This window comes from Harpia harpyja, chromosome 14, assembly GCF_026419915.1.
Source record: "Harpia harpyja isolate bHarHar1 chromosome 14, bHarHar1 primary haplotype, whole genome shotgun sequence".
NCBI classification, from domain to species: domain Eukaryota; kingdom Metazoa; phylum Chordata; class Aves; order Accipitriformes; family Accipitridae; genus Harpia; species Harpia harpyja.
This window is the reverse complement of record NC_068953.1, coordinates 707,588-952,676: the sequence shown is the minus strand read 5'-3', so window position 1 is coordinate 952,676 and position 245,089 is coordinate 707,588. Positions and strand designations below refer to the sequence as shown.

Below are 245,089 nucleotides of genomic sequence, written 5' to 3'. Positions count from 1 at the left end.
GGTTTCTCACAGATAGTAGGAGGTGTCTTTTAAACGTGGGCTTGCAGGTTCCTGGCCAAAGCCTGAGCATCGCTGCTGCTGTCGTGAGCCGGGTCAGCAGCTTCCTTCTCTAGTCTGTAGGTGTGTGAGACTCTTGGCAATTAGTAGCTGTTTGCAGGTTTACAGTTAGCTCAGCTCCTGAACATCTTAACAAATGGTTTGTATTGTGTTGCTGGTTTTTAAGGAAACAGTGTTCCTCCAAGTGTGTGCTTTCTGAGCTTCCTTTCCCTACGCCCACCGCCGCTCCATGCACCTAAAATATTGTCTCTGCTGGCAGTAACTGTGGTTTGTTTGAGGCACCATTTCCCGGAAACCACATAGCCAGATATTTCTTAGTTTAATAGTTTGATCATGTTTATCACAACTCCAGCAGCTTCCTGTGCAGTGAAAGGTGTGATAAGTAGTTACTGGTTTAAAAGATACACCCTCCCCTTGCTTTGTGCCAATTGGCTGGGAAAGATCTAGCGTTTAGGATATGAATTACTTATTCATACCGCTCTCTTTCCGTATTAAGTGCATCAAACCTAAATGCCTGTTACTGAGCAAATTAATGTGAAGTCCACTATGACTTCCAGTGGTTATCAAAGTGATCCAGGACGAGACAGAGCATCACCATGCTCCATTAGGAAGACTGGTGTGCGCTACGTTTAATGTATTTCCCAGGAATGCGTTAACCTCTGCTTGGTTTGGATTTATTCCAGACAAACATTTGCTGATTTAAAAGGAGAATTTGTGTTCATATTTTAGCTCTTCTGAAAGGGTCTGATGCATCCATCTATACATGGCTGTGCTGCGAGGAGGGACTGCAAATCAGTGCTGTAAAGCTGCCTTCAGGCTGTCCCCTCCCCAGCCGTGGTGGTACCCGTGTCTGCACCAGTACTGGGTTGGAATCCAGCCGCCGGCGCTCCGGCGCCAGCAATTGCCATGGTCCTGTGCGGTTTCAGCAGGCGTTGGTGCGGTCCCCACTCCATGGGAGGTGACGGAAACACCGTCCCCAGGCGATGGCCGTGGGGCAGCAGGCAGGGTGGGCCCTGGGGCTTGGTAGAAGAGGTTGCATCTCTGGGGTGAGGATGCTGTTACGGAGAAGGATGTTAAATAAACACATGACACGCAGCTGATGTCTTTTAATCAGAATAAGAAACAGCCTCGCAGGGACTGGAAGACTTTGAGGTCCAGACTGGGAATGGGAGAGGAGCTCCTCCCTGGAAAAGGGCAGAAAGTGCAAGGGGCCATATGCGGTGGGAAGCAGAGGATTTTCCAGGCAGTCGGAGCACTCAGTGCTCTTGCTCATACGTGTGTGGGGGCAGCTCCTCCAGGCAGCCATTGCATGCATTTTGTGGGTTTTTTCCTTTATTTTTCCCATTCTCTATCATTACGCTGTGCAATGTTGGGAGCTGGCTGTGTGACTGCTGAATGTGGTGGCCTCAGCATCTCTCTCCCCCGCTGGAGAAGCCAGCAACAAGGTAAGGCATTCATGGTCACGTTGGGGGGAAAAAAAAAGCCCGCTGTTCAGGCTGCATTTTTCCAGGCCTGTCCCCTTGAGCGTGGCGGGGGCTGTACAGCTCGGCCATGCACGTGTTGGCTGCTATAAACCTTTTTAACTAAAACTGTATTCAGTGGGACTGATCCAGCAGCAGAGGCCTGCCACGGAGGTTTTTTTGCTGGATTTTTGGAGGGGCTGGTGTCCCTCTCTCTGTGAGAGCAGCTGCAGGAGGACAAGGCCAGGGCGCAGCCCCCGCTGCCGAACCGGGGCAGCTGGGCGAGGGGGATGCGATGGGGCTTGCCCCAGTTCTGCCCCATCCCTGAGCCCCTTCGCCTCCCCCATCCTGCCGGGCTGTCTCTGGTTTGAACAGTCGAAAATGCCTGGCGGTAGGAAATCCTCAGTCTCCTCTGCAGATAAGATCATTTGGATTCAGCCCAGACTCATGCAAGATCTGTGTCGGGAGGAGACGACCGCAAGGACACTGCTCTGTTTACGTTTTCCCCAGAAGAGGAAAAAGGCTGCACAGTGCTGGGCACAGCCCGGACCATCTCCAGGCGCTTCCAGAGCCTTGGCGAGCGGCTCCGGAGAGTCCCCTGTGCGCGGGAAAGCTCCTGCCTTCACCCTGAGCTGGGGAAAATCCTGTTAAAGGTAAAACGAAGCAACTCACGTGTTAACGAGGCGGCTGCCACCAGCGATGTCTGACATAAACACAGCTCTGCAGCATAGCCCGGCCTTGGGCAGCATCAGTGTGACAAGGAGGAACAGTCGTGTGAGCAAGGTGTTGGATGGAGGAGATGGGGGCTCAGCTCCTGGGCCCCCCTCACTGCACTCCCAGCGAGGGACCCCCTGATTGCTGCGGGGAGTGACAGGGGAGGGGGACGGGGCTGGATGATGTGGGAGAAGGGCCGTGGTGGCTGCGGCTGGGTGCTGTGCAGCCTGCTCAGGCTGGGGGGGACAGGAAGGAGAGAGGGTCCTGGTGATGTAGCTGCTCGTAGGAGCCATCCCTGGGTCTGTGCCAGCACGTGGAGTCTCATGGACAGCGAAGGGGTGTTACTGTGTGATGGACCTTTGGGTGCAAATGGGAGAGAAACGAGGGTCTCTGCAACGATGAAAGTTTGGGGCAGGCACTGGCAGGGGCTGAGGGCACCTCAGGGTGGGACCTGCCTGTGCCTCCCGTTGCAGGGCGAGATCCGAGGCTCACCGGGGAGCAATTTGCCAGCACCTACTGAAGTCATTTCTCAGAGGGAGCCATCAGTTCAGCTGACACCTTGATGTAGTTTAAAGCAAACTGCAAACATGAAGATTTATTTTTATCGAACGAGCAGGCATATAAAACATGCTGTGCAATGCAGCGCAGCCTGGCAGGAAGCACCCTGAATCCCAGGAGTCGTGACTTCGGCACGCTGGGCCATGCGCCATCCCTGGCTGACCCTGCTGATAGCAGGCCCGTGGGGTTTAAGGGTGGGGAGAGAAGGAAACTTAATCACCAACTGCCAAACCTTCCAGGATCTCTGCCAAACACCAGGACCCTTCTGCAAGGGACGGCACTGGCACCAGTTGGGACAATAGATCCCGACCCTGCCAAGGCTGAGGTAGAGCTCCACCGATGTTACAGGGTCTCTGTACCGGGGAGGTACTGGGAGGGGGTATGGCCACACTCCTGTTTTCCAGGAGGTTTATGTGTTGCCATGACCCAAGTGCAGGTGCAGGTCCTGTGGTATAGGTGTGCTTCAGTCAGAAGTGCTTAACTGGAGGTGAGAGAGGGAATAACCTAAACCTTTAGGATGTATAGCTATTGTGCTGCAGCAGCCAGGGCAAAGAAGTCCTACAGATAGAGAAAATAAATTAACAAGACTTAGATGATATTATAGAATGCATTAAGAGGCAGCCTGAACGGAGAGTTTGAGCTGATGGAAGCTTTAACAAACGTATTTAATGTTGGATATAAAGACTGTGCTGAGCAAAAAATTCTTGTGCCAATGTAAAGCCACATCTCCTGGTCTCCTGGGAAGCCACTGGATGCTCCACCTTCATCTGCAGCAGGGATGAGCCTGGGATGTACAACACAAGGAACGGTGGTGTTTGGTAACAGCCGTGAAATGAGCCGCAGCCCAGATGTTCCAGAGGGAGCAACCTGCCCCTGGCTGGGGCTTTGCCCCGAGAAGGGCCCTGGGTCACTTGGGTTTGCCCCTTTCCCCACTCACCCATGCCCAGCATGGGGACTGTCTTGCTTTTCTTTATGAAGAACAAGAATACGAAAAGCAGAATGACTCAAACTTCAAAAGTTACTTCTCTAAAGATGGAAAATTGCAGCCCACGAGCTGCTCTGAGAGCTGTGAGCAGCAGAGGCCCCGCTGGAAATTCGGACTCAACATTTCCCTCCTGCCCGGGCCCGGCGGTGGCCGGGGGGGACACGGAGGTGGGGGGCGAGCACCAGCTCGGGGCTGGCCAGGGGGCACCGGGCTGGTCCAGCCCCGGCCGGGGTGATGCTCTGCCGTGCCCTGTCACACCGCCTGGGCATCGGCGCGCCAGCCCCGAGGCAGGATCTGTCCCCGGCCGCTTTAGAGAGTAAGAAAGCGGCGGTGGGTCTTGGGGGGCGAAGGGCCGGGGGGGGCAGCGAGCGGAGCTGCTCTCAGCGGGGAGGGAAGGCGAGCCTGCGGGCTAAAATGGCCACGCTCGGCTGCAGGCGTGGGCTCTGCCATGCGGCAAGGGTTAACCCCCCCAAAAGGCATGCTGGGAAAGGGGAAGGCAAAACTGCACCGGGAGAACTTGTGCGGTGGGGGCGGGCAGCGGCGGGCAGCGGCGGGCAGCGCTCCCCCGGCTGGCCCCGGTGCTGGGGGAGAGCAGCGAGGAAATCTCGAAAATGCCCTTTGTGCGAGCCTGGACATCGTGATTTCAGAAGGTGGGGGGTTGGGGTTGGTTCCCCCTTCCCCCCCCCCGGCACTGAATTTCTGGGTCTCTGCCCTGGCACCTCTCCGTTCTCCCCCTTCCCGAGGGGGGGGATGCCCGTTCCCACCGCTGATGCCGTAGAGGGGAATGCACTCCACAAGTCACTGTTCGTGGAGCTGTTCAGAGCTCACAGTCACAGGGACTTGAGGAAAGAAATAATTTCTATTTTGGCTAAAAAAAAAAAAAAAAAAAGGAACGTCAGGTTCTTTTCAATACCAAATACAAGCCTTGGAGAGGGAGGGATTGTTCGGTATCGGGGAGCCACGGAAGCATCTCAAAGCACAAAACAAATGGTAATTTTCACATATGCTCGTAAACGTTAATTTTCACATATGTTAGTAATTCCACATGGCTTGAAAAATCAAGGATGAAACGTTGTCCCTGAATGTACCCGTCCATTTGCAGTGCGGTGCAAGCCAGGCTGTCATTTGAACATCAGGAATGTATTTTACAGCCGCTGCCCTCTGCGTGCGTTGAGTCCAGCAGTGACACTATCCTTCCTCCGCCTGCGTCCTTCTGGCACATGAAGTCACCAGCAACAGATAAAACAGGGAGATTCATTGTGGGTCATGCAGAGAAGACGATGTGGTGGTCAGACACCAGAGGTGCCTTGACTCGCCCCGGCTGGCTGGTGGAATGATGTCTTATCTCGAGTTTAAGGGCTCAACCTGACCCTGAGCCATTTTTAACCCGAGGTGGGAAGAGCCCTCCCTGGGTGTTCCTCTCTGCTTTGAAAAATTCTTCACTCGCCCCACGGTATCTGCTTTCCTGGTGTTTTTCATTTTTGTAGCTCTGCAACCCGAAACAGACCCACTTTTCCAGCGTTTGATGCTCCGCTTCTTGAAGATGCTTTAACTCTCAGGACTCAGAAATAACTCCTAGCAAACGCAGTGCAGAGAGACCCAACAAGAAGACATCTAATCTAATGTATCACATTTCCATAGTTTGTGCTGCAAGCAGCAATTTGTGGTTCAGCAGCGACGGCTGACTAGAGACGAGCATTATCACAGGAATTCCTTCCATCTCTCGCCTGAGTATGTGACAAATAAGTCTTGGCCGTGGCATTGTCTTTTCTGGTTTCGGAATAACAGGCTTAACTCTTTTTTTCTTTCCCCGGAAAAGCAATTTTACCTTTGCCTTGTGCACCTCCACTGCCCGCAACTGAGCGTTTGCTGCGTGGTGCACCATCCCATGTGCTTGGAGAGCAGAACGCCGGGGTGGGAGGTGGCACAGAGGGGCCGTAAATACCGGCACCCTCGAGGACGTGGGCTGGTGAGCGCGGTCAGCCGAGGTGCTCAGCACCGCTCAGTGCGAGCTGGACGGGGAATCTCCACGGGAGGGGCTGGGACTGCGTCCTGCCCGATGCTGAATCACAAAAGGGGATGCGATAACCGGAGGGCTGTTGCAGAGAACCGGCCCGGCATCCCTTCGGTGCGGGGCTCAGCCATCCTTCGGGGGCCACGGGACGTTCCCCCGCCGGTGAGGCGTGGGCTCCCAAAGTGCTCCCCCCTGCCCTGCTCCTAGAGAGGGACCACAGGCGGGAGGTGCCAAGGGCTGAACCTGCTCGGTGGGCCGGGAGGGTGGGGGTCCCGGTCGGGAGCTGCTCCCCCGCCAGCACCGGTGCGGGGTTTGCGGTCAGGGATTGCTCCGTACCCGCATCCATCCCTCTTCGGGGAGCAGCCTGCCCGGAAGAATTCGAACGCAAAGCTCCGGGGCAAGGGCCATCGCTTACAGCCGCTCTCTCGGCCCCGCCGGACCACCGGGCACCGGCTCCAGCCGTTCCCTCCGCGGGGCTGGGTCCCACGGGGGCGGCCGGAGACAGGGACAGCACCGTCACCGAGGAGGGTTCCCCGGGTTCGCAGGGGAAGTTGAAGGCAGAGCCGGCTGGCGGTACTGCCTCGGTGTGTGGCACTGGTGAGCCCGCTTTCGCGTCTAACAGTCTTCGGTAGCTCAAAAGAGATACTGAAATATTGGAGAGGAGTCGGGAAAGAGGCAGAGGGATGCCGTGGGGGCGTGGGGAGCCCGGGAAGCCGGGGGCGGTGGGGCTGCGTGGCGTCTCAAAGGGAAGGTTAAGGACATTTTGATCAGCTCGTAAACCTCTACACAGGGAAGAAATGCAGGGACTCAGCTGAGCTTTCATCCAGCAAATGAAGACACAACAGGATCCAGCGGCTGAAGTCCGCACCAGCAGTAGCTGGAGCTGGAATGCGGTGCCATTTTCACCGCGTCAGAAAAAAAAAGCCAGGTGGGAGGGCAAAAATCGGGGCTGCTTGGCATCGCTCTGGGCTCTGCTGCCATTCAGCCCCAGGCTGCTACGGCAGGATTAAAAAATGCAAGGGGTGTAATCCACAGCCTGTGGGACAGGGACGGGCAGTGGGTGATTATACTGGCTCCCCTCCAGTCTTAAAACGCCCCCCCCCCCCCGCACTCCGATATTTTACACACCCCTGTGATCCGCCTTGCCCTGCTGGGTTTGTATCTTTATCACCTGTGACTTTTATAAGATTAATTCCTTCTCTCCAGGGCACTCGAGCGTTTCACTGGCAGCCGTGCCCGCACACCACCGCACACCGACACCTCGGGGTACCGGCCGGCGGGGCAGCCCGAGCCGAGCAGGGTGCGGGGCAGGGGGCTGCGGCGTGGGGGTCCCCCTTCCCGGGTGATCCCACACGCGGCCGCAGTGTTGCGTGTCCCCGCGGTGCGTGTCCAAGTGTCAGATGCCAGCCGTGGGGAAGGGGAGCGGAGGTGGGACCCCCCCACCCCCGCCTGGGGTCCCGCGTGGGACACGCGGCGCTGTTTGCAGCGGGACCACGGGGAGGCGAGAGCGGGGACGGGGCGAAGCTCCGGCTCGGACGACGGCGAGGGTGGGGGGGCCCCGGGGGGCGGCCGGGAGGTAACGTGGGGAGGGGGGAGTTTCCCCCAGGAGAAGCTGGAGCGGAGCAGTGCGGAGCCCGGGGACCCGCCCCGAATCGGTGCAGCACCGGGGGCTTCGCAGCGGTCCCGGCGTCGGGGGGAGCCGCAGCCAGAAGCCGGGGAGTTGAGAGGACGAGGGTGACTGCCGGCGTGGCCCGCGGGCCTCCAGCGCCGGGGGCAGGATGAGGCCCCCCCCGCCTCGGCAAACAGTGGGCGAGGGGGAGGTCCCGGGGACACCGGGAGGAAACGTCCGGCCGTCCCGGCAGGAGCGGGAGGAAAACGAAACGGGGGCGAGAAAGCGGGAGAGAGCCGAAGCCCGGCGCGGTTGGGGCGGGGGGCGGTCCGGTGGGGCACGGGATGCCCGGCCCGGTTCGGCCCGGTTCAGCCCGGCGCGGTGCTCACACCTGCATTGCCGCAGCGGCGGAGCGCTGCCGGGGCGGCGGGCTCGGCTCTCGGCGCGGCGCTGCATTGCAGCACTGCAGGAGCCCCCTCCTTCCCCGCTCCCTTCTCCTCCCTCCGCCGCCGCTCGGCTCCGGAGGCCCAACGCGGGGAGCCGACCGGCCCCGCCGCGCTTCGCTCCCGTTCGCACGGGGCAGCCGCCGCCTCCGCGCTCGGGTCTCCCGCGTCGTGCCACAGGCGAGTCCCCCCAGCCTGGGAATGCAGCCGTGGGGCGAGGGACACGCACCCACTCGCTGTGTCCCCCGGTTGGTCTCTGTCGCCGGCGTTCATCAGTTCCCGCGCGGGCGGAGGGGACCGGCCCGCCCCGTCGGGGTATCCGCCGTCCTGCCCGCCCGTCCCCGCGGCCACCGGCACAGCCCCGCGGCTCGTCCCGGCCGCCTCCCTCCCCCGCGCCGCCCTCCCCGCCGGGCTGACCGGGCTGTCCGCCCCGACGGGCCGCCCGACCGCCCGTGGGCCACGCACTGCCCGGCACCGTCCCCACGGGCTTCCCGCGAGGGCGTTGGGGCTCGTCCCGCGGGGAGCCGGCACCGCCACCGGGACCGGGCAGGGCTGAAGGACACTGTACCGGGCGACCCCGGCCCCGGGGCGGACCCTTCCCGACGGGACGGTGTCCCCCCCCCCTCCCGGCCGTCGGGGCACTTGCGGTACCCGTGGGGCGGGCGGAGGGAGGCGACCGGCCCCGCGTCGCCGGCCCGTCGGGAAGGGAGGCTGGTGACCGCGCTCCGGGCTCTCGCCTGGGGACAGCGGCCCGGAGACCGGTGCCGGCCCCGCGTGACTGGGTCCTGCGTGGACCCAGCCGGCCACGACCCGCGGCTGCTGCGTGCGGGGGGGCGCGAAGGGGAGCGGGGCGATGCCCGTGGGAAGGAGCCGGCGGCGGCCGGGGGTCCCGGGACCTGCCCCGCTCCCAGGTGCGGCGCCGCGGGGGCGGAGAGGAGCGGGGCCCCGGGCCGCGGGGACCGCCCGCCCCGGCACAACGGGGGCCCGTTCCCAAGGCTCCCGCTCTGTCTCTGCTTTGGGAAAACGCCAGCACGGTAACAAAATGGCGGGGAAAGGGTGGGATTGTCACGGCGAGCCCTGCAAGCGCAGCCCGGCCGGCCCCCGGCACCGCCCGGCCAGGCTCAGGGCGTCCGTGCCGGCGGCAGGCAGCGGGGCGGGGGACCCCCCCGGGCTGTGCCGCCGCCCGGCCCCGCCGCCCGGCAGAGCTCCGGTGGAGACGCAGCTGCAGAAAATGGCTGCTCGGCGGAGCCCGCTGAATCCTGCCATGGGGGGGGGGGGGGGGAACGGGGGGACGGCAAGGAAGCGGCGCAGCCCTCCCCGCCGACCGCGGCCCCCCCGGGGGAGCGCGGGGGCAGGCGGCGCGGGGGGCGGCCGGAGGCTCCGCGGGGCGGCGGGACCGGAGAGGAGCCGGCGGCGCGGCGGGACCCCGGCGGCCGGCGCGGAGCCTCCCCGGCGGGGCCTCACCTGCGGCGCGGCGTGTGGGGGGGGGAAACCGGGCAGCCCGCCCCGATCGCGCCCGGCCCCCCGCGGCGCCGGGACGGCACGTGCCGGCAGCCCCCGCCCGGTGCCCGCCAAGGCGGAGGGCAGGGGCGGCTCCGAGCCCGGGGGCGGCGCGGCGGAGGGGCGGGCCGGTCACCCCCCCTCCCACCGGAGCCCCCCCCGCCGGAGGTGCCCGGAGCCCCGCAGCCGCTCCCGCAGCGCCCGCTTAAAAATAAAATAAGAATAAAATAAGAATAAAATAAAAAATAAAATAAAAAATAAAAATAAAATAAATAAAACCCGGGCGGGGGGACACGGCGTTGCGCGGCCGCGGCTCAGCCACGGCACCGGCTCCGCGGCGAAGCCGCAACGAAAACTCGACCCCGCGGCCCCGCGACGTGTCGCCGCCCCCCGCCCGCCACGGCGGCGGCCCCCCGGCGCCTGCCCGCGGCACCGGAGCGGGCACGCGTGGGTGCGCGGCTGGCGGTTGCGCTGCCTCTCCCTCGCGCAGCCGGAGGTTCGCTCCCCGCCGGTGCTCGTCGGTGCTGGCGGCGGGGCGAGGGGGCGTGCGGCAAGGCGCAGCGAAGCCCCCCCCCCCCCCCCGGTCTGTGTGCCCCGTATCGGGGTCACCCGTGTCCGCGCATCGCCGCGGCTCCCCGCTCCCCCAGCTCACACGTGGTCCCGTGTCGCCGCTTGGCGGAGCGGAGCGGAGCACGGGGACCACCCCGTCCCGCCGTCTGTCCTGGCCCGCGGCCCCGCCGGGACCACCCCGTCCCGCCGCCGCCTCCCCTTTCCCGCCGGCCGCTCCGCCGCGGGTGGGACGGACCGGGGTCTCCTCCGTGACCCGCGTTAAGGGGACAGGGCAGTGAGCGGCGGTCCCGCCGCACTTCGGGATCGCCGTGCGCTCCCGCGGTGCCGTCGGTGCCCACGGAAGACGGCGCTACTGCCTCTCCTCTCGCACCGTGCGGTGGGGCGGCCCGGCCGGGACCCCCGGGGAGGGAAGGGGCACCGGGAGTGGGGTGTCCCGGTGGGGGGGGGGGGTTGCACGCTGTGAGGGGGGACACTGGTGGCGTCCCGTCGGGGGTCACCCGTGGGAGCGGGGGGGTGTCAGCTCTGTCCCCTCCACCCCGGGGGGGTCCCGGCCCCGGGAGGTGGGCGGGGGTGCGGGGGGGGGCGCGCGGGGCCGTTCCACTCGTGAGAGCCGGTTGCTGCGATACCGACGGGCCAATGAGCGTTCACCAGCTCACCCCGGGCTCTGGCACCGCTTCCTTATATGGTGCGCGCCGTCCGCGGGGCGCCGCGCTCATCGCCATATAAGGGCATGAACCTAAATACAGCATCTACCTTGGGCGGGGTGGGCGGGGCCGGGGCGGTGGGACGGGGCGGGCGGGGGCCGGGGCCGGGGCCCGGGCCGGGCCCCGCCGCAGATACCGTGTGTCGTGTCCGTGTGTGTGTGTGTCCCCCACCCCCGCCACCAGCCCAGGAGAAGCCGCCGGCCGTCATTAGGTGGAATGCAAATGAGCCGCGTTTCACCTCTAATTGCTTTTGTTAAAAGCGGAGCGGCGGGGCCGCGGGCGGGCGGGGCCGGGCAGGGCCGGTAGCAGGGCAGGGGTAGGGACAGGGTCCGGGCGGATCCAGGCGCACCCCGGTGTCATCTGTCACCTCCCGGCTGAGATCTCCCCCCCCCGCCCCCCCCGCCGGCTCCGGCACCCCGCTCCATCCCGCCCCGTCGGTGGTGGTCTCTGCCCACTCGTGGTTCTTCCGTGGCCGCTGCCGCCGGAACCGCGAGGGAGCAGATTTGTCCTTCCGCCGTCCTTGCGGACCGACATGGGCAGCAGCGCGGGCGGGACGGAGCCGCGCCGGTTAGACGGGGGGGGGCGGGGGGGGGCGCGCGGAATATCCCGAAAGGTTCAGGTTTCCTCGCCCGAGGCAGCGCTCGGGTCGGTTCCTTCTTTCTCCCCCCTCTGCAAACAACTCGTATTTATATTCCTACAAATAATCAGCAAATTCAGAAACCCCGGAAACAAAAGGTCTTTTGTGCAGAGTGCTCACAGCCTGGAGCGGGGCGATAAAGCGGTGCCCCCCCCCCCCCCGCCTCGCCCCCGGGAGCGGCACTTTCCTCGCACGGGGGTTTCGCTATGACCCGCGGAGCTGCTCGGCTGCAGGGGGGGGGGACAGCCCCGGGGCCGGGGGCGACGAGCGGCTCTCGCTGCGTGTCGGCAGGCCGGGGAAAACGGGGAGTGGGCGCTCAGGGCTGCCCGTGGGCGCTGCCTGCAGTGGGACGCGGGTGGGGAGTGCCGCCGCTCAGCCTCGCCGGAGCAGGGGGTGTGCTCGCGGACACGCCGCCCTACGCCCCCCCCCGGGCCCTGCTGGGGAGGGTGCACCAGTGGCTGCGGGGACACGCGTGGGGCGGCTCCCACGGGCAAGGCCGACGCGGGAGACTCTCCGACGGTTCGCGGGTGGGTGTGTGTGGTCAGGGAGGGAGGACGGCGGCCGCTCTCCCCCGGGGGGACCGCGGAGGGGAGACACACCACACACACACCCACCACCCCCCACCCTGCACCGCCCCGGGACCTGGCACAGCTCCCGGGGGCCTCCTGCGGGAGCTTCGCCCTGCCGAAGTCCGCGGTGCGGGGGGGGGTCCCCGGGGCGGAGGGGGCGGCAGTGCACCCCCCCCGGGGGCGGCGGGAGCGCAGCCGGCTCCGCGGCGGTCTCAGCCGCCATTTCCAGGAGGACGGTGCCACCTATGGAAAGCACCTGGAATTAATCGGGCCGGCGGGGGCCGCGCCGGGAAGCGTCGTCTCTCCGTGCGGCACCGTGGGGACGAGCCCGGGCCGCGCCCGCCGCCGCCCCTGCCGCTCCCCGTGCCCGCCCCTGGGGACCGAACCGGGGCCGCACCGGAGGGCGGCAGACGGGGTTCGACCGCTCCGGTCGGCGGGGGCCGCTGCTGTCCTTCAGCACTGCCCCCCCCCCCGGGCCCGGCTGCCCCCGGGGGGGATCCCCCGGCGCGGAGGTTCCGCGGAGCGTGTCCCGCAGGGGACCGAGCGCTGTCGCGGTGGCTCCATCCCGAGCCCTGGAGGAGTGAGAGCAGCGCCGGGCACCCAGACCTGGGCGGGGGGGTGGCTCGACCGGAGGAAGACGGCGGGGGGAAGGCTCCGGGGCGGGCGGAGGGCGGCGGCGGGGGCGCACTACGGCAGGGGGGGAAGCGCGGACCGCTCCGCACCCGCGCAGAGCGGTGCCCGGCGGCCGTCCCGAGGGGAGACGCCTGCCCTGGGGGACCCCCCCGGTCCTGCCTGTCCCAGCTGCCCCCCCCGGCACCCCCTGCCCGCACCCTCTCCTCGCTGCCCCCTCCCCGCTGCTGCTGTGTCCGGCAGCGCCGAGCTCCCCTCCACGGCCCCGCCAGCCCCGCCGGTCCCAGGGGAAGAGGCAGCAGCCGTGCCCGGTGCCCTCCCGGGGTCCGCCGGGCCTAAGCCGTGCCCACCGGGGCACGCTGCCTCCCCCCGCCAGCCCTGGGCGCCGGCGCCTCCGGAGGCGCTGGGGAAGCCCTGCCCGGGCCTGAATTCGATGTCAAACACATCGACACGAAAACTTCCTCGCGCGGGAATTCCTGAGCTGCCGGGAGTGGGAAGGAGCGGCCCCCGCGGGGACACCGCTGCCCGGGCACCCCCTGAGAGCTGCCCTCCCGGCACCGGGTACCCCCGCGCTCCGGACAGCGGCCGCCCCCGCGGCCCCGCCGGCAGCAGCCCCGGCGGCACCGGGGGGATGTCGGGGGTCGGGGGCGCACGGCAGCGCGGTGTCCCGAGGGAAAGAGGTGGGAAAAGCGGGCGGCCCGGTCCCGCCGGCACCGACCCCACGCGTGACCGCAGCTCCGGGTATGGCCCCGTCTCCGGGCCCGCCCTCGGTCCCCGGGGGGTGGGGGCCGGTCCTGCCCCGGCCGCCCCCTCCCGCGTGGGGTGCAGGTACCGCAGCCCGGGGCCGGTCGCTGCCTCCCTGCTTCGCCCGAGCTGCTCGGAAACGAAAAGGCAGCGTGCCGGCGGCCGGGCCTGCCCCCCAGCCCCGGGAAGGGCCGGGGGCCGCCGGGGGCCGCCGGGGGCCGGCGGTGCCGCGGGGTCCCCGGGTCCGCGCCCGCTCCGCCGGGACAGCCCGGCACCGGCCCGGGGGGCCGTGAATTTACCCCGAGGCTCGTCCCGGCTCCGTTCAGCCACAGGTGGAGGGAATCGTTTTCCCGCCCGGCTGGGGAATGGGACCGGGCCGGGAGAAACCCGGAGCCGAACCGGGCGGCAGGGCGGATCGGGAACCCGGGGCCGGGCGCCCTGACGGTGCGGGGGGGGTGTCCACGCACGCAGGGAGCTCGCGTGGAATGGGGCTCCGGGGCGCGCTCTGCCCTGCCCGGCGGTACCCACGGCCCGGCCGGGCTGCGGGATGCCTCTCCCGGGAGACAAGGTCCGGTCCGGCCCGGCCGTAGGGTCGGTTCGGGGACTAGCAGGCGCTGGGGCTCCGCCGGGGGGACGACTTGCTCTGCCCCCGCTTCCCCCCGCGGTCTCAGCGTTGGGGCCATGCTCGGGTCGCCCAGGAGAAGGGGACACGGTGGTAGGGCGGGGGGGGCGACCGTGGCGTGACCGGGTCTCCGACCGGCACCGGCACCTTCGGCCGCCCGGGGAACCGGGCCATACCGGGAGCTGGGCTGGATCCGAGCCGCCCCGGGCACGGGTGTCCGTGGGGCGGAGCGGCTTGTGAAGCACGGTCACCAGAGCGTACGGGAAGCCGCGGGGAAGAGCCCGGCTGTGGTGCGGGGATCGATCGTGCCGGCGGTTGGGTTGGAGCCAGCTCCCTCCCGCCCTGCCGCCGCCCCCGGCTCAGCCGCGCTCGGACACGCGTGCTCGCCCCGCCGCCCCCACGCGCGGCCGCGGGAGAGGCAGTAGCCCCCCGGTTTCGTTGCAAAGCTCGCAGCCGTGGAAGCCCCCGCACAGCGAGAAACGAGGGGGGAGCCGGGCGCTCTGCCCCGCGGCGGCCCGCTGAGCCCCGAGGAGCTCATCGCACAAGTACGGGCGGGGGGAACGGAGATCCGGCGGCCGAGGGGCGGATTTGGGGTCAAATGAGCGGAAACGGGGTTTGCCGCAGCGGCACACGCCCTCGCCGGGCCGGAGCCCTCCCCGAGTCCGCGCCGAGCCCCGGGACACCGGGGCAGGGCCGGGGCCGGGGGGGGGCCGGCGGGGGCGGAGGGGGCCCGGGGGCGAGCGGCCCCCCCTGCCCGAGAGCCCGTGGGGCGCCCAGGCAGCTTCTGCCGTTGACCACGGGAGCGTGGAGGGCGGCCCGTGCCCGGGCTCCGCTCCTGCTCCCGGTGGCCCGGCCGGGCGGGAGGGGCCCCCGCAGCGCCGCCGGCCCCGGGCGAGGGGGTCCTCGGGCCCCCTCCGGTAGCGGGAGGAACCGCCCGGCAGAGCCGGGGACTGTCCCGCCCGCCGCTGTCTTGTCCCGCAGCGCCGCCGGGACGGCTCCGTCCCGCTTCTCCTTCGGGGCCAGAACCCCCACGAGCGGCCGCAGTCCCGGCCCGGGCTCGCCCACGGGCCGGGGGCTCCGGCCGGACCCCCACGCAGCGGCGGTCGCTCCCCGCTGCTTTCCCCGCGCCGTTCTCGTTTGCGTCTCGCCTTCTGCCGGCCCCCCCCGCATCGCAACCGGGGACCCGGCCACGGCCCCGCGCGGGTCCCGCGTGGGTCCCGGCGGGGGATGGAGCTGTTCCCTCCGCTGATGCCCGCGCAGGAGGCAGTTAGAGCAGCGGCCTCCCCCCTCTCTGCCCCCACGCGTGGCTGTGAGGCTCCGCGGAGCCCCGCGCGGGCGACGGGGCGGAGGCGGCGGCTGAGCCGGGAGCTCCGCGGCCCCTCAGGGCTCCCGTGCGGTGTCGGTGCGGGGAGGCTCGGCTCCGGGACCGTGCTTCCCACCTGCACCGGGACACCGGCAGCGAAGGTGCGGGGCAAACACCCGTTTTTCCCGGGCTGCAGCACCCCACACGGCCACGGGGATGGGGCCCCCGCCTCGGCCCCGCTGCGCCGCGGCGGACGCTGCCCCGGGACCCCCGAGCAGCGGACGAGGCGGCGGCACGGGCACCTTCGGGCCCGGGAGGACGATCCGTCCCCCCCCCTTCCCCTCCTCCGCCCCGCGCCCCCCCCCGAGCCCCCCCGGGCGGACCTTGCGCCCGCTGTCCCCGGGTCTCTCTTCTGCGTGGCACCTTCCCCGGGAGGGTCCGCTGCGTCCACGCCAATTCACGAGCCGCCCCGCGACCTGCCTTAATTAACAACGATTAATTCGACATTAACGAAAAACTCCCCGGGACGCCGCTCGCCGGGGGCCGGGAGGGCGCGGGGGGGGACCCTCCCCCCGCCCGGCTCCTCCGCACGGGGCCGCGCACGCCGCGCAAAATCCGCGGGGCGCGGTGGGTCCCGCGGCCGCGGGGTTGGAGGCGTGGGGCTGGGAGCCCACGGGAGCCGCGGGGTGGAAATCTCCCGCCTCCTCCCGTGAGCTCCTCCCGCTTTCACCTCGGCCAGCGGCGGCGGGGGGGGAGGGCTCTGCCCGCGGAGACTCGACCCACGCGAGTCCCCCCTGGGGCCGGGGAGGGCCCCACCCATGTCTCCCCCCCCCCCCCCCGCTGCAGGGGGAACCGGTGACCCCCGTTGGAGGTCCCTGCCCGCCCGGGTGGCGGGACCGGGCAGGGCTCCGCGGCGGCAGGCAGGAGCCCCGGGAGGAAAACGATCCCCGGGACGGGGACAACGCCGGTGCCCTCCGGTCCCCGCCGCCCGTCCCGGCGTACCCCGGGGGCCAGTGACTCCCCCCGGGCGGCGTCCCGGGCCGGGGGAAGGCAAGTGCTCCGTAGGGGGAAGATGGTCCCCCGCAGCCGCGCTGGCCTCCCTGTCCCCGCCAAGTGTGACCCGGCACCCCCCCCGGCGGCAAACGGCAGCCAGACCAGAGCCCCGGGGCGAGGCAGCCTTGGTCTCGTTTTCCGGAGAGCAGGCGCAGCCGGATCCTCGGGGCCACGCCCACCGTGGGGTCTCCCACGCGTGAGCGCGGCGGGCCGCCGAGGCCCGCTCCCCCACGGCTTCGAGCTCCTTAGCGGAGGAGAGCCGGCGGCGGGGGGGGTGTGTGTGGGGGGGAGGTGTGGGGGCAGGTCCACGAGAGGCGTCCCCTGGCCTCGTCCCGCGTGGACCGGGCTGCAGAAGCCCACTCAGCACCGGGCCGCGGTGCTGCGGGTCCCACTCGCGGGGCAGCCCCGGGCGGCACCGCTCCCCCCGGGCGCGGGAACCGCTTCGCTCCGCGGGACGGGGCTGAAGCGCTGCCCGGTCCCTCCGGAGCCGCCCCGCGACGGCCCCGCGGGGAGGTGGGGGGGCGGCGGTTTGGGACCCGTCCCCCGCGGCTCGCCGTCCCCACGCGCGTGTCTCGGTCTCCCGTGGCCGCCTCGGGGACGAAGTCGCGGCGGGGAGAAGGCGACGGGAGACAGGGCGGGACGCGGTGCGGCGGGGCGACAGGCAGAGCCGGGAGAGGGGGGCCCGGGGGGGGGGGCGGGGCCCGATACCGGCTGGCAGCTCCGCAGTCCCACCCGCGCTCCCGCGCCGCTTTGCTGACCGGTAACGCGGGAGGGACGGGACACGGACGACGACGACACCAAATCCCGCGTGGGGCCGCCCCGCTGTCCCCGGGGCCACCCCTCCGCCCCCCCGGGGGCTGCCGGTGCCGGGATACCGGAGCCCTTCGAGCCCCGGTATGCTGCTAACTGCCCGCGCCGCCGGGAAGGGTTCGCACTCCCGCAGAGGCAGCGGTGCCGAACGGCCCGCGGGGACCGCGCGTCTCCGCGGACGCTTCCACGCCACGGCGGGCTCTCCCGCTCCCGGGTACGGCGGTTTGGTCCGTTCAGCGCTCCCGCCTCTGACACCCTTCCCTTTGTCCGAGCACCGGGCCGCCGGGCCGGGCCGCAGAGCACCGGGGAACGGCCCGCGGCGCTCCCCCCCCCCCCCCCCGGTCCGCCCCGTCCAGGTACTAGCGGGGGGGGCCGGCCCGACCCGTCCCCGGGGCTGGGGGGAGGCGGCGGCGGCGGCTCCCGGGCCGCCTTTGTGCTCCGCTCCGCTCCACCCGCCCCCCCTGCCAACCTCCGCCGCCCCCCCCCCGCCCCCGGCGCCGGGGCCGTCCCCCCCTCCCCCCTTCCCCGCTCCCTCCCCTGCCGCGGAGCGGGGCGTGGCGTGCGGTGGAGGGCGTGACGGGGCGTGGCATCCCGCCCTCTCCCTCCCCTCCCCGCTCGCCCCCGCCGCCGGCCCCCGCCCCGCGCTCATCGGGACGCGGCGCACGTCGTGGGGCGGGGCGGCGGCGCGGGCCAATGCGGCGCGGGCGGAATATTCCACCCGGCTCCGCCAGCAACAAGTGCGGGGGGGGGGCCGGGAGGAGGAGAAGGGAGGGGGGGGGGGCGGCGGCGGCGGCGGCGGGGAAGGGAGGGAGGGGGCCGCGGCGCTGACGTCAGCGGGCGGAGTATTATGGTCTGGGCTGCGCTGGCGGCTGCCTGTGTGCTGCGAGCGGCCGCGTAAACATGGAGCTCTCGGCCGTCGGGGAGCGCGTCTTCGCGGCCGAGGCCCTGCTCAAGCGCCGCATCCGCAAAGTAGGTGCCTCCCCCCTCCTCCTCCTCCCTGCGCGAACCCCCCCCACAGCCCCGCGCCACCCCTCTCCTCCTCCTCCTCATCTCCCCACCGCCACCCACCCCCCCCCACCCCCCCCCCCCACCTCCCTTCCCCGCCCCGGGCCCCGCCGCTGCGGCGGCCCCGCCGGCCCCGGCCCGGTTGCGGCTGGGGAGCCCGGTGGGGGGGGGGGGGGGTGGCTCTTTCTTCCCCGTCGCATGCCCGGGAGCTCCCCGCCGGCGGGGCGGGCGTGCTCCGCCGCTGCCTGCCCGCCTGCCTGCCGGGCTGCGTACCCCCCGGGTTTTTGTTGGTTTTTTTTTTTTTTTAATAATTTTTTTGTTGTTGTTGTTGCATCCCCCTGCCCCCCCCCCCGCAACCCCCCGCGTGTTTTCGACACGCGCGTTTGTTGCACGCGTGGAATTGCGGGCGTATCTTTGTTGCGGGCGTTTATCGCGGTTTCCCTCCATGCATATTTATTTTTCTCTTTGCATCTGCAGGGGCGCATGGAATATCTCGTAAAATGGAAGGGCTGGTCTCAGAAGTAAGTCGGCCGTTTGTCCGTAGGGGTTCTGCAGCCGGGGAGCCGTGGGGAGATGGCTGGCTGCAGCCCTGCTCCCCCATTGTAGTAGAAAGGAAACTTGGGTCCCTTCCTTTAGGCCCCATATTTTTTTTATTTTATTTATTTATTTTCTGTTTCTGGCTCCTCATGCTGTTCCTTCTCTCTGTGCCCCCCCCCCCTTCCCCCCCCCCCCTCCCCAGGTACAGCACTTGGGAACCTGAGGAAAACATCTGGATGCCCGGCTGCTCGCAGCCTTTGAGGAAAGGTACAAGGCCTTTGCTAGCCGTAGCCCTTGTGCTTGTAAATATGTTGCTGTCTTGTAGCTATGCTGAATTGAAGCTTTGGTTTTTTTAACACCTCTAGGGAGCGAGAAATGGAGCTATACGGGCCCAAAAAGCGAGGGCCCCAAGCCCAAAACCTTCCTGTTAAAGGTAAGGAGGCTGGAGCCCCGCGCGAGCCGGTGCCGGCCAGGGCTGCACACTGCGGCGGGGAGCGGGGGTCTCTCTCCGGCCCCCGTGGAGGATGCTCCTTGCAAAGGCGGCCTCCTGTCTTGTAAGTTGTAATTACGCAGCCGGACGGCAGGATAATAAAGTCACTGGTTGATTTATCTTCTTTGCAGGCCCAGGCAAAAGCAAAAGCCAAAACCTATGAATTCCGCAGTGACTCTTCCAGGGGGATCCGGGTGCCGTATCCCGGCAGGTCCCCCCAGGAGCTGGGCTCCACGTCCCGGGCTAGGGAAGGACTGAGAAACATAGCCTTGGCTCCCCAGGGCAGCTCCAGCACCGGCACCCCCAAGGGAGACAGCATCCGGGACCGCGTGATCCGCGTGGAGGAGAAACCCGGGGAGACCCCCAAAAAGAGGGGCCCGAAGCCCAGGAAGGAGCTTTACAAGGACCTGGCGGAGACTCTGGATGCCTCCAAGAGGAAACTGGGGGACCCGGGGGACAAGGTGGGGGACTACCTGAAGGCCAGGAAGATGGAGGAGGCGGCGGGGGCAGCCAAGTTCAGCTCGGGACACAGCGTCATCCAGCTGGCCAGGCGGCAGGACCCCGACCTCCCCGGCGCCCTGCCCGGCCCCAACCGAGCCGAGGTGGGTGCCAAGCTGGGAGCCGCCGAGAGCTACCCTCCCCGGCTGGCCAAGCACCGGGCAGACTTTCTGGACCCCAAGGGGCAGGGGGGGCTGGACCCCGGCGGGCCCAAGCTCCTGCACGGCGCGGTGAGCCCGGGTGCCGTGGGCAGCCTGTACCGCGACGGCATGGGGGGCCAGGCGGGGCGGCCCTCCCTCATCGCCAGGATCCCCGTCTCCAGGATCCTGGGGGACCCCGAGGAGGAGTCCTGGAGCCCCTCTCTCAACAACCTGGAGAAGGTGGTGGTAACTGATGTGACCTCTAACTTTTTGACCGTCACCATCAAGGAGAGCAGCACGGACCAAGGATTCTTTAAAGAGAAGCGATGAGTTTGTCGGAGGTGGTGCTGGGGTTTTCTTCGGTCAGATCCAGACAAAAGCTTGGTTAGAGCTTGGTGGGCCTCTTTTTTTTTTTTTTTTTCCTTTTTTCCTTTCTTTTTTTTTTTTTTTTCCCCCTTTATTTTTTTGTCCTGGAGAGGATTTAGAAACTGTCCTAAATTCATTAGCTCATTCTTTTTTTGTTTGGTTGGGTTTTTTTTCCCCTCCATGTCTTACATTTCGTTGGAAAGATTATCTCTAGAGTTATATTTTCTATTAGATGTAAATATGTTATTTAAGAAAAAATGCTTATATATATATCTATATATATATATTTCAACTCTGAGTTGTTTTATTTAAATGGAGACAACAGTGACTGCTCAGTTGCTCTTAGAAAGGACAATAAAACTGAGAACTAACGGAGTTCACGCATCTGTTGCAGGAGCTGGTGTACATAACAAACGATGTTCATAGCTAATTATGTTCTGGGTTTTTTTAACTATTATTTTTCATATGATGCTATGGATGGTGGAGGGGGAAGTGTTAACTCCCTTGGAGGGCAAAGTGCCCTGATTTCTTGATTGTGATATAAGGTGTTGCTTGTACAATCAAGTGTGCTGTATCCAGAACTGTTGCCCTTGACAGTTGAAGTAAGCACTTGAATTTACAGTATTGTTGGGGAGGGGGTGTTTCCAGTCTAACAAAAAAAATAATGTTGCTACAAAGTCGGGGCGGGGAAAAGCAGAAATCCATAAAAAGGCTAAAACTGTTCTAGCGGAGTATTAACTTGAATTACCTTTTCTTGTGGAGGAAGAGGAGGGTTGTGTGTGTAAGGTTCCTGAGAGGGGTGATACTGAAATGCACTTTAATAGAGTTGTCGTAGCAGTTGTGGGAGATGGGACTGAGCTGAGAATCTGTTTTCATTTTGTCTGGTTGCTTGATTCTGTTCCCCCACCCACTAAAAAAAAAAAAAAAAAAAAAAGGCAAAAAAAAAAAAACCCAACAAAAAACCCCTCTGTTTACATTCCTGAAATGCCAGAGAGGTTTGGGAGGGTAGCATGTCACTGCCCATATTTAGATGCTTTATACTGCTATAGAAAGTGGATTATTATTATTTCCCCCCCCCCCCCCAAACACAGTTCACTTCAGACTGTTGGAAGACTCCAGATAAAGTGTTTTGTAATATCCACATCTCTGACAAATCCCAGAGCCACCTTTATGCATTCAGAGACAATAAATATTTCCCTTTTCTTATGCTAGTTAAACAATAGCCAAGAGGCGAAATATTCCCGTGTGCGAGCAGCCCTGCTGACTCGGGTGGCTTTTTGTGGTTTATTTGCCTGTGTTATTTCTCCTGGCTCAGGAGGACCCTGCCGTTTTTCTCCCTGGGCTGGGGCAGGGCACAGCCGTGGGGTTTCATGGCTCTGAGTGAAGTGCAGCAGTTTCCCTGCTGGGTTGAGTAGTGGCCAAGGGGGAGGTGGGGGGGGGGGCTGCAGCCCCTGGCTCTGCTTGCTCCTTCTCCCACAGCTGGGTTGCAGCCTGACCCAGGTGGGGAATGGGACTTTCACCTGTGTTGTGATTTCGGTTGAGGTGGAGCAGGTGTCCCCATCCTGACGCGTTGGTCTGAGCATCTCTCTGGGTTGGAAAGCACAAATCCGTCCGGCAGCACCCGAGGGCTGGGGCTGGGCCAGGTCACCCTCGTTCCTCCTTGCTGCCTGCCCCAGCTGAGCTCCTGAAGGCTCCCGGATTGGAGGGGTGTACAGGGGGTGATGGCACAGGGGGTCTGACGGGGAGGGGAAAGGGGCTGGGGAAAGGTGCAGCCCTGCGCTGTTGGGCCCATCAGTGGTTCCACCTTGCTCGGTACCCTTCCCCATCCGTTTCTGGGACCTCTGTCAGATGGCTTAGCAGGAGGGTGCTGTATTGACTGTAGAAAGGGACCCATGTCTGTGAGTTCTGGTTTAATATTTTTTGGGGTGTTGTTTCTTTTTTTTAGTTTTTCTTCTTTTTTTTAAGGCATATTTTGTAAAATTGAGATTTTTAACTTGGTTTGTACGAAGAACCAATGTGCTGGTTTCAGTGCTGGTGCCAGGGGCAGCCGACACGGGACAAGTGTGGTGTTGGAGGGGCAATGATGGGATTGAGCTGCCCGTCCTCCCGCTGCTGCCGTGCCAAGCCTGGGGGATGTCTCCCTTTGCGAAAGAGCCCGGAGCCAGGCTCCTGCCCCGCCAGGATGCGGTTGGGATTTGGTCTGCTTCGCTCCAGCCCTGCCTATGTGTGTGCGTCCCGACGCACACATATATGGAGCAAAACATACATGTGGGTGTATATGTGCGTATGTATATAGCGACGTATATACTGAGTGTGTGTGCGTGGGGGGTGTGTGTGTGTGTGAATTATTTAAATCTAAGACTTGTACAAAAACGATTTGGCTAAATCTCAGTCTCAGAAGTGAAGCTTAACTACGTGTCTTCTGCCAGCCGTGAATGTCCATATGAGACCTGCTTTTTATGTGAGTTTAAATATATACTTTGTAAATAGAAACGTGTCTGTCTTCCCTTTGTGGCCCTGGGGCGAAGCAGGGGGGCGTGGGGCCGGGGGGGCTGCCCGGGAGCACCGTGGGGTGGGCGGTGGGGCCCCGACGGGGCGGCCGGCCCCGCATCCCCCCTCCGCACAGGCGGGCCGGGAGCCGTGGCGGGGACTCGACGGGGCGGGGGGGGGGGGTGGGGGGTGGTGGGGAAGTCCGGGCCGCCCCCGGGCACAGGTGCCGCCGGGCCGGGCCGCCCCCCGAGGTGGGGGGGTCCCGCGGTGCCCGGACGGGGCGTCGGCGGGCGCCGTGTGCGGCTCCCTTCCGAGGAAGAGCCCCGGGGCCGCCGCTCCGCCGCCGGGGAAGTCGCCCGGGTACCGGGCCGGGGCACGGCGCTGTCCCGGGCCCCGGCGCTCCGCCCTTCCGACGGGGCGGGCAGCGCGGCGGGGGTGCGGGTCGGGGCGCGGGGAGCGGCGGCCGCCCCTGCCCGGCGAGCCCGGCCTTTGTATTCAAATCTGCCCCGGCCGCGCAGGCGGAGGGGAGCGGGGGGGGGGGGCGGTGGTGGTTTTGGTGGGTTTTTTTGGGGGGTTTTGGTTTTTTTTTTTTTAAGCTGTGTCCTCATTAACCTCCTTTTTCTGCTCCGCCGGGTGAAAGGCGCGGACCCCGCACTATGGGAGCTGTCAGCGGCTGGGCGCGGAAAATGAGTGTCAAGGAGGAGCGGGAGAAAGGGCCGCACAATGGCGCCTTTCTCCCCCGGCCCAGCGGGGGGGCCCTTTCACACGGGCCGCGGCGGGGCCCCCGGCGGGGCGGGCGCGGAGGGAGGGGGTGGGGATGGGGACGGAGCGGAGGCGGGGGGGGACCGGCTGGCAGAGCCCCCGGACGCGGCCCGCAGGAGCCGGCCGCCGCTCCCCCCCCCCCCGCCCCGGGGCTCAGCTCCCTCCCGACGGCAGCCCCGACGGCGGAGCCCCGGGCGGGTCCCGGTGCCGCAGGTGGGGGGAGGCCGGGCGGGTTCCCGGCGCTGAGCGGAGGCACCTGAGACCCCCCCAAGGCCCCCAGCCCCGGGCAGGCGCAGCTCCAGCCGCAGACCGAGCCCGGCGGACCGCGCGTTGCCGCCCGGTAGGAGCTGGGGCCCCGGGGCGGGGAGGGGGCCGCGTCCCCGGGGCCGGGGGGGGAGGTGGATGGGTCCCCGGCTGCGGTTCCCCTCAGCCTCGCCCATCCCGGGGGCCCCGCAGCAGCCCGGGCCGGCAGCCCCCGGGCAGGGGTGGGAATACGGTGCTCCCGGGGGGCGGGGGGGGGGGGGGGGAAATGCGGTTTTGCAAGACAGCGGCAGCCCCGGGGGGCGGGCGGTACCCGGGGAGGGTGGGGGGGTGGCCCTCCCGGAGCAATGACCACACCAGGCTGAAAAGTTTAAAAAAATATTTATTGATATGCTAAAAAGGAGCAGTGGAAAAGTTATACAAAAAAACCCCGCCCGACGTAACCATCTCCTAGTGTTTTCCTGCAAATAAATTAAAAGCAGCCTAGAGGTCGTGGGTCTACACTAGCGTTAGTGTCCAGAAGCACTAGAAAACACACCGCACAAAAGGCAAGCGAGGTGCCGGGAGGGCGACCAGAGGCCCCGGGGGGAGCGGTGACCGTGGCCCCGCAGCCCCACGTCGCTCGGCAGGCTGGGCGCCTGTCCTGCTCGACAAAGCCCTTACGCTTTCCCAGGGTAATAACATCTCTAACTTTTGTTCTCTGAAAATAAAAGCAAACAAACAGCTGTAGTTTAAAGCAATTATAAGTGTCATACAGGAATGATTTGGCTCTCTCTTTAATTAAAACATACAAATCAGACCAGTGACTGGCACAAGTTACAAGAACAATTGTTTGTTTTCACCCATCCCTCAATCTCTTTCAGTAAAAACCTCCTCTCCGGCTCTGGAGCCCTTCACACCCAGCTCATAAACTCAACGCAAACCAAACCCCCTAAACTATCCCCATCCCTCCACCAGCTCCAGTTTTTTTGGTACAAAATATATATATAAAAATAGACTAAGTTTCTAGGGAAGATGGCTGAATTGGCCACCTCTTCCAGTCCAATGGAAAACAACAAGTATGCTTAACCAGATTATGCCTGGAGAAAATATCCATTCAATATACAAATACTGCAGGACTTTCCACATCGGAAACCCCTTAGAAAATGACAAGTGACAAACCTTTAATTGGCTGTTTGACACCCAGCTGAACACTCCAACCCATAGCAGCAAACTTAAAAAAAAAAAAAAAAAAGGGAAAAAAAAAAAGGTAGACCTTGAATACTAATGGTACCGACTGGTAAACAGGGTCTGCACTGGCTTTCAACCCCTGTCCACAAAAGATTACAGTAAATCACTCACATAATGTGCCTTTCAGAGGCAAACTCCAACAGGAACCCTTCGCTCAGACACCCCAGCGCTGCTGGGAGAGCCGAGATCCTGAAACACGAAGTCAGGAAGGGGCTGGGGAAGGAACGCAGGAGGAGATGAAGGTCAGAAAAATTTCTGGATTATCATTTTCACCATCCTTAGACCTTTGGAATTGAACCAGCTGGTGAGCAAAAGGCACAATAGCAAGTGGTAACAGCAGAGTCCTGCCGCTACCGGGAGGGGACACGCCTGGGAAGGGTGGGTGATGGAGGAAAGCCGCTCGCCGTCGGGATACGTGTTCCCCTGGGTACAAGCCTGGGCCCAGTGACCCTTCGCCTGGCCGGGAGGCAGGAGCAAGCCCCTGCACAGAGAAATGCATGTGAGCTTCGATGGGGGCTCTGGGGGGAGCATCTGTCTTGGAGCCGGCGTGCAGCGAGCACAGCACCCACTGTCGCAGCTCGTCTCCTGCACCCTCTGTGGATGCTCGGTGCCCGACCCCTTCTTGGAGCATCCTCAGATGCTTTTTCCCCGCTCGGGGACACCAGCTGCCACATTCTACTGCTCTAGGCAAGAGCATCCCTGCTGGGCCGGCTTCCCCTCGGCGGGAATCCCTCGTCTGCCTTGAGCACTGTGGCAGGGCTCTGTGCGACGGCTGGGTGTCCCGCTGGGGACGAGGGCACCTCTCCCCATTGGTGTCACAGCTGTCCCCAGGACTCTGTGACCACCCTGCTTTGCATAGGCACAAACCTGTCATGGGACCGGTGTCGCAGACAAGGCTGAGATAAGGACGGTCCGAAAGGCACATTGTCGTTCAGTTTGGATTTGCAAAGGCCAAGTAGCAAACATTTGGTGTGTGAGGAAGAGCGTTACCCCTGCGCTCCCAGATTCCTTGATTCTTCTCCCAAAACGCTTGTATCCCCAGCACAAAAGCACACCCAGCAGAGACCGTGCCCGGAGCATTCGTTTCTGCTGACACAGGCTAACGTTTCCTTGGACTGTTCAAAGCAACGGTAGCTCGTTTGGCAAAGTTAAAGTCTAGAAGGTAAACAGCACAGACTGTGACATTTTGGCATCGTGGAGCTCGACGGAAACTCTGTCCTTGGGAACATCCTCCACGGACAAGGCTCCCTCCTCCTCCCTCGGCCCTTTGCCTGGCAGATCAACACGCAGCACATTGCTGGGCCGGGCGGCCAGCAGTAGAGCAGGGCTGCACCAGTCCTCTGCAAACCACCTGCCCCAGGTTGCCCAACGCCGTGGCCAGGTGACATTCAAGGCTGCCTGGCTGCACTGGGGCTAGAGCTGGAGCTGGCCGAGAAGCCTGCACAGGTCCTGCTGCAAGGCAACTCTACGCCTCTATTCGCCCCGGCTCGCCGGCACATTGTCGGCTCACGCAGGACGCCACGCTCAGCTCTGTAACACCACAAACTCAAAGCCACGACCAACAGGACGGCTGGTGATTAAATACAAAAGCTAAAGGAGAGCATCTCTGGAGCACAGGAGCCTGCCCTGGCAGAGGCTGCAGCCGCCGTGCGGGGAACAACCATCCATCCCTTGAACAACCGGGCAGGACGTGCAGCCAGCGCTGGCTTTTCCTTTCACCTGAGAATTGCACTGCTGCCAGCCAGCGGCAGCAAACGCGACCACTGTGAGCTGATGCGTCGGCGGGGAGTCAGAAGTACCTGTACCTCCAGTTTGGTCCATTTATCTCCGCACTCCTGTGTGTGATGACACAGCGAGTGTCCCTGCCTGTGGCAAAGTAAGATGCCTGTCCTGGTGCCAGGTCAGTCACCCAGCAAGCGGTGACCCCCGAAGCGGTGCCTGTTCACGCACGCACCGAGCAGCCACCCCGGAGATGCTGGCGGGACAGCCCTTCGGAGGCACCTCCTAACCATGCACCGAGACCGGGCAGACTGCAGGCTTCTTATCTCCTCTGAGAAAGGAGTTGAGCATTAACAGAACTAAAATGACCTCAAATGCTACTAAACTCTGCCTGAACTACTGCTGCTAATTTTGGTTTGTAAGAGTAATCTACAGTAGGGAAAAAGACCTCCGTAAAAAAGCCATTACTGGTTGCAATTACAAGCCAAAATGAACACCCTGGCTGCTGGCACAGGATGGCAAGATGAAGGCGAATGGCTGCCGCAAGCCCTCTGGCTCCTTGGGGAACAGTGGCCCGAGGAACCCGCTGGCACTGCCCAGCCCTACCCCTTCTCCTTCTCCTCTCCTTCCCTTTCGCACCGCTCCAGATCACTCATGCAGGTGTCCTCGACCACCTTCTGAGCCCTCCGGCTGGAGAAAAACGTGGATGATCAGTGTGAGTCAAACCCAGTGAGCATCCAAGGCTGGGTCCGGCTGGCGTCCCAGCAGGGAGAGCTCACTCACGCCAGCTCTGTTTTTAACTGAACTGCAGCACCGACCTCGCAGACACCTGGCAGTCCGAGTACCAACCTACCTGCCGCTGGAAGGGTTCGCATGTTCTGCAAGTCTTAAAAAATATTCCCAGCTCGGTCCCTACGAGTGCCTGGAAACTGCTGAATGGGAGGGGGAGACGCTGGCGATGCTGGGATGAGGCAGAGGAGCGGTGCTGGGGCTCCCTGTGCTGCACAACAATCTGGGCTTTGCTTTCCTCTGAAAATCAAGTCACTGCGAAGAAGCCAGTGGCTCTCGCTGGCTCCCAAGGCAGGACCCTCCCCGGGCAGCAAGGAGGTACCCACTGCCAGCCGCCCCTTGCTCTGAAAGAGGCACCTTTGACGCCCGTCTCATCAGTGGCATCCAGGATTCAGTCTTCCCTAGACTGGGTTTATTCCCCTCCCTCAAAAAAAAAAAATAGGAATTTTCCTTAATAAAATATGTAAACAATATTTCCCTATCAGCTGGAAACCCCAACAGAAACGTCGTGGGCTTCACCATCATTGGAAGTGACCTCGCCCAGGGGGGTGGCTGGGCTGAATGTACCCTGAAAAACCCCCGTATACAGCCACCCCCCAGCAGCCCCCGAGGGCTGGGAGCAGCGGCTGTCTCATTTGGATTGACTTGCGACTCCCCACGACTCACAGACAGATTAATGGAGAGCCCAGAGGAAAGAAAAGGATCTCCTTTTCCTCTCCCGAGTATAAGCCTGGCCCATCGCAGCTCCACACCCTCTCCCTGCTGCCGGAGAGCTGCAGACCTTGTCATCTGCTGTTTCAAGCTGTAAAGCAAAGAAACCCGCGTACAGTGAAGCCTGGCTCAAAACTTGCCAGCCTGTCAGCCCCGGCAGCACCAGTGCCCCTGCTCCCGGAGAATGGCATCAGCCACCTCCGCTCAGGGCACTGCTCCGGGAGAGGATGGAGAGAAGCCAGGAGGGATCCATCGACCCGCTGGCAGTTCTGAGCAGGTTTCACCGCGTCTTTCTCAAGCCTCTCTAGACACGAGTCCCAGCAGGTCTCACGCGTTCACTTGAAGAAAGAAAAACCTGACGGAAGAGCTGGGCAAAGCTGAGGGAGAGGCTGAAGGACCCTCTCCCTCCTCTCATGCTCCCGGGCTCAGTATTGCCGTAGGTTGAAAAACCCGACGCTGGTGGGGGACTCCTTGACTGTCACTGTGATCAGGTTAGCGGTGACGTCGGTGACAAAGACGTGCTCAATCAGGCTGCGGGTGGGTTTCCAGTCCTGGCTGGTCTGGATGGAGACAGACATGTTCTGACCCACGCCTGGGAAGGAAGCCGAATCCCGGTCCGAATCTGAGCTGGTCTCTTCGCCTGTGCTCATTTCGGAAAGGGCGGCCGGCTTGCGGTTCTCCGCAGCCGCGTGCCCCTCCTGCGTGCCGGCTGTGCCGCTTTTGGCCAAGTCCCTGTCGCCTGCCCGGTGTGCCTGCTTCTCGCTCTTGCCGCCGTCCCCCCCCGAGAGCACACCGGCGCTGGCAGCATTCAACCCGGCACCCGCCGTGCCGCCCTTCGCACCTCCGGCACCCGCGCTCCCCCGCCGTGCCGGAGCCTTTGGACAGGGTGCTGCAAAGGTGGCGAGGGAGGCTGCTCCCGCCGGCCACGCTTGGCCCATTTTTGACACTCTGCAGGTTTAGAGCTTGGAGGTTCAGCTCCTGACTGGAGGTCGGCTGGCTGCTGGCCCCGGACGAGCTCGCAGGCGTCTTGCTGCCGTTGTGCAGCATTTGGCCTCCCGCAGCAAACCCTGATTTCTGGTCCCCTCCAGTGCCGCTGCTAGGAGCCTTAGCAGTCTTGGGTCCTTGCATGCTCAGCCCAAGCTCCCCAGATCCTTTCTGGCTCCTCATTTTTAAGTCCAGCCCTAAGCCGCTCTTACTGGATGCCTGGGACTTCAGTGCCAGCCTGCCCAGGGGCGAGGTCTCTGCCGAGTTCTGGCTTTGGGACATCCTGTTCATGTAGTGCACGATGGAGCTCTGCCAGCTGATGGCCCGGTTTGGGCTCGCCGAGCCGCTCTTCATCATGTTGGGCAGGTTTTCTGCAGACGAACCCCCCGAGCTGAGCCCAGCCAAGGCACCCGGCGGGTCCTTCAGCACGGCCATGCCCGAGCCCTGTGAGCCGTGCTGGGGCTGCAGCTTCCCCATCAGCTTGCCGCTGCCGCCCACCTCCTTCCGGGACGTTTTCAGCACCTTTGTCAGGTTCACGGTCCTTCGAGCTGCTTTCTGCTCTGGGGGAAGAGGTTTCCGCCCACGCTTCTTCCTGGAAGTGTCTTTCATTTCGGGCTTTGCCACCAGGATCTGAGCTTTCTTCTGCGGTACCGGGTGAGTCTCTCTGCTGCGGGGACCTCTCTTTGCTTCCAGGTCGCTTTCATCCTCTTCATCCGAGGAGGAAGAAGAGGAGGATGTGGAGGAAGAGGAGCTACTTGACTTAGTTTTTGCAGGCATCTCTGGTTCCTGCGAAGTAATGGAGAGACAGGGAAAGTTCACACAAGCTACGAAAGAACCATTACGGGCATTGCAAATCCTTCGGTGTTGCCTGGCCAGGTGCCTCAGACACACACAGGCTCTTTCCCGGCGTTAGCTGATCTGCTCGTCCTCTGCCATGAAACGAGTTAGGGAGCATACAGTACAAAACCGACCAGGCTTAAATACCAGGCGGGACCCTGGTGCCAGAGAACTCTTCTGCCTCCTTCTACACCATCGCCAGAGCAGCGATGAAGAGACGTCCTCCTCGCAGGCATCCTCATCCACCCACCCGTCACTGCAATCTTCAGAGCCCCAAGCCCAGGGTCTGCAGGCATCGCCATGTCCTCACCACCCTCCAGAGGCTGAGCATCCACCGCACCCTGCGCTGTGGACAGACACTCGCTGGTGCCTTCCAAGGCCAGAGCCCCTCCAGCGCCGTCACGGCTGTGGATTTCTACCACCACCAGCACTCACCACGTGTTTCCTGGGCCTGCCCCTGGGCCGCTTGCCCCTCTTGCGATTCTGCACTTCTTTTTCGTGTTCCCTGAAAAAACAACGATTAAGGACAATGTTTGCAGGGAAGAAAAAAAAATCCAAAATCACTCTGGTTTCTCCTTTTCTTCTGTCATTAAAAAAAAAATTCCTTGCTTGGGATGCCGTAGGCTCAGCTCTCATCCCAGTGCCTGAGCAGCGGCTGGGAGGTGTCCTTAACCCCTACCAACATGGGACGATCTTACAGGCTCCAAGTACATAATTTACTTGAACCCATACTGTTACGGGCACAGCACAGTCACGTGCGGTCAAAGAGCCCCAAGAACTGTTCGGAAGCCCGGGGACTTGTGCAGTTCAACCTCTCCCACAGGACACCCGGTCCGTTTACCCTGCGGGACCAGCACAGGTCGCTGGAAGACTTGGGCCATGAATGCGATGCAATGCAAGAAAAAGAACTACAAAGTGAGGAAAGGGTTATAAGAGTTGTGGCCTTGTTCTAAGGACAGCTATCTGGACATCAGGGTACCCAGCTGGCTCAGCAGCAGGCATCTGCCCTGATTTACTGGAGGAAAGGTGAAAGGAAAGAGAAACTCTCTTGCATACAGCATGGGATTGAACTGCACGGATGGCTGAAATATATTTACCAAAATGCTCACAGAGCCAAAATCCTTTGCCATGCAGGACCTTCCCACCGGTTACCCCAGCAGCCAGCGATGGGCCACATGGTGTTACCCATCCTGAATCAGTGGCTCTTCCAATTCATGGTAAAATTTGCAGTTTTTCTGGTACAACGGGATCAGGCAAACAGAAGCATCTGCCCCGTCTCTGCTAAGCCTTGCCTTAGTTACACACTTGCAGAGCTGAGCTTCCCCTCTGCTCACAGTGAGCAGCAGTACAGCCTCCCTGCGGAGGAAAAGCAAATGCATTCCCTGGAAACTCGGCAAGTTCTCTCCTTTCGCTGGGCTCGTTTCACCTCTCCTGCACCGCCTGGTCTGGATGCGGTGGCCCAGGCTGGCAGACACGCAAAGCCCAAGGTGTTCATACGGGGAATGTTTTCTGGTCACTATACTCTTTCGTAGCTCTCCGTTTAAAAAGGACAGTGTTAAGCTGCAATACATATAGCTAATTAAACACCGTGCTGTCTGCACTAACCACCAGATTCCATTCTTGAAAAAATGGATCCAGAAACGAGTTATAATTAAATCCTATCATAAACTTTAATGATTTTTATTAATATGGAGCCAAAAGATTTGGCAGCGCTGTGCTTACCGTAGCCAGCTGGCTACTTTTTTACCTCCGTGTGTGATTCCTAGTGTGCAATAGCTGCAGAACAATTACCGCTCCCAGTTCGGCTCTGGGCAGTAGCCCCGGCCCTGACAGAGGACACCATTTTCTCCCACCCGTTACTTCTTCGCCCTCTCGTAGCTGTGCCCTCCAGAAGTACATTTTGGTGCCTTCCAAGCCCACCGCTTCTGCAGTCCCAGGTGCCGTCTCCCCACCGGGGCCTGCGGTCGCCCCCCAAGCACAGCCGAGGCCCCGACCGCTGGACGGGGATCGAGAGCCAAAGGTCTCTGCTGGGTGCTGCCGCGCTCCCATTGTACAGCCGGCGCAAAACCAGATTGTGCGCAGGGCCATAAATTCTTCGTGTTTACCCAGCCCGGGGAGAGACGTCCTAGGTGGACCTGAACTGTGATTTCAGGAGATGAACAAAAGGGCTGTGCCACAAAAGGCACGGCGAGCTTCAGTCTGTTGTTTCCACAACTTCCACCGCACGCGCAGCCAATTAGAAGTTAATTGACTTTATCGTTCGCTTAGAAATATTTATAGTTTGCTCACTTCTTTTGGAAAGCCAGGAGGAGTCTTGGATCAAGGATGTTCTCCTCGGGCTCCCAGCTGTTGTGCCTGCAACAGAGGACACGGACTGGGCGAGAGCGGGGGGCCGGCGCTCCCCGCCGCCCCCGTTTACCGGCCCAGCACGGGGGAGTTCATCCAAGGACAAACGGGCCCTTCGTGCCCCCCGGCCCGAGCGCCGGGCCCCGCGGGCACCGGGGCATCCCCGCACCGGGGGCCGGTACGGCCCCGTCCCGGCGGGGCGGGCAGGGGAGAAGGGGCCGGGGGAGGCAGATCGGGGAGGGGGCGGCCACGCCGCCGCGGGGCGAGGCGAGCCCCGAGCATCCCGGGGGGGGGGGGGGGAGCTCCGGTTTCAGCGGGCGGGCGGGCGGGGGGGGGCGCGGGGCCGGTGCCTGCCCGCCGGGGAGGGGGGGTGCTCCGGGGGCGACCGGTCCGGTCCGGGGAAGGTGGGGGGTGAGGGGGTGGGGGGGGAGCGGAGCCCCACGCGGCGGCGGGGAGGGCCGGGCCGCGGCCGCGCTTATTTGTAAACAAAAGGAGCGGCGCGACCCGAACAAAAGCGGCCGGGCGGGCGGCACCCCCGCGGCCGCGCACCGCACCGCGCACCGCTCCGCGCAGCCCCGCTCACTTGGAGGACCAGCCTCGCCACTTGACCAGGTACTCCAGCTTGCCCTGCGGAGAGAGACGGAGAGAGGCGCGTTAGCGGAGGGGGGGGGGGGGGGCGGCCGGGGAGGGGGGTGCTGGTGGTGGTGGTGGCGGTGGTGGCGATGATGGGGGGGGCCGGCGGGTCCCACCTTGCGGAGCCGCTTGCTGAGGATGCACTCGGCGGCGAAGACCTGCTCTCCCACGCTGCTCAGCTCCTCCATGGCCCCGGCCCCGCACGCACGCACACGCACACACAAGGGGAGCCCCCGGGCGCGCCCCCGACGACGGCGGCCGCGCGCGCGCGCCCCCCGCTTCCCCCCCCCCATCCCCGCGCGCCCCCCGGCACAATACGGCGCGCGCGCCCCCGGCGGGGGGCGGGGGGCCGGGGGGGGGGGGGGGGAGAAAGCTGGCGAGAGGAGGTCGGGGGGGGGGGGCTCCCCAAATTCCCCGCCGGCCAATGGGGAGCGGAGGGCGTGGCGTGGCGGCGGGGGGGGTGGGGGGGAGGCATTGTCTGCGCGCGACCCCTCCTCTTCCTGCCCGCGCTTTGGGGGGGGGGGGGGGCGGGCGGCCGCTGCCCGGCCGGAGCGGGGACAATGGGGACGGGCCCGGCCCGGTGCTTTGTTCCCCTGGGCGAGGGGCCGGCCCGGGCAGCGCGGGGGGGCTCCCCCGGAGCCCCCTGCCCGGCCAGCCGAGGTCCCCTCCCGGGGACAAAGCGGCGGCGGGGGGCTCAGCCCGGTCCCGGGGGCTGGTCCCGGCCGGCCCCCGCCGGTGCCGAGCAGGAGGTGGCGGCACGGTTTTGGTTCTGAAACAGTTGGTTATCGCGGAATAAAGCGTATTTCCCGGGTGGGTGGCGGTCGCGGTATTAACCACCTCGCGGCGTGGGCTCCCAGGCTGGCTGCCAGGTACGGCCCGGCCCACGGTCCCTTCCCCGCGGTCCCGACCGCGCCGCGGTGCCGCACACGCCATCGGGGCAGTGCGAGGCGGCGTGAGGAGCTGCTACACCGCGGTTGTGCGCTGTGGGCGTGGAGCAATGAAATATGGTGCTTTACAGGCATGGAAGAAGATGAGTCAGCACCTCAGGGAGTTTACAACCGCGGGCCCGGAGCCTGCGATTAACTGTGCAGGAGCCAGAGGGAAAGGAATTTCCGTAGCCCCAGCGCCTGGGTGCCCGCCGTGCGCAGGGAGCGAGTGGGAGACCCGGCCGGGCGATGGGGTGTCCCCCGCGCGGGGCAGTGCCGTCTCTGGTAAGCGATGCTGGATTTAGAAAAAGCTTTTTCAGCTCCAGGTTGGCGCGTTGGGCTGTCCCCGCTGCAGGAGATAGCGTCGCTGCTGGGGAGCCCCTGCATGATGGAAGGGGTGAATCGCCGCTTCGTTAGCGGTCTGTAGGATGCGCCTGGGTCAGTACGGGGTGATTGTCCTAGGTCGAGCGCTATCACCTTTTATTGTTTTCTCTTTACAATTCCTGTGGTTGCTTGCTGACCGGGAGAACTGTTAGAAGCATTTTTTTTAACCAAAGGTGACACAGAAATGCAACCCGGCACTGCGCTTTTTCTTTCTTTAGAGTTAATTTGCCTTTCGTCAGCTCTGCTCTTTGTGTGCAGCACGTCTTAAATTTTAGTAAAAAAACGTGTGCGACTTTCCATCCCCGCGCGCATGAGCCATGTGCACGCACAATACGGCATTCACGGTGGTGTGCGTGCAGCTCAAGTGACCGGCCGTGCCGAGTGCCAGGGGTGAGGAACGCGTGGGGCTCGCCCGGCCGCCGGGATCTGCCTTGCCGGCGCTGAGAGTCGAACACCGCCGGGAAACGAGCCCCGATTTGGGTAATGCCGGCTGGGCTCTTCTCCCAGCCAACCCTTGGTGCTGGTGTTCCTGAGCTCCCCGTGAGGATGCAGGAATAGAATAGCTTGTTCTCTTCCTTCCCGGAGCGAAGAAGAAAAGGCTGGTGTGAGCGGAGGTGCTCTGTTCGCTGCTCGCTGAGGCCAGGGATAGGAAGCGGGAGCAGCGCTTGGCGTTCGGGTCTCTTTGGGGACGGCGTGTGTGCAGCGTTTGGGAGGCTGGTGCCTGGCGCGGGGCTGCACCAGCAGCTTTGTCCCTGACCCTTCGTGGCCAGCCCCGGGCAGCTCATTTCCAGCAATACCCCACGTTTCTTTAATGCTGCGCAGCCCCAGCGCCTCCCGCGTTCCTGCTCACGCCTCTGTGTCGACAGGGAGTTGGGCCCCCTTTGCCTGTCGGGGGGGGAAAAGGGCTGCACTGCTCTGTGGACTGGAAATCTCCTTTATATCCCCGGGGGTTTACTGGGAACCGGTCCTGGTCAGCACCTGGGCTGCGGTGGGCTCCGTGCTTTCTGCCAGTTCTCCCCAGTTTGGAGCTGCAGGTTATTTTGCGTAGCTTAAAAGCTGCGTGCGATGGCTGGGGGCAGAGCGGGTGTTTCCTTGGAGCACAAAGCGCACCAAGGCCTGGCTGTCGTCCGTTCTGGGGCAGCAGCTTTCTCTGGTTGATCACAGGTTTCCCATTAGTTGATGGCTTTAATGGAGCCATGTGATTAAATGAAAAATTTCTCTTCTTCTCAGTAAAGAAAAGGGAAGAGAACAAATCACTCTGAGCATTAAAAAAGCCTGAACTCGTGGCTTTGAAGATTTGCAAAAACAGGAAGCGAATAAAAAAATCCTACATTTGTTTATATGTTAAAATCTTGTGAGTTTTTATGTTGCAATTCAGATCTTTTGCTCTTGGGCTCAGCAACAGCAAAATGATCTTGCTGAAATCACAGCTGCCTACCCCTTCCCAGTGCCAGGGGTGCTGGCCCAGCATTGCCCGGCTTTCTCTTTGGCATTTCAGGATGTTTTAGTGATGAAAAAAAAATTGTCTGCGAGTGCCTTTTGCCCCTGCCCGTCTGCCTTCTGCTTATGCCTCCAGCTCCCATGGGAAGGGCAGGGATGGCGTCTGCACGATGGGACTGAGGGCAGGGAGGGCTGGGGCTGCGAAGGGGAAACCCGGGGGGAGTTACGGGTCCTGGCGCGATGGGATGTCTCCTTTCTGCTGAGTCGGCCAGAGGGGACCGTCCCAGCGATGGCGCTTCCCTGGGCATCGCAGCCCCGAGCCGCCGCAGAGGCTGCACCGGCTCTGGCTGGGGCAGAGCTCCCCGGGGAGGTGCGGGAGGAGATGCTCACCCGCTGCTGCCGAAGCTGCAGCTCCACCTGCGAGTGCCTTTGGGCTGAATTCAGTGTTGTCCATCCCTGACAGAGACTTCACCTTCCCGGAGAAACTTGGGAACACACAGTAAATAGCTTGGCTGCCACATTCCCCAGCTCCAGCCGAGCTAAGTGACAGCAGAGCCAATAAACTCAGCAGTTGCTGAGAAAACCTTTGGCATCTTAAAAATGAGACTCAGACTCCTGAACTCATCTGGTGCAACATAATTTTGTAGCTCTTCCCGAGTATGCCAGACATCCCAGGAATGCCGTGTATCCTGCGTTATGTTGGTAGTGGGGGGCTGTCACGCTGGGGTGGAGGTTTGCTGTCAGAGGAAGGTGTTCACCCAAAGACCAGAGCTTCCTGATGAAATGGATGGTGCCTCTGGCAGGTCAGGGGGTTTGGACCAGGCATATGACCAGGGCTGCAGGAGCAAGCGTGGCGGGGCTGGGCATCAGCCAGGGGCGAGACCCTGTCCTGTCGGGCTTTGTACCAGTGGTGAGGGGTGCAGCTGCTCCCCGGGGGGCTTGCAGAGCAAAGAGCCCTGGCTGGGGAGGTGCACGGTGGGGGTCAGGACCATGGCTGTTGCCACAGGATGCTTGGTCCCTGTCTTTGTGCCTGCACCCACCAGGAAGAAGGAACATTGCCAGGGTGCCCCACGCTTCCCTCCAGCGCTGCGGGCTCGGGGCTTTCCTGGGTCAGGGTTAGTAGTAACGGGGTTTTCTGAGGGGCTGCTAAGTGTGCGCAATATTCCTGACTTCAAAGGATGAAGCTGGGGCCAGCCTGGGGAGCGGCTGGGCCACGGTAGCCATGTTTGTTGTGGGCAAATGGTGGTTGTTTTCCCAAGGCATCAGCCAATTGAAGCACAGAGATCTGCATATCATTTGGGCACCGCAGCCGACTGCAGCCGGGTATGGAACTGTGCAGCTTGCAGGATGGGATGACCAGAGAGCACCTCGTGTCCGGGCCCCGCAGCTGTGTGTGGGAATTGTAGGGGCACATGCCACCCCCAGACTGGGCATTTCAAGAGGCAGCAGTTTTCCTGCAAACTGTGTGTATACCATAAATAAATACGTGTATGTATATGTTTGTTGTTATGTTACCGTCTTGGAGCAGTTGGGACCCCTGGGTAGCAAGCATCTTTCTAGTGCAGGAAAAAGAAAGGGAAGCAAATGGTGTGGAAATGCATAGCAAATTGGGATGCAATACACAGCAGGGCTCTCCCTGCTGTGTGACCCCCAGCCCCGGGGAGGGGGGCGGTGGGGAATGAATTACTTGGGGATGGGAGGGCGGGCGGAGATGCAGCACTCGGCAGAGCAGGGATCTCGGATGAGCCCAGCCATGCATCAGACAGCGACTGCATCCACCAGCACAAACCAGTGCTGGGTTTGCTGGCAAGGCCAGGCAGGGCTTTGTCTGTCGGGTAAATGTTTGGTGGAAATGTCGCGTGGTGAAAGCGTACGAGGTGTGAGCTGCAACGGGAAGGGCCGGGAAAGACTCAAAGAAGGACGCGCAAAATTTGACAGTGTCTTCTGGATGCCAGGGTTTGCCTGGGGAGAGGCTGGGCTGGAGACTGTTCCTGGGCTGGGGAGCGGGGGGTCAGCAGCCGGTTTAGGCTGTCACAGCTCTGCGTGTCTGTGGGGTTAAACCTTCTCACACCCACGGGGGAAGGATCTGCCTCACCCGTCCAGCCTGGCACTTCGAAGCATCCATCATTCCGGGGCTGTATTGTCAGAGGGGAGGAAAGGACTGGAAGATTTAACTGTGTGATCCAAATCTCCAGAGCATCAATTGGAGCAACCCCGCGTGTTCTGGGGCAGCCAGAGCTGCAATGGGTGCTGTGTGCTGGGGACCCCCAGCGGCTGCCAGAGGGGGGGTCCCAGGCTTGTGCTGCGGAGAGCTTCAGCTTTGTGTTATTACCGAGCAGCCCCGGAGAGGGGATTCCTCCCCGTGGAAGCCACCGAAGCCTTTCAGGCCGAGACTTGGCGGCGGTTTATCGCCCCGGGGCAGCGGCCGGTAACCCCGGGCACCGCGAGTTCCACGGGCAAGGAGATGCTCCTGGCCGGGGTTTTATCTTGAGCTCCCCCCCCCCCCCGCGGTGCCGGGCTCTGCCGGGGGTAGGGGGGGGCAGAGGGGGGGTCGCGGGGCGGTGAGCGCGGCTCGGGAGCCACCGCCCGCCGGCTGCCGGTACTGCACCGGGACACGGCCCGCCGGAGCGGCGGGGGCTGGAGCGGGAGCAAAGGCCGGCCCCGGCGGATTTTGTCAGACGTGTGTGTGTGTGGGGGGGAACCCAGCGGAGCAGGAGCTGGGAGAGGGCGGGGGGGGGGGCACAGGGAGAGGGTCTGGCGGGGAGGATGGAGAAGCAGGGCCGGGAGGGTGGTCCTCCCAATTCCTGCGCTGCTCAGGGACACACAAAGTTCGGAGGATGCTCTGTGCTGTAAATATGGTGGGACTAAAGAAGTACCTTGTTCTGTGCTCGCTTTTTTCTCCCCCCCCCCCCCCCCCCGACTCCCAGTGAAAATAGCTTCCCCAGGGTACATCTAATGGCAAACTGTGTGATTTCAGGGGTGATGGAAACCTTCCCAGCAGGGACATGGCAGGGTTCAGTCCTCAGCCAGACCAGTATCTACCTCGCGGGAGACTTTTCTGACAGAGCCCTGTCTGACTGAAGCACTGCCTGTTGAATCAAGAGCTAAATTCCCATTCAAAGCTGAGGCAAAAATCAGCCGTTAGGTAAGGATTCCCATCAGGAGGTTGGTCACTATAAACTCCATGTTGCCTGCGTGGGTCTGGGAACTAGACTGGGACCAGCCCTACGAGCATCGTGCTCTGTACCTGCCGCAGCTGACTGCCGGGCACCCTGAGGACGCCCGGCACAGCGGCATGCGGAGCCTGGCAGTGTTGGGTTATGAGCTCTGTGGGCTCTGACTGCCAGCATCTCTGGGATACCAGCTTCACAACCGAGCTGGTTGCCTCCATCTGTAAAATGGGCACAGTTGTGCCGACCTGTGCCGAAAGTCCCAAGATCTCTGGCAGAATTACTGGGAAAGTTGCTATGCGCTATATTATTAATATTATTTTAAATAATATTTGCAGCGCTGGCCCGTGCGGCTCCCCTTTCAGAGCCTCTCCGTTGTTTGCTGTGGGGCTGTTTGTGCTGCATGCTGCCGGCCTGACCCCCCCCGCCCCCAGCATGGTTTCAAGCCAAACATTTTCTTCCTGTTTTTCCGAGTGGGGCCTGCGTCTCTTGTTTCATCTCGTTGGGTGAAGCCGATGCAGGGAAGGCAGCGAGCAAGTCTCTATGGCAACAGATGTTTATCGAGCCCCTGAGATGAGGCACAGGGTTGGGGAGAGGCACTTCAGCATCTGGGATGGGGTCTGGGGCAGCTGCCACGCTAACGCCACGCTGGAAGGGCCGGGACCAGGGCTGCGGGATGGGGGGGTGTCCTGCTCCCTGTCCCCTAAGCCCCAGCATGACTGAGGGACTCTGGGCTGCTCCCTGCAGAAAGTTTGGCTTCGTACGAGGGCCCTTTGCATGCAGGATGCACCAGCCCTGCTGTGGAGCAGGTACCAGATGGGTGGCACAAGCCAGCACGGGCTCTGCGTGGCCCTGGGCTCGGGAACCGCAGGGCTGGGTGTTTGCTTGGAGCTGGGGGGGGCCTGCTGCATTCTCTGTCTCTCCAAAATACATCAAGGATTAATGCCCCCTCCCAGAGCTCCCATGAGCTGAATCAGGGCTGCAGATGCGTTAAGTCTCATGGGTGCTGCTATGGAATAGTGCAGCCGGGGCCCGTCCTGTCCACGGGTTTTGAGCTCAGGCGTGTGTAGGTGGTATTTCCCATTTTTGTCCACAGCCATAAGGGACAGAACGACAAGCAGAATGGTGCTGAGGGCACCCAGGACTCTCGGGGCAGAGGCTGGCAACACTGATTGACTTTGGGATCCCTCCAAGGCTCTCGGGCCAGGTGGTTGCCCTTGCCGGAGCAGAGCTGGTTCTCCCAACACCGCTGTCGCAGCCAGCCCAGCCCTGCGGCCAGCAGAAACAAGCTGGGCCTCACTGTCTCCTCAGTGCATCCAGGCTGTCCACTCTGTGCTGGAGCCCAGCACCATTTACAGGAGGCTCCCGGTGCACTCAGAACAAATACTTTTAATTGCTTTAGATGCTCAACACGTATTAGCTGTCCCTGGGTCAAACCGAGTTGGAGTTGTCCTGCCTCGAGCAGACGAGGAAGCTGGGGTAACGGAGACATGGGGTGACCTTGTCAAGGTCAGACTGTACATCAGTGCCAGCTTCCACAGTGGTACATCCCGGTGTGCACCCCAAAGCTTGGGAGAGGCACCTCCCCCCCTGGGGACTCAGTCATTCTGGAGGAGCATGGATCAGTAATTTGGGGAGGTTTTGGGAACTCTCTACAAGTCTCTGAGACCAGGACTGGTTTTCTTCATGAGCCATGTCCTTCCCCACCTCGCCACACATTTCTGGTAGAGCTGCCTGGAACTCGGAGGCTGCCAAGACAGGAAAGCACAGCACTGCTGTTACTTATTTCACATATATGCAGTCTGTGCATATCGGCTGGGTGTGTGCTGTGCTGGAAGTGCCAGGAAATTAGATTGAGAATTACTTGCCCTGATGGGTCTCCAGGCACATGTGCACAGTGAAGGCAAGCAGCAAACTTATGTCCTTATTTCCCTTGCAGCCACACACAGGCACAAGCAATGAAGCATTCACCCCTCCTTCGTGACACTTACACAACTGCCCTCCTGCCCAGACCCAGTCGCACACAGAGGCCGGAGGGCAGGGGGACAGTTAGGCAGCAGCAGGCAGGAGGCCAGAGGGATGTCCAGCCCTTCTTTCTAGCCCAGCAGATGCCCCGGGTGATGTCAATGCTGACCCGGGTAGTAAAAACCCAGAGTCCCTCTGCTTGAGATGCAAAGGGTCTGCTGTGCCCTGCGGAGAGCGGCTGGTGGGCACCGCGCAGCATGGGCTTTCACAGACGGACAAACCCCAGAGAGACCGAGAGCAGACGGGGCATGTGCCTGCCTGGACAAGGGCACTTCCAGGGGGTTTTCTGGATGTCCCTGGAGTCAGTTACCTCTGATGGGGGGGTTAGTATATTCCTCCCCAGCATCCCAGAACAAGAGCAATTCCCAGCATCACCGGCAGCTTCTTGGCAGGAGGGAGAGGAGCACTTGAACCTGCGATGCCCAGAGGAGGAATTTAGCATTAGCCGGGTGCCCGGTCCTGCCCAGGTGAGCAGCAGCCCTGGCCCCCCCTCCCGCCAGGCTGCGAGTTGGGGGAGCCTGTGCCAGGAATTGGGCACCCACAGCCACCCGCTCTGCTCCCCCCCCGGGGATGAAGCTTTGCTGGCCTCAGCACTGTGCATCTCCTGCTGCTGAGCGCTAAGGGCTGTGGGGAGCTTTGCTTTGCTCTCGGGGGACATTTACACCCCGTTAAAGCGAACCCTGCCCGGTTGCCGAGCCCGCGGACCGGAGCGGGGGGGACGGGACACGACACGACGACCCGCAAGCTGCGCGCTGCGTGGGGGGGGGGGGGGAGCACGGCGGACACCAGCAGGCGGCCACGGGGCCGGGGACCGATGCCCGGTCCCCGCCGGTGCTCCGGAGCCGCCGGACGGTGGCGGGAGCGGGAGGGGCGGCAGCCGCCAGGTGTCGCTGTTCCCGCGGGAATCCCGGCGGAGCGCGGCCGGGACCGGCGGGCGGCGGAGGGGGGGGGGGTCCCGGTACCGGGGGGGGGGTCCCGGTACCGGGGGGGGGGTGTTCCCCGGGACTCACGCAGCATGGGCTTCACGGCGTCCAGGGAGCCGTCGTGGGGCTCGGGGGTGATGCCCAGCAGCTCGCAGAGGAGGGCGTAGACGTTGACGCTTTCGAAGGGCTCGACCACCTGCCCCTGCTTGAAGGCCGGTCCCACGGCGCGGAAGATGGTTTTCATGTTCATGGCCTCGTTGTCGAAACCGTGCTCGCCTTTGTTGAACTGGACCTTGTATCTCTGAAAGGGAGAGAGGGGATGTGGGTGCCCAAACCCTCCAGCCCCCTGCCCCCAGCGCGGTCTCCGGGATACTGGATGCCTCCACCTCTGCGGCCCGTGGCTCTCGCGTGCCATGTTCCGCAGCCACAGGGTTTAACAGTCTGGTTTCTTTGGGTTTTTGAAGTTGATCTAACGATGTTAAACTTTGCAGAAGCTGGAGGGTGCTGCCTAGACAAAGCTGTCAAGCAATTACATCTTGCAGGTTCCCTCCCTAATTGTCAGCGCATCCAAATTTCATTGCACTGAGGAGCTTTGCAATGGGAAGCTGCCTGCTGGCCTTGACTTTGGGCCTTCCCTTAATGCCAGGCTAGGAGGCGATCCTGCAACTGATACTCTGTCTTCATGCAAGTTGTGCTCCAAGACTCCTGGACCCTTTTTTTGTCTGAACAGTGGAGAAGGTCTTTACACAAAGAGCTGGAATTTCCATCTCTTTGTAGGGAGACCAATCAACATGAAGGCGTAAAGCCGGGTAGGTACTGGGGTGCTATGAGAAGGGCAGGAGGAGAGAGGCAGATTCCCAAAAGACAGTAAGGTATGTCTGTGCGTATATCTTACCCCATGGATCACGTATCCTGGATCACTGTACAACAGGAGCGGGGTGATCCGGGAATGGTTGGCGTAGTGGAATCTCCTCGGGAAGTCTGCTTTCTTGTACACATGTAAGTTTGGGTGGGCGTTTTTCAGGACTGAATACACATGCTCTAATTTTCCTTCTTTTGGCAGCAATAGTCCATTTGGTCCATAATCTAAGAGTTCAAACTGGATGTCTTTGAACGTGAAGTTCTTTACTCTCTGGATGTGAATCTCATTGGTCTTTATGACGGTCTCCATGCCGTGGTCAGATGTGATGATGAGGTTGAGGTTTGATTCCAGGCCACTTTCCTTGATACGCTGCCTCAAGTAACCGATGGTTCTGTCCACCTGCTTGATCATGTTTTTCCTCTGTGTGGATTCAGGGCCGTACTTGTGTCCTGCTGAGTCCGGCTCACCGAAGTAGAGGGCGATGAAGTCGAGGTTGTTCACCGTGAACCATTCCATGGCGGTGTCAATGTTCTCTCTCCAGTTGGTTTCGTTGCTGTAGTTGAACAAGAGGGGTTCCACCAACTTCATATTCACTTCTTCCCCTTGATATTTTGCTCTTCCTCCAGGGAAATAGATAGAGCCTGTCTTTAAACCCTGTTAGTGGAGACATTGCATAAACTCACCTGAACTTCCTCTACAGCATCTTTCCATCTGTCAATGCAACCACCTACTAATGCGGTTAGTTCATTCAGCCCCCTAATGTCTACCTCTGCCTCTAATGAGGTTTTCTTGCTCATTGCCAATTAAAAGTGATTAATTGAAAGCACTGCCCTTCCCAGAATTCCTGCATGTTGGTTTTCTCACCGTGTTAGTAGCACTAGTTATAACTTTGGAAACAGTGACCTATTTGTACTTTGCATGGACCCTCTGGCTCTTGACCATCAAGACATTAAGGTGTGTTTTACTCCAATCATATAAGCACTCACCCTGAAGTCAGTGGAGCCAATCTGGCAGGTTAAGACAGGCAAAGGTACGTGTCTTGGGCCAGGTCTCAGGTCCTGTCTCAAAGCCAGATTCAAAGCTTACTGGGACCTAGGGAAGCCTTGCTGCAGTCCCCAGTGAAGAGGGGACCAGCCCCTGATGCTGCTGCCCAAAACGTCCTGGGGGAGGCTGTGGAAATGAGGAATGTGCCTTGGAGCGTATGAAGCCCCTGGGCTCGTGATGCTCCCTAAGGAACCGGCTGAGGTTTCTTTAAACAGGAAAAGGATAACCTGTTTTATTAATGTCTTAATAAAGCTGAAATGCATCTATTATTTTTTGCTATTTTTAATAGAATGATCATAATTATTCCTGCCAGTGTCTGGGGATTTCATTTTTTTGCTAATTAGCCTGTCGTTTGCAGTGAGGATGTTAGCTCATGGCCACTAGAGATCGTGGCTTGCCTGTAGCTTTTACAACATGATTGCAGGCAGGATCCGTCTGTGCAGGGTCTGTGCGTGCGAGGAGGCTGCTGCACTTGCCTGTCTCTGAGCAGTGATCCAGATGGGCAGGCTGCCGTTGTCCCACCAGCTGTCCACGTCTTGCGTGCTGTGGTAGGGCAGCTTCTGACCCGTGCTGGTGTTGAACCACATGTTGTGGATCACCCCGTGGTTCTCCAGGTATCTCCCTGTCAGGAGAGACGGAGGAGGAGGGGGTGAGCCGGGCTGTGGCTGAGGGGGTCTTGCCCCTGCGCTGGGCAATGGGCCATCGCTGGGTCAGCGAGGAACTTCTGCCTTTCGTACCCCATCCCAGCTTTCCCTTTGCCTCTGCTTTGCCTCCCTCCTCCCTCTGCCTTGTACAAAGTGGGGTTCCCAGGGCAGGGAATGAGATGCTGGGGGGATGCCTGCTCCTCACACGGGTGGGTTGATCCCAAGTGGGTCTCACCCGGCCCCCAACCGGGGCACCCCTGGAGGTGCTGGTGCTGCCTGCAATTGCTCCTGCCCTTCTCGGCGCGGGGGGTGTGTGTTTCACCGTTAACCTGCATTTAACTAATTGCTTTGGTGTTTCGCTTTCTCTGTTGTTCACAACCCATGAGGTCAGCATGCAGCAGAAATTCCTGTTAGAAATGAGACGAGCACTTTGTACTATTACATTTCAAGCTATTTTTATTATTCTGGTCCTGAAGACTGCACAGTTACTTCTGCACGATATCCCTGTCCTCCCTTGTATTGACAATGCCTCTCTGCCTTTTCTCATCAGCAGATTTCATTAGCATGTTCCACTCTTTTATGCCAAGGTTATTAATTAAAATCTTAAATAAGATTGGCTCCAAAATCAATTCTTCAGGAATGCCCCCGTTGCCCTCCCTCCAGCGTGACAATCTCCTCTCAGCATCACCTGCTGTCCTCTTCCCTGTAGCCCCTTACTTCCCCACATTAGAGATTTTGTACTAATCCTCATCTTTTCCATCTTAACTAACGATTTCCCATGTGGCACTGTATCAAATACATTACTGAAGTCCTGAAAGATTAAATTTAGTGCATCTCCCTCGTCTAAAAAATCATTTATCTAATCAAAGGAAGCTGTCAGGTTGGTCTGGTGCTATTTACCTTTGATAAATACAGGTTCAGTTCTATCCCTTTCTGCAGCTATTGCCTGTCTCTCACTGACTGGGGAATCTGGATTAGGAGAATATTGTATGGAATATTATTTTGTGTTTGTGCCTTTGTAATTATATTTGTGTGTTTGCGATGTTGTAGCTTGTGTTGTACTCCAATATGTACACAGATTAGAGGCTATCAATATTTGGCACCTATATAATATATATAATGCAGGTAGGCTAATAAAAACAAAGGGAAGACACTGTAGTGAGAGACTAATTTGTGCCAGAGCTTAGCGCTAGTGACTAAAGTAAATGAAGACTTAGGCTGCATGAACTATAATTTAATCTTTGTTTTGTGACTCTAGTAGGTAAAGAAGTATAACTAAACTTTAACTACAGGCTATCCTGTAACAAAAGAGAAGGAAATGTCTCAAGACACAGACAAAAAGGGTGCCTGGAGGCTGCGAGAGTGAACCAGGAGAAGAGAAGACCCCAGACACCGTGAACAGGACTGGAGGAGCAGAAATGCCATCAGGAAATCAGGGAACCTGTAGAGACTATAAATCCAGTAACAACCGACAGGCATCCAGCTTGAGCTGCAGATCACATGCGTTAGGAATAAATATATACAAAAGAGTTGAGCTGATCTGTTATTAAAGCAGAACTTAGGGATGAGCCCTGTTGGGGGGCCTCCGTGTAATTCCTACCATGGTCTAGGTGGCGGCTGCATAATTCCTACGACATCTGGTGCTATTTACCTTTGATAAATACAGGTTCAGTTCTAGCACTTTCTGCAACTATTGCCTTGTCTCTATTCTAAAGCTTTGCATGCTGCTGAGGCTGAACGGCTGCTTGACTTAGTGTCCTTCACTGATGCATAAGCTTTAAATTTGCCTTTCCCCAGTCTGCACCCTGTGCTGCTCTGCCTGGCTTGGGGCTGGGGGGGACTCACCGGTCAGCAGCGTGAAGTGGCACGGGCTGGTGATGGTGATAAAGGCAGGAGTCATGTACCGCGCCTTCACCCCCTCCGCAGCCATAGCGTCGAGGTTGGGGGTGTCCACGTCCTGGTCGTAGTTCCACCGAAAGCCATCAAAGGACACCAGGAGGACTTTGTTGTTGTTGGATACCTGCTGCACGGGGATACATCTTGCTGAAGAGAGGGCAGCAAATAGGAACCCCAGTGAAGTGAACATCTTCATGCCCTGGAACTGGAATAGCCCAGACATCCAGAGAGCTCACTTTAATACATGCGGGATGGGACTAAGTTCAGTTCTTATCTAATCTTGCAGTTGCTGATCAGATGCATGGCTTCATCCGGCACGTTGTATCAGAATGAGCCTCTCTGGTTTTTGTCTAGCTGAAGTAGATTAGCTTAGATTTCCTTCTGGGTCAAACACCAAATCTGCCTCCTCCATCAGTGGTATTGGATGCTCTTCTAGTACTCATGGAATGGGAAGAATTGCTCCTGTGGCGGGACGCTGCCTTCTGCAGGCAGCCTGTGTGAACCCTGCCACCCCAGCACCCTGTGCCCCAGCTGCCATCCTTCACCCTGTGCTGGCTCCCTGCAGCCTGTTGTGGTGTCCTTTCCACACTCCTGGCTTTTGGTGCCCTGCTCTTTGGTCAGCAGTTCGGCTTCAAAAGGCAACTCCCCCCAACCCCAGGGCCACTCAACCACCTCGAGCGCGGTGCTCAGAGGCTCAGAAAGGAGCCTGGATTTACCCTAGGTCCTTGAGTGTGGCTTTGTGGAGCTACATACTGGGGAAGGAGGCTCTTTCCTGGATCCTGCCCATACCAGCAACCTCCAGAGATGCTCCCGAGTGTGAGCCCGGCTCTGAAGCCCCTGTGTCCCAGCCCCCAGCCCAGCTCCTGCGGCTCGGGCTCTGCTGCTCACCGTGGATGACCCTCATCCGCTCGTGCATTGCTGAGCTTCGCCATATCAGCATCCCATTTTATCAATATCTGCTGGTTTTATGACTTCTCTGGGGTTTAATCATTGCTGACGACTCATTTCTCGGCAAAACTGAGTGTAAGGCTTTTGTAGACTTATGTAACAGAGGTTGACTTGGTTCCTCAGTGTCTGAACTCTCAACCTTTGCGTCTTTGCTGATCTCCTTCTGCTCGGGTTCCAGATTTATTCCTTGTTGCTTTGCTTCCTAATTGCCCAGCCATCCCCGCCCTCACCAAGCAGAGCCGTCTCTACTGCTTTCCCCAGCACTGTCTGGGCTCATTCCTTGGCATTTCTCCCCAAAGGGTAAGCTGGGCAGATGAGTCTCACGCGCATGCCATGGTTTGTCGCGCATGCGACCGTCTCTTTGTAGACCCGAGCATCCCCGAGTATTCCCGTCTGGACCAATTCCTCAGGGTGCATCAATGTCTCAGCTGCCTCTTCCCCTGTGCTTGTGTTTCCCAGGTCTGACATGGGATAATCGTGCAAGGACACTGTGAGAGGTTCGAGCGATCCCACCAGGGACCTCATGGCTGACACAAGCCAGGAGCACAGCCTTGGGTGCTTCGTTTGCAGACAGTGGAAATGAACCCAAGCTGCACTGGGATGGAGCCAGCCCTGAGCCCACCCCTCCTCCTGCTAACAGAGGGCATGGGGTGGGTGTTGGTCTACAGCAGCCCAAGGGGAAATCCTTTTGCTGGGAGCCAGGGCTGTGGGGCTCTGCAGGGCTCTGCTGGGCTCTGCTGGGTGCTGTGAAGCCAGAGGGTGCTGGTATGACCGGCACGTTTGTGCACCCTGGGTTTGGCCAGGCTGGAGCAGAGTGGTCATTCTGCTGGGGTCGTGCCTGTCCGTTCCAGTAGCTGCCGTGTGTCTGGACAGCGGAGAGCACCAGGAGAGAAGCTGCTTGCCGGGCAACCCACTCTGCCAGTCCTGGCACTGCAGTTCACTCAAGGAACTGTTTTGTTATCAGTGTTAGCTGCCCTCGTTCTGATACCATCCTTTCAGCGAGGACAGGGGGGCCTGGCAGGCACTGAGGGTTTAAAGGGCTCATATGATAAAGATGTTATTGCTTATCAAGCTCAGGGACAGTCCTAAATATTCAGCGTGTTGTTCTGAGGTGAGTCAATAAGTCTCCAAGCCATTGCTAACAGCACAGGGAAGGTCCCGATAAGTTATCATGTTGATCAGCTCTGCTGGGAGGGAAGAGGCTAGAGAGAAGGAAGCACTGCTCTAATCTCAGAGGAATATTTAATAACAGGAGTGTCTCAAGGCACGTTTTGGTATTTGGTATCTGAGGAGCATGAGATACAGATAAAGAACATCACCTTTGGCCATGCTGCCTGAGGACACTGTCCATCTCCAGTTAAAAAGGCTGATGCAATTGATCTTGCACTAAGAGCACCCTGGGTGCTTATCCTACGAGCAGATGTGCCTGAGGGGCTGTGGCTGCTCTGGGGCCACTGTGTCCCTGCTCAGCACCCTCCGGATTATGGGCCCCTTGGTGACAGCACTGATCCTGCATCCTTGGAAGCACTTACGGGACCATGCAATGAGCTATGCTCTGAGGGTGCGAGTTGTCAGTCCCAACACCTGGCTGGGGAAGATGGTCCCTGCAAAGGCATGCTGGGGCCGAGACTGTCCTTCCCACACTTGTGTACCAATTAACTCAGTGAAGACAGATGAAAGGGCTAGAAGATAGAAATCATGAGCACAGAGAAGTCATCCGCCAGTGGAACTGCCCTGTTTGTCTGAAATGCGCTGCTCGGGGGCCCAGCCTGTTTCCAGCCTTTGGAAAAAGTGACATGCTGAGCTCCCCTTGGGCGAAACTGCAGCTTCCCTGCAGCGTGTGAACGCATACAGGCAGGCAGTGCTGGGCAGCTGCTGGGGGTCTGTGCCGGGGGGAGCAGTTTGGTCAGGCAGGCAGGGGCCAGGTGTTTTTTCCTTCTTTAGTTTGTATTTTTAAAGGGAAAATCAAATTGCAAATTTCTCAGGGTGCCACTTGAATTTCAGTCAGGAATGTCACATTTCATCCCCCATGAGTGGTCACTCAGCTCCGCAGGGCACGTGTCTGCAGGGATCCGTTACTGGCATGGCCTGAGCTGCTCCCTGGTGATGGGACTGACGAGCTGGGAGATGCCTGGGCAGGGCTCCACAGGTGAGACTGGTTGACTGGAGGGAGGGGGATTGAGGGATGCTTTATAAAAGCTCTCCACGCCCCTAAGAGCCCTTTTGGTACAGCTCTGCCTGAGCACAGAGGGAGGAAGCGCTGGGAAGCAGAAGGACAGCAGGGACCTGGGTCTGACCCACCTCAGGAGAGGTAGGATGCATGCGGGGTCTCTGGGTGGGTGGGCAGCTGCTTCCCCAGGAGAAAGGCTGAGCTGCAGCCTTCTGTGCTCCCTAGGGAGAGCCCCCTCCCAGGTGCTTGTCGAGGTGTTGGAGGGCAGGATCGCTGCAGGCTGGAAATGGTGCATTTGGACGTAACATAGAGGATGAGTTGATGGAAAGCAAGTAGGTGTTTTTCTTTTGCTCACCTCCCTGTCCTGCCCAGAGTAGCTCTGCTCTGTAGATCAGTTGTGCTGTCCCAATGGTTAAGGCATCGTGTATGCAGCCTGTTGGAAAGAGGGCGAAGGAAGGGAAAAGGGGAGAGAGGAGGTGGCCAGGAGGGTGAGGAAAGAATTGAACAAAGCAGCTGGGGATGCCCTGGTTTGCTCTTTACACCAAGCCTATGTCCTTCATCAGTTTGGTGCAGCTGAGATGCAGGGTAAATGTCTGCAATGCTGCTCTTGGCTCCCAGCACATGATTGCCTGAGTACCAAGGGCCTAGATAAGCTCATTAGCATCATTGAAAAAAGCTAGTGCCAGGACCTTGTGGTTGAAGTTGTAATGCTGCCCTGGTGAGCAGAACCAGGAGGAGCTCTGCAGCCGAGTGGCTCTGGAGTGCCTGTGAGGGGAGATATGTGGGGCTACTGAGTGTTGGATGGAGCTGCAGAGTCTGTGGAAGCTGCTGGGGACTGGATGCACCTGGGATGGTTGGGTGGAATTGATGGGTGTAGAGCAGACCCTGTTCTGCTCCCTGTAGGGTGCAGCTGAGTGGCTGAGGGCAGCTCTCGGAGAGAAGGCTGTTCCCAGGCAGAGCAGACACCTGATTTTACCCACACCCACTGCCAACCAGGGAGAGTCAACGCTGCCTGTGGGTGTTCAAGCTGCTTTATGCCAGGCATGGCCAAGGAACCGGGGTGCGGGTGAAGCAAGTGCTGATAACGGCCTCAAAGTCAGGAGCGACAGTGCGCTGCATGAAATCAAAAGCCAGGAGCAGCCCTGGACTTGGCCTGAGCCCTGAGGCAGATGGAGAGAGGAAGGTGCTCCAGCCAAGCAGCTCACAAAGGCTGGAAAAAGAGGCGAAGAGGTTGGAAAAGAGGCGAAGAGGTTGCTGCAGGGGAGCTCCTCGGGCAGGGCCCGGATGCTGTACCGGGAGGCAGCAGTTGGGTGAAACTGCTCCCTTGGTGCCGCAGCTGCGGTCTGCGGTGTCACCTGGACCCACTTGCCAGCGGGCTCCAAGAGCCCGGGCGGTGCCTGCGGGGATCCCCCGAACCTCCCCTTTCCCCGGGGCTGTGCCCCCACAGCCCGGCCAAGGACCCCCCCCCCTTCAGCCGCAGGGCCGAGGTGCTCGCTGTTCCAGCCTGCCGTGCGGGCAGGGCCGGGCCCGCTGCGGGCACGGAGAGTTGCTTTTTTTTTTTTTTTTTTTTTTTGGGGGGGGGGGCGGCTGTTCCCAGGGCACAGGGACCCCCGTGCCCCCCCCCCCCGCAGCAGCGCGGCCGGGCCCGGCCGCCAGGTGGCGCTGTTCAGCCGCCGGCGGGGGGCGCGGGGGTCCGGGCGGGGCCCGCGGGGGGGGGCTCCCCGGGAGGCTGCGGGGCAGCAGCGGAGGGTCCTGCGCTAGTCCCGGGGCGGGGGGGGGGCACTGACTGGGTTGGTGTGTCGTCCCCCCCTCCTCGGGAGCGCCCGAGGTGTGCCCCCTCCCCGTCGGGGTCGTTGGCCGGAGCGCCCGAGGTGTGCCCCCTCCCCGTCGGGGTCGTTGCCCGGTTTTCTCTTGTCCGCCGGGACGGGCGATGTGCCCCCCCCCCCCAACCCCGTCGGAAGGTGTGGGAGGGAGGGAGGCGTGAGGAGGGGGCTGAACTGGTCAGATCTACCCACGGTCAGCGCTCGACACGGCACTGGGACCGCCCCCCAGCCCCCGGGTCATGGGGCAGCTGTCCCCGCTGGGGTGCGGGGTCTGGGAAGGGGGACAGTGACAGGAATGTGTCTTGCACAGCCCACGGTGACAGGATCCAGTGATGTGTAGGGATGGAGCATGTGTCCTGGGCTCCAGGAGGGCCAGGAGCAGCCTCCAGGGATCAGGGTTATGATTTCAGCTCCGGTGGGAGAAGGGAGCCCACCCCCTGGGAAGAGACCCCAGGGGACAGCCGCTTTACTCCTCTTCACAGGCATGTACAGCAACTCTGCCTTAAGCACAGCCCAAGGCTGCAATACTCTTGAGACATCACTAGCTATGTGCCTGGTCCCCAAAGACTCCCCTGCACGGAGATCGGTGCTCCTTCTCTCTGCTGGCTTGGGTCTGATCAGGCTCTGGCCATCTGGTTTCAGCAAGTGTGGGAAGGGGAGTAGCAGGGGTCAGGATTGAGGGCGACAGCCTTGGAAACACGAAGAGAGCACGGAGCTGGAGTTCAGCGCCGGGGCTGGGCTGGCTCGAGGAGCTGGGTGTTTGGTGGAGCCCAGGGCGGGAGCGTGGCAGGGTCCCAGCACCAGGGCTGAGTCAGCTGCAGCGCTGTCAGTGAGACCCGGAGCTTGTGCCCACTCGCTGCTTGGGGCTGTCTGCCTTCCCCAGCGCTAAATTTGCTCATGGGCTGAAAATCAAGACTCTCTCCTGAGGAAGCCCTGTGTGTGGTGACTCAGCCGAGCGCCGGCACCACCCGGACGGGCTCCAAGCGCGCTGGGTCGGGGGGGCACTAGGGCATCTCTCAAGGTTGGGGCCTGGACAAGTCCTGACTCAGCAGCGGCTCTGTTTACCTGGGCTGGTGCAACACCTTCTTGGGAGGGTGACCTCTTTGCCATCTAGTTTGCACTTCTTCCATGTGGTGGCCCTTGGGGAGCAATCCAGCACAGTGCTCAAGGTGAGGAGAGAGGCAAAGGGACAAGAGCAGTGAGGAAAACTGCTCTGCAGCCAGCCCTTCTCTGAGGAGGCAGCTGTCAGCCAGGCAGCGTGGGTATGAGTGAGGCTTTTGCATGTCTCTTCTGCTCCAGGTGGTCTCCCCAGAATGCCCATAGCCCCCCTGCACCCTCCTGGGCTGCGCCCCACAGCAAGGACCAACACCTGAAGTTCACTGCAGCCTTTGGTCCACAGGAGAAAGGCCCATGGCTAAAACCCTGGCTCTTGCTCTCCACAGCCAAGTGATGTCCCCGGATGATGATGAGGGGCTCAAGTCCCCTTTTTTCCCTCCCAGCAGCAGTCCCATTCCCTCTCACACCCTTATCGCTGTTGCTGAATACTCATGTCTGTTCCAGAGTCCATGGTGCTTCTCAGGGCTCAGCACTAGGCTTTTCAGCAGGCCATAGCCTGGTCTCCTCTTTCTGCTCCCTGTTGGGGGTCCGAGCCCCAAGGAGCAGGGTCAGCCCTGTCTTGTGGCTGCAGCCTGGCTCTGCTCTCCACCTGGGACCCTTCTGCTGCTGCTTGGTTAAACCCAGCATCGACCGCTCCATCAGAGCCTGGGGCTCTTTCTCAGCTTTCTTAGCTAATGGCTGTGTCTGCCTCCCATTGATCCTCAGCTGCAGAGCTCATTGATTAAGTACATTTCTTATTACACTTAATGGTATTTTACTCCTTTCTGTGCTTACCTTGTGCCAGATGCTCACCCTGTGCTTCTTCCTGCCAGGAGGAGAATTCCTCTGGTCAGAGAAATGTCCCTCCTCTGTGCTGGCCCTGCTCTCCTCCCCTCAGTCACCACTCCAGCCCTCTCCTTCTGCCTGCCTGGTCTTCCTTCTGCTTTCCCTACCTGCCTTGTCCTTCTGGGTCAGGGCAATTCCTCTGTCTTCCAGTTCTTTACCCCTTGGTCCCTGCTCCCATGCCTTCCTGGCAGGTCTGATCATCTCCCAAGCAAAGCAACGAGGTTGCTCCCAAGCAGCTGTGGTTCCCAATGCTTCAAGAGGGCTGTGAGCCTCCTGGGACAACCTGTCCTGTACCCTGCCTCTGCACGGCTCCTCCTGCATCTTGCTAATGCCTCCACTGAGCTGCCAGGGATCTTGCACTAAGCTCCTTTCCAACCTGGTGGTGCCTCCCTCCCTGCTACTCACTGCAGCATCCCTCCAGCTTGCCAGAGCCCACCACATGCAGGGCTGCCCTGCCTTGCTGGCGTGGTCATATTGCCTTTCTGGGGTATCTCGGCTGTCTAGGGTGCGGCTCTTACAAGGAATCTTCTGGATGTGTCTTACGGACTGCATAGAGCCTCTTGAGAGCAAGAGGGCTCCTGCCTGATGCAGGCTTGGTCAGAAGGATGCAGGTTTCACGATTACTCCCTGGAGCGGGTACCAAGGGAAGGGGAGGAAATGGGTCAGCATGTCGGCTGGTATCATCCACTTGGGGCATAACCATCTCCCTGTAAGATTCACTCTAACTTTTCTGCAGTGAAACAGTGTTGTTAACCCAACAACTGGAATAGCCCTGCCCTGCTGTGCTGTCCCTGCCAGCAGCCACCCAGCCAGGGTGAGAGGCACCAGCCAGGGCACTGTGTTCTCCTTTGCCTTCCCCCCACAAACACCTTCACACTCGGCACGCACTGTATGTTGCCTCTCTCTGTGCCTCACCTCCTTTCAACTCTCTTGCATGCATCATTCAAAAGCCATAACATTATTGGGCATAAAATATTTACTTAACTGAGCTTTTTGCAAATATTCCCCTCCATTATTTTTCCTCCTTTTGGGAGCAGACACTGCTTCTCCTGTGCTCTCAAATGGCTTCTCTTAAATAATACAAGAAGAACATATGAACACCCAGTAGCCTTTTTCTTTCTCTTGAAATACCCATAAATATAACAGTGTCACCAATCCATTACAGCTACACCAGGACCATGGCTCAGGAACACCCAGTAGCACAGGCCCAGCCTGCGTAATCACCTTGCTGCTGGAAGAGGGACAGACAGGGAAGGTGCTCAGGGAGGGAGCATAAATACATGAGAAGAACTGACATGATGCAGAGTATTAATATTAATTAAGAAATGTTCCTTTCAGGAGGGACATCTGAAGCTTAGCAGAGGGAGTGCAGGACTGAACGCTCCCAGTCTGGTCCCAGCTAGGATGCTGGCCCAACTGCTCGGAACAAAATTCCCTACAGCAAGGAAATGGCTGGTTCCTGGGAGGCCAGCCTGAGGCACGGGGGTGCTGAGGGACGCTTCCCACTGCAGACAGCAGGCTGGGCAGTCCTCAACAGCTCTTAAAGAACAGGATAAAGAATTTTAGGAGCCTGGGGATGCCAGAAGGGGTAGATGTTTTTCAGAAGTAGATGTGTGTGTTGGATGGTGAGCATGTTCCACCCCATGTGTGAAGGCAGCCGGCTGCACATCCGCAGCTTTCCCTGCCGTGGGCTGGCGCTTGGGTAACGGGGGGGTCTCCCCACGGAGGTGCCACGAGAGGACCCGTCTCGGGGGTCGGGCTGGGCCCAGTTTGGGGCTCCAGCTCCCCGGTGTGGGGTGTGCCATACCCGGCATGGGGTGCCCTGGGGGGCTGTGGGTGCCTGACTCCCTGGGCGTGGGGCCTGCCGGGCTTCACCGTGGGGGTCCGGCTCCTGGTCGTGGGGTGTGCCGTGCCCACACTGGGGGGGGTCTGCTTCCCGGCTGTGGGATGGGCGGGGCGTGGGTGCGGCGTGGGGCTCGCCCCGCCCGCCCGTGGGTCCGGCGGCGGCCGGCGCTGTCCGCGGTGCTGACGGCGGAGTCCGGGGCGGCCGCGCTTTCCCGGCGAGATCCCCCCCGCGCCCCCCACCCACCCACGTGTGCTCGCATGGCACCTGCGGGTGCCGCCTATTGATTCTCCCGGTTCTAAAAATATGTGCCCAGAGGCGCAATCCTCCCTTACCCGCCCCCCACCCAAGGAGAGGAGGTCGCTGGGGGGGCAGGGGGAGCAGTCTCCCCCCTCCGCCAGCCCAGGGCAGCCGTCCCTGTCGGAAAGTCTCGACTGATCTCTGCAGCTCTGGCCAAGTGTTCATGGGATGCCTGGGCTTTTTCTTCTCTCTGATAAGGTGTAAAATCACCTCAGAGGGAGGAAAAACTGCAAATGGCAGGAAAAAGCCACCCAGAGAACACCACTGCAGTAAGGAGGAAAAAAAAAAAAAAAAAAATCAAAGGACCTTGTTCCCTCATACGTGCATCGTCATTGTCCTCGTGTGATCTGAGCCTCCGGGATGTCACTGCCTATACAGAAACAAGTAGTTAAATGTGTTGGGAAGAGGACATGGGGATGTACCTGAAGTTGGCCCCCCCACCCAGGAGAGCTGGGCTAGGGAGCTGTGAATTTAATATCCTATCTGCCTGCACCGATCTCTTTGCTGGCCTTTATCAGTAATAGTTGGGATAGTTTAAATCTAAAGCTGATCGGGCAGGGTTGTGGAAGAATTTTACAGTGTGAGTGGCTGGGTGGCAAAATGGCAGATGAATGTTGCCGAGTCCAAGTAATACAGATGAGAACACATCCTTAACCACAAAACCATGAAGCTGGCCTTTAATTTAATATTTCCTACTCAGGAAAAGAGACCTTGCAGTCACTGAGGGTAGTTCTATGAAAATGTCATCTCAGAGCCCAGTGTCAGTCAAATAAGGCAAATTCCTTGTTAGTAGTTATTAGGAAAGAGACTGAAAACAAACCAGGCAGCAGCATTATGCCAAGGTATAATACGCTGTGTCGCAGTGCAAATGCTGTGTGCGCTTTTGGTTGCCAATCACAAAAAGGAGGTAGTTGAACTAGAAAAGGTAAAGAAAAGGATGACAAGGCTGATCAAAGGCACAGAACGGCTTCTGTGTGAGAAGAAACTAATAAATTAGGACTCTCTTGGTTAGAACAGAGACAATAGAGGTGATCTATGGTAGAGTTCTACAAATTCAGGAGCAGTATAAAGGTGAGTAATAGGAAATGGATATTCACTATTTCTCATAAATAGGTGGCACCAAATGAAACAATCAGGCAACAGGTTTAAAACGTAAATGAAGAAAAGGTTTTTCTTTTTTTCATGCAGTGCTTAATTACGCTGTAGAACTCGGCACTGCAGGGCGGTTCAGGGACCCACAGCCCCTGGGTCAGAAAGCAATTAGACAAGTTCACAGAAGATGGATGCATTAGCAGCGATTAAGCGTGGTGATACAGATGCAAGGCCTGGCACAAGGAGTGCTCTGCTGTTGGCAGCCAGGTCGGCTGGGGAGAGGCGGCTGCCTGGCAGGTGGCTGCAGCTCGTGGCGTGCCGGTACCTGCAGGCAGGTCTGTGAGCCGGTTCAGTGCTCTGCTCTGCTCCCCCACCCAGCCGGGACCCCCTTCCCCTGCATCCAGCCTGGCCTCCCCATCCTCTCCCAGAGTGGAAGGGTTGGACGCGTGGGCTGAGTATGGCCCCACGGGCAGTGCGGGGGAGCTGGGGAGCAGAGACGGAGCCTGAAGCGGCTCTGACCTGCGGTGTGTAGCCAGGGCCAGGCTATGGGCAGCTCAGTGCACGTGGCTGTTGCTGCTCTATCATTCCCTCTCCTGCAGTGAAACCGTCCCTGGCCCTGCCCAGAGCTTAGCTGGCCATGGTGTCAGCTAGCCCCAGCTTGGGAAGTGCCTTTGTGTCACCAAGGACTCTTTAAGTGTTTCCCTGTAACAGCCAAACGAACAGACCTTTCCCTGTAATGCCGGCAAATCCCTGTTCCTGAGGAGCTGTTAATTGATTTCCCTTTTCATCATTCCTCTCCTGCCTGTGGCTGTGCTGACACCCGCCTGCCCGCGCTCTCCCTGCCTGTGCTCCCAGTCAGTGGCTGCGACAGGCAGATCCTGAAATTATTGATAAACACTCATTGGGGCTGGAGCCTGGGAAATTGCCAGCAACCCCGGTGGATTTCTCTCTTGCCAGCATCATTTTTCTTGATGACAGCATGTTCCGAAGTTTGTCGGGGAGGGGGCAGGGCCTCCTGGTAACTTTTTTGGGGGGTTATGCATTGGTTGTTTTAAAAGATCTCTGCATAAAAGGAGAGAGGAGAGGCTCGGGAGCTAGTGCCTGCAGTTATCTCCACCAAAGGGCAGTGGGCTGGGTTGGATTCTGCTCTGAGCTTTGCCCAGACCTGCGTCCACCCTCGCAGGTCAGCCCTGCTCTGCCGTCCCACTCAGTGCCTCTCCAGGCTCAGGACTTCTTGATCCCAACGTGACGGATCCCTGTTTCTTCCTCCCAATCCTCCACTCCCACAGGCTATTACCCCATGTCACAGCATGCGCATGGGCAAGGATGCCGGGCCATGGTCTGAGCAGGGACAGGAGCCAGCGTGGGCACAGCAGCTGGAGCAGGACATTCCTCTTCCGAGCCAGGACAGTCCTCGTCACCGAGGAGCCCGGCTGTTGGAAAGGCTGGCTCTGGCTGGCAGCCTGCCCTCCCCGGAGGGCAAAAATCAACTCAAGCATCTCCCATGGCCAGTCACTACCAGGCCAGTGTAATTTGGCCTGGGCACTGCTCTGTGCCCAGCTTACGCAGCACATACAAATGTGTGCGGTGCGTCGGGTCTCTAGCTGTTGCTCTTTCTGGAGCTCGGAGCATTTTTCTCTCTGCTAGGTCTGCTAATTAGTGGGAGGTTGTGGATCAGGAACAGAGGGAAATGTCCTTCTGTGGTTCTGGCACTAGAAATAATTGAGCCATTTTTCACCTATGGCCAATCTAATTCTGTCCACATCTTGATTTTTCTCTTAATAGCTTGGGGTACTGTTGGCAGCCATGGGATTCACAGCCATGTCCAAAGCTTTTCAGTAATCGCCTGGATTTCGTGCTCTCTTGCTAACTGGTTGCTGGTTTCTTCTTAGTTTTTGCTTAAGCTCCTCCGGGGATGGGAAAGGAGCTCATTTTAGCCAAGCTGCGTTTGCCTCTGCACCAATATTCCTCAGTCCCTCTCCTAGGGCAGCGGTGCAGGATGGCGCACGCGGTGCGGCTCCTCTGCAGCCAGCAGCTGCGCATCCCCGGAGCCGTCACTCAGGTCTGGTTCCCGTCCCTTTCCTGCCCTGCCCAGACTGCAGGCAGCGTTCCTGCCTCTGTTTGTGTGGGCAGGGGCTTCTGTCACCCCAGACTCCCCCGGACCCTTCCCTCGGCGCACAGAGCACGTCCCACAGTGGAAGATGATGGGCAGCGGCTCCTTGGGCTACCACGGAGCGGGAAGCAGCCCCGGTCTCCTCTCCCTGGGGTCAGTCCCGCTGCTTCCCCGGCCAGGCAGCCCCCTGTGCGGGCAGGGGCTGCGAGAAGTGGGGCTCCTGCCCGCTGGCTCGGGGTGCAGGGTGAGCAGAGACCTGTGCACAGGGCATCGCCGCCGGCTCGGGGCAGCTTCACAGCAGCAGCTGATCTTGGTCGGTGCCCAATGAGCATGTTCCTGCACACCCCGGCGCTCCCAAACCAGCAAACACCCCATTACAGTTGTCATGGAAATTAGTAAGTGTGTCTGCTTGGGTTTCCTCAGCACAGGGCTCCATGTTCCCAGTGGTTCGTACATCAGATTGCCTCTCGCTGTGCCGATGCGGGAGTAGCTCTCATGAGGTGGCCGGGGCTCTGTGGGCAGCCACCGCTCTCCCCACCACGCTGGTGCTGGGGCCGGTGCCGTGATTTGACATGTCAGCCGCCGGCTAGCTTGGGAAAGTGAAGATGTTCACGGCGAACTGAAAGGTGCGATTTATCAATGTTGGTCCCCAGAGGCTCAGGGCCTGTCAGGCACCAAAAAATCCCATACATCACGGGGAGGGGTGCTTCTGCCTCTTTTTTTGGGGTGGGGTTTTTTGTTTTTTTTAATATTTTATTTTTCTGTGAGTGCCGGCGCACTGTGAGGCAAACGGTGGGGCAGGAGAGGGGCAGCAGTGTGAGAGCCGGCCCTGGGCATGGGAAGCCTTGGGCTGATGAGCTGTGGGCATTGATGGATGCAACTCACCTTTTCATGCATTATAGAAATCTTGCCCCTTCGCCCACGCATTTGATGCTGGGGAGGCTGTGGCGTGCGCGTGAGGAGGTCTCCAGCCTCTGCACAAATGAAGGGGCTCAGATGTCTTCCCCAGCTTCAACCTGTCCTCCACGTTTGTCCCTCTGTCTGTCTGTACACGTGTGCATGCGCCTGTGTGCAGATTTGATTGTTTTCTTCTTTATAACATTTTCCAATGTTTATGGGCCATGGGATTGGAAGTGAAGCATCTACTTAATTGCTGTCAGGCAAGGAAACGGGTTATAAAGTTGCCAAGGGAAAAAATAGATCACTCTGGGGTAAATGCAGGGGAGCAGGGCTGATGCAAAAAGGAGGTGCAGAAAGCCTGGGGAGGGGAAGAGATGGAGGGGGGAGAAAGAACAGGCAAGGATTGGCATGCAGCAAAGGGAGCTGGCTCGGGAAGGGACGTGGGGGTCTCCCTGCCTCTGGGCTGAAATAGCACCTTCTGCGCCAGGGACCTTTGCTGGTGCTGAGGGGTGAGATGCTTCCCAGAAGGGAAGGGTCTGTGCTGGGAACACCCCGGGGCTGGGGCAGCTCGTCCCCACAGCGCTTTCTTTTGCCTTAAACACCACGGTTCTACTAATGTGGTGTTTCCAGATGTGTCCTGACACTGCTGAGCATGCGAGTGCCTGCGCTGGGGCGGCAGGAGCGAGGATGGTTGAGTGCGAGGCTGTGCAGGGGTGTGCTGGGGCACGAGTCGACCTGTCTGCCCTCCCTTGGGGGCTCTGCCCGCGTCCCCCAGGATGGTGGCATTCACCTCCCTTGTGCCGTGAGTGGGGCTGCTGGAGCACTCTGCAGAGGAAAACTGGGAGAAGGGAGCCCTCCCCATCCTCCCGATCGCCAGAGCCTCATGGCTGCTGCTGCTCCAGTTCCAAGCTCTTAGCTTGCAACTCTCTTCATCTGCATCCCTTTCTTGTTTCCTTCATTATCTCCCCCAGTCTAACCCTCCACCATGTCATCTTCATTGCACGGCTCCTCCCTCTCCCCATTTGCCACATTACTGCAGCAAGGACTCACTTTCCCATCTTTTAGTCTCAGTGCCATACATAAAAGCGCTCTGATGGCCATGGCGTGATAGCAAAGACAGAACTTAATTTCACAGCATTTTCATATAATACTCCATAAAACTGAACAAATTTGCTGGAGTCCAAATCCATCTCATTATGCAGAGTCATTGAAAGGGAGGCTTTTACATTCTGGGACTCGGTGCTCAACTAGGGGATGGTACAGAAGAAGAGAAAAATAATTAATTAGGTGCTGCTCTGGATCTTTGATCCTGCATTGCAAGGCACATTAAATAAAATGCCTGCCTCATGAATAAACCCAGCACGGAGCCCTATTTTTCTGACCCTACTCAGAAGCTTTTCAGTGAGGCTGAGGTGTATGTGGGGAGGTCCCTGGCCTGAGTCTGTGCCCCAGGAGCAGGGTAGGGAGGAGGAGATGGCGCAGGGCAGGACATCTCCCCGGGGTGGGAGCAGTAGGCTGCAGTGACAACCCCACTGGCATGGTTACAAAAAGCAAAGTGTGGCTGCAATGCCCTGGCAGGGTACCGGGGATCGGGATGGGATGAAGGAGCACGCAGCTTCCCTGGAGCTCTGCTGTGGTGCCTGCTATCCCCCATTGCTCCCAGGGACCCTGCCTGGCACATCCAGGGTCTTAGCCCTGCCCTGGTGGGAGAGGCTGCGAGGCAAGGAGCCGTGCCTGCAGCAGTCTGGGGATGGTGCGACGTGTCAGGGTCCCTACAGCAACCCCCATCCTCCTCCCCCCATCCCTTGCATTTAAGTCTATCCTTTGTACACAGCTGCAGTCCGTCTCTCAATGTTTGTAAGTGAGCTTGAGATTCGTGTATTTTTTGAGTAATGCAATTTGTGAGATGTAAGGACCGAGGATTCAGCCAGGCGGGCGAGCGGGCTTGGGGTGCACCGGGCGAAGGGGTCCCGGGGCAGGGGCTGCGCTCTGAGCCCTTGGCTGAGTTGTGAACGGGCCCTTGCGTGCACTCACCGTGCTTTGCCTGGCAGCAAGCGCTCTCTGCCCTGCCTGTCACTTGGCCAGAACAGATGATTAGACCAGGCAGCGCTAACCCAGGCAGGGGAGTGGGAAGCCTCAAGGAAGCCTTAAAGTTTGGCTTTATTCACTGGCATCCCCCAATGTCCTGGTATGGGAACAAGTCCTGGCCAGGGCTCCTGTGCCCTGATCGACAGGCAGTGCTGCTGCCCCGTGGCAGGGTGGTGCGGTGCCCTCGGGGGCAGCCGCGGTGCCAGGCAGGTGGATTAAAAATGCACCAGCAAAGCAATCCTGCAGAGGAGAGAGCTCGCTTCACCTCGCGCTGTTAATTAATCTCTGAGCCAATGAGGATGCTCTCATCTGGTCTTTACTTAATCCATAACCCAGAAATCCTCAAATTATGTCATTTGTTCAATACAGATGAAATTAATTACTCTGGGAAATAGGCAACAAGTTGCATTTCTGATGCCCCTTATCGCATAATCAAATCTACAAAGTGCTTTCCATGCAGCCGCAGTGGCAGCGGTGGGATTGCCTGCAGCAGGCATGAAATACTGAGCAGCATCCGCTATAAATCTGGCACGGCGCTGACTCTTGCAGGAAGCCGATGGCCGAGCGAGGCTGGGGAGTCTCCGCAGGAGTGCTGGCGGTGCAGCAGCCCAGGTAGTGAGGGCAGGGCGGCCGCCGCAAGCACCTCTGCTCTTCCCACCGAGCAGAGCTGCCGAGGACCCTCCACCAAGGGCTTAAGCACCCACCTTGGCCCCACCGCTCCCTCCTGCGCCTGCCACCCACCTCCCTTTTATTTATTACCTCTTATTGGGGTCATAGATACAGCTGGCAGGGCTTCCTGGGGGATCCAGAGAGATGGGTCCCCCCTGCAGCTCCCCCCCCCCCGAGCCTGACCCCTTCCCCCGGGGCTCTGCGCCTGCAGGATGCATCCCTCTGCCTGGTGACTTTGAGGAGGCGAGGGGAAGGTCCTCATCAGGATGGATCAGAAGAGCTGGATACAGAAGAATAGCGATTTACTCTTTATTGGAGTTATCGCGGGGAGGGAGAGCTGGGATGTGAAATGCAAAGGCTATGGCTGCGGCAGCGCTGCGGGAGCGCGGCAGGGGTGGGAGCGTGGTGCTGGCCCCACGGGTGCTGGCTCCATGGGTGCCGGCTGTGCAGCCTGGGGGCCTCTGCTCTGCCTGGGGGGGCCGGTGGGGCACGGTACGGGGGGGTGGGCAGGTCAGGCATTGCCTTTCTGCCAGGAGAGCGGGTGTTATCACACAGATCAGCAAGGGCTGTATCCCCATGCCCAGCCCGGTGTGCTGCCTTCCCCGCCGCGGGGTCTCGCCTGCGCAGCACCGAGGCAGGGGCTGGCTTTGCCCTTGCCGGTTCCCTGCTTCTGCTGCTGCTCCTGCCCTTCACTCTGGGCTCAGATGGTGCCTTTTTAATCACCTGCTTGACAAACCTGGACAGACCATGAAGCGCTCCGGCGAGCTGTCATCTGTTTGCCCTCTTGCCCGTTGCCCACCTGCATTCCCACGGTGGCACCGGCAGAGAAAGGCTCCGGTGCTGTGAATGCCCCGATGGGGAGCAGCCCTGGCACGGCTGGAACCTGTGCCTGTGCCAGCCGTCACCCGTGCCCCTGACACCTCCAAATTCCCCTCCTGAGAGAGGGCTGCAGCCTGGAAATAAGCCCTTCCTTCCCTGCTTGTCCTGAGCATTTCTCCCCTGTGCTGGGAAAACCCTCAGAGGGTTTTGCTGGAGCCTGTTGTGAGGGAGCCTTTGTGCTCCAGCACAGCTAGAGATCTTGTAGAGAGCACTAAAGATGATTCCCAAAGGCATAAGAGCAAAATTTGCAGCCCAAGCGTGCTCCCTCCTCCCACCGCTCAGCTGCAGAACGCTGCTCTGGCATGTGAACTGCCGATCGGCTCCGAGTGTCAGCAGAGCGCGTCCCCAGAAACACTTTAATTCCAGCCTCTGGCCAGGAATGGGCTCTTGCGGCAGGACGAGCCTCTGGGCTGGGCTGCCCGCACAGAGGGATGCCTCATCCCCTTTTTCTGGCCAGCTGGGGGGCTGTGGGGAGGTGGCTGGGGACCCCTGACCCCTTCCTGAGGGCTGGTTTTGGTGGGTCGGTTTTCTGGAGGGAAAGCTTTACTGTAAGAGGTTAAGGAAGGTACCAGGTTACACACGACTAACATGTTAAGAGCTGTTGTAACAAAAAAATCTATACTAGTTGTTTGCTAAAATGGCAGTAATGAATTGAAAAATATTACAAGGTGATCAAGGCATCTATTCCAAGGCTTGTTAGGGCCCTTAGCCCGGCTCTTCAGCTCGCCTGGGTCACCAGACACAGTAAAATCTATTCGGAGAAGATAGAAATGTAATTTCTCTCTGCCCTATCAATTTAAATAAATTATCTATTAGATTAGCTGCACTTAAAACAAAACAAGAAATCAATCCCACCAGCCCCGGCTGCTATTAAACTATGTTTTGCACCACTAAACCTATAATTGCCAAAGGTCCCCACGAAAGGAGAGCAGCCCGGCTGCGGGTGCTGCTGGTGGGCTCGGGCTGTGCTCCCCGGGCAGGAGGAAGGGTGCGGGGGGCAGCGGCCAGGGGAGATGGACCAACTCCCTGACTGCCTGCCCTGAGCTCTTCTGCCCCTGCCACAGCAGCGGAGCCTGAGATAATCCACGGGCGAGCTCCCTTGGGTGCCTGGGCTCACATGGGCAGCCCGGTCCCAGCCTGGAAGAGGTGCTGAGGTCGGGGCTGGCTGCTGGGGTCTCCCCTGCACATCCCTGAGGGTTGCCACCTTGGAAGTGCCTAAAGCCCCCGGGCAGGCGGTGGGTTTGATGTGTGATCCCACTGCGCCCTCCACCCCCGGTTTGCTTCTCCAAGTGGGTGAACAGGGCTGCAGCCCTGCCCAGAGAGTGCTGAGCCAGGGTGCAGGCAGCCCATCGGGCAGAGTGGGATGGAGGCAGGCATCCCTGCAGGGAGCTGGGGAGGGCAGGAGTCCCCGGGTGGGAGGGCAGGTTTCTGAAACAGCATTTCAGACATGGCTGTTGCCTTTTTTTTTTCTTTCTTTCCTGCTGAAATTGCCGCCTTGTGCAAACCTGCTCGAGCTCCTCAGATAAATTAGCATCTAGAGGATTTTTTTTCCTCTACGTTTTGTGCAGTTGCATAAGAGGGAAGAACAGAGGAGCCCAAGTAGCAGATTGCTTTGTAGAGAAGCATGAAACAGCCGCAGACAGAGGTGCTGTCTCCCTGCTGCTAACAGATCTCATGCATTCGGCTGGGTGAAGCTCACGCGTGTGATCCGGGCGTATCCAGGATCGTCTAGGTGAGCGTGGGCAGGACAGGGAGACCAGGGATGTGTGCAGGCGGCGGGGGCTCTTCCCGGCATGGCTGGTCATCTCCCAGCTGCAGCTGGTGTTCCCAGGTCTCCCAGTTTGCAGGGTGGCCAGGCCCAGCAGGAGCAGCCCCCCTGCAGGCAGCCCAGCCCCGTCCCTCTCTCCAGGAGAAGGCAGCTGCCAGGCCCTTGCCCGCTGCTGCTGGTCTTTGCCTCTTTTCCACCTCTCCTAGGGGATTGAGAAGCCCCTTTGCAAAGACACCCAAGGATGCTCTCGGGATACGCCTGTGCAGGAGCCAGGGAAGCTGCGGGGGCTTCCCAGCGCGTGCCGTTCCTGGCGAGAGGAGGAGGAGGAGGAGGGTATCGGTATCCACTCAGCTGCCTCTCTCCCTGCCCTAACCCCATTGATTTGCACCGATCAGAGTCTGATGAGATGTGTGAAGCAATCAATATACCTGCAGCTCTGCAAGTGGATGCAGGGAAGCAGGAGATGAGGGTACGGTGTTTAACCCTTCCCATCCCACGCTGCAGATCCCACCCCTCCCCTGGGGCTCAGGAGTTCCTGCTCAGGTCCCACTGGCCAGGCTGGGCTGTGTGTCCCATCACTGCCCGGGGACAGGCAGGTGCCTCCTGAATCTTGCTTGTCCCTCTGACCACACACATCCCGGGACGTCCCCTGCCAAGTGCACCACCAGCTTGCCCGGCCTCTGCTGCTGAGTTACCTCCCTTGGGGATTTTATTGCACCTGGGCAGCGGGACTGATGCTGTTGGGCTCTTTGGGCAGCACTGCGGTGCAATGGCCTCCCCACCCTTCTCCAGCCTTCCCCAAGATGAGTCTGGCTCAGCGCAGGCTCTGCTCTGACCCGCGTGCCATTTGCAGCCTCCTTACATACACCTGCATTATTGTTTCACCTTCCCATAAAACTCCAGAGAGGAACCGGGAAGAGCGGGGGGAGGAAGGAAACAAAAGGCAGAAAAAAAATAAAGATTCAAAAAGGCTCAAACTTGCAGAAGGGTGAAGAAACTTGGGGTAGGAGGAGAGAGGGAGAGGGGCTGCTTGTGGGGCTGCAGGGCTGCTGGGCACCCTTGGGGATGCTTGGCAAGAGGAGCTGGGAGCTCTCACCCATGGGGAGGGAACCGGGGGGGCAGAGAGCTTAGGAGCGGCTGCACCGGGGGAACACTTGGCTGTAAGTGCTTTCATAACCCTCAGCCAGAAGTGATTTTTCTGAGGCATAAGTAATGTAGGTAAATAGGATTATCTCACAAAAGGGAACGGCGAAATAATAAACATCCTCATAACAGCAACGCCCCGGTAAATGACTGGAGCTGAGGAGGTGCCGGGGCAGGCAGCCCTCCCCGCAGCCAGCACTGGGAGCGGAGCTGCATCCGTGTGAGAGCACGCCGAGGAGTCATCACCCGGAGAGCCTGTTCAGGACGACAGGGTTAAACACCCGAGCGGCCCTCGGCAAGTGGAGAAGCTGTTTTTTGGGACCTGGCCTGACTCTACGGCTCCTTGTAAGTGCAAACCCGCGGCCGCGAAGGGCTCAGTATCACAAGGCTGGTTTTTGGGGTGACGTGAACTTGATGTTCTGCGTGGAGTGCTTGGTGGTGTGTGTGCTCAGCAGCCTGGAGGCATGACTGCGACTTGTGCAGAGGTACCGGGGCTATTGGGGAAGACCGAGCTCGGGTGCCAAATGCGTGGAGCTCGGTGCCACAAAGCAGTACGTGCCCGGCTGGGCGAGGGTTTTGCACCAGGATGTGACCCCACGCAGGCAGAAGGGAGCAGGTCTCCAGCCTGGATCCCTTGAGAGGAGGTTGGGAACCGGTCCGGGTGTGCTGTGCCGTGCCAGCTGCCACCGAGGGCTCTGCCCTCGCCTGCCGGGGTGTTTTCTTCCTCCATCCCAGAGCCTGGGGTCTGTCCTGGCTCCCCGTAAGCAAGATGTGATGGAGCCCTGCTCATCGTGGGGCGGGCTCAGCTGCATTCGGAGGGGAGAGCAGAGCGGTGGAGACCCCTCCACCAGGCAGGAGATAAGGAACCGGGTCTCTGGGAAAAACCGAGAGTGAAGCTGTGTCCGAGAGGGGTGAGGCTGTCGCAGGCAGGGGGAAGCGCTGCCTGCATTCTCCCTGCACGGTCTGCGGTGTTCCCGTGAGGATGCTGCAGGACCGAAGGCACAAAAGTCCCCCCTGACTTCACTACGGTGACAGAGACCGAGTCTCCTCTAGCAGGGAGAGGCTCTTTAGCTGCATTAACAGGCTGAGATCTGATGGGAAAGATGAAAGAAATCAGTCTCCTCCACATCATTCACCTGAGACTCTATCAGACTTGCCACAATTAGGAAAATTCACATCGAAGGCTTCCTTTGTAAAGGACCAAAATATGAGAAAGCGTTTGGCCCAGAGGGAAGGAATTTAAGCTGCTTCTCATCTTTCATCATTTGCCTTCTCCCACTCCTATCTTGGCAGCCCCGGTATTTTGCTTTGTCTCCTTCAGGTGACTAATCATTAGACTAATTAGTTGCTAATCAATGTTTAATTAAAACTTAGCTGTTAATTACTGGAGGTGCTACTGTAGGTTAGATACGAAATGTTATGAAAACATTTTTAAGGGCAGTTTATAGTGAAGCTGGCCTCTCTCCCTTGTCTCTGGTGTGTCCCTTGGTCAGGGTCCCCTCCTCTGGGAGGTTGCCCTCCCAGCTGAGGAACTGGGACGGGCCCTGCGGGTGTAACGCATCCGTAGGGCACCTCCGCACCCTGCAGTGCCCACTGCCTGCGCTCTGGAGTCGGCTCCATCACCTGGGACGGGACCATGGTGCGGGCAGCTCAGGAGCATCCCTGACGCTTTCCCATGGAGCAGCCAGGGACGGAGGTGGGTGACGCGGGGGACATCCCTGCCAGTTCCCTGCGGGAATGGGAAGCAGTCAAAGCAAGATTCCGGTGCCCTGCCCAGGGCTGTGAGCCCCTCGCGTGTTGGGCCCCAGCTTTGGGAGCTGTATGAGTGTTTGGGACGCTGATGAACATCCAGCCAAAAGCCAAGTGCAGTGGTGTAGCTACCGTTCCTGTATCTCCCTGCTCAGCCTCTGTCTCTTCCCTTAAACCTCTCTGAAAGCTGAGGCCAGGCAGCAGGGCCTGCCTCCGGAGACGGAGGCTTCGTTATGCACCTTTCACTGCGTGCAAGAGCCCGGAGGTTTTTCATGCACAATCCATTGAAAAGAGCCCGTTAAATATTCCATCAGCAATGGCTATGTAGGTCACCCAGGTGTGCTGCTGCCTCCAGGTAGCAGCTCATTTCAGCCCTTGGTGGGGAGCCTGTGTCTGCTCATTAATTCTGCGGCTGCTTCTCCCTCCCAGCGTCCTTCTGGAGCAGGGGCTGGCGTGCCCGGCCAGGAGCGGGGACTGGCCCCGCGGCGTGGGGGCTTTGTGCAAACCTGGAGGGGTCTGTGCGGGGCTGGGGGTACCACGTCTTGTTCAAGGGCCCTGAACCCCTTACGGCTCCATAGGGTGGGCACCTGGGAGAGGGGGGCCAGGGGAGCACCCCCAGGCCGGGGCAGGGGACCCCCATGCAGAAGAACTGTTGCTCCATCTCAGGGCGGCACAGGAGCCGTCCCTCCTTGGGGGCTGCGCTGACCCGGTGGGGTACAGGCGCTTTGCAAGTGCTGTACATATGCTAATGACACGATTTACATTCTCCCTGCTCTTTACATTCCTTATTTCACTTTACTTGTCATTTTACGGCTCATTTTAATTTCTTGCGAGCAGACCCATAGGATAATAAGGTCTAGTGCTGCAGAGGGTCCCGAGGCAGACACTCTGTCTCCATCCAGACAGAGACGCTGGGAGCACCGCTAATGTGCCTGTGTCTGGGTCAAGCGGTGGCATGTTCCCGTCACCTGGGGAAGAGCAGGGGGTTTCTCTGCAGAAGCAGAGAAGTTGGGCGGCTCAACAGGAGCTGATGCGCTGGGGCCTGTGGGAAAGCCAACCCCCAGACTCTGAGCTCAGTGGTTTTGCTTGTCCCTCCTCTGAAAACGGGCACCTCTTCAAGGGGCTGGCTGAGCCCAGCTGGGTCCCTGTCACCCAGACGGTGTTTGCTGCAGAGATGGGTGCTGCGAGCCGAGGGGCGGCTCCAAGCTCTGAGCGAGGCACTGGAGAGTCTCAGCTGCTGCCAGGGTGATGTCCGCATCCCGGGCTGTCCCTGGGTGATGCCTGTGCCTCGGGCCGGGACTTGTGTCCCTCCCCACGTTGACTTACTCTGCCCGAGTGCGGGCTGGGGTGCTGCAGGGCTGGGGAAGGCGAGGGTATGGGTGTGTTCTTTGTTTGCTTGCTTGATACCACTGCATGTGGGTTTTTTTCGGAAAAAAAAATTATCTTTTTTTCTCCCTGCTAGTTAGAGAAAGATGCTGACAACAGACCAGGGTTTTGGTGATTTGGGTGGTGACAATGCAAGGAAAGGTAGCTATGTTTAGAAATAATTGCTTTGTCTTTTGCAGAGGTATTAGTGCTTCCATGCTGGCAGTTACAGGAATTAGCTGAAGGTATTGGTGACATAAATACAGAAGGAAAATTATTGCTACTTATTATCACCTTCATGTGTGTGAGAGAGAAAGAGACATTATCAGGGCAGAAAGAAGAGAAGGAAACAGGGAGCCAGAGGGGCAGGAGCTCTGGGGTCTCCAGTACGAGGCTGGCACATCCTCGGGGTCTGCTCTGGAGGCCAGAGACCTTGCGGCTGTGGGGCCGGGGGGCTTTGCTGGTGCAGCTCCACGCCAGCCCCGGCAGCTCCTGCTCCACTGCAAAGAGGTGCTGGCTCTGCCGAGGGTCCGAGCCCACCTCTGGGGCAGAGTCACCGGCGGGACCCACAGCACCAGGGCTGCTGAACGGCACCTTTCCTGCAGCTGGGCTTGGGCCCAAGGGAGGGTGGGTTATGGGCTTGGCTGGATGGGAACTGGGGCAGATGGGGTCCCCCAGCCCAAAGTGAGGCTCGGGGGGCTGGAGGGGTCCCCCCCACGGCTGGCTCTGGGGAGGCAAAATGGGCCATGCCACCCCGGCAGAGACCCGGCCCCTGTCCGTCGGCTGGAGGGGACAGGCAGCCGGTGTTTGGGGACCCATGCGGGAAGCAATCGCTGGATTTGTCTTAACAGTAGCAAGCGGAGTCTGACATTTTCCTTCTAGAAAATCATTAAGCAGCCAAGGAAGGAGTCGGGTTGTAGGGACAAGAACAGAGCGGTTCCAGATGAGCGGCTGCAGGCAGCGTGGTTGAGCTGCAGCAGGGAAACTCGCTGTGCCGAGGGCATCGTTCCTGCGGTGTCCCAGCCACCACCCTGCAGGGGTGGGAAGGTGGCCTGATGGCATCCCAGCTCCCGGCTGGCACACCGCTGCTGCAGGGACACAGCCCGGAGAGGGAGCGGAGGTGGCTGGAGCCCTTGGGACCAGGAGGGTCTTTGCAACCAGGAGAAGCTGAAGAGCTGCAAGAATGGAGCATGTGAAAACGAGACAGTGGGATCCTCCTGCAGCACAAAAGATGCTTGATGCGGAGAGGCTGATCCGGGTAAGCAGCACCAGAGGGATGCGCAGCCAAGGCGAAGGTTCCCTGTGGCAAAGTCCTCCTGGATCCTGGTGCGCCCTGCCCAGGCTTCTCTTTGAACAGAGGAGCGAACTGGGCGGATTTAAGAAGTCGCAACATTTTGGCTGTTAAAATGGGACTAGATGACAGCGTGTAAGGCCATAAGCTGAGGGCCCTACGTGGATGCGGGTGCTCACTGGAGGAGCGGCAGCCCCGTGTCCCGGCACCCACCCAGCGCGGCAGCAGCTGCGGATGGGAGCTGGAAGATCCTCCTGCAGAAGAGCCAGCAGAGCCCCTCAGGAGGATGGTCTCCTCTGGATCATGGAGCTGCTGCTCCATCAGGAGCACCCGAGGATGCGGCTGCGACTCTGGCGACGCTCTGCTCTCCCGCTGTTTGTTTCTTTCGGGCTCCGGCAGCGTGGTTCTTCACAAGTGCTGTGTCCTGCCTGTCCCTCAGTGGTGGGGCTGGCTGCAAAAAGTCAAATGTTGGGAAGGAACAGACCTCTGATGAAACAAGGCCATTCATGCTTTCAGATATTAAATTCCATGCAGAATATTAAATAATTTCCTCTTCAATGATCCCAGTAAATTTAATTAGCTCTTGTTCCCCCGATAGAGTTGTCTCTGCGATCCTGAAGCGCTGCGTTTGGAGCGAAGGGGAACTCGGCTCCTGTTTGAAGCGCTGCCTCCCTGCAGTGTGCATGCTGCAATTGCCCTTGGTTGCCGCTGCATTTCTGTTCCTTCTGCCACCTCCCCGCTCCGTGCTGGGGCTCCTTCGGAGCAGGATCCAGCTGCAGAGGTGAGGAGGAGGAGGACGGGACAGGGAAGCCCCTTCCTCTCCGGTCCAGCTCCCGGCGGCTTGGCTCTGGGGTGCTGTTTGAGGCAGGTTTTGTAGATGGTGCGGTACAGCTTTGCTCAGAAGATGGTGTGAGCTTCTCTGCCTGGAGGGTGAAGGTCTGGGGAAGGGAAGGAACCTGCTCTGGGCAAGCTGGTAGTGGGGAAAATCAGTGGGGTTTGGGTGATTTGACTAGGGCCTTTTCTGTGGCCACTTGAGAGCCAGGTCCCAAGGGGGGAGGCACGGAAATCACACAAGTGCTTGACTTTCTGTAGAAATGTTTGCTGCTGATGATTTTGTTGGGGTTGGTTGGGGTTTTTTTTGGTGTTTGGTTTGGTTTTTTAACTTTTAGAACCTCAGAGCAAAAAAAAAAAAAAAATCCCTTCCTGATGGAAGCGGCTAGTAGCGGGTTATAAATGTGTCCCTGGCATGGTTCATTAGCTGCCATGACATATTGAGAGCTATGATCGGTATGATACCAGCAAATCAATCCAGAATTTAATCTGAAAAAGAACATGGGGAGGTTGGATCATGCAGCACATTACCAAATATTTCTTCTCAGCCAAAACAGAGCAGCTCTCCTCTCCCGGTGCTCCTCCTGCCTGGTTGCTGCGCAAAATGCAAAATAAATAAATAAACAAGTACCTGATTTACCGATGATTAATTTGCATAATTAGTGCTGTGTCAGATCACTTCACCGAGGTGCAAGGCACACTTTGCTGTAGATGTTTGCATGGACATCTTTCCAGGGTTACTCAAGCTCACCTTATTTCATGTTTAACAGTCTCGTAAGGACGTAGCATTGGTGTTGATGGGATTTCACGGAGTCGAAAGGGGAGGCGAGAGCCCGGGGGCTGCAGGACGAAACCCCTGCCAGCCTTTGCGTGCCCTGTCCTGCTGTTGGAGCAAATGTCCTTCCCTGAAAATATGTGTTGCAGTGGGTGTCTGTGGTCCTGGAGCCAGGAATGAGCTCAGACCTATCTCTGCCCGCAGGCACAGACCTGCAGGCTCTGGCCAACATCGGCTCCTCGGAGAGCGGCAGCGACGTGACGGCTGAATCCCGGCCATTTCATATCCACTTGCTGTTCACCATGGCTCTGCTCTTAGGGATGCTTTGGCAAGGTGCTTGGGGTGGGCAGCTGCGGATAAGCCTTTTGCCTCCAGCTGGGGGCAAAGGCAGCGATGGGGCCTGACCCGCAGTGCCTGGGAGGGGGGAGGCGGGCGTCCGAGCGCCTCGGCAGCACCCGCTGCGGTGTGTCCCTTGCTTTTTACAAGACTTGCCTTTTTGCATGGTGTTGTCTGACACTGAGCACTGCTAATGCTGCAGAGTCGATTGCTTGGCACTGGGGAAATCCCAGCAGCGAGGCCAGCGGCACTTCTCTCCTCGGCCTCCTGCTCCCGAGCAGGGACTCGGGGTCCGAGCACAGAGATGGCTTCAGGCTCTTTACTTTCCCTCTCCTGGAACAGGGGAAGCGGCTGCAAAACACCCAACAGGTGAAGTATTACATCAAAGATGTAAATACATTTAATGTTTTAAAACACGCTGCGCTGTGGGCAGCCCTGGTTGCATGCCCTCGCTCCTTCTCCCCCCCGTAATGGATATCAGATTGTTCTACTGATCTTGGCAATGTTTTAGTAATTGACTGATGCAATGCAATGTTCACTGATTTAATAAGTTTGTTAGTATAACAGAGGTTCAGGATTTTGCTGTTAATGTGCAGTGACAATTACATTTTAGATTTGCTCATTATGTTGCATAACTTAGCTATGAAATCTATCGTAAATTATATTTAAAAAAGCATTATTTCAGAGCACATTAGCATGGCTCTCCCTTCTCCTCTCTCCAGTGCTGGAGAGTGTTTTGCAGGCTGAGCGTGTTCATGACCAGACGTGCATTCAGCTCCTTGCCGGGTATTGCACGTTCCGCTTTGGCTTTTTTGGGTCAGGGCATGTGACACTTGCCAAAAAAAAATCTGGGTCCTGCCATGTCATCCCACCGCCTCCATCGCAGCCAAGGACGGTGCAGGTACCCGGTGTTCTGGCAGCTCTCTGGGGAAAGCTCCAGCTGGCACCATGCCCCCCAGCCTGCCGGCGGGCAGAGGGCTCCGCGCTGCTGCCCCACCTGCACAGGTAGGATGGGCACCGGTGCCGGCGGGTGCCGGTGAACCCCCTGGCAGGGCCAGGCTTGAGCTGCCGGTGCTGCGTCAGAGCTGAACATGTTGCAAACATCCCCTTTTCAGGCAGAGTCATAGGGAGGGGCTGGATGTCGTTTGGGCACCTCGAAGTCGAGGGTCCCCGAGAGCTCGAGGCGTTGCGGAAGACTTGGAGGGGCTGCCGCCTCCTTGTCTCGCGTCTCTTCCCGATACCGAATGGCATCTGTTGCTTCGCAGAGGTGATTTCTGCAGATCCGGGACTGGCCGCTTGGCACTGTCCTTGCTGGGGCTCCGCAGAGGGAATAACGGGGGCAAGATGCTCAGCCCCGGGGACTGAGAGGAGCCCCACGTGCTGGGGTTTTGCTGTGCCTCCTGCTTACAGCATCTGCGTTCAGGAAAAACCCAAGACAGAGCCACAACAGGTCTTGTCATCTCTTTACCCCAGCCATGGTTATGAGAAGGAAAACCTTGTCATCGTTAAGGATAAAAACAAAAAAGCAGCAGTAATTTAACAACTCTGCCTCCAAATGAAGGCCCTAAATGGCAAATAGACTGTGAAATAAGCTAAGAAAAAAAGAAAAATATTTTTTCCAGATTAATACCTATTCCCTCTGGTTCACATAACAGCCTTGCCAAAAGGCAGGGGCTTTGTTGACTTGTGCTTTTTCTAACTGCTTCCCTTCCCTCCACTGTCGCTCTCGTGCATTCTCTGCCATTATCCCCCCGTCTCCTCCTCCTCCTCCTCCTCCTCTCTCGCGGCTGGGTTCAGATGCTCGCCCTCCTGGAGACCCACAGGCAGATTCCCCCGGTGGGTTCCTCTCTCGGTGTTTCCCTGCCCGGGAGCCCCGGTGTGGATGCGAGCCCAGGCTGGGCACGCTGCTCGGCTCAGGCCTTTTCCCGGTGGGCAGCACGGGGTTGCCTAGCAATCCCGAGCATCTCCTCCGCGCCGCTTAGCGCACGCACACCTCCCGGTTTGCAAGGCTGCACCTCCGGAGCGGGTACCAGTTTGCATTTCTAGGAACAGATGTCAACAGGGACCCGGCTCGGAGGCTTGAAATGCAGAGAAAATTTTGCAGAGCTGCGCTCTCCCGTGTTCCCGGTTCCTCGTTCTCCAAATCTGCTGCCTAAAGCATCTTCAGCCTCAATGAACCGTGAGAAAACAGCACAGCGGGGCATAGCAAGGAGCCATCCTGGCTGAGCGCTGCCTTTGTCTGGCAGGTCGTGAGAACAAGGGCTGCTGCCGCTCTGACAGGGCAGCGAGGCTCGGGTTCGGGTGCTTACGGCATCCTGGAGGGCTAAAAATATACACGTTCATCATACAAAATGGATGTTGAGATGTATGAGGTGCACTTGGTGCATTTTATCGTCCTCATTCATGTTATGGCTCTATATAACCCTGATGATTTTCTCTAGAGTGTTCCTCAAAGCCCTTGGGAGGAAGGTAAAACTGTGCTAGGAGGGGAAGGGGGGGAGTGGTGCCTGTTTTCAGGGGGCTGCGCGTGGACTCTGCAGGATACTGATAATGTCTCATGGATGGACCCTGTGCTGGGTTCATAGGGAGTAAATGATGGCTTAAAGAGACTGCAGGTATTCCAGATATTTCTCAGGAAATATAACTTATGGGGGTGCACCACAGTCTTAACTATTGGGACCCACAAATAAATTGTTTGAGCTGGAAAAAGGTGCTGAGCCCCATCCAGTAACTCCAGCAGGTCTGCAAGGAGCACTTTGGTGCTGCTGCGCTGTGCCACGTCCCCTGGGCTTGGCAGGGGGTTGGGTACAAGGGACCTGCGCTGCCAGGGCAGCCACCGCTCATGGCTGTTTCGGAGAGATGGCATCTCCGGCTAGCGAGCCAGAGGAGAAAGGGCAGAAGAACAGGACCTCTGACAGCCTGTGGTTTGCAAAATCTGATAATGCAGGTCTGCACCGTGTTCAGCCGGCTTCCCCTGGGGAAGGGGTAAACAGCAGGAGGATGGGAGAGAGCTGGGAATGCCAGAGGTCTGCTCTTGCATAACGCTCAAGGAAGGACTCCTGCTTCCAGCCGCTGTGGGAAGGGCCAGATCGCTGCCCAGAAGTCCTTAAATTACATGTAAAGAGAAGGAAGGGTAAGGGGCTGAGACGCACGGAGCTTTAGTGAATCCGGGGTATGCTGCAAACCTACATCCCATGGGTTTCCTGCACTGCCTTGGGTTTTCCCAGTGTTTGCGATGAGGAACGGAAACCTCCTTCCTCGCTGCGGTCCTGCTGAAGCGGACCCGGGCATCCCACCCAGCCCTCGGGCATCCCACGCAGCGACGGAATCAGGCGCAGAGCGTCCGGGGGGGGTTCTGCTCCTCGCCCGCCTGCGCGTCCTGCACCGGCTGGACGCACGGGAAAATGGGGAGAAGGCCCTTGGGGCAGCTCCCTGCCCGCTCGCAGGCAGCAGCAAGCGCAGCCTCGCCGCGGGAATAAACTCCCCGTCCGTCACACGTTCGTTTTTGGGGGAGAAACGGGGAGGAAAAAAAAAAAAAGATCGCTCTTTTTCTGGACCAGAGGTGGGAGCATGTGCCGAGCGCCCGCCGAGCATGCTGCCGGCCTGGGAGACGCCTCGCCGGGGTGGGGGGGGGGGGTGGTCGCGGGTCCCGAGCGCAGCGGCGGGGGGGGGGGGGTTGTGGGATCCGGCCTCGGGCACACCGTGCCCCCCCCCCCCCCAACCGGGTCTGCCCTCCGGGCCCCGCCAGCCCGGCGGGGGGCGGGGGGCGGGGGGCGGCAGCCGCGGGGCGGGGCGGGGGCGGCCGCACGTGCCCCCCCCCCACGCCCCCCCCCCCCCCCCCCCCGCGGCGCTCGGCGGCGGCCGGGGGCGGGCGCGCTCGTTCGCTCGCTCGCGCGCTCGGCGGCTCCGGGGGCGGCGGCGGCGGCGCGGGCGCAGCCGCGTGCGAGGCTGCCCGGCGAGGCGAGCCCAGCCCCGCTGCCGCGCCGCCTCCTGCCGCCGGGCTGCCCCCGGTCGTCCGGTGCTCGGGAGATGCCGTTCGGCGGGCGGGGACCCGCGGCTGCCCTCCGCCTCCTCCTCCTCCTCCGCCGCCGCCGCGGCGGGGACCTCTGAGCGCGTGAGTTACCGGGGGTGGGGGGGGTGGGAAGCGGCGGTGGCGGGGGGTACCGCGGCACCCTACGCCCGGCGGCAGCGGGGAGGCTGCGGGAGGGGTCGGCTCGCCCCTATGGCCGCCACGGGAACTCGGCGGGGGGGGGGGAGCGGCGAAGTTCCGCCGGGGCGGCCCTGGGAGGGGAGCGGGGGGCTCCACCGGGAACCCCACCGGGAGCCCCGGGGCGGCGGCGCCGCCGGAGCGCATCCCGGGGGAAGGCTCGGGGCTCCGGGCGGAGCGGGGCGCGGGGGGGGGACCCTCGGCGGCAGCGCCCTCCCCAGCGCCGCGCTGCTGCCCCGCGGGGCTCCGGGACGAAGTTCGGGTGCGGCGGACGGTGCCGGCTTGGGAGCCTTGAGCTCGGGTCCGGTAACCGAGCCTGCCCGTTCACAGCGTCTCTTCGAGCTGGAGTCGGCAGCGTTTGATTTGCCGGCAAAAGGATGCTGGCCCAACTTCTCGTTAAGTTTGCGTTAGAGGTTCTTAACGGATGTCTTAATTAGGTGCTGTTGTTAACAGGAATATTATGCTAATTAAAATCACACCCTCCAGGTGAAGGTAAATTGTAAGAAAAAGTTGGGGGAGCTGGAGTCTGGATTAATGGCGTGAAGGAGGAGGAGGAGAGGCTCCCACTCGGGCTGGCCTGCCTCGGGGAGCAGGCAAAGCCGTGGGGGCTGAGCTCGGCCCCGCGGTGAACAGGCAGAGCCAGGTGAGCGAGGCAGCTTTCCCTGGGTTTTTCCTCTCCTGGATTCCTGCCTGGCTCCAGGAATTTCATCCCAAGACGAGCTCGCCGGGCCAGCGTGTTAAGGGCTTGCTGCGTGGGGAGGGATGGATGGAGAAGGCCTTTCGGAGTCACCTGCTTTATTTGTGTTGCGTGTGTAAGTGCACAGCGCCGTTATCCAGCCGCCCATATGCCGGCGGTCCCCCGCCGGTGTGCGTGCCAGGAGGCTGCACCGCGCGCAGCATCGCATCCCAACGCTGCAAGGCAGATGTCTGAAGTAAACAAACGTGGCGCGGGGGTCGGGGAGCGGCCGTGCCGCCGAGGCGCTGGGCAGGCCTCGCGTGGGGACGGGCAGCGGGGTACGGGCAGCAGGGCGCGGGCAGCTGGCTGGCAGGAGCCGGGGGGCACGGACCCATCCCTCTGGCTGGAGCAGCCTGGATAAGCGCTGGGGAGGCTTCGTTAGTGCCTGCGTGTGCGCAGGCGGAGGGATGGGGGGGAGAGAGCAGGGAAGCAGGGATTTCTCGGCTTCTCACTCCAGTAAGCATGACATTAACAACACCGACTATTTTCGGTTGCCTTTCATGAAGGTTTGGAACTCGCTTGCTGCCTCCGCGGAAGGCTGGCCTCGGGCAGGGTGGCTCCTGCCGCCTGGGTTTCTGTCCTGGGGGGCACAGCCCAGGGTGGCCGCAGGTTGCTGTGCGCTGCGGCAGGCTGCGAGGTTGGAGAATACCTTGCTTTTCCCCCTGCTAATTCTGCCCGGCATTTTCTGGGATGTCTGGGGCTCGTGGTTTGTCTCGCAGCGCTTCGAGGGTGTATTCTGCTGCCCTGGTGTTATTTGCATTCCAGCGGTACCCAAAGGCTGCAGCCAGGCTGGAGTCCTTGCTGTGCTGGGTGCTGTGCAAACATAGATGAAGGCACTCTGTTCCCCAAAGAGCTTCCTGGTTTCAGGCTAAAATGGTTGAGGCGTGATAAAGCCTCACAAAGCAAGAAATTAAGGCTGTTTTTCTGGATAATAGATGGAGAAGGAGCCTGGATTTGATAATTTTTGTGGAGGGATGATTGCAGCGGGTTGGGGCTGGCAGGGCTGCCCAGATCTGGCCAGTTGTTAGGACTTGTTCTTGGCTCTGGGGAGCTGTGGTGAGGCTCTGCTTGTTATTTCACAGAAAATACAGGAGGTATTTTCCCCCCCCCCCCCTCTCCTTTGAAGTGGTCTGTGGGATTGTTCAGCACCACAGAAAGCCTTGGCACAAGGGCACACAAACGCTCTGCTGCAGCATTAGGTAAACCTTTGCCACATAGGGTTAAGGCGGTTGCTTTTGGGGCACGGCTGTGGATCCTCTCACTAGGGACATAAATTTCGTGTGACAAGCTGAGGGGGTGGTTTTGGAGCATGGAAGATAAGAGGTCGGGAGCCCACAGGCCAGCTGGCAGGTGAACTACTGTGGCTGTGAGCCCAAGCCCAGGTATCCTAAGGGGCGCAGAGGGACCAGGATGGGACTGGGAAACCCCCCAGCCCGGCGGTCGCGGCTCTCGCTCCTTCCTGGCAGTTGAGGAACCGCGTGGGGACAGACGTCGCAGAACTGGAGGCGCTGAAAGAGCCGTCACCGACAGACGTCTCCCCCGGGAGCTTGCTCGGCGTGAGGCAGCGCTGTCGGGAGCGCGAGGCTGGCGTCCCTCGTGGGCACCCCTGTGCTTGGGCGCAGGGCTGCTGCGGCACCCGTCCCTTGCCTTCCTGCTGCCCCTGAACGAGAGGGACCTGGGCAGGCTGGGAGGTTTTAGGATGTTTTAGGGTGCTGACCCTTGCTCCATGTGATGCTGCCTTTGGAAGACCGGCTCCTCCAGCTTTCCCTTCCCAAACCTGGCCAGTCGTGCGTACTCCGTATGTTCCCCACTTACACAGTCCCTTTATGACAAGTGCTGGGGTTTTTCTCTCCTTCCTTTTCAAAATAAAGGGCCTCTTTCCTAGTTGTGCTTACTGCTCCATCTCCCATCACTAGAACATGTCGTCCTTAATTACCCGCGTTCACATCCCAGGCGGTGGGATGGCCGGGCAGCCTGCGCGCTGCGTTGGCCGGCGGTGGAGCCCCTCTCTCCGTGCTGCTGCTGGTTGCTGGTGCTTTCTCTCCCTGTCCAGCGCAGCAGGTTTCTTCTTTCCCACCCTGGGTAGGACGGTTTAGCTCGTTTGCCGCGATGCCTGAGAGGGATCCCCGGGTCTCCCCGGCCGGTGGGGAGTGCAGGAGTGGGGCTGGAGCACACGCCGGCTGGTTTGGGCGCTCGGGGTGGGGATGCAAGTGTCCCCATCCCACTCACGTCTCAAGCAGCTCGTCCAGCACAGGCCTTATTTGGTCATTCTGTGTGTAAGTAAAGGTTTTTAAGTGTGTGCATTTACTAAATTAGTTTGTCGTCACAATTTTTTCAAATGGATCAGCTGACAGTAGATAACATGCCTCTGAAGGTTATTGAGATAATAAAAGGCATGAGGGAAGTTCCTTAATTTATTTGAGTTCTCTTTTAATTTACAGTCTTATGGGGTGAGAGTACACTGAATAATTAGTTCTTATGACTGATTTGCTCTTTTCAAACAACCGTGGAAGAGGAAGGGGAGCCGGTGGTGAGGTTTGAGGCTGAGCTCAGTGGAGAGAGGTTGAGCTGGAGGTAGTGCAGCCGTGGATCTGCATGGCCGAAGTCGTGCGGTGCTGGGAGCCTGGAGCTCCTCGGGCATCACCGCGGAGCAGCCTGCAGAGGTGCCCGGTGTGGGTCGGTTGGCAACATCTCTCCTTTTTGCACATCTGGAATAAGAAAGTACAAGAGACTGAGGTGCTTTCCTGAGGTTGCGGAGTGAATCAGTGTCTCAGCTGGGTTTGAAAGGTGACCTGCAGAGCGGCTTGCTTTCAAATGGGTCTGAACGCCTTTTGCTCATCGGCGATGAATACAATGAAGTGGAAGGAGACATATTTTCAAGCGTGTAAGCTGACAGGCCTCCCACGTATCCGCTCAGAGCCCACGGCGACCCTCCTCTGCCCTCCCCAGCCCCTGTCCTGCCCCGGCTGTTGCCGGCAGTCTGCTCCAGCCATCCCGGGGGGATTCGCTGCCCCCAGGACCCTCGGGGAGCGCCCGGCCAGCAAGCTGGGCAGCAGCCTGAGCCGAGAGCTCCGGTGCTTTCTCCCACCAGGATGCTCCTTCCCTCGCAGGGCTGGGATGCTCAGGGCTGCCGACAGCAGCTGCTTTTTTCCTCTGTAACCTTTCGCAGTACAGGCAGGGGCTGTTGTCGGTGCTGTTCCAGGGCTTTCTGCTGGAATCGTTTGAGGTATTTCGGGATGTGCGTTCCTGCAAATTAATTGACAGGCTGAGTTACAAGAAGAGGAAGCAAAATTTTCTTCTCTGTTTTTTCATTAGTTATTGAGATTGATTTTTTTTTTTTTAAACTTTGTTTTTAATAAACCCATCTAAAGCCTGCTCTCTCCTTTGCTCAGCTCGCACTCAGATGCTCCAGGCATCATTGTGTCTTCCAGACTAGGCAAGATTGAATTTCTAATGGGTAGAAATGAGCACACGAGTGCGGGATCCCTTTTCATGTTTCATTATCCAGTGTGTATGTGTGTCCGTCCACCCCCCTCCCTCCCCCTCGCTGCCTGGTGCGGGTTGTCCTGCCAGCGGCTCGTGTCCGTCCCAGGCTTTGCTGGGCATCTGTGATCCCGTTCCCTTGTTGGCATCTCCCGACGTCCCCTCTCAGCCCCAGGCCGTGGACATGCCTTGGCAGCACAGCGGGATCTGTGCAATTTTTAAACTCCTCTGCGTGTCACCCCCACCCCAAGCTCCCCGCCGCGTCCCGGTACCACCGGCTCCCCTGGCCAAAGCTCCCTTTCAGGCTGTGTTTTCCCTCTGTGGCTCTTGCCGTGTTCCTCAGGCCACCGCGGCAGCAGAGCTGTTATTCTATTTACAGCCGCGGTACACAGCCGTGCTGCTGGCTGTGAGGTGAGATAGCTGGTACGCGTGGGACCCCGACCTGGGGAGCCTGGGGGGAACTGGCCAGCCCACCGGCTCTGCAGCCCTGCACGGTGCTGCGTGATGCTGTTGAGTTTTTTTTCTCCCTTAGTTATTTTTTGGCTTTACTGCCTAGAAACTGAAGCTGTTTCTGCTCGCGTGAGCTTCCCGAGCGAAGAGCGGCTCCGGTGCTCAGTCCCTCGTTGCTTGGGGAGGGGGACAGGGGGCTGCGAGGACGGATCCTGCTGTGGCAGGGAGGGGGTCCGGAGGGTTTTGTTGCTGGGAGAAGGGGTTTCTCCCCAGCGTTTTGCTGTTGCTTTTCCCAAGCATCGAAGGAACCACGTGCTCATGTGGGCCCTGCCAGGCTGCCTGTGCCGCTGCTGCGGGGACTCTTTTCTGCCTGGGAAAATAAAAAAAAGGCTTTTTTGCGATCTCGGCTGGCGCTGCCGCGGGGGGAGATGAGATGCTGCCCACAGCCCCCCAGGGCCTGGGGGGGGATGGCGGCTGCCGAGCTCCAGCCGGTTCTCTCCTCTGGTTGTGCCGCGATGCCTGGCATGCCGCAGCGCCCGGCTTGTGGATGCCCAGCGTGCCCTCCCGGTTGCACGGCTCTGCCCAGGCAGGAGACGGGTGAAAATGGGATTTAAATATACAGGAGGACCTGGACACACTGGGGTTTGAGTAGAACCCGTGATGCTCGCTTTGGGCAGTCTGATTGATTTAGGATTTCTTGAAACTGGGAGTCCAGGCAATGGCCTGGGTTCTGTAATCGACTAAAATCATCTCAAGGAGTTGGTGAGCAGGGTGTGTGCGTGGCCCATGCTTAGAGAAAACAGGATTATTGAACCAGGGGAAGTCACTGCAACTAGAATTTATGGAAGTGATAAAACAACTTTTGACAACAGGCTCACCTCCTCTGCAGCCGGGAGAGAATATTTTCCTCTTGTTGGATCGATAAACAATTAATTCGAAAGCAGGGAGCCAGAGAAAAAGGGAGAGTTTTCCAGATTCCTAAACTCTTAATCAAGCTCTGGGTAAAACACAGATGTGAGAATCTGAGACCTGCTGATAAAATCTTGACCTTGATAACTGGTTCCTCAATTCCTGGACCGCAGATGATACTTCCTTTGCTGAATAAATCCACTTTTAAATATAGAACTTGTTCCTAGACATTTATGCTTCCAGTGTGTTTAATGTAGCTTTACTAATAATCTGCTTCAAAATGCTGACTTTCCCCCCACATATTAATTGAATTCTAATTTCCATTCAGAATCAGCTTAAATTAAATGAGTTTAAAAACATAGTAAATAATACATATAATTCACTTAGTCTTAACATAAGCTGTGAAAATAAAGAATCCAAATAACTATTTAAACCTGCACGCGGTGCATCCTTCTTATTAGCAGAAGACCCGGCATCCTTTTGTTCAATGTGACGTCTTTGCGAATTGGCCAGTGAGAAAGAAAAATTAATTTTAAGCCGGTAACCGGAGTCCAGATGGAAACGTGGTAACGTGCGATCAGTTAACAGTGCTGCGCTGGGGGATTTGCCTCCTGGCCGGCAGCGCTGGCTGGTTTCGGTCCCTGTGAGAAGATTTGGCCGGGTGCTGCCTGTCTGCGGGGCAGGAGCTGGGGCAGGCAGCAGCACTGGTCCTCGCTGCAGGCAGCCTGGGGCGGCTGGGCTGGCATCTCCCCGCTCCGCATCCCTGGGGTGGATGGAGGGAGCCCAGGGCAGGGCGAGCCCCGGAGCCGCTGGAGCGCTCTTCCCGCTCCCCATCCCACCCGTGCCCTGTTTCTCCACGGTGCCCCACGGCGAGGGTCTGTCTGCCAGGGCCCCGCTGCCTGTCCCGCGAGGCTGCAGGCAGGGGACGAGGCGGGGAGCGGTGGCTCCGAGGCAGTGACGGTCAGAGTAAACCCGTCCCCTTCGGTGGATGCTCGAGCAGGGCGCCTCGGCAGGCGCCACGTGCTCGCCAGAAACGGAGCGATGCCAACTGATGGAGCCGCTGCGCCGTCCGGGTCCTCGCTGGGTGGGTTTGGGTTTGCATCCCTGGCTGGGCTTGGGGAGCTTTCGGTGCTGTTTTCTTAGGGGCTCGAACTGCGTGGTGGCGGGAGGGGAGGTGGGTGAGGATGGCACCGGTGTCCCGTGTCTATGGGTTTGGGAGGCCCTGGGTCGCCGGGAGCACTGACAAAGCTTTGGGCTCTGGCAGACCCTCCATCAGCCACTTTTGCTGCTGCTGTCACTGATGGAAACTGTGGGTTTTAATGAAACTTCCCCAAGCAGCATTCGGGTCCGTAACACCTGATGGGCACGGCGCTGTTGGGTTGTGGATATGATTGAGCATTGTCTGTTTGCAGCTGGGAAGGTCTCTTCACTCTCCAGGAGTTACTGGGGTTGTCCGAGAGTCCGTTTTGTAGGAAGAAAGGATTAGAAATCTGACACAACTTGTGGTTTGGTTTCTGGGCAATGAAGGAATTTCTGCCGTAGCGCTGTAGCAGGCATCGAGCTGGCACAAGCTGCTGGCTGAACTGGGGACAAACACTGCTTTTGGCCGCTTTCTGGGCCCTGGCAAGGTGGCCCCCATGGCTGGGGTGTCACAGCCCAGTGCTCGAGCCCCTCTCCGGTGGGCGCGGGGTAGGGGCTGCGGCGCTGCCTGCGCGGGGGCTCTGTGCGCAGCTACGGCTGTTCAGCACGTACAAATGGTGGATGCTGCTGGAGAACATCACTCTGCGCCGAGGGGCTCTGCAGGCAGCGCAGGTAATCTGCACGGCAGCGCATCGCTGCTGCAGTTGCCCAGAGCCGTGTTACAGCCAGGGCTGGGTGCACGGGCAGTGCCGCGGCGGGAGGACGTGCCGGCAGCGCCGGTGAGGCTCTCCCCGTGCCCCCTGCACGAGAGCAGGGCTCGGGGTGCAGCCGCGGGAGCCCCCAGAGCTGCGAGCAGGCAGGCATTGCACGGGAGGGCTCTCGCAGGCAGATCCGCCTGGGAAGGTGCTTCATGGAATATGCAGATCCTGGTATGGAGAAGGGCCTAAATAATTATACGCATAGCCGGATTTTTTTAAATAAAGCTATCTACAGTATATTGCAGAAGTAATTAGGAATCCTGAGCTGGCTGTATCTCGATCTTTATAGCAACATAGCTGATAAAGCATGATTCAGGGACCTCGTTATCTTTTTTTAAAGAAGTTTTTATTTAACTTCCGTGAAGTTGCCATGGTTACTCCTGTGCATGGCTTCCCTGCCTCTCTTGCCTTAAGTGCAGCTGCTAGTGTTGAGAATTAAAACATCTACATTTGGAGCAGCCCTGGCCTCCCCCCGCCGTAATCCTGGCTGTGCTCTTGCGGGGGGAGAGGCTGCGGTTCAGGAGCCTCGTCCCTTGCCGACCCTGGAAAAGGCATTTTCAGCTCCTGTGCTTGAGCTATTTGCCTTGGTAAAGCCCTGCCTTTCCTGTGCTAAACAAATAACACAAACAACCCAGCTCAAGCACAGGAGCTGAAAATGCCTTTTCCAGGGTCGGCAAGGGACGAGGCTACCTGAACCAGCTGCCTCTGCAGCGATGCACCTCGTGTGGCCGTCGCTCTCCGTACGCTGTTGCACGCTAAACGGCGTCAACGGCCCCATCCGGATCGCTGACCTCCAAAACCCAGGGCTGGGGCTCTGGCTCCTTGTCCGGGACAGAGGAAACCTCACTGCTGGTGGAGCTGCTCCCTCCTGCTGCAGTGCCTCTGCTGAGCGGAGCTGCAGACCCCTGCCCTCGTACCAGTGCTGGGAGCTTGGTTTTGGAGTCTCCTCCTGCGCTGGGATCGGCTGCTGGGGGCACGGTGTGGAGGACACCGGTGGCTTTGTGCAGGTGTGGCTGTGGGCATCCCAGATCAGGGCTGCTGGGATGGCCCAGGGCGGCTGTGCCGCGGTGGCCTGGCCAGCGCAGGTGGCCTCCAGCTTCTCCTTTGCTTTCTCGGCATCCCTCGTGGCCCTGGCAGCCCCACGAGCGGGTGTCGTGGGACGCGGCAGTGCCCGTAGCCCGTCGTGTGCAGGAGCACCCTTGCAGCCATCCCCGACAGCAGACTGGGGACTAGGGACATGCTGGTCGGGCACTTCTCTTGCAGGGGACCTGCTGCTGTGGGCCCCCCCATCACTGCGCAGCCCCCAGATGCCGTCGGTGACAGAGATTAACTGGCTCGCCAGCATGAGGGGTTCCTGCGATGTGCATCGGCACAGCCTGGGGTGTTCTCTGCTGCATGATACAAGGCTCTCACGGGGCATGGGGGGGCTCTGGGGCTGCCTGTCCAGCCCCGAGCAGGATGGGGAAGGTGGTGGGAGGCACTGGGAGTGGAGTCTGGTGCTTGGGAGTCCTGGGTTGCTCTGTATTTCGGCTAATAGGACCTTGTTGTCCAGGAGCTGATGGGGGCAGGGGGTTTAATGAGCCACAAACGAGCCCAGTCCTGATGCTGTGCCAGGAGGCCACAGATGCAGGTGCAGGGAGCCAAGGTGGGTTATGAGATCAGCCCATTTCCATGGCGATGGCCATGACATAAGACACTGACAGGAGATGTTTTGTAATAACATGTCCTAAGCCAGGCAAACCCAAGAAGTTGGGGAGCTGAGGAGGCAGCAGCCGCCCCCAGCCAGCCCAGGGGCCAGGCGCTGGGAGGGATGCTGGAGGGTAGGGAGCCTCCAGAAGGGAAAATCCATATTCGAGCAGTTGTTTGATGGGAAGGAGAAGCCGTGCCGCCTTCTCCTGCCAGCGAAGGGCTTTGATTTCTGCTGGCAGGGGCATTTGGGTCTCGCGGGTGCTTGGCGCTGCCGCTCCGATCCGCTGCGCCGCTTCCCGTCCCCGCGGTGCCGGCCAGGTAATGAGGAGCCCTGCGCCGGGCTGGTGATAACGGCCATCTGTCCAGGGCAGGGCTGAACTCTGTCCTCATTATGTCTGTCAAAGTTTTGTCAAGCTTCCCCTCCTGCTCCTCTCGGCATTTTTAAGCAGCGGAGGGTGGGAGGGTGCGTGGGAGGTGAAGCCGCACCAGAAATAATTCTGCGCGTTCGGGGGTGCGAGCGGCGCTGCGGGAAGGCACCTCTCCCCGGCAGCCCCGCTGCTGGCCCGCCGGCTGTTTGCCTGGTTCAAAAAGTCCCCCGGATGAAGTGAGCAGCTTTTATTTGTTTGTCTCTCCTTTCTTCCCCCCCCCCCCCCCTTTCTTCATTTCTCTTTTCCCTTCTTCATTTTCCTTCCCGATGAAAGATTTTCTTGCAGTGTCAAGGCAATGTGACCTGGTTCCGTAATAAAGAGGAGGCTTATTAGAATTAAAGCCCAACAGTGTTAAAAAAGCAATCTTTGCAAGATTGAGGCCATGAGGGAATTGTAAATTCTCAGCAAAGACCTCATTTAAAGACTGGGATGAAAACACATGCGCGCGCACGCACGCACCGAAGCCTTGCACCGCGAGGGGACGTCTGGTTTTGAGGAGAATTTGGGGGAGGACGAAGGAGTAGAGCGGTGCTCGAGTCCTCTTGGATTTGCCCGGGATCCTCCTGTTGGCACATTCGTGGCTCCGCTCGCTCCTTGGCCGGGGCGGCTCCGTGAATATCCCTTGGGTTTGGGTTTGTTTTCCTTGTTCCTCCGGGGACACCCTCCCCGCGGCCCCCCGCATCCCTGCTCATCTCTTCCCGGCGCTGCCGCCCACCCACCGCGGTGGTGGGAGCGATGGCAGCCAGCGCCGAGCGTGCAGCCGGTGAGTCAGGCTGCCCGGGCTCCCCCGGCGACTCTCCGGCTCCGTGCAAGCCCCAAGGGGTGCGGGGCTCCTCTGGCTGCTCCCCGCAGAAGTTTCCCTCGGGGTGTGATGGGTGCTGGGTCGGTGCCAGAGCCGGCGGGGAGAGGTGGGATGGGGTGTCCCTCCCTGGGGCGAAGCGTGCCGGCTCTGCGGACCCCTTGCCCCGGTGCTTGTGTGCTGGGGGTGCTCCCCACCCACGCAAACAGGGCTTGCAACGCTCTGCAGGGCAGACCAGTGCCTGTGGTGCAGGTGTGGCTTTGGCCTCATCCTGCACGGAATATGTTTCCCTCCTGCCTGCCTCTTCGGGAGCGCGCATGGGACTTCTCATCCGTGCCCGGGGAGAAGGGCTGTGGTGGGGAGCAGGTGAAGGGACCCTGCCGCCCTCCGGCAGCTCCCCTCTCTCCCTCCTCCCGGTTTTTGATCCGGGGCTGTGGCTGCAGCGGGGGCTGCTGCTGCGTTCCCGCGGCCGGCTGCGGGGAGCGAGTGCGGAGCCAGCGGAGGAGCTGTCAGAAAGGCCCCAGAGCTCCCGCTGTCCGCAGAGCAGCAGTCCCTGCCATTCCCCACGGTGGTCTGTTGTCATGATTTGCTGTTATCTGTCTAATTAGAAAGTAAGCTCTCCTGGCAGGGAGCTCGGCTGCTTCTCTGGCTCTAAGTGCCGCGCACACCTGTGGTGCAGTAGAAATGAGGATATCTTAAGCAGCAAAAGGGAGGGCTGATGTGCGAGTGTTCGTCAGCTCGCCTGCCTGAGCTCGGGGCTGTGGGAGCCCATGCTGCCCGGCTGGCATGAGGATGAGCTGCCCAACGCTGGCCGGCCGAGGGGAGGGGGCTGCCGGCAGCTGGGGATGCCCGGGCTCCTGCTCAGCGATGCCCGAGGTCAGCGAGGGGCTCTCAGTAACGAGGATGCTTAGAGCCAGTGGAGCCAGGTGGCCCGAGCCTGGCGCTGCCAGGGAAAGAGCTGCCACCTCCCACGGGTTTGTGTCCCGGTGCCTGTGGCCAAGGCTCCCCACCGCCTCGCCTGCCGGGTCACCGGCGAGCCCCGCTGCTCAGGTAGCCGAGGAGCCGGCTGCTCCGGAGGGACAAACGCGCGTGTGCCAGCAGATCCTGCCAACGGACGGGACATCAGAGAGTGTTTTCTCCCAGGTCTCGCTCGAGTGCGGGGGGGAAATACAGGGCAGTTAAGTTCGGTGGCTGTGCTGTGTTCCCGTGATATATGGTGCACAGTTCAGCTGTAGCCTTTGTTGTCACTTCTGCTCCTGGATATTTATAGCTAGCCAGAGCTGCGCCCAGCCCAGCGTCTGCCTTGCAGCGCTGCTGCCTCTGCGTGTCGGTGCCTCCGCACCCCGGCCCGGGGAGGGGAGCGGGGGCTGCCACCCCGGGGGGGGGGGGGGCTTTGGGCTCCTGCTCACAGGCGGCACCGGGGAGATGTTCTCGGTCAGGGTGGGAGCTGGGCGCCAGTGGAGCTGGGTCGTATCAGTGGGGAGCGTGGGGGAGCCCCCCCCCAGGGTGCTGTGTCGCTGCTCTGCTGCTACCTGAGCAGACAAACAGGGTTTGGAGCCCGAGGTGCGCGTGGATGCAGCAGTGCTGCGCTCCAGACCCACGCTGGCATCCTGTGTGGCTGTATGCTGCTGCGTGGCTGGTGCAGCTGGGCGGTTTGTCCTGCTCCAGGAGGAGCAGGGTAGCTGGGCACTGAGTTTTGAGGTCTCCGGCATGGCTGTTAGACATGAAAGCTCCTTGTGGATACTGCTTGGTTTGGTGCGTAAGTGGACAGCTGTGGCCATAACTGGGATCTCTGCAGAGTGTGTGCTGTTGCAAGGGCTTTGCTCTTCCCTGCAGCAATCTGCTCTGATGGGTGGTTAGTGAGAAAACTCTTGCTGCAGCCTTGGAAGCCTGTAGAGATGCTTGCTTGCTCCATGCCGGGGGAGCTGCAAGAGTTAGGGGGATGCTTCAGACCCTGACCCGGGTCAGAACTTGAGGACTGCTGTTTCCTTCTGCTTTAGCCCTTGTGCAAAGTGGTGATGGTCTCGTGTGTGTGTGGAGGTGCGTTTGTCCTGAGACGTGAATTAGAATTTGGGGTGTATGGTGGGGTTTGGGCAGATGCGCTTTGGGGGCATCCTGGTCCTCTCCCATTTGGCATGCTGGTCCTCTCCCATTCTCTGGATGTGCTGCAAAGACCCTAAGGAGCAGCCCTGGGGGTTGCAGAGGGGTTTCTTCCCAAAGGGGTCAGAGCAGACCCCTGCCCTGCTGCCTGGGGCCCCGTAGGAAGGCAAGGCTGGCGCTGCCATCTCTCCCTAACGCGCCATTAATTTAATGTCTCATCTAGGAGCCTTTCACTTGAGGATAAATGGCCTTTCTGTCCAGAGCCTGCGTGAGTTACTCTGACGTTTTGCTACTGAGTAGACGTGGGTAGGGGAGAGTTGGGTATTGGATTGGGTGATAGGCAAGAGAAGCAATCTCTGGGAGGCCATCAATTTGGATTAAGCTTTGTGGACTGGGATGTAGGGTAATCACCATCCTTCATTTCGGAGAGGTAAGAAACAAGTCAGCTTCTTTATGGATCATTATAGCTGTAGCAGGAATTGCTTCCACCCTAGCCATGGGCACGCATCCCCGCTGGGCTGGAGGTGGTGAAAGAGGGTGTAAAGCCGAAGGAGCGAGCCAGCTGCGGCAGAGCATGCCGGGGAAGATGCGGCTTTGGAGGTGCGAGCCGGACTTCGGCCTCGCTGCAGAGCTGGGTGCTGCCACCGCTTTCCCGATGGGTGTTGGAGTTGCTCTTTGACCAGAGCTCGCCATCCGTCCCCCAGCGCGGCACCGCGGCAGGATGGGGGGGGAACCTGCCATGGCGGGGGGGGACGACGACAGACCGGCCGCTGTCTCGCTCTGTTTGCGCAGCATCCCCCATTTTCAAGCCCTGCGATGGCAGGAGTTGCGGAGCATCTCCCCGGGCCCGCTGACAGCAGCGCTCTCCAGGCACCCTCCTCCCACCCGCCCCGCGCACAGCCCACGCACAGCCAGCGATAAAAGGCTCAGCCCCGTAAACAAGGGGGAGAGGAGGAGTGATGAAATGGAAATGGGGCAGCGGTCTGAGGCGGGGGAGTGCGGGTGTGAAGCTCGAACCAGCCGAGCTGAGCTGGTGGGGCTGGTGCAGCTGGTGCGCTGCCTGCGCGCTGCCTGCACGCTGCCTCTGGCCGCGGTGGGGAGATGCTCGCGGGCCGGCGAGGAGGAGAAATCTGTTTTGGACTTGCCGAGCGGAAGGCCTCTCTTCCCTTTTGTTTGCACTTTTTTTTTTTTTTTTTTTTTTTATATCTGAGTGCTTCATTTTCCAGAAGCTGTCATTTTACATAAACCTCTCAGCGAGGTACATCCATTCCCACTGCCAAAATCTCCATATCAAACACTTGTAACATGCCGCTGAACTGACAGCCCTGACTATACACGCTCCGTGGCTTTACAAAGGGATGCTGCGTCGGTGAAGGATATAAATACACGCATTGAAATGACACGCAGCGCGCTCGCTCTCCGGCTCGCTCTCCCCTGCTCTCTTGCTGCCCAGTTAAAATTTATCTGCAGCCTCGGCACAGGCACCCGCGGCCCTGCCGGCACCACCGCTGGGCCTGCCCGGCACTGGTGTGGGTGGAGGGGATGCAGGGCGGGCATCTGGCATGCTGCGCAGCGTGCCGCTGCAGCGGGCGCAGGGCTTGGGTGTCGCATGCAGTGCAGGGAGGGGGCTGCAGCTGGGCAGCAGCATCCCTGGCACATGCGGGAGGCAGGAGCCCCTGGGCAGCGGTGCCTGCAGCCCGTGTGTGTGGGAAGCCCTGCTCCCCACTGCCTCTCCGTTGAGCGCAGGCAGCAGGGTGCAGGCAGGATGCCCCTGCCTGTCCGGCAAGCGGTTGAGGTGCCGAGGGGAGGGGGTCAGGGTGCCAGCAGCGAGGAAACAGCGCTAACCGTGCTGGATGGGAAAGGGCTTCTCCATCCCAGCGAAGCACCCAAGTTTGCTTTTTTTTTTTTTTTTTTTTTTAAAAAAAAAAGGGGAGCTGATGCAAAGGCACCCCACAAGCCTGGCACCCCACAAGCCTGGCACCCTGGGCAGCTGTGCCCAGGGCTGGCAATGTGCTTGCAGCTGCTCTGCGGGGTCCGGAGCCCATACGCAGGCTGCACCCCGGGCTCCCCGGGAATCCTTTTCCAGCCTGGATGCGGCTCCGTCGGCACCTTCTGCCTGGCAGCAGCTGCGGGTCGGAGCGCGGCCCAGCCTCGCTCTGCCAGGGACTGGGGTTATGAACACAGTTGCTCTGGGATGGGGCCCGTCTCCCCCCGCCGCAGCGTGGCCACTGCTTGTTTGCCCCGAGCCCCCCCCTTGTTCGGCGAGCAGCGGCTCTGCTGCAGTGGGGGTCCCAGTGGGGTGCAGAGGGGTGAGCAGCGATGGTGAGGCCCCAGGGTAACCCATGCTCCTGGTGATTCAGCTGGAGTGGGGCTGCTTGGCTTGAAACTCTCTCTTTGCCTCAAATCCCATTTTAATGGGAATATGGGGACAGAGAGAGTTGAGCAATCCAACTGCTTTCTTTTCAAAGAAAATTCTTTTCTTCTGGATGAAATTCAAATCCAACCCCAAATCTCGGTTTCTTTGCAAAGGAGAAGGAAGGAAATGCAAAATACATCCCCCCCTCCCCGAGTCTATCAGTCTTGCAGCTGATGAGCAGAACCATTCCTGCTCGTCCTGGGATTCCCTCCCTCCTCTTCGGAAAGAAGTCTCTGTCATTGCTGACGGCGTCGTAGCCGCATCCTGCCAGGCCCGCCGCGAGCACCGCTCAGCTGTTCCCCAGGATGAGACGTGGTTATCCGGGGAGGCAGCGGGATGCTGGAGCAGGTTGCAGGGAAGTGGGCTCCGCTCGAGAGCCGAGAGCTCCTGCGGTCCCTTACCCCCTTCCCGGGGTCACCTCGTTCCTTCTGCACCTGGACGTGCTGTGGGGGGTCTCATGGCTGGCGCTGACCCCGCGAGGCTCGGGGACATGGGCCAGTGCCAGCCCAGGCTGGGGGGCTGCGTGTTGGCAGCAATAATTAATTAGAGGTCTAGGCACAGGGGCTGCGTGGTTGGGGAAGCAGCGAGCGGCAGCAGCAGCCCAGCAGCCGGGGTTCTCTTGGTTCCCTCCTATAAAAACCAGAGCTCTCCACGAGCAGCCTAAAATAGACAGAAGCTGCCTGTGCCTGCAGCGGGGGACGTGCTGCTGCGGCGGCAGGGCTGTAACTGCGGGGCCGGTGTGCGAGGCAGGATTGGTGCCCAGACCCGTCCCCGCTCGCGTGACCTGTCGGAGCATCCTGCGATGGAGCGGGGCTGCTGCCTTGGGCTGCTCCGGCAGTGGGCACCCCCTGCCCCCCTCCCCACCGCGTTAACAGGCCTCGCTTCGTCGCAGCCCCTCGGGAGGGTTGGGGTGAGGCGAGCTCCCCCCATGCTGCTGCTGTTGCCGGTAGCTCGGTCCTTCCTCCGACCCTGCTGCTGGAGCAAACTGGGAGCAAAATTCCGTGGGACGTGAGGCTCGCTGGGGCTCTGTGGGCTGTACTCGCTGCGTTACTTGGCTGCTTCGCTCCATCGGTCTTTCCCTTACCAGCGGAGCGCAGCAGGGCACGCGCCGGCCTTGGCGTGGGCTTTTACTGGCAGAGCGCGTACCCCATCATTTGTAATGCTACGCTTGGAAGTTTCTGCCGCTCTTACAGACAAGAACCTTGACGTGGGAAATATGAGTTATTTTTTTTAATGTAATACCATTAAAATGGTTTTTAATTGAGTTCATTTCTGCAAGTTCAATGATAAATTTTTAAGCACCTCAACTTGGAGAGACAGGTCTGCATTCGGCTCCTCTGCTTCTCGTGCGAGAGAAGCTCCAGGACCTGAAATGTTTCTGAACTGTCGCTGTCTCTGTCCTCAGAAATCCTCCAAGATCTCTGCCCCCCAGCTAAGGAGAAGCTTGGCACATGCGTCGGGGGGGGGTGCCCAAAGCTCCTGTCCCCCCCCCAGCTCTGCTGCCCAGGCTGGCGCTGCTGGGGGACATGAAGATGCTCTGGGTCAGGTCTCTGGAGACCTGAGCTTGGCCGGGGCTGCCAGTGGAGGGTTTGCGTTGGCTCCCACCCGGGGGAAGGTGTGCGGGGGGCCAACACGGAGCGAGCTCCCAGGGCCGTGTCGCCCCAGCTGCGCGTGGGGAGGGCGCGCTTGCAGCCGGGCGCAACGCGGTGCCCAGGCGGAGCGGTGGGTGGGAAGCCTCTGCTATGCCTTGCGTCTGCAGCTCCTTCCAGCCAGGATGAATCAGCCTTTCCCAAGGACCCGTGAGAGATCTGCCGTCACCGTAGCCTCTGGTCCTCGAGGAGAAGCAGCTCTCCCCGGGGCTGGGGAGCCATAATGGGCGAGGGCAGTGGTGGTGCAAGCTGCGATGCCATCTGCTGCCTTCGCTGGCAGATAGGCACAGACCTCACGTCCCCAAACCGCTCTTTTTAGAGGAGAGAAGTGCACCTGGCTGGCGATGCTCCTGGGAGCCTGGGCAGTGCCGACATGCTGGGGCTGGCAGCTGCCGGGGGTTGTACCGTCCTCGGGGGGCTGTTGCACCCACTGGGTGCCCGCTGTGGGCTCAGGGCAGTCCCCACGGCTGAGGGCTGGGATTCCCTTTTCCCATGTTGGAGGGAACCATCCAGGCTTGGCCCCTGGCTCCAGCGCGTGGCTCAGCCTGGAGCCCCGTGTTTGTCCTGAGGAGAGAGGTGACCATTCATCCTGGCGCTTGGAGCCAGCCTGGAGCTGGGACGGGCACACAGCGGAACAATCCGCAGGCTGATGTATGGATGCTTGGGGAGGGTCCAGCTGTAAAACCGGAGAGGGCTGCTGCTGGGAAGGGGCTCGCCTGGAAGGAGCGGGTCTGGCTCTGTGCTTGCTGAGGGTGGCTGGCACGGCACTGCTCCGCTGGTGGGGAAGTTCCCGGTTTCTGATTTCCCGGGCAGGGTTGGCTGGCATGCACATGCCAAGGAGGCAGCCTGCCTGTGGCGGGAGCGAACTGAGCACAAAACGCTGCATGGTTTGAGACGGGGCCCTTCGGTCCGTGGCTGTGCTGTGGGGCAGGGTCCCCTTGGCCGTCAGAGCCCCGGGGATGCTGTAGGTCCAGGGGGGTTTGGCTGAGAGACGAACACCCGACCCCAGAGCTGCTCCTGGCCATCGCTCCCCTCTCCTCGCCGCCGTGGTGCACGGGCTGGCTGGGGGGGCGAGCGCGGTGGGTGGCTGTGCACGGCCCCCCACGCTGGGTTTGCCCATCTGCTGGCCGTGGGGAAGTGGGAGCAGGAGGGGACTTCTGGTAACAGGCTCAACCGGAGCATCGCCCTTGGCTCCGTCCCCTCGCAGGACCCGGCGGGGTGGCAGCGTGGGCAGGAGGTGCCTCTCCCAGCATTCCCAGTACCTGCTCTTGGTTCCCTGCCCGCTCTCCCGCTGGCAGCGGCAGCTGCTGCTGCTGAGCCCGGCCGGGAGCAGCCCCCGGTGCCAGCTGCCTCCGGGCCACCTTCCCTCTTCCCCTCTTTGTCCGGAGGCTTTTCCCTCCCTGCCTGCGTGGGTTCCTGCAGGATCGCTGGCGTTGGAGAGCAGGAGGGAGCTGGAGCTGGGCAGAGGGGTCGGTTAGGCTGCGGGCTCCTGCTGTGAGCGATGGAGGGAAGATGGTTTCTGCAGGCAAAGTTCATGAACGTTCATCACTGGCGATGGGAAGTTTTTGTATGTGCTGATTAACTGCCTCCCTCTGATGTGACATGGCAAGATAAAATATGAGCGACTGCATTCTTTGACTTAAAACTTAATTAAAACTATATATCAAAAACGTAAGACCCTAGCCTTAATAAAACCTGATAAAATTATACTAATACACTTCAATTTCAATCCAACGCTCCCTGATGGAAGAGCGTGAGAGGCCGAACCCATAACTAGATTAGAAACACCTCCTATGCAATATTTATGGTGCTGTCCTGCTTGAGATGCATGGCCTCCGAGGAAGACTCTGGCACTGTGATGAGGAGGAGTTGTCAGCCCAGCTTAGATGTAAATAGGAGAGAGGGCAAGATCATACAGGCATGCAGCTGGCAGCAGGAGAGCAACTCTGGAACTGTGCTGGCCCCGGAGGATGAGCTCAAGGAGGGGAGGGATGCTGCTCCCTGCCCTTGCCGCCGTGCCCTGGGGATGCCTCCGCACCGCAGCCCTGCCTGTGCCACGCAGCGTTGCCGCAATCCCTGCCTGTGGCGCCGGTGGCCCAGCAGCCATTTGTCGGGGCGAAGGGAGAGGTCACGGAGCTCCGGCGGGTGGGTTCTGCCCGCAGGGTCCTGACAGCTGCCGATAGCTGTTGGCTGCTTCGCCTTTACGGGGTGATTTATTGAGTGAGATGCTGCACGTTGGATTATAGGCTTAGAGCCAGAGCCCTGCGATTAGGAGCGGAGTGGAGAAAATGAGCCTGTTAAGTTCACTGTGCAGGAGTGAAGGGAAGGCAGCAGTCGAGCTGCTGGGGGGGTGATTCCGTAGTGGAGGTGCCCTTCTGCTCCCTCCGCTCCAGGTAGAAATCAGCAGGAGCACCCGGTCCCCCACACGGTTCCCCTGGGCAGGTTCCCTCCGGCACAGCCCAGAGCATCCCCGCTGCTGGAATTGCTCGCTCAGCCTTTCCCCACTGGCCCCACGTCCCCAAAATTTCGTTTTTGGGCAGAGATGTCCTGGGTTCGTGTCTGCAGAGGGGTTTGAGCCCAGGGCAGGTGTCACGCCACGGTGTTCAGTGGGGTTTGGGGTTACTGGCAGGGCTCCGTGCAGCTCAGCCGGCTGCAGTGCCACCTCGCCCCGGCGACACGGGAAGCAGCTCTGGTAGACTGCTAATGTGGAGCATAAATTGTGGTGGAGACAGGGTAGGTCAGAGGAGGGAGGCAGGACCAGTAAAGCATTGCGGTCAATGAGACTCTATCCTTAGAGGAGAAACCAGGGTCTAATTACAGAGCGAAGGGAAAACATGCAGTGATGCTTTACAGGGGCGGGCGGCCATGGGAGTGCTGCCCTGCGCTGCTGAGCTGCTGCCAGAGCAGCCCTGCCCGTGTCCCGCTGCCCACCGGGACGCCCCGTGCAGCCGGCGCTGCGGGCTCCGGCGTCCTCGTCTGCCGCATCGGCTAACGCTGCCTCTGCGTCCCTCGCTGCCAGCCCTCTCCCTGCCACAGCACATTTTGGGGGCCGAGACTGTTTTTTCCATGTGTTTGCACGCAGCCTGGAGCAACGTGCTCTCGGGGTCCGCAGCGATCGCAGCCAGTGGAGCGGGGACGTTCGTGCTGCCTTCGGTTCCTTGGGTTGCACGTAAACCCGTTGGGACAGCCCAGTTCCGTCTTGGTCGAGGCTGATGTGCAGCCTGCACCCAGACGGGATGCTGAGCGTGAAGGGGGCCCCGGTACGCAGGGGGGGCCAGAGCAGTCTGTTGGGGCTGGGGGTGCAGCCAAGGGCTGGGGGGGGCTGCTGGGACCCGGCGCTGCTGGAGGGCTCTGTGCCCGTCTGCCGTGCCTGGGGGCCGTGGCCGCGGCTGCCCCCGCCGTTCCCTCCTCTCTTCTCCCTTCCAGGTGACCGGGCATGTATCTCCAGGGAGCGCTGATGTGTGTTGGTGTTTCTCCAAGGCAGTGGCAGCCCGTGTTCCTCCAGCAGCAAGCGGCCTGGCTTGACCCCGGCTGCTGGAAGGGGGGGCGAGGTGGGCACTGGGCTGGCGGGGACCCTCTTCCCGGGCAGGAAGGGACCTGGTGGGCAGCAGCATCGTCTCTGCTGGCCACAAGGTCCCTGTCCCCTTGTCCCCCTCCCCAGATCCCCGAGGAGCTGGAAGTAAGCGCAGAGCAAAAGGAGAAGGGATGGGTGTTGGTAAGCCGGTGCCCGGCTCTGCCCACCCCGCTTCCCTCCTTCCCACCCCGCTTCCCTCCTTCCCACCCCGCTTCCCTCCTTCCCCAGGCTTTGCCCCTGGTTTGCTCCCTTGTGCCCTCCCTCTCCCCAGCCTCGCGTGGGGACGGCAGTGCACGGTGCTCCGTGGAGCTGTATTTTCAGAGACTGCGGGGGATGTCGTGTGTGTAAAATTAGCGCTGCCTTGTTAGTCCTTTTCAGGCTAATTCGGAGTGAAATGCTTTAGCAGCGGTGGGCTGATTCTATCAGGAGAACAAGAACTAATTAAATTCACTCTGACCATCAAGCAGTAAATTATTTATACCCAGACAGATGCAATCTAATCCATAGCATCCAGCCCCACTGAACTTGCATCCTCCTTGGTTCAGGGTGAGGGGCAGATTAAATGTGCAGAGGGGCAAAGGGGGGCAGCAGGAGAGCTGGGGGGGGGCAGAGCGAGGGCAGCCAGGGAAAGCACATTTGTTTTCCCTTCTGGTGCCAGCACTGCAGCGGGACCCCTCTGCCGGCATCGTGGCCCCCGGCCCTGCCTGGGGAGCTCCAGGGCGCAGGCGGCTGCGGGGGGCTGTGGGGGCTGTGGGGGCTGTGGGGGTGGGACCGGGGAGGGGGGAGAAGAAGAGACGGGGTGTCCCCCAACAGCTGCCCGCGTTCCTCCATCTCAGGGAGCTGGCATCAGACCCACGCTTTCGGCCGGGGAGGTGGCAGGGCAGGTGCTGCCCTTTGCCAACGTCCGCAGGGAGGTGTGGGAGTCCTCCTCCTCCTCCTCCTCCTCCTCCTCCTGGGGAGGAAGGCCGAGCACCCTGCAGAGGTGAGGGCAGGTTTCCTGCTGCTGTGTCTTGGTCCCTGTGCTGCTGGGCAGTCTCCATCGCTTCCCTCCCTGCTGCCCCTCAGCTCGGGGCAGATATGAACTGTTATCATCTCCTTAAGGATTTATTTTTTTTTGGTTATCTGATGCCGGTGTCTGATTAGATCATTCTTGCATCTCAGTGGTAACATGAGCTTTGACTGCTTAAAAGCTGCAGTTCGCTCTAATTACTATTGAGCCGAGATCCCTCTTCTTCTTTCAAATTGAAAGGAAAGAGTGAAAAATCATTTGCTGATCCTTCGGGGGGTTGTAAAGGATTCCAGCAACCTGGGAAACTGCTTTGGTTGGGGTTGGGTAAGATAGCATGTTACAAATTATCTGGTCGTTATTTATATTAGAGGGACACAAGGAACTAATGGCAGAGCAGCCAAGACAGTGCATTGTGGGGATGGTCCTTGCCTTCTTGGGGAAGGAGATCTCCATCCCATCCTTGGGCAGGTGCAGTGTCAGGAGGGCTGCCCAGTAATTCTTCCCGGTAAGAGGAAGCGCGGGCAGGCTCCAGGGCTTGCGCCTCGTTTGCATGCAGCACTCGGTCGCTTTGAACTGATACTTTCCACAACAAATTTATTTTTCCATAATACTCGAGGTAAAGGCGCAGACAAAAGGCTCCGACAACGTTACGCGTCGCAAAACCCCATCAGCGGGTGCGAGCGGTGTGGGGCGAGCCGGCAGCGTGCTCCAGCTGCGCTGCGTTTTGGGACGGTTGAGCCCAAATGGTGTTTGCATTTGCACCGGCGATTAATCTCTGTAGCAGGGGAGGGAACTCCTATTATGAATCAGGCTCATAACTCTCAGCGCACATATTTCCAAAGCCCTGTTGAACTATTAATCCTCCCGGCTCCCTGGGGTAGGGAGGATGGAGGGGGAAATGTCACCTTGTGGCAGGAGAGCTGTGATAGGCAGCCAAGCCAGCCAGCTCCGTCTTGGAGATGGCTCCTGGTCCCCAGATCACTCCGATGGACCATGTGGCCTCACAATTGATTTAAAAAGGGAAAAAAAAAGAAGGCAACTGCTTAGCTCTGGTTTTGCTGCTGCTGAGAGGACAGATTTGCCTGCTGGCAGCTATCTGCCATTAAATGGATGAGCTATTCAAGTGTGGGTTATGGATTTAGGATCAGCCTGACTGTGCTGGAGAAGATACACGATGCTGAGCCCAGATGGATGTGTGGTCCGGGATGGGGGCCCGGGGGGAGCTGACACGCTCTTTTCAGTAGTGGCAGAAGGTGGGATGGAGGAGCCTTCACCAGGAGCAGATAACCTTGCAAAGGGCGAAAAGCTCCTCCAAACTCCTCCGTCGGCGCGCGCGGGTGGCTTGGCCGGGTCCCCTCGTGGCTGTGTGTGAGGGAGATTCACGGGGTGGGGGGACGTGCGCCGCAGCCTCCACGAGCAGAAAGGCTGAAAGTGGAGCGGGAAAAGCGAGCCTGGGTGTTGGCTCGTGGCCGAATTGGATAACAGGAGGTTGATTAAACAGGCTCCGCTGGGAGGAAGGAATTGGGAATTTCCCTCTGGGTTTGGTGAAATTGGCTAGAAGGACCATGGGCTGCGCGCGCGGCAGCACTGGAGGACAGGGGCTTGGATGCGTTGGGCAATGGGGCCAGGGCTGCTTCATCCACCCGCCGTGCCGTGGTGCCACAGCCGCGCAGCGCTGCCTGCAAACCTGCTGCGGAGCCGAGCGGGCGAGGGCGAGCTCCCGGCGAGCTCCCGGTGAGCTCCCGGCTTCCTCAGTGCCCCGTCCCTATGGCGAGCGTGTCTCAGCCCGTCAGCAGGGCAGTGCTGGTGGCCGGGTGCGGCAGCAGCTTGCCGGGGCAGCCAGCCAGTGCCACCACCGTCCTCCCCGCTGGGCAGCACCGGGAGAGGAGCCTTGCTTGGCTTGAACATTTCAGAGTCTGGGAGCAACCTCCAGGCTGCAAATATCCCTTTCCAGCCCCAAAGCTGCCGCGAACGTCCTTGCTGCTCCTGCAGGCAGCCGGCACACATGGCCCTGGCAGCTGCAGGGATGTTAGGAAGCGAGTCGGACCTGGACCCGCTCCTGCCCCGCTGACAGCCAGCAAGGAGAGGGACCTGATTTTTTGTTTTTGGCTCACAAGGATCACTTGTATGTTGAGCAACCGGCAAATGAAGCAGTAGGAAGGTGTCTCCCTGGTGTTGCTCTGAGCGGAGCGGGATGCTGCATGCTCACAGCCTGGGGATGCGCCTGTGGTCCCAGCGCCGCAGTCTCCCGTCTCCCCAGCCCGCCAGCACTCCCGGAGCTGCTGGGCGAGGGCAGCGGATGGAATCCGGCCTGGCAATGCTAGCACAGTTCAAGAAATACAAGCATTTTAATTTTTTTTTTATTTTTATTTTCCATTTTTGACATTGTTCCTCAACCCCTCTATCGCGCTCCTTGTTAAGCTGTTAAATCACTCCATTTATTTAGTACGAGCATTGCTGAGAGCTCATTTTTATCTTGGTGAAAACCAGACTTGCTCATGGGCACATAATGAAATTGTATAAATATACCCTTAGCTGGGAATCTAATTTATTTTTCCTGTTCATTATGGGGTAGAAGGCCATTATGAGATGTATAACTTTTTTTTTCCCAGTGCTGGAATTGAAAGGCTGGTGCGGGCTCTTTTTATACTGATGATTTCGTCCTGATTCAATTTAAAGCTGGTTAGAGCTCAAATACTGTAGCATAATTGACAAAGATCAGTGTGGGTTGTAATGCTAATGTCTTGTCTGCGGCTCCAGCAGCAGCACTGGGTGAAGGCAGGTTGGAAACTGTGTCCAGTGGAGAGCGGCCGGGTCGTGGCGTGCCTGGGACGAGCACGAGGAGCGGGGCCGAGCCACCCGGGAGCGGCGCATCCACGGGCATCCCTGCCGAACCGCGGGAGCGTGGAGCCCGGCTCGCCCCGTGCCGCAGGGAGCAGCGGTGGCCCGGCCCTGGGGTCAGCAGGACGTGAGTCTGTCCATTTGTCCATCAGCGGGATTGATTTTTGACTATATTGATATTGCTATAAAGTCATGTTTATAGAGCTATAATTAAGCGGGGCCATTTAGCAGGCAGTGTTAAGTGCTAAGCAGATTTATGGCACGGTTCAGCCTTCTGCGGTGTTATATTTCACCATGAAGTACACCAGGTTTTTATGCGTTCTGCGATTGTGTTCGTTTGACAGTGATTAGTATAATGGGGGTTTCCGGGGTCGTGTTGCCAAGCTAAGGAAACAGCAATTACGGTCCCGCTGCAGTATCAACTTAATTGCATCCATTTGCAAGCGACACGAGCCCGGGTGCGCGGGAGCAGCTGGTGGGGTGAGCCCCGGCCACCCCGCGCCCGCCGGCCCCATCCTGCCCCTGGCCGAGGGATGCTGCTCGCCGGCTCCGCCGGCACCAACTCTGCAGATTCATTATTGACCAGAAGAAAGGGCATCTCCCGTGCGGGCGCGCGGTGTTGCCGCCCGGCACCGCGCGGCCGCGGTGGGCTCCTGTGCGTGCTCGGCTGGAGCGAAGTCACCGCTGCCGGGTGGCGGTGGGTTCGGGGTTCGTGGTGCCGGGGGGATGGCGTGGGAGAGCCTGTGGGAACGGGCTTGTCCTCAGGGGCAGCAGCAGCAGCAGCGGCAGCCCCAGGGGCTGGCCGTGCTTCACTGGCATCGCCCGGGGCTGGGTTATCTCCCTGCGGCTGCGTTTCAGCCTTGCTCACTTCCATTGCGTGACCTGAGCTCGCTGCTGGCAAGCGGCGGTGGGGGCACGAGGCTGGACAGTCGCACGTCTTTCCCCCGCGCTCGGGAGCTGCGCGGCCGGGGGACGGGCAGGCCAAGCGCTGCAGGCGGAGCGGGAGAGGGGAGCGAACAGATCAGAGGGCGAAAGTGCCACCGGTGAATTTCCAGCGGTGCAATTAGAGCTAACCTTGGCGTGCACTTGTCAGCCTTTCCTTTGAACTCTCTCCCCCAACGGCTTTCCTGAGATCTAGAGATTTACTGGCTCAGCCGTTCGCCATCCTGATAAGTTGCAGTGAGGTTTTGCAGAGCAGTTAATAGAAACCCGCGAAGGCTGCGAAAGAGCCTTTCCTGAGCATCAGGAGTTTCGGTGCCCTTCTGTGGGCAGGTCCCATCCCTTAGCAGGGCATGGGAAGCACCTGGGGATGCTTGGGAGCGCGAGGGGCAGGAGCCCTGCCGTACCCCCGCCGTACCCCCGCAGGCAGGGCCGTGGGTGGCAGGGCTGGCTGTCCTGCTGCGGGGGGCTGAGCACCCTGCCTGCCCAGGAGCGGCTGGAGGGCAGCAGCTCTGCCGGAGCTGGGTAAGGTGGGGATGCGTGTCCTGCTGTGGGACGCCAGTCCCTCGCCTGCTGACCTAGAAGCAGTGGAGCATCATGCGAGGCTCATGGATGCACTGACACAAGCGCAGTGATCCCGTCTCTCTTCACAAGTGGAGATGGGGTCGGGAAAGGGCAGTCTTCCTTGCTCTTGCCCTTGCTATGCACGCTTTCCCAATTCGCTGCAGGGATCAGATGGGCTTTTGCCGACTAAGAGGTGTTAAACGGCTCTAAATACTCTTCATGCTGCAATATCTCCACCACAGCGTTTAATTGAGTGCCACAGAAATGCCTATAAATAAATGTAATATGCCTGTGCCAGTACCCTCCTACAGCATCTTGGAGCTTGCAAGAAAGTCGACAAGTGGCTTGTACTCAGGCTGCAGCTCCTGCCCTCCCCTCCCCGCTCCTGCCCTCCCCGCTCCTGCCCTTTTCTTTTTTCCCCTTTTTCCGCCATCTGAGAGCGAGTGCGTCCGGCCCTGTGTCGCTGCTACCCTGCACTGGCCGGCCCTGCCCGCGCCCTGCCTGCCCCTCTGCAAGGCCATGGCTTTTTGCCCTGCTTGCAGGTGAGCTGTCGCTGCCGCCCTGCCTGCAGCACCGTCCCCGTCCCTCTGACGCCCAGCGCAGTGCCGCGTACGGCCACGTGCCCCCAGACCCAGGGAGCCGGGGGGTGTCGAGCCCCTCCACAGCGATGCCGTCCTGCTGATCCCAGCAGCCGCAGGAGCAGGGATGGGGGGGTCTGGAGCAGCAGCCCTGTCCCGGGCTGCAGGGCCCATCAGGATGGGACTGGGAAGCTCCTTGCAGGTGTCCCCACTGCTCCCGTTGTCCCTGGGAGCCGCGTCCCCAGGCGCTGGGCCTGACAGGCGCTCGGGCTGGGTGTTGCACCCGTCTGCACCCCGGAGTCAGCCAGCAGCAGTGAGGAACGGATGCAAGTGTAGGAAATCAGAGAGCAGAGGGAAGGGTACGGAGCATTTCACGGCTGTTTATGCTGTTCCTGCATCTGTATTTGTGTCCAGATTCCTTTGTGATTGGAGATTCGTATACACCAAAATAGACGGATTTCCCACCAGACTGCCTTAAATCTCTGGCAGATCAGACTTTGAGTCCAAGCAGACAAAATGTGTGTGTTGTGCTTTATCTGTTGCAAAAGGTACTTTTTTGGTTGCTGGTGTGCAGAGCTGCCTCCTGAGAAGCACTGCTGCATTCCTTCCACGTTCCCTTCCCAGAGCCTTTATTAGAGAGAATAAACAACAAGCTTAAGGAAAGGGAGGAGTGGGCAGCCGGGTGCTCCTTGGCATGCCACGCAGCCTGGCGCAGCCGCTGCGGGAAGCGCTGGGTGCCCGGGGCGCCGGTACCGCAGGGTGCCCTTGCCGCATGGTCCCTTCCCTGGCTGTGGCCGCAGGGCAGGGGACGGAGCTGGCTGCGTGGATGGAGCTGGCTGTCTGCACGGGGCTGTCCCCATCGGCTCCCGCCGGCCAGGCTGCTCCGTGTGCCCGGGCGGGCGCTGGGGAGGCTGCAGGGTCTGTAGGGTCCCGGGGATGCCCCTGCGCCGGGCAGCCAGACCCCTCTCGTGTCAAGGGAGCCTTGGGGCCTTGCTTGGGATCCTCAGCCAACTGAGATCCCTAAATAGGATCCTCAGACTCGTCATTTGACTGCCTCTTCAGTGCTGATGAGCCACTCTGATGTTACTATTTAAAATCCTAATTGCTTTAATCAGCTCGCCTTTAGCCGCAGCTCAGCCAGCGGAGTCCAGGGGCTGAGAGCTCTCCTGCTCCCCTTCCGCCCGCAGCCCCCCGCGCTCTCCAGGCGCAGCTGCAGCCCGGGCGCCGCACGGGGACCCAGCATCCCCCGGACGCGGCATCCCGCGGCTCTGCACCGGCACGTGCCCGTGGTGGGTCTTGGCCGCAGGGGTGTCGGGCCAGTGGGATGGCTGCAGAGCTGAGCATGGGTCTCCTGGGGAGGACGAGGACAAGGACTTTTAACAGATGAGGAGAAAAGGAGCTGCTGTTACCATGGGCTGTAAGATGCCAACGCTTTAAAGAGCTGGGAATTCCCTGTATATTCTCCCATAGCTCCCTGTGCTCACCTTTATTGCCATTAATTCCCTTCCAGGGTAAAATCACTTCTCCTAACCGGCAGGACCAAGGACAACCCCCAGTTCTGCTCCCTGTTCCCATGCAGCGTGCAGCCAGCCCCCAGGAGAAGGGGGACACGTCCGAGCCGGCGGCTGGAGCTTTGCACTTGCAGCTCCTCTCGTGGTGGCGGCGCGGGGGCCGAGGTGGCAGCGGGTGGGCTGCAGCCAGCCCCGGCGCTGGATTTGGTGCCCTCCAGCCCTCTCCTGCGCCTGGCTTGGCTCCTCCGAGCACAGCCTCGGGGTGTTTCTCCATCCTGGCCGGCTGTGGGGTGCGGGGACTTGGGGGGGGGCAGAGCTCTTCTGGGGCTGCACTCCGGAGCCAGGCTCGCTGGGATGGATGGGAGAGTGCCGGATTAAAATAGCGCGGCGCTTCCCCAGCTAGGGAGCCTTGCGGCAGGAGCCGCGCAGTGGAAAGACACCCACGCGGCTGCGCCGAGGAGGAGGATGTTGGCTGATCAGCGCCTGACACCGGCCGCGCTGGGCAGGGGTGGAGGAGCAGGAGATGAGAAGACCCAAATCTGCTACCGCCGCGGGACCCCCTCCCTGCCTTTGTTGCCCTCTCCGGTTCTCCTTGGAGGTGTGCAAGGTGCAGGGTGCTCCCTTCCTCGGCTCGAGGCTTTGTGGTTGCTAAAATCCGGGCTGGGCAGGAGGGATGCGTTTGCCCCTTGCCAGGAGGGACCTGGCAGAAGAGGGATGGGGAGGCTGGGGTGCTCAGCGCTGGCAGGGGCCGGCAGCCCGCGGGCAGGCTGGGAGGAAATGAGCAGGAAACTGCCCGCTGCGGCCGGCGATGCCGACTTCCCTGCGGGAGCTGGCGGGCTTTCTGCTGCGGCTCCTCCTCTCTTGCCAAGCCTGGCAGCGTGGAAGGCGTTTGCCAGGGGACGGTGCCGGCACCCTGGGCGTGAGTGCCAGCTCTCGGGGACAGGCTGCCCCTCGCCTTCTGTCGTGCCGTAACTTGGCTTCTCCGGGGTGGTGTGTCCCACCTGCAGCCCCTCTGCCAGCGCCAAGCAAGCCCCGGTTCCTCGTCCCACCAGATTTGTGGGCACGTGGCTCCTCCGGCCTCCACGCCGGAGCCAGCTCCCCACCTCCTTCCCATATTGGATTTGGGAGCAGAGCGGTGTCCCCGGGCCCTGGGAGCGCCCGTGCCTCGGGGCTTGGTGCCTTCCTCTCCTGGCTCCACGGTGCGGCAGCCTGCTCGCCGCCGGCGTGCGCGGTGATGAGCGGTACAGGGGCTGGATGGGCAATGTGCTGCGGCGGCCCTGGGGCTGTGTTGTCCCAGAATATCCCTGCATGAGCAGAAAACCTCATACAGTGGATTGCACAACCCGCAGCAGACTTCCCGGGGAGCGAGGACATCTCCGCATTTATTCAAGGACATCCCTTCTCAATTAAATCCCGGCATGGGCTAAACAAATGGGCTGCTGAGATCAAAGCAGGTTTTTTTTTTTCCACTTTTTTTTCCCAAATCATTGAAAAGATGCATTGGAGGGAGAGTGGTGTGTTTGGCTTCCATTTGCCTGGTGGGAAGGAGAAACTTCCATTAAATTCACATAAAGGCGTTTGCCTGCCTTAATGTAGAACTGGTGGAGCGTTTGTAAGTGTTGGTTCTGGGGCGACGGCCCCGGGAGGCTGCGGCGGCTGGGGGTGAGCCTGTCGATGCGGGATTGCCTGTCGGCGCAGGATTGCCCCTTGGCAAGGGGATTGCCTGTCATGCGCCCGGAGATGAGCGGCTGATCACCGCTTCTCTGTACCCTCAGCCCGTCCCCTCCCAGGCGGCTGTGGATCTGGCCCCGGGACGGTTACCTGCAGGGCTTGGGGCCAGCCCTGACCCCCTCACCATGGGGTCTGGGGGGGGGGGGGTCAGCCCCTGCCTGGCCACGTGCCAGGGCTGGAGCCCACGCGTCCCCCTGCTCCACCTCGGGCTCCTTGGGGATTGATGGCATCGTTAAAGCGTCAGGCTGGCCCGGGGCCGGCCCCGCTGCGGGTCAGGATTTATGGTGGAATCTGCCTCGGTGAAGGTTTTATCACAGCCGTTAAACAGCCGAGCGTGCGCTGGGGGGCCGGCAGCGCCTGGGGGTGGCTGGGCAGGGTCCGGCCTTGTTTACTGCCGGTGCCGTGAGGGTCTGCTCTCGCAATCATCGTTAATGATGGGGGTCGCAATCCTGGGGACCCCTCGGATGGGGAGCAGTGCCAGGATCCCCCCGAGCTACGAGAGGATGTGATGGGATGCTGCAGCTGCACAGGGGCAGCTGTCCATGTGCAGGCAGAAGGGGCCGAAGCGCTGCTTGTTTGGGCGGTGAAACCCAGGGCCGTATCCACGACGGAGCAGCTGGAACCAGCCGAATGGCTCCAGCCGTGTTCCAGACTGCCGGGGTCTGTGAGCTGCCGGTGCTGCCCCCGGCTGCGACCCCCGTGGCTGGGGTGGGCGTTGGGGCTGTGCCAGCCGGGACAGTTACCCGCTGCTGACGCCGCTGCCGGCGTTGCTGGCACTGCGCTCTCCTCAGCATCATCTGCCAGTGGCCGATGGCCGGGCAGCCGTGCTCGGCGGTGCCGTGCCGTTCCCTCCCACCGGCATCCTCGCGCCCCAGAGCTGGCTCCTTCGTGTTGCTCTGGCCATCGCTCGGGCTTTGTGCTCTCTCCCCCGCAGCCCCTGGCCAGCGCCGGAGCCCCCAGGAGACGGGAGGACGTGCTGAGGCACCTGCGAGCGTGGCAAACCTTGGAGCCGCGGAGGTGTACGCTGCCGCAGCGTGCCGTGCTGGCAGCAGGCGCCGTGGGACCGTGCTCGGTGGGAGCCCTGACCCCGCGAGGCCAGCCCTTCCTGCGGCGGTAGCCCCAGCTCCGCTGCGGGGCATTAGGCTCCGTTTTCGGGGGTGCGGAGCACAGTGCTGCTTGGCCACGTGCAGCCCCGGTGTCCAGCTGCGTCCCCTGAAGCCGTCCCGGCGCAGGGGCTGGGCACGGTCTGCGCAGCCGGCCCCGGGGTCTGCGGCAGCTGGGCCTGACCTCCTCCCGCTCCCTCTGTCATGGATCCGCCTGTTAAGAAATCGATCCCTTTGCCACCAGCTCTGTCTCCTTCTTCCTTTTAAATGCTGTCACTCTTCTATTTCCTGGCCTTTCTAATAGATTTTTATATAATCACTACAGTGCACTTTTAAAGAGCGATAGATCACGTTCATTGCTTTTCCCCGTGATTAATTTCCCATAATAGTCCTCTGTAACACCAAGGCAAAGAGAGAAGAGAGAAGAAAACCCCCACATTATCCACTTTGTGCTCAGAGTATAAATGAATTAGATTTAATTTTTGTTTAATTGTTTCCATAGCTCAGCCTCTGCTAACTTTGCAGGATAATTTATTTTGCAGTCTTGGGGAAAAGAAGGGAAGAAAGTCTGCAGCCGAGCAGTCTGCCTGTGGATAGTGGTTAATTACAGCTGATAGCCTTATCTGCTTGTAATTACTGGAGTCGCGTTGGGCACACTCCTCCTGGCGGCTCCCCTTTGCACACCCCAGGTCGATCACGGGCGAGCAGCACCAGGTCCGAAGCCGCGGGTGAGCCGGGAAGGGGCGAGCTGGGAATGCGGGATGTTCTCATGTGTTTTCAAATCCAAAATGCGCAGGGGCCCCGGCTGAGGAGCTGCTTGGCTTGGGGTGGGGGGGGGCAGCAGCGGGACCCGTGGCTCAGGCTGGGCTCGGCCCCACAGCAGAAGGGTTGCGTGTCCCAAGCGCTGGCACGGCTCTGCCCGGCACTGGAGGCGGCTGTGACACCCGTGGGGCAGAACTCGGCAGCCGGGTGACGCTGCCAGTGTGGGCAGAGCCGGAGGAGGAACCAGGAGGGAGGTGAGGAGTCAGGCTGTCCCAGTGCGGGGCTGCCGTGGGGCAGGGCTGGGTGCTGGGGGGCTGCCGTGGGGCAGGGCTGGGCTCCCTTCCCGCTGCCTTCTGCTGCGAGCAGCCCCGATGGGATGGGAGGCGAGGGGCATGCTCCCACGGGACACCCTGGCCCCACGGCTCTGCAGACCCCAGGGTGGGAGCAGGCTGGTGACTTGCATCCCCGGGGTGACAAGTAGCCAGGGTGAGGGGAGTTTACTCTGGCCACTTAAGTTTTTGGAATAGCTCGTTACGGGGAACGTTTCCTGGGGAAGGTGTGAGCTCCCTGCGCCATGAACCCCAGCAGCGGGGTCTCTCCTGGTTTGGCCGAGCCTCGAGCATCCTGCCCCGGCCAGGTTAGAGCCAGACCCCAGGGAAACGGCCCCGCGACCAGCGCGCGTGAGAACGGGCAGGGATCTGGCAGCATCGCTTCCCTGCCCACGTGCCGCTGCCTCTTGCGCCGGGGAGCTGCTCTTCGGGGGGGGTCTCCTCTCTGCTCTGTGGGTCTGAGCTGGTGCTGTCCTCTCCGTGCACAGGGTCCTTGGCTTCCTGGGAATCGTGTCCTACTTCCCCTGCCTGGTGGCGGTGCCTGCACAGGGTCATGCTGGCAGCGGGGAGAGGAGGCTCCGGGAATTGCTGCCCAGCATCCTCCCCTCCCATGGCCCTCGGTCCCATCCTGCCCCAGCGGGAGCGTGGGAAGAGCAGCGGGGACAGAGCCACCGCACGTCCCCCTCACCCAGCTCGCCCATTAATCACCCACTGCGGGGGCATCGGGCCCCTGCTTAAAATGCACTGGCAGTGCCGAGGTGAGAGCAGGAGCTCGAGAGAGCCTCTGCTAATCTGCTCCCTCGGAGACGGGCTACCTTCGGCCTGTTAATCAGTTGCAGTAATTACAATCCCAACTTTACATGTGGAATGTTAATTAAAGGACGGGACGCAGGGACCTGCAGCCTGGCAGCGAGCGGTGTGCCTGGCAGCGAGGGGTCAGGCCGGGCTGGAGGCTGCGGGGGGTAACCCCTGTGCCCCCGGGCTCATCTGCTTCTCCTCCCTGCAGCCAGGGCAGGCACCGAGCCGCGGTGATGCCGGGCAGAGAACTGGCTGCCTGTGCTTGCTGGCAGTTGGCACTGCCTGTGCTTTGTGTTCCCCGGACAGTGGCTGCTGGGTTTTCTGCTCCGGGACTGCTGCTTGCCTTTACAATTTCTTTGCTGATGTGAATGGCAAGATTTGGTGAGGAAATAGGATATTGCAAATGGAGGTTCGCTGCCCTCCCTGCTGCTTGCCCTGGCTCTGTCTTCCCCGTAACCTCTCCGGTGCCCCTGAGCCTCCCCTTCTCCGAGCTGAGCACCCTCTGCATCTCTGTCCTGCACTCCAGCCTCTGACCATCACCGTGGTCTTCTGCCAGACTCGCTCTAGTGCATCAGTCCCCCCTGCACTGGGGGGCTAAAGCTGGACATGGGATCCAGATGTGGCCTTGCAGGGGACGATGGCAGGGCCAGCCGGCAGGGCACGCTGCTGGCTCGTCCCTCTGCCCCCGGCAGCGTGCTCCTGCCTGGCCGGCCACGGGCAGCTCTGCTCTGGGGACAGGGCTTGGCGTTTTCCTTCCTGAAGTTCCTGAGGTCCCCTGAGCGATACCAGGCCTCGATGCCGGGGAGGAGATCCTCGCTCTCCGTCCCGTGCTGGAACCCTGTGCTGCTCTTGCCGGTAGCTTTAGCCCTCGGCGGGGTGCTGAGAGCTGGCTGATGTCGGCATGTGGGCAGCTGATGCCCAGGGTGCTGCCCGTCCTCCGGGCAGGCAGAGCCCCCGGTCCCCTGCCCGGTCCCTGCCTCTGCAGAGCCCCATGCCGCGACGCTTTGAGAAGCATCCGTCTGACCGACACTGAGCCGCAGTTGTCCCTTCCCCGTCCCCGAGGAATACGCGGCGTGCTGTAAGCCTGCGGCCCCTCCAGCTCTGCTGCATTGGTGCCCTTGGCCGTGCTCACCTGTCCCGGGGGGGCCGGGGAGCCCTGCAGTGCCGGGGCTTCGGAGGGAATTACGCGAGTCCCCGGGGCGGCTGAGAGCCTGGGCGGGAGGTGAGAGCAGATCCCGGGCTGAGCCCCCGCTGAGCCTGGAGGTGGTGGATGCTCCTCGCTCATCCCTGCAGCGTGCCCGGGCCTCGTTAGGTGCAAGTGTTTTGCGGAGGAGGAATGGCGGGGAGAGCCTCGCTGGCAGCCGGCGGAGGTGGGGATCGGCCCCTGCCGCGGCCGGGGGCGTCATTAAAACCCTGGTCAGCAGCAGTCGGGGAGCGGCACTGAGCAATCTGCCGGGGCGTTAGTGCCCTGGATTATTGCTGCGAGCAGCTGAAGGAGAGCAGAGAAGAGGCGTGAGCTGAGAGGAATGACAAAGAGGGGAAGGAGAGGAAGAAGCCCTGGAGGAGGAGGAGGAGGGGGGGGAGGCTGGATCAGTGCCGCAGGCAGCGCGGGGTGCTCCAGCAGCGATGCTTTGCTGTCCCAGCATCTGCCTGGTCCCCGCTCCCCGAGCAGGGTGAGCTGTCCTGGTGCGTGTCCTGTTGGCCTGGGGCACCCCGTCCCTTGGCAGCCCCCTCCCCTCGGTCCCTGGGGCTGCCGGGCTCCTTTCTTGTGTCGCTTTTGTTTTCCCCACAGAGAGGTGGAGTTGCCAGGTCACTCAGATCGCTCACTGTCGCTTTCCCATGGGGTCTTAACCAGGTTCGCTAAAGCTCTCCTGTCTCTTCGTCCATGCTGGTCATAAATCTGGCGCTTGTCTTGCCGGGCTCTGGGCTGTTGCCAGTCTTCAGATGATCCGGCTTCTCAAAATGAGGAATGCTTCTCCTGGCATTTCTAACTCCCTCCCATCACTGGCGGTGTTGGAAAGGGCAGGGGGGAGGATGCGTGCGCTGCGGCAGCCGGCTCCAAAGGCAGCGCTGGATGCTGCACGCCCGCGTGGTGGCCGGGAAGGCTGGTGAGGTGCGGAGCTCTGTGCGGCGCCGGCACCGGCGCTCGGGCGGGTGCTGGGGTGTGCCGTCATCCCACCCGTCCCAGAGGCTTCGCCACTAAGGAGCCTCGGCAGCATGAACGCCGTGCCAAGGTAAGGAAAAAGGGGCTGGCGCTTCCCAGAGCAGAGCGCTGTGCCAGGCGGGCTGGCCTTCCACCGCCATGGCAGAGGTGGGCACCGGAGCCGGCGACGTGCCCACGTTCCGCCGGTGCAGCTGACTCGTGCTGCGTTGGGGCCGCAGCTGGCAGGTGAACCCAGAGAGGAGCAGTGCTGGTAGAGGAGCAGCGCTGGTGATCGGCGTTGCTCCGAGAGGAGCCACGTCATGTATTTGCTCCCCAGGTTTGGGATCAAGGATGGTCCCTCAGGATCTTGCTGGCCCAGAGCAGCTGGACTGCAGTCCTGTCCTGGGCTGCTGCAGGCGCAGGATGGAGCACGAGTGCAGTTGGAGCTGCCGGCGTGCCGGGGCTGAGCGTGGCCGTCCTGTGGGTCAGGAGTCCACGTTGAGCCAGAATGAGGGATTCCCCCGTTCCCTGGTGCCCGGCCCCATGGGGTTTCCAGCTTCTCTAAGATATGGCCAGTGAGTGGCTGATGGCAAGGGAAGGGGTTTAAGCTCCAGTAATGAGAGGGGGAGTGGGATGGACCTGATGAACACATCACTGGGTAGCTGAGTGTCACCTTGAGAGCCCGGTGTGTGTGTGTGCAGGCAGGGGTGCAGGCATGGCTCCGCAGATGGGCAGGCTGCTGGAATTGGGAATGATCCCAGGGACCTTGCGTGACTCACAGGGGCTCAGCGCGTTCAGGGCGGAGAGCGATGCCAGGCTGCATGCTAACCTGCCTCTGCTCATGCTGTGGAGGGCAATGCTGGCAGAGCTCGGGTCCTCCTGCCTCGCCCCGCCAGGACGGCAGTGCGGTGTGGTCCCAGCCCTTGGCGTGAGGACCAAGGGCTAGGGGGTCTCTGCGGGAGAGGGCGAAGCAGTGGGTTTGCTGAGGGGCTGGCTCAGGTCCTTGCTGCCCTTTCGGTTTCTCACCAGCCTCAAGTGTGGTCTCTCCTTCTTCCTTCTCCTTGCCCCACTGGGCAGGCGGTATCATGGGCAGTGAAGCCAGCTGATGCTGCCCACAGCTCTCTTGGGGTGATGCCTGTGCAGAGCCCAGCAGAAGCAAGACAGGTCTCCTCTCACTCGCATCTTGGATCCTCTATGCGGTGGCATTTTGGCCCTGTGGTACCTTCTACCCTCTGCCAGGGGCCCTGGCACCGGTGCACTAGACTGGGTCTCCCTGCATGGCTGTGGGAACCACGTGTCCCCACTCGCCTTGTGCTGCAGCCCCTGCTCCGAGCGGTGGAGGTGATGCTCCAAGTTGGGCTCCGTCTCGCTGCTCTGCACTCAGCAGGAGATCCCGTGTGCGGTCTGGAGTTGCAGACCTTAAAAGGGCAGGAGCGCAGGAGTTGTCTTTCCATGTTTATCCAACTTTCTTTGTATTTGGCTTCAAACAGCCACTCCCAATGAGCTGCATGTGAGGAAGGCCTGGAAGAGCTTGTCGTGTGGACCATGGCTGTCCCGTTACACTGTGCAGATCTGCTGATCCCTTTCTGATTGATCCCCACCAGCCTCACGGAACAGCCCTTTTCCTCCCTTCTTGGAGCTCCTCGGATCTGCTTTGTGGTCTCTCTCCCCCTTGTTCCTCAGGTACCGTTTCGCATCTGATTTCAGTCACGCAGGAGGTGGCTCGTGGAGGTCGTAGTGTTGGTCCCCGAGCTTCTGTCGATGAGGATCCCACTTCAGGATACCTTCATCCCTCTGTGCTAGAAAGTGCTGGCGTTTCTCCATGCAGCTACTTCCTCCTGGCAAAGCACCAGCTGGATCACCGGGAGAGACACACCGAGGCTTTCTCCGTGCTTCCTCCGCGTGCTCCCTGGCTGGTGGCTGGGTCCCTCTTGCGGGAGGTGGAAGCCTCCTGCCACCTCCCATGGTCCGTCATCCTCTGATGGGGCAGGCTGCCTGCGGAATTCCTGCGGGCATGCCTCCTCGGCGCCCCGAAAACCCTCCTTGTGCTGGGAGTGGATCCAGGGACCCGCGGGCAGCTCACGAGGGGCACGGCTGTCACCCTGCAGCCCCCAGCGTTTTTTTGTTCTCTGCCCTCCTACCCGCCGCCTACCCCGAGAGCTGCCCTTAGCGGCTGTTCAGGCACCATGCTGTGAAAACCAGCCTGGCGGGGGGGTGGGAGGGTTTGGCTCCCACGGCCCATGACAGCCTGAGCTCCACTGAGCCCCTTCTTGTACAAACTCCTTGAAATTGAACCGGGTGATTGCCCCGGCAGGACCACGAGGCCATGGGCTGGGGGTACCCAGCTCCAGGAGAGCTGGGTGGCCCCTCCTGCCTGCCTGGAGATGGACAGGAGAACTGAGATGTCATCCCATCAGCCTGCCACTGGAGCAGAGCTGCGCTGGGGAGCCAGCGGCCGGGCAGGCAGGACTGCGACGCGCCCAGCTCTGGGCTTCGGGGCTGCAGCACGTGGGACCGGCACCACCGCAGTCTCCCCTCCCTGGGTGGCGTGGATGTGGCACGGCTTTCCCACCGGTGGGCTGGTGCCGTGGGGTGGCCGGGGTGGCACCGGCAGTGTTACGCGGCAGAGCGTGACCCTGCGTCCTGGGGAGTCTCTTTCTGCAGCAGTACCAGATGCTTTCTGTGCAGTTTGCGGTTTTCCATCTCATTCGTTTTAGGGATTAATTAAAGTGTTTCCACTCCCTCCCTCCCTCCTTCTCCCCCGCTACATACAGCTGCACATGGATTTTAGGGTCGTGCTTGTTTACATCAGTTATATTTACATTAATGGGTGTTTGTTTTAGGAAAACCAGCAGAAATCCTGTAAAAACAAATGTTCTTTGTGTCCCACAACCGCCACCACCCACCCCAGGTGGAGGGTCCTGAGGTGGTTGCCCTGGGCAGCCCCTGCCCAGCTGCCCCTTACCCACCGCAGTGGGTGTGGAGACCTCTGGCGTGGGCACGGGTGGCTTCCAGCATCCATCGGGTACCGGCTGCAAGACATCCTCCGATGCACGCAAGGAGCAGCACCCTGAGATGGGCACGTGGGTTTTGTGGGTTTTGACCCCCTGGTCCCGCATCCCGGCAGCAGCAGGAATAGCTGCCGAGAAGCCGGGTCAGCTACGCATTTGCCAGGGATAAATCCCTGTCCTGGAGCGGGGCTGCTGCTAAAACCTGCCTCTGCCAGGGCAGCCAGCGGGTTCGTGCTCTTTCATCAGGAGGTGGGATGGGGGAGAGCGTTTAAGAAGAAGAAAGAGAAAGGGGAGGGAGGAAGTATAATTATTTTTTCAAATGGCTCTCAGCTGCTGGATGCCTTTAAAGTTCCCTTTGTGTTCCCACGGGTCAGGCTGGGCAGAGCCTGGCCCGGAGCAGCGCGGCGCCGGCCGCCTTTGTCGGCGTGTCTGCGGTCTCGGTTATTAGCTGGGATACGGAGACCCAGAACCTCAGATCTTCTGTGCGGCTGGTGGGAGAAATAAGCAGAGCTGCCTTATCACGCTCATTTAACTGGTTAATACATCTTCAGAGCAAATAATGCAGTCTGTGGGTGAATTGCTTAACCAACCTCATTACTATTGTGCATTTAGCAGCTTGGAGGAAGATAATACCTTTCAGGTTTGACCCAATTTTAGTTTTTGTTGTCATAACCATGGAAAATCGACCTTCAGAGACCCTCCGCAGTGAGCCTGAATAGGAAGTGATTTACAGCAAAAGTGCTGTGCAGAATACTTAATGCACTTGTGCAGAAAAACAGACTGCAACCATCGTCCTGGCATCCCTGTCCCCCCGCAGCAGGTGCTGCCCGCGCTCGCGCTGCCCCGGCTCCGGAGCACGTGCTGCCCGCGCGCGGTCCGTGTGGGACGGGGTCCGCGGCGGCTCGGCCGTACCGCTGCTTTGCCTCGCCTGCACGGTGCCGTGTTTCCCTCCCCGCGGCATCGGGGCACTCCTCGGGTGAGCCGGAGAGGGGCTGGTGTGGGCACCCGCTTCGCTGGGTGCGGGTGAGCCGCTGGCCATCACCGCCGGTGCCGGGGCCGCTCGCTGTGGCGGTGCGGGACCCCTGACGCTGGGGGCTGTCACCGCTGCCCGTGCCAGAGGGGCAGGGTGCATCTGCAGTGCAGTTCTCGGGCTCGGTGGGAGTCGTGCCCCAGCCCCCGGGGTTCCCAGGGCTGTCCTGGGGGAGCAGGCACCCGCAGCCCTGCCTCGGCCCCCGCTCCTACCGCTGGAGGTGGGTGGTGAAGCATCCCGGCCGCTCACGGCCACCGCGCTGCCTCGGAGCATCAGGGGACGGATAAAAAGGTAGAGGGGGATGTTCCTAACTGCAAAATTGAAAACAAAATTGCAGGAGGACTGTAGAGCCGTGAAGCCGGAGGGGTTCGTGTCCCATAGGCTGCCTTCCCGGCTGGCGGGGGGGGCCGGGGCTGACTGATGGATCCCCTCTGTCCCCCGTGGCACTTTCCGGGACTCTTTTCTCCATCCTTTTGTTCAAGATGGTTTCTCCTTCCGTTCGTTGTCTGTCTCTCCCTTCTTTCCTGGCTCTTTTATCTAATAGCAATGCACCTTTAGCACGCAGGGCTCTTTGCTAACTAAGGCTGTGATAACATTCTGTTCTCTGGAGCTGGGCTAGGAAAACGCAAATGCTACGAGCAGGGACACATCCTGCTCCCCAAGCGCCTGGAGTTGCCTCCCCGCTTCGCTCCTAATGAGCACTTTCCTTCCGGCTCGCTCAGCCTGCGCCCGCTCGCAGCCTGTTTCGGGCTTCTTGAGTGCTGTGGTGCACCCCATGGTAAGCGTGCACCCCATGGTAAGCAAGCGTGCACCCCGCGAGCACCTCTCAGCGCGTTCACTCTCAGCCTGGCCGGCTGAGCCCGCCGGAGCCCAGCCGCGGCACGCTGGTGGATGGCCTGGCCTTGGCCGGACTTTCCTCTCCCCGCCGCCGCTTGCGGGTGCTCAGAGCTGCCAGCCCGGTGCTTTTCTGCAAGTGCCCTTCGTCCGCCCGGTTTGCGCCGTGGGAGGCGGTGACAGCCCCGACGCCGCGCCGGCAGCGTTCCCACGGGTGAGATGTCACCCGCGCCTGGCGGGGGTGGTTCCCATCCCTTTGGTTATGTCTGTGGCAGGCAGAGACTTTCCCAGCTCCGGCAGCGGGGGTGCGTGGGACCTTCCTCTCGCTCAGACGGGGAGGAGGGTGGCAGGGAGGTGACAAGCCTTCCTCCCCTTTCCGCGAGGCAGCTGCGAGCGCGACTTTGCCACCCAAGCCTGGCTGCGTGCTGCTGCTGCTGCTGCTGCTGCTGTGTGTGGGTGGTCCCCGCGGTGCGGGGTGCAGCTGACAGCGGAGCCCGGGGCCGGGGGAGCGCTGGGAGCGGGTGCTGCCCGCGGGGTGCTGGTTCCCCCCAGCCCGGCGGTGGGCGACCAGGCTGGCTCCAGCCCCCAGCACAGCCCCAGGGGCCGGAGGGCTCTGCCTGCTCCCGTTTGGGGTTTGGGGGCAGGAGCGGGGTCCTGCCAGCCAGGGGCTGCGGCCGGTGGGGTCAGTGGTGCCGTGGGGATGCTGCAGCGGGGATGTGCTCTTCTCCCTCCTCTCGCCAGGGCTGTGCTGGACTGGGGGCATGAAGCGAGCAGCTAATATTAGATTGCTTTAATTCTGCTGTTTTGCAGCTAAAGGAGAAGCTGCTCCCTCAGCGCAAGAGTTGAAACTCTTTAGCCTTCCTCTGTGTCACCTCTATGGCCATGGATACCTCCAGGTGTGACGTAAGTGAGACTCGGGGAAAAAACATCTTCTGTTCAGCATCAAAATCCTATTACCAAGCGCTGTGTTCTGCTGCACAGATATCAGGCTCGGCACTGATAAGTGGGAAATAGCTCCTGATCTGGGCTGGAGCAGGAGCTGTATCTCGGGCTGCACAGGCTTGGAGTGCTGCTTCAGTGCGTTTTCTGCTGAAAGAGTCCCCGCTCTCCCCCTCCTCTGCAACCAAGGGAAAAATCACTGCGGGTACTCGCCTTCACACCTCCCCCGGCTGTCCCCTCCAGCACTGCCCCGATGAGGGGGATTTCTCCATCACCCCACTGCCACGACAGACCGCGCTGGGCTGGGGTCGGGGCCAAGCATCCTCCAGGGACCGTCCCTGCCGTGGGGGCAGCGGCAGGGGATCAGCTGCCCAAACATGAGTGGGTGCAGCCCGGGTCCTGCACCCCCCCGCAGCAGCAGCAGCAGCAGCAGCAGCTGCGGGGCTGGCCCTGGGATTGCGGATGCTGCGGGCAGCTGCCCTTATTTTTCCATCTCCTCCCTGGGGTGCTGCTGTCTTTGATAAAACCTCTTAGCCTTCCAGGGGTTGGCTTGTAGATCTAATCACAATGTTTTATTGTCTAGTAAAAGCCCGGTGGCTCCTGGGGGAGATGCCCTGTGGGGATCGGCAATCTGCTTTCACACCTCTCCTGGGGCTGCACCGCTTTCCCTGCGTGGGGGGGGATGTTGCAGGAACGGGGCTGGCCGCCGGTGGGCAAAGGTTGCTGCTGGGCCCCCACCGGTCCCGTGCTGCCGGTGGGGAACACACCAGCCCCGTCCCCCTGCACACACATGGGTTTGCCTTTGAAAACAGAAGGTGCTGAAAAAATATACTGTGTTCAGCTTGTTTTAGGGATGCTGTTGGGTTTTCCCTGTGTTTATCGTGTCCTGCGCTCGCTGCATGTGCATGGGGGGTTTTTTTGGTCTTGGGTAAACCCAGCGATGCGAGCGTGGAAGCTGTAGCTGAATGAGTTTGTGTTGGAAATAAGGTGTTGGGGAGGAAACCCAGGGGTGCTGTCTCCAGCGCTGGGCTGCGGTTTGGTGGGGAGGGCTCTTGGTTGCTGAAGCCCCGGGGGAAGTGATTTGAGAGCAAAGCTGGGCTCAGGCAGGAGTTGTCGTTTCTTGCAGGGACTTCTGGGTGAAGTTCTTTGCCCTGTGTGGGGCAGGAACTCAGAGGAGATGATCCTTGTGTTCTTCCCAGCCCTCACGCCCAGCTCCCTCGCAGGCTTAAATACGGCTCGTGCCTCAAGCACCCGCGTTGGGCTGGTTCCCCCGGAGGTGCCGGGCTCGCCGGCTGCTTTTCCCAGGGAACGCGGGGTGCCCGACACTGGCTTGGGCAGCGTGGAGGTGCCCGTCCTGGCTGCCTGCTCCGTTCTCCGGCCGGCCGGCGGTGCGTGCCGGGGGCAGCCGGTGAGCAGGGTGGGGGCTGTGTCGGGGCGAGCGGAGGGGAGATGTGTGCGTGATTAAAAAGTCCCTCAGGAGCCAGGACGGCCGAATCCCTGCTGAACCCCCAGCTCCCCTGCAGTTCCTGGTAAAACACACATAACCCAAGGCAGAGAGAAGAGGGGCTGCAACGGTGGGACAGGAGAGGACAGCAAAGGGGGTCCTGCACTGGGGGGGTTAGGAGGTCAGGCTGTGACAGACCAGTATTAAAGGGGACTGGGATGGAAGGGGTGGGGAGCATGAAGTTGTGCTGAGCTGTGCTCTAGCTCTGCAAGCTAATCGGGAGCAGAGCCTAATAAGCAGGACTAATGAGGCAGAAGGGGAATTCCAGCAAGTTTGGGGAGGCTGGGGAGTTCCTGTGCTGTTCACTGTTTCTCTGGGGGTTTTCTGTCGTCTCTTCCCAAAAGTGGTGATGGGTTCCTGTCACGGGGATGGTGCCTGCTCCCAGCAGCATGCTTGGCGTGCCTGGTGTGCCTGGGTTTTGCGTCAGAGCCCGACGGCTGCACCCCAGAGCCGGGTGACTGCTGGCACCGGTCCCAGCGTGTCTGCATGCTCCAGGCTGCTCCTGGGGCCGGAGGGACGCGTGCCCCGGAGGTGTCCGTCCCTGCTCGGTAGCTGGGGATGCTGGAGCCTGAAGACAGGAGATGGGTGTCACCACGGGGCTGGGAAAGGACGGCGATGTGGGGCCGAGGGCTTGTCCTGAGTGCTGAGACTTGGGCCGTGCGCCTGTCTGCTTTCTGCATCGATGGAGACAGCCGTGGGAGCGTGCCCACCCGGCAGCCCTGGCCATCTCCTACCCCCGGAGGCCGGGGAGCCACAGGGGCAGTTCTGTGCCGTGTTCGGGATCCCTCTGCCCATCTTCCTCCATGTCCTCCCCTGGCCAGCATCTGAGAGCATCCATGGGCTGCCTGTCAGCTGCTTGCTGGCTCTCCTGCCCCTTCCCCAGGGCTGCCATGCTGCCGCACCACTGGGAGGTGGCATCCCCGTCTGGGTGCTGCGCTGCTTCGTTTATTGGGATGCTGCTGGGATGGATGTTTGGGGGATGCTGGTGGCTTCGCACAGCCCGGGCTAGCAGCCTCTCCTGGGGATTGCTGCAGAGCCGGCCTGGGGGCTCCTGGCTCCCTTTCCACTTTCCTCTTGGTTTTGGCTGATTTGAAGGCAGGAGGGTGATTCGTGAGCCACACCACTGCGGGCATTTTTTTTTTTCTTTTCTCTTCTCCTTGGCTTTTTAATGAGCCAACCTTGGAGGACCTTGAGAGACGCTCCTGCAGCTTTGCTGTGACTTATCTCCCGGCCTCTGCCCCCTATTCCGCCGAGGGGATAAATCTCAGCTCCCAGCGCGGAGCCGGCGCGCCGAGCCCGTCCCGCCGCGCGGTGCAGGCGTCATAACTCACGGCGGGCGGGGGGGGCTGCCTGGCGGAGGTCGCGGGGTGGACGTCGCCGCTCGGCGCCGTGATGGATGGGCTGCCCAGGGGGGAGCAGGGAAAAAAGTCCCATTACAATGGGGGACAAGCTGTTAAATTATCTCCCGTTCATCCTGGGTCGGGGAAAAACAAACCAGACCTGCTGAGAGTGACGTGGGACTGCGGGCTGCCTCTGAGGAGCCTTTGGGGGGGGACGGGTGGGTCGGGGGGTATTTTTTCTCTTAGGAAGAAGCCTTTGCCTTTCCTTGTGTCCATCCTGTGCTGTTCGTTGAGGCCAGGGCTTGTGCTCCCTGGGGAGGCAGGACCAGCCTCAGCATCCTGCATCAGTGCAGAGACCGGGACGTGGTCCCGCTGGGGACCCCCGCACCGGGGACCCGCTGTGCACCCCTTGCAGCCAAGCCCCGTTCCCCAGGGCCGGACACGCTTCCCCCTCCCCAGGGGGCTTTGCCCGTGGGCAGGGCCCTGCCTGCCGGGCTGCCTCTGTGCGTGTTGGGCAGCCGAGCCACGCTCCAAAGCTGTTCTCTAGCCGTGAGATAATTGTGCTGTTAAAAGAGTCGGACAAGTGGCGTGCGAGTCTCTGGAAGCTGTGGCGTTCAGAGGCGCCGAGCTCTGCGGCGTCCTCCTCCGTTATTAGCAGTGATGCCTACACAGGGATGGGACTGGAGCCTCTCCCTCTCTCTTTCAGGCTGAGAAGCTGCTGCCGTGAGACCTCGACGGCTCTTCCTGACGGCTCCGAGGGGCAAACGCGAGCGTGAGCTCCCGCCTGCGACCGCAGCACGAGGTACCTGCTCTTGGCCTCCAGGTACGTCGCTCCCACCGAGCAGCCCAGGTAGGGGGGAGCATGGAGACAGATCTTGGTTGAGGATGAAGCTGCTGCTTCCCACGGGCCGTGCCTGGGGCAGCAGCCTGCGATTCAGCCCCTCGTGTGCTTTGCACCAGCACTGGGTACAGATCCCGTGCCCACCCGTGGTGGCACAAATGCCCAAGGTCCAGGCTGTCGTGAGATGACCTGGTGAAGGGGAGCGTCGCGGGGAGAAGCCACAGTCCTCATGGGATGGGGTGGGGGGAGGATCTGGTCCTGCCCCACAGGCTGGGCTCCCTGCTGCTCTGGGGGGATCGGTCCCGGCCATCTCCCTCCTGCTCGCTGCAGAAGCACAGGGGTCCCCCTGCACGGGCAAGGGAGCGTGTGAGCACGATGCACACGCAGCCCTGTGCATCGCAGCCCGGCTGGACCTGCCGAGACCCAGCTCTTGGCACAGACCGTGCCACAAAAACCCACCGTGGCTACGTGCGTGGCTTCTGTTTGTTCTGGTTTGAACTCGTCCCTGTCAGTTCACGTTACACGGACTAAAACCCTGCATCGTGCTGACACCAGCCTGCACTGGGAGCTTGCACCAGCTCAAGAAGTAGTTAAAATTTAAACTTAGCAAAGGCAGTGTGACTTTCTCCTCCAGACGAGCCATCGTTCCTGTTTCTTCCCAGCATTGCGAGTACCCGAGGGTGCAGGCGGCTGTTGGAGGGGCTGCGGCAGTGCTGTTGCAGCCACGCTTTCAATGCGACGGCTGGGGACTGGGTGCTGCTTGGGGACAGGCCACGCGGCGCCGTCTACCACTGCACGCATCTCCCGGCACACTGCCCTCCCGGCTGCTGCTCCTGGGGGACCCCCAGAGCCGGGACCGCTCTTCTCCCGGCTGGCGTGAGCAGAGGGGAGCGCCTGGGTGGGAGCGGGCGCCAGCAGAGCCGTGCATCGCCGGCCGGCTCAGCCCGCCGCAGGGGTCCCAGCGCTGGGGAACCATGCGTCCCCGCCTCGCAGCGCTGCTCGCTGCACGCCAGCTCCTCTGCTCTGCCCCGGTCCCAAGTGCATGCTTGGAAATCATCAAATAGGGAGCGAGATTTTGAGCATCCTTGTCCCTCAACTGGGGCAGAGGTCGTCCCGAGCTGGGGATTAGAGAAGCCTCGCCTCTGCGAAGAGGCTGTGCAGATGGATTTCCCCAGCTGCATTAATCAGTTTGAAGGCAGCAAAGGCAGCTGAGCTCTGTGTATCACCTTGAAGCTTTTTTTTGTCTTTTAGAAAACTTTGGGTGGATGTTATTGCTCATGAAAGCGAGGGGCTGATCATGCTGGGAAGGAGCAGGCGTAGTGTGGGCTGGCACTATTATGCAAGCTTCCCACATGCCGCTCTGCCAGTGCACTCCGTTCCAGAACAACAGCACGCGCCCGCGTGCCAGCCCCGAGCCCACCCCCGGGTCTGCCGGAGCACCGCGGTCCCGCTCTGCCCACGTCGCCTTTGCCGCGGACCCAGCCTGCGCTGCCCGCACCGCGCTCCTGCCCTGCGCAACCCGCTCCCGCAAAGAGACGTGAGCCCGGCGGGTGGGCAGGGACGGCAGGGCGAGGGGGGGTGCGCGGTCCTGCCTGGCCTCTGCCAGAGTTGGAAGCGTGGGGCTGCGCCCCGAGCTGGTCGTGGGAAGAGGAGCTGAGTAAGGCTGCCCCACAGCACCGCGGTGTGCCGGAGCCGGCCCATCATGAGCGCCCTGTCCGGAGCAGGAGCACTGGGAGTTTTTCTCCCGGGACCTTGCGGTGCGCTGGGGCACGTACAGGTCTTGGGGCTGGGGTTGTGCTGCTTTTCATGGGGGTTTGGAGTCAGGTTGTTACCCCAGCAGTGACGTGCGTTGTGCCCCCACGTGGGGAGGGAGGTGACCGTCCCTGGGGAACACGCTTCATCCGCTGCCGGGACCCCCTCTGGGCACCGGGGCAGAGGTGGGCTTGCTTGTGCTCAGGCCACCGAGCCTCTTCCCCAGCCAGATTTTCTCCCTGCTGCTTTCTTCTTTGCCCTTAAACCTCCCTCCCTGAGAGCCGTCTCCCTCACAGGGGCCTTGCGTGAAGGCTTTGGGTTGCCGGCCATGAACGGCAAACGGGGGTGCTGGTGGTGTGCATGAGGCTCGCTGGGATGGCGGGGAGCAGCCTGGAGCACGGAGGAATGTGCCGTTGCAGAGCCCCTGCGACGACTCTCCCCATCATCCCCAAACCCACCGGAGCCCCCCTGGGAGGAGAGCGCTCCTTAAAGTAAGGCTTGAAGATGAGCAGTGGAGAAACATCTGACAGGGGAGCCCTCGAGGCGCTTTTGTTCCAGCGAGTGGGAGTGCGAGATCCGCTCAGACATGAAAGGCTGCGCAGCTCCGTCCCCAAAGTCACGGCGAGGAGGAGGACGGGGGGTGTGCGGCTGCACAGGGAGGTCATCCCGGGAACGACTGGCACCGGGATCCCCGCTCCCTCCCTCCCCTCCAAGCAAGTAAATTAGGTCACACTTGAAAGTCAGTTTCTTGGCTGTGGATTTAATTTAGCTTTTCCAGGCTAGTTATCATATAATAAATTCCAGGAGATTTATAGAAAACATGCCCAGGGAGGCTTAGCCAGTGTGTAACAAGATTTGTGCCTATTTCCCGCTGTCGAGCAGCTCCAGCGAGCGCAGTGCTGCCGGCAGACGCGCAGGCAGGGCTGGCAGCCCCGCGGGAGCTCCCCGGGGGGTTGGCCCCCAGGACCGGGCAGCCGTGGCGGTGGGGAACCATCACCCCACGGCTCTCCGGAGCGCGGGAGCATCCCAAACGCAGACGTCCTCTGCCCCAGCTTGCCGGCAGCAGCAGCCGCTGCCATAAATCACCCAGGAGCGGGTGCGTTCCCCGTGGCCGTTCATCACTTGTCTTCTCGCATCGGCTCGACATGAGCAATGTCAAGTGGGATCCCGTCCCGGCGGTGCCCGGCACGCGAGCCGCAGGCAGGTGATGCCGGCAGCAGCGGCGGTGTGAGGACTCGGCAGCCCTGGGCTCGGTGCCAGAGGGGAGCGATGGGGGGGTTTGGGGGGCCACCGGGTGCCTTTCTGCTCGAGGGGGGGGGAAGGTATGTGGGAGACATCCCTGCCTGGGAAGACCTTGTGTCCTCTCCTCCGTTGCTCCCGGGGCGCAGGTGGCCGTGAGACAGAGCTAAAATCTGCAGCTCTTTGCTCTCCCCGCTGCTGGAGGCGGGTTTCCCACCGCTCTGGGAAAGGCCGAGAAGGGAAAAGTGCTTGGGTTTGTAGTGATTTATGATACTTGCAGCACACCGGCAGCTAAGTGGCTGGGAGAGCGCCGGCTCGGCACAGAGGGCACTGCCAGCCGCGCTCCCCACTCTGTCTCTCACTGCTAACGCCGCCCAATTAGTGTCTTATTAGTCACTCCGCGTGTTAAAGCATTAAGAACAATTAAGGGTGAGAAGAGTTTCCAGATGTAGCGGCAAGCGCTGGAGCTGGAAGCTGGCAGCTCCACTGGCTGCTCCCATATGGAAAGGATCTCACGCACAGTGGGGCTTGCTGTCGGACCACAAGGACCAGCCCGCGGGTGCTGGGGCCGGCACGGGGTCCCAGGGCCACTGAGGTGCGGGCAGCCGGTGGGCGACCCCGCTGCGGTGCAGCCCCAGGGGCAGTGCCCGCCTCTGCCGTCAGCGCAGCGGCTGGGGGTCTCGCAGAGGTGGGATAGAGCCACGGGGGTTTGGGGGTGAACGTGGGAAATAGCCGCTGGGATGCTTGCTGCCGGGGGGAACGGCCGGGCGCTGCTCCTGCCCCCACGGCAGAGGTGGCCGCGCTGCCCCGAGCAGGGGGACGCACCTCCGAGCACTGCTCGAGCGCCTTGGACGTGCTCCCCGTTATTAAGTTTGCAAATGAACTCAAGTCAAATATTTATTTATTGGCTGGGCTGGGTGTGAGTCAGAGTCCCTCCGCTCGGCGCCCAGCCGTCGCTGGCAGCCCCGCGCCGCGCCGTGCCTTTTCTGGCGAGAAAACGGGGCTGGGAAAGCGCCTGGCTGCGAGCAGCTACAAAAGTGCATCTGGGACACAGCGTGTGGGGGACAACCGCCTCGATAAAGATAGCGCCCGTGTTGTGACACTTTGAAGCGCAGGAGAAGTAGCACAAGCAGAGACGAATGGGACTTCAGAGCCCCAGCGCAAGTGACTTCAGCTCCCCATAAATAGTCTCTGGGCAGCGCTGGAGGGAGGGGGCCTGGAGCAGGCAGTTCCTGGGGGCTGTCGTGGGGCTCCCGCGGCTGGTCCCCCCCCACGCAAGGTAGGTCTCACCCCCACCATTGCACCCACCGTTGCACCCCACCTCGTTGCATCGGAGGGGGCCACCAGCCAGGGGCCGGGGAGGCGGCGGTGGTCTCTGGCCGGCACAGGCGATGGGGTGCGCGGCTGAGCGGGGCTGGCCGGGTGCCGTTCCCGTGCCGCTTGCCGGGTGCGCTCCTCCTTGCTCGCCTGCTCTCTGGGCAGCGACCCACGGCCAGCTCGTTGGCTCGGGTGAATGTATTTTATCTTGGCAGCCTTGGCGTGTTTGCCTGCTTGGGGCGGTCGTACTTATAGCCGTGGCCTCTCCATGCTCCTCGGCAGATAACCCCTGGCCCTGCGACTGGTGCTTCAGGAGGTTTTTCCGTCTGTTCCTGGAGGCTTTGGGTGCCCTCGTGATGCGGAGGCTCTCTGCTCCCGGAGTGGGAGGCTGCCCCAGCCCGGGTGCTGCTTGCCCGGGGTTGCCTCGCTGGTGCGAGGGATGGGGGTCTCCCCCGGTGGGGGGTGCTGCGGTCCCCCCCTGCTTGCTGCAGCTGGGGCCGAGTGAGCGCCGCAAGATGCTGGCATGCAGCCGGGGCGGCGGAGGGGAGGACGGTGGCCTTCGGCGTGTTGGAATAATTTCTCTCCTGCTCTTTCCAGGGCGAGGAGCGGTTCTTGGACAGATGGTGTTTTTGAGTGACCTTGTAGCTCTGAGCGATTCCCTCGGCTGCTGAGTAATGGTGGGAGCCGCAGGAAGCGAGCAGCGGTGCTGCAACCTGCTCGCGCCGGTGGGAGTTTGTCAGGGAGCCAGGGCTGGGGAGGGATGTGGGGTGAACCAGGGGATGGAGCCAAAGCCCGAAAACCATGACGTAATGGCTGCAAGGAAATTAAATCTGCACCGTGATCCCCCGCTCCCCTCGGCTGTGGGAAGAGCGCGGCGTGTCTGGTGAGACTCTTCTGACGCTCCCTGACAGCTCCTCCATCCCGTGCCCCCGTCTCCTTCGCCTCGGCAGTGAGATCGCTCCTCCTGCTCTTCTTTGGGAAGAGCCTGAGCTTTCTCCAAGAGCCAAGGCAGCGGTGCCGGCCGTCAGCGTGGCTGGGGCCAGGCATGGGGGGGAAGTCCCCCCCGCCGCCGCCGGTGGCGGGTGCTGCAGGATAGTGCTGCCGCCTGCGCTGAGCCCCCCGGGAAGAGGGTGCGTGGTGGGTGGGAGGCCGGGTCATGCCCGTGAGGGCTGAGCCGCTCGGCGAGGGCACTGGGTGCTGGTGGGGGTGTTGAGCCCGAAAGGCAGGGACGGACGGTGCTGCACACCCCCAGCGCTGGGACGGGTCTGCAGCGGCGAGGCGAGCCCCCCAACCCAGCAGATTAGGGTGGAGCGTGGGGTGGGACATACCCCTGTGGGAAGCGGGGCCTTCTGCTCCCCGGGAGCGCGGTGTGGGGTTCACTGTCCCCCACCACCTCCGGTGCGGCGGCGGGCTGGGTCTGGCATCGCCGCTCGGGGCGCAGCCCCAGATGCAGCAGAGCGGCAGCGGGCAGAGCTCACCTGCCCCCAGGGCTGGGGCTGTTCAGCTGCTACCCACCCTGCCCGGCAGGTCTGGCTGCACCCCGACCTGCTGACCCCCAAAATCGGCAGGGGCAGTGTCTGAAGGGCTGTGTCTGCTGCCTGAGCGCTGCCTCTGTGAGACAGAAGCCGAAGACGGCTGAGAGTGCAGCAGGTAGAAAGGCTTTTGCGATATGAAGTTTGTCTCACAGCTACAATCTAGGACTGCAGTCCTAAGAGAAAAGAGCTAAGTGTGGGTAAAACTGCACTTCGAGGGTCGCCTTTGCCATCGAGGAAGAGTCGCTCCTGGGTGAGCCTTAGCGTGCTCCTTTGACACCCTTGCGGCTACCTACCAGCTACATGAAGGCTGCAGCACCAAGAGGTGTCCTAAATTGAGGAAGGAACAAGGAGATCTTGGCACCAGCCCGGAGCATCATTTGCATTCAGGCGCAGCTCCCCGCTGCGAGGGCGGCGGGGGCCCCGGCAGCGCCTCGGGGTGAGGAGCGCGGCCGGCATGCCGGCTCTGGCTGTCAGAGCATCCCTTGGGACCGCCGCGGAGGGAGCTGTGTCTCGGGGATCGCCCTGCTCCAGGTTTCTTGTTTTCATGCTTCTCTGCTTCAACTTTGTGTCTGAGTTTGCCATCCAAGATCTGTGCCTCTGCTCCTTCAAAAAGGGAATTGCCGTCTTGCTTCGGCAGCCGGTGGCCCGGTGCCTCCCTTCGCTTCCGAGGGAAGATGCTCCAAGCGCCGTCCCAGCTCAGCAGCTCTCGCAGAGCCCGTGGGCTGGCGGGGCTTTGGGTGAGGGGGGGGCCGGGCCGTGTGTCCCTCGGGGCTGACGGGGGCTGTCAGGAGGAGGCTGCCCGCAGCAGTATCAGCGTGGGCTTCTCCAAACCTTTCCCTACAATTCCTGTAGGATGTAATCTGATAAACCATGGTGGGGCTGTTTCTGTTCCTGTCTGTTCCTCTGCTCTCTGGGGATGCAGAGTGTCTCACCTTCCTGTAGGATGGACCTCAGGGAACACCCAGGGCCCGGCAATTCCCAGCTGGATTCAAGCGGTCCGTCGTGGTGTCCCATGGAGCAAGATGCTGCTGGCCCGGCTGGCCCCTGCCCAGGGGCTGTGCGGAGCGGGCAGCTCCTGCCTGGCAGCCTCTCCGAGCTGGGATGTGGAAATGCAGCAGGGCAGAGGGGAGCAGCGGAGGGTGTGCGGGGGTCCCGCAGGTCTGCGAGCGCAGCAGGTCGGGGCGCAGGACTCAAAGCTGCTCCAGAGTCACCGGAGGGAACGAGCTGGGGGTAAAGTGCTCCTGCTGCGTGTCCGGGTGAGGTGGGAGCACTGTGCAGAAGAGAAGGATGCACGTACCGTGCGGTGTTCTGCAGAGGGGATGGGGACCGTCCTCCCTGGGGTGCCCCGCGCCGGTGGCAGTGCTCCCGGGCAGGAGAGCTGCCTGCGGAGGCGGGGGTGGCTGCGGTCGGAAGGCTCTGCGCTGGGGATGGGGCAGGGTGGGAGAAGGGGATGGACCCTGCCGGGTCCCCTGCCCCTCGCGCTGCGGGTGCTGCTGGGGAAGGCCGGCTGCTGCTGGGTGCTCAGATGTGGTGCATCGCCCGCAGCCGCCGGTGCCAGGCTGCCTTGCAGCATCTGAGCAGCTCCAGTTACTTAACATGCAGCAAGTGTTGTACTCGGAGAAATTTAGACGTAATTTTTTTGTGCTTGCATGTAAATGTGGGTAGGTGCTGTCCTGATTGATGGCAATTAGCATTTTCTAACGGTAACAGATGTTCAGATTGCCAGGAGGCTGGTACCTAACGCCCACACTGCCATCTGTTCCACTGGGCACTGCCTGGGGAAGCGATACCAGCGCCGCAGACCTGCGAGTCCTTGGTGGGGTGTATTTAACAGTATTGTGCAAGGGTTTTTAAAATTTTTTTTTTCTGGGGGAAAATAATAATAATAAAGACGTTTTCAGGTTTATAAATAGTACACTCTGTTTATTATGGGATGGAGACTTTCCATCTGATTAGCAGCCTAGATTTCTGCATGGAGTTAGGGAAGCGGTCTGGACAGCGCATGGAGCAGGGGTGCCTGGCACACGGTTTTCCAGGGCTGCGGTGGGAAGGGGCTCTGGTGCGGTGGTGGCTGAGGGTGTCCGTGGGTGAACCCGCCGTTCTCTGCCTGCTCCCCACAACGGGCGGTCACTGCTCTGCGGGGGAGAGGGCTGCCCAGCTGTGGCATGTGGCTCGTCAGCTCCAGTCATGGAAATGGTGAGACATCTGAGTACCATTTAAAAGGAGTTTAAAGGCATGGTTTAGGAAAAGGCCCAGACCCCTGAGCCCGGTCCCTGCTGTCCACGTGGTCCCAGCCGCAGCCCCTTTCCTCACCCTCCTTGTGCACAGAAACCTCCTGATTTCCCTCCTGCCTCCCTTTATTTGCAGCCTTTTACACCCATTTATACTTGTGCCAACATTGTTCTTTAGCTCGAACAGCTCCTCTCTCTCCCCAGTGCCTACTCCCCGCATATTTATAGAGAAGAAGCTTTGGCTGGGCTCGGACGAGCTCCTCTGTCCTTCTGTCCTTCTGTCGGCTCCCCAGAGCGGCTGTCCGTCCCCTGGGCAGCCCTGCCCTGCTCCTCCATCCCAGCCCCTCTCACGCGTGGTCACCCAGCGGTACGGATCCGGCCCCAGCGGAGCATCGCCCAGTGGCGTGGCTGCTGCCTGCTTTCTCCTGGAAATCTCTTTGCCAGGCAGCCTAGAAACACACTTGCTTTTTTCACAGATACAGGAGCTGGTGACTCATAGTCAGCTTGTAACTGAGTAATATACCTAGATGTTTCTCTGTGTGTTTTTCCAGGTTAGAGCAGACATTCTCGCGTAGTCCTTATGTTCAGCATTTTGAACTTTGTGCTGTTTGGTCGCTCCAGTCTCGAGGTCTGCCAGCACCCCCGGGCTGAAGCCTCTCCTCCTGCACGGCAAATGCCTCCCCCGGCCCTCGCCAGCCCGTCTCGTTGGGGTGCTGCTGCTGGCCAAGCCGCTCGCGTTCCCCTTGTCTGAAGGAAGATACCAACTTGTCCTGGCATGAGCTGCCTTTGGTAAGGCAATGTTACATCTTACCTGTTTGTCATGTATTTCCACCTTGTTTTTCATTGAGCTTCTGTTCTGTGTGTTGGGGAGGTCTGGGGGGGGGGTCTGGGGGGTCTCTCCTTGCCCCTGGCTCCTTTCTTGGCTCCGTGCTGCTCTTTTCCAGTGCTGTGGCCCATTGCAGCTTGACACGTCTGTGGTCGGGCTGTGAGTTGGGCCAGTTCTGGAGGGTTTCTGGGATGGAGGTTTCCTCTTTCCTCTGGCTTGAACTCATTGGACGTTTTGAGTTTTGCTCCTGCTTTGGAGACTGTAGCTTCAATTTCTGTTCCTCCATTCTGTAAAGCAGCCTGCAGACGTCAGTGTGTTAATCACCATCCCTCCTGAAAGCCGAAGCTAATTGTTCAATCAGTTTTCAGGCAACACCTAGGTTAGTTTTATCTCTACTCATCCATGCTGTGTAGCAGCCTCACTTTTTTCTGTATTATCTTTTTATTTGCATAACTAATGAACCTTTTACTATTTTGCCGCAGCATCTCGTTCAGCCCCCCTGGCAATCCTCGCTCTGCCCCGTGCTGCCTGGCACACGAGCTTTTCTGTGCTGCTGCTGCCTCTCCCCTGTTCCTTGCAGGCTCCCTTTGCTCGGCTCAGGTCCTGCTGGCTTGGTTATATATCCGCTCAGTTCTGGGTCGGTTCTCTGGGAGCTTTCTTCCTCTTGCTGAGGACTTTATTTACTCCTCCTGCATTAAATAAAATTCTGCTGGCCTTACAGCTGAAGGCTGCAGCCTCTTAGGTCCTCTTGTCTTTACTCTTGGAGCTAGCCCTAACATACAGATATATTTTTGTTTGCTATTGTGTTACTTAGACTGACTCAACACGTGGCCATCTGAGCCAAGGTTGTTTTCTGCAGCCATTCCTCCTGTTCCGTGTCTGTGCCAGGCCCTTCGCGTGGCAGGAGGACGGTCTGTGGAAGCCCCACACCGTGCCTGGAGATGTCAGGCTGCCAGAGAGGTGCAGATGATGCCCTTTATTGTAAGCTGCAAAGTGCCATAAAGGCATGAAAAGATTCCTGCTGGAAGTCGTGCACCCGTCAGGGGAGAAGCTGAAAGACAAATGGATGAAAAATGCTGAAAATCTCAGATATGTGGTTTGCAAAATGTTACTGTGTCGTTGCTGATTCCTCGCAGAAGGAGCAGTGAGTCACAGGGCCAGGCGAGGCTGGCCTGGAGGAGTTAACGATTCCCCCAGAATCCCTTTGCTCATCCCGGACAGGCTTCCTCAGCCGGGCTCGGGGTGTCCCGCTGGCACGTGCACATGGGTTGAGGCAAGATGCCAGGAGCGAGACCACGCCACGGAGGTCCCCAAGTAGATGAAGGAGTTTGTTATTTCCTAGAGGTCAGGTCAGCTTGAAAACGTGCTGGGGGGAAAAGAGAAACCTGAGCTTTTTTCCATTAAATTGTGCCCAATGACAAGACCGTCCCTGGGCGATCTGGCAGGCGGGTGCTCTGCTCCCCGGGGTGTGCCGGTGCGGCGCGGGGGCACCCAGAAGGCGATGTGAGGCTTTGGGGAGCCGTCGAGGCTCAAGGTGCCGTGTGCCGTGGCTGGACAGAGGTGCTGGTCATCGGTGCAGGCGGGGGACAGCTCCCCCCGGCTCTTGCCCATTCCCTGCTCACCAGCACGTGACATTCCCCGCCAGATCCTTTGGGTTTTGTCCTTCCTGGGAGAGCTTCCCCATCTGTAGCGTGTCCCAGCTATTTCTGTTACCCTGCTGACCATCCTGCTCCCTTCTTCTGTCTGTTTGTTGCGATACCGTAATTTGGGTGATATCCCCTGGGAGAGGAGGCGGTTGCTGCCTGCCCCCGGCTGCGGGAGGGAGCTGGGAGGCTCTTGGGATCGTTCGGTCGTGTCCCCGACCGCGCCGGGCTGGACCAGCTGCTCCATCCCCCGGTGCTCACCAGGTCCCGCCGGCCGAGGCAGACGGCGGCGGGTGATGCTCTCACCTTGGTCTGGTGGGGCCAGGAGGGGTCTGCCGCTGTCACCAGGAGCAGTCCCTGGGAGCTGCAGGTGCTAAACCTGTGCACGGGGCCATCGCCGGACACCAGCAGCTGACCCGTGGCATCCCCGCGGTGCCACCGCGGAGACGAGCCCCAGTCCTGCCCTCACCTGCGGCCACCGTGTCCCCTGGCCGCCCCGCGCGGGGCTGGGGCCGTGTAGCACTTTGACTGGCACAAAGTTGTTTCCATGACACATGATTAGCTCTTCCCTGGGCATCATTAACATTTCTCTAAAAAGACCCTGGCGTTCTGCCAGCTGCTTTGTAAGCTGCTTCAGAGGAGAGGAAATCAGCTCGTCTCCTTGGCAAACTGGGCCAGGGGATGGAAGTTTTCCGATGCAGCTCGCTGTTCAGGGCAGGAACCTGCTCACCGGTGGGAGCAAGCGTTCCCCAGGCCACGCCATGGATTTCCCAGTGCACGGCCATTACCCGGCTGTACCGCTCGGCTGCCAGCGGCAAGAGGGGTGGTGATTAAATGACAAAAGGTGAATTATATAGAAAGTGCTTTCCTCCTCTCCAGAGAGCTCCCACGCTTTCTCTGAGGTTTGATTCTGAGGCATTTCTGTATTTTTTCTTTCCCTCTCCCCCTCCCAGTTTTCCTTTTAAAAACATGAGTCAATTGTAGTGTGCACAAAGGGGAATACTGGGAGCCGGGGCTGGATGCTGCAAGCTGCGGAGCCCTGCTGAAATAAATCCTGTCCTTGGCACTCGGCTGCTCCAGCTCGGGGAGGCTTTGCTGGGCTCAGGAGCAGCAGGCGAGCCGGGTCCTCCATTTCAGTGTCTGGGGTTTCCCTCTGGTGTGCCCAGCTGGGAAGAGCCCCTGCAGCACGAGCTGAACCCCTCAGCCTTGCTGAGCCCCGGGACCCCCCTCCTGGGCAGCCTCTTTGGGGGACGGTGCTGGCGAGGGCATCGCTGGGGGCCGGGGCAGAGCTGTGCCCGCTGTTGCTGGTGTGGCGACGAGAGGCACCGTGGAGGTTCGGGTCCCTGGAGGGGACGGTGTCCTCTGCTGTCCCGGCCTCCTGCAGCATCTCCCTGCTGCTGGCTGGAGCGTGGTCCCTGCTCTGCCAACGGGACAGGCAGCAGTCCCGCGCCTCCGGGTGCTGCTGGGGCTGCAGGGGCGAACCGGCAGCAATTTTCCAGCGGCCCATCCTGCTCGGGATGCAGGCTTCGTTCCCCCATCTCCCTTTCCACTTTCCTTCCCCACACAGCCCACCGTGTCCCCGGACACCAGGCCGGTCAGCAGCCAGGCTGTGCCACCATCCGGGCAGGGAAAAGCCTCCGCTTTAGCCCGTGCGCTCCCCCATCAATACCGACCAGTGGCTGGGCACGCTCTCCTTTCGGCTTTTTTTCCACGTCCATATCCAGTGTTCACGGCAGCGGGAGCGGAGCGAGCCGCACCCGGGGAAAGGTGACCCCCGTTACTGATTACTTTTTAAATTCTGCCAGAGCTGGCCTCTGGCCCAGTCGTTTCCCCCTCGGAGGCAGAGCCGTGTGCTGGCAGGGGAGGAGAGGCTGAGGGCAGTCAAATAAATCAGGTGATGGATTGACTCGGGGCCAGGCTGGAAAGGTTTATCAGCTGCCATCGCCAGGTGCTTCTCCGGCTGCAGCAGCCCACTGGGGCTGGTGATGGTGAGCGGGCTGGGGGCTGCACTGGCGCAGCCCCCGGGAGCGGGTGTGCACCCCAGGACCCCACGGTTCCCGTGGCCGCATCCAGCAGCCCGGCAAACTGGGGAGCTCTGGTCTTAAGTTCAGAGCCGTGGAATTTGGTTTGCTTCGTTCATCCGTGTTCTCGTCAGGTTTGGGACCTGGCAGCGTCCCTGAGCCGTGGCTGCCACGCGGCGCTGCTGGAGTTTGGGATCGGCTCAGGAAAGGCTCCGGGGCAGCTGGACCAGCCGGGGGTGAGGCTCAGCCGCTGCTCTGCTGCAGCACCGGGAAACCTGAAGGCACTTCTCTCTCCCCTTTAAATGAGCTGTTGGCCCTGGCCAGAGCCGGGCATGGTGCGTGGTGAGGTGGGGGGCACGGAAGCCACCGTGTTGGGCAGAGGAGCCGGTGGGCAGCGGGCGGAGGAGCCGGCAGGCAGCAGGCAGCTTTGGGACGAGCCAAAGCCTCACCCTGGTGTGCGTGAGTTCGGACCTCGCTGCAGAGCTGGTCCCAGAGCGCCCAGTGCTGCACAGGAGACGTGGGCTGGGGATGGAGCGAGGGGCTATGGGTGTGGGCAGGCTTCTCCCCTCCTTCTTTTTTTTTGTTGGAAAACAAGTCTGCTTTGCTGTCTTTGTCGTTCTTCCCTCACTTGCTTTTCAAATTCATCTGGGAAAACTTACCCGAGTGTTCGCATAGGTGTCACCAGCCCGACAGCTTGTGCCGCTCTAATAAAATGGCTCTGTAGCAGAGGGTTTGATCTATTTTTAAAGTGAGCTCAGCGCTGTCTCCTCCCGCCCTCCCACCAGCAGGCTAAACTAAGCCCGAAGGCTCTTGGGAGCGCGGCAGTGGTGCGGAGCGGCTCATGAGCCCAAAGCCTTCGCTCCCCTGGCATTGCCGGCGGCAGTCGCCGTGGCTGGGGAGGCTGGCCCCAACTCCTGCCCTCCGTGGCCGGGAGATGCTCTGGTGTGACAGGAGCAGGGAGCAGGAGAGGGCTCCCTTTGCTGCTTTGTCAGAGAGAGGAGCTCTTTGCATGATTTTTATTCCTTCAAGCAGTGAATGTGCTGTATAAATTAACATACGGAAACTTAGCTCCGCTTGGAAGTTTGGTATTTTCTCCTCGTTTGATGCCCTGTTATTAAAACTCAATTTTCTACGAATAACGTCCTTTAAATAGAATTCGTCTTCCAGCGATGACTCATATCAAAGCAGCAGCTCCTCGCAGGAGAAGGCAGGCACGAGGGCAGGTCTGGCACTCGCAGCCTTGGGAATCCCCAGATTAGCTCCTGGTGCTTTGCCGCGCTTGGGGGAAGCTGCCCTGCTTGCCTCTCCTGCCTGTCCCGCTTCCTCCGCCTGCTCCGGCTGTCATTGATGCCCAGGGACTCGGTACGGGCATTGGATCCCCCGGCACGGCCCGGGGTATCCCTGGAGCCTGCAGACCTGCCCGTCCCTGCCTGGCCGGGAGCGGCAGGAGGTGACCGTGCTGCCCCATGGCTGCCCACCCACCCGTGCCGCGGTGCAGCCTGCGGTGGCACCGTGCCGCTGCCTCCTGCTCGCCCTGTCGCCTGGCGCTTGCCGTGTTACAGGCTGGGGATGGGATGTGCTCCCGGAGCAGACCTGCGGTGAGCCGAGGAAGCGATGGATCACCAAGCAGGCTGGCTGTGTCTGACCTTGCCAAGTGGTGGCCGGGGGGATCTGGCAGCAGGACGTGGGGCACGATAAAATCTGGCTTTTTCCCTTCCACCACATCTGTGTCTGTTCTGCCTGGCACCGGCTCCTTGCCTGTGCCGGTCCTCCTAGCCGCGCTGCCTCTGTAGCTGTTTTGTGGGCAGATGTGGCTCCTGTCCATCCAGGAGATGCGGTGCTGGGCTCCTTGTTGCGCAGGCAGATGCGGACATACATCGAAAGGGACAGCTATTGCTGAGCCGACTTGTACCCGTCTGCAGCTTGCAAGTGCTGGGGGAGCAAAGGGAGGCCGGAGGGCTGGAGGGAGCTTCTGCTCAGCTGCCCAGGCAGGCGGGGCTTGGATCAGGCTCTTCTGTGCAAGATGGGGATGTGGTTTGCACGTGGCTGCAATTTGTTATTGAGTGCCAAATGTTTGGTTTGGCCTGCTGGGGAAAGGATCTCTGCCCCCTTGGTTAGATTGATGAAGCTTCTTAGATTTTCATTTCCTAAAGGGAAGGAAAAGTCTTCTAAATGCCACGGCGAAGAAATGCAGGATAGCAGCATGGCAATGGCTCTGCTCAGCCAGGGCAGCATGCGGCTGCGTGTGAGCCAGCGTACCCAGACGTGGCTGGTCAGTGTCTGCAAGCACAGTAGTAATTTTTTACTTGTTATTAGAGGTGCCAAAGGGTGTTGTGCGTCCACTGCACCCACCGTGGCCTTGGCAGACCGACAGGAACGCAGGAGCGGTGCAGGTGGGCGAGGGGGATCTCGCAGGCACTGTTAGCGGGAGCGTGCTGGTGTTGTGGCTCCTGGCATGTGGCGAGACCGGCACTGTGATGTGGAAAGAAAAGGAAAGGGAGGAGACACTGGCAGGAACCTGGGGGACCCCGGGGAGGCCCCTGCCCAGGTGGGGGGCTGTCGCTCAGGCAAGGGCTGGGGCAGCCTCAGCTTAAAGCAGCTGCCAGGGGCTGGGCAATGGAAACGTTACCTCGGTGGGGACTGTCCCACTGCTCGTTGGGTTACATCTTCTTGGAAGGGACTGCGTGTCCTGTGGGCTTTGCCCCCGCCGTTGCCTGCCTGCAGCCCGTTTTGCTGCCAGGGCATGGGCTGTGCCGGCTGCCGGAGCCTGTGCTGCCCCGTCTCCCTGCCCTCGCCTTGGTTCTGCCGCGGGACCAAGGGACGCAGTCCTGGACTCCCGAGGCCCTTCGCAGCCCTGCTCGCAGCCCTCGGGGTGAGTGGTAAATCTGGGGTCTATCCTGCTAATGGGCAGGGTCGCCCGCAGGCTGCTCAGGCACCGTTTGCTTTAGCTCATTGTTAGTGTACAACCTTCCCTAGACTGGGGAAGGGGAAGAAGGGGAGAGCCAGTTGGTGGAGGCATTCCCATGCTGCGCTGTGCATGCGGTGATGCTGTGCCGTCCGTCGCTGTGGGGCTGCCAGTGCTGGGCGAGCAGCCCTGGTGCCCGCTCCCTGGCAGAGCATTGCGTGTAGCTGGACGGAAGACCCCGTGGCTGTACCTAACCCATAACACAGTTTATCGCTGCTGAAGACAGAGGCTCAAACCTCACCGGGGCTCCGCGTGCATCTCCCGAGACCCCCAGCTGCAGCGGGCTGTTGCCTGGCTGGAGCAGGCAGGAGGCGGCAGGCGGGCACTGGAGTTAATTGGGAAGGCTGTGGGTGGAAGGAGTGAGTGGCAGGGTGCTCGGGGGCATAGCTCAGCACCCGAGCAGAGCGTGGGCGAGGGGAGCGGGAGGACGGATGCTTCACCAGCCGGCACCGAGCCATTTGGCAGCATCGCATGTGGGGCGCCCGGGGCTGGGGGAGCAGGCAGAGCGGCAGGGGAGGGCGAGAGGTGTCAGGGACAGAAATAGGTGTGGGAATCGTGTCGGGGAGGGAGGAGGCGCATTGTAGGTCCTTACTGGGGTGCAGGACTGGTCCAGCAGGCAGGGAGGCAGGAGGGATGGGGCTGGGGCTGAAAGGCTCCTGTCTAAAGCTGTGTTTCACCAGCACTACGACACATCTGCGTGAGGCAATTTCCCTCCGGGGAGGAAGAGTAGGGCGCAAGCAAATCTTCCAACACTGGCAGTGTGAGGCTGGGGCAGCTCTGAGTGGTCCTGAGCTCCTGCAAAAATGAGTTTTCTCCCACCTTGTGCCCTCCTCCCTGGGACGCTGCTCGCTCCGGTTCAAAGTTTCCTGCCAGGATTATTATTCTTTCTGGTCTGGCATCTGTTAAGGTGACAGCAGCCGGGGAAAGGGAAGGTATTGGAACAAATTTCTCATAAAAAGTAGCTAAGTTGATGAAACCATTACGGTGCCTGCATCCTGCACTCAATCATCGTGACACGCCGGGGGAGAGGTGCACGCGCTGCCGTACACCGAGCTTTCCTGCGGGAGAGTGGGGCCAGCCCTGCCTTCCCACAGCTCCTGTCCCTGGGTGTGCACATAAGCTCTGACCCGTACCCTCTGCCTGTCCCGCAGCCTGGGCTTCCCCGCATCTGCCCGTTTTCTCCTCGCTGGTGCAACTGCCGGCGTTAAATGCGAGGGCCCCGCCGGCGGGGTTCAGTCACGGTGGCGGAGCAGAGCACCCATCTCTGGCAAAGTGACGGTGTGGAGACAACGTCCGACAGCTAGCACCGCTGCGGGCAGCGCCTGCTGCGGCTCCTGCAGGGTCGATGCAAATCCCTGCAACCATCTATCAGGGATCGGCAGAGGAGAACCGGGCAGGCAGCAGTCCGGCATGGGACAATCCCGTGGGAGCAGGGTCTGTGCTGAATCCCCGGCCCCAGGGCAGTGCCGTCGGGTAGAGTGAGCTGGGGCTGGGGGAGATGGGGTGACCAGGGAAGAGAAAACGGGGCTGAGTGCTGGATTTCCACAGTGTTACCTGCTTTTATTAAAAATCAATGATGCACTTGAGTGGTTCCACTTTGTCTCCCTGACAGCGAGGCCTCTGCATCAGTTGGGACGCAGGATCCGGCACCACTCACGGCTCTTGTTATCACCCTCTTCTCTCTGCTGCTCGCCCCCCCTGAAAGCCAGCCAGCTCATCTCCTGCCCCATCAGCACCGAGATTTACAGCCGGTCTCTGCCGATTGCTTGTCTCACCCTTCTGGTTTTATTCCTATGATCTATCATGCCCCGCTCCTGCTGCGCAGCCACTGGGACACTTTGTCAGGCAAACTCATGCCTCGTCGTCCCGTTTCGGTAGAGGGAAGCATGCGTGATGGTGTTAAAATAACAGGGCAAGGTCTCCTTCCCCACCCGCTGCACTGGCCTGCCCCTTCCCCAGTTCCACGGGGGTTAAGGGTGGCAGCGACCAGCAGCTGCTGCCCGCAGGAGCCCGGGGCTCTTGGTCCCTCAGCCGTCCTTCCTAAGCAAGCGTTAGTTATTTAATCGGCTTTTTGTATTTCTGGAGGAGCAGGGCCGGTGCACGCGAGCTGCTGCGTTACAGATAAGCGGGCAGGCAGCTGCCAGCTGAGCGCTGGAGCCTGCGGGACCCGCGGGCAGCAGTGCCCGATGCAGGGCTGGCACCGCGTAGGCTGCAGAGCTCTGCGAGGGCTGGGGCAGCCCTGGGGGGTCGGATCACACCGTCAGGCTGATGGTGGCTGTGTGCTCCCTCCTGAGAAGCGGAGGGGCCGTGGCCGCTCCAGGCACCCTTGGCTGTGCCACGTGCCATGCGGTCCGTGCTGCTGGAGCACGATGCATCCCTCCTCCGTACCCCTCCCTGGGACCCCCGTAAATAAACACAGCATCCAGGGAGCTGCAGTGGGGCTGGAGCTTGTGCAGCGAGGCAGGGGAGACTCTTTACCACCAAGGTCACAGGTATCGCCAGCCAGGATGTATCTTCCGTGCGCAGCGTTGGTTCTTAGACATGGCATCTGCCACGCAAAATACAGTGAAAATCAGTTTGCCGGCCCAGGTCCTGGTGGTTTGTCCTTGTCCAGCCAGGTTCCCCTGGGGCTTTAAATTCTGCAAGTGCCTTTTCCTGCAGAGGTGCTGCTCCAGGGAGCATAAAGAGCCGAGAGAACTCCAGAAATGGCAGCCAGGTCTTAGAAATTTTTTTAATCCCTTTTCCACCCCCACAGCCTGCTTCATGCTAGGCTTGAAGTGGTCACCCATGTTAAGTGCTTGCTCCTAGTCTGGGTATCGAGCTGGTGGAGGAGGCACTGGGATGTGAAAGGAAAACCCTTTTTCCTGGAGGCATTGAGCTATTCCTTACTCTGACCTAGATGTCAGTTTAATGCTCCGGCAAGTCCCAAGACTCGCATATGAAGTTGCCCAGGGGAAGATGATATTTCAGGAACACAGAAGCTTCTCAGCAGTGGTAAAGTGCACGAGCTTTCCCTGGCAGGAGCCTTGCAGAGCCTCCGTATGCTAGCGACCGCCATGCCAGCCATGGAGCAGTGCCCCCCTCTCCTCGGGCGTGCAAGCGCAGTGCCCGGGCAGCGGGAATGTCGGCGGTGCTCCGGCACACGATAGCGGTGCTGGGCAGAGCCCGTGGTGCTGCCGGGGCTGGGGGCTGGAGCGTGACTGCGAGCTGCTCGTGATGCCCCGCGCTCCGCAGCGTTGCAGCGCTGCCATCCGTGCTGCCCGCCTGGTGCTCGGTCTTCTTGCCCAGAGCAGGAGTATTCCCAGCTTCATCACGTGGATCCACAGCAGAGGCTGTGAGCAGGCTGCGAAGAGGAATGCGGCGTGAGTTGAGGATGCACGCTTGCCGTGCTGGGTAAATCTGCATTTGCAGACTCGTCCATCGTTGTGGCTGTCAGGTCCCATCTCCCACGCGGGGCTCCGGCAGCCAGGGCTGAACACGGGGAATGCCGCTCGCCTTCTCCTCTCTGCTCTCCTCTTCCTGTCTATGTTTAATTATTTTAACGAAGTGCACTGTGTTCCCCCAGGCACCTCCAGCCTAAGCCCTGCTCATACACAGGCTCTGAAGTATCTTAGCAAGTGCCCAAGTACTGAGGAGGTCTGACAAGTTGGGGAGCAGTGGGGAGACACTGAATCTGTCCCCGAGTCGTGGTTTTGGAGCTCTCTGAGGGGTTGCAGAGCTACCGCCTGGTCTGTCTTCAGGCACCAGAAGAAGAGCTTGGGCTGGGACCTTACGAGGTTTGGAGGGGTTGAGCTGGTTCCCCGCAGGCAGATCAGCGGTGCGGAGATGGCTCCGCTTTCCGAGCATCCCCACTGCAGGACGGCCCCGTGCCCCGTCCTCCTCCTGCGAGCTGCTCACGCCAGGAGGGGAGCGATGCCGCTCCACGTCCTCCTCCTTTCATCTGGGTGATAGCGCAATAAATCATTGTAAACGGCCCGTGGCCCCGTGCATCACTGCGGGCAGCATGCACGGCACTGGCTGAAGGTGTCTGGTGCAGCTGAGGTGGGTGCGCAGGGGAGGGCTGGCGAGAAGATGGATCTGCCCGGTGTTGGACGGCGGCATCGGTGTGGGGCCGCACGAGACTGGATTGCACAGGTTCACTTTGACAGATCGATTTGAAAAATGTGGCGATTTAATTCCGGTTTTCTTATTTATCTTTATTCCGCTGAGGTGGCTGCAGGTGTGGATTGAGGAGCAGGGACTCCACGCAGCACAGCCCGCTCGCAGTCACACCGGCTGGTGGGGATTGTTCCCAGCCCGATCCCCAGCACGTCCCTGCCCGGGGACAGGCTCAGGAGCCCTCGGCTCCCTGGGGCATTGCCCATTGCACTCCATTACCTGCCGGCTTCAGAGGGGCTTGGGACCACGGGGGAGTCCCTGGCAGCACCGGCAGGGAAAGCTGGCAGCTGCCCGAAATGGGGCTTCCCTCATTTTCTGCAGAAGGCTTTCTCCTTCATCAGGCACATCTGCGGGTGGTTGGAGCAATGAGGGCTCGGGGCGGGGAGCAATGCTGCTGCCCTATAAGAGCCCCCCAAGGAGAGGTGGGGGGGTCTTGTCTGCAGGAGGGCTGCTTTGGAGCTCTGCTCCCAGCTTGCAAGCACAGCAGTGTGGAGAGGAGATGGAAAAGGTTAGTGGGGTCACGGAGGGAATTTTGTGCTTGTTTTAGTCTCCCAATGGCTTTTTTTTTTTTTCCTTTCCTGCCTTGTGCCTTGGTTTACCTGCCTGTTGAGCAGAGGTCAGATTTAACATCCTTCTGCAGACTGCGTGGTGTAGTTGGTGTTTGCTGTAGGGTGTCCTGGTGAGGCAGCACCCTGTCCCCTGCCTTCCCCCCTGCCCCGGCGCTCCTCCCTGGTTCCTCCATCAGCCCCCAGTGCTAGTTGGGGACCAAATGTTCTTCCCTGCTCATGTCTGGGTGGTTGTGCATCCTCCTTCCTTCCTCGCTCCCCGGTGCCCCCTCTGTGCCCGCTGGGCTTGGGTGCGTTCCAGGGGGTCTGCTGGGGGCTTGGCCCGCCAGGTCCCCCCTGCCTGTTGTCAGAGCCTTTGTGGTGGGCGCTGCCCAGCACAACTGATGCTATGGAAAAGTTGATGCTTTCATCTCCTGTTCCCCCGCACCTGTGTGTTCCCCCATGGATGATTTAGCACTGAAAGCCTGTGCTCTGGTGCTGGGAGAGGGTTCCTGAGATAAAATAATCTCTGCCAGCAGCTGAAGTGACAGAAGCCCCATTAACAGCAGCATATGCCTGAAAACACACACGTACTGCGAGGGAGGAAGATGCGGGGTGGGGGGAGTGCGGGAGCAGCAGCCCACAGGAAGGGGGGGATGCAATAGCTGGTAATTACTCTGCTGCCATTGGGATGCTCCTTGCTAATTTACAGCATTAGTGGAATCGGGATGTGATTCTTCCTCCTGAGCCCGGGCAGGGCTGTCCCCTGGTGCAGGCAGCCGTAATTATCCACATTTAACTGAGGGCTTGTAAAATCTATTTGTCTAGCAGAATGTGAGTATAATTGCTGTGGATTAAATAAGGATGCAGTTGTGGCTAGAGCAGGACCTCGCCTGACGGAGAGCACAGAAAGTTGTGGCTCCCCGGGCTGCTCCCTGGCACCCCGTGCCGGCGGGGAGGGAGGCTGCCGCTGGCCTGGAGCCGGGGAGGATTTTGGAGGCTTCTGTGCATTGCTGTGTCTCCAGCACAGACCTTCCCTCCCGCTCTTGTGGCTGGTCTGACTGGAGTGGATGTGCTGACGGGAGCCAGGCAACCTGTGAGTATTCCCCGTGATCTGCTGGTTTATCTCCTCTCTCAGCTTTGGTCCCGGGGCCAGGGACTGCCCTGGATTTATTTTACTTGACGAGTGCGTTTGCAGAAGCTGGTCTCCGCGTGCAGCCGGTTTGCTGGGCCGTTCCTCAGGCGCAGGTCAGCGTGCTGAGGTTTTTGCCTCGGTAGCCTGCCTTCCCCCCGGCAGCGCTCCCAGCTCCAGCTCTCCCTGCAGCCGCAGCGCCGTTCCTCTTCCTGCGGCACGTCCGTGCTGGCATCCTCGTGGCGTGGGGTGCATCCCAGCTTGGACGGGGGCTCGGGCGCCGCAGAGCTCCATGTCAGGGTGGGGAGCAGAGGCTGGGTGCCGCGCGGTGACCTTTCAGGTGGGTGGCACTGGGAGGGCTGGCAGAAAGCCAGTTGCCCCCCGGGCTCTGGGTGCTGTATGGGAGACCTGCTGTGGGTCTCACTAATTCTGGTTGCTGACACCCCCCCCAAGGCAAGCTCCCAAGGTGTTTTTAAGGCACTTGAAGCTTTGCTCCCCCAGTAGCTGTTTCCTTCGCCCGGAGCGGCAGTGACAAACCTGTGACTTGGACCCGCTGAGCCTGGAGGAAACGGCGCTGGGGCGGCAATGGCTTCATCTGTCCCCTTGGCCCCGGCGCAGGTCGCTGGCTGGGCAAAGGGGCTTGGGGACCATCCTGCTTGGAAACCGGGCTGGCAGGAGGAGAGTGGGGGAGGGCAGCTGCTCTCTGTGGCTGTCTTCCCCCCCCTCCAGCACCAGGGCAGGATGCTAAATGTCCCTTCTCTGCGTTAGGTTGATTGTGGCTGCAATCCACTAATGGCTCAATTGAAAGGCTTTCCATAGCAGTGCGCTGAGCTCGTGGGTGAGGAAGGGTGCATGTGTGGTGGGAGTGCCAGCAGCGTCATCGGGATGCTGGGACCATTCTTGGTGTCTGTGCTGGAAAAACACTGGTGACATGGGAAGTGTGCAGAAAAGAGCTACAGAAATGGTTCACAGTCTGGAAAATCTGCTCTGCTATGGGAGATGTAGCCTAAGTAGGTTGAACTTTTCATCCAAGAGAAGTTTAAGAGGTGGCTTTGTGACGTAGGTCATTTTAGGCTGTGATCAAGAGATTTCTGCGGGTACAGAGTGCTCTGATTTAGCAGGGAAAAGACATAACAAGATCCAGGCACTGAAAGCTCCAGCTAGACAAATTTTGACTAGAAAAGAAGTGCATATTTTTATCAGGGAAGGTAATTAACCACTGGAACAGCTTAAGCCTGTGGGGGATTCTCCATCGCTTGACATCTCTGGATCAAACCCGGATATCTGTCTGGCAGGGATGTGGTAGCTTGAATGAAAATGGGATTAGAGCATGGCTGTCTTCAGCCCGTGTTCCTGGGCACTGCACTCGCTGGGTCTAATGGCCCTTCTAGCCCTAAGCTGTAATAAGTAATAATGTGCAGTGTTGATACTTGGGGGTAGGTTGAAATTTAGGTTACGGCAGGAGAGGAACACTAAAGCACTTGAAAATGGGAATTGAGAGAGCTTGTCGCTGTAGAGAAGGAATCGTGTTTTCCCAGGGGATTTCTAGAAGGAGGTGGCAGCGTGCTAAAGTCACCCTCAAGTCGGGTAAGAAGAAAGCGAATGACGCCGTGGGCTGGCACGAGGGCTTTGCTGCCGGAGCACCCTGGGAGCCTCTGCTGGAAACAAGCTCTGGCAGACAGCTGCTTCCCGGGATGTTTTGGGCTCGGGCACCTCTGGCTGCGTGCTCGTGCTCTGGGCATGCCTGTGCGTGCCCCTGGGAGGTGGTGGAGAAGGGGCTAGTGGCTGCCCTGTCCCTCCTGGCCAGGAAGGGTTGGTTTCTGTTGTCTCTGGGACCTCTGTGTGGTGTGTGGCCATGGGTCAGTGCTGCTGCAGGAGACGCGGAGCTGCAGCCGAACTCTGCAGCCGGTGTAAAACCAGTGATGGGCAGAGTTGCTCTGTGTGTCTTGCAGGTGACGCTCTCTGTGTGCATCTGGGCATGTTGTTGGCCTTTTCTCCATGTAGCATATCTGGGCTTGTTCCTTTTTGTCTTGGGATCCACAATAAATACTCCTCCTCTCCCAGAAAGGCTGCCCCTTACCTGGGTGCCCCCTCCTCAATGCGTGCCGGTTGCAGTTCCTGCCTGCTGCAGGGCAGCCTCTGCCCTCTCCCTTCCAGCCCCAACCCAGTTCTAGCCCTGTACCACTTTGGTATCTGCAGGAAGCTGAAGAAAACTTTCAGTGCTTAATGGTGAAAGTCAGACACTCCAAAGACAGGCCTGTTCATGGTTTTCCAGCCCACTTTTTTGTGCCCATGCTGTAATGCTTCTGGCTAGACCACGCTGCTCTGCTTTATTTACGAGTGCTGCGTAATGGGGTATCAGAAGCTTTCCTGAAGCCAAAGTCAGTCATGTTCCCTCCTGTATCAAGAGATCCAGTTACCTTCTAGGGGAATGAAGTTAGATTGGGGTGTCCTTGACGCATCAACGTTGGCTGTTTCTTGTGTGGCTCCTTATTTTCAGCTGGGTCACCATGGGCAAACAGACAGTTGCCCGTCCTGCAGCCCCACGTGCTCTGTGCTCAGCAGCATCCCTGGGGCAGGCGCGGAGGTCTGACCTCTGCCGTCGGCTCGTGCGGAGCCAGGCAGCACGTTGTCAGAGCAGGCAGGACATTCGCTCAGCGTGCGTTGGGAGGGTTCCCAGGGCCATCCATCTGCTCCTCCACGGCAGCGTGAAATTTGTGCAGAGCCAGCGAACCGATGGCCATGGGCTGGGGCCAGCCTGCTCGGGAACCTTCCGCCTGGCCCGCGCGTGCTCGGGGACGTAGGCGTCCGCTTGCTGGCAGGCCCGGGCAGGAGCTGCCCGTGGTGCGTTGCTGCCAGGTCCTCAGCTGGCACCCAGCATGGTGCTGGTGGCTGACCGTGTTCCCGATGGAGGAGCATCCTCTCCTGCTGACTAGGGCTGCAAATAGCAACTGAGTCAGACTCTGGAATGGGACCATCTTCCCAGGTACCATATTTTCTGAAATAATTTTAAAGCTTTCCTCTGCTCAGGCTGAATCCTGTATCAGAGCGGCGTGCCACGGGACGGTGGTGTTAAGTGGGATTTCTGTCACTTCTCAGCGAGACAGGCACTTGTTGTGCCCCGTCCCCATGGGGCAGCGTGTCCGTGTCCCCTCTCTCCCTGCTTGTGCTGCTTGCCCGACACTTGCGTTCCACACCAGGGGCTGAAGCAGCAGAAGTTGCGCTGGTCTTAGCGTTTCTGAGCATCGAGGACTGCTCCTGTGCAAAGCTGGTCCCTGCCATGAGAACATCTCTGTCGTGCGTTGTCCAAGGACTGTGGGCAGGCAAGTGTGGCAGTGGCTGGCCTGCCCCAGCACGGCAGGGCTGGCAGGAGAGTATTGCACCTACCTTGTCACAGCCCCTCGCCAAGGATGAAGCGTTACCCCGTGTGTCTGTGCCGCTGCTCTTTGCCTTCATCCTCGAGACAACTGTCCGTGGGACTGAGGGCACCCCGGCCTTCCGGGCTGAAGGAAAGGGGAGAAAACAGGAAATGTGGCACGGGAAGGGTTAATGCAGAAAGATTTTTACCCTGTGGCGTAAACACTACAGAATGCATGTTTGCCTTCATTTGCATATTGAAACATATCCTAAAGGCCCCTCGTTTGGAAAGTTCTGTTTTTTACTCCATCTTCCTATAGAAGGGAGGAAATTATTCATAATTAAAAAGTAATAATAATGTGGAATGAAGGAACCCAGCTGTATAATACCCAGCACAAAAGGGGGAGCGTAGGGAATCTATTTTTAATGGTTTCCACAGCAACGGAGATTTTGTTTACAGTGATTTTCCTCCTGTGCTGTGAGGCTGTTCCCGATTTACATTTATAAGAAGCTCTTGCATAGGAGGTCCATCACTGGAGGGTGCTCTGGGCACTCGGGAAGGATGCTGAGAAGATAAGATGCAGTTGCGGAGAGGCCGACTGGCGCTTGTGGGATGGGGTGTGATAAGCAAAACACCCAAGAGCCGGGCACCTGCCCGGGCATCGTGCCCTGACCGGTGGCATCCCTGCTGTCCCCCGGGCTGGGCTGCGTGCGGCTCTGGTGGCTGTGTGACACAGATAAATGTCTGCTAAAGACCAGCCCAAGACTTTTAGATTTACAGCTGCCTTCAGGAGCTGAACGGTGACCCTGCCAGCTGGTACATGGACCCGCTGGCCTCCGTCCGGCAGGAGCCGCGGCGCGGTTCCCTTGGGAAGGCTGTGGCTGTGCTGGTGAAGCTGGGAGCTGAGGCCCTGCAGAAAGCGGGGGTACGCTCGCTGCTGGGGGGGATGCCTGGGCTGTGCATGGGAGGGCTGTGCCCTGCTACCCCGCTGTGCTGGGCGAGGGGGTCCCTTGTGTCTGCTGAGCCGATCTGTTCTCTCTGAACAGCCCGGGGGGTTGGTTTCCCTGCCGTACGTGGGATCTGGGTGCTGGGGAGAGGAGGAGGGTGCTCACTGCTCCCCTGCACTGCTGCCTGCCTGGCCGGGCTGCAGCTTGCCCTGGGTGCAGGCGGTGGAGAAGAGCTGTGCCTGGCTGGGGTCTGCAGCTGGTGCTGCCCCAGAGCCACAGGCTCTGGAGAGGGCATGTGCATTGCTGCTGCAGGGTAAATAATGGAGCAGAGGAGACGCTGATTATTAGAGAGCTCTTTCATCTGGCAGGCGCAGGCACAACAAGATCCAGTAGCTGGAAATTGAAACTTGCCTGATAGGTACGGGTTTTTAACGAGGGCTAATAGACCAATGGAGCAATTTGCTGGGAGCTCATTGTGTTCCTTGGCACTGGGTCTCTCCCTCTGTGGCTCCCAACAGCAGACATGAGGTAGTTTAACTGTGAGCGCTTTGATTGCTGGAGGAATAGTGCAGCTCCCCCGGGCAGAGAGCGCTGGACGGGGCTAAGTGAGGGCGAAGGGTGTTTGTCCATGATCTCTCCTGAAGTCTGCAGAGGATTTTTTTTCTCTGGGAGGATGGGGAGGTGGATAAGGGCTCTCCTGCTTTTTTAGGTTCCCTCCCCTTTTCCCTCTGGGGGTGAGTGGTGAACAGCTCTTTCCCTTTCCCCATGCCTGTCCCCGGGTGCTTTAGCCATGCGTCCCTAGGGATGGTGGCTCAGCTCTACTTCAGGACGGTGACAGACGTGTCAGCCCTGAGGACCCTGGGCCAGGACTGGCTTTGGCTCTGCTCTCACCCTGTGCAACCAAGTATGTGAGGGTGTCCCTTGGGAGCAGAGCTCTGCTGCCTTGCCTAGGGTACCCCCAGCATCTGGGTGGGTTTTTGTTTTAATTACAGACTCATGTTCATCAGTAGAAAGCGAGGTTGGCTCTTTCTTAGTGCTGTGATCTGAAGCAGCGAGTCTGGGCTTCACCACCCAAGGGAAGGTGATGCTCAGGATGTTTGAGGGCTCTTTGGGAGCAGGGAGTGTGGGTGATCCTGGCTGGGCTGCCTGGGGAAGGGTGTTGGCCCTTTCCAGCTGTGCAGTGGGGAGCTGCTGCCCAGAGATCAGCTCCTTTTATGAACCAATAAAAAGAAGGTTTTTATCACCTGTTCCAGCTAATTTTCTGTGGTTTGTAATGGCTTTGGGAAGCAGGTAATTGCAGTGATCACATTACATGTGTAGGCATTAAAGGGAATTGAGGGGACTGTTTGTTAATTAGCTGTACTTGTGTGGAACCTGAAACATATTAACCTTCATATAATCCCAAACTATTAGGGATGAAGAAGGGATTTAATGATGGGAGAAACAGAAAAACAAAAAGCAATTAGGGCTCTTTTTCCCAGCATTGCTGGTGTGTTGGAGCAGGGGGGTGACTGGCAGAGCAGCCCAGCAGGCAGGCTCAGGAGTTGGGGGGGGTGGGAGGGCCCCCACAGGGTGGTGGGGCTGAGAGCTGTGGGTATGTGCAAACTCCTCTGGCGGCAGCATCCCTGGGCAGGATGAGCAGGGAGAACAGGGCACCCATTTAACCTCCCGATGCTGCTGATCTCCCCTGTTTTCAGCTTTGCCTCATCTGAACTGGGACTCGGATGCCGCAGAGGCAGGTGTGTGCACTGGGGAGCAGCGGTCTCCTCTGCTGTGGGCTTCTCCGGCTCTTCTTGACCAACTCTGCAAATGCTGAGATCCAAGTGCTCTCCTGGCTGCAGGTCTGCTGGTCACGGGGCAGCCCGACGGCCCTTCGGAGGGGTGGGCAGCAGTGGGTGGTCTTGGGCTGCGGGATGTGCGTGGGACAGGGCAGGCTCCAGGCACCGCTTCTCTTTAAAATCCCTGGAGATGCTCTGGGATGTGCAGCCCTGCGGTGCAGCTGCTGGCTCAGCACCCTGAGGCCGTGGGGATCTTGCTGGCAATTGCGGAGGGGTTTGAGCCCCCAGGGGCTGGGGGCTGAAGCATAAGCAGAGGGAGGGGGTGATGGAGACCCTGGTCTCTGTGAGGGCCGTGCTGCCTGGGCAGTGGGAGGAGAGGGGCAGCGGGGCTGAGAGGTGGCTGGGCAGGGAGAGCCGGGATCTGGAGCTGCAGGAAAGTAGAAATAGTGTTTCCATGGCAACTGTTCAACATAAACTCTTTCCTCCCTGATTATGGAGCTAACGATATTCCGATCAGTCCAGGGCTGCTCCCCCCCGTGGCAAAAGCCTTCAGGTGTTGGTTATTTTTCATGCTCCTTCGCAGGAGTGGGCAGCGTTGGCCGAATGTGCAGGTGCCGTTCTGCAGCGGTGAAATGCGGTGCTGCCAGAGCTGGGGTGGGAAGAGCCGCGTTAGCTCCTCGCTTGCTTCTGGAAGCCTGGGCTGGAGGTTTGGAGGCTGGGCACTGGCTCCTCCAAAGAAGTTTAACTTGCTGCTGCTCTGGTTGCACAGAAATGGGACAGACTTCTTGCCCACTCCTGCTGCCTGGGTGGGTGCTGGTGGCTCAGTAACTGGGTGCTGGGCCCTGTTGCCCTCGAGGGATGCAGAGCCTGGAGGGACTCGGGGATCCCTGGTGCTGCACATCTGGCTGGCAGCCTGCTAACGCATCCTCCTCCATTCAACATGTGCAGAGTGGTAGATGCCTCTCCCTAGGGAGAGCCCTGGTTTTTCCCATTTGTGCACAGTAGTAGCATGTGCCACGACTACCATGACACCTCCTGCCCAAAATTGTCAAAGCCCGGCTGGGCGCATGAAGCCACTAAGACAGCTCCACTTTCCTGCTGGGAGCCCTGGTGCCTTCACCAGCAATCGTTAATATCCATCAGCACCGTGCAAACAAACTCCCCGCTCCATTTATTCCACCCAGCTCCCGATTTAATTAGGTTTTCCAGTTTTCTGCTTGTCCTGGGCCGATCACTCCTTAAAACAGTGGAGAATTAATTTGCACCTGCTGTCAGAAAGTGTCTCTCCCCAGTTAGAAAAATAATTAAGCCATCATCACACATCAGGGGTAATGAATCACTGCGCTCCATTCCCTTCACAGGTCGTTTGTTTCCTTCCACACTGGCAAAGAAGGTGCAAACTAAATGTGAGCAGCTGCCAAGTTATCCCTGTTCCCTCCCTGCCCAATTTCATTCTAGCTCCATGGATTTTCCAGCTAAGCTGGACCATGGCCTTTTGGAAAGGTCCTAAGCAGGCAGGTGAGTGAAGTTTCCCAGTATCCCCAGGGATGAGAACCCGGGTTTGCTCCTTCCCCAGAGCCCTGGAGGGGGGTGTGCCGGAGGGACGGGCTCTGGCTTCTCACGCCGCATCCCACCTGTGGCAGTGCCCTGTCGGGAAGGGGAGCTTGGCCCAAGCTTGGGGCTTGCACCATGCAGACAAGTGATCCTGTGGTGTCAGCCTGTGGGCTGGCGAGGGACAAGAGGCATGCAGTGGCACGCTGTGGGGGAACAGCGGACCTGCCTGTGGTAGCTGAAGTACGCCTAGTACCAGGCTTCTGGGTGACTGCTGCAAAATGCAGATAATGCTGTTCATGTCGTGTGTCAATAGGAGTGTACCGGTTGGAGTGGTTGTGGAAGTTGGTAGAAGGGGAGGGGGGGTGATGTGGCAGGAGCTGGTGCCCGTGGGGGTTTGGCTTGTGTTAACCAACAGCGCGGCAGAGCCCAGCATGGCAGGACCACGGGCACCCCTGACCCACGGGTCTGTGCAGTGCCTGCGTGGGACCATCACTGGTGAGCTTATGTTTGATAAAATGCGTTTTAGTTGTTGAGTCTGGACATGCTGTAATGCTGGGGAGAAAGTGATATGATTGATGGGAGAGAACGTGGTAAATGCCTTGTATTTGCATGATATGACATAATCACTGGCTTAGGTGTAAATGCACCCCCAGATTTGGGGTCAGGAAGAATTTTCCTCCAGATCAGATTGGCGGGGGGTTGCTGGAGGCTTTGTCCTCTGCTGTGCAGGTGGGTTCTGCTTATGGTGATCAAATGAGGACTTTAATGAACCATTTCCAGGACTTCTGTCCCCATCTCCCCTCCTGTGCCGTGTTGTACTTGTCTTTTCATCTTTTACTCCATGGCAGGAGCTCACTGCATGCTTGCAGGCCTGTGGTGTGTGGGGTGGCCGTGGTGGGATGCTCCTGCACATCCTCTGTGGCCTGTGACGGAGGCAGTGAGGAGACACCACATGCTTGGAGAGATCCCAGATCTCTGTGCAGATGCCTCGAGCAGAGGCTGTGCTGTGTTAGCCTCCTTTCTCTGACAGACACGTTTTTATTTCTTCTTGAGGGTAACTGTGCTCACCAGGAGCATCTGAGCTGAGAGCCGCTGGGCTCAGGGAAGTTGCCTTGTGTTTGGGTAAGGCGGAGATTTCAGAGGATGCAGTACACATGGCACCTTTCCTCCTGTCGCCTTTTCCAAGTGCCAGGCTGGCGCTTCCCCCTCTTTGCAGTAAATCGATCTGTCACTTTGCATATGGGAAGCACTTGGGGGAGTGAGGTTTCATCCAGGATGGGAAGGGGCTGGGAAGGCAGGTGAGCTCTGTGCAGCACCTGCAGCTGCTCTGGATGAAGCTGCTGGGTCCCTGGGGATGGCTCCCTCCTGCTCTTTCCCTCTGAACTGCTCTGCCTTGGGTTAGCAGCGCTCTGGGTCTGCAGGAACGCTGGTGGGGATGAATGCGCCTGCAAGCGAGGCCAGCAGACTCCTTCCACTTGTAACCAATGCCCCATCTGGTCTCATGTCATCTGCAATGAATCTTCCCTATGCGCTGCGGTTCCTGAATGCTGGGGTTACTTGAGGAGCTTTCCTAATGGAAGTGCTCCTTGGTAGCAGAGTGCCCGAGATGTGGTGTGAGTTGTGCCTTTACACTGGTGAAAAGTGCCAGTGGCCACGCTGGCCACGCAGCGCCATTAGCTTCTATTCTGTGGGCTCGGTGAATGGAGATGAAAGGCTTGCCTTTGCCTTTGCTGATTTGTGCTCACACCTGCTCACATGAAAGCCCAGTGCCCACTTCAGTGCCAGCTGATTAAATTAAAGTCCTAGTGAGTTTGAATAATTTTCCCTGTGAAATGTGGCAGATGGCCTCCATTAGGCGTCTGCTCCCAGCATCTGCCAGGATGTGATCAACCCCTCTTTGGAAAATGCACAAAAGGGAGTGGAAGTGGAGAGACTTGGGAATGGGAGCCCATCCCTTCATCCATGAAGAAGGAATCGAATATTCTCTTTGGAAGCAACCGATGTTCTGGATGAGCAGTGTCCACGTGTCCCTCCAGCTCCTCTGCATGCTTGCTGCCGTATCCAGTGATGGTGGGAGGAGGAGGGATGGGGCTGCTGTTCCTGGCCCATCAGTTCAGGTCACCCCAAGGGTAAGCAGAGCCCTAAAATTGGGGCGTGTTGTCCCATCCGAGGCTGCGCTGTGCCCTGGTGCCACCAGGCTGGTGCTGCAGAACTGGGTGGGCTCCCAGGGCGCCTGCCCCCACTGCTCAGCCCCCTCCTCTGCCTGGGCCGTGGGAGCAGCTCTCCTGTGCCGGGACAGCCGGGGAGCGCTGCCGCTGCTGGCTGGGCTGGGGGATCCTTCAGGCGTTCGCACCAAACCGGTCCAGCCTCCAGGCCCTGCATGCAGCCTGCGGCGAACCCCGCGAGCCCTCCCGTGCTCTCGCTCCGGTCCGTGTTGCGGCGGGCGCCTGGCACGTGCGTGGTTGTCTGCCACGCAGCCGCACGCGTGTCCCTCTGCCTTGTGATCCCGTTACAAAGGGTACCGGGCACGGGGAGTCGCATACGCGCTGGGGTGTCCCATCTCCAAATGCTTCTCCCACGGGACTGCAGGGCCTTGGGGGGGGGGGGGGGAGTGTGCCGTCAAAGGACTTCAGCGCCGGGACCCGCTGGTGACAGGCGGCGTGTGGCACAGGGAGTGGGAGAGGGGATGCTTGCTGGCGTGACAGAAGGGGACGGACCGCGACCGGAGCGGGCGGTTTCCCGCGGGTAGGTGTTAGCGGCAGCCCCTGCAGCTCCCGCCGGGAGGGGATCGGAGGGCAGAGCGGGGCTGGCGGGGAGCGGCGGCGGCGGCGGCTCCCTCCGGCGGGGCCGGGCTGCCGGCAGGTGGCAGCTGCTGCCCGCGCCGGGCCGGGGGCGCGGCGGGGGGCGGCGGCGGCGGCCCCGGGCTGGGGGACGGGGACGGCGGGGCAGAGCCGGGGCGTCCGCCGGGAGCCGCTGGGGAGCTCTCCGGTGCGAGGCTGCCCGCCCGCACGGGCTTTGCATCCCCCCGGCCGGGGCGGTGGGGGTCCCGGCCGCCGCTCGAGCGTGTTGCGGCCCGATCGCTGTGACACGCACGCGTGACCGACCCCCGTGGGAGGGAGCCCCGTGGCGGAGAGGTGCCCCCGCGGGGCGGCGGTGGCCGGAGGGAGGAGGGGGATGCGCTGGGGCGGTTGCCAGCTCGCAGGCAGGGGCACTGCTCCACTGGAGATCGATACAAATTAAGATGGTTTCCCTTGAAAACGGCTTAATAAAGCGGGGGGGGGGGGGGGGGGGGAAAAAGGCGATAAAGCTGCGCTCAAACCTCTGCAAGCGCTGCAGGATGGAGCTCGCCCTGGGCAGCTGCCAGGGAAGCTCGCCGGGGACGGGCAGCAGGAGCTGCGGATGGGGCTCCCTCCTTCCCCCCGCTCGCAGCAGCGCAGGCCGCGCTCCCCTGGCGTTGCGGGGAGAAAGCAGATCTCTGCTCAGCTCGCTGTTGAAACGCAGTGGAAGGTACCAATAAAAAAACCCATTCCCTGCCCCAGAGACCTTGCAGTAGGATTAGATGCTGTAGCCTGTGTTTGGGAGCAGAAACCGTGCTAGGGAGGAGGAGGAACTGCTGGAGGCTACCCAGCATGCCTGCGGTGGCAGGGAGAAGGCTGCAAGTTGGAGGATAATCCGGGGGAAGAGTCTTGTGCGCTTGCCTGCGTGCACTGAGCATCTGCAGCCGGACGGGGAGGTGAGATGGTCCTTCGAACTCCATCCTTGTGCAGTGGGGAAGCTCAGCCTGTGCCTCTGCCGTGGGGCCTTGCTGCATCCCTCTGCTCTTTTATTTGTGCCCTTATTACAGATAGGTGTTCTCCTTCACTTGCTCATTTAGCCATTTTCGTGTTCTTTTAATTAAATTAGCATCTTTTAATACATTTTGTCCTGCTATCACAGCTTAATGTCTCTCTAGCTGCAGGGAGCTCGGAGCTCCTTCAGGACCCATGGTGTGTGTGTGCACGGCCTCGCTGGCGTGGGGGTGCTCAGGTGAGCTGGCACCAGCTGGGGTGCAGGATATGCCCCTTTCTGGGGTCCTGGGACTGGGTCCCATCTCTTAACTCCTGTAGGTCCCTGGCGTCCATCAGGAAGGGTAGCAGAGGGGGCTCTGTCCTCACCAGGTAACTGCTGTCCCTGGTAGGAGGGGAAGGGGATGGAGCCGTCCCTTGAGGCACCAGGGCCTGCACACTCTAGGGCTGGGCAGCTCAGGGTAGTCTCGGTGCTTGTGTGTTGCCTGCAAATTGTCAGGATCTGCCCGTCCTCTGCCAGGCGTGCTGCCCACTGCTGTGGTCAGACAGGCTAGCACATCTCCTGCCCTTCCTTGCCCCCCACCTGGCTGCTCCCCTCTGAGATGGGGTCCAGGCACCTTCAGGGCGCAGGCAGGGCGGTCAGCACCAGTGGTCTGCACTGCGGGCACCGCTGCATTCTCTGCCAGGGTCAGGCAGGCGCTCTGCGCCCTGTAATGGATGCACCAGCCTCTCTATTAACATTTTCACACAAGTCAATTCTCTTCCTTAAGTGACCTTTAAGTGTGATGCCTGAGTGATAATTGGCCAGCAGTGAATGCAGGGCCCTGGCAGGACGAGTCTCCATCCTGCTGGGCTCCCCTTTGGTGGGCTCCAGCCCTGCCGCTGCAGTTTGGGGGCTGGCACGCTCCAGCGGGCTGGGGAGCACGTGGGTGCTGCAGGTCTGGGTGCCCTGGGGAGACGAGCAGCAATGGCTGCTGCTGAAGAGGTGATGGGTGCTTGTGTCTGTATGGTTTCCTCCCGAGGAGGGTGCTGCGGCTGCCCCCAGCTCGTGGGTGGGCTCCCTCAGGTCCCCTCTCCCTGTTGCCGCAGGCAGGGCACGGTGTGGCAGGGCTGGCCTCGCTGCTGGCTGTCCCCAGGTCTCCGGGCCCCTGGTTTGGGGTGATGGTGAGGGTATTTCAGGCTGTCGGCCCTTCCAGCCCCCGGGAGGGTGTTGCGGAAGCATTAGCGTGGGTGCTGTGGGTGGGATGGTCCCGGTGCAGCCCTTCCACCAGGCCTGCTGTGGCGGCATCCCGGCGAGGAGAGGAGCTGGTCCATCCCCGGCCGTGGAGGTGGGCGTCCAGCGGTGCGGCAGTGAGGGGCTGCCGGCATTTCTTAACCTCGCACGTTTGCTCCAGTCATTTCCTGGCTCGGTGAGGGGGGACAGGTGGAGGGGGGCTCCCGTGGTTGCCCTGCCTTGCCGAAGCGCAGCAAAAACACCTCAATTCTTAGTCGGGGCTTGTCGGCTGTATCGCAGGAGCACCGGATAAAGTGTTCCAGTGAAGAAGATAATTGAAAATCAAAAAAGACTTTGTTAATTTGATTAGGCAGAGCCGTAGTTGAATTGTTCTTCATCAAAAGAGATTTAATTTTGACATGCAATTAAATCCTTCTGCTGTACTGGTGCCCTGCGCGTTCCCAGCAATAGGGCAGGCTGGGCGGGGGGGTTTACAGGGCAGCGGAGAGATGAGACGTGCTGGGGGGGCAGAGGGGAAGAGGGGTAAGGGGAGTGCAAGTGCCTGATAGGCATGACGGGAGCGCAGAGGTGAGGAGGGTCTGTCGTAGCAAACACTACCGTTTAGCGCTGGATTTGAGTTGTGGTTTAACTGCTTTAACTAATTGCATCCATGCAGAAGGCATCTCTGTACCTGCTCGATCCCCTTGTCCCACCAGCCTGGATCTCCTGGGGATAAAGCCCCGACCTACAGGGCTGCGTTTGTGTGAAAAGGGTCTTTGCTGGCAGTTGGGTTCGGTGCAGCGGCTGGAGCAGGTTTGCTGCAGGATCGGCATCCCCCAGCCGGGCAGGAGCTCCCTCCCGCTGCTGGGAGCCAGGGTGGGCGGCACTGGCATCAGGGTCCCCGCAAGCTCTAGCTGTCCTTCTTGCCGGCTGCTCCCTGCACTGATAAGGCAGAGGATTATCGCTGCTGCTGAGCTGAGGTGCCGTAATCCCTCCCCGCTGCGCTGGCGGGGGTGGTGGCCGGGTGGAAATCCCACAGTCGGGGTTGTGGATTTAGAGCTGGTGGTGAGAGAAGGAGCTCAGTGGGATGTGACAGAGCTTTAAAACGTGCAAAAAAATGTCTGTATGCCTCCTTGGGCGGGAGCAGAGAAAGGCCCTCGCAGCGAGAAAGAGCTTTAGGAGGATTTGCGGGAGGTCTGTGTGCTGCGTCCACGGCATCGTGCACCATTCCGCCGTGGCAGCGGGAGCCCGGCGCATGTCGCGGCGTGGGCGAGGAGTCTGGGACTCGGTCGATGCTGCAGCTCACCAGGGTTGGGCTCTGGCCGGGGCCCTTCCACCTTTGCGGCACGGCAGGCGGTGCTGCCGGCACGGCTGGGTCCTGGCTCTGCAGGCCGGTTCGATGCGGGGTGCCCGCTGAGCCGAGCCCCATCCTTCCCCTCCCTGGGTTCACGTCAACCTCGCTGGGAGCGCGCCGGCTCCCACAGCGCTCGGCGCTGCCCTCGGTGGCGGAAGGTCTCCGAGGGCTTGGCATGGGCAAAGCCCACGGTGCCGTGAGCTGCCCGCACACCCTGCCCGCGCCTCTCCCTGGGCTCGGCACCGGCGGCGAGGCTGGGAGTTCTTGGCACCGGGGGATTTCGGCTGCTCTGATCTAATTCTTCTTAGACTGCACGGAGCCACGGGGAGATTTTCTATTACAGCCTCGCTCTTCCACTTGCCAGCCCAGAAGAGCACGGCTCTGAGAGGCGTTGGACTTGGCCATGCAGGAGGCTTTTTAATTCCTGGGCTCTCTGTGCTGATGGGCTGTTCGTGGTGCCTGGCATGAGCTCTGCGCTGGTGCCCCGGGCTGGTGGGGTGGCAGCAGGCTCTTTGCTGGTCGCTTCTGGGCAGCAAAAGTCTCCTTCCCCAGGAGGGCTGGCAGAGCCTTTGCAGCCCTCGCCCTTCCCTCATGGAGACAGGCTGGGGAGTGAGCAACAGGGCTGGTGTAAATCAGGTTTCCTGGTCTGGAGCGTGAGGTGGCCAGGCCTGCCCATGGCCCCTCTCCTCTCCACCATCCCTTTTGCCTCAGTCTTTGTCTCTGTTCCCCGCTCCTGCGTTGCCATCTGCCTGGCTCCCTCCAGACCTGCTGCAGCTCTCGCTACACATGTCCATATTTCCTGCTGTTTTCCACGTTGACCGGCCCAGCTCCATCCAGTTAACTGTGCACTGAGCTCTCCTGCCCCACAGCTGCCTGGCCCAGATGGCAGTGGGAGGACTGGGGGATGCTTGGTGTTGGCTGTGGGAGGTGGCAGGGCTGAGCCCTGCTCCGGGCAGAGCGGGAGATGGGGGGGGGGGTCCCAGGGGACCCCTCGGTGCCTTCCCAGTGGGGCCGGGTGCTCAGCCGGCTTCTGTTGCTGCAGCCTGGGCACCCTTGGCCGCTCGCGATGCTGCAGCGTATATTTCCACCTGTGAAGTGGGCACCCCGCCGGTCTCCCCAGGGCTGCGTGGGTGAATCGGGTATTGATCTGCCTCTTCCCTCTCGCTCAGTTCCCTGGGGCTCTCCTCCGGCCTCTGCACTGAGGTGGGCGACTTGAGCAGCGGCAGAGATGTGACAGCATGACCCTCCTGCGCAGAGCTGACAAATCTCACGGCTCGGGCTCTTCCAATTGCCTTTAAAATGCTAACCGAGAGCCAGAGGCACCACGTGAGGGCAAGAAAACACCGCTGCCCGCTGGAGATGTCAGGGAGGATCAGAGCGATCTGCCCGCTCTGGGGGGATGCGGTGAGCTCGTGCAGCGGGATGGCCCCGAGGAGACCCGGAGCGTGCTGCTGCATGGGGCACTGGGAACGCCAGCGGGCCACCGGCAGGCTCCAGCGGCGCAGGGGAGCTGAGCACCGCACACACCGCACTTAAAAGCAGTGCTGGCAGCTTGTGTGCAAACAGGACTTGGGTGTTTCTGCAAGGCTGGGAGGGTCAGCAGTGAAAACCTGTGCTGCGTTTGCATGGGTTTGCATCCTTGTCCCGAAGAGCAGCGGTCCCAATTCAGGGAGGGGGAGGTCCTGAAGCAGCTGCAGAGTTGATGCCATGTTTGGATAATGTACCATGGCATCATCTTTGCCCTAAGCTGCGGGGTCCCGCACCCGCTGGGGTGAGTACTCAGCCCCACAGACCCAGCAGCATCGGGGCAGGAGGATCAAGGGGAGAGGCACAGATATCCCTCATCCCAGCCCCGGGGCCGGCAGCGTGCAGGCAGAGAGCAGGTTGAAAGTGGGCACCTGCAGCTGCCCGTGGTTTGGGTGCAGCAGTCCCTGCGAGCTCAGTGCAGTGTTTACCACTTCCATCTTGGCTTGTTGCCTTATTTGTTCTCCTCTAATTGAGCAAATGCGCTGTAGGCAGTGAAGCTAGGCCAGCATTGACTTTATTAGGGGAAAGCATCAATACAATGCTGCATGTTAGGAGGCTTAGTCTAACACTGTCAGACTACTGGAGTTTTAAAGTTGCACTTTATTCATGATGTTTTGATTTCTCTTGCTCTGGGGGCTCCGACTTTGATAGATTGTGGTGCGGTACCAGAACAATATGATACACAAGAGCAGCTTGCTTCCAAAACAGGCATTTGCCATGAGAGCCCAACATTTTCCTGAATTTTTTTTAGAGTGAAAAATGATGGCATAAAGAAATCTTAAGCTTTGCGCAGTTCAATCGTCCAGAATTAGCAACTAGAAAGTTGATTTTACTGCTGACTGGTAGGCTGTTAGAAGTAGTTACGCCAAGCTAATTCCTGGGTTCATTTTGCTGCGTTTTGCTGCTGCAGCAGCGCTGGCAGGAACTGTTTTCACTCCCGAAGTTGGAGTTTCTGGCTGCCAGTTACGGAATTCTTCTTTTGCAAGTGAGCACCCGCTCTGCTGCCGTGTTGCTGCTGCTGTTCCAGCCCGTGGTCTTTTCATGCCCCTGCTTTACTGGTCTTCCTTGCACTCATGAATTTTGCAGGCATGAGAGCAGGTAGAAATTGCAGGTGCAGACCCTGCACGTACCTGCTAATCCCCATTGTCAGGGCACCAAAGAGCTATCTGTCCCTCTGAATCTGGTTCCTGAGGATGTGTTATCAAATATGCCAGTGACACACGTCACAGGATATATTTTCTCTTAACACATTTCTCATGTGCGACTGTGCTGGAGTTGTTGGGTGCTCGTTGTCTCAGCACTAAGTACAACTCATTTATCTGCTCTTCGTGTGGATGCCATAGGGGCTTCTATTGGAGCTCCCCTGGAATTAAGTATGAATTAAGTGTACCATTAAAGTGTTATCACAGCCGTTTAATGAGTTTGAGTCTGTAACAGCTTCATTTTCCCATGTTTGATGGCCATGCCCCTTCTTATTTCAGTTGATTCTCATAGGTTCCTATTGACGGGCACTTGTGTTACTTAAGCACAAGCAGTGTGTTCCAAGCACCTCTGCCAGGCTCTGCTGCCTTGGGTTGGGTGTAAATAACTTTTTCGAGTTAGGCAGTCGGGCAGCCGTCCCGACGGAGCACTCATCTCTGCTCCCTGGGGATGACCTAGCCATGAAAGCTGCCCAGCCCTGGCATTGCCACCCCTGTGGCAGGTCTGGCTCGGGGTAAGCTGGCCACGTACTGGGCAGCCCTGCTTTTGGTAAAAACAGGGAGGGGGGAGTGCTGTTGAACTGCACGCTTTTTACCAGAAGGGATGTGATGGGTAATTGGCTGCCCTGCTGCAGGATCAGACCCTCTTGCACAGAGGGGCTGGGGGAGCGGCAGCGGGGCAGCACAGGGGCTGGGCTATGTCTCGGTGTCTTGTCCCCCGGGCTCTTGGCGATGCTTTGCAACTTCGTTTTCTTGACTTATTCCCTCATTTTATGGGGAGGGTGAGAAGCGCAGGAGAAGCAATGGCTGCTGTGTGCACAGTGGTGGGTAGCACCAGAGCTTCAGGCAGGCAGGGGCTCGGTGGGGGAGCGGGGACCGGGAGCCCCCGTTGCCTCCTGCCCTGCTCCGGGCTGCTCGCCGGGCCACAGGAAGGTGTGGAGGTTTCTGAGCATTAGGGTTGTAGAACACTTTTTTTTTTTTTTTTTAATGTGTCAAAACAGCATTTTTCCACAGCCTTGTTCTCAGAAATGTTTGAACCATTCTCGCTAAAACTTCCCTCAAAATTTCAGCCTGAGGCAGAGGCTCAATATGGGAAACATCAGAGCGAAATGACTTGCGTTGCACAAAGGCACAGGCAAGTGATAATAGGGTCTTTTAAAGTGTTGGGGAATCGCTGAACGGTGGCACCGCAATCTATAAAGCCTCATAGCAACCTGGAGATGTGCAGGCTGCCTGCATCCCTGGCATCTTCCCAGGCTTCAGCAGAGTCCCTGCGGGTGGGTTTGGCCATTGAAAACACAGCACTGACCTCCCAGGTCACATCCACGCAGGCTGGAAATCTTCCTTGCCCTTTGCTGGGTGACCCCACGTGCTGTGGAGCATTCGCAGCCTCAGCAGAGTTTGCTCCTGGCCTGATCCGGCTCCAGCGGTGCTTTCCTTGCTGTCTGGCCGAGGCCGTTTCGGGAGGCTACGTTGCTGCCTGTGACGCCGGGGATCCCACGGGGCTGGACGGGGATGCTGTGGTCTCGGGGGGGTCTCTCTGAGCAGCCGGTCCTGCCGTGCTGGGTCCCCCGCAGGGGATGCGTTGCAGCGGCGGGAGCTCTTTGCTGAGCACCCCGCGCTGGGAGCAGTGGAGGAGACGCCGCTGCCGTCGCCCCGGCTGGGCTCTGATAGCCGTGTAAATACGCAGCAGGCAAGGCGCGTTAGGCTGGGTGGCTGTATTATTTACAGAGAGGCTTGGGGAGTCTCTGAGGATAGCTGGCGCAACTTGCATATTAAAACAGAAATTGCAATTAACAACAAAAAAGGGCATTTTTATAACACTTTTATTGAAGTCTTAATGAACAAATAAAGAAGCAGAGAAATCTGCATATGCATTTGTGAGATATAAAACTGACTGAATCAAGATGAAGCAGCAAGAAGCCTTGGCTTCTCTTATTTTCTGCTAGATAAGTAAAACAAAACAGCAAAGAAGGGAGAGGAGAGGGGGAAGAAAACTGAAGTGTGGGAACCGGGAGGCCCCAGTATGTGGTTCCTGTGAACCCAGTAAGATGCAGGAGGCTGGCTCAGCAGAGCTGTCTGTCGTCCTCCCCTCTGAGCTGGGCCGAGGGGATTTGAAGGGATTTCTGAAAGCATATCGGAAAAGAAATTGGAAGCCGAAAAAAAGTAGAAAACCACGGCTTTGGACCGAGATTCCGTACAGGCAGCAGGTGCTGCGCTGCCTGCAGAGCCGGGGGTCGGTCTGCTCTGGTGAGGGGAGCAGGGTGCCCGGCTGGGGCAGCCGGTTAGGAGACGGCAGGCGGCTTGACCACGGGTGACGGGACTGTTGGATCCCCCCGGTAACGCAGGTGGTGCGGAGCCCGGTCTGAGGAGCCCACGGCAGGGATGGTGCTGGCGGAGGGGAGGAACGGGCAGGCGGCCGCGGTGCCGGAGAGCGCGGCCGCACCGGGACACGCGGGCACGGAGATGGTGTGCCGTGGTGTCAGGGCTGGGGCTGGCCCCACGGAGGGAAGGTGGGGGGCTTTGTTCGGAGCACGGGTGGGAGTTTTGGGTATCGCCCCAAGATCTGCATTTGGAGACTGAACGCTGGCATTGGCTTTGTGTTGTGTCAAGCCCCGGGATCCCACGTGCTGGGTTTGGGGGGTGCTGAGCGGGGAGGGAGAAGGGGGCAGTTGGGGTCTGGAAGGCCAACGAGGTGACTCCAAGCATTACGGGCTACAGAAACGCCTGTGTTAAGAGGAGCTTATCTGGTACTGAGGGCGATGAGGCGCATCAATCAGTGTCAGAGAGATGTATTGACAAACGAGTCGGCGTATAGACTGAGCAGAGCCGCCGCTGATGGCGGAGCGTGGCGGTGCGGGCAAGCTGCTGCCGAGACCAGCCGGGAGGTCAGAGCCGCAGCCACCCCCGTGATAGATGGAACCGCTGCGGTAGTCCCTGTGCCCGCTGCCTGTCTGTCTGGGGAGCAGAGATCCATGTCGCTCTGGAAATTGCTCTGCAGCCTTTCCGTGTCGCAGGGGCATCGTGTGCAGGCAGTTCCCTCTCCTCCCTTCCGAGTTTCCTGGAGCACGGCAGACCCTCTCTTCCTTTTTGGCACAGGCGGCTCCAGTGGGACTTCTGCAAAATACTCCCCAGAATGATTTATGATACTCCTTCAGCTAATTTTTAACTCTGATTGCTGCTTCTTCTCTTCAGTAGAATTTAACTAGTTTGCCTGGAACGTTAATAATTAAACATCAAGGAATTATATCCCAAGCAGTCTTTTCAGATGAACGTTTGTGATTGTTTTAAAGCGCACAGTGCTGGGTTTTAGTGGCTCTTCGATAGAATTTTGCTTCTTTTAAACTGCTGACACCAGTAACCCTATAAATTAGCAGATGATGGAGGGAAATCTCCTGGCTGCTTCTGTTGGTTTTTATAGTTTGATTTGTTAATAGGAGTTTTGGGTCACAGCCAGGAATTCCTTAACCAGCAAAGGGAAGGGTTTGCCCCATGATGCAGCGGTGACCGCCTGGCTCTGCCGGGCTGCACCACGTGCCGCGTGGGGCTGCGTGTGTGCCCGGGCCGGCACCGGCCTTTGGCCACGCATGGGAGCAGAGGTGCCTGTCGGTGCCGGCAGGGCGCAGGCATGCGTGTCTGCCCACCGCTGCGTCCCTGCGAGCGGAGCGGTGTCTGTGGGTATGTGGCACTGAATGGGTGGGAGGGTGTAAAGGCACCTCGGCTTTGAGGGTACACTGGTGATCGCTTCTCTGTGCAGTGAGACAGCCGTGGTGGGACGCTTTGAACGCGCTATCCCTGTGGGAGCAGATGGGCAGGGCAGCAGGACAAGGCCCCACTGTAACGTGCGCGGGAGATCCTGCTATTAACAGGGATGCTCGGCAGGTCGCGGAGGCTGTAGCCTGTTGCTGGTGTTCACTGCGACTGTTTGTGATGATCTCTGCTGCAAAGGAGGATTCTGCCTCTTCGCTTAATGCTGCTGAACTACCCACAGCAGCTCGTGCTGCCGGCGTGAGATGACGGCTTCTCGGGCATGATTCATCTTGTTATCTGCAGAGCGGGTATAAAATGCTGCCAGCACGGAGTGCACGTGGTGGTATTCACCGTCCCCCGGCATGTGGCAGGGGAAGGACAGAACCCTGCTGCCTACCTGCCAGTAAATGGAGTCAGTTGTGAACTCGAGGCATTGCCCAAGTGCGGGGAAATTGCAGCAGCCAGCTTGGATGGGTTTAATTGCTCCGCTCGCAAGCGTGTGCCTGTCATCCCTGCCTGCAGCCAGGAGCAGGCAGGGCAGCTGCAATCCAGGAAATCATCGTTTCCAACGCCGAACGTGTGTTTCTGAGAGCGAAGGCTGAGAGAGAAGAAGGCAGGAGCCTTCCCCGCTGTGTGTCCTGCCTGGGTTCCTGCAGCGCCCGCGCCAGGGGCATGAGGCTGCTGCCTGGCGGGTGCCGATGTTTCGGTGCCGACGGCTGGAGACCCCCGGGCGGGCAGCGAGCCGTGGAGGGAGCGAGGCTGAAGGGGCAGAGGGGAATCCCTGCGAGCAGAGGGAACGTGTGTTTCCTAATTCCAGAGTGGAGATGCTGTCAAAGGAAAGGAGCTAATTGTACCTGCTGATGTTTGCTTTGAGCCTGGGGAGCACCCAGCGCTGGGTACAGAGCTCCCGTGGGAGGGGGGTTCCCAAAGGAGGGGAGTTCTGCATGCAGAGGTGCCGCGGGGGGGGTCTGGGCTCCCCAGCAGCGCAGGGGAAGCCGACCAGCGTGGTCTGGGCTCTGAACGGGAGTTTTTCCAGTGGCAGGGGCAGCGCTAAGAGCTGGACTCACTGCTTCAGCCCTGCCCAGTCTGTCCTGCGTGTCTCCCACCTGTGGGATGGCTGCTGGAGGGAGTCCGGGGGGGTGCTGCGTGCTCTGTGGTCCCACTCCCACGCTGTCCCTCGGGGCCGAGGGTCTGCACTCGCCCATCCTGCTCCCACCCCTTGCCATAGAGCTGAAGCTTCATTTATTCTGAAGGGAAAAGAATTCACATCTCCCCGACCAACGTGAACCCAAATACAAATAAATTTCTCTCAAAGTGCAGTCGTTGGAGAAAACTAAAGGCCGTTAGTCAGGCTGACATCAGAGGAGCCGCATTCGCTCTGACAAGCAGCAAAGGCTTATGTTTTATTCACCAGGCCTGAAAAATACCTTCCCGAAGAGGGGGCCCATAAATAAACCAGTGTGATGAATATTACACGGGATAAAAACTGATAAAGCAAGGGCCCTAAACATGAGATGCACGATGAGGTTAGAAAAGCACATGGTTTTCATTACATCTAATCCTGCGTGACGGGCTAGGGAGGTGAGCGGCAGGGTGGGAACGGGAAGCCACCCATGGGAATGCTTCTGGCACCCCGGGGAGAGAGGGGAGGTGGGATGGGCTGAGCCGGCCCCGATCCTGGCCACGCACCTCCGTGGGGAGAGGCAGCACGGGCAGGGCTGGGGGCAGCTCTGCAGCCCCTGGCCTGGGACGGAGGGAAGGGGTCGAGAGGCTGCAGAGGTGCTCCCAGCCCTGCCTGGGACGCCTTCGAAACGGGATCCCAGGCGCCATGGTCTGTGTACCTAGAGTGTGTTTCCTGGCTGTGAAATGTCCGTGGTTCTTTGGGATGTCCCCTGAGGGGTTTCCTGGAGTCTCTCTGGCCCTAAAAGCCCTGTTTTTTGCAGTTCCCGTGGGGCCGTGTCAGGATGCTGAGGCTCGGGGCTGAGCTGGGTACGGCTGTGGGCAAGTCCCCGTTGTGCACTGTGTTCCCTCACCATCATTTCTCTGGCCGTGGGTTTGCCAGGGATTCATCACCAGCGCCAGTGGCAGAGCTGCCAGGCTGTCGCCGCGGCCGTGGCCTCGCAGGACCGACCTGCCCGGGGTCCGAACAGCGGAGGTGGGCTCAGCCCCGCAGCCCTGGCCTTGCCGAAGGCAGCTGGCGGGGGGTGCAGGCTTGAAGAGATGAGCTTGGGGTGCTGCTGGTGTCGGAGGGCTGTCTCATGCTATTGTGTTTCTTGGCACGAAATGCCTCTCAAATATATTGGTTTTGAGAACAAGTAGAGAATTATGAAGGCTGTGATCGTAAAGAGTGTCTTCAAAGATGAAGTTTCCATGCTTTGGAATGATATTTAAGGGTGTCTTCCTTGCTTTCCGCAGACACGTGTGGGTGCTGGTTGCACTCAGGGTTATCGCAGTGTTCGTTCGGGGGGTCAGGCCGTGGTGCAATGCCCCCAGTGATGCCTGTTGGGCTGCCCCAGCCCTGCCAACGCAGGAGGACAGTCCCCGTCTCCACGTGTGGTGGTTCTCCCCATGCCCCAGCACGCCTGGGGGTCGGGGCAGCAGCACTTCAGGGGGAAAACCCTTTCTCTGGGTCACGCACAGCGAGTCAGAGCCCAGCTGGGGCTGTGGCACCTTTGCTGCTGGGGAGCCCAGCTCCTGGTGCTGGTGTGCTCCTCTGAGAGCTGCCGGAGCACCGGTGTGTTCCCTGGGGGTACCGGCCACTGCTGCGGGAGGCGAGCTGTGTGCTGGCACGGGGACAGACAGTGGTGGGGTCTGCGGTGCCCTGGGGCTGGGTGGTCACCCCATGTGCCCCCCCCTTAAACCGGCGTGGGCTGCCTCAGACTGCAGAAATACCGTGTCAACAGAGTAAATGTTTAATAAACAAAGCTCTCCGCCGGATCAGGAGGGGGTGTCAGAAGAGGCGTTGTGATGGGTATTAAAGCCGTTTGGAAATGCCATCACAGAGTTGTTATTCTGTCTCCCCGCAATCTCTCTGAAATTCTCTGCAGTCCAGTAAGGGAAGTGTTGCAGTTCTTTCCCTGCCCAGGGAACGCTGGGGGCTCGGTGCGGCCGGGCAGCCTGCAGCCCCTCGCCCAGCCCGGTCCCTATCAGTGGGGGGCTCAGCAGTGGGTGGCTGCTCCTGCCCGGCCTCTGCGAGGAGCCGGTGGTGAAAGACAGCATTCCCCTGGGGAAAACGCTGCTTCCACTGTGGGTGCAAGCCTGCTGCAGGGAGGAGGAGGAGGAGGAGGGCTCTGAGTGCAGCAGCAGCCAGCGGAGCGGGAGGAGGAAAGGGAACGGTGTCAATGGTCCTTGGAGCCACGAGCATCCGCTGGTCAGGGTTGGCGCTGGGAGGTGTGCGCTGGGGCACTGCATGCTCTGCTACTGCCACGGCCCTCCTGCCTCCTCCGGGTGACGGGCAGGATCAGGCCCCCTCTGTGCCAGTGGACAGTTGGAGTCTGGGAGCAGCCGGAGTCGGTGGCCGCTCCGGATGCCTTGCCGGAGGGCATGCGGTGGTGGTGAGGCTCGTGCAGAGCTTGCTGCGCAGCGCTGGGCTCCCACCGGCTTCACCTGCCTTTAACTTTTGGGAACGTTTGCCTTTCCTTCTCTCTACCCAATTTAAGAAAAACAAAAGCAAGGCTCCTCGGGAAGCGACTGCAGGGCTGCGGCTTTGTGGAGGTCCCTCCATGTCTCTGAACAGCAGGCTACAGACAACACGAGAAGCATTTCATTCAAAAGCCACACGTTCAAAAGCTGCAGAAGGAAGTTTACAGAGATTTATGTGCCATAATCCCACATTTGGCAGATTTTGTGTAAACTGCGTGCAAACCTCCTTTGAAAAGTTCCTCCACTCTTCCTCGGAAACCCCAGGCTGGACCCTGTGGGGAGCGGGAGCAGCCCCCTGCCCTGCACCTCCCCGCAGAGCGAGAGGCAGGAACCTCAGAATACAAGCACTTAGCTTTTTATTACACCATTTAGTTGCTGCCTGACAGTCTAATCCACCATTAAAAACACCAAAGCTCAGGGGAATTCACCATTGTTATTCAACATGTATCTCTCTCCTCCTCGCCTCCGCTGCTCAGAGATCCCATCTGCTCCCTCCTTCCACCCCACTCGCTCCTGGGACGTATGTGCAGAAATGCAGGTCCCAGCTGAAGCCGGCCATGTGGCATGGGGGGTTTCCTCCCCTGGGACCGCCTGAGTCGGGACCCATCTCTGTCCTGGGGGGCAGCTGCACACGCGTGAGTTGGTGTCCTGTCCGCAGGAGGAGCGTGCCAGCCTCCCCCGTGCTGTAAGCATCCTCTGCGCTCACCACGAGCCGCAGGGCAGGTGCTTTCAGATGCCGGTTTTCTGCTGAGTGGGGCCGTGGGCGGCTCTTCTCAGTGGTCCCAGGGATGGTGCTGACTTGGTGCTCGCCAGCTCCTCCGGAATGAGAGGCTCGGCCTTTCTCACTGTGTCTTGGAACAGGAGCTGAAAGCAACCCCTACAGTGGCGAGCCATCCCCTTCCCATCCTTAGCTGCCCACGGTTCCTGCTAGCGAGCTGCTTTGCAGATGCAAAAAACAGTTTGGGAAATCTCTTTTCATGTTGGATACGGCTTTTGCAAAGCTTTTTTCTTCTGAGCTGTAGCTCTCTGTGCCGGGCTGCGTGCCCGGGTGGGCGCTGGGGTGCGGAGGAGGCACGTGCTGCCGTGCTCACGTATTGCGTCTGCATCCTTCTCGCTGGGGCTGGATCCTCCAAAGGAGTGCAGGACCTGACCGCGCGCTCCCGACCTCATGTTTGCTGCTCACCAGGAGCAGGAGCGGAGCATCCCTCCCTCCGTGGGATCCTGCTGCCTTTCCAGCCGCTACCTGCCAGTGGTGGAGGGGGGCCAGGCAGGAGCGATGGGTTTGGCTGCTCCTCTGAGCGGTTCTTGCTCACGCTCTCCTAAGTAATGATTTGTCTTTTTTTTTATTTCTGTTGTGTGAAAAATAATGGTGCTGGCTGCCGTGGCAGGATGCATTGATCGGGGAGCTCTTGGCTGCCAAGGGGACATGGGGGAAGTGCAGCTCCTGTGCCCCCCCCCAGCCACGGCAGGAGCCCCACAAGAGACCCGTTGTGGGGGGAGCAGCCCTGAGAGGGCAAGAGCCACAGGGCCCCTGCAGACTGTGTGACCGTGGTTATCTGAAACTACTGGTTTGTTTTCCTCTGGGACTCCTCTGCATTCGAGTACAGGGGCTGGTTCCCCGGTCCCCTTCCTTGTGCTGTCCCCAGTTAAAGCAGAAGGTGACCATGGATGCTGCTGCCGGGGCAGGGGGGTGGGTGGCCCCAGGCCCTTCTGTAAATTGCAGCTGAGACCCCTCGAGACGAAGGGACTGCCGGGGATGTCACATCGTACCCGTGTTTCAGGCTTCAGGAGCCGAGCGGGTCCTGGTCGTGCTCCCAGCGCTGATCCCAGCTCCGTGCGCACTGGTGCGCGCAGGACGAGGAGGTGGGAGCTGCCCCCCTGCCCTGCCGTGGGGAGCGTTGTGCCGGCCGGGTTTGCGGCAGAGGGGAGCCGCGGCATTTTGTTGGCTGAGCCGCCGTTGCCGGCTCCCGCTCGTTGGCACGTCTGCTGTGCTTGCAGCCCGGAGGGGTCTGCACAGCCCTTTCCGGCAAAGTGAAGCCAACGCCGCTGTCCCCATCACGGGTGGGTGAGTGGGGCCGTGAGGAGCCCCGGCGGTTCGCCCATGGCCACTTGAGCGCACGCGTTAGCAGGACCAGGGCGGTCGGGGCCCCTGGTCCTTGGTGCCGCGCTCCAGCAGCGCAGCCCCGCTCTGCCGGCAGAGCCCCCCGCCCCGCGCTGCACGGGGGTCCCCGGGCTGCCCTCCCCTGCCTGCTGCCAGCACTGTATTAAAAAAACATAATTGATTTTCCTTCCTGCCAGCGCTTAACCTGGACTTTCCCGCTGCAGCGGCAGAGGGCCTGATTACAATATCTCTGAAGAGGCCAGTGAGTTATAGTAATGGACACTCTTCTAGCTGTCTGTGCCGCTCATAAATCTATCCCCTCCTGAAAGTGCAGATGGTCCATAATCGTCCATCATCCCGAGCCGAGCGCCGGGCAGCGCCGGGGTGGGTTTCTCCTCTGAGGCTGCTTTTTCTGCAAGCTAAACGGAACTGCGACGCGGCGCGAGCTCTCTCCGTAATGGAGTGCGAGCAGCCCCGCCGTCAGCCGTGATTTAGGAGGGAACGAACAATAAATATCCCGGAGGTTGGGGCTGCGAGCAGCCGCGGGAGGGGAAGGCAGCAGGGCCAGGGGTGTATTTACACACAGCCCTGTTTGCTCTGGCTCTGGCAAGCGCAGCGTGACCCCCGGTGAGGTGGGGGCTCGGGGAGGCTCTCTGAAGGCTGCTGCCCTGCTCTGCTCTCTGCAACAGCGTGTGGGGCAGGAGCATCAGTAGAAATCTTAGCCGCGTGGTGTGTGTGGCCCTGGGTGCTTTGTGACTCCGCCTGGGAATAACGCCAGCTCTTGGCAGCCGGCAGCGGCCATCCAGGCGTTCCCAAGGCCCTGACAGGCAGAAGGGAACGGTGTGCCGGCACAGCCCCGCTGCAGGTAAGAGCCTTGGCAGCGCGGCAGGGAGCTGCCTTTTCTGTACATCGTCCCCGCTCCTGCCGTTGCGGGTCTGTGCCCTTGCCTGCTGCGAGGTGCAGCGCGCTGTGCTGCGCTCTTCCCCGCAGCAGTGCCAGCCCTGGGGTGCTGGTGTTCCCCCTCTGCCTGGGACGAGCTGGGCTGAGCAAAAAGTTGCTGCTGCTTCCAAACAGGCAACTGAGAGCCTGTGCGTAGGCTGGGCAGGGCAGGCAGAGCCCCTTCCTCCTCCACGGTAGCAGAGCTGGTGGCACGTTACAGGTGTCTCTGGTGACGTCCTTTCCGTGCATTTCAGCGGGCCGTTGGTGCTGCCTTGTCTGAGCCCTCTCCCCGCCGTGCATCGGTGGGCACCCGTTTGCTCACAGCTGAGCAAGATGCAGCTCCAGCTCCTGCCCGGCCGTCCTCAGCCCCGCGGCTCAGGCTCTGTCCCGTGGCAGTGGTCTCTGCCTGGGGGTGCAGGATTCGGCCCCTCCTGGAGCCGTGGGCTGGCAGGGCCCTGTCGGCGTGAGCTCACAAAACTCGATCTGGTGATGCTGTACTTGAGGCTTGGCTGGCCCCGGGTGCTCCTGCCATCACTGCCGGGTGTTCGCTGCCTGCGCCTCTCAGGGCAGGGCCTCGGCAGTGGTCCATCCAGGCAGGACCCTGGCGGGATTTTGTTGCTCCGGCAGCCCCAGCTGGTGCCCGCTGTGCCGGCGGGACCCTCAGCGGCTGTTGGGGACCTGCCTGCGCTGCCCACGGGACCCTCAGCGGCTGTTGGGGACGTCGGAGCACGTCCCCGGCACCTCCCTGGGGGCTTGTCCTCCCCTCGCCCCCTCGCTGCCCACGAGCATGGGCTGCCCTACGCAGCCCCCAAGCTCTCCGCCCCCAGGTCCCTGGAGCTCCTTGCTGGCTCCAGCCCCTGTGTGTCGATGTTGTCCCCATCCCTGCTGTGCCGCCCGGGCTCTGCCCTCTCCCCGTGGGAGACCTGCATCGATGTATCGATGCTGACAGCCGTAGCGCGGGGAGCCGGCGATACCCAGCCATGGTGCTAAATGTCTGTATCGACCCTCCCACCAGAGTCGATTCCGGCTTGGTTACAGTGATTTTATTTGGTATTTAACATCTGAAACGTGTGTGTCTGCGCCTGTGAGTACCGGGGGATGCGGGTGGCAGGTGGACCGCACTGTGCTTGCTTGGAGCCGGGCTGGGATTCCCTCTGCCGGTGCTGAGGACCTTGCCTCTTGCGTGGCGATGGTCACCAAGACCTCTCCCACAGGAAAAGTTGTCCCCATGCCAGTGGTCCCCAGACTGGGCAGGAGAGCAGACCGGGGGCCGAGGACCCCAGCAGCCTGGCCCCTCACTCTCCTCCTCCTCCACCTCGGGCTGCCTGCAGGCAGGGGTGCTCACCAAGGGTTTTAGGAGGAAACGCTCAAGCTTTTCTCCCAGAAGCCTGTCCTAGACTGATTCCAAGCTCAGATCTGCTTTTTATCAGTGCTGCCTTGCGGCCGAGCCCGAGAAGCTGCCCCCACCTTGCCAAGTGCCCTTATTTACAAGAATCCCCCTGGCATGGCCTTTAAGCGCTTCCATTAACATTTTTGCATCTTGCTTATTGCAAGTCCGGGCCCGCTGAGACCCGCGCGTGGCAGGCAGCAGGCAGGAGCACTAGGCTCGCTTTAATTGGTTTGAAGCTCTTGCTGCTGGCTGTGGAGGGGTCTCTTTCCTTGAGTAATGACCTGGAATTTGATCACGCTGCTTTTATTAGATTGTGAGACTGGAAGTGTAACTGTACAGGATCAAAGCAAAGCAAAGCAGGCACCGCCGTGAGCTGGGACCCGCAGGGCTGAGGGAGAGGAACCCCTCACTGCCAGCCACCCCGGCAGATTAAAACAACCCAGCAGCCTGCTAACAGGTTTCGAGCTCCTAATGACAGAGCCGCTCCAGCGGGCACGTGCAGGCAGCGCAGCCCTGCTGCCTCGCCGGCCGCTGGAAGACGATGTGCTCCTCTGCCGAGCTGCCACCAACCCCCGGGGCCGTCCTGCCCCGTGCCACCAGCCGGCACCCCCGTACCGGGGGGTCGCACCCACCAGAGCTCGGTCGGCCGAGGTCCTGCTGGCTGCGTGGTGCCTGAGGACATCTCCTGTCCCAGCATGTCCCTGGGGGCTGGCGGGGACTGCGGGGGACCCCAGCAGCGCCAGCGCTGGCGGCAGCAGCGGGTGCCACCGCAACCCCATGCGTTGCTGGCATTGGGGCTGCCGAGGGCAGCGCTGGGAGCCGGGCAGGACGGGGCAGGGAGAGCAATTGCAGCGGTGATTAATGGCGCGCTGGCGGGAGCTGACAGCTCGCGGTGCCCGCGGTGGCGATGAGCAGCTGGATCCTCTGCTCCCGACAAGCTGTTTCGGGCCCCCCAGGCCGTCGGGGCCGTGCCCTGCCGAGGGCAGCCCCGCACGGGTGCCAGCCGGGCTACGGGAGCTGTGCCGACAGCCCGCGCTGCAGCGGCTCTCCCTGCTCCTGCCCGCTTCTGCGGCAAGGAGGGCTCGCGGCCGGTTTGGAGATTCTGGCAGCATCGGCTGGGTTTATTAAGCTAATAAAACAATGTTAAGTATCCGCACACTGGAGCCCCCTGAGGTCTCTTTATGTGCAGAGAGGAGCCGGGGGATCCCAGTGCCTCTGCACTGATGATTGCTCTGTCACGCTAATAAATAGAGAGGAGCAGGTAGCACTGCGCCAGGCTGCGGGGCGGCCGCCGCTTCTCCCGCCAGCACCGGGCACAGGGCGATGTGCGTTTGTCTCTCCTGCCGTGCCCGCTACACCGGTACTTGGGCACCCCGCGAAGCACCTCGCCGTGCCCTCTGTGCTCTCGGCGGGCAGGGAGCGGAGCAGCGGAGGCTGCCGGGCTCCCAAGGGGCTGCACCGCTCAGGGGATGCTGGTGGCATCTCCCTCTACCCGTCCCCTGGTGCATGTGGCTGCACGGTGCCAGAGCCGGGCCGGGAGAGCATCGTCTCGCACCGCGCCTGGGGCTCTGCCTCCGCTCCCAGCGCTGTGGCTGGGCTGCGCTGGTGGCACAGAGCTGTCGCTTTATAAAGTCAGGCGGGGTCTCCCTGGCTGCAGGCTGGTTTAGAAACACCCGATCCCGAGGCGTGGACGTCCCATGCTCCCAGAGGGTTTGCGAGGGGCCCGGGCAGCCAGCAGCACCCCAGGAGCACAGCCCCACCGGCGGGCAGCACTGCCCGCAGCTCTCCCCATGCTGCAGTGCGTCCATGTGGGGTGGTGGTGGTAGGCGATGCACTGGCAGCATGCAAAGCAGGCCGTGTATAATAGATAATAATTAATAGACTGCTCCGGCGGCTAGCTAGGTAAGTAGATAAATAATTTTAATTATCCTTGGGGAGGCTGTAAATTCGCACACAGCCCTTTATTAAACTCTCTGTTTACAACAGTCATTTATATTGTGTGTCATTTTGCATAAAACCCCCTTGGGGCTGAATAACACTGCGTAATAACGGCTCCGTTATTGCCAGTGCCTCTGCTCGAGAGCCGCCGGCGGCGCGGGCAGGAGTGCTGCGGGCAGGGACCCGGGAGCTGGCTGCTGTGGGACACGGGCACCCTGGCCAAGGGGCAGCTCTGGGTCTCCTTGGGAGTCTTTGGTGTGCTCCTCCTGAAGGCGAGGAACCAGGTGCTGTGGACCCAGCCGTGCCAAGCTCTGCTGCCCCAGGGGGTCCCTGAGGGGTCCCCCCAGACCCCGGCTCCTTCCCAGTAGAGTTTATGTTTTTGTGCTGATGGCAGGGTATTTTTTCCGCCTTTTTTGCGCATGTCTCTCAAAAGAACCATAAATTCCGAGCTGTGAAATCCCGCTGCATCAGCAGTCTGCAAAATGAATTGATATTAAACGTGACAAAAGTCTCTCTAATTCACCCTGGCCAGTTTCTGCTTCCCTCCCTGAAGACGTAATTGAAAAGTGGAAGAATGGAGATTGCCATCGTCCCTGCCTGGAATAACACTGAGCCATCTATTACTGAGAATCTCGTTAATTAAGGATTATTTACAAATAACTGTGCTCTCGCCGTGCCGCACATGCTGCCCTGTCCATGCATGTGTGCTCCCTCCCGCTGCCCGCCCCTCCCGTCACATGCATGTACACACACGCTCCCCGAGCCCATCAGTCCCTGAGCACCCGTACATCGCTCCAGCTCCCACAGGGCTTTGGGAGATGGTTTTGCTGGGGCAGAGGGTCACAGGAGCTGCGCGAGCAAGCTGTGATGCTCGCTGTGATGCTCGCTGCGATGCTCGCTGTGGCAGCAGAGCGACCCGCTCGCTCGCCGCAGTGACCTCGCTTGCGGAGGACCGTGCTCCATGGACTAATTTGTTTTCAATGGCAGTTTCTGGCAGAGTCTCTGCCAACATCAGGACAAGAGTCTTTGGGGGTTTAAAATTACTTTTACAGGAACAGCGTGTGTTTCTCTACTCCTGGATGGGTTTAAGGGCTTTTTTGGTGCAGGAGGGGCTGGGTGCTGCTGCTCAGCCACTGGAACCTGCCAGGCTTGCGCCTGGTGCCCTTCACTTGCCCAGCTGAGGGGGACACGTGCCTGGGGAGAGCATGGGGTCCTGCAGCCCATACCTGCACCTGGCAGGTTGCAAGGAGGGGTTTCGTATTCCTGGCAGCTGGCGGCGGTGGGTGGCTGGGTGGCTGCTGCCCCACGAAGCAGCTGCCTGGCACCGTGCACCCTTGGGTGGCCGGTTCGCAGAGCAGTCGAGCAGTGCGGTGGGGAGGCTTGTGCCGGGCAGGCTGGCACCGGCCTGGGGGAGCAGCTCGAGAGATGTGCTGGTGCTGCCTTTGGGTAGGGGCAGCGTTTTTTGGTGCCACCACGACGCACAGCGGTGTTCACGCTCGCTCTGACTCCAGGCATGTGCGAGAGAGGTAACTTTGCAGAAGGCAGTCAAATAACCATATAGTTTAATATCCCCGCGATCAGGGCTGACATTTATGTCGTTAATTTTAAAACACTTTATTTCTTCTCTATTAAGTTAGACTCATTTCCAACAGACTAAATAACTCTCTCTCCCTAACTGCGGGCTGGTGTTTTATCGTTTCCTTCCCTCTTTGTTTTTTGTTCCCTTTCTGGGAAGCTCAGCAAGATGGAGGGAGAAGAGCACTGTGCCATGCTGGTGTTACCTGTCTGGGTATCCCAGCGGACGGGCAGCTCTCACCTTCTCTCCTCTGGAGGAGGCAGAGGTGCATCCTTGTGCTTTCTTGGAAATGTGCAGCGATAGAAAAGATAGGGATCAGAGAACTTGGACATGGGGACTTTACCAGTCCCCTCTTATCCATTTCCAGAGCCTGGAGGGATCGCATCTTGTGATGACTTCCCAGGATTTGAAGTCCCAAGTGATGGCTCTGCATGGGGACAGTGCCTGGCCTGGCAGGTCTGTGAGTGCAGAGAGGGACAGACACAAACGTGCTGGTTCTCCACTCCCGTCGGTCACCACCTCCTGCGGAGCGAGTGCCTGTGGCTTCATTCTGGGTGGTTTGGCGGAGTGGGGGTGACCCGGCAGTGCTGGGACCGGACCAGCACCAGTGAGGCCCTGAGCCAGTGGCTGCAGATGCAGGAGGGGTTTTCTGAATCTGAAAGGGAAGTTTCTGCCCTCCGTCCCCATCCATCTGCCTCAGTCCTCCCCCGGCGGCGTGTCCTCCGACTCCTCTCCTGGCTCTTCCCTCCTGCCAGCCCTGAGCCCTGGGCTTGTGCACCGCTGTCCCTGCTGCTCGTCCTGTCCCTCCAGCGGTGCTGGGACGCGTCACCGTCCTGCGCTGGGGGGGGCTGTGCCCATCCTCATCCTCACCCTCCGCCTGCCGGGGCTCCCACCGGCTGGACCCGGGCTCGCCGTGTGCAGGGTGAATGGGGGTGGTTTCGGGACCCTGTGCCGGGGAGGAGTGCTCCCCGGCCACGCCGGGCCAGGGTTATTAGTTATTTTTAGCAATCGATGTTATTGATGCCGAGCTAGCTGGAGGAAGCCACTGGAGGGCTGTTCTTCCATCTCATTACATTTAGAGCTGAACTATCCCCTTTCTATATAAATCCTGACACATAAAGATAAAATACGCCATTTTCCATAGAGCTGTAGCCCAGAGTCGGGGCTGGCACTGGCTGGGGCCACCCTGCGCACGCGCGTGCTGGGGAGGGTCCCCTGGCTCTGCCGGGAGGAACGTGCTGGGCTGAGCAAGGCCTGGAGCAAACGTGCCAGAGATGCCAAAAACTGCTCTGGAGGGGCTGTCACCTCAGGGTCCTGTGTGTCCCCTCTGCTGTGTCTCTCTCCAGGACTGGGAAACCTCCTGGGGATCTCTCCGTGCTTCACGACCTAGGACGATCCTCTCTTCCCAGCCAGCTTTGTGGGGGTCTGAGCTGCTGCTGCTAACAAACAGGGGGCAGGGTTGGAAAAAGTGCCCTGTACATCAGTCCGACACCTGCAAGCATCACGTCTGCCTGACATCTGTGTTACTGCACAGTGTGCGCGGTCTGTGTGACGCACTGGAGATGCTGCTGTGGGGTCCCGAGCCCCTCTCGGGCTGCGCTGGGCGATGCTCGCCGCGGGTTGGAGGTCTCCGGCCGGCTGCCTGCGGGAGGGACTCAGGCTTTTGTGCACGGCCAGCAGCGATGCTGTGCTAAAATGCTGTCCCAGCCTCCGTGCCCCCTCCCCAGTCAGGCAGAAGCCCCTCGGAGGGGCTGGGGTCCCCCTCGCCTCTGCCCTTGGCACTGGCTCCCGGTGCTGCCGGGGGGCTCCCCCACCCTGCGAGAGCCGTGCTGCTGCTTCATTAGCATTAATACTTGGCCAATCTCTTTGATTAATGCACTGACTTGAGCGGGAGAAACTAGTGCGGAGATGAAATGGAAACCCCAGGCTTCCTCCAGCTCCGTCCCTGCCCCAGCCCGCTCACTCGATGGAAACTCAATCCCAGCCAGAGGGATCGATGCTAACCCGCTCGCTGCCCACGCTGCGCCGGTCCCGGGCCCGCATTGCTCTTTGGGAGGCGGGAGGAGTGACACCGGCGTGCCCACCCCGGGGGGCTGCACCTCGGTGTGGGGCTGCCCTGGACCACCACCCGCGTGGCCGGAGGGCGTGGGGTTTGGGAGCGGACCCCTGAGTGTGACCATCCTGACCACATCAGTGGGGAGCCCTGGGCAGGCGAGCGGGAGCAGCCCGAGGCATCTGGGGAGCAGGACAGTGTCCGGGTTTCCCTCGAGTGGGTGTCCCTGCTCCTCCCAGGTTGCGGCAGCGTGTCCGTCTGGAGCTGGGCACGCAGAGCTGCGCCCCCGGTGCCCTCCTCCCCGGCTCGGGGGGACGTCCCTGCCCAGGCACAGAGCAGAGGGCACCTGCGTTTCCAGCGAAATCAGCCCAGCGGTGGCGAGGCAGCCGTCCAGGCTCGATGGAGAGGGCTCTTTCCATTTACTTTTGTAGTTCTTCATTTCAAGATGAAATTAAGCTACAGAGAGCAAAAAACAAACCTTTTTTAAAGCAATGCATCAACGCATCCCTTAAGGGGAAAACACTCTTACACAGAGGTTTTCCTGCACTTTAGTTATCCTCCATGTCTCAGTTCTCCTGCGCTTTCAAAATGCTCGCCTCTGGCCAATTCCCCGTGCGCTCTGGGTTTTTGGTGGTTTGGTTTTTTTGTTTCTTTTTTTGCTATTGTTTCCAATCAATTTTACAGTACGTTTGTATTTAGGATAAAAGCCTCCCCCATCCTCTGCTCACCCTGCCGCATTTTGTGCCCCCGTGCCTCCACTGACGCAGCCCGGGAGCGGGGGGGGGCCGAGCGGAGACCCTGTGCTGGGTGGCTGCCCCTCGCCCGTGGGTCACCTACCTCCGCTCTGGGGCTCGCCCCGTGCCCGCGCCTGGGTGTCCGCAGCCAAGGACGCCCTGATATGCATGACTCTTCTTCCATGGTCTAACCCCGCTCGCAGGTGCTGCAGCTGCTGCAGGCTGCTCAGCGTTCCCGCGGGCTCCTCCGGCGGCTCCGGTCCCCCTGTCCCCGTCTGCTCGGTCCTGGCCATCCCGCTGGCCGCCGCATCCCTCCCTTGCTCTGCATCAAGTGATCTCGGCAGTGGTCACCCCTGGAGTGGAGCTGTCTCCTTTTGTCATGTCCCATCAGGTTCTCGCTAAAGCGGTTGAGCCGCAGGTTAATTTATGGTGTACGGGGGAGCCGAGGATGGGAATAGCGTCTGCCCTCTAAATAAGTCATGAAGCAGGATCCCAACAGCACAATTAGAACCCTCCGTTAATGATTATTTATGGGGCTGGGAATGCTTATTTAACCTGACTATATTAAATATTAAACCAAATTATAATATTTATAACTGTATTTACAACAAAAGGGAGTGGCATGTTGCTGGGGCTGCGGTGTGCGGGGAAGGTGAGGGGCGTACCGACACCGGAGGGGCCACGGGCAGCACGCGGTGGCTCGTGAGGACCAGAGAAGTGGTCTTGGCTCTGTCCCCTCGCTGGCCCGGCCCATGGCTTGCAAATGGTTTGTCCGGAGCATCCCCATGGACCAGGGGAGCCTGCCCTGCCCCAGCCGGAGGGTGAGGGGTCCCTGCCAGCGGCCAGCACTGAGCCACGGGGGGATGCTGCTGGGCACGACCTCTGCTCGTCCCTCCGTCGGTGGGCGTCGAGGAGCTCCTGGACCGAGCGGTGCTGGCAGCCCCCTCCTGGGAAGCGCAGCCCCCCGTGGGGCTCCCATCTGCCGGCGGTGGCAAGGCATAAGCCATTTGCCTTCTCCTGGCCCTGCCTTCCCTGTGGTCAACCCTGGCATCCCGGTGAAGGGGTCTGCGTGCCCACCCCACTGCACGTGTCCTGTGGGAGAAGAGGGAAAAGCCCCGTCGCCCTGGCAAGGCCGGCGGGGTGCGATCGACTGCGGCTCTCGGCAGCCGCCGAGGGAGACGGGCAGGGAAATCGGCTGCTGTTAGCAGAGTCCCGACTGAGTAAAACATCCAATTGAATTGATTTCACTTGCAATTGGAAAGTCTATTGGCAAAGCAAACGGTGTTATCAGCCCACAACGAGCTGAGCGTGCGCTCCTCCGAAGAGCGCGCTGGGGGGCTGCTTTGCTGTGGGGGCCCTGCCTGCGCTGCCCCACCGTGCCCGCGCTGCCTCGGGGGGCTTTTTTCTCTCAAAACCAGAGTGGGAAGGAATCGTCTGCTGCGTTTGGGGGTGCGGTATCTGGCCACCCGGTGTCCTGCAGGGAGGACGAGCTCTGCTGGCCGCGGGTTGCTTTCTGTCCCACACTCTGCCCTCAAACTGTGCCGGCAGCCCTGGTAGCGGGGGCCGGAGAGATCTGTCACCCCCCCGGTGGGGCTGGTCTGCCCACTCCGGCCGAGCGGGGTGCAGGCGATGGGGGGGCAGCGGGTCCCCCTGGGCTGCGGGTGCTGGGGACGCCTGGCAGACCACTGTGCCCGCTGCGTTGCCCTGGGGAGCTCCCTGGGGTGCTTACCCCTGGGGAAACAAGGGGGTCCCAATCCCAACCCCAGCCCACGGCGCTGCTCGCCATGCAGAGCGCCTGTCGGGGAGATGGGACCGTATAAAATACCCTGCCCCGTGCCGCAGCAGAGGGGACAGTCAGGCTGTAAAACCCCTTGGCTCCAGAGCAGCGGGCTGCGCTCTGCATTGAGAGCAGCAGGTTTTGCAGAGACAAGGGCACGGCACTTCGAGGAGTGGAAAAGCAGCCTGGGGGATTTCCAGATGCCGAGGGCAGCTGAGAGGAGACCTGTGGCTGGGTTTCTGCAAAGGTTCAATGCCGTTGTGACCACTAACAATATTTTCAGGTATGCAATCTAAGATAATGACAGGGCTAATCAAATCTCCAGCATAAGCTGTTGGTTTTGGGGTCAGGAGGGAATGTACTGCACCTAGAGCAGCAGTGCTTAATTGCTTTTGTCTTCCTCTGAATCAGAGGAGACAGCTGGGCTTGGTGGGCCATGGGGTCTCACGCTCAGGTCTCGCAGCTGCGTGTGGCTGGGCGGTTGCTGCATGCTGGAATTTAGCTCCTTTAGGGCAGAGCCATGGCTCCTATTCTGCTGGCCCTAGCAATTGCAGGAGATAAGTGAAAAATCCCTCCATGCTCCCAAAGACGGTGTGATTGCAGGTTCCGCAGCCTATTGCAGATAAAATGATGATTAAGGGGTCCTACCCTATAAGCAGACAACCATGTTGACCTTATTTAGGCTCCTAATCAATTTGCCCCCGGTGTGATTAATTGAGATGGTTGCCATTGATTTTCCGTGAGACAGGAGCGGCTGAGGTGGGATTCACAGGGATGCCTGCAGGGAGATCTCCGGGTCTGTTCGCGCCGTGGCGGCAGCGAGAGGCTGAGCTGTGCCGAGTCCTCTGCCAGGCGGGGATTATCCCGTCTCTCCGTGGCCGTGGCTCCTGGGGCCGGCTGCTGGAGGCTGCTGCGGGGCTGCCTCCCTGCCTCTGCCTGCAGGAGAGAGGGCAAGGGCTGGGCGCTGCAGGGCTGGGCGCAGAGGTCCGCGTGGGATTTGGACTTCCCAGGAGCCCTCCTGCATCCCACAAATGGCGCAGCGGATCCGGGACCCCGGGAGGGACAGTGCACTCTTCTGAGCGAGCGAGCTGCCAGCTCGGGGAAGAGCCCGTGCAGCTGGTGCCACCGTCAGTCCCTCCATCCAGACCTGCCTGCCCTCTGCCCAGGGTCCCTGCCTGCTGCTTGCCCAGATGCCACGTCTCCTGCCCGCAGGCGCATGGTTTGGGTCCCCCCTTGCCACCGGCTGCAGCAGTGCCAGCAAGAGGGTCCCTGGAGCGTGGGCTTGGTCCCGGCACGCTGCGAGGGGTGGCGTGACCCCCTCCCCGAGCGTCCCCAACGGAGGTGCTGTGGGATCACCAAGCGCCGGGGCCCCTGCGTGAGCTGCTGGCGGCTGCCAGAGTGGGAAACGCTCTGCCCAGAGCTGCACGTTGGGGGTGAAGGACCTACAGCACGGATGATTGGAAAGGATTTTCTAGCTAAATTGCTGAGCAGATGGATTTACCCTGGACTGGTCCTTGTGGACTCTGGAACATTTTCTCTTCTGTCACGGTTCCTTTTTATGACCTGCCATTTGCTCCAGCAAGCGAGAAGAGAGCCCTTGGCGTCCAGCTCCCGCTCCAGCTGCCGTTCAGGAACACGTCGGCATCGCTGCCGGGAGCCGCTCGCTCCTTTTCAGGAACAGTGCCGGGGCCTGGCAGGACACCCCTGCCCGCCCCTGCTCTCCGGCTGCGCCGGAGCGGGGCACGTGGGGGCTGTGCCGCTCCCCCCTGCCTGCGTGGCCAGGGCTCTGCCTGCGCTGCCCGCCCTGGCTGGCGACTGCTGGAGAGGTGGGAAGGGGCAGCTCCTGCTGAGGCAGGAGGAGCTGGCAGCTGCCGGCTGGCATTGGAGGATGCTGTGCCAGCGATACGGCGGTGGTTTTTATAACGAGCCGTGAATCGTTATAGCGACCACCTGCAGTGTGCGCGGCAGCCAGCTTGTGGTCTGGCTGGGGGGGTCTGCTGCAGGGGGGAAGAGGGATGCCCCATCCCGTCTGCTGCCCCATCCCGTCTGCTGCCCCATCCTCTCTGCCGCCCCGATGCCAGGATGGGCAGCACCAGGAGAGCATCGGTGGGTCTTGCCTAAGCTGTGAGCCCTGACGCTGCCGGGACAGCTCACTGGAGCTCGGCACCTCCCACGTGCCGGGTGTATTTTCTGCCCCTCCATCGTCTCCCTGGTGCTGGTGACAGTCCTTTGGGGGTGGTTTCTTGGTAGACCCCTCCGTGGTGGCAGCATGTGCAGAGGGACAGTGGTGGCCCCGGGAGGGCAGGCTGGGTGCTCCCCTTGCTCCGCCGTCGGTGCTTCCGTGCAGTGACTCGGCTGGTTACTTCAGTTTTCACTATCCCTGTTTATGACTGATATTTCTCTTTCTTAGAAGAAGGGGGAAGGACGACACACTATCTCCCACCAAAAGCCCTTCCCCTTCCTCCAGCAGTGTTTCTGCCATTTACATTAAAGGCTATAACGGGTTGGAGTAAATGGAGCAGGTTTGCAATTAGTTTTCAAAGTACTTATCTCATTAAAGTAAATGAATTATTGATTTAGTGACACTCATGCTTTTAGTGAGCGGCACAGTGCCATCACCACTCTGTTCCCTGGCTCACAATGGTGGTGGCCAGCCCTCGCACGCCTGCTCCTTGTGTGCACGCGCGTGCGTGAGCAGCGAGTGGCCTCTCTGCCCCTTACGTGGCTTCGGAGCCAATGCAGACCCACCCTGGATGTGAGTCGTGTCCGTGGGAGCACAGGCACAGCTTTGCAAGGGGCACCCATCACGGTGCGGGCAGGCATCGGGCAGCAGAGCCCTCTGGGGAGGGACGGGCTGGTGACCTGCGCTGCCTGCCGAGGGCTGCGCCCAGGATGAGCTCCGGAGCCCTGGCACTCTCCCGTGGGCACGGCGGCCACACCGGGACACCGCCTGCCAACCTGTCCTTGCTCTGCCAAGGATGATGAGGGAGGGAGGGAGGAAGGCAGCCCACCCGTGCCTTGGGGCGCTTGGCTTGCTTGGTGACCGGCAGTACAGCAGAGGACTGGCGTGGAGCTGCCAGGCGGTACGAGGGGGCCGGGGCTGGTCCCGTCCACCGCCCACGCTGCCTGCAGCCCCTCCGGCCGGCCCGGCACTCGCCGGGGCAGGGAGAGGGGTTCGCGCTGGGTGCTCGGGGCTGGACGCTGCCCGGCAGAGTGTGGCCGCAGGAGGGTGAAGTGCTGTGCTAGAGCCAAATGCTTATGGCTGAACCTGCCGCCCCCCAGCCAGCTGCTGATTCAGCTCTTTTGCGCTTCTCTGTTCAGAGATTTAATCTCTCCTGTAAGATAAAATACTCCATTAATGGGAACCTGCCTACTCAGAGCCGCCCTTCTCTGCGTTCCAGGCAGGAAGGGCTGTGCTCTCCTGCCGCCAAGAGCTGAGGCTGCCGCTGCTGGGAGAGCACCGAGAACGGCTCTGGGGGCCCAGAAGATGCCCAGCCCCGCACGGGCCGGCTGCGTGGCCAGACACGCTCCCCCTTTTTGCTCCTGTGCCCCCATGTCTGATGTGGGGTGGGACAAGGGGCCGTGGGAGGGATGCCAGCGGGATGAGCTGGGAATGCCAGACTCCTCCAGCGGTGCCTGCCATGTGAGTGGGTGCCACGTGGCTCTGCCGGCGGGTTTCATGGGTGATGCATGTGTCAGAAGCACTTTGTCCTCCTTGGGAGCACAGCGCGGTGGGAGGGAGGCGGTGGCGATGCTGCAAGAGCCACAGTCATCGGGCAGGAGGAAGTGCTGGGGAATGAGAAGTTGCAGCAAGAACATGGGTTGAAAGGTTCACGGCAATTACTCAGGCTGCTGTTTCGGTAACCAGAGTTAGGACTGGCAATGCTGGCAGGGGCCGTACCGAGCGGGCGCGTTCCCTGGGTCGTGCCGTCCCCTCCCTGCAGGCTGATGGGCTCTGGTTGTCCCTTGCCGAAGGAGATGGCTGTCCCTGGGCGGGGGGGAGCTGCAGGTCGCTCAGCGTCCCCCGCACCGGCGGCAGCCCTCGCCCTGCGGCACGACACCCTCGCCTGTGCCCCCGAGGAACCTGCGGCTGGAGCTGGCGGTCAGCCCTGTGCCGGGGACCCTGCCCGTCCCCGGGATGGAGCGAGCAGCGTGCGTGCCGCTCCGCCCGCACACCCTGCCTGCGGGCTCGGCGAGGCAGAGCAGGTCCCTGGGCAGGCAGGAGCTGGCCGGTTGCAGTATTTGGAAGGGGGTTACCAAAGAGGGGTCAGCGCCATGCGTTGTCACTGTCCCCAAGAAGTGACTGCGCTTTCTGGACTGGAGCCGCTGGTTTGAGGACTCTCCTGGTGGCGGCCCCTCGCCCAGCCTCGCCGCGAGAGCCGGGGCTCCTCCGGGCGCTGCCCGAGCATCTCCTGCCTGCAGCTCTTGGCTGGCAGCGCGGCGCAGCCCCAGCTCTGCAGCAGGCAGCCGGGCAGAGCCGGACGGTGGTGAAACGCATCCCGAGAGCTGCGCTGCAGGAGCCGGCCCCATGCCCCAGCCCCCTGCCCGCTCCTGCCACGCACCTCCAGGAGCTGCTGGGAACGGGGCGTTTTATCTTTCTTAGTTAAAAAAAAAAACCTTCTCATTTAATTAAAAGTGTTGACATTGTGCCTGGCCATCCCGCCCGCCAGAGAACGTGGTTATAAATTAAACATTAAACCTTTAATGGCCCATAAAAAAATATTCGCTGCTGCTTATGTATATAGGGGATATAAATAGAGAGGGCTGCTGGGGGAGGGGCAGGATATTATTTTTCCTCAGCCAGATAATCTTTGCTAATGAATTTAATTAAAAGCAAAATTAATTTAGGATTTTTGGTGTAGGGAAGAGGGGTCAAAACGTACTTTGAAAAACTACTGAGAAGTTTCCTAGCAAAGCGGAGCGGGGCAGCTAGCCCAGGCCTGCTGCAGGGTTTGCCCCATGGTTGCAAAGTGGGGATGGGGGCTGTTGGGGTGCAGCATCCGTGGGGCCCCGTGCAGCTGCCGGGCTGGGTGACACAGGTTGTATTTCCAGGGGGGCCTGTGCAGACACCCTGCTTCGGATCCGAGTAGTTTTAGCTGGGTTGGGTTTTGCTTGTGAGCTGGCCTGGGTTGGGCTCGCCTGTTCTGGTTGTGGGTCCCTGCGAGGCTGCCCGGGGCTCCAGCCAGAGCCGATCAGCCTGGAGCTTTGCCAGAAAAGCAGGGGCAGGGGCAAGATCCCCCCAGTGATGCTGACCCTGATTGCCCAGAGCCCTGAGCTGCTGCTAGCCCACCTCGCATCAACGCTCTGCCGGGGCTTTTCCTCTCCTGCTTTGGCATGTGCGGCAGGACAGGGAGGCTTTGGCTGAGCATCCCCGTCCCTGCAGTGTCTGGGACCACCTGAGATTTTTGCCTGGGCTGGTGCCAGGCTCGGCAAGCTCCCCAGCCGCGCAGGCGAGCGTGGTGCATCGCGACTGCTGGGGCCCCAAGCTGCTCTGGGGAGTTTCTCAGAAGGCGCCTTCCTTGGGAAACGTGTTTGGGAAATGAGATTTTACCCATCACCGTACCTCCCCGAGGAGAGTGAGCATCCTTCAATTATTCATTCCCAAACAGGCTGTCTGGGTTCCCAGCACACCCAAACCTACTGTAGCGCACGCCGGAGTTCTCTGCTCCCGCTTTGCCGTCTCCTGCCTTCCCCTGCCAGGGATCCTGGTGAGCGCTTTCTTGGCGAAGCCGAGGAAAACCTCATGAGCGGTTGCTGCAAGGCAGGAGGCTCTGCGGGGCCCACAGCCATGCAGGGGTGTCCCCTTGTTGCTGGGGATGGGGAGTTTCCAATCAACTTCTTTAGGGCACTCGTGTCCCACAGCTGAGTCTGTGGGAGGCCAGGGAGAGGAGAACCCCGAGCCTGGGAAGCTCGTCTGGCTGGGTGAGAGCTTTCTGGAGGGTTTTTATCATAAGAGCACTAATGGAAGTCAGCACCAGCCTAATGAGCTGTGCTCCTCCATGAATCTGATTCATTGAGGCAGGAATTACCATAATTGATTATCCTGCTGTGCGGCTAAGAGCGGTGTTTGCTAACAGAAGTGCCTGGGAACCGGCTCAGCTCTTCCCGAGCCACCGCCACGTGCGACTGCACCTCCGGACCATCTGTGGGCCACGCTCTCGCAGGGGTCCGGCCGTGGGTTTGGAGCAGCGTCTGCTCACCCGGCCCCGGGCGCAGGGTCCCTACGCCCACGCTTGTGCACCCAGGGCTGCCTTGTCTTAGGGGGCTGCCTTCTGGGGCAGGGGATCAGAGGAGCATCGCAGCTCTGGCGTTTAAAAGTAGAGCTGTTGCTGCCTGCCTGGGCAGACAGGGAGAGGCTGCGGGACTCGACACCTCCAGGTCCCCAAAGAAGCAGTTAACAAACAGAAACAGTCCTCGGTTACTCTTTTTAAAAAACTCTCGTGACGTATAAGCTGTTCTCATTATTTTTGAGGGTCTGACATGATTTATGAACATTTGTGTTGGCAATGTTGCAAAAGCCAATTAGTTGAAGTGCAGCTTTCAGGAAGTTTTCTTTGAAATTTGGCGATATTCTCCAAGAAGTGCCCGGAGCCGGGACGGCAGCGGCAGAGCCGTGTGCTGCAGGGCTTGCTCCTCGCAGGAGCGTGGCACCGCGCCGGGGACCGAGGGGCAAGGACGGGCGCTGCCGGGGCGGGGGGCAGAAACGCTGGAGCATCCTTGGGTGCGTGCAGCGAGCCAGGGTGGGCAGAGGGGTTGGGGCACACCAAACTGGCTGTGTGTCCAGCGCTTCGGCAACGGCTGTGTCCTATCCAACCCCACTGAGCCACGGGCTGTGCATGGGGCCGGGGCTGCGCTTGCAGAGTCCCGGGGAAGCTGAGGAAGGGGCCAGTGGTCCATAGGAGCTGGGTCGGGTTCGAGGTGTGCTGGCAGAGCTGGAGGCAGGGGTCCTGCTCCCATCGCCCCGTGCAATGTGCAGGCAGGCGCTGCTGCTGCTCGGCATCGGGGCTCGGCCGCCCCGCGCTGAGCCCCCAGCCTGGCTGCCAGCTCTTAACCAGGGCAGGTTTCCCAGTGCGCCCGGGGAGATAATGCTCACGTTCATACTCTTATTTGAACATTTTGCCAGTCGATGAGCAAATAGCATTGACTGTAAGCAGGTTAGCGATGATGATCATTGATTTTAATTCTTCCTCCTCTTTCTTGTCTTTTCTTAGAGAGCCCAGCGCGAGCACCGCAGCAGGAGCTGGGCTGAATAAAAGGTACGGAGGCGTTCGTATCTGACGGGCCAGAGACGCGAGGGCTTGCTGTGGGGCTGGGGCAGCGGCTCCTGGGCCCCCTCGGCTGCACAGCCTGACCTGCTGCTGCTCTTGGGGCCCAGGGTCCCTCCGGGGTCCATGCGAAAAGCTGCATGCCAAAACCTGCATGTTTCGCGGCAGGCGATGGGCGCTGCTGCCCGAGCTGCGCGGGGCTGGGTGGGACAGGGCAGCACCCTCTGCCCGCGGCTCTGGGGTCCGGCAGGGGCAGGTGGGCAGGCGCAGAGCCGTGTGCTGGGGAGGGCCGGGAGGAAGGCTGCCCGCTCCTCTCTGCCAGCGGCCCCCCGCACCCACCGGGCGCCGAGCCCCCGCGCAGGCGTGATGTGAGTGGTGCGAGTCCCGGGTGAGGAGGGCCGAGGGCTGCAGTGTCTGTGAGCTGTCCGTGTGTGCTGACGTTGCTGTCTGTCTGTCTGTGCTCTGCGCGGCTCCTGGGAGCGGTCCCTGGGGAAGCCGGTTGAGGGGACGCTGCCCTTAGCAGAGTGGCATTAGCCCCCAGCCCCGGGTCCTGGCCCCGGATTAGCAGTTGCCCACCGCGGGGGATGTTTGCCCCCGGGGTCCTGCAGCCCATGCTGTGAGGTGTCACACCAGTTCATGGTGTCACACCAGTTCATGGTGTCCCCTGGGCTGGGACCCAGCTCAGGCAGGCGATGGCTTGTGCACGTGAAAGGGGGGGCCAGGCCGGGTGCCCCCTGCCAGCCCAGTGCCGGGCTCCTTCCCGTCGTAACCTTGCGCTGCTGGGCTTCACGGCAGTAGACTCCGGTCCCATCATAGGGTGGGGGGACCAGGTCCCCCCAAAAGTCCATCCTGCTGTGTACAGCACAAACCTGTGCTCCTGCCCTTGCCTAAGCCGGTAAAATAAAAAAATGCTGATGCATCCATCCCTCCGTGCCCCAGCACTGGTCCAGAGATGCCTGTGCAGCAGTGGGACCAGGGGGTGGCGGTGGCCGAGGCAGCGGCGCTGGGCACCAGGGAGCTGTCACCGTGCAAAGGTGATGGAGAAAAGAGGCGTTTGAGGGGGGGGAGTGCTCTCGTCTCTGTCATTGGCAGGACAAGGATGAAGGTGACGCACTGGGAGGGGGTTGTGGTCCAGAAGGGTCCTGAGATGCTGTGAGAAACGTGGAAAAGGAGCCGCTAGAAGGAGTGGGAAGGCTGGGGTGGGAGCTGGGCTCGCAGGCAGCATGAGTCAGGAGCCAGGATTAACGGGATGAAGGCTGGGGTGCTGGTGTGAGTCTAGGGGGGGGAAAATGTGCCAGTCGGCAGCAGCGGCGTGGGCTGCGGGGCTGGGGTGCAGGGTGCCAGGGCTGCTGCGGCATGGTGGTTTGCTTCCGTGCGGGAGCCAGAGTCCGAGCTTTGGCTGGCTCTGCGCTGGGCCATTCGGTGAAAACCGGCAGTCCTGGTGCAGCGTGGGCAGGGCAGGCAGGGCATGCGTGATCGCTGGGGCTGGACAACAGGACCGGCAGGATGGTCCCTGCGGGCCCAGGGCTCGCCCCCACCTCTGGCATTCGTGTCTGTACTGATGTCTTTGCAACTTGCTCCCCGTGCCGAAGCGAGGGCTTTGCTCCCTCCCGGTGTCTGGCTGCGTGCAGGGGACGGGTGGCACTCGGGTCGGTCCCTGGGGCTGTGGTGGGCTGTGGGTGCCCGGAGTGTGCCAGGCCGTGGCCACACGGTTGTGTCCGGAGAGATGTGCCCCGCAGCGGAGGGGAGGCAGCAGCAGCGGAGTCGGTGGCCTGCAGCTGAGCAGCCCCGGCACCCGGTTTGGGTGGGAGAACTGGGACGTGGCTGAGGGGTGACGGGGCACTGTTTGCAAAGGCTCCTCGGGGCGAGGGGCGTGCGTGGACGCGGGGCTGGGGATGCTGAAGCAGGAGAAGGTGGAAGAGAGCTGAGCCAGGGAGCCAAGCTGGGGAAGTGCTCCCACTGCCAACCTTGCCCTGGTTCCAGGATGCTGCTGCTGCCCCCCTGCCCAGTGACCCCCCCAGGATTCAGCTTGCATGGTGATGGAGGGGTTTTATTCTGCTGCATTGGGCCCCTCTGCCCCGGGTTTCCGTGCAGCTGGTGTGTGCCGAGAGCACGTCCCATGCAGCAGCGTGGGGGTCCAGCAGGCTGTGGGGCCCCAGGCCACGGCTGGGGCTGTGTTTGGAGGGCACAGAGAAAGAGGAGAGGGTTTTGATCACCAAGATATAAGAGGGAGTGGGAAGCCCCCCGCCCCAGCTGCCTGCAGTGGTGGCTCCTCTGCTTTATCACCCTCTCCTGGTGCTGAATTATTGAGAGTGTTGCTTTCTTTTATTGCTGTGCTGGAGGAGAAATGCCTCAGCCTGGCTCTGCTTTGAATATGATTATGGGGCTGGAGATGTCAGAGCCAGCTGGGCCCCAGAGACCGATCTGCCACCCCTCTCGCTCCTGTGCCTTCCCTTATTCTTATTTATTCCCTTGCTCCCGCGTCTGGTTCAGCGCACACGGTCCCCTCGCTCTCCTCTGCCGAGCGGTGCCCCAGGAGGACGGGAGATTTAGTGCCTGACAAGCAGCGCTGCCCTGCCGCCGCGCACCGGAGGCAGCCGGCGGCTCGCTCCCGGCGGGGAAGGTCCAATCTCGCCCCAGAGCCCCGCTGCCCCACGGGTGGAGGACCCACGCTGCTGCCGGGCTGCCAGCAGAGCCCGAGCAGGGCTTGTCCCCGTGGGCCATCCTGCGGCCAGCTCTCCCCTCGCCTCCCGTGTGGGATCTCGGCTGGTCCCGTGGCTCTCCCCTGTGGGACAGGGTCTCCGTCCAGCCTCTGTCCCGGGGGTCTGCAAGGGTGCGATGCTGGGGCTTGAGGGACGGCTGCTGCCCCAGTGTTGGTGGGGACTTCTAGGTGCCCTTCTTGTGCAGACCACAGCGGCCACATCCCGGGCTGCGGGGCAGCCGGCTTGTGCAGGGACTGTCCCCATTGCTCCCGCACGCGGGGACCGGGGGCTGCTGGCTCTGCCCCCCTCGGGCCACAACTCGGCCGCATCCTGCAAAGCGGGCGATGCTGGGCCCCCCAAGACAACCCGTCCCAACAGGACCTGCCAGACCCCGGCTGAGCATCCCTGCCTGCCGGGAGCAGAGGTGAGGAGCAGGCGGTCGGGCAAACCGCTGCCCGCCGCGGGGGTGCCGGGAGCCGGCTGGCAGCTCGCAGGTTAACCGCGAGAGCGGCCGATTCCCTTATTGACAGGGTAGCTTGAAAAATGCTGAGGCAGGACATCGGCTCCTCCGGGTGTCAGCGCCGGAGCCCACGCTGCGCCGGCGAGCGCACACGCTGCCGCTGCCGGCTGCCCCCCAACGCCCAGGCCGGCCGCCTGGCCCCGGACCCCCCCGGGGTGCTCCGGCTGGGGAGCGGGTCAGCTCCCCCTCACCCTTCCCTTTGCTCTTAAAGACGCCGAGAGGATTTCATTTTTATTCCTCCCTCTCCCGTGTTTTTTTACCCTGGGGTGAATAAGCCCCTGCCCCGCTGCACGCCCGGGGCTGCCCTGGTGTCCATCCTCCGGCCCCCGCTCTCCAGCCAGCCCAGCAGCAGCATGTTGGACGCCGGCAGCCGGCTCTGAAGCGTGCGGCGGCCCGCGGCGAGTGACCACGCCGCGCCGGGGAGGGAGGCGAGCGCGCAGGGCACCCGGCCACGCCGGCCCTTGGCGCTGGAGCCGGACAGCGAGCGCCCGAGGGGAGAGAGCCCACCAAGGAGGAGCGGCACCCAGTGCAGCCGGCACCGGGGAGCAGCCCACCACCCTCCCGCCGATCCCGTGGAGCCCCTCAGCACCCCGCTGCCGACATGATGATGTATTTTTGGGTAGGTACCGCCAGCAAGGGTGGGCATTTCCCCTCCCTCTCTGCCGGGGTTGTGCTCGGGGTCGGGGTCTTTTCTCACCGTTGTTGCTTCCCGGCTGAGCTGCTGGCCAGGAGAGCTTTCCTCCTCCGGCCAGGCGCTCGCTGCCCTGCAGCTTGCAGGTTGCGATGCCGGAGGCAGGCCTGGCATCGGGGAGGAACGGGGCAGCGGCAGAGGCAGACGGGGGTCCCTGCCTGGGCACTGCGGCCTCATCCCTGCCTGAGGGCACCCCCCGACCACCGTCCTGCCTCCCCTCCGCTCCCTCCGAGCTCCACGCGGTGCTGGCCGCAGGCAGCAGCCCCCTCGCCTGCCCAGGGTGGCCGGAGGCTGCGCAGAAACACCCCCCTGCCCCCGTCCCCTCTCGGCTGTGCTGGGTTGGTGAGTGGTGGGCTCCGGACCCTGCGCTGGGGGGCTGTGCTAGGAGGGGCTGCGGGTCTGCGGTGGCAGCGAGGCATTCAGGTGATGGGTCTGTGCGGAGCAGCAGCCAGCCTCTCTCGCCTGGGGGGTCTGTTCCGCATGGGTGCCCACCCAGGGCGGCCCCCACACTTGTATCCCAAGCTTGAAGTTGGTGGCCAAGGCTTTGGAGATCCCCGTGGGGACCCCGAGGTCCCTCTGCGGCACCGCAGTCCCTGTTCAGGCGGTTTGGAGCCTGCAGGGCCACACCGTTCTGTCTGCTTGTCCCCCGCTGAGCCCGGAGCCGGGGGCACGGCCGGGCAGGAGGGCTGGGCTCTGCGGGGGCTCAGCCTCTCCCTGCACTAGCAGACCTGTCAAGCCACGCAGGGCGATGGCTGGTGGGGGACCGGCCGAGACCCCCGCGGCCATCCCAAGGGCTTTGAGCAGGAACAGGGAGGAGGGGGATCTGATGGGGTCTGTCCAGGCACTTTGCTCGGGGATGGGATGCTGAATGCGGGTGCAAGCTTGTCTCATGGTGTGGCTGGAACAGCGAGCAGAGGGGAAGGGGACGGAGGCCAGCAGCCTCCCGCAGGGCTGCTCGTCCTCCCCAAAGCTGTAGGAGCTGGGCTAAGCATCAGGCTCTGCACCATCCCGGGGGGCTCCCCATGGCATCCCAGCCCACAAACTGGGGCTTAAGCCAGTGGCACCAGCTCCTTCCACCCCCTCCCTCCTGCTCCAGCTCCCCCAGAGCTGGTGGGGGGCCGGGGGGCTGCAGCATCCCCCCGGGGGATTACACGCTCTGGGGAGCTGCGCTCCCCTGGATTTTGGAGCAAGCAGCGGAGCGGACAGAGCTGGGTGAAGGGGGATGTGGGGAAAGGAGCTTACGAGGAGGAGGAGGATAATGCGAATTCATTGTTTCTCAGGGAAGCAGCTTTCAGGCATAAGGTGCTTTGTCATGAGAGATCTCGGTGCAGCCGCCGATCCCCTCCGGTCAGGAGCCCGTCGTGGCTCGCAGAGCCTTCTCCTGCTAGGGTGTTAATTCTGCCCAGGGACTTAATGAGCTGCCATGGCTGTGAAAGCAAACTGCTCTGGAATTTCCACTTGCAGCTCCATAGCTGCTGCGTGGCTTCATGGAGCTCCAGCCGGTGCAGGGCACGGGGCAGCAGTGCCGGGGTGCCCGTCCCTGTGGGAGCTCCACACACGGCTCCCCCAATGCGTTTGCTGCCTGTGGCAGTGGGCAGGGCAGTGCCGCTCGAGGGTGTCCCTTCCCCGTCCCACGCGGTGCACATAGCCAGCAAGCCCGGGACGGCCAGCTCTCGGCATCGCGTGGGGCACAGCGGCATCCCCAGCCCTGCCGGGAGAGAGGCCAGGCGAGGGCTTTGCTCCCAGCAGAGCGGCTGAGCATCATTTCTTGGCATCACGGGCGTCTCTCCGTCGCGAGCGTGGGAGGAAGCGGAGGGGTTTGGTTTCCCTGCGTGGCGGGAGCGTGGCCACTGTCGGGAGCGCTGCGGGGAGCGCTGCGGTGGCAGGCGGCAGCGGGTGGCTCAGTAATCGACACTGCAACAGGCTGAGATGCCAAAGCAAAATGTCTTCAAATTAGCAGTAATTGCAGGCGAAATAAAGAGCATGTGGGGCGAGTGGAAGGAGGGTTCTATAAATATTATGATTTTTAAAGTTTGCCCTGGAGTCCTAGAGCCTGTTTAAACGCTAATATCCTGTCTGTGCATTTAAAAAGCCTTATAATGAGGATTGAGTGTCTGCTTCCAGAGCACCTCCTGCCTGGTGCTCCCCTTCTGCCCACGTCACCTGTCTGCCACTCCCGGTGGCATCCCAGCCCAGGCTGCCCTGTGCCCAGCACCAGCAGTGCCACGCATGCCCCTGCTCTCGCCCCTGCTCAGGGATGTGCTAACCCCCCCCGGGCAGCCTTGACCATCCCATCCTGCCCCTTGCACTGGCACCCCATGGGCTGCTGCCGAAGCCTCCCACTGCAGCCTGCAAGGCCGGTGTGCAGCGTTGCACCAGCTCGGGGGGGTGCATTTTCTTGGGAACTGCCCGTTGGGCAGCAGGTCTGGTCTCAGGGAAGGGGAGGCTCTGGGAATGCAGCATTTTGGGTCCCTGGGTCTGCAGGTGCTCATTCCTTCCGTCGCCCTCCATCATTTGTGCATCACCCTCCATCCTACGTCAGGCCCTGTGGTGGCCGTGGCTCCGGCCCCAGCAGCACCGGTGCAGCACACCCTGCTGAGTGTGGTGCAGCCGTTTTACCTGCTGCGGCCCTGCCAGCGCTGCCCACCCGGCCTGCGAGCTCGAGGTGCTCGACAGCATCTGTTCTGCCACGGTTCTGCTGCCTGCACGTTAATTCTCATTAAATCTAGGGAGCCTAATTGCCATTTCATGTAAATATTTTGTCAAGCGAAAGGGCTTTAGGAAGGGCCACGCTGACTGAAGGCAAGAAGCCAGGGTCTCTCGCCGCTGCGGTGACAAGCTCCTGTTTGTCCTGCCCAACCACAGGTGTAAAACGTGTCCCCACAGGAGCTGCCACATGTCCCGCTGTGAGCCCAGAGCTTGGACGTGGCCAGCTGCTGGGAGGTCCCTGTGCACCGTTTGCTTGTGCTGGATAACGGGGGGACACCAGCTTCCCTGCTCACGCGTCTTGCAGGATGCGGGCTCCGTTTTGTGGAGAGCACTGAGGGTCCCGAGGCAATTCCCGTGTTGGCTGAAGGGCAGAGGAGGGATGGCACAAGGGGAAGCAGAACGTCCCCGGGTGCTGGCCCAGCTGCTCTTCTGCTCCGCACAGCACTGGCAACTCCGGCTGGAGGTCAAAGCGTCTCCAGGTCCCCATCCCATCCCCTCCTGCAGCGGGCAAGGAAAGTTTCAGTGCAGTGGTGTTTTTCCCTAGATCCCATTAAACTTTCATGTGCTTTCTCTGCATTTCTGCTCCCCTCCCGGCTGCCACAGCTGCTGTCTCAGATACTTGCCTCGTGTTGGTCGTGGTCCCCTCTTCACCTGATGATGTCATACCCAGGTGCTGACATCCCCACCCCTGCCTGGGATCTGCGACCTCACGGCCGCTGTGGCAGGCAGGGAGGCAGCAGCCGGGGGCAGAGGCAAGATCTGGGTCAGCAGCAGCGAGGGTGCCGGGAAGGTGCAGAGCGGAGGTTTTCAGTACAATCTCTGGCTTCTCTGGGAGTTCAGAGCAGGTGCGGGGGAGGACTCCAGTAACCCCCCCGCGAGCTGCTGGAGGAGGAAGGAGCAGGAGAAGATGGAGAGGAATTTTAACTGGGTGCAGAGGAGGCTCAGCCAGGTGTTCCCGGGGAGCTGGGGCATCCTCCCCCAACATCCCACCTGCACTCCTCCGGGGTCCCTGCACCCTGTCAGGGCTGCTCCATAACAGCCATATCGGGTTCCAGTACACCTGCGGTTCGTTTAAACCACATCTGTCTTTTAGAGATGGAGCAAGAAACCAGGAATCTATAGGCGGCTGCGTGGCTGTCTCCAGAGACGGGGGAGCGTGCGGGGATTCGGGGCAGCACGTGACGCGGGGACGGCGTGAGCTGAGCCAGCTGGGCCAGGAGCTGTGACACGGCCAGGGCTGGCGATGCTGGTGGTGGGAGGAAGCGCTTTGGTTTATGCTGTCGCTGGTGCTGGGTGCTCTATGCCAGCTGGTCCCGCAGCTGGGGGACCCCTGCCTGGGAACGCTCAGCCTGCGCAGCCCCCATGGCTCCCCGCTCTTCCCGTGCTCCTCGGCACCCATCGCGCTCTGGGAGAGGCATCCCAGTCCAGTCCCAGTAAATTCTGATGCTGGTCCTGCGCAGAGGGGCCAGGGGGGCCCAAGGAGAGCTTGGGCAGAGGAAGCAGTGGTACAGCGATGGTGTGTAGGCAGCCGGGGCGGTGGGCAAGGACCTCTCCGCAGCAGGGCAGACCCTGCTGGCCATGCGGTGCTCTCGCCCATCACCTCTGTCGGTCCCTTTTCGCTGTTCTGGTCTGTGCCCGGCGTTGGGGCACTGCCTGCAGCTGAGCCAACGGGTGCGCGGGGCTTTCCCCTCGCTTCACGGCAGCTCAGATCCGTCAGTGCCTTCATCTAATTGCTTTATGTCTATGACTAACTACTAATGAGCTTTTAATTAATGAATGCCTTAGCTTGGGGGCATTCTGGAGCGGGTGGGAGGAGAGGACTAGATGGGTGCCCCGCTCCCGGGGTGCTGTGGAGCTGCTGGCACTGCACTCGCAGGCTGACCCCGTGGAGGCTGGGAGCACCCGACCTCGCTGGTCCTCGCAGCGGCAGCTGTGCTTCAGCCTGGCCTGCATCCCCTCTTGGCAGCTCTCCCGAGTGGCAGCGTCCGGGCTTGCGCCCCGTCTTTGCACTGCGAGCGCGTGCTGGGGGGTGCCACGGGGGTCCCATAAAACACTGGACACTTGCAGCCCCTGAGGCATCCAGCCCACCCGTGGTTGTGCATTGCGTCCCCACAGCAGGTCCATGGGCCACCGCATCATCCCTCTCTGCCGGGAGAGGGTGTGGGATGGCATCCCGGTGAGGACTGCAGTGGTGGGGGCTGCGATTTCCCGTTGCATCCCTTGTAGGGGTGGGTCGGGGGTCTGGATGTGGCGTTGGGGGCAGCCCTTGGCAGGCAGCAGGTCTGACGTGTGTTCAGGGGCTTGGTGCAACGTGCACCTGGATGCGTGGGACGTGCCGCAGTCGTGCCGTGTCTCTGGTCTGCACAGCACCGTGCTCAGGCAGGCTCGGGGGCAGAGCCCTGGCCAGGGCTCCAGGCAGACCTCGGAGCCCTCATTTCTGTCAGATGAAGTTTCCAAATGGCTGAGGCGAGCGTGCCTCGGAGGGGAGCTGAGCACCCGGCGGTTCTGGCATCTCCCCGGGAGCGGGAGCCGGCAGTGCCATGCTGGCCACAGCGGGTCTCTGCCGCTGGGCCAGCTCCTGACCACGCGTGGCCAGTGCATCCCGGCTGCCTGGGAGCAGCCCAAAGCATCACGCTTTCCCTGGCGGGTTCCCTCGGCGATTCGGGGGGCACACGCCCGACAGCGCTCCCAGCGCCGGCTCTGCCCCTCAGCTCTGGTGCCTCACTGAGCTCCGCACCAGCGGCCGAGGCCGCTCCTGTCCCGGCGCCATGTTGTTCTCCCTCTTCCAGAAAACAAAACCAAGGAGCCCTCAAGGGTTCATTTAAAATAAATAAAAAATGAAAATAGTGCTGATTTGAAGGAAAGCCAGCCCCATCCTGTGCATGGGAGCGCATCGCCAACCCATCCCCGAAGGGCAGAGAGAAAGATGTGCTTAGAACTGCAGCCCTGTGCAACTTCTGCCTTTGATCATATATCTTACATGTGCCCTTTGCTTTCCCTCGTCTGATATTTATTAGGTTTAATTTTACTGGGACGCGGCTGTAAGTGAGACAGATGGAACGGGGTCTGTGCGCCTGGTGAACACATCTTAATTAAACAGATAAATAAACTTTCATTCCAGGAGACTTCAGTTTTGGAGGGGTTCCTCTGGGGCTGCGGCTCCGCGGGGCTGGGCAGCCCTGGCCGGGGCTCCTCGGGCCCAGGCACCATGGGGCTGCCCCGGCACAGCCCTGGTGCCACTGCCAGTGCCATCGGCCGGGGCTGCAGCGTGCCGTCACCGCCAGGGCAGCTGGGAGCAGCAGGGCGAGGGAAATCGGCTGGTGGTGGCCAGGGACGTGTTCCCTACTCTGGAGCCGGCCGGTGGGTTGGTATAGCCCTGCTGTGCCGGTGTCCCACAGGGGCTCCCCGCTGCTGTGGGGGCATCTCTGCAGGCAGGCAGATGTTGGTGATGGCTGGAGGAGGGAGAGGGGAGACTTGAACGCTCCTCAGCTCCCAGAGCCATGCCCGCTTCCCCCACTGCTGGGTTATTTATCCTGGGGAAACACGGCTAGTTCCTGCCGCTGCCGGTGGTGCGGAGGGTCTGCACCAGCCGGGTCGGGGTTGGGGTACCTGCCCAACACGTTGCTCTGTGCATTCTCCCTGCAGGAGAGCGGCGTCTCTCCTTGCCGTGCGGCTGGAGCCAGCCCGGACCTTTCCGCGACGCGGGCTGCTGGCTCGGGGCAGTGCCAGGGCTCATGGCGCTGCCACTGGCCAGGAGCGCCTTTGAGTCACCCTGCCCGGAGCCAGGCTCCGGCGCGGGGGAGGACGGGCAGATTACCTCATCCTGGAGCCGGCTCCCACCTCACGTGGTTTGCTTGGTTGGGCACTGCAAGCCCAGAGCGTCAGGCCATGCCCTTCCCTTTTCACCTCTGCCTGAGAGCAGTGCCGGAGCTGCGGTGGAGCCAGACCGGACCAGGGCCTTTGGAGTTGCCCATCACCTTGCCCAGGGCATCCCTCACCCTGCGCCAGGGTGCTGTGCGGTGCTCAGGTGCACGTGGGTGCCTGGTGGGGACCCTCTCCCCACAGCTGCACAAGGGGCTGTGGGAGGACGTGCTTGTCCCCCAGCCCTTGCAAAGCTGCCCCGCGTCCTGCCCCGGGCACCAGAGCGTGCGGGAAAGTACGGCAACCGGGGCCGTAGGAGTCCCTGGGGAAGGGGAGCTGAGGCAAGCGGGGAGCACGGGGTCTGAGCACCGAGGTGTGCAGGATGGGCTGCTGCATCGGGATCCGTCGTGGTCCCTTGGGAGCTGGAGGGTGAGCGGTTGTGGGGGGACACGGGAGCTCGCTGCAGCCCATGCTCCTCGCAGCGACCCACGGCTGGAGGATGCTGTTAGTAGTGATGTTGCTGCCAGACTCCTTTCAGCTCTCAGTACCGCGGGGTGGTGGTGATGAGAAACCCTCCCCCTGGCCCGGCATCCCCTCCCTGATTTGGCACCTTGCGGTCCCTTTGGAGCCTGGTCACCCCAGCAGCAGGACCCCACGGGGGGGCTGACACCCCCTTGGCCCCAGGCGCCGCTCCTTCAGGACGGCTTTTCCCAGAGCTGTTTGTTTCCACCAGGTTTGCCCGGTGGCTCTGGGCCGGCCGTGCCACACACCGCTGCTGTTGAGTATCTGCAGCAGAAACGGGAACCGCTGCGAGTGTACCAGGACACTGCAGCATGTCGCTATGTCTGGGGATACTGTGGAAAATCCCAGCCTCCGAATAGGGCTGGTCGTGTGCTGGAGGCTCCGGCGGAGACGGAGCATCAGCAGCTGCTGGCACAGACCTGCCTTTGTGCATCACATTTGGCCAAGATGGAAACTGAACTGAGCCCAGGTTTTGTTTCCCACATACCCAAGCACAATGCCGTCCCGGCTGCTTCGTTGCTGGCCGCGGCTCTGAAGTCGGGTGCGACGCAGCGCCGGCATTGCGGGGCGCCGAGGCAGGGACCCCCGTGCCAGCGCCGAGCTTTGTGGCACCAGAGAGTACCAGGGCTGCCGCAGGGCCACAACGGGAGGAGGCGCGAGGTGGGACCAGGGACCCGAACGAGCACGCGTGCGTGCCCACGCCGGCTATCCCTCGCGGGCACCGGCACGTAGGCTATTGCCATGGCAGCTGCGATAGAGGTGTGCGTGGCGTTGATGCGTCAGGGCTGCTGGCAGCACCGGCAGGCCAGTCCAAAATGCCAAAAAGCCTCTTGAGCTCCGCCGGGGCCGACCCCCTGCCCGCTGCCGGCGGGAGATGCTCGGGGCAGGAGGTCCCCATCGCTCTGGGGAGCCCAGGGAAGCCAGCGCCCGCGGGCAGGGGCCCTCCGTGTCACCCCGGGGTGCCGGGCTCCCCCTTGCCATCGGGGGCTGGCAGGCAGGCGGGGGGGCTCGCAGGCCGCCGGGAGCTCACACGCCTTCGCGCTTGGCGGGGCCGAGCTGCCTGTGCCCGGGGTGTGCAGGCAGCGTCGAGGCTGCGGCCACGGCTCCTCTGGCAGCGAAGGCCGGCGGGCTGCCGGGGCCCTGCCCGCCGTGGCACGAGCCCATGGCGGCGCAGCGCGTGGCTGCCGGGGCCGCGCGTGCTGCGGGGCTGCAGGCGTGAGCAGGTATGTGCCTCTCCGGGGAGGCGGAGCTGGGTCTGCTGCATGGCTCCCTGCCCGTCCCTGCCAGCGCGGCCATCCCTGTCTGCGTGTGTGTCTCCCGAGGAGAGCGTGGTGCGTGTGCACGTGTCCGGCTGTGTGTGCGTGGGGGAGTCCCGCGGCCGCCCGGCGTGGCGGCGAGGCGCTGCCATCGTGGGGGCTGCGCGGCTGGAAGTGCCGGCCGCTCGGCACGGTTTCCCGGGGCGCCCGTGTTGCATCACCGAAACTCCCGGTAAGACCCTTCTTCCCTTGGGAGCCAGCGCCGGGAAGGGAGACGGTTCCGCTGGCTCGGCCTCATCCTGCCTGCCTGCTTCCCCGGCGTGGCAGCGCGTGGCCGGGGGCTGCGAGGGGCTGCCCGGGCGGCGGGGAAGCCATCTGCGAGCGGCGGCGGCGGAGGGGTTAAGTGCGGGATCAGCTGTTCTCATGTCATTACGGATTCTCTTCATTTTATACAGAGCTCTGTTTGATGTCTGAATGCACAGGGGACTCCCCCTCCTCCTCCAACTCCCACCCCTTTTATTTCGCTCCCTCGCCCTCTCTCCCTTCCTCCTCCCCTTCCTTTCTCTCTCCCCGCTCCCGCTCTGGCTCACACACACCCTTTGCAGACCGTGCGCTCAGTGCCAGTGTCTAATGGCACCGAAGTGAACAGGCGAGCGCTGCTCCCGGGGCGCACGGCGCGGCCGGCCTGCCGCAGATGAATCCCTCCTAACTAGCGCCGAGGGGTCGGGAGGGACGGCCGAGGAGGGGAGAGCCCGAGGGGCGAGCCGGGAAGACGAGGATAGCGGTGTGCGGAAGAGGACGGACCCGCGAGCAGCTTCACGGCTACCTGTCGACACATGCTGTGCTCCATGGCTAACTCGGGCTGCCTCCTTGTCTCCAACTCAGGCATGCTTCCTCACTCTCTCCCCTGTCCTCCAGCCTTCCTCTACCTCCAACAGGTAAGTCACCCTCTCCGGGGGATTTTTTTGCTTTCCGGTTCACACGTGTTTCTGGCCGGTTCCCTCTCCGTGGAGGGTCAGAGCTTAACTGCTTCCTCGCCGGCCACGGGGCCTCTCCGGCACCGGCCCCGCGGCACTGGCGAGTTGCGTTGCAGCGGTGGCTCGTGGTCCTCGCCCGCGATTCCTTTGGGGTTTCTCCGGTTTCTCTGCCGAGGCGGCTGGGAGCGCGACCGGGGCTGGAGAGCGGGCTGAGACGCGGGCAGTGCGGCAGGCAGAGCCGCCGGCGCGGGTCCAGCGCTTTCCCTGCCTCGGCGCTGCTGCCGTTCGGCAGAGGCGAGGGACGATGATGGATGCTCGGATAAAGGAACGAGGCTCCTGCGTGGCCTGAGCAGCCTCTGGGGAGAAGGGAAGGTGACGAGCTTGTGCATGCACACGCGTGTGCGCATATGTGTGTGTGTGTGCGTGTGCCGTCACGTCGTGCGTGTCTGCAGCCAGGCCGTGGGGTCGAGCGTGTGTGGGTTTGTCTCGCTGTTGACAGGAAGGTGCTGCAGAGTGACCCGGGGGGGTGGGGGGGTGGGCAGTGGGTCTGGGCGAGCCCCAGGACCGGGCAGCCCAGCCAGAGGGTGCCCAGGCCGTCGGTTTGGTCCTTAACTTCTGGCCAGGGCGCTCTGCCCTCGGGTCCCACGCTGGACCCAGCACGCCGGGGTTCCGGGCTTGTTGTCCCGGGGGAAGCGCAGCTCGGGAGAGGCAGCGTTTTCTTCAAAAGCCTCTTTGCTGCGTCGGAAATCCCGTCTCCCAGCCAGGCAAACTGCTCCATTTGTGCTTTCAGGAGTTTAAAAATTCATAGCATCCTCACCGTGCTCGGCACGGCCTGCGCGGCTCACCTGGCAGCCGAGGACAGGCGGCGTGGGCACAAACCCTCCTGCCCCAGCGGGGAAGGACTGGGGAGCATTTCAGTCCCTCGGGACATCCGTAGCCCGCATCCGAGCGGGCTTGGGGCCGGACCGCGGCCGCGCTGGCGATGGGGACGGCGAGGCCCATCGTCGCTCCATCCGGCGCGCTGGAGATGGGGTTGGCAAAGCTGGTGCTGCCGCTGGTTATACAAGTGCAGCGGCAGCCACGGGGTGCGCGCGGGGCCGGGGCTCACACGGGGGCTGCTGCAGAGGCCGGCCAAGACGGGTGCGTGATTTATTGCACCCTCCTGCAGGCAGAGGCTGGGGAGAGCTGGGGCTGGCTGGATTTCGGTCTCAGCTTCCCCAGGCTGCGCCGAGGTCCCTGCGGCTGCTGCTCGGCTGCCCAGGCGTGTCTGACACGGAGCAGAAACCATCCCCGAGCCCCCACCCATCCCCGGGGAGGTTTTCTGTCCCTCTGAAGGGAGAGCATGGATGCTTTGAACCGGCAGCCGGCGCAGGGCCTGGAGCTTCTGATGGGAGCGGGCGGCAGTGTGGGAGATTTCCCCCTCCGGCCGGGATCCCCTTGTCCCCCAGCTGCCACGAGGGGCTCGGCTGCGCCGCTCGCCCTGCGGAGCGCTCCGGCACAGACCGGCTGCGCTGATTGCCGGCTCCCGGGGCTGCGGCTGGAGGCAGCAGGGGCCGGCAGCGTTGCGGGCAGGCGTGGGCTGCCCGCTGCCGGTGCCCAGCTGGGCTGTGCGCAAGTGGAGTTTGGGGTCCCTGGGAAGGGGAAGCTTTTCCCCAATGCACGGCTCTCTGCACCCAGCAGCTCCTGGTTCCCCCATTGCCCTGTTTGTTTTAATTTGACCGTCGTGTTTAGCGTCTCTTCCTCCCCGCTCTCCCAGAAGCCTCCTGCTCCTTGGCAGCAGGTCTGGACTTGCGAGCCAGGAAGGAGGGTTTTATTAACAGATTTGGAGTTGGATTTTCACCCAGCTAATGAGCGCGATGGAGGCCAAAATCTCCGTCCTCTTCCCGGGGCTTGTCCCTTGCTGAGGTTCTGCGCCCAGCGCTTGGGGACGGGGTGTTCCTGGTGTGTGTCGCAACGAGGCGTCAGGCAGAGGGACGTCACTGGCAGCCGTCACGTGGGGAAGGGGCACAGGGCACGCGCTGCTGCCGGGCTCCTCATCCTGCCCGGCTGAGCAATGGGCTTGCCCGGTGCCTGGTGGTTTAGCCCTGAGTTTGCTCTGGATTTTGGGCGTGCGCGCTTTCGGCACGCCTGCGCTAGAGGAGCGCGCAGGGAGCAATGCTGCTTTTGCCCGTGGGCACGTGCCTGCCACAGAGCTTGCCGTTGGCCAGCTGGCTTGACTCACCTGTGTGTGGCCAGAGACACCTGGAGGGGTTTAACCAACTCTCCCTGAAGGTGTTGTGACGTGGGGTCTGTGGGGAGCTCGGTTTAGGCCCCCCAGGTTACGGTTCCCTGTCCAGACCGTGTGCGTACGTAGGGAGGCAGATGTCCGTGCATCAGACCTGGGGTGCTGGGCACCTATGCACGGGTGGTGCCTGAGCCCTGTGGCTGCAGGGGCCCGTGCTGGCCACCGGCTCCCACCGCGCCAGGACGCGTGTCTGGTTGGGCCGGCCTTGGCTGGTCAGGGGGGCTGAGAGCTGGGGGGCCATAGGGTCTGTGTGCAGTAACTGGCCTTATCCCCTTTGGGCACATGCTCTCCCCACAGGGAGCTTGTTGGCATTTGCTGTATTTGTTCCCGAGGAGGCCACTCGTGTTTCGTAGCTCACCAGCCCCAGCATTTTTGACAGTGCTGGTATTTGAAGGAATGACCAAGAAACGAAGTTGTCTGCAAAACTTGGACTAGGCCAGCGCCAGGGCAAATCAAGCTGCCAGCGGGCTCTGTTGGTGCAAATGGCTCATCCAAGCGGCTGCGGGTGCCTTGCAGCTCGCTCAACTCCCCCCACGCAGCTGCTCGGCCGCCCCAGTCCTAGCCGCAGGAGCCGTGGTTCGTGGCACTCTGCGTGGTGCAGCCGCGCTGCGTGCAGGAATCGCCCCCTCGCCCTGCCGCGCTCCAGCATCGGGGCAGGACCAGGGTTCCGGCGGGCCGGGAGGGGAGGGGGCTGCAGGATGGGCGGCGGGAGGGTGGGTGCGTGCCCGTGGCGGAGCAGCCCGCGCTGGTGGGGCAGGCGGGAACGCCGTGTCCTTTGGTGGGGCTTGGCAGTAACGTTTAGCTCTTGCTCAGCGAGGACCTGGGCGCAGAGGGAGACTCTGGTAGCTGCGTTTTGTTAACAGAGGCATCAGTTGCTGCTTAAAAAGTGTCCCCGCTGTAATTATAGACGAGCAGCTAATACTCCAGGACAAGGCGCGGTGCTGACCTGGAACAGACCCGGGCTCTGAGGCTCAGCATCGGCGTTGGAGCGTGGCACAGACCCGGGCGCAGGCAGTGATGTGCATGCGGGGCTGGATGCGAGTGCAGGTTGATGTGCAGGTGGGCTGAAACCTGCTGCAGAGCTGCAGCCGGGGTGTCCCCGGTGCCCGCGGTCGCACCGCGCTGCCCAGCCCACGGCACAGGAGGCTCCTCTGAGCAGCACCCGGCCCGCTGGGAAGCAGCCTCTGCAAAAGGCTGCTTGGAAAATTCCTTTCCAAAAGGGCTGCTGCCAAGTTTAGCATATTATATTTTTAGGGAGCAAGTCTATTCCGAGCAATATTGTAGCGTGTTGCAGCAGTGGGTTTGTTTCAAACCTGGTTTCTCCCCCTGCTTGCGCGTTGCACGGATGCGAGACCCGGCGCGTGGCTCCCGGCTCCGGCCGAGTGCCCACACTGCAGCGGGCGCCTTGCTTGCACAGCGGAGGACAGGTTTTAAAGCCGCAAAAAACACGTTTTCCCTTTTTTTAATATATTGAAAACACTGACATTAATTTTAGCTTTGCAAAGCTGGTTTTCCCACAATAGCTGTAATTTAGGCCTACACTGCCTGGCGATGCTCTTTTTATAGGTATATTCCTATTTTAGTACTATAGTGATGGGTGAATGAGTAGATTAAATTAGATTTAGTATCTATCATTCTTTAAAGCATTACAGGCAGCCGGTGGAGGGGTACGGTTTAACAAAGAAGGAAGGCTAATTAGGAGAGCAGGCGCAGGCTGCCCACACCGGCTCCCGCCACCCCCAGCCCCGGTCTGCCCCCGGCCTGCAGCCGCCCGTGCTCAGGGCCCAGCGTCCAAATAGAAAAGTGCATTTGAAACCAGATTTTCCTGCGCTGCCCCAGGACCAGGATGGCTCCGGGGTTTGCAGCCAGGGATGGGTGGGATGCTGGCCGCTGGGGCCAAGCACCCGGGGCTCCTCACCCCTCTGGGGATCTGCAGAGTCACGGCGGTGACTCGGCTTGCCGGCTGCATTCCCCACGGGGGGAGCGCTGCCGCCGGCTCCTGCCTGGGTCCTGCTGCTGGACCCGGACGGGACTCCCACCCGTGGGTGCATTGCGTCTGTTGCGCTGGAGGGACCTTGGCAGCAGGGCCCTGCCGGCACCAACCCCGGTGTGAGCACGGTGGCTCTGCAGGCAGCAGGAGCAATGCTGCCCGATTCCCAAGGCTTGTGGCTGTGAAATGACGGGCTTCAGTGGTGGAGCCGGCAAGCGGCGGGGGCACCGAGGGGCACCGCAGCCCCTCCAGAAAGGGCATTAGTCCCTGGGGTGCAGCTGGCAGTGGCAAGCAGGCACACCGGGCAGGCATGGGGCTGGGCTGCTGGGAGGATACGGGGAGGCTCGAGAAAGTGCCGGCATCAGGGAATGCTGGGAAGGGTGCCTTGGCACGGCAGGGAACCAAACGTCCGAGGAAGGAGCTGGGTCTTCCCAGTGCTGGGATGCCCAGGCTGGGGCAGAGGAGGCTCCAAGCCCATGGAAAGCCATGGCTTCGACATTCCTGCTGGGCCCACGGCAGCCGGGCCACCCCAGCCTCATCCAGCCGGGCAGCGGGATGTGGGGGGCAGGAGCCAGCCTGAGTGGGGAGCACTGTAGGTAAACGGCAGCCCCCCAGCGAGAGCCCGGTGATGCAGAGCGAGCGTGGGCACAAGCCCTCCGGCGCAGGGCACACACGGGTACCCGTGTGCTGGGCAGGGCTGCAAGGCAGTGCCTGCACAACCCTGCTCGTGCCAGCACCTCAGCGCACTGAGGCTGCTCCCTGCGGCAGCGGCTATCGCCTGGTGAGCCCTGCTGTGCCGGTGCAAGCCCTCGTATGAGCCGGGCAGTGAGTGACCAGGGTGTTCTGCAATCCTGGCCATGCTGTGACTACTGGCTCGGTGAAATACCACCGCCACCGAGCAGGCTCGGAGCTCCAGGCTGCCCGCAGGGCTTCGGACCTCCACTGCCTGCAGGCAAGCGTGGCTGTACTGCGGGCAGCCCTAGCAGGGCTTTAACCTGCGCCACTTTCCTCGGTGTTCATCCAGCCAGGCAGGAGCAGACGTCCTCCCTCGCTCCCTGAGGCAAGGGCTGCTGCAGCGGTGGCACCGCTGGCATTGCAGCCCAGGTGGCAGCTGGGGGAGCAGCCCCCCTGACCCGAGCTCGGTGGGCTGCAGGTTGGGGGAGGCTCTGGCCGGGGAGGGACGGAAGGCCACGTCCCAGCAGGTGACAGGGTTTGTGGTGGCCACCACAGGATAGGCATCCTCCGGGGCTGCAGGCATTGCCTGCAGTGGGGTTAGGTGCAGTTCCCAAATCCCCTACAAGCCCTGCTGTCCCCAGCCAGTGTCCGCCCGCCCGGGTTCTCACTTTGCCCCCCTGCCACCTTCCCAAGCATTCAGCTGGCTCCGGCGGTCGGCAGCCACGGCGTCCCCAGGGGGGCAGAGCCCCCGCCCCAGCAGCCTTGGCATCCCGGCTGCGCTGCACGGATCTTACAGACGGGGTTTGCACAGCATCAGCAGGATTCGCTCCAGCCGCTGTGCGAGCAGCACTGCTGAGATGTGATCCCTGGCAGCAATAACCTATTAAACAGAGCGAGACAAGCGCTGGAAGGAGACCCAGTTGGAGGAGGCAGTTTGTGGGGACGGTGCCGGGAGCGGCACTCAGGCAGCCCCCGCCTCCGCGCTGGTGCTGCCAGGGTTTTGGTGCGCAGGACGGGCCAGTGCTGCCAGGGAAAGCAGGTGGTTTAGGGACTTGTTGGGGTCGGCGCCTGCGAAGCTGGGTCCCACTCCCACCCTTGGGGATCTCAGCCGTTCCCCCTCTGTCAAAGAGCCAGCGAGCTGCTGCACCCCAGTCCCAGGAGGGCTCCTGCCAGCGTGAAACGGGTGTTGGGGCTGGAGCATGTCTGCAGGGCGAGGGTGGCCGTGTGCGTGCCCACCGGGTCCCGGTGGCCAGCACAGAGGAGTGGTGGCTGGTACGTGCCGGCAGGGCCACGATGGCAGTGGGGCTCGCTGCAGATGTAGGGGTGGTGGCAGCTGGCGTGCCCGGCGGTGGCCCCGTGGCAGGGGGATGAGGCAGGTCTGGCTGCTCCTGCTCCCCCTTGCCGGAGCGCCGGGCTTGCAGCACTTTGTCATGATTTTCCCCTCGTCTCCGAGCAGCGATCCCTCACTGCTCGCATTACCCGAGTAGAAAATGACACATAAGCTGACATGATTGCTGCGGCTCCCAGCGCCCCGTGGCAGCTCTTCCCTGGTGGCATGGGGGGGGGCAGGGTGGGTGGCACACTGCCTGGCCCCCACCTCCTCACCCTGTCTGTGCTCCCCGCTGCTGTCGCGTTCCCCTCCAGCCGACCTGTCGCAGAGCCGGGGAGAGGAGGGGACCGGCGGTGCCGAGGCGGCACGTAGGCGAAGCTGAGCGGCAGAGCGCCGTGACCAGCTACCTGCGTGCCCCGGCCGCTCGTCTCCCCATCCGCTCCGTGCCTGCACCATGCCGGGGATCGTGCTGCTCCCCTGCGTCCCCCCGGCCTCCTGCAGCTCTCTGCATGGCTGGGGACCCCCCGGCAGCACGCGGCCACCCCATCTGTCGGCACCCCTTCGGCGGCTTTCAGGCCCGGGTGAGGCCGGTGTTTACCGGCAGATTCCTGTCCCTGTCCTTTCGCCCAGGCTGGCCGGGAATGCGGCTGGGGACGTGCTGGGCTGGCAGGGTCAGAGCTCGAGCCTTGGGTCTAGGCTGCAAGCCGGGGCCACGCTGGCTGCATCCCCGCTCCGGGTGCCCGGCAGGATGCGCGGGTACCGGGCGTGCGGCCAGCTCGTCCCCCGGCCCCGGCACCGGTCAGGGCGTGCGGGCAAGGCCCCTTGAGCAGGCGGGAACTGCCCAGGGAGGGAAGCAGGGGAAGGATAGGCAGGTCCTGCTTCGGTGCGGGGGCTCCGAGAGCCCGGGGTGAGCTGAGCTCTGCCTCCGAGACGGGGTCCCCCAGGGGAGCAGCAGCGGGGCCGTGCCTGGAGGAGCCCTGGCATCGGCTGCGGAGGGGAGCAGCCCCCAGCCCGGGGGGATCCCGCGTCCCGCCCTCCCCGCCTGCGCCCGCTCGGCATCTCCCCGGCACAGCACTGGCCGCAGCCTTCAAACGGCTCTTGTATAAAATCAAAAATGGGGAGAGAAGAGCGGGAGCAGGCGACAGTGGCAGCTTATTTGTGATCTGCATTGTATGGGGAGCTCTTAATTAGAGCTAATTAGACTAATTAACTTGCAAATGAGAAACTCGTCTTTTTCTCCTTTTCTTTTACAAGAAAAATAAAAAAGACGAACAACAAGATAAATACTGAGGCTAATTACTTTGTACCTGCTGCAGAACCCCTCCAGCTCGTGGGATGCCCCGCTCCTGACCAGCGTGCCTGCCCGACACAGTGTGCCGTGCCTATCCCTGTCCTGGTGTCCTTGCGGTGGCTGTCCCCACTCAGGGCTGATGCCACTGCAGGGCACAGCTATCCACATCCCTGCGGTCCCTGCTGGCAGAGAGGGACCGCTTGCCATCCTCTGTGCACCCTCGTGCCCCCGTGCCTGGCAAGGATGCGGCGCATGTCCAGGAGCCAGTGGGGGCATGGCACCGGCATCGTAGCCTGGCACCCTCCCACCAAACCCATCCCATCCCACCCTGGGACCAGATTGGGGCGGGGGGTGCCCTTCGCAGCACCACGCAGTCCCGGCTGTTTTTCAGCTCTTCCCTTGTGGCGTCTCTGGTTTCCCCCTCGCTCTGCCGCCGCAACACCCCGGGGGCTTTGTTAGCACAACTCGGTTCAAATGTCTGATTAGTCTTTAGGAGATCGAGGGGTCAATTTTCCACAGCTCCTTCCTCTCCATTTAACTAATTTAACTGCACGATTGTTACAAATTTCATTTTATTATAGCCCTGCTTCTCAGTCCAATTGAATTACCAAAATCTCATTTTCTCAGAAGTGCTGAATATGTAATTAGAGGAAAAATTATGCTCCTGACTGCCTATTAGAGAGAGCTGTGTGAGGGAGCTTGTCCGGGCACACACGCAGGTCCGCGGTTCCCCAAGCGCCCACGCTGGCCGGTGCGAGCATGCGCGCGCTTGCGAGGCTGCGCGCGAGCGAGCGCCACGTGCGGCTGTGCCAGAGCCCCGGCGCAGCGGCGGTGTGACAGTGACAGGGGGCTGTGGGTGGGCTCCTGGGTGCGAAGGGCTTTGCAGGATTGGGCCAAGGGCCGGGCAGTGCTGGCTGGGCTCCTCGGGGACGTGTGAGCCGTGGGGCAGCGTGCGGGGATGGCGGCTGGAGCCGGCGTGGTGCTCGTGCGGGAGGCGTGAGGCCAGCGGACGTGGCTGTTCATCCTGCTGTTCGCTGTGTCTTGAGCTGTCTGGATCCGGCCAGGCTGGACTCGGATGCCGGTGGCTCCGGCAGCGCCGCACAAGGGCCACGGCGGCCAGGGAGCCAACAGGGGCAGCCGGCGGGGAGAGCACCAGTCCCCGAGCAGGACCAGCCTCTTGGCAGGTGCTGGGAGCGGCCGGGGAAGGGAGCCCAGTGCCGTGCCTGCGCTTGTCTTATGAAACCTGGGGCAGGCTTGGGAGCCGGCAGCCCCAGCAGCGGCAGCCCCGCTCTCCGGCACTTGCAATGGGCCGGGCACCCCGGCCTCCGCTCGCCTGCCTGCATCTGCAGCGGGACCCGCTCCAGGACCTGGGAGGGACCGTAGCCCTGCCGGCACATGGCCCTGCCGGAGGAAGATGCCTGCTCCTCTCCGGGCCCTGCCCGTCTCTACCTGGGCTGTGATGGCCACCCACGCACTTTAGCTTCACAGTGCGTGCTGGGACACCTGAAGGTGCCGTGTCCCCTCCAGAGCCCCTCTGTGTCTCTCCGTCTGGGTGCACTGGGGACAAGGCACCCCGCAGCCCTTCCCAGAGCAGCACCTGCTCTCCAGAGCCCCCAGCCCCTGCTAGCAGTGGGGAGACAGCGGCTGCCCCCCAGGACAGCGGGCAGCAGCAGACGGGCCAGTCTCTGGCGTGGCTTGGTCACCCTGGTGCGCAGAGCCGTGCGGTGCGTGGGCACCCGCATCTGACGCTCCAGTGTCTGCAGGGCTCAGGAGGAGCAGGTAGCTCAGGCAGACACTGCTGAGGACTCTGGTCCTCTCCAGCCTGTCCCCGTCCCTGGGCTCAGCGGCCAAGCTTGTGCCTCATGTGCCCACCTGTCCCAAACCCTCTGGGGGCCAAGCGCTGCTGGGAACCCTGGCCAACACTGCGTATGCCAGGTCTGCGTTGCTCCGGCGTGCCTGTAAGAAGAGCTGTGCCGGGGAGCTGGCCTGGCTGCTGCCCTCCAGCAGCATCTGCTTGGGGCTGAGAGCTACTACGGGTGAGCCCCGGCACCGCCGGCGATGCCGGGAGCTGCTGTGGGTGAGCCCTGGCACCGCAGGCGATGCCGGGAGCTGCTGTGGGTGAGCCCTGGCACCACAGGCGATGCCAGGCCCTGCTCAGGAGGGAGGAGAGTGCCGCGCGTCCCGGAGCTGTGGTCCTCCTGCTGACTGCAGGCCTGATCCCGTCACGTCTCCGGCAGTGACGCCAGCCCTGTCCCTCCCCGGTGCAGCGGCACAGGTACACGCGAGCCTGGGAGATGTCAGCCACGCGCACGCGGGGGGCGGCCGGGAGCCCCCCCAAGCACCCCTGTCTCGCCTCGGTTACACAACATTATCATTTCATAATACTCTGAAATATACATGAAGTTGGCTGAATGCAGATGAAATTGCACCATTTACTTCATGAATATTTCATGCAGCCTCAGCTCCAAAGTTTCCGGCTGGCAGAGCCAGGAGCCGGGACCGGACCCTGCTCCCCCCCCCCCCCCCGCCCCACGCAGGAGGTGACAGGGATGCGCGGTCAGGTCTGCGCCCCGGGGTTGGCGTCTCGTCCCCCCTCTCGCTGGGTACTGCGTGGCCACTGGCCGCCACGTCCTTCCTCGCCGGGCTCCCGCGGGCAGAGGGAAAGCAGCGTCCGGCCCTGGCCGTGCCCCGGCCCCTGGCAGCCGTGACAGCCGGGCTCTGCCGGGGGGGGCTCAGGGGGCTGAGGGCAGGAGCTGGCCCCGCTGCCCTGGGCCGGCAAGGGGCAGCTCCCCTCTTTCAGGGTCCTGGTGCAGGGGAGGGGGGGGGGCAGAAGGTGCTGGGACAGTTTGTGGCTGCCTGGAAAAATGGTCTTTTTTCCCATGCCAGCAGGCTGGCCTGCCTTCCCCCCCCCTGCTCCTCCTCCTCCTCTCGCGCATCGCTCCTGCCCCTCGGGTCCTGCCTGTTCTCTCCAGCCCCGCTGCTCTTTGCAGAGCTTCCCACTTGAGCATCCCCGGCAGATGCCATTAGCAGGCTCTCACCCCTCCCCTGCCTCCTCGTTAATGAAGACATTAAGCACGGCGGCTGCTACCTCCAGCCTCCGCAGCTCCTCACCTCCTTTCACGGCTCCTTCCCGGGGGGGCGATTCCCCCGTTGCCCCCCCCCCCCCAGCTCTCTGTGGGGCCGCGATGGCCCCCATTCTGGGGAGGAGAGGAGAAGCGATCTGCTGGCCCCCACGGCGGGCAGGGCTTGTCCCTCCTGGGGCAGGGACGTCCCCGCGGCGAGCACCCCGACCCCGCTCCCCCGCTGCAGCCCGGGGCTCTGTGGCTGGTGCCTGCTCGGGGCCGGGCGCGCTGCTTTGTATGGATGGCGCAGCATTTTGGGTAATGAAATATTCACAGGTCAGTGATTCCTTGAGAAATGACGGGGATCAGTCAATTCCTTTTCAGGGAGTAATTTTCTTCCCCTTCACGGCCTCTGTTTCATGTTGACAGTCATTAGCATGAGCGAGCGGCTGGATCGAAGGGGGGACGTTGTGGCTGTCACGCAGATGAGCCGTGCCGGGCACGGCCTCGCAGCAGCCCGCCGTGGTGGCACGGCCGCGTGACCCCTGGGAGCCTGGGGGGCACGCGAGGCGTGCGAGGACCCTCCCGCCACCGCCGGCGCGTTTGCTGAGCCCGTCTCTGCCACCCGGCACAGCACGGCACTGCTGCACCACGCTGCTCCGAGGCAGCGGGCACGAGGGCAGACGCTGCCGTCGGCCCCGGTCTGTCCCCAGCTCCGTGTCCTGTTGGCGGGCATGGCAGGTCCAGCTGCAGCAACGCGCTGCAGACCTGTTGCAGCAGCGAGCAGCTGCCCTGGCGCAGGCCGAGCGGCAGGCTGGGGTGCCCTCGGGGAATTGCTCAACATCCTTCCCTGCGCTCGGCTCTGACCTCGGGCTGTCTCGCCGTGCGGCAGGGGGACGCCCTGACAGTGAGCGAGCAAGCAGGAGCCAGTCTGGGTCAGAGTAATGCACTTGCTGCCTGCACTGCCTGCGGGATGTGCTGCCCACTGAGGCTTTGCAGCTTGGAGGAACGTCTTGACAAGCTCCTTGGATGCTGTGGTGGGGTTAGGACCCCGGCCCCTCGCTGCACCCCTCGGCGGGTGGCTGGTTCCCAGTGGAAGGAACGGGACAGCCACCAGCACTGGGGACCGGAGCTGGGCTGGGCTGCCTGCAGATCCATGCTGCCTTTGCTTCCCGGACACCCGTGGCTGCAGGCTCCTCATTGTGTGCTGCTCCGGGGGCTCCTTTCTCGCTGGCAGTGGGGAGGTATGTGGTGATGGGACTGTGCCCCCTCCCCAGCTGCTCCGGGGCTCAGCATGCTGGCTTCCAGGCTGCACGTGTGCCATGACCAGGTGGTGCCGTGCTGGGACCAGGCAGCGCCGTGCCACCCCTGCACCCTGCACCAGCAGCACTGGCCTGAGTGCAGCACGTGGGAAGGGGACATCCGCAGGCAGAGCTGGCCGGGTGTGGGTCGCCCTGGGCTAGAGAGGAGAGCAGGGCTGGGCCGAGGTGGTAGGATGGCCGCGAGGCTTTTGGAGGAAACTCTGGGCACGTTTGTGGTGGCCGCGGGGTCGCAGGGGAGGGGACCAGCCCCAGGACAGGCTGCTGCCTGGTTGTAAATTGTGGCCGCATGTGCAAGCAAAGGCTCTGGCTGAGTGTGGGCACAGCTCGCTGGCTGGCTTTGCGGGACCACCATGGGACCACCGCGCTACCCGTCCACGGCTGGAGGCGGGTGGCAGCAGGTGGCGGTTGCTTGTGAGCGGTCGATAACTCAGGGGAGCTGTCACGCTGCACCTTTGCACCATGCCGGCAGGACGCCCATCGCAGGCAAGGTGTGGCAGCACGTTGCAGGGTGCCTGGGGCCAGTGGGTGCCCTATTGTGAGCGCAGGTGCTCTGCGCTCAGCTAATTGCTCAGACACGTCCTCTGCGTTCGGGGGCTCCTGGTGCGTTATTTTCTTAAAAAGGAGCAAATGTTAAAAATGGCGTCGTCAGCCCTGAGCTGACAGGCACAATCACCAAAGTGCGGCGTCGGCAGGAACCGGCCCCACGCGCTAAATGACTTGAAAGGAGATGGCCTGGATTGTGCTGAGGAGGCAGAGTGCGGTGGGGAGAAAGCAAGTGGAGCAAACAAAAAAACTTCATTAATTAAAGAAACTCGTTAATGAGGGACATTTAATCAGCTAAAGATGATATCCACCCCTGCCTGCTGCAGCAGCTGCTGTGCAGGGCTAGTGGTGTGAGGCTGAGCCGCGGGCAGGGCAGGGGATGCCGCACAGGCGACACCACGCAGGCACCCTCGGGGTCCCCCCCAGCTCTGCCCTCCAGGGCTGGGCTTGGGGAGCAGCGTCCCGCAGCCGGCTGGATGGAGCCGCTCCCCGGGGGGGGGTCCCCTGGCCCCAGGCTCCTCGGCGCAGTGGTCTGCCAAGGAGTCGGGAGGCAGCAGGACGCCCGCCAGCCCGCAGGATGCAGCGGCGCGTGCCACGCTTCCCAGAGCCGCTTCTCCCCTTGACAGCGAAGGCTCTGCTGCCGTCCCCAGGGCCATGGTGTTTCGGCACAGGGCTGTGCCTGAGTAGATGGGCAGTGTGGGGAGCGGAGGTGGCGGGGTGATGCTCGTGCCCCCCGTGCCGTGTTAAATACCGCCGGCTTTGCTCCACACTTGGTCTTGGGCACTGCACTAATCTCCTGTCTCGTTTACTAAATGAGGGCCATGGGCTATTAATAATCAGATTTTCTTTTAATGCAAGTGTGGAAAGCTGCCCCACAAAGCACCGTGCAGGACCATCCCTCCTGCTGCCGGGAGGGACATGCGGTGCATCAGCAAGGGATGCCTGTCGGAGCCCCCTGTCCTTGGCACCCACGGGCCAGCACCGCACCATGTGCTCCCCACAGGGCTGGGCACCCCAAGCTGGAAGCACCTGGCTGCAGGCTGGTGCCGTCTGGCTGCCTCCCCTGGGGTGCAGAGGTGGGTCCCCAGGACCCCCCGGGCACTCGGCGCAGGGAAGGACCCAGGGAAGGGGCTGCTCCTGGTGCAGGCTCAGGGGCTGCCGTGGGGCTGGGGCCCCAGTAACCTTCCCGGGAAGAGCGGAGGGGCCCCCTCACTGCCCAGGGCTGCCCAGGGACGGGGCTTTTCCCACGCTGCAGGCAGCCCAGAGCAGCCGGCGGGGAAGGACGCAGGCAGCACGGGGCGTGGAGCTGAGCAGCAGCCGTTTCCCCATGACGTCAACGGGCATTACGCAGCCAAACCCGTCGCCATCGCCCTCCCCGCGGGGCCCTCGCCCCCGGCAGCCCCCCGCCACTGAGCCGAGCAGCCCCATCCCTGGGCATGGACAGGCAGCGCTGGCGGGAGGGAGGTGCTGGGAGCCGTAGATCTGCGCCTCTGCAGCACCAGCAGCCCCGGCGACGGCGAGCAGCAAAACGGGAACCTAATGGTCCCTGAATGAAATAATACTTGGGCTGACAAGCACTGCGACAGCCCTAATTAATAACAGATATGAACGTGGCTGTCGGGACAGGCTGGCAAGGAGCCAGCGGGGCCCAAGACCCGGGCAGGTGGGGACGGTCCCTGCCCCCGGCACCCGTCTGCGTCCCCCTGCCCGCTGGCTCTTCCCGCCTGGGCAGCAGTGCCCATCCCCGCCGTGTTGGTGGCTGATCCTGGCTATGGTGACAGCAAGGATGGATGTCCAGCATGCAGGAGTGCTGCAGGCGGGGAGGGTCGGGCACTGGGCATCGGGGATGCAGGCAGGGAGTGTCGGGCACGGGGAGCGTGACCGCTGTGACTGTTCGGTGTCTGCCCGCTCCCTGGAGCAGGCTCAGGCGCCGGGGCCAGGCTGAGTGCAGGATGGAAACCCTCCAGCCCGTGAGGTGAGGTTTACACCCACGGTACAGGTAGGAGCGTTGGCCCCGGCTGCCCGGCTCGGGGGCAGTGCCGGGGATGGGGCTCTGCCGTCCTGCAGCATCGGCAGCCCCAGGCCGCGCTGGCAGGTGCATCTGGCTGGTGCGTCCCCGAGCAGCTGAGTCAGCACGGGAAGGCGCTGGCGAGCCTGCCAATGACTTGCAGATCTGTAGCGGGATTATTCACGCTGGGTTTGCATGTGGTCCCCGCCGTGCCCCCGGCGCGGGCTCCGCTGCCTCCCTCGCAGGCGCGACGGCCCTGCCGACTGGGGGACAGCAGCGAGCAGCACGACCCCCCGCCTGCCCCCCGCCATCCCTCCGCACCATAAATTGGCCACACACACAATTAAGGAGCTTGTCTCCACAGGCTGAGCCACAGATGTATTTCATGGGTGAGAGGCTGCCACGGCAGGTTGTAAAGCATCCGAGGGGCTACCAGCGCTGCCCCACACGCTGGCTCAAGCGTTTGCAGCCCTTGGCTGCCGGCGGGGGCTGCTGCTGTGCGCCGCGGTGGGCGTCTGTGCGGCGGCGGGTGCAGCACACGCGTGTGCAAGGGGGGAGAGCCTGCGGGTGTACGTGGGGCTGTGAGGATGGATGGTGGATGGGTGTGCAAGAGAGGCACGGGCTGGCAGCCACCCCCCCCCCCGCCCCCGGCAGGCAATGGGCAGCCCTCGGCCCATGGCATGGGTGCAGCTCACCCCGTTTGACCAGGGCGGCCAGGCTGGCTGCGTTAGAGCAAAGGGCCTAATCAAATATTTAACAGTTAATTGATCCCTCTCTGGTGTTTGCTAAGGGGCCATCAACATCCCTCCCTGGCCGCCCCTCCCTGCCTCCCCAGCCCCGCTCCCCTTTGCTTCCACCACCGTCACCAGGATGCCGGCTTTGCTGCTGGCAGGCGCTGATGCTGTGCAGCCCCCCCGGAGCGACGTTGCCAGCCTGGCTTTGCTTTGCCCCACGTTGGGCTCCAAATCAAGGGCTGCCCTGGTTTCCTTCCCTGCGGAGAGGGTGATGTGCAGGCTCCCCTAGTTAAGCCCCGCAGCGGGGGGCTCCATCCTCCTGCTGCCCGAGCCCCAGTGCACTGGGCAGGCTGGGCCCCAGAGCAGGAGAGGATGGGGGCTCAGCTGCGGGCGATGCGACCCAAGAGCTGCCGTGGCACAGAGACAGGCCAGGGTTTGGAGGGGGGACACCAAAGGCTGGGGCGTGGTGGGGCTGGGGGGGCCTGGGTCTGGCTGCGGGGACCAGGACCCCTCCCCGGGGCAGGTCGCAGCCCAGGCACCCCAGGGACGTCAGTGGGTAAGGGGGATGGTGCCGCTGTCTCGGCAGGGTAACCAGGACGCCACGGCTCCGCCGGACGCGATGGCTCAGCCCTACCCCCCGGCCCAGTACCCCCCACCCCCCCAGAACGGGATCCCCGCAGAGTACGCACCACCGCACCCCCACCCCACGCAGGACTACTCGGGGCAAAGCACAGTACCGGAGCACGCCATGACCCTCTACACACCAGCACAGAGCCACGCCGAGCAGCCGGGCACCGACGCCAGCACACAGTCCATAGCAGGGACGCAGACGGTACCGGTAAGGGAACCGTGTCCACGGGGGCGGGTGGGGGTCCGAGGGCAGCGCCGGAGCTGCCGGGAGGGGTGCCAGGGCAGTAGTGCTTGCCTGGCTGTGGTCCCTCGGGGCGCCGGGCTGGGTGCCGCGGCCGCCAGCTCCTTCCCTCGCAGCCCCCCCCCCCCCCCCCCCGTCATTTCTAATCACTTGTAATCTACCTGCTTGGCTGCCTTCCCACCAGATAGCTTCAATTACGGGGTTGTAATGCAGCGCCGGGGAAAATGCTGAGCCGAGCACTTCCCAGCCTGGCCATGGCAGCCCCGCGTGCGGGGTCTGCCACCCCCCGCCCCGAGCACACCCGTGTGCCACGGTCACGGCCCCCGGGCACCGTGCCACCGGGCTGACGGAGGGGAGAGAGACCGGCGCGAGACCACCCGATGCTGGCTGGCTCTCTGGAGTGGGTCACCCCCCGCACTCTCCCAGGCCTCCCCCTCCTTGGGGTGTGCTCCCTGCATGCCCCCCCCCAGCACTCAGCCCCCCAGGTCCCTGGCACCACTCATTGGGCGGGTGATGCCCTGACCCCGCTGGCAGCATCGGCTGAGGCAGGGAGGTGCAGGCTGGTTCCCCGACTCCCAGCAGGCAGAGATCCCCTCCGGCATTCCCCCGACTCACCGGGCTGCGGGGAGACCCATGGGGTGCTGCCCGGAGCTTGGGGACTGCAGGGTCCAGGGTGTCCCTGGAGACAGGCAGGGCCAAGCACAGGGGAGGGGGACAGTCCCTGAGCCCGGACACCCGCCAGGGACGCGGGGCTGGCAATGCCGGGGGCTGACGGCCGGCGGTGCTTCCCACAGCAGACAGACGAGGCGGCACAGACAGACAGCCAGCAGCTACACTCCTCAGACAACACAGACAAGCAGCAGCCCAAGAGGTTACACGTCTCCAACATCCCCTTCCGATTCCGGGACCCTGACCTGCGGCAAATGTTCGGGGTGAGTCCAGCCCCATCCAGCCACCTGCATCCCCTGCTCTCCACTCAGGTGCTGCCCCGTGGCGCCCCAGGGACCCCGGCACTGTCCCGTACCAAGGGCCCATCCTGCCCAGCCTGCGGCATGCCCGGGCACCTCCGTGCCACTGCTGGTGGGGAGCGGTGATTTGCAGGATTTGCTCCCTGGTTAACAGCCGGGCTGTTGGACCAAGGCCCGTGCATGGAGGGGGGAGTGATCCAGAGCCCTTTTCCCTCCCCTTGTCCCCTTCCCAGCCCTCATTAGGATTCAGAGCAGTGCAGGCTAATGAGATTATTGGGTGATATTCCTCAAGTCCTGGAAGAGCGGGTGCCGTGGGAGGGACAGGGGCTCTCCCCTGCATGGCACCGAGGGTCCCCCGGTCTGTCCCCCAAGGCAGCCCCCTGCCCGTCCCTGGCCCGGCTGGGCGCAGAGCCCTGTGCCAGCAGCCCCGGGTGCGGGCGCGGGGCAGGGGCTCTGTGGGTGCTCACGCCTCTGCTCTCTCTGCTTGCAGCAATTCGGGAAGATCCTGGACGTGGAGATCATTTTCAATGAGCGGGGCTCCAAGGTGGGTGCTACCCGCGGCCGGCACCTTTATGGCAAGCCCTGGGGAGGGGACCAGGCAGAGCCCGGGATGCCCGGCAGCTCCTCTGCCCGCTCTCCCCTCCTCTCCTGCCCCGGGGGACCCAGGCATGGGGTACCCCATCTCGGGGCAGCCCCGTCCCACTGCCCTGCGCCGGCTGAGGGGGCTGTGTGGGTCCCTGCGCCCCGAGCGCCGGAGGGAGGGGAGGGCTCGCTCTGCCCCTCCCCGCACAGGCAGCTCTTGTCCCTCTGTGTGTGGATGTCTCTGTTGTATCTTCCCTGCTTTCTGTGCCCCTCTCCCAGACTCTTTTCCCAGCTCGCAGGCGATGCTGGGGCCTCAGCCGGGACCCCCAGACCCAGCGGGGGACCCGGCCAGGGCTCTCCATCTCTGCACTGCGGCAGCCTCATCTCCTGCGCCAGCTCTCCTGATTCACCCCCTCTCTCTCTCTGTCCCCGCACCCTCTCTCTGTCTCTCTCTGTCTCTTTCTTTCTCCTTTTCTCCTCTGCTCACAGGGTTTTGGGTTTGTAACTTTTGAAACTAGCACAGATGCCGACCGGGCACGGGAGAAGCTGAATGGCACCATCGTAGAGGGCCGGAAGATTGAGGTGCTCAGATAAGTGTGCTAGTGCCATGCCTGCGTGTGCGTGCGTCCCCTCCACCCCACCCGGGGGCCCTCTCCTGCCGGGGGCTGCAGGCAGGGCAGAGCTGCCGGGGGGGCTGCAGGCAGGGGAGAGCCGGGGCAGGGGACACTTTGGGGCAGCCCCGGGTCCCGCGCCAGTCCCGCATGCCCCAGGGGAGGCTTGCCCGGCGCGTGCATGCATCCGTGAATGCGGCACGGGAGCATGTGTGCCGGTTGCTAGGAAGGTCGTCACTTGGCGCAAGGAGCGTCTGGCTCACACAAACCTCCTGCGTGCGGGGAGAGCTGGGGCACCGGCCCGGGCTCTGGCTGCATTTTGCCAGTTACAGAGGGGTCTGGCAGACCTCAGCTACCTGCAGCCCTCGTTGGCCACCACGCAGCCGCCCTGAGCTCTGCAGGGAGGAGAGGGGCTCTCTGCTCCGCGTGCCGTCCCCACCTCCCCTGTGCCCAGGAGGGAAGGATGCAGCGCAGGGCTCCCGTGCCCGCTGTGCAGGCAGCTGCCACGCTGCCCAGCCCCCGAGGCTTTTATTTCTTCAAGCCAGGCAGAGGGATCAGGCTCTGCCTGTTCGTTGGCAGCACCTTGCTGATTGCCGGCAAGCGGTGGGAAGCACGGCAGCACGTGGCGGAGGGACTGGGACTCAAACATCCCCAACAATGCTGAGTGCAGGGAAGGGCAGCCTGGCAGGGCACAGCGATGCCCCGTGGACGGGCCGTGCCTGTTGGAGAACACGGTCGGACAAAGCCAGGCAGGAGCTCGCGGGTGCTTGCAGGAGTGGCCCGGACTGCTTCCACGAGCGTGTCCTTCCTGCAGGCTGGGTTGGGCATGGGGTGGGGACAGGAGGCAGCCGAACCTGGCAGCAGCACGTCAGGACTAAGCCTGAGCATGGCACTGCCGCGGTCAGGGTATCGGCCAGCAGCCCGACCAATGCTCATTGCTGGAGCTGGGAGGCCTGGGCTGGCCGGGGGTATGGGCAGGACTGCATCACAGCGGGGCGGCTGCGGGCAGAGACTCTTCCCGTGTCTCCCCGTGCGGCTGGCATCCTTCGCTCCGGCATCCGAAGCAGCAGCAACGCGCGCCGAGCACAGCCGAGCGGGCCCTGGACTGCGGCCTCGCCAGCCCTGCTGCCCGCAGGTGCTGAGCTCCCATCCCCTCTCTCTGCAGGTGAACAACGCCACAGCCCGGGTCATGACGAACAAGAAGGCTGCCAACCCCTACACCAACGGTAAGGGCCAGCACGAGGAGAGCCGGAGCTGTGGTGGGCCGGGGCATCCCTGGGCACCCTTGCTGCCAGGCTGCCACTGAGCTCCTGCAGCAAACGCCCTCCGCGCCCTTGGGCAGACGGGAGAGCAGCTGCTGCCTGCCCAGTGCAGGGATGCAGCCCCCCCCCCCCGGGCACCCCATGCCCAGCGGCCGACCGGGGATGGGAGCTGTGGCCCCTCGGAGCCCAGCCGGGGGGTTGGGGGGAGCACCGCGGGGAGGATGCCCCCGGCCTCACCGGCTCTCCCTGCCCGCAGGCTGGAAGCTGAACCCAGTGGTGGGAGCGGTCTACGGCCCCGAGTTCTACGCAGGTAACGTCACCTCGGGACCAGCCTCGCTGTGGGTCCCCCTGAACGTTGGCCCCATGCCGTGTCCGACCCTGCCGAGCAGCCCCCGGCCCCTCTCCTCCTCCTGCACCCCTGCGTGCGCAGCTCCCCTCGCCCCAGCGTCCCCGCGGGGCTGTGTGCCCGCAGACCACGGGGCAGAGGCGGGCTCTGGCACGGGATGTCCCGCGGTGGCTGCGGGGGTCCCAGCCGTGCGCTGCGGCGAGCTGCTGCGGAAAGCCCACGTTTGTTCCCTCCCTCCCGCAGTAACGGGGTTCCCGTACCCCGCCACGGGGACGGCCGTGGCCTACCGAGGGGCACACTTACGGGGACGAGGACGCGCCGTCTACAACACCTTCCGGGCTGCGCCGCCGCCACCGCCCATCCCCACCTACGGCGCGTGAGTACGCGGGCAGCGGCGGGCACTGCCTGCCTTGGGGCGGGGGGGGTCGTTTGCGGCCGCGTTGCTCCGATTCTGCTGCCATCGGCGTCGGCATTGCCGGGCTCTCGCGCTTCGGGAACGGGCTGCAGCTCCCCCAGCACCTGCCTGGCCTCGGGCTCTGTGAAACCCCCCCCCAGGCTGCTGCCCCTCGGCATGACCCACATGCTCACCAGCCTCCTGTGCCCCAAAGCACAGACCGTTATTCCAGTTGGTTTAATAGAAATACTTTCTCTCCCGGCACACACGGCCGCTCTGGTGGCAGGCATGGCCATGGCAAGGTGTGGCCGTTCAGTTGCTCCCAGCGGTGATCGTGCCCTGGACTTCTCCATCCTTGTGGCACCCCCTGCCCTTGGCTATGCCCTCTGCCTGTCCCCACGTCCCTGCCAGGAGTCCCAGCCCGGGACGTGCCTCGGGCTGCCTGGACGGCCACTCCTGGCCTCTCGGCTGCACCGCTGGAAGCAGCTCCCCCAGTTCAACTGGCTTCACCCCAGTCCCTCTCGGTCGGTGACGCAGGCCGGGCTCTGACGCCTTCACCTCATTTGCAGGGTCGTCTACCAGGACGGGTTCTACGGAGCTGAGATCTACGTAAGTGCCGCGCCTGGGTCTGGGCTGTGCCAGAGACCCTGTGCCGGGGCGGGGGGTGAGCGGCACCGGGTGGCTCCGCATTGGGGTCTGCCCCCTGCCAGCCCCTGCCCCTGGGGAAGGCAGCTGGAGCCCAGGCAGAGTGCGGACGTGAGCGCGGCTCCTCCGGAGCGAGCGGGGTGGCACCACGTAGGGTCCTGTGCCCCCAGCCAGGCCCCTCCCAGGGCCAGCACCGCGTGGGATTTACGGCCTTGGTGAGCGCCAGTGCGCTGTCTTACACCGGCATTTAACCTCCATATTTAAGAAGCCATTGGCGATATTTCAGGCGGGCAGCTGAAGGATTTATCTAACGTGACACCTCATTAAAGCGATCAGGGAGGTGACATTCTCTCCTCTGGAAATTTAATTTTTTAAGGTTAATGTTTGTGAAAGCCCCTGGGGAATGGTAATGAGGCTGGTGCGCGCCCGGTAGCACGGGTACCTGCTCCCCGCAGGGTCCCACCGCTGCTCCGTGGCAGTGCCCAGGGGGTGCCCAGCTGCCCCGGCCCCCCGAGCCTCCCCCGGTGGGTGCTGCCCCCTCCCTGACAGCAGTCTCTCCTCCACTGCAGGGGGGCTATGCCGCCTACAGATACGCCCAGCCTGCGGCAGCAGCGGCAGCATACAGCGACAGGTAAGCACTGCTGCACCGCAGGCATCGCTCCCAGCGTGGGGGAAGACCCGTTTCACCCCCTGTGCTGCCCGGTGTGACACACCCCAGCTTTCGTGCCCCGCGGGACGAGGACGGAGCCAGGCACGATGAGGGTGTCCTGCAAACCGGGACCTCTGCGCTCCCCTTGGGCTCATTCTGAAAAGGACTGGCACCCAGACAGGGAGAAGCAGGGAGGTCCCGGGGGGCTCCCAGGCGCAGCAGGGGGAAGCAGCGGCTGGGAAGGTGGGCTGCTGAGGGGAGACGGGACCCCAACCCCGGTCGCTAACGCCCGCCGCTGTGTTTGCTCCTAGTTACGGCAGAGTGTATGCAGCGGCAGACCCGTACCACCACACCATCGGCCCCGCCGCCACATACAGCATCGGCACCATGGTAAGAGCAGCCCCCGCGGCCTTTCTTTGCTTCCCAGCGCGAGCCGCAGCCAGCCCCGGGGAGGGGGGGCCGGCACGGCAGCCCGGGGAGCCCGTGGGGTGCGGGGGCAGGCGAGGGGCGCGAGGCAGCCCTGCACACGGGGGCTGCGGGAGGGGGAGCCGGGAGCCGGCGGCGGTAGCAGGAGCAGCGCAGCCCCTGCCTGGCTCTGTCCGCAGGCAGGCAAGAGAGGAGCCCCCCCCCCACCCCTACGCCTCCACCCCATGTGCCCCGTTACGCCCGTGACCCGCACGCAGTCCTGCCCGCGCACGCCGCTTGCCGGGGGCCCGGCTGCCCCCTGCGCCGGCTGCCTGGGCAGCACCCCAGGGCCCTGCCCGGGGACCGGGACCCCCTTCCTCGTCCCCGGCGCAGGGCCGTGTCCCCAGGCCCCGGTGCGCAGCCACGCACGGGGAAGCACGCGTGCGCGCGCCGGCGCCTGCAGCCCACCCACGCGCCACGGCTCTTAGCTAGCTTCACAACCAGCATCAAAGATGAAAAATCCCACTCATGGGCGGGATCTCAAAGCCAACCCATCTTTTTCTTCCTTTTTTTTTAAACACCCCCCCCCACCACCACCCCGGCTGGGACTGGGCTGCCAAGCGCCCCTCGGCACTCCCGGTCCCAGGCAGCTGCTAACGAGGGGCCGTGGCCCCTCCGTCCTGCGGGGATGGGCAGGGTGGGTACCAGCCCAGTGCTGCAGCGGGGATGGGACGGGCTCCTCCGCGGTCACTGCAGGCGGGAGGAGACCTGGCCACGGTGGTGCCATGCTGGGGGCACTGGGGTTTGGGGCACCCGGCAGCCCCTGGCCCGTGCACGGCTCCAAGGCAGCACTCGTGGCCGTCCCAGAACCAGGGCAGCACTGGGCACCCTCGGCCCTGCCCACCCCTCACGTCCCAAGGACAGAAGCGATTTGGTGTCATTTTAAAGAGGAAAAGAAAAAAAAAAAAAAAAAAAAGGAAAAAAAAGGGAAGAACTGGGCTTTGCCTCTCTCTCGAATACTGATTGGCTTTTTTTTCATCTTTGATGTTGCAGGCTAGTCTATACCGAGGAGGGTACAGCCGCTTCACTCCCTACTAGCAAGACAGACACAGCCCCTCCCACCACTAACACTGACTGCTCACTAGCACCAAACCAAACCAGGCAGACAGAGCCGAGGCCGAGCCTCTGGAGGAACCGCGGGCCCTGCCCGGGCGGGCTGGGGCTGGGGCTCAGGCCGGGCTCCGCTGAGCCACGGCGGCCCACACCCGTAGGGTTACCTCAAGCCGCTCCGTCCCGCCGCCCGCCCGCCTCTCCTGCGCCGTCCGCCCGCCCCGGCGCAGCCCCGCGCCTCGTGCTGCCGAGGGCCACGGGGGCCCCGGGCGGCTCCTGCCCCCGGCACCCCTGGGGACTGCGGGGAGCGGGGCCAGCCCGCGGCCCCGCCGGCACCCTGTTCCCAAAGCCGGGTCGCGGGGTCCCCGTGCAGCTCCACTGCTGGAGCTGGCGCTGCCCCGGCCGGGGGTGCGGAGGGCTCGGCCCCCCCCGCGAGGCAGGAGGGGATGCTCTGCCCGCGGGCGCGGGGGGCACGGCAGCCCCGGAGCGGCCCCTCTGCCCCCCCCCCCCGTAGGAGAGAGAGGAGCCGGCGGGGGCTGCTGCAGGCCCCCGGGGACGGAGCCAGGCTGGGGCGGGTGCGGGACCCCGGGGACTGCGCCCCGGGCAGTAGCGCTTCTCTGGGCCGACCGCGCTGCTCTGCGGAGGAGCTCCAGTGTGGCAGGGCTGCGCGGGCGTGGGGTGCGGTGCGGGGCTTGGGGGGGCCGGGCTGGCGCCTGCATCCCCCCCGCCCCGGCCAGCGGCTCGGCCAGGCTGCCCCGCAAGCCGCTCCAGCGAAAGATCTGCCTCTCTGTTTCTGTTGTAGTGAAACCGCGGCCGTTTCCTTCTGGGACCAGGAAGGGCAAAAAAATCCACACACACACAAAAAAATCAAAAATAAAAAAATTAAAAGCAAAGCAACAAAAAAAAAAAAAAAAAGCAAAGCGGTAACAGCCAAGTGAAAGTCCCATACTGTCCACACACGCACCGAGCGAGCGAGTCCCGGAGGAGCGCCGCGGCGAGCACGGACCGGCCGGACGTGCCAGAGGGGTCCCTCTCCGCCCCGGCCCCGCAGCCCGTGGCAGGGAGGGAGAGCCGGCGCGCCGCCGAGCGTGGGGGCGTCCGGAGGGGCCTCCGCCCGCCCAGGCGCAGGGCCTGGGCACCACGTCTTCCTTTCAGCCCCGGCGCGGCGGCGCTGGGGGTGCCAGCGGAGCGCTGCGGCACGCCGCCCCTTCCCCGGCTCTGGGGACTGGGCGCCAGGGTGGGAACTTGGCTTCGTGTTTCCCAAGCTACGGCGCTACGGCGCTTGCCGGTCATCAGCGTGTCAAGTGTGCGAGGCCTCGGCTCCCGTACGGAGCTGGGGTGGTGGTGCAGCCGCTTTGCTGAGGCGCTGGGCGTTGCAGGGGGATGAGCCTCTGCCTTTTAAAGGGAATTTTTGTTAAGAGGAGCTTGCAACTCGCTTGCGATCCCTTTCCCCTCCCTCCCCTCCATCCCCTGACGCACCTGGGGCTCCCACCCCGCAGGGAGCAGCCCTGACCAACGCCGCTCGCGGCCCCCTGCGCTGAGCCGGGACGGGGACTGCCCCGATCCTGCTCCCGCTCCCGCCTGCTCCGTGGCGCGGGACATGCTTACGGCCACCCGTCCCTGCCCGAGACAGCGGGACCCCACCAGCCCTCAGCGTGGGGTCTCGGCCATTGCATCGCCCAGGACCGGGGGCTGGCATCGCCCACGGGGACCAGCCCGAGCCCCGGGGTCCATCTGCAGCAGCCGGTGCGCCGGGGCCGGTGCCCAGCGGCACGGGGCGCTGCGGAGCCCACCCCGGGGTGCAGGCCTGCCCCATAGGGCGGCCTCGCGCTCAGCCCCCCCCCCCCCCGCACCCTGCCCCGCGTGGCTCCGCCACTCCTCAAACCTCACTTTATAGTCTGCAGACGCCCCCGATGCTCCAGCGACGAGCTCCCCCTTTTCTATTCCCGGTGTACATAGCCCCAGCCACCCCGGCCCCGCGCCCCCGCCCCTGTACAAAGCTCCTTCCATCGCTGTACTGGCTTCTTCCTTACAGCAAACCCCTGCGCCGGCCGCCGGTGCGCAGGCTGGCGCCGGCCCATTCTGTATGCTTCAAAGGTGTGACCATTCTAATAAACAGTATTATTATTATTATTATTACTATTATTATTATTATTATTACAAGGATTATTATTATTATTGAAATTATTAATAAAGATTTCTTTCTTCAACCAGGGCGACTCAAGTTTTGACTGGGGTGCTGGCACGGGGCCGTGGCTGGCACGGCGGGTCTGGCCATCCTGGCACACCTCTGGGCAGGGGGCTGCAGCCTGCAGCAGGCAAGGGGGGAACGCGCCAGGGCCTCCGGCCTCGCCATAGCAAGAGAGCGGGGTGCCGGCATGGCAGGTGCCCTCCCCTGGCTGTGCTGAGCCCTTCATTTTTCAAACCGTCAGATAATTCATTTTAGAGCAAGTCCCCCACCGGAGGAGCAGCAGCTTAACTGCTGACATATTAATTTTCCTGACCAGGAGCCAGCATTGTTTGTGGGACCGGGGCTGGCGCTCGGAGGGAGCTGGGGCTGGGCGACCCTGCTGTGCGGCGCGCTCGCCTGCCTCCCTGCCTGCTAATTGCTTGCTCACCAGACTGTGAGAAAATAATTGCTGCTATAAATTTTCTCTCTTTCTCTGCATAAGATATCCAGGGGAGGCAGCATGGGCGCAGCCGCTGCCTGCCAGCCCTGGGAGAGGGCAGCGCGGGCTAGGTCCGTGGCGGACGGGCACAGCGGCTGCCCGCGCTGGGCTGCTCCTCAGGGCTGAGTGCCGCAGCAGAGCCGGTGCTGGCAGCTCCACAACCGTGCCGGGCTGGTCCTGGAGGCGAGCAGATGTGGGGCTGGGGGGGCCTCAGAGCAGGCACCCCCAGCCTGGGTGCCCGCAGCTTGCAGGCAGCGAGGGTTGCAGGAGCTGGGGGGGTCCCTGGCAGCCCAGTGGGCCCCCACGGAGAGGGCTGAGCCCAGGCACAGGTGGGAGAAGAGGGACCCACCGAACCAGGGTGATGAAATGCAGCCTCCGCCCTCTAAGCCCCCCGCCTGGAGCCCACCCACCAGCACAGACGAAACAGGGACGCCAGGCTGCACCACGCTTGCCTTTAATGCCCGTCTCAGCTGGTGCCGTGGGCCGGCTCGGAATAGACCAGCACCAGCCGGCCCCAGCGGTCGGGGTCCACGGGCAGCTTGTCGCGCAGCACCGGCTCCACCAGCAGCTCCAGCCGGCAGGACTGCCCGGCCGCCGGCCGCGGCACCACCAAGCCCACGGCACGGTACAGGCAGGCGTGCGCCAGCCCCAGCAGCTGCAGCGGCGTCTGGCCCTGGCGGCAACGGGCACCCTGGCTGAGGACGCGGAAGCAGCCGGCCTGGCCGGGCGGGAAGGTCCAGCGGAGGGTGACGCTGAGCGAGAGCTGCTCCTTCTCGGGGCCCTCCTGCCACCAGAGCTGCGAGGCCGTCAGACTCTGCACCTGCGGCGGGGAGGCTGCCACGCTGGCCGCATCCAGCACCTGGGGAAGGAACCGCAGGACCGTTGGGGCCGGGGGGCAAGAGCAGCGGGCGCCCACCCCCGCTCCCGGCGCAGGGCAGTGTGGGGCAGCACCGGGGCAGGTGGCTTCCAGCCGGCAGCGGTGGGCACTCACCCGGACCTCCCCGAGGAGGCAGGTGAAGGGTGTCTCCTGCGGGCTGGGCTGGTGGCGGGACACGAGCAGGGAGAGGTCTCGCAGGCTGCAGTCCTGCAGGTCCAGCTCGTAGCACCTGCGAGCGAAGCGGCAGAGCAGCCACGGTGTTGGGGGGGCCCCAGAATGCCCACGCCTGCCCACAGGCACGGGGTGATGGCAGGGCACTCACCGGCTGGTCCAGCCATGGGAGCCACGGTCACAGGCGGCAAGCAGCTTGGCGAGGCCGGGTGGTGGTGCCGGGAGGAACCGGGGGTGGTGCCGGCCATTGGGTTCTGCCAGAGGGAGCAGGGTTGGGGGGGCAAGGGGCTGAGCTGGTCCCGTGCCCCGCAGTGGGTGCTGACAGCGGAGAGCACGGCGGGGGGGGGGCGGGCAGGGTCCTCACCAGGCAGGGAGGTGACGTTGCCCTCGTGGCAGGTACCCGAGTCCCAGGTGGTGAGCTCCAGCGCAACTGCGACCTCATCGGCGTGCGGCCCCTCCAGCTTGTAGAGCAGGGTCAGGAAGAGCTTGGGGGGCGCCGGCATCTGCAAAGAGAAAAGGCTGATGACCCCAGATCCGCCCAGAGAGAGACACAGAGAGAGAGAGGAGAGAGAGAGAAGAGGCATCGGGTTAGGTCTGCTGGGCAGTATGGGCAGAGAGCCCCGCGGCACGCTCACCACGAGGCCCTGGGGCCGCACGGCTCTGCCCGGGCCACGCCGGCATGGCGCCAGCCCAGCGCTGAGGGGGTGGCAAGAGGGCTTCACTCCCCCACTCACCGGACAGCCACGCGCTCCTCGCCGGGGGAGATGGTCCCCTGCAGCCTCAGGGAGCTGCCCCCGCACCAGGCATCCTGCAGGCAGCCGCTGGTGCTCAGCCTGCCCTCGCGCTCCAGGTAGAGGGGCTGGATCTCCTGCGCGCTGAGGTCATACCAGGGCCCAGCCTCTTCCTCCTGCAGGACAGGGCAAGCTGAGCCAGGCGGGGAGCCGGGAGCAGGGACCCCCCTGCCTAGCCCACCCCTGCCCAGCCAGAGCCAAGCTGAGCCGTCACCCCGCACCCACCTTCCCATCCAGGAACCTGCTGGTCCCCATGCCCAGGCTGAAAGAGGTGGCGAGGGGCAGCGTGCAGATGCTGTGCATGGGCAGGTACTCGGCCAGCAAGCCCCAGAACCTGGAGGAAAAGGCAGGTGTCCGAGCAGAGACCCCTGCTACGGCCGCTGCCCCAGCACGGCCGCCGGCATCACCTCAGCTGGGGCAGAGCGGTGCCCGCTGGTCCTGTCTGGCAGCCATGGCCTCACGGCAGCCCTGTCCCACCGCCCGGCAGCCCTCCTGGCCCCGGGGTGCTCCCGGCCCCGTCTCCCCCCACGGCCCCTGCCCCGCTAAGCCGCCCTCACTTGTTCTCATTGTGCAGGAAGTTTTCTGCCCCCAGGTGCTCGTAGACCCAGCCGGGAGCGAAGATGGCTGCGGAGAGGTCGTGCTGGCGGATCAGGCGCAGGGACTGCAGAGACGAGTGGTGAGCAGCACAGGCCGGGCCAGGAGGTCACCTTGTCACCTGTCCTGTCCCCACTTCCCCAGGTCCCACTGGCCCCCATGGTGGAGCAGGACAACGCCATGGGGATGTGCTGCGGCACCTCCTTCTCCAGGGACTGCAGCACTGGGATCCCCCAGCTGCCTCTCCATGCATGGCTGGCAACCCAGCAGCTCCGGGTTCCCCCATTCCTCACTGCTGCGTCCCCGGGTTAGCAGCCTGGCGTGGCACGGCACAGCTATCGGTGGGAGCTCAGAGCCCTGCGCTCCACAGCAAGAGGCCCAGGGTCCTGCTCTGGCCTGGCCCTGGCGCACCCACCTTGTCAGTGTTGAAGCCACCACCGATGACATCCCCGCGGGCAAAGACATCGACACCGACGTAGACGTCAGTGTGGCGCAGCCCGGCCAGCCCGCGCGTGCGCTCCAGGTGCTCCTCCTTCCAGTTGTAGTTGGTGAACAGCCCATCGCAGGCGTCGAAGAACACCCTGGGGACGAGGGTCAGGGTGGCAGGGCGGACGCTGCAGCTGTCCCCGCAGACCACCCCATTGGGGGCTGTGCAGGCCATGCCCTGACCACCCCCGAGCACTGGGTTTGGGGTGGGCTCATGCCTGTCCCACCCAGGGCCGGTTTTGCCGGGGCAAGGTGGTGAGGCAGGGCCTGACCTCACCTATTCTCCTCGTTCAGCTCATTCTGCCATCTCAGCGTGCCATTCTGCAGGACGCTGTCGTACCAGATCACCAGCCCCCCTGGCACGGCACTGTGCACCTGCGCCGTCAAGTGCCGCAGGAAAGGGGGCAGGTTCCTCACCGCTGCCGCCTGGCAAGAGAGAGCAGGGACAGGTCGGCACAGGGCGAGGACCCCCCGTGTGGGAGCAGCACGAGGGCAAGGGAGGAGGCAGGGAGGCGGGCAGGGCGCAACCACAGCTCACACTCAGCGTGTTCTCCACGTTGACCAGCCAGCCATCAAAGCGGTAGTGCTGGGCGATGCGGGCCAGCTGCTCGCTCACGGCGTGGTATGCCTCCTCCCCGCCAGCCAGGAATGCCTCACACAGCTTCTCCCCGTCTGTCCACTCGGTGATGAATGTGCCTGGGGAGGTGGTGAGACCAGCATCAGCCGTGCGCCCCGGCAAACCCAGCGTGCGCCTGGGGCTCCCCCCTGCAGCCGGCCTTGCCCTCACCCAGCACAGGGACGCCATTCCTGTGCGCCGCATTGGTCCAGCACACGGGTGGGATGGTGACGGTGTGGTGGCTAAAGTAGATGAAGATGTCGATGTACCGCCAGTGGTAGAAGACGTAGGGGTTGCGCGTAGCTGAGCCCTGGATGAACCTGCAGCGGCAGAGAGGGAAGAGGGTTGGGCAATGCGGGATGGACACCAGCAGACGGCTGCGGGGCTGGGCAGGACCCTGACTCATGCCCCAGGAGCTGGGCACAGCTGTGGCACCGAGCCACCCCTGTGGACCCTGGCTAGGGCTGGCCCAAGCAAGGTCGCCGTGGTCTGGTGCCAAGAGCCAAACCCCTCCATCCCTGCCCGCCTGTGGCCGAGCCGGCAGGAAACAAATCAAGAAGTGGAAGAGTTTTGGGGTTTGAGGTGTTGAGCCCCGCTACCACATCTCCCCTCTGCCCAGCACGTACCTGTCCTCCAGGTACCCGCCGCGCATGTCATGGCACACCAGTGTCCGGGGCCTCTTGCTGCGGAGCGAGGGCTGGCGCTTCGCCAGCGGCACGGCGGAGACGTTGAAGTCGTCGTTGCTGTCCGGCTGCCAGGCCAGCAGCTCCTCCAGGCTGGACAAGAAGAAGCTGATGGGCTCCGTCGTCCTGGTGTCGAAGTGCCTCGCTGGGGCAGGTGGGGAGGGCGAGGACGGGATCAGTGGGGAGCGCTGCCGGTGCGGCTCGGCACTGGCACCGGCACCGGCACCGGCACCGGCACCGGCACCAGCCCAGTGGGGACCCAGGGGTGCAGCGGGCGCCCTCCCCGCGGTGCCTCACCTGGCAGGGGCTGCGGGCGGGCGCTGACGGTGTCGTGCAGGACGGTGGTTCCCCGGGGCTCCGCCGCCGGCTGGAAGCTGCCCGGGGATGGGGGGGTGAGAACCGGGCCAGGCCTCGGTGCTGGCCGCGCACCCGCCGCCGGGCCGGCCCGGGCCAGCACCGCGGCCAGCGCCCGCCGAGTCCAGCGGAGCCCCGGCCCGGATCCCGATCCCGATCCCGATCCCGATCCCGATCCCGATCCCGATCCCGACCCCGGCCCGCCGCACACCTCCGCCGCCGCCGCCGGCCGGCCCGCTCCGTTTCCGCCTCCGCCGGCTCCTCCGCCCCGGGCCCGGCCCTCTTGCCGCGCCGCCCGGGCCCCTCCTGCGCCTCCGCCATGGCGCTGCCGCCGCCGGTGCTGCCCGCGCTGACGGCGGCGCCGGCCCCGGCCTGGCCCGGCTCTCCCGGAGGCGCGGCCCGCGGAGCTCCGCCCGCCCCGGCCCCGGCCCCGGCCCCGGCCCCGGCCCCGGCCCCGGCCCCGGCTCCGCGCCGCCCCCAGCGCCCGGCCCGCCCCGGCCGCGCTCGGCGCCGCCTGGACCCGTGTGTCCTGGGCTGGGCCGTGTGTCCTGGGACGGGCTGCGTGTCCCGGGATGGGACGTGTGTCCTGGGATGGGCTGTGTCCTGGGACTGGGACGTGTGTCCCGGGATGGGCCATGTGTCCTGGGATTGGGACGTGGGTCCTGGGATTGGGACATGGGTCCCGGGATGGGCCATGTGTCCTGGGACTGGGACGTGTGTCCTGGGATTGGGACGTGTGTCCTGGGATGGACTGTGTGTGTCCTGGGATTGGGACGCCTGTCCCAGGATGGGACATGTGTCCTGGGATTGGGACATGTGTCCCAGGATGGGACATGTGTCCTGGGATTGGGACATGTGTCCTGGGGTGGGGCCGTGTGTCCTGGGATGGACTGTGTGTGTCCTGGGATTGGGACACGTGTCCTGGGATTGGGATGCATGTCCTGGGATGGGACATGTGTCCTGGGATGGGGCCGCGTGTCCCGGGATTGGGACGCGTGACCCGGGACGGGCTGTGTGTCCTGGGATGGGGCCATGTGTCCTGGGATGGGGCCGTGTGTCCTGGGATTGGGACATGTGTCCCGAGATGGGATGTGTGTCCCAGAATGGGACATGTGTCCTGGGATTGGGACATGTGTCCCAGGATGGGATGTGTGTCCTGGGATTGTGACGCATGTCCCAGGATGGGACGTGTATCCTGAGATGGGCTGCGTGTCCTGGGACAGGGCCACATGTCCTGGGATGGGGCCACGTGTCCTGGGATGGCCTGTGTCCCAGGATGACCTGTGTCCCGGGATGGGACATGTGTGCTGGGATGTGACCTGTGTCCCAGAACAGGCCCTGCTGCGCGGACTGGGACAGAGCCAGTACCTGGGCCGGTGGCCGCGCCGCAGCAGGCAGCCCTCCCCTCCTGCCATGTGCCGGCAGCCCCAGCTCTGCCTGCTGCCCGGGGGGCCGGGTGCTGCTGTGGGGCTTTGCCCCCACCATGGGGCTGGGACGGGGCCCTGGGCCGGCCATGAGCAGGGCAGCTGCCTCCATCCCCCCTGCAGGGTCCCTGGGGCCAGCCCCCCAGGGACAGCGGTGCTGGGGCCCTGGAGGCACTCCCAGCCCTAGACAGCCTGACCGGCCTCACCTGGGCCTCACCATGGGGCCAGGGCACTATTTAAGCTCAGCCCTGCTGCATTAGCAAGGATGCTGGTCTCCATTTGTAGCTCTGCACTGCCCGGCCACGGACTCATTGATCCAGACCCCGACCACTGGCTTCCCATCAGACCTGCCTCATCACCGTGGATGTGCTGGATGATCTGGACTCCTGGTAAACCCAGCCACCACCCCAAGCCTGCCCTGCTCACAGGCTGACTGCTCTGTTACTGCACTCAGCTCCCAGCTCTGAGGCCCTTAGGGAGCAGCTGGCGCTTGCAGAGCCTGGCTCAGGTCCCCCTGGCTCTCCAGGGGTGGTCTGCCCTTCCCTTTCCACCACCAGCTTGGCAGCACCATGCCAGCCCGTGGCTCTCAGGGAGCCCCTGCACTCTGGGATTGGGAACCTGCCCTGAGCTGCCTGAGGGTCCCGCACGCACAAAGCAAGAGGACGCACTGGAAGTGTGAGTAGGACTTGAAATCGTGGGGTGTTTAATGTGGTCACAAGCTGTACAGAGGGCGGGTAGCAGTACGCTGCCCTGAGCCTCCACTCTGCTATTGCATCTACAAAAATACAAAGCCTGGCCAGCAGATAATCTAACTGAAGAGGAAGCAGCTGAGGCCAAAGGCCCTGCACCCAGGGCTGCCGGTGGGGAGCCAGCCCCTCCTCGGCAGCGTTGGAACCGAGCAGAGGCTGCAGTGGGGGGGAACTGTGATGGGGAACTGATGCAATCTGCTTCCCCATGGGAGCACTTGGGGAAAGCGTCAGCCCGGAGGGTACCCAGCACCGTGCTGCACCATCCATGCCGTTGGGACCCAGCTCTGCAGAAGGGAGGAGGGACCCTTAGTGGTTTTATTGCCTTTACTGCTGGATGCTGAACACCATCTGCCCTTTTCCAGGAGAAGGAGGCTGTAGAGCATGGCACAGTGCAAGCAAGGGCAAGGGAGGAACACAGTGCATGTGTCTGCACTGCCTCACACCAGGGTACTGGCAGTCAAACCCGTTCAGCTGGTGCCACGAATGCCTGTGCCCCAGCAAACCTAGCTCTGAAGCAGACACAGGTGGGGATGAGCTCCCTGCTTGCCCCAGGTGAGTGGCCACTGCCCAGGTTACAAATGCAGCAGAGGCTGGAAATGGCTTCAACTCCTCCAGGTGCATCCAATTGGCCTTGAGGAGCTGGGTGTGGGGGTATTCACACACTTGCACAGCTGCTGGGGGTAGTGGCACGTAAAAGGGCTAACAGCTTAATGGCAGGACACATGCCCAGGGTGAGAGGGTGGCAGGGGCTCCTTGGACACCTCCCCCAGGGGAGGAGGAGGAGCAGGATGGACCAGGTGCTCAGGGGTCCCCGCTGTACTTGATGAGGTGGCCACTGAAGGTGATGTAAGTGTCGTACTCATCGCTGAAGACGGCGTTCTCGCGCTCACCCTTGTAGAGCCGCACCCAGACCTCGTCCTGCTCCTGCAGCTCCAGCATGACGCTTTGGCTCTGCATGATGCTGCGGTCGCTCACCTGGGCGTAGAGGATCACCACCTCCACCCCATTGCGCATGATGTGCAGGTACGTCTCCTTCTGGTTCCAGGTGTGCACGTTGAGGCTGAAGTAGTAGATCCCGGGGACATAGCAGTAAAACTTGCCCGTGAACATGTTGAAGTGGTCGTAGAGGTTGACAAACTCCGTGTCAAAGATGAGTGTCTGGTAGTAGTCGTTGCTGTGCAAGGGTTTCTTGCGGCCCACCGAGAAGGCAGCGTAGTGGCTCTTGCAGCGCTCCCCCGGGGCGCCCACGCTGCCCTTCTGTCCCTTGGGCCCTGCATGGCCCCGGCTGCCGGCCACCCCTGTCTTGCCAAACTTGCCCTGCATGCCTCGCTCGCCGCGGTCCCCCTTCTCACCTGGGCAAAGCAGGAGGGACAGTTGTGCTGTCAGGGGCAGGTGCCACCTCTAAACCCAGTGCCCTGGAAGCCCCTTTGCCTTACAGAAAGGGATGGAGACAACAGGGAATGCCCCCAGCCCCTGCCCCCTCCCTGGGCTCTGATTCTGCCTCCAAAGCTGCTGCCCAGAGGCCACCAGAGCAGAAGCAGCTCATGCCCAGGAATGTCTCCTGCCCACCACCCCTCTGCCTGTGCAGGGTGCTGGACCGCAGGCACCAGCTCTGGCTTCTCACTCCCAGTTTGCATGAGACTGGCATCCCAGAGAGCTGGCACTGGGGTGATGCTGGCAGATCAGGTAGACTGGTGGTGCCCAGAGGCATAGGGTACCCGGGCTGCAGGTTCGGCTGCGGGCAGTGCCGCAGCGCGGGATCCTGCCAGCCCTCACCTTTCAGGATGGTCATGTTGATTTGAGGCAGGGGCTGGTACTGGGGGTAGGAGAAGCGCTGGTCGGATGGCTCACAGCAGCGAACGCAGCGGGGCCGCGGGGGCAGCCCCTCCTGGGCACTGCTGGCCTTCTGCTCCCGTGTGGCCCTGGGGAGGGCAGAAAGCAAAGCACAACAGGGAGCTACGGGTGGGGGCCAGGGCCCTTCACGGTGCCAGGGCTGCCCTGGCCCTGGCTGCAAAACACCCTGGCCCAGGGGTCCCCTCACCTGGCAGCATGGTGCTGGGACGGTGCTGCCTCGGGGTCTGTCTGCAAACGCCGGTCGGGGCTGGGGCTGGTCTGGCTTGCCACAGGGGAGGGCAGCAGCAGGCAGGAAAGCAGCAGAACACGGAGCACCCTAAGTCCCTCCATGCTGCGGTAGTGCCCTGTGAGATGCCAGGGATGGCTGAGGGGGACAGCAAGGCCTGGCAGAGCCAGGAGTTGCAGAGATGCCTAGCTATGCCAGCCTGGCTGTGCCCTGCGCTGTCCCCAGGACAGGACCTGGTGCACCATGCAGCCCCAGGCAGGGCACAGCTGTATTTCCAGCCACCAAAGGCTACTCTTGCAGCAGCCCTTCCCCAGCAGAGCCCACAGCATGGGTACATGTGTCTCTTGCAGCTGCAGGGACCATCTGTACCTGAACAGCTGCTTTTAGGTGGGCTGTGTGCCTTGGTGATGCTCCAATGAGCACCCTGGGAGACCCGCGTTTGGGGCAGTGCAGGGGCTCCGGGCTCACCAACAAGCTGGGAGCCGGGGCTATGCAACTCCCAGAGCCTTGGCATGCATGGAAGAGGGAATTACCTGGGGAGCCAAGGGTGGAATGGAGCAGCAGCTTCTGGCTGACTGTCCAAGCCCTGGGCGAAGCACTGCTGCTCCTACTCAGCCTGGATTCAGCTGCCTCCCATGGATGCCTAAAAGTGGCAACTTGGGGTGTCAGCACCTGAAAAAAATTACAGGCAGCTCCAGATGCCATGGGGCAAATGTTGGGGTGCAGCCCTGCATGCATGTGTCTGCATCCCTCCTCCTGCCCCAGACCATGCAAGGATGCCTGCAGCACAGGCTGCCCAGACCCTGTGAAAGGGGCTCCTGTGCCCCAGGAGCTGCCAGCCCTCGGTCTGAGAGTTTGCAAGGAGATAAGACCCACTTCTCTGGAGTCATGGGTGTGGGCTGGCAGCCCCAGCTGGGAGCCAGCTGCCATGCGGAGAAACCTTCCTGGGAGCCCACACCCTGCGTGGGGCCAAAGCCAATATTTGCAGTAGCCGGTGGCACCATGGCACAACCTGGGCAGCTCCACTGCCCTTCCCTGCCTTATCACAGCTGTGTCCACTTGAGGCATGGGGCTGGGCCCACAGCACCTTGCCCCGCAGCCCCAAAGGCACCAGGACAGCCATGGCCAAACACATGTGCGGCACTGCCCAGCCGCTCGGCATCCCGCAGCAGCAGGGTCCGAGGCGGTGCTGAGCCACGACTGGGCAGGCACAGGGCTGCAGGTGTGGGCTGCCTGGTCCCACACCCTGCCATGCTGGGGCCTTGCAGCGCTGGGATGGGGAAGGCTGTTCACCAGGCTCTTGTCTCCGTCAGGTGCCGCCCTGAAGGGTGACGGCCTTCGCCTTTCTCCCCTCCCCAAACACTGTCCCCCCCTGCACTGTCTGGCCATGCTCCACAGGATGGATGGGATCCTTTGCCAGGATCCCAGAGCACCTGCCCCAAGGCGCAAAGGGCCCTGCACAGCCCTGCGTCCTGGGGGTGGGCCAGACCATGGGGAAGTATTTTGGGGCCGAATCCTGTTGTTTTGGTGAATGTCTGCTCTCTGAGCACTGGGTCCCCAATCAGCGATTGCCAGGCTGGGCCAGCCTGTGGGCAGGCTGTTACCATTGTCCCCCGAGCATGGGGGCTGGTGGGGTCCGGGGACCGGGTGGCCGTGCTCCGGCAGCGGGTGCGGAGGGTGTTCGAGGCCAGGGTGGATGCCTGGCTTATGAGTCACCTTTGCTGGGGCCAGGAAGGGGCGGAGGAATGGGGAAAGGCTCCTAAGGGCTTTCCCGCTGCTCGCACCCTTGGTAAAGGGTCTGTCCCCTCACGTGCTTCCTGGGTACCTATGTACCCCCGTCTCTGTCCCCCCTGCCTCTCACCCCATTATCTCGGCCCATGTCCCACTGGTGCTGCTGGGTATGGGGAGAGGCAGGGCTGCGGGCACCGCATGTGGGCAGCCTGGCGCCGCATCCTCCCTGTGCCCTGGCCTGGTGCCTGCCCATGCTCAGCTCTGCGGGCAGGGGAAAAGCAGATCCATGGAGGAGAAGCACAGAGGAGGCCAGTCAGGGGCTTGTGAGCAGATATCATCCAGGGCAGCCTTGGCCCTGGCTCTCTGCACCCTGTTTGGCCTCCGGCTGTGCCAGCCACATGCCAGTGAGCATGGCATGCAGCCCACCAGGGTTTCGGGAAGCCCGTGGTTTTCCCTTAGCTCTGGGACCATCAAACCAGAAGTTCTCCTGGGACCTGAAGCAGGCTCAACCCTGGGGAAAAAGCAGCTTCACAGGGAACTGCTCCATGAGGAGAAGAAATCCTTCACCAGGAAATTCTGACTGAGAAAGGCAGCGTGCTTCCCAGGCTGTCGTAGGGCTGGAAATGGAGGCGAGCACGCTGTGCATGCTCGGTGTTGGCAGCACGGTGCACCCACCAGCAGCGTGCAGGGCTTGCCGGGGCCCCCGAGTGTGTGTTTCCCCCTGCACCCTGCAGGCGTGCTGGGCGGGAAGTGCCCCCGTACGCATGGGCATATACCGTCCTGCCGAAGGGACGCTGTTTTTCCTGTTAGGGTTGGATGCTCTCCAGGAGCAGTTTGGAGATTTAAATTCAGTGGCTGCTAAAGCCTTGGGACTGCAAGTCAAAACATCCTGAAATACATTCCAGGCGGCAATGAAGACCAGGATGAAACAAGAGAAAACCCTGGGAGAGGGAGGAGGGGGCTCAGAGTGGTGGGGGCTGTGTGGAGGCAGCAGGACCTGCACACCCACCTCGCCCTCCCTGCTCAGGGGGGTGGATGCAGCCCTCCCTGAGCTGCAGCAGCCAGAGCTGGGATGCCTCTGGGGTTGTGCTGGTGGGATGGCTTCCCCCGCCTTTTGCTGCAGCAGCTGGAATGGCTGCAGAGCCGTTTGCACCCCTGGAGCAGTGCAGACCCGGTGGGCAGCAGGGTGGCAGCTGCTCCGGACCAGCAGGGTGGTTGCAGCCCTCCAGCTCCCACAGCACCCAGCAGCACCAGCCAGATGTTGTGCTGGGGACCCCAGCAGACACCGTGTCCCCCCCAGACATGCCCGAGGGTGGCCCAGCCCTGGGTTTGACACGCTCGTGGGGACTGGCTTTTTGGGCACACGGCTGAGGCAGGGCTGGGGGAGTCGCAGTGGGTCTGTGCAGGGTCAAGCCGGCGCTGCAGGCTGCAGCAGTAACCCTCTCCCAGTGACTGTCCTCCCGGAGCTGCTGTGAGTCGGGCTGTGAGGTTCAGCCCTGCGCTCCCCACCACCCCCTTTTCGGGCAGGGCAGGGGCCTCACTCAACTGGCCGGACTAGGGGTGGGGGGACGCACCAGTCCCCCTCACTGGACGTGCCCCAGGGCACCCACGCGCCTGGCAAGGCAGAGCCGCCTCCTGGGTGAATCCGCACCGATGCTGCAGCGCCCGTTGCCGACAGCACCCGCAGATGGGTATGCAACAAGGTGCAGTGCCGGGGCGCCGGTCCCCAGGCCTGCAGCCCCCCCCCCCCCCCCCCAAAACCTGTCCCCCACCTACCTCTGGGGCAGGGCCGTTCCCTCCTGGCGCTGCCTTTCCTTCCCTAGAGCATCCCCCCGGTGCCGCCCCGCCAGCCCCCGGGTGCGGGGCAGAGCCTGCCCGCGACGGATCGGCTGCCGCCTCCCGCTCCGGCTGCCTCTTCTCCCTCGGCCTGGGCGGAAATGCACTTTCTAGAAAGTAAAGGAGGCAGCGGAGGAGCGGGACGAGGCGCGCAGCCCTCCCACTGCCAGATGTGAGCCCGGCAGCGCGGGCGGCCGGCGTTAACCATGTGTGCTCCCGCCGCCTGCCAGCACCGGGCCCGCGGCCACGACCGTCGCTGGCCCGAGGTCAGGGAACGGGGGCGGCATGTGCCAGGGGCTTCACTGGTGTCGGGGGGGGGGGGCTGGGACCCCGGCGGCTGCAGCTGCTCCCCGGGGCAGGACCCTGCCCCACACCGGGAGAGCCGCCGGCCGTTCCCCAGCCCCGGGGGCACCGGAGCCTGCCCAACCGGGGACGGGCCTTTCGCGGGCGGCCGCTGGCAGCCAGACATGCACGGGCATCCCACGGCGCTGGGCAGGATCCGTCCCCGCTCCCCGCACCCCAAGTGGCGGGGGGGACGCGGGGTGCGTCCGGGCCAGCGCTGGCGCGGTAGAAGCAGCCGCGGGCAGAGGCCAACCTGCACCGGGGGCTGCACCGGGGTCGTGCCCACCGGACAGCCGGGCTGGGCCCCCCCGGGGGGCAGGCCCCCCCGGGGGCAGGGCCGCCTCCTTCCCCCGCAGTGCGGCTCCCCGCCGCTAGGCTCCAACCGCCCGTGCGTGGGTTGGGGGGGGGGGGGGGTGTCGGCTCCGGTCGGGGCTGGCCGGGCCCGGTTCGGGGGCGGAGCGGGCCGCGGGGCGGACTGCAGCTCCCAGCATCCCCCGCGGCGCGGCTGGGGAGGGTGTGCAGTAGGGGCGGCGGCGCGCGAGGGCTGCTGGGAGTTGTAGTTCCCGCCGCGGCCGTTTGGCCGCTGCCGGCTGCCGTGGCGGTGCGCGGGGCCTGCCGGGAGCTGTAGGCGGCGGCGGCGGCGGCGGCTGCGCGCGGGGGAGGCGGGCGGCTGCGCTCGGGCGGCGCCGCGGTGAGCGGGGACAGCGGGGCGGGGGGCGCGGGGCTCGCCCTGGGGCCCTAAAGCCGGGCCGGGCCTGCAGCACGGGGGTCTCCGCCGGGCTGGGGCGGGAGCACCGCGGGCCCCGAGCACCCTGCTCGGGCGGGAGCATCGGGGTCGCCGGGGCTGTGCCCCGGGGCGGAGGGTGCCGGCGGCGCGGAGGCCCTCAAGGCCCCGCTCAGGCCGCCTTCCCGGCGGCTCGCTCGGGGAGGGGGCTCGGGGGTCCTCAAGGGCGGGCCCGGCGGAGCCGAGGGGGTCCCCGTGTCCATGGCCGGCGGGGGGGGCCCCGTGACCGTGCCCGGGGGGGTGGTTCCCCCCGTGTCCATGGTCGGGGGGGTCCCGTGACGACGCCCGAGGGGGCCGGGGGTCCCGTGGCGGTGCTCAGTGCAGGTGCTGGGGTCCCTACAGCCGCGGCGGGGGCCAGTGCACCGAGCGGGGTCCCCGGGGCCCTGCCGAGGGCGATGCTCGGGGGTCCCGGCAGGATGGAGCGGGTGCTCCCTCCCCGCGGGGTCCATCCCCTGCCACAGCGGGGCCCCGGGGCGAGCAGCCGTCCCTCACGGGCTCTCCCGTGTCCCGGCCACGGCCCGGAACACACCCGCCTGCCCGGGGCTCGGCCCCCCACGCTCAATGCAGCCTCTGTTCACACCTCGGGCTGCTGAAAGGCACATTGAGAGCCCCGCGGCACGGCTGCCTGCGGGGAGCACGGCCCGTGCCCAGTACCAGGCCCGGGGCCCCACCGTGGCCGGTGATGGGCCCTTTGGGGACAGCACTGGGCTGGCAGCTGTCCTCTGCCCTGCCCCGGGCTGCGGGTCCTTGCCCCATGCTGGATGGCACGGGGTGAGAGCGGGTGGTGTTGGGGAAGCTTCCAGTCCCGGGGGGCTGCTTGCTCCCTGCACCACCTGGAGCGCCCGTCTGCAGGAGCGCAGGGAGATGCAGCGTCCCCTGCGCTGCACAGAGGGAGGTGGCAGGGAGAGGCACCGCCGGTGCGCTGGCACTGCAGGTGGGTGCAGCCCGGGGTGGGCTGAAAGTACCCACCTGCGAGTCCTGCCCGGAGGAGATGCTATGGCCGTGGGCAGGCCTGGCAGGGGTGGGGGGGCTGCTGCGACTTTAAGGCTGGGCAGGTCAGGGTATTTGTCCCTTGGACCCGGGCGCTGTGCTTCCTGCTCAGGCGTTGGCATCCTGCTCGGGCGGAGCTGCCACGTGTCTCCCGGTATCCCCGTGGGGCCTGGGGACATGCTCGCCGCTCGCTAGCCGGACCCTGCTCCGGAGACAGCAAGGGTCGTCCTTGCCGGTGGAGGGGAACCTCCTTCCTCCTGGGCCTGTGCGGGGACGCTGCTCAGCAGGACGCCCCAACATAGGTTCCAGGGGCTCAGCTCGGGCCGGGGTGCCTCAACTCCCTGCCTGGGCTGCTGCAGACCCTGGGGCAGGTAGAGGTGCTGAGCAGGTTGTGCATGTCTGCCAACACACCAGGGCTTGTTCTGGTCTGGAGTACAGAGGGGGGTTCAGAAGGGGCTGAGAGTGGCTCCAGCAGCAAAGCAGCCCCCTTGGCGTGCTGGCTCTTCCCTGCGCAAGACAGCAGCACCTTCTCCTGCTGCAGGAGAGGGGATGGGCCCCCTCGTCTCTACCTCGTGGCTGTGCCCTGCTGCCCCCCGAGCTCAGTGCAGTGCCAGGCTCCAGCTCTCTGACCTGTTCCTCCCCTCTTTGCCACCAGGTTCTCCTCGCCCCCAGTCTGATGCCCATCCCGCCCTGCCATGAGTCTATGAGCCCCCTCCGGATCAGCGTGGGTGGCCTGCCTGTCCTCGCGTCCATGACCAAGGGTGCTGACCCCCGCTTCCGACTGCGCTGGAAGGCCATCGTGCTGTCGTCAGCCTGCGTGGGGTTTGTGCTGCTGCTTTTCTGCCTGCACCGGTCCTCCCCGGCACGGCCCGTCCCTCCCAATCCTCGTAACTGGCAGCTCAGCCTGCAGGCGGGGGACCGCTACAATGACACCTACCCGCTGTCCCCACCTCAGAGAAACCCCGAGGGTGTGCGCTACCGCATTGGAGTCATCGCGGACCTGGATACACAGTCCCGGGGCTCTGAGGAGCACACCTGGTTCAGTTACCTGAAGAAGGGCTACCTGGTGCTGTCGGACAGCGGGGACAGCGTAACAGTGGAGTGGGACAAAGATGAGAGCGTGCTGCAGTCCCACCTGGCTGAGAAGGGCAGGGGCATGGAGCTCTCCGAGCTGGTCGTCTTCAATGGGAAGCTGTACGCCGTGGATGACCGGACAGGAGTGGTCTACCAGATTGAGGGCAACAAGGTGGTGCCCTGGGTGATCCTCCCGGACGGGGACGGCACAGTGGGTAAAGGTGAGCTCCCCCGTCCCACCCTGCAGATGCAGAGCAGTGAAGCCTTTGGCTTTTTGCGGTTCGCTGGGGTAGGGTGCACCTTTTCTGTGACCCTGTAAGCCCAGCTGGGTCTGGGGCAATTCCTGCCCAGGGACTGGCTGGCTGCGTGGGGGAAGGCTGTGCCCAGCACTGGGCCGTCTGGTGTGGCGGTCGGGGGAGTGGGAATCGGTGTGATGTCTGTGTCCTGGCCGAGCCCCGGCTCATGCCGCTCTCTCCACTGCAGGCTTCAAGGCAGAGTGGCTAGCGGTGAAGGACGAGCACCTCTATGTGGGGGGACTGGGCAAGGAGTGGACGACGACGACGGGGGAGGTGGTGAACGAGAACCCCGAGTGGGTGAAGGTCATTGGCTACAAGGGTGACGTCGGCCATGAGAACTGGGTGACGAACTACAACGCGCTGAGGGCTGCAGCGGGGATCCGACCCCCAGGTACTGATCGAGGCTTCCTCCTGCCACCCTGTGTCCCATACCCTCTGCGGGCTCTGGGGCTGAGGTCTCCCTACCCATAGATACTGGGACTGGTGTGAGATTTAAAGGACGCTGGAGGCCACAGACCTCCCCCTGTCCTGGCAGAGAGGCCATAGCCTGCCCTGGCCAGTTTTCTCCCCTGTCTGGGCCATGAGCAGCTCGAGGGTGGCTTAGCCAGTGGGCAGAGGAGGTTGTGCCACGGTGCCCCTGCCCGGCTCTGGGAGGGACTGGGGGAGCTGCTGCACAGGCAGTGGGGCAGGAGGAGGCGGAAACGTTCGCAGCGGTTGCCTGCGCGGGGCTGCGACCTCCCCGGCTGCGGCGCCTTTTGGAGCGGGGAAGGGTCCTGCCCCAGCCTGGCAGGTGCCCCATTTGCCCCGTGCCGTCAGACACCGCTCCCTGCCGCAGGTTACCTGATCCATGAGTCAGCCTCCTGGAGCGACACCCTGCAGCGCTGGTTCTTCCTGCCGCGCCGCGCCAGCCACGAGCGATACAACGAGAAGGCGGACGAGCGGCGAGGCACCAACCTGCTGCTGAGCTCCACCCAGGACTTCGGGGACGTGACGGTGGGACGTGTGGGCGAAGTGGTCCCCACCCACGGCTTCTCCTCCTTCAAGTTCATCCCGGACACGGACGACCAGATCATCGTGGCGCTGAAATCAGAAGAGGACAACGGCAAGATCGCCAGCTACATCATGGCCTTCACGCTGGACGGGCGCTTCCTCCTGCCAGAGACCAGGATCGGGAGCGTGAAATACGAGGGCATTGAGTTTATTTAACCGACTTTTGCACTGGACTGGAGGGGTGAGGGAGGCCGAGGGGCGCTGGGGCAGGCCCTGCCAGCATGCTCCTAGCCGGGCGCTCTGCCGAGGGATGCCGGGCAGCGCTCCCAGCTCTGTAGTTGGCCTTGGCGTCTCCTGTAAAGTGTTGGCTCTGCTGCAGCAGGCGTGGTGCGAGTGTTTCGGCAGTGGCACCTGGTGGCAAGGGACTGCCACCACAGGGTGCTGCAAGCCCCAGCCCAGGAGACAGATGGCGAAGTCCCCTTGCGCCGGTTCCCCGGGCAGGCCCTGCACTGCAGCCATTAGCGTCCAGCCCTTAATTGCGACAGAAACCCTCTGTGGCAAGTCAGTGGTTCTGGTGACATCCGGGCTCCGGTTTTGCAGCCGAGGAGGAGCCTGAGCCCCTGCTCTGCCTTGTGTCCCGCCATGCTGCGGTGCTCCCCGGGTGGAGGAGCGGGTGTCCAGCTGGAGCAGTGGGCCTGTCCTGGTACCTGGGGGAATGGGTCTGACCCAGGCCCTGGAGCCCAGCCACGCTGGCAGCCTGTCCTGGGGCCACCCTGCAGGAGAACCTCTGATCCATGTCCTCAGCATCTGACTGGGAATGTACCAGAGACGTGGGGACAAGCATCCCTATGGGGAGGAGCATCCTTGATGGCATGACTGGCAGGATCCTGCCTCGTTCCTGATCTTCCTGGGGTCAGGGTGACTAGGGGGGATGGGGCCACGGCAGGGCGTCACAGCCGGGGCAGGCGAGGGCTGTCTACAATGTCATAGCCACGGGGGATTTCATCAGGCTTTTTCCCCAGATGCTGGTCTTCCTTCCCTTTTCCCGTAAGCTGGGTGAGTGGGCGGCTGGGGTGACGAACAGCCCTGAGCACTGGGGAAAGTTTCACGTGGGAGGTGACTGCGGCGGTGTCCGTCTGCCGCGGTCACCGAGGGGGACGCAGCATTTCAGGCACTTCCAGTAGCACCAGGGAAGAGGCTTTTAGTGGCCTCAAGCGCCGGCAGCCAGGGCCACTCCTGGCGCTGCTGTACCGGCACAGCGGCTCTGCTGGCGGGGCTGGGGGAAGTGAGTGTGGCCCCAAGCGAGTGATGGGGTCAACAGCTGTGGCCGGGTGTAAAGTGGGCACATCCCTGCGCTTGGCCCCGCGCCATTCCCAGCTGCAGGTCTAGGAGGTACGTGGTTTGCTGGCCATGTGTCTTCTCCCAGCTCTGGCTGTGCACGGCTCAGGCCCCGGAGGTGCCTCTAGACCCAGAGCTGTCAGCTCCAGGAAGAGCCGGGACCTGGACAGAAGCCGCCGGGAGCTGGCGGCCCACGCCTGCTCCGAGGCCTGCTGTACTCGGCACAGGAGGGAGAGCCAGAAGCACCAGCTTGGCTTCCCAGGGCCGGAAGCAGCTGGGAAGTGTTCGCAGCAGCCCTAGGCTTTTCTGGCCAGGGAGCCCTTCCCGAGCTCGCCAGCGGTGTTGTGAAATCGCAGCAGCAGCCTGCGGCCCCCCAGGAGGAACTTGCACAGGTCTCGGGAGCCAAAAGTGCGAAACATGGGCATCTGCAGGCCCCCGGGGCCTCTTCCCCACCCTGCTAACTGCAAGAATTGCAGCTCCTGGCCTGGCCCGCGCTCCCCTGGCTCAGCCGAGCCCCTGTCCCAGTTCGCAGGGCAGCACAGCTTCACACCAGCCACCAGCGAGGCGCTGGGGCCAGTGTTTGGCTCTGCGGTGCACCCCAGTTTGGCAGAGGAGAGCTGCAGGCACAGGGCAGCTGGCGGGAGACGGGGCGATGGCGGTGCCAGGACCTTCCGCAACCCTGGCTGCGGGAGCGGGACCTCCCTCCCCCTGGAGCTGGGCTGCGGTCCAGGGTCCCCCAGGGACGTGTCTAATGCGATGTCAGGGCGACCTTGCGGCAGCCCCGGGTGCCTGCGGGGATGCTGCCAGCAGAGCTGTTGTCGGAGGGACCCGGCGCGGGTGGGAGCAGGCAGAAGTGCAGCTTGATAAGTGGCTGCCTTGTAGCTCCGGGCAGAAGCCCCCAGCTGACACCAAAACATGTTTGGGCCATCTGGGTGTCTCCCTGCGGCTGGGGGACCCTGTTAACACCCTTCCCCTCGGGCAGCTCTGCCAGCAGGCAGGGCATCAGAGAGCTGGGACTGGCTGCTGCGGTTCAGGGGGGGCCTTGGGCCCCCTGTGCCTCCCAGCTGCCCCACTTTGGGGACCAGCTGTGCTTGGGGGAGGAGAGGGCCTGTTGATGCAGTGGCCGGGCTGTGGTTCGGTGGGAGCACCCTTGGTGCAGAGAGCTGGTGGGGATGGGGGCCCTCCCGAGAGCCCAGCCAGGCTGGCCCCCCCCGCCCCTGTTTACAGTGTCAGGCACCTCTGCGAGCCGAGTGAGGAGCGCGTATGAGGCTGGACACGTGTTTTCGTTTAGCCCAGACAATGACTCACGCCGGCGCTGGGCTGCGAGCGGACACGCTCATCTCCTCTGCGGGGCAGCTCTGCCCCGGGCACGGACCCATCCCCAGCGCCGTGGGCAGAGCCGGCCTCGCCAGGGCACGTGGCCTCTGGGGCCGTGCAGCACCCGGCCCAGTGCACCCAGGGTGCGTCCCCAGCCCACGCTGGGCGCCAGCTGGCATGGGCCACGTCGGCCACTCTGCCTTCGCCTATGCTTCACTTGGCACGGCCTCTCCTGGCCTCACTCGCCCTCATGGCCTGGGGCTGGTGGCTCCACAGCACCTGTTTTGGCCCCAGGGCTGTCCCTGTGGCTGTCCCTGCTGTGTGGCCCCTTCTTGTCCCCTGGGCTTAGCCAGGCAGGGAGCTCTGCACCCCGCTGGGAAGTGGGGCCTCCCCGTACCATGGCCCCCTGTGCCTCCAGACCATCCCACCGGCTGCCCTGCCTGCCCATGCTGGCCCTTCTCCTAGCGATCTGGCTGGACCCCATCTCCCCCCTCCTTGTGCAGGCAGGATATCAGGGGCCTGGGAGGCTGCCAGGGCCTGGGGCAGCAGTGCGGTGTGGGCAGCAGGACCGTCAGCCCCTGCCTCACCACAAACACGACTGGGCTGAAGCATCTCTGGGCCCCCGGACCCTCAGCTTCACGGTGCCCTCGGAGCAGCACAAGTGCCCAGCAGCACCAGGGTGTGCGGCAGCACCTCGCACCTTGGGCAGCCGGGCCGGCAGGACTCCTGGTGACTGCTGGCAAAGCATCTGCAAACTATGTGCCCCGCAGTGGGGTTGGGGACCGGGAGCCCCAACTCCAGGTTTCATGCAGCTTCCCAGCGCTGTGAATGCAGTCACCTCCCCCAGGTTCCCTTTAGCCTCAAGCAGGGCTTGGACCGGGTTCGGCTGCCCGCATTTCAGCTGTTTCTTCTCATCCTGGAGGGCAAGCAGCTCTGACACCTCCCTCAAACGTGAGTAGCCGTGGCAGGGCAGCTCTGTGGCAAGAAGCTGGCTCGGGAGCAGGTTTTGCGGCCGCTGGTGCCGTTTTTGTCCCTGGCAACGTGTGCGCCCGCGGCACCCGGCTCAGCTG

At 61.8% G+C, this 245,089-nt stretch overlaps 8 protein-coding genes across 23 annotated transcripts; 4 read left to right on the top strand and 4 right to left on the bottom strand.

Annotated features, from left to right (window-relative positions):
- The first annotated feature begins 11,146 nt into the window (after positions 1-11,146).
- Positions 11,147-13,636, top strand: LOC128151235 (collagen alpha-1(I) chain-like). The gene is made up of 2 exons (XM_052808472.1): positions 11,147-11,181; positions 11,485-13,636. Exons 1-2 carry the CDS (start codon positions 11,147-11,149, stop codon positions 13,634-13,636), a joined length of 2,187 nt encoding a protein of 728 aa, XP_052664432.1.
- A 4,149-nt stretch (positions 13,637-17,785) lies between these two features.
- Positions 17,786-20,393, top strand: CBX8 (chromobox 8). The gene is given in 7 exon segments (XM_052808278.1): positions 17,786-17,951; positions 18,465-18,508; positions 18,727-18,752; positions 18,755-18,791; positions 18,890-18,926; positions 18,928-18,957; positions 19,146-20,393. Coding segments are annotated over 7 exon segments (1,080 nt in total). The 5' UTR covers positions 17,786-17,882; the 3' UTR covers positions 19,983-20,393.
- Positions 20,394-24,786: 4,393 nt separating this feature from the next.
- CBX2 (chromobox 2) lies at positions 24,787-33,099 on the bottom strand. Its single transcript, XM_052808254.1, is given in 6 exon segments — positions 24,787-28,861; positions 28,863-29,750; positions 30,237-30,306; positions 32,091-32,156; positions 32,731-32,774; positions 32,897-33,099. Coding segments are annotated over 6 exon segments (1,701 nt in total). The 5' UTR covers positions 33,074-33,099; the 3' UTR covers positions 24,787-28,405.
- A 658-nt stretch (positions 33,100-33,757) lies between these two features.
- On the top strand, positions 33,758-224,037 carry RBFOX3 (RNA binding fox-1 homolog 3). 16 transcript variants are annotated; one of them, XM_052808259.1, is made up of 15 exons: positions 33,758-33,991; positions 120,129-120,245; positions 185,454-185,498; positions 198,224-198,706; positions 214,571-214,822; positions 215,650-215,787; positions 216,314-216,367; positions 216,895-216,987; positions 218,182-218,242; positions 218,535-218,588; positions 218,868-219,000; positions 219,588-219,627; positions 220,233-220,294; positions 220,624-220,702; positions 221,771-221,936. In XM_052808259.1, exons 4-15 carry the CDS (start codon positions 198,605-198,607, stop codon positions 221,813-221,815), a joined length of 1,113 nt encoding a protein of 370 aa, XP_052664219.1. In that variant the 5' UTR covers positions 33,758-33,991; positions 120,129-120,245; positions 185,454-185,498; positions 198,224-198,604; the 3' UTR covers positions 221,816-221,936. The 16 variants fall into 16 exon arrangements, with proteins under 16 accessions (XP_052664219.1, XP_052664220.1, XP_052664228.1 ...); XM_052808260.1 differs by lacking the exon at positions 33,758-33,991 and adding an exon at positions 65,928-66,116; XM_052808264.1 differs by lacking the exon at positions 33,758-33,991 and adding an exon at positions 76,021-76,232 and having other exon boundaries at positions 198,654-198,706.
- ENPP7 (ectonucleotide pyrophosphatase/phosphodiesterase 7) lies at positions 41,050-46,998 on the bottom strand. Its single transcript, XM_052808470.1, has 6 exons — positions 46,884-46,998; positions 46,044-46,241; positions 44,031-44,176; positions 42,544-43,164; positions 41,736-41,949; positions 41,050-41,138 (listed from the first exon to the last, which is right to left on the bottom strand). The coding sequence occupies exons 1-6, from the start codon at positions 46,996-46,998 to the stop codon at positions 41,050-41,052; spliced, it is 1,383 nt and encodes a 460-aa protein (XP_052664430.1).
- Positions 224,038-224,934: 897 nt separating the features above from the next.
- On the bottom strand, positions 224,935-229,461 carry ENGASE (endo-beta-N-acetylglucosaminidase). The gene is made up of 14 exons (XM_052808249.1): positions 229,280-229,461; positions 229,012-229,088; positions 228,658-228,859; positions 228,203-228,351; positions 227,954-228,111; positions 227,693-227,841; positions 227,345-227,510; positions 226,893-226,996; positions 226,561-226,669; positions 226,279-226,451; positions 225,909-226,063; positions 225,696-225,798; positions 225,488-225,602; positions 224,935-225,355 (listed from the first exon to the last, which is right to left on the bottom strand). Exons 1-14 carry the CDS (start codon positions 229,387-229,389, stop codon positions 224,963-224,965), a joined length of 2,163 nt encoding a protein of 720 aa, XP_052664209.1. The 5' UTR covers positions 229,390-229,461; the 3' UTR covers positions 224,935-224,962.
- A 1,711-nt stretch (positions 229,462-231,172) lies between these two features.
- Positions 231,173-237,111, bottom strand: C1QTNF1 (C1q and TNF related 1). The gene is given in 6 exon segments (XM_052808277.1): positions 231,173-232,593; positions 233,018-233,163; positions 233,283-233,439; positions 233,855-233,964; positions 236,829-236,907; positions 236,910-237,111. Coding segments are annotated over 6 exon segments (1,230 nt in total). The 5' UTR covers positions 237,097-237,111; the 3' UTR covers positions 231,173-232,042.
- Positions 237,112-237,769: 658 nt separating this feature from the next.
- On the top strand, positions 237,770-241,742 carry CANT1 (calcium activated nucleotidase 1). Its single transcript, XM_052807568.1, has 4 exons — positions 237,770-237,921; positions 239,660-240,299; positions 240,562-240,765; positions 241,210-241,742. Exons 2-4 carry the CDS (start codon positions 239,681-239,683, stop codon positions 241,578-241,580), a joined length of 1,194 nt encoding a protein of 397 aa, XP_052663528.1. The 5' UTR covers positions 237,770-237,921; positions 239,660-239,680; the 3' UTR covers positions 241,581-241,742.
- The last annotated feature ends 3,347 nt before the right edge of the window (positions 241,743-245,089 follow it).

Coding starts and splice junctions, on each gene's coding strand:
- ENGASE (XM_052808249.1), bottom strand. CDS start 229,389: ATGGCGGAGGCGCAGGAGGGGCCCGGGCGGCGCGGCAAGAGGGCCGGG. Junction 226,997..227,344: donor GTGGCTTCAACACTGACAAG/GTGGGTGCGCCA, acceptor TCGTCTCTGCAG/TCCCTGCGCCTGATCCGCCA. Junction 225,356..225,487: donor GCCTCCTCGGGGAGGTCCGG/GTGAGTGCCCAC, acceptor TTCCTTCCCCAG/GTGCTGGATGCGGCCAGCGT.
- CANT1 (XM_052807568.1), top strand. CDS start 239,681: ATGCCCATCCCGCCCTGCCATGAGTCTATGAGCCCCCTCCGGATCAGC. Junction 240,300..240,561: donor GGACGGCACAGTGGGTAAAG/GTGAGCTCCCCC, acceptor TCTCCACTGCAG/GCTTCAAGGCAGAGTGGCTA. Junction 240,766..241,209: donor AGCGGGGATCCGACCCCCAG/GTACTGATCGAG, acceptor TCCCTGCCGCAG/GTTACCTGATCCATGAGTCA.
- ENPP7 (XM_052808470.1), bottom strand. CDS start 46,998: ATGAGGGTCATCCACGGTGAGCAGCAGAGCCCGAGCCGCAGGAGCTGG. Junction 46,242..46,883: donor AGCATCTCTGGAGGTTGCTG/GTATGGGCAGGA, acceptor CCCTCTCTTCAG/CAAGATGTATCCCCGTGCAG. Junction 41,950..42,543: donor CAGGATACGTGATCCATGGG/GTAAGATATACG, acceptor TCTCCCTTTCAG/AGATACAAGGTCCAGTTCAA.
- RBFOX3 (XM_052808259.1), top strand. CDS start 198,605: ATGCTGTGCTCCATGGCTAACTCGGGCTGCCTCCTTGTCTCCAACTCA. Junction 214,823..215,649: donor CAGGGACGCAGACGGTACCG/GTAAGGGAACCG, acceptor TGCTTCCCACAG/CAGACAGACGAGGCGGCACA. Junction 215,788..216,313: donor ACCTGCGGCAAATGTTCGGG/GTGAGTCCAGCC, acceptor CTCTGCTTGCAG/CAATTCGGGAAGATCCTGGA.
- LOC128151235 (XM_052808472.1), top strand. CDS start 11,147: ATGGGCAGCAGCGCGGGCGGGACGGAGCCGCGCCG. Junction 11,182..11,484: donor GGCGGGACGGAGCCGCGCCG/GTTAGACGGGGG, acceptor GCTCGGCTGCAG/GGGGGGGGGACAGCCCCGGG.